This window comes from Chiloscyllium punctatum, chromosome 8, assembly GCF_047496795.1.
Source record: "Chiloscyllium punctatum isolate Juve2018m chromosome 8, sChiPun1.3, whole genome shotgun sequence".
NCBI lineage: Eukaryota > Metazoa > Chordata > Chondrichthyes > Orectolobiformes > Hemiscylliidae > Chiloscyllium > Chiloscyllium punctatum.
This window is the reverse complement of record NC_092746.1, coordinates 99,330,946-99,619,303: the sequence shown is the minus strand read 5'-3', so window position 1 is coordinate 99,619,303 and position 288,358 is coordinate 99,330,946. Positions and strand designations below refer to the sequence as shown.

Below are 288,358 nucleotides of genomic sequence, written 5' to 3'. Positions count from 1 at the left end.
CTGCCTGACCTGCTGTGCTATTCCAGTGCTGCACTTTTCGACTCTGACTCTCCAGCGTCTGCAGTCCTCACTTTCTCCAATGTATATTGACAGTCTGTGTTTCAATGCTTCCCTGGATTTCACATTCACTTTACTTTACCATGTGCATACAAATGTGGATGTTGGGCCACCTTTTGACTAATCGTGGAATTTGAGTTTTGGAGACATGATTTCTTTTTATTTATCTTTTGATTAGTTCAACCACTGACACATGTCCAGCTGATCAACTGGAAAAATCTTGTTCCAGGAGGCTGCAGGATTCACCAAAGATTTGCCTTTTACAACAAGGAGCTGAGCTTGTATCACTTGTGCAATTGAGAAAGTTGTTCTCTCTGAACTCACTGGTGTGGACCGATGCCTTAACTCTTTGGAGTTGATCTGTCTCCATCCTCACTGGCCTCACTAGCACTGCTGGTGAGTCTTAGCTTCCCTACTTGATTGACTGGACATGATGGGGAAATAGCAGTTTGTGGCCTTGACATCCTTTTCATCTTTATTGTGTACTGATAGTTTACCTTCAATGCAATTACCTTCATTAATTTTTTTCTTATTTTTTCTTTTTTTGACAAGCAGTGCACTTGAAGAGCTCTTTTATTATTTTTTTCGTAGAAGCCTTTTTTTTTCTTCTTTTCTTTATCCCCACACTACCGCCTAACTGCGGTAGTGCTTATTTTTCCCTAGCACCCATGGTGTGTGTGTGTGTAGGTGTGAGACACAGTGAGAAACACAAGGAGCACGAATCTTTATTCGAATTCCCACTACCAGGAAGAAAGGAAAACACCCGAGTGGCCAGTGACAAGCCCTGCCCTTCACATCAAAGGGCAGTGCTGTGTGATCAAAACAGTGGAGGGGAGGGTAGGGACTAAATCAAAATAGAGTTGGAATTACCTTTATTAATGGGGCTGCTTGTACAATGTATATTGTTGACCTCTTGACCTATCCTACTTGTCTATCTTCCTTCCCATTGATCTGCTCCACCCTCTCCACTGAACTATCACAATAATTCCCCCCCCCTCCACCTGCATCCACCTATCGCCTTCCCAGCTCCCTCCCCTCCCCCCCCCCCCCCCCCCAGTCCCCGGGACTCTGCCCAGTATGCTGCTGAAGAGAGTGTAGCTGATGCCAGTGCTGGTGTTATTCTGAGAAAATTCTGAGGAAGGGTCACTAACCTGAAATATTAACTCTGCTTTCTCTCCAAAGATGCTGCCAGACCTACTGAGCTTCTCCAGTAATTTCCATTATTGTCTCCCGTGTTATTCTCTCTGTGCCCCAGTGCAACTGGTCGATTGGCTCTTTTATAATGCATCAAATGTGGATTGTACAGTGGAATATGCTGCTGGCATTCTGTATGTACACTGCCTGCAGAGGAGTGTAACTCTAGGGAACGAATGGGTGAAGTAATTCACAAAAGGCACAAGGATTCCTCAGGCCAACTCAGGGAATAAAATTAACATTAACCTTAACTGCATTTAGATTAGATTAGATTAGATTATTTACAGTGTGAAAACAGGTCCTTCGGCCCAACAAGTCCACACCGACCCGCCGAAGCGCAACCCACCCATACCCCTACATTTACCCCTTACCTAGCACTATGGGCAATTTAGCATGGCCAATTCACCTGACCTGCACATCTTTGGACTGTGGGAGGAAACCGGAGGTCAACAATATACATTGTACAGGCAACCCATTAATGAAGGTAATTGCACTGTAGGTAAACTAGCAGTAACAATAAAAATGAAAAGGCGTGTCAAGGCCACAAACCACGATCTCCCTACCATGTCAGGTAAATCAAGTAGGGAAGCTATTTTCAACAAAAGCTCTATTGTCAACAAAATGGCCGGTTCATTTTACTTCTGGAAGACTTCTGATATTCAGACTAGTAAATTATTACAATTTTGAAAGTGAGGAGTTGTCCATTGAAAAAGAGGCTTTTTTCCACCACCACCACATCTCCCCTCCCCAGCCCCAGCACTCGTAAAATGGTGAGCCTTTGGGTCTTTCGCTGAAAGCAGTCTATAAATATTTCAAAGGGAGAGGAGGATTATTCCTGACCAGGAAGCCGATGAATGGTGACAGGGGAAAGGGAGTCACAAGCAGATCAGCGATGATGCTATTAAATTCTAGATTGGGCTCGAGGGGTGAATGCTCAAACCCTACTCCATTGCTGGGACATCATAATGACTTGGGGAATCCTGGTTTCTAACCATGCAGGTTCATTGTAATGTGTGCTCTAAATCTCGTTGTTGGCAGCGAGCCCCGCTTAAATATGGGAAAATTGCAAAAGATCATTCAGGAAGATTCGAGGTGCGAATTGTGAAGTCAGGTTTTGGCACCGATACACTGCCTGGATCCAACTTCGATCAGAACCAATGTTCCCCCAGGCGAGAGAAGTGGTAAATGTAATTATGAACAGGTGGGAAATGTAACTTCATTATTGCTACCCACGCCAGCGCCATTCACCCCTCAATATTTCTGCATCTTAAGGACTCGGAAAGAAACGTTAGTTTCGATCTTAATCCTGAGGAGTGTCTGGGGGAGCAGGGAACTTTAAAAAGGCGACAGTCAGGATGGGTGATAGAGCTCAAGGTGAGCACCAAGTGGTACCAGGTAAAGGGAGACTCCACAAGGAATCATTCACCCGAGCAAACTGCTATTGCCTCTGGGTTGAGTTCCAGTGCTCAGGCTCCCTTTATTTGACTGAAGAGATTTTGCAGCCTCGTTAAGATGATGTCCTGGATCAGAGTCGGTCTGCCTCTTGCTCTGTTGTCCCTGTGCTCACAAAGTGCCTGTGGGCATCATCCAGACCAGCACTGTATGAGGAGGGGCTTCTGGAGGGATCTGCTGCGGGGATTGGAGAATATAGTAAGTGATTTCGAGATACAACCGAGCCTTGACTATCGACCTGTCCTTGCGTTTCATTGTCAAATCAATGATGTGTTATTTCAAACAAGAACTACAGAACTAAGAATTGTCTGAATCTGGAATTTGGCTGATTTGAGACTGTTGTAACATTAACTTTTTTCTCACTATCTTCTGTGTTTTTTTTTGCTTTTCATTTTTTAAACAAGAAAAATAGTTGATTACTAACATAATTCTTTGTTTGAAATCTTCACTTGCTTTTTGAATTATAGAATCCCGTATTTTCACCAGAATGCAGAAGTGAATACGATGAGAATTTGATTTTTCCAACAATTTCAAGACCGGTGAGTCGGAATGAACCATTTCATAGAATCCCTATAGTATGGAAAGAGGCCGTTTGGCCCATCTAGTCTGCTCTGACCCTCCGAACAGCATCTTATCCAGATGCCGCCACATACCATATTCCCCGTAGCCCTGCAATTTCTCATGGCTAATCCACCTAGCCCGCACATCCCTCTACAACATGGGCAATTTAGCATGGCCGATCCATCTAAGCTGTACATCTTTGCCTGTGGGAGGAAGCCAGAGAATGTGGGGAGAATGTGAAATAGACATTGGTGCAAGGGTAGAATTGAACCCAGGTGCCTGGTGCTGTGAGGCATCACATCTCCCAATCCTTTTCTTTCACATTTGCAATTGTTGCCTTTTCTTGCATTTTCAAGAGTGTCACTTTGCATTTTGTAACAGGAGGAGGAGAGTAACAAGCTGGCACTGGTCATTGAAATCCTAACAAGGATTCAAAGCATCTTCAGTGTGCCCGGGGTGCCTTTGGACAGTCGTAATCTGCTCATGTTCCTCAACAAAATATCGGAAATCCTCTCTCATCTGCAATCCTGCGTAAGAACAGTCTGCCACAGCATCTCAAAGACAGTATTATTGGAGGTTTTAAAATTTCAAGAAATAAGCAAGTTTTCTTTATCATTCTGTGCAGATGAATTCACCGCTTGACACTCATCATCACCAATCAGCAGCACGAGAAAAGTTCCAGAAACTAAGGATATTTTTAAGACAGAAGGTAATGCATATGTGATTACTTTAGATTTAGATTACTTACAGTGTGTAAACAGGCCCTTCGGCCCAACAAGTCCACACAGTCCCGTCGAAGCGCAACCCAACCAGACCCATTCCACTACATTTAACCCATCACCTAACACTGTGGGCAATTTAGCATGGCCAATTCAACTAACCTGCACATTTTTGGACTGTGGGAGGAAACCGGAGCAAACCCACGCAGACACAGGGAGAATGTGTCACGTCCACACAAACAGTTGCCTGAGGCAGGAATTGAACCCGGGTCTCTGGCACTGTGAGTGCAGCAGTGCTAACCGCTGTGCCACTGTACCGCCCACATGTACAGTTATCACTTTTAAAACAAAATAATGGTTGATTGTAGAAATCAGAGGAAGACGCTCCTTGTTACCTAACCAGATTTCCATTGCCCCTGTTTCAGCATCAGTCCTGATCTACTCTTCAGTAGGTACATTTTGGGCCCCAATCCCATTGTAGGCGTTGAGGATTTCACTTAGAATAACACTGCAATGCTGAACTGAGGGGTTGCAGAAGGCATGTTGAATCTAGACCTTATTTGATATCTCAGGTAGCAGTGAAAGATTATTTGTCAGTATTCTGAAGAAAAGCAGTGGTGCTCTATTAGTATCCGAGCCAATGTTTAACCCTCAAATATATCCCTTAAACAAAAAAATCTCAAATTTGTCACATTATTTGTGAAATTTTGCTTAAATCAGCTGCCATGTTTCACATCCGACAACAGTGATTATCAGTGTTGGCAAAGGAATATGTGATGGACCGTGGGAAATACTAAGGATCAGAGACACCTTCATGTGCATGTCCACTGATCCCTGAATGTATCAGGTTTAAAATTATTAAGAAGGCCAACTTTATTAGTCAAAGCATGGAGCTTAAAAATAATGGAAGCTATGCTGGAAATGTAAAAATAGTTGGCTACCCGAAATTGTGTATAGTTTAGGAACCCACATTATAGGAGGGTTGTCATTACAGTGGGGAATGTGCAAAGGAGATTTAACAAGACATTACTTATCTCAGTGATTTGGAGATGCCGGTGTTGGATTAGGATGTACAAAGTTAAAAATCACACAACACCAGGCTTTTGTCCAACAGATTTAATTGGAAGCACTAGCTTTCAGAGTACTGCTCCTTCATCAGGTGGTTGTGGAGTATAAGATTCTAAGACACAGAAATATAAATTCTGTGTCTTACAATATAATACTCCACAACCACCTGATGAAGGAGCAGCTCTCTGAAAGCTAGTGCTTCCAATTAAACCTGTTGGACTATAACAACTCCTTTGTCTTTTGCACTGGGGCTCTACACCATCCACACTATTTTGCCTCTTGCTCCTCCTATTCCTCTGTCAAAAGTTTAAAGAAAAACTATTTTCCTGAGCTTCTCAGTTCTGAAGAGGATTCATAACAGACTCAAAATATTAACCCTGGTTCTCTCCACAGATGTAGCTACTTGCTGAGTTTCTCCAGCATTTTCTCTATTTGCTTTATATTTCCAGCATCAGCAGTATTTTGCTTTTATCAGATTTGCTTTTTGCTCATTTAATTTGGTTTATCACTCATTTACAATCTATTATTCAACTTTAATGACGTATAGTTGATAATGTTAATAACTACTAAATAGTATGTGCCAGAATCATTCAACTCAAAGTTAATAAAAACTCCATGAAAATTGCATACTAAAACAAATCTTTCCTCCACAGGGAAACAGTGGTTGTGCTTGGGAGGTTGTCCATGCAGTAATCAGAACAATTCTTCAAGAGGCTGCAATAAACCATGCAAGAAAATGAAAAGCAATAGTTGATATTATCAGTATAAGAGAGAAACATCTGCCTTATATTTTATGTATATTCTTGTTCTTTTCCCTCCCAACCCAACGTTGTCTTAGATTTTTAAAAATATAAAGCAGTTAAACAACTGAACTGATTTTGTAATGCATGCTCTGTGTGTTAATCTGAATTATATTATTTATTTCAGAACTGTACTAAAAATAAAGTCTTTTAAACTTTTACCTGACATTTTTGCATATGTTTCTTTTGAAAATGTGACTTTTTCTTGGTTATGTCTAATATAGACCAAGTCTTGCAATACAACTCACTAGTTGTTGATTAGAAAAATAGGCTTAATAAAAAATAAATCAATCTGTTCAGTGGCATTACTACACTGAAGCAGATGGGACTTGAATCCAGGTCTCCCAGTTCAGGACTGAGTTGTCTAACTCTGCACCATAAGAGGGTCCCCAGTTATTGATGTTTGACATTTGTCTTCAACAAAAACCGCAGATATATCTCTTTGGTTAACAATTAATTCATTGAGGGGATTGAGATATTTCTTACTCTTGTATTGCCAACAGCTGCAGGAAATTATATTTTTCATAAATTTTGTTCAGTTATGTATTGAGGATATTGACCATGGATCTCCAATAATACAGGAATTAAAATAATGTTTATTACATTGGTATTACTGTATTTACAAAGCATAAACTAATAGTTTTGTAGTGAAATTAAATCTGTAATTTTAATTCTTTTGTTGCTATTTAATTTGCAAATGTTTTGTATACCCTTCTAGAATAATCTAGAGAATATGATACTAGGGGATAGAGGAGCATTTGTGCCATGGCTAACAAGGAAAATTCTTTGATCTTGGTGCAATGTTTTCTTACCAGACAAACCTACCAGGAGAGGCTGAGAAATTCTATCAGTTATGGTGTGGTGGGACCAGGACAGCTGAACTTATAATGTACAGAATGACATATTAGTGGCAAATCACCTCAAGATTCAATCACCCAATTACTGACACAATTTTTAATGTTCTGTCACTGAGCTGGTGCCGCCCATGAATTTCCCTGAACTCCAAACCTTAGCCCTTTTGGCTTTGTTTGAGGTGAACTAACCAACTGCTGAGATTGCATCCCACTTTGCTTCATTTATTGCACTCTCATATCTCATCACCATCACAAGTGCAGCCATCCAGTTCTCTGGAGGGAAAAAAAAACTATTGTCCATAGGACATCCATTGCACAAACTGTATGGAGCCACTTACAGCAACCCTTGAGGGCTGCCTGCTTCCATTGGGATAACACAGAAAGGTTCACCTTCAATATAATTAGGCTATGAGCACCAAAAGCAGCTGTTTCTTAACTCTTACCAAATCCACACCCACAACATGATCAATTATGTCATTACATTCTGATTGGCCTAGGTTAGACAAAGTTTATTGCTAAAGAAAAAACAGTTCTGAAGTAGGGCCACCTGACCTGAAAGATTAATTCTGATTTCTCTCCACAGATGCTGCCATACTGGTTGAGCTTTTCCAACAATTTCTGTTTTTGTTTAAAGCTTATTGCTAATTGATATAAGAAACTTATGAGCAATCTCTAACTGACTTTTAAGGGTGACTGACATTGTTGCCTCACACTATCCTCTGACTGGTTCCTTCAGTTTTAATTATCTATAAGCCCATTTTGTTCACTGTGGTCTGGTTATTGGCTCTAAATAACTTTTAGATAGTTGAAATCTTCTTTCTCTCTGTCTTTAAGAAAAAGTATGCAGTCAGAAACCAGTAGTTGATATCTTTATGCTCATGTCTCAATTCTTGCTTAACTGTTGTAAGTGCCATGAAATCATAAACCTTTTTTATCACAGCTCATTTGCTTTTCCTAGAATCATTTGTAAAATTATGCTATTTTTCCTTTATAGTGTTCAAATGTCTGGAAAGAATTTCTCTTTTTTTTTGATAAATGATAATATAACAAGCTGTTTATAACCTCAAAACTATATAAAATTGATATAGAATTCACATTATACTAAACAGATTATTATGCAGGGTATTTAAAAAGAGTGAAATATTCTTTACTACATAGTCTTGAGTGAGAAAGTGTAAAGGATTATACAGTTACAAAATGTAAACATATTGTTACAAAATTAACTTTTAATGTAAATTACATTATTCAAAAGATTCTTCACTGCTAAAACAAATTAAAATAACACTAATACTGTGGTTATGATTTCTTGGTAAGGGCTAACAAGCTGGGAGGAGACCAACATGCCTTATTCAACCTGGGAAGTCTGGTTATTAACCAGAAACAAGCAAAAGAGAGTACCCAGACCTTGGAACTGTAACTGTAAAACATCAGGGTATTGTCTTTAATCTGTTTGCAATTCCATGGTGTATTTTTCTTTGTCAAGCTAAGTTACATGAAAGTACTAATATCTACATTGGTTACAATTTAAGTGAATAATTTTACTTTTATTCATGTGCAGGATGTGGATGTTGCTAGTTGTGACAGCATTTATCACCCCTATCTTGTGTCCTTGAGAAGGTTGTGAGCTGTCTGCTTTAGCCACAGCAGTCCATTTGTTGTAGGTAGACCCGTTATGTTGCCAGGGAGTTTACCTCAAGGACACTGAAGGAATGGTGATTTAGTTCCAAGTCAGATGGTGAGTGTCCTGGAAGGGAAGTTGCAGGTGATGGTGTCTCCCTCTAACTGCTGCAATTGACCTTCTAAATGGAGGTATTCATGCACTTGGAAGGTATTTTTGAAGGAGTTTTGGTGAATTTCCGCATTACATCTTGAAGGTAGGGTACGCTGCTGACACTGAGCATCAGTGGTAGAAAAAGTGCTTGTTTGTGGAGTTGGTCCCAATCAAGCAGACTGCTTTAGTTGGATTATATCAAGCTTCTTGAGTATTAAGCTGCAGTAATCCAAGCCAGTGAGGAGTATTTCATCATAATACTGACTTGTGCCTTGTAGGTGGTGGACAAGTTTTGGAAAGTCAGGTGAGTTACTTGCTGCAAACTTCACAGCTTGTGACCTGCTCTTGTAGCCACAGTATTTATATGATGAGTCTAATTCAGTTTCTGGTCAATGCTAATGCCCAGGATGGTGATAATAGTGTATTCACTGATGGTGATGCTTTTGAATGTCAAGGTAGAGATGCTAGACTCCCTCTTGCTGAAACGCTCATTGCTTGGCATTTTTGTAACATGAATGTTATTTCCCACTTGTCAGACCACCCTTACTGCAGGTGGGCAAAGACTGTTTCAGTATCTGAGTATCATGAATGGTACTGATCATTGTTTGCTGATGATTGTACATCACCACTTCTGACCTTTATGGTGAAAGGAAAGTCATTTATAATGCTGCTGAAGTTGATTTGGCTAAGGACATTATCTTGAGGAACTCATGCAGATAAGTCCTGGAGTTGAGATGACTGACCTTTAACCAATAGAACTATCTTTCCTTGTGCCAACTCTGACTCATAGAAATGAATAAGCATAGAAAATAGGAGCAGGAAGAGGCCATTTGGCCCTGCAAGCCTGTTCCACCACTCCTTATGATCATGGCTGATCATTCAACTTAATAATCTGTTCGCACTTTCCTTCATATCCTTTAATCCATTATGTGCTGTATCCAACTCCTCCTTGAAATTGTACAATGCTTTGGCCATGACTGTTTTCCATGGTAGCAAATTGCACAGGCTCACCTCTCTCTAACTGAAAAAATTAATCCTCAGTTCAGTCCTAAATGGTCTACCCCATGTTCTCTGACTGTGACCCTGTTTCTGGACTTGTACATCATTGGGAACATCCTTTCTGCATCTACCTGCCCAGACCTCTTGGTATTTTATAGGTTTCTGTGAGATTCCCCATTCATTCTTCTGAACTCTAAGAAATATCATACTAGTTGATTCGATCTCTTTTCATACATCAGTCCTGCCATCCCAGTAATCAGTCTGGTAAACCTTTGCTGCACTCTAGCTATAGAAAGCACAAGATGGGTGGTTCAGAACCTCAGATAAGAAGATCAAACTGCATACAATATTCCAGGTGCAGTTTCACCAGTCCTGTATATACTTGCAACTGAACATTGCTCCTGTTTCTGAATCCTCTCACTTTGAAGGCCAATATATCATTTGCCGCCTTAAATGCCTGTTGCGTGTACATACTTACCTTGAGTGATTGGTATATGAGGGCATCCATGTCTTGCTGCACATTCCCCTCTCTCAGTATATAGCCATTCTGATAATATTCTGCCTTCCAGTTTATGGTCCCAAAGTGGATAACCTCACATTTATACACAAGTCCAAAGTTGCGCAGGTCAGGTGAATTGGCCATGCTAAATTGCCCATAGTGTTAGGTGCATTAATCAGAGGGAAATGGGTCTGGGTGGGTTACTCTTCAGAGGGTCAGTGTTGGCTTGTTGGGCCGAAGGGCTGGTTTCCAAACTGTAGGGAATCGAATCTAATCTTATTATACTGCATATGCCATGCATTTGGCCCACTCATTCAACTTGCATAATTAAAACTGAAGCTACACTGTAACCTCCTCACTGCTTATCCTCTCACCCATCTTGTGTCACTGACAGTTTCAGAGATATTAAAACCACATTCACTGGCATCTCCTCCTCTGTTCTATGAGTCACATCCACAGTCATGGACTAATGCATTTGTGGCAGGCTAATTGGTGAGGATGAACTCATGGTTTTTTTTTCCCTTATCGCATGCTGCAGACCCAGGAATTTTGTATTGCAATGGAATGCCTTTATGTTTTTTTAGGTGGTTTTTCTGTTGTTGTTGTTATAATTATTATTATATTTGCTGCCTATTTAAGAATTACAAACTTGTCATCGCAGGCTTTCACCTGTAGATGGTGGTCAGAGAATCAAAGAATCACAGAAGTGTTAAATTCAGAAGGAGACACATCATGTCTACGCTAATAACGCAATGTCATGTGACCTTTTTATCATTTTCATGGAAATATTGATGTAAAATAAATGAAAGCAACCATCATTTGGACACTTGTTAATCTCGAAGAATGCTTTATTTTAGTGTTTTCTTTTAAGTTTTATTTTCTTTGAGCAGCCCTTTTGGGACTACTTCTTTGTGGAGCTGTCCTTTTCGGACCACTTAAAATTACTCTTTCTTTCCAATCTGGTCACAAATAGCCTTTCATGTTTGCTTTGCTTTTAAGAGAGAGAGAGAGAGAGAGAGAGAGGCACAGTGATTATTGCGTTTCAGTATAGTTTTGTAGCCTATAGTTTATCTGTAGCACTTTTGATCCTGATTTGTAGGTCTGCATCTGACAGATTGATGGATAACAATTAGGAAATAAAAGAGTTCACACCGCCATCATGTTGTTGGTACCCGTTCAGCCTTTAGCATCCACTTATGCAACTAATTAGCTGTCACAACTAGCCCACTTACTGTCACCATGATGTTTTTTCAGGTTTGCTGCATGGAAGTGCACAAAATATGTACTGTAGAACTCTTGTGTCAGATGTTTCAAAGTTTATTGACAATACTAATGATTTATGAAGCTTCAATATTACAGATTTGTACATTTAGTTTGAGTGCTGCATTTACTGATGTTACTGTGCTTTCTATGCATTTAACTGGCCAATTATGCTGATTCCATTGCACCCAGATAGTGACTGAAGGTAAGTGGATGCCTTTATTTGATTTGATTTATTATTGCCACATGTACCAAGATATAGTAAAAACTATTGTTTTGCATGCTATCTAGGCAAACATGAGAACATCAGGGTAATAGAACTAAATGCAGAATATAGTGTTACAGCTACAGAGAAGGTGCAGCTTTAATATGAGAGATCCATTTAAAAGTCTGCTAATAGCAGGGAAGAAGTTGTCCTTGAAACTGTTGGTATGTGTTTTCAAATTATTGTATCTTCTGCCCAATGGAAGAGTGTGGAAGAGAGAATAGCCGAGGTGGAAGTGGTCTGTAATTATGCTGGCTGTTTTCCCAAGGCAGCGGGAAGAGACAATGGAAGGAAGGCTATATTGTGTGATGGAATAGGATGCAATCACAACTCTCTGTAATTTCTAGTGGTCGTGGGCAGAGCAGTTGCCATACCAAGCTGTGATGCATCTGGGTAGGATGCTTTCTATGGTGCATCTATAAACATTGGTAAGAGTCATTGTGGACATTATAGATTTCCTTAGCCTTCTGAGGAAGTAGAGACATTAGTATGCTTTCTTCGTAGCATCAATATAGAATGTCACACATAATAATGCTCTGTAACTGTCTTAAAAGTACAGATAGAAGATTGGCTTGCTAGCAGGAAGTCGAGAGTATGAATGTGGCAGAGGTCAATAGTTTCTGGGGGACCTTGCGGGTGGTGGTGTTCCCATGCATCTGCGGTGCTTGTCCTTCTAGGTTGAAAGGATTGTGCATTTGGAAGGTGCTGCCTAAGGATCTGTGGTGAATTTCTGCATTGCAACTTGTAGATGGTGCACATGGCTGTTACTGAGCATTTGTGGTAGAGAGAGTAGATGCTTGTGGATGTGGTGAGAATCAAATGGGCTGCTGCAACCTGGATTGTGTTAAGTTTCTTTAGCGTTGTTGGAGCTGCACCCATCTAGGCAAATGGGAGTTATTCCATCATGGCATTTGCCTTGTAGATGGTGGACAGACTTGAGTCAGGAGGTGGGTTCCTTGCCACTGATTGCACTTGTAGCCACTGTGTTTATGTGACCGGTTCAGTTGAATTTCTCATCATGGATAATCCCAAGTATGCAGATATTGTGGATTCTGGTCAATGGCAACAGAATTGAGTGTCAAAGGACAATACTTAGTTTGTTTCTTATTAGAGATGCCCATTGTTTGGAGTCCGTTTGGTGTGAATGTCTCTTTCCATTTGTTAGCTCAAGTCTGGGTATTCTCCAGATCTTGTCACATTTGAATATGGACTGCTTCTGTATTTGAGCAATTACAAATGATGATAAACACTGTGCAATCGTCGGCAAATATCCCCACTTCTGACCTTATGGTGGCGGGGAGGAGCTCCTGAAGCAGCTGAAGATGGTTGGACCTAGGATACTACCTTGAGGAACACCTACAGAGATGTCCTAAAGATGACTGACCTGCAACAACCACAACCAGCTTCCTATGTGCCAGGTATGATTCTAACCAGCAGAGAGTTTGTCCCAGGCATTCATTGATTCCAAGGTCTCCTTGAAACTACACTCAGTCGAATACATCCACTTGGCACTTCTGGCTGAAGACTAATGCAAATGCCTTCATCCTTGTCTTTTTCACTGATATAAGGTAAAAACAATGACCGCAGATTCTGGGTTAGTGGTGCTGGAAGAGCACAGCAGTTCAGGCAGCATCCAAGGAGCAACGAAATTGACGTTTCAGGCAAAAGCCCTTCATCAGGAATAAAGGCAGTGAGCCTGAAGCGTGGAGAGATAAGCTAGAGGAGGGTGGGGTGGGGAGAAAGTAGCATAGAGTACAATAGGTGAGTGGGGGAGGGGATGAAGGTGATAGGTCAGGGAGGAGAGGGTGGAGTGGATAGGTGGAAAAGGAGATAGGCAGGTAGGACAAGTCTGGACAAGTCATGGGGACAGTTACTGAGCTGGAAGTTTGGAACTAGGGTGAGGTGGGGGAAGGGGAAATGAGGAAACTGTTGAAGTCCACAATGATGCCCTGGGGTTGAAGTGTTCCGAGGCGGAAGATGAGGCGTTCTTCCTCCAGGCATCTGGTGGTGAGGGAGCGGCGGTGAAGGAGGCCCAGGACCTCCATGTCCTCGGCAGACTGGGAGGGGGAGTTGAAATGTTGGGCCACGGGGTGGTGTGGTTGATTGGTGCGGGTGTCCTGGAGATTTCCCTAAAGCGCTCTGCTAGGAGGCGCCCAGTCTCCCCAATGTAGAGGAGACCGCATCGGGAGCAACGGATACAATAAATGATATTAGTGGATGTGCAGGTAAAACTTTGGATGTGGAAGCTCCTTTAGGGCCTTGGATAGAGGTGAGGGAGGAGGTGTGGGCACAGGTTTTACAGTTCCTGCGGTGGCAGGGGAAAGTGCCAGGATGGGAGGGTGGGTCATAGGGGGGCATGGACCTGACCAGGTAGTCATGGAGGGAACGGTCTTTGCGGAATGTGGAAAGGGGTGGGGAGAGAAATATATCCCTGGTGGTGGGGTCTGTTTGGAGGTGGCGGAAATGTCGGCGGATGATTTGGTTTATGCGAAAGTTGGTAGGGTGGAAGGTGAGCACCAGGGGCGTTTTAGATTAGATTAGATTACATTACAGTGTGGAAACAGGCCCTTTGGCCCAACAAGTCCACACCGACCTGCCAAAGCGCAACCCACCCATACCCCTACATTTACCCCTTACCGAACACTACGGGCAATTTGGCATGGCCAATGCACCTGACCTGCACATCTTTGGACTGTGGGAGGAAACCAGAGCACCCGGAGGAAACCCACGCAGATACAGGGAGAACGTGCAAACTCCACACAGTCGCCTGAGGCGGGAATTGAACCCGGGTCCTGACGCTGTGAGGCAGCAGTGCTAACCACTGAGCCACCGTGCCGCCCACTTCTGTCTTTGTTACGGTTGGAGGGGTGGGGTCTGAGGGCGGAGGTGCGTGATGTGGATGAGATGTGTTGGAGGGCATCTTCCACACCCTTAAGAATTTCTCCTTTGAATCCTCCCGCTTCCTCCAGACCAAAGGGGTAGCCATGGGCACACGTATAGGCCCCAGCTATGCCTGTCTCTTTGTTGGCTATGTAGAGCAGTTGATCTTCCGTAATTACACCGGCACCACTCTCCACCTCTTCCTCCACTACATTGATGACTGCGTTGGTGCCACCTCGTGCTCCCGCGAGGAGGTTGAGCATTTCATCAACTTCACCAACACATTCCACCCTGACCTTAAATTTACCTGGACCATCTCTGACACCTCCCTCCCCTTCCTGGACCTCTCCATCTCCATTAATGATGACCGCTTGACACTGACATTTTTTACAAACCCACCGACTCCCACAGCTACCTGGATTACACCTCTTCCCACCCTATCTCTTGCAAAAATGCCATCCCGTAGTCCCAATTTCTCCACCTCCGCCGTATCTGCTCCCAGGAGGACCAGTTCCACCACAGAACACACCAGACGGCCTCCTCCTTTAGAGACCGCAATTTCCCTTCCCATGTGGTTAAAGATGCCCTCCAATGCATCTCGTCCACATCCCGCACCTCCGCCCTCAGAACCCACCCCTCCAACCGTAACAAGGACAGAACGCCCCTGGTGCTCACCTTCCACCTTCGCATAAACCAAATCATCCACCGACATTTCTGCCACTTCCAAACAGACCCCACCACCAGGGATATATTTCCCTCCCTACCCTTTCCGCCTTCCGCAAAGACTGTTCCCTCCGTGACTACCTGGTTAGGTCCACACCCCCCCTACAACCCACCCTCCCATCCCAGCACTTTCCCCTGCCACCGCAGGAACTGTAAAACCTGTGCCCACACCTCCTCCCTCTCCTCTATCCAAGGCCTTAAAGGAGCCTTCCACATCCATCAAAGTTTTACTTGCACATCCACTAATATCATTTACTGCATCCATTGCTCCCGATGCAGTCTCCTCTACATTGGGGAGACTGGGCGCCTCCTAGCAGAGCACTTTAGGGAAATCTCTGGGGTACCCGCACCAATCAGCCACACCGCCCCGTGGCCCAACATTTCAACTCCCCCTCCCAGTCTGCCGAGGACATGGAGTTCCTGGGCCTCCTTCACCGTCGCTCCCTCACCACCAGACGCCTGGAGGAAGAACGCTTCATCTTCCGCCTCGGAATACTTCAACCCCAGGGCATCAATGTGGACTTCAACAGTTTCCTCATTTCCCCTTCCCCACCTCACCCTAGTTCCAAACTTCCAATTCAGCACTGTCCCCATGCCTTGTCCGGACTTGTCCTACCTGCCTATCTCCTTTTCCATCTATCCACTCCACCCTCTCCTCCCTGACCTATCACCTTCATCCCCTCCCCCACTCACCTATTGTACTCTATGCTACTTTCTCCCCACCCCCACCCTCCTCTAGCTTATCTCTCCATGCTTCAGGCTCACTGCCTTTATTCCTGATGAAGGGCTTTTGCCTGAAACGTCGATTTTGTTGCTCCTTGGATGCTGCCTGAACTGCTGTGCCTTTTCACTGATATGTTGGGCTTTGCCATCATTTGAGGATGGAGATATTTATTGAATTGACTCCTCCAATGAGTTGTTTAATTGTCCACCACCATTTATGACTTGATGTGTCAGGACTGCAGAGCTTATATCTAATCCGCTCATTGTGGATTCATTAGCTCTGTCTATCACTTGCTTCTTTATCTTGTTTTGATTTGTAAGTATTCCTGTTTGACCACTTCGCCAGCTTGAAACCTCAGTTCTACATGTACCTGATGCTGCTCCTGGCGTGCCTCCTGCACTCTCAATTGTATCAGGATTGATCCTTTTGGTTTGATGGTAACGGTTGAGTGGGGGATATGCCACGCCCTGAAGTTACAGGTGTGCTGGAGTGCAACTCTGCTGCTGTTGATGGATGCCCAGTCTTGAGTTGCTCGATCTGTTTGAAGTTTGTCCCATTCAGCACAACACATTGGAGGGTATCCTCAATGTGAAGGGACTTGTATCTGCAGCCAATAGATTGATCAGGATGAAGTGAAGTAGGTTTTTCCCTCACATTGGTTTCCTCACCACGTGCCGCAGATCAGTCCAGAGTAAACAAGCATCTGCAGTGTCTGTGGCAGACCCAGTCTAGCAGCTGTGTCCTTTTAGGACCCAATCAGCTCGATCAGTAGTGCTGCTGCCAAGACATTGAAATCCACCACCAAGTGTACATTTAGTGCCCTGGCCACCCTTAGTGCTTCCTCCAAGTAAGTACTGATACAGCAGCTGAGGGAGGACAGTGCATGGTGGTCAGCAGGAAGTTTCCTTGTCCATGTTTAACCTGAAGCCCTGAGGCTTCAATGGATCTCGATTCAATGTTGAAGACTTCCAGGGCAACCCCCTCCTGCCTGTGTATTCTATTGTTATATATAAATATTTTTATTGAAATAAAAGGATTTCAGGTTTTTTACAAAATTACAAAACTAGTACAAAATAGTATGACAACTTTATAATAGCAACAATAGGAAAAAAAAACAAACTCCTCCTCTACTCCACAGACTACCAAAACACAGAAAAGAACAGAAATAAAACTCTATAAAAACTACAGTTCAATAAATAGTCAGGAGAAAGAAGAAAAATAAATAAACAAACAAAATAAAATTATACAAGTTATAAAAAGGTAGCTTAAGTTTCATTCGATTAAATTACTATACTCAGTGCAATCTCATCACAGTTTAGATTAGAGTGGTGCTGGAAAAGCACAGCAGGTCAGGCAGCATCCAAGGAGCAGGAAAATTGACATTTCGGGCAAAAGCCCTTCATCAGGAATAGAGGCAGGAAGCCTCCATCCTCTCCACCCTGTAGGCTTTCTGCGTCTATTCCTGATGATGAGCTTTTGCCCGAAACGTTGATTTTCCTGCTCCTCGGATGCTGCATGACCTGCTAAGCTTTTCCAGCACCACTCTTATCTAAACTCTGGTTTCCAGCATCTACAATCCTCACTTTTTCCTCTACAATCTCATCACAGCTCCCTAACACTGGGAGCAGTAGTGAGTAGACTGTATTGGCACGGGATTCTTTCTCCCAGGGGCCCCTGGACCAACAGGCACAGTCCTCACGGCTAGACAAAGGCCTTGCATAATACAGCCAATATGTCTACATCGATATAATTCAAAATGGGCCACCATGTTCTGTGAAACAATTCCATTTTCTGGTACACCATACTCATAAGAAAGTCTAGGGAGATGTATTCCATGACTATCCTATGCCAGCTCAAGAGAACTGGGGGATTTTCAGACACTCGACACCCATCTCATTAAAATGTTCTTCGTCGCGCAGAAAGAAGAATATTAAACAATTTCTTCCCATGTGCATCTAGGGAGGGAAGAGTTGGAAGACCCAGAAGGAGGGATACCGAATCCAACCCAACTTCAGTTGCCTAAGCCTTTGCCAAAGCACTCACTATGTCATTCTAATACCTGAGAATCTTGGGCATGACCACACGCAATGAGTAAGAGTACCAACCTCCATTTTGCACTTGGGACACATCGGGGACGCTCCTGTTTTGAACTGTGCAAGCTGTCCTGGTGCCAAGTGGGCCCTATGAAGTACCTTCAGTTGAATAGCCTGAGTCCTGTTACAAATTGTGATCTTCCCAGCATTTTCCCAGATGTCCTCCCACATCTCTAAGGAGATTTCCACCCCTAATTCTTGAATCCAGGTTTTATATAGCTGCTCCATATCCTTCACACATTACTACCTAACACGTGATAAAGAGTGCTAACCTGAGGGGGCGCCCGCTGACTGGAGCACTCTCCTCTCCATGTCTGAATTTTTTTTTAAGATTACTTACAGTGTGGAAACAGGCCCTTCAGCCCAATAAGTCCACACCAACAGTCCGAAGAGCAACCCACCCAGACCCATTCCCCTACATTTACCTGTTCAACTAACACTACAGGCAATTTAGCATGGCCAATTCAACTAACTTGCACATTTTTGGACAGTGGGAGGAAACCGGAGCATCCAGAGGAAACCCATGCAGACACGAGGAGAATGTGCAAACTCCACACAGACAGTTGCCTGAGGTGGGAATTGAACACAGGTCCCTGGCGCTGTGAGGCAGCAGTGCTAACCACTGTGCCACCATGCCACCCATTACAGATTTATAAGGATTGACCATCAATATGGTTTTTTTTTTGTACAAAGTCTCTAACTTGGAAGTAACGAAAGAGATCCTTCCAAGGTAGCTCGAAGGACACCATGACCTCCCCATCAAATAGATCTCCAAAACAGGAGATTTCTCTGGACTCCCAAAACTTAAAGCCAGAGTCCATTGAACCTGGCTGGAATCCCGACATTCCCACTATTGGAATGAAGGGGGAGGTTTTTAGTAAATTGCCCTCGTTCTGCCACATCATTCTCCATGCTTTAACTGTGTTTAGGACAATCGGGTTTTTACAATGATCCGTAACAGTTCTCATCTTTTACATAAACAACAAGTTAATGAGAGGGAATTTTGTCTGGGAGGCCTCAATGTCTAACCAAATTGATCCCGACAGGCCCATTCAGCCACATAAGTTAACAAGAAACTCAGTTGGTACTTCCTAAAGTCTGGAAAATCTAGACACCCCCCCCGATTCCTTTTGAAAGCTGCAATTTATCCAGCTTAATAAGAGGCCGTTGATGATGTCAAATAAACGATCCAAGCCAGCTGTAAACCCTGTGCAGTGTTTGCCTTGGCAGCATCAAGGGAGCATTCTCATGGGATATAATAAGTGAGGAAAAACATTCATCTTAACCAAAGCTATTCTGTTCAACCAAGATATCAGAAGATCTTCCCAGTGCTGAAGGTCTTGCCTAATTTTCTCTAACAGCTGCACATAATTGGCTTTATATAATTGATCAAAAACCGAGGTAATAAAAGTGCAGAAAACCTCCCTGTGACCACCGAAAGGGGTTCTATCCCCAAAGTTGGACATACTGGGAAGATCGACTAGGTGAAAGTGAGGACTGCAGATGCTGGAGATCAGAGTCTAAATTAGAGTGGTGCTGGAAAAGCACAGCAGGTAGGGCAGCATCAGAGGAGCAGGAAGCTCCGAGGAGCTGGAGTGAGTTCAAAAAAGCTGTGAGGACAAACAACCTGTCAATTCTGGTGTGGCACTTATGTGGATTAGAATGAAAGGTGAAACTCCTACCGTTAGGGTGAAAACATCTCCATACATCCATCAACCCCAACTTCCTGTTCAAGTCCACCAAATGACTAGATTGCAGAGACATACCAGCAAGACCCCTAGGCATCCTGTCCATCTCGGGGTCAATAATACAGTTAAAGTCACTCCCTATAATTGCATGGCGCGCCCAAGGACCATCAATCTAGAGAGTGCATCCATTACGAATTTAAAGGGATGTGCTGGGGGGCAGTATACATTCAGAATACACATACTCCTCTCCAAGTATTATTTCGCCTAACATTTGAAATGGGAGGTTCTTCCAGATGAGAACTGACACTCCTTTACTTTTCAAGTTAAAAGGTGAGAAAAACACCTGGCTGAATTCTCCCTGTTGCAACGTCAAATGTTCCTTATTGGTTAAGTGTGTCTCTTGTAATAAGGCTACATCGATTTTCTCTTTTCTAAGGCTTGCCGTGCCTCCAGAAAGTTGACTCAGTAGCCTCCTTCCTCCCGATCGGGAAGCCCCAGCAATCGGATATTCTACCGATGACCTTTTTTCTCTTGATCAGTGAGTGACTCCCCTTAACATTCCGGGTGCACCATTTAAACGAATGGCTAGCCATGATCATCCAAAACAGTCCGAGACCCCCCCACCCCTCCACCCCGCCCCCCCCCCGCCCCCCGGGAAGAAGAACCCCACTCATAGCGCACCAAGTGAGAACCATAAACAGTTCACATAGGTTTAAAAATGCAACTTCTAAAACTACTAAATCGAAATGACTAACAACTACTTCTACAACATAACAACATAAAGCATAACTGAAAGGAGAGTTTTCCCCTTATCCACAGGGGGCGCTCATACCACCCATTCATCCCACCATGACTCCTCCGAGCTGGAGCCATGACCCCACCCCACACACCATCAAGTAAGGAAAACAAACACCAGTATCTTATGACAGGAAAGGAAAAAGTGGGTACCTAACCTGTCCCTTCCGTACTATAACCCTAGGCCCTCCTGGCAGAACAATAACCTAAAAAAAATTTACAAAATTGTAATCCCGATATATATTAAAAGGGAAACCAAGTTCACACCCTGACAAACAGATAAACCAGGCAAATTACAGACAAAAGGGGCAGAATAAAATAATCAGGCCAATCAGTCTATTTTACAGCATCCAAGAAGTCCTTTGCCTTTTCCACGAATCAAAGTTGAACACGGACCCTCTGTGGCTGAAACGCAGTATCGCCAGATATCTCACGTAATACTGAATATTGAGGACCCTCAGCCGCTTTTTTACCTCATCAAAGGCCTTCCTCTTGTGAATCACGACTGGGGAGAATTCCTGAACAAGTATAATTCTTGATCCTTTATATAGCATAGCCTAGGGATCCTTCCCCAGTGCTCTACAGACTCCCAGCATCATTTGCTTGTCTCTATAATGCTGGAGTCGCACTAGGGCTAGGCAGGGCGCTGATCAAATCCGAGCCTGCGTACTGCAACCTGGTGGGCCCGTTCGACCCGCACCTGGCCTATTATAAGTTCCAGCCTTAGAAACCGTGGGAGTCATTGCTCCAGAAAGTTGATGAGGTTGCCTCCTTCCTCCTGATCATGAAGCCCTGCTTCTCCAAGGCCTGCACTTGGTGCTCCAGGGCCTGAAACTGGCTCACTGAGGATTCGGCTGCGATCTTGGAAGTTGTGGCCCGTTGCTCCACCCCACCAACATGCTGCCCGAGACTCTGAATCTCCAGGCCATGCCTCTGCAGCATAACCAACATTGATTCCCATCTGGCCCAGGTCTCCTACATCAACGCATCAATCTTCTCTTGGAGATTTATACACTCCGAGATCAAACTCTGCTCTGCGGGTGAATCCTCTGGGGCGGCCGCAGATGTGTCCCTTGCTGTGGAGGGGGTGGGGGGGTCCCTGCCTGGGGTCCCTGCCTGGGGTCCCTGCCTGGTGCGAGCTCTGTGGTCCATTCCCCTTTGTCATTTCTAAACTGACCAAACTGTTCAGAACTGGTGCAACATAGGCTTAAGAGTCAGGAAAAAATCTGTTTTATAACAAATTAAACAGTGAAGGGAGGGTGAGTACCCCACTTTGTCTGGGTTCTGGGGCAGAGCTCAGCAAAAGCAGACCTACTGGGTTGCTGCCATCTTGAATCCCCCGTGAATGTGCATTTAATGACTAACCTAACATCCACAATTTGCAAAAGCAGCCAAATTGTTTGATGTTATTTCGATCCTGAATTAGCAATATATGTTTTTGAGATTGGGAACAGCAAATGACCACTGCATTCAAAAGGCTTCAATTTTATCGATCATGTTGGTACAATTGCAACACTTAAAAGGCATCTGGAATTAATTTGGAATATCTGGCTGACATGGACGAGTTGGACCGAAGGGTCTGTTTCCATCTCTATGATTCTTTGTCACCATCAAATCATTTGGTCATGGTTTTAACAACCAGATTGATCCTGTGGAATATTTTTCATCACTGAAAAGAATGGTGAAGACAAGTTACTTGCTGAAGCCATTAGAGGGCAGGCTTGCACAGCAATTCAAATGAGCAACAAAATCGTTTTTACCAAGTTTTTTTTCAACAATCATTTTAGTGCATTTCCCCAAATTCATTCAGGCAATATTCAAAATAAACCTGCTCTGAAAAAGGGTTATGTGTATTTTTATCCATTGCAATGTTAAATTGCACACTTGGTTAGTGGTAGAATCGCAGACACTGCCAAGGGATTCACCCAAGAATCATTTCTAACCATTTTCCTTTGGACTGCCTGAGTCAGTCATATTAAGTCATATGTTTGGAAAGCACTTTGATCAGTTTGAGTCCAAAGTGGAGATTTGGTTGTGCTGGTCATTGAGTTTTCTATCCTTAATTGAAATCAGCATATTGTCCCTGAGCTAAATTGTCAATTTAATCCCCAAGAATAATGCTGTACAGTGACAGTGCAGATTTACATTATACCTTCATTTGCCATTCCAGATTGCTGCAGTAATTGACCAGTTGAATTCAGATTGATCGTTATTGCCTCTAAGTTCCGAAGTCATGCTGCTTCCTGAATTACAAATCTTTGTCAGCAGTCTTGGTCAAAATCCTGGAATTCTCTCCCTCACAGCACAATGGGTGAACCAACGCCACATGTACTATAATGGTTCAAGATGGTGATCCACCAGCACTTCCCCAAAGGGCAACGAGGAATGGAGAATAAATGCCAGCTTTGTCAACAGTGTCCTCACCCCAAAAATGAATGTTTGGTTAAACTAGCTTAATTTCATTGGTGCACAGTGACTGCAAACAGATCTGTGAACAAAAGTGAGAATGTGATCTTCTGTACTCGGGGTTATTTTTCAAACTAATATATATTTGTGACATTATTGGTAAGGAACATCCTGGGCAGCCTGACCACTCTGTGTAAAGACATTTTCCCTACCCTCTATTCTTTCTTGCATTTAATCTAGAACTGTCTACACCTCCACTCACCAACTCAAGTGGAACATTAATTAGCTGGAGACAGGCTCTCTGCCCATCACTGAGATAACAATGCTGGCCAGCAGCTCTGTAGTCATAGCAGCACCACCTGGAGTGGTGACCACTGCTGGGACTGGAAGTTTCACCTGTCAAAGTGTCCGCAGTTCTGGGATGAAGGTAAGTGCAGGCAGTCGGGGCAAGGACAACTTTAATAAGATCTTGGTTGGTTTAATTTTAAACTCAATTCTAGATTATTGCATGTTCCCCCAATAACCTTTCATCCTGTCAGTAATGGTCAAGTTATCTGCATTTACATAAAAATATTTAAAGATTGTGTGACCACTGTCTTTTGAGGAATAGAATTCCAAAGACTTGTGATCCTTTAAGAGAAAAAAACATTTCTATTAAGTCACCTCTGACGCTTGTTAAAGTACAGAGGGTACAGGCCTAGTCTATGGCAAACACTTATTCCAGGTATTTATCCAGCAAACTTTCTCTAAACTGCTCAAATGTGTTCACATGCTTCTAAAAGTATGGAGACCAGTACTGTACATATATATGAGATATAGTCTCAACAATGCCCTGTATTACTGAATCATAACCTCCATATGCTTGCATTCCATTCTCCTCACAATAACTGTATAAAATCCGATTAGTTTTCCTGATTATCTGCTGTATCAACTCACCAACCTTCTGTGATTCGTGCATTAGAATACCCAGATCTCTCTCAAACCTCTACTACAATCCCTGAGATCCTCACCACCCTCCTTCCCAACCGAAACCCAGCCTCCTCCCAGCCACTGGATGAAAATTGTAACTGGGATGGAAACAGTCATGTGTAGCCAAAAGTTTGCCATTCATGGCCTTCACTGAGTTGAAGAGTATGAATCAAATCAACCTCTCCTGCCTAGACCTGAAAACCCATCAACAGACTTTTGTAAAACCCTACCTATAATTTGAAGCATTTCTAACCATAACTTTTCTTCTCTCATTTATTGGCATAATCATTCACATAAACCAATTGAGGTGACAAGCCTTGATTTCAACACAGTGAGTAAAATAATTGAAGTTGGGATGAACAAAACAGTTCAGAAGAACGTTGTAGCTGAAGTCTTCCATCACAGAATTGTTAGTGTGTAAGGAGGCCACTTGGCTCATCTTGTCTGCATCAGTTCTCATCATGAGCAATTCACTTAGTACCAGTCCCCAGCCTTCTCCCTATAATGCTGGTTGTTCTTTTTCAGATTATACCTTAATTCTATTCGGGATGCTTCAATCAAAGCTGCGTATGGCACACTCTAAACTAATGATACCAGACTCATAAGCCACAATGTATAAAAAGGATTTCCTTCCATCATTTTTGCTTATTTCGCCAATTACTTTTCATTCTCAATCCTTTCATGAATAGAACCAGTCCCTCATGGTTCTCAATTCCTTTACCAAATCTCATCTCAGCTTTCTTTTCTCCACTGGAAAGTAAGGTCCTAAATTCTCCATTCCATTTTCACAACTCCATTCTATGTAATGCCACATTTTGTTCCGAAAGTACAGCGCCCAGATCTGAATACAATTCTCCAGTTGAGGCTGAAATGGGGTATTTTAGGTTCAACACCACTTCCTCGCTCTTGTTCTCTCTACCACTACTAATAAAGATAGGATTGTGTGTATTTTATTAAATCTGCTCTCAATCTACCTTGCCACTCGCACACTCTTGGTTCCAATTTGTATTCAAAATGAATTTGGCTGAACGTATCTGGAATACTATGTACAGTGCTAGGTTTCTATACTTTTGTAAGGATGTGAATGCATTGGAGCAGTTTAGAGAAGGATTGCTGGGCTAATAGCTGGAATGAATGGATTGCTTGTAAAGGTCAGTTTTCAGGAAAGTGTTCAAAGTGACTCAGTAAAAACTGGGCAAATACCAGAAATTGAAAGTAACATTTTAGTCACAGAAACAAATTTCAATTTTACTGTCTCCCTCAAAGTGCAAATTAGTTCTTTTTTTTTGAAATGCAACATCTTGATGATTGTCACCTACAATCCATTCCTAACTCAGTGATGATTTTGATGACAATATAACATATTGTCACATTTTGTATTAAGTTGTATTAACTCAAATTTTGTATCAACTCAAATTAAGTTGATTTTTCACTTCAACATAAGTTTGGAGTCAAGGCATTGGCTCAGGAATCCTTAGTTACTGAATATTAATGTCAGCCAGGCAATCAATAATGCTGTACATTTGGTTTTTCTCTGGTTCTTAAGATGGGGAAAAGGCAAAAAGTTAACAGGATAAAGATCCTGCACAAACATCATTTCCATAATAGAAAAAAGAAACTCATGAAATTGATCTTGAATGAAGAGATAAAGATGTTACAAGATTTTTCCAGTAATGGCCTGTCATCTGATATAAATTTATACTCCAATATTGGCAAAAGTTGAAATTCCCACTAAGCGCAGGAACATTGTGTCTGTCCATTACAGCCAATAAAAATCTATGTCATTATTAACATTGGAGACAATCCAATAACCTCAGAGAAGTAAAAGATTTCTGTATTTGTGAAATAGAGATGATTCAGACAGACTCCGATCCTTTATAGAAGTGAAGCAGAGCTATAGATGTGATGTATTTGATGGGTAAGAGTTTGCCGGGTTAGAGCTCTGAGATAACAAAGCTTAGGTCTTCTCGTTCCTACTTTCATAAAAATCCAAACTCATTCCCTCCGCTTACCCCATTGCTGCAGCTAACAGTACACTGGGTGAATCTAATGGTTATGATACCATTATACCATGAGAATGACAATTCCAGGTATACATCATTCTTTGCATGAAAAGCATTTCCGAACATCAGTCCTAAACTTGCCTCTTAATGGGTAAGTGATACTCAAAAAATACATTAAAATATTCAGCTGGGACCACTAAATGTTAAAAAAATCATGTATCTTGTAATCTAAGGTCATGTAAAATCATTTGAAAGTCTTTTTGCAACAGAGCAGATTGCATTGATTAAATCTGAATGAGCATTTGTGCAAATGCTACACATGACAGACTTCATGATGATCCATTAAAATTAAATTTAATTTACAGTTAATTAGTCTAAGACTCTCAAGTGAATCTGCATAATTTGCACTTAACTGTTTAAGATGATACACTTAAAGCATTGAGTGCGATTTTGACCACAGTGATAAGATTTGGATCTGAGTTAACTTAGAACATATAAATAGAGGCATCTCAATGTGAGACATCACTGTGTGATTTAGAACACATTGCTGGTCTTTGGATGAGTAGTAGATTAGATTCCTACAGTGTGGAAACAGGGCCTTTGGCCCAATCAATCCACACTGACCCTCTGAAGAGCAATCCACCCAGACCCATTTCCCTCTGACTAATGCATCTAACACTATGGGCAATTTAGCATGGCCAGTTCACCTGATCTGCACATCTTTTGGACTGTAGGAGGAAGCCAGAGCAAACACACATAGACATGGGGAGAATGTGCAAACTCCACACAGATAGTCGCCCAAGGCTGGAATTGAACCTGGGACCCTGGTGCTGCAAGGTAGCAGTGCTAACCACTTAGCCACGGTGGCGCTTTGACCAGAATGCCGTGTGATTTTGGCCAGAATGTTGGGAATCAAGAGTACGGGAGTATATGAAGAGGGGAAGCAGGTGCTCCTTTGTTTTTTCTATCTTTCTACCCCATAAGAATTAGTTCTTTTTCACTATATGGAAAGAAGCTAGTTTTGGTGAGGATCTAGTAATTGGTTAAAGTTTATTCTGTTCCTTAGGTTTAATATAATGCAGGATATGGTGTTAATGTTAATAAAATGTATAACAAATGAAAATAATTAATTGATTAAAATAATAAAGTGGTTACTTAAAACACATTGAGAATGACAGGACATGATGTGTCTTGATTGTGTCATATACATACTCATGGATGCCAGTATAATCTCAGGTAAGCATTGTTATGGACCAGACCAGGCCCACTCAAAATATTTTAAGAATGTAGACTAGTCCCTAACCTTTTCTTATTTCAAAGGCAAGTGTAAAGTGATTGTTCCAGATGCAATACAACCAGTCAAACTACTCAACGCTAAGCAAAACAATTTATTTAAACACTGTAGTTAAAATTTTAAACCAGATGAAGAGGAATTTAGAATAACTTAACTCTATTGGAAAATGTAATAGAACAATATATACAATAGCTGTTGTATTACTAACTGTTCCAATATAGTAACATCCCATAAACCTAACCCTCAGCAAAAAAAGCAAGTTCAGACACAGATTCTCACATTCAGTTCTCCCATCCAGAAGGAAAAAGCACAAGAGGAATTTCAAAGACAGTAGCATTCAGAAGACATTCACTGAAGTTTCTAACTCTGTTGAGACCTCAATAACTTCAGATGCTATTGAAAAAAAACAAACCTCAGAAATCTGGATCTGAGAGAGCTGGCCACACCTATTCAGGTTGTTAAAAATTAAACCAAACTGTTTACTCACGTTGTCTACAGTAGTCAGCTTGCTACGTCTACCTAACAAGCTCTCTTCAAGAAAAAAGGACAAAATAACTTCTTAAAGTGACAGCATTGTCACACTTGTATATAATAAGTGCTTGCAGCTTGAGGAGCTTCAGCTCAGAGCAATTGAGCTAGTGCTGAGCTGCTGACGCTTTGACACATCAGTGAAGAGAGCAGTTATCATCAATATGTTGTCCCAGAAGGTAGTCAAAGTCCTCAGAGTAGAACATTCTGATTTGACCAGTTGTTAGGGAAAGAAGAGTGTGGCTATATCTGAGGCAGTTAAAGGCACCCAGAAAGTTTGAAGTTCTTTCAGCTTGTGTGGATGAGAGTGGGATCTGTAAGGTTAATAAACCTTGGCATCATGGGACTGGAGGCTATTCAAGAAGAGAGACAAGAAGGAATGTAGTGAGGGGGTAGGTCACCATTCTTTGTAGCAAAGAGCAAAGGTCCAGAAGACTGGGTATCTTGCCTGCTGTCAGTGTTTAGCATGTCTGCTCAGAGTTGGAGAGGAACTGTGAGAGTGGGAGGATCTAATCAACATCATCCATGTAAGTACTTACAACGTAGGCAGGAAAATGACAAAGGTTTGACATTGATGCATGGTAAATATGGCAGCATCAGTGAAGAGAAAGCTGCCTTAATATTTTGAGTACAGTGACACTTCTTTAGAAATGAATTTATTCTGAAGAAGGGTCACTGGCCTCAAAACGCTAACTTTGCTTTCTCCCCACAGATGCTGCCAGACCTGCTGAGTCTCTCCAGAATTTCTGTTTTTGTTTCAGATCTTCAGCATTGGAGGTTCTTTGTTTTATCACATCGTAAGTGTGCAAAGCTTGGCATTAAATTAATAAGCAGAACCTCAAAGATCCTCCACATTATTATTTGTGCCACATTAAATTGGCAAAGAGAAAATAAGATTAGAGAAATGAACATGAAGTTCAAAAACTGATGTGGCAATAGTGGATTCCAGTTCATGGGGCACTGGCAGCAGTTTTGGGAAAATTGGGATCTGCATTAATGGAATGGTCTGTGCCTGAACGGTTTGAGAACCACTATCCTAACATGTAGCATAACTAGGTAATGGGAGAGGATTTTAAATTAAATAGTGTAGATAAGGGAATCAAATTTGGAAAGATATTGCAAATCAATTGCAAAACAAGGCAAGAGAGCAATACACTAGTATGAGAAATGATAAACAGACTGTGACAGGAGAGTAAAAATCTAAAAGTAAACTAATAGTGAGACTAGAGATTACAAAAATAATAAAAGGACAAAACTATAAGCTCTGCATCTGAATGCAAAAAGCATTTAACAAAGCTGATTGTGCCAATGGAATTAATTATGATATATTAGCCACCACTCCAGAGTTACATTAGGTCTGAATATCGAAGAGTATAGAACATTTTACAAATATTAGAAAGCTGGAAAAAGATTGAGGCTCCGAAATTAATCTTGATATTGTAATAGACATGGATGACCCTTCCAGTTCGGGAAACCAGAATGTCTAAATGGTTATGATGGTAATAAGTCACTGATGGGATTTGTTTACAGGCCTATAAGATTAGCCACATGACAAGGCATGTATTTGTGCAAAAATGAGTGACTGGTCAGATTAGACAGAATATCAAAATCAGCATTGAGTAGTTAAAAGATTAATAAGCAGGAAAAATGTGAAGTACAAGAGAAAGCTAACTAGAAAAATAAAAATCAGACAGTAAGTGTTTCCATATATATTTTAAAAAGAAAAGAGTTAATGACATGAGCACTGATCCTGTAGAAAGTGAGTTTGAGAATTAGTAATAGGAAATAAGGAGATGGTAGATGAGTTGAGCTGGTATTTTGCATCAGTCATCACTCTAGAAGATCCAGGTAATTTTCCAGGAATGACTGGACATTAGGGAATCGAAGGGAGGGAAGAACTCAAGAGAATTATTATTTCCAGGGAAGTGATACTGGAAAATGTTTGGAGCTATGAGCTGATAGGGCCTGGGTTGTGATGAGCTTCATAAACTCGTTCCATTTACCTGCTCCTGGCCCATATCCCTCAAACGTCGAAGAAGTGATGAGTAAGATGCCTGATATGGTGGTTTTAATTTTCCATATTTACTTCGATTCAGATAAGGTTCCATTACATTGGAAAGTATTGACTGTAACTGCTTTATTCAAAAGAGAGGGAGACAGAATGCAAGAAACTACAGGCCTGTTAGCTTAATGTCTGCCATAGGGAAGAATTTACAAACTTGTACTAGAGACATTTTAACAGGGAATCTAGAAAAGTTTATGGTAATCAGGCAGAACAAACAAAGTTTGTATGGGATTCAGTGGAAGAGTTGTGAGATTCAGTGGATTCAGTGAAAGGTTTAAATTGGACTTAATCAGAGCAGGGAAAACATAATGAGATTTGATTAGATCAGGGGTGAGTTCTTAGCAGATACTTACAAAGTAAGAACAGTGGTTTTGTATTGCTAAGTGGGGATCTGATTATAGAGGGAATGCAGGACCTTTAAAACTTAAGTTAACCACAGAGGGTAACCACAGAGATCAGTTACAGGTGCTATTGCTATGGAACTTGATGTTGCTAAAAAAATTAACATTGCTATAGAAATTAACAAAAACAGTTACACCCAAACTACTGAAAACACAAGGGTATAGGAATGCGAGCCATGATTGGACAGGAGAGAGCTACCTTATACCATATATGATACTGTCAAATCTTTGCAGCAGTTGTACCATCAATGTAACTGCCACACTTCTGCAACAAAGACTGAAAGAAGACATCGTAGAGTCCCCATGCTTGGTTATTCCTATAATCGGGGAAAACTAGTATTCAAAATACATGAGTGGGAAATCATGATTAACCAATTTATTGGATTTCTTTGAGTAAGTAACTGGAGCTGTGGATAAAGCAGAACTGATACAATAAGATTTTGAGAAGCCATTTCAAAAAAAGCTGGATCAAAGGATCCTATGGAATATAAAAGCCCATGGTGTAGGAGGTAACAGATTGGCATGGATAAATGATTAACAGGAGTTTGCATAAATTAGTCATTTCCTGCTTTGTAAAATCTGGTGAATGGTGCACCATAAGAATTAGGTCTGAGCCTCAACTTTTTCAAATTTACATAAAGACTTGGGTGGATATGTTTGCTAAGTTTGGTGATGTCACAAAGATAGAGAGGAAAGTATGTTGTGAAGAGGACACATGGAGGCCACATAGAAATATAGGTTGTATAGTTAAGAAATAGGTAGGATTTGGCAGATGGAGTATAATTTGGGAAAATGTGGATTTGTCCATGATGGTAGGAAGAATAAAAAGAAGCATTTTATCTAAATTGTGAGACGTTACGGAGATCTGAAATGCAGAAGGATCTAATTGTCCCTGTGAATGAATCACAAAATGGCATGAGGTACAGAAAGTAATTATAGAATCTCTAAAGTGCAGAAGGAGGCCATTCATCCCATCAATCCCCTCTGACTATCTGAAGACTATTCCACCCAGGCCCAGCCCTCTGCTGTATTGCCACGTTTACCATGGCTAATCCCCCTTAGCCTACAGTTCCCTGGACAATACAGACAAATTTAGCATAGCCAATCCACCTAACTGCACATTTCTGGACTAAGGAATCCAGACCACCAAGCAGAAACCCACACAGATACAGGGAAAATGTGCAAACTCCATGCAGACAGTCACTCAAGGCTGGAATTGAACCTGGGTCCTCAGAGGTGTGAGGTAGCAGTGCTAACCACAGTGCCACCATGTTGTTCAAATTAGCAAATTAGGAACTTTGTCTTCTTTTCACAACATTTAAGAATTACTTGGATAAACACTTGAAATGTGTTGCACACATGTAATTTTGCTGTAATCCATTGCCGTTCTGGAGGAAAGATCTGCAAGGAACTGAAGAATAATGAATAACTTGTTGTAATATATATTTAGGATAAATACAACAAAAAGCGTTAATTGTCGCCACACTCTGGCATCATTTCTAAGTACAGAATGTAAAGAAAGATATAACTATGGCAATCTTTTGTTTCATCTTTTGTTGCCCTCATGGCTCCAGGGTTTCTGTAACAGGCCCCAGGCTTAGTATACCACAACTGCTGTCACTATCACTGCGACCAGGTGTACCACAACAGCGTCACTGCTACAGATGCCACCGATGCCACCTTCCTCCACCATCGTGACCATCTTGGACAACCATCTTGTCTACCTTGCTGCCAGTCCTGTCTTAGTTATGATTTCACAGGTTACTGCCTCCATCTTCATTGGGAGATGCAACCTCTGTGAGACAAGTCCATTACCCTCATCAATCTGCCCCTCAACAGATACGTCAGAGATGTAGACTAGCTAGCCATCACTGCTGGGCAGTAACTATCACCAACATGATTCTACCTCTGGCAGAGATGGGAATGCAATGGCTCATCAATCTGAAACCTCTCTTGGGACCTTCTTGCCAATCCCATTTGTTAAAGATGCTATGGTGGTAATGGCAAAATTGTTTCTAAAGACAGCAGTTTTACTTTAAGTTGCACTGTGCAGAGAAAGCACGGCACTGATTGGGAGAAGACTGGAGGTAGCAGCATTCATGCAACCTTTGCAATTGTATTTTCTCTTCTTTAATACTGTTAATGAAATAATCTGTTGGAAAATATAAGTTTTAACATAGACTTTACTTTCAAAACAACCAAAGTGAAAGACATCCAAAAAGGTTCTTTCAAACAGAAACGAGACCTCCCTGGAAAATATGATTAATTTCCCATTGCACATTATAAGATTTAGCTGACTCATTCATGAATCATGAAGGGCTCTTCCTTAATAATCAAAGTGTTACACATGGCTTTTTTTGTCTTGAATGTAAAACACACACTGCAACATTGTTTATATTTATTAAACAGGAATCATATCATAAAAAGGAAAAGGTAATTCTATATTGGTTTGTTTCATAGAAAGTGAAGAAGTTTGTTTGATATTCAGCAGGTTAGCACTTCACTGTCCCTCACTTGATTTTCAGAATATATATATTGCCAGAACTTTACTTCTAAGTACTCCTGTTCAAATGCTATATGTCTTCCAAACCCTTCTAATTATGCTTTAATGATCTACAGTACTTGGGGTGTATTTATTTGTTGAACATGCCTCTTGCCAATCCATCAATTCTCTGTCACACTGCACATTACACCAACTTTTTGGACACATTGCAAGAAATAGTTCATAAAGAAGGAAAGACTTTGATACAAGAGACAGAAGGCTGCTATCTCTCCAAGCCCTCACAAGTTATACTTGCAAACCTCAGAGAAAGAAATGGCTATGACTTGCGATGTGCAAAATCATTTAGTCAATTGTTCATTAGGCTATTTGTTTTTATAGCTTTAAAAAGTAGCAGTTTCAGATTAGAAGCAGAATAATGCGTTTGTATTTAAGTTTTGGCACTTTCTTTATAGCACAATTTGCAGAATATACTTTACATATCATGGGAAATGCATTTCGGAGTGAATTAATTTACAGCATTTGTTTATGGGCAGAAAACAAGAGTGAGACAAAGCTGTGTTGTGTCATTGAATCAAAAATATACTTGTTCGAAGGAGGCTGTTTGTCCCATACCTTTTCAATTACTAATTGTTTCAATAGTGTCTGTCCATACAAATGCCAGGAATGAATTGTTGTGTCTGGATTGATCAAAGTAATGCACCATCCATGCAAATATATAATAGAGGTCTAAGTTGGGTATGATTCCATTAAAAACATTCAAAACACATAAATACTCCAGCAAGGCAACTTTTTCACGCAGAGGGTATTGTGGGTATGGGATGAGCTGCCAGAGGAAATGGTGGAGGCTGGTATAATTACAGCATTTAAAAGACATCTGGATGGATTTTTAGATTGGATTAGATAGATTAGATTAGATTAGATTAGATTACTTGCAGTGTGGAAACAAGCCCTTCAGCCCAACAAGTCCACACCGACCCACCGAAGCGCAGCCCACCCAGTCCCAGCCCCCTACATTTACCCCTTCACCTAACACTGTGGGCAATTTAGCATGGCCAATTCACCCAACCTGCATATTTTTGGACTGTGGGAAGAAACCGGAGCACCCAGGGTAACCCACGCAGACACGGGGAGAACATGCAAACTCCACATAGATAGGAAGAGTTTAGAAGGATGTAGGCCAAGTACTGGCAAATGGCTTAGATTAGGTTAGGATATCTGGTTGGCATGGACGAGTTGGACCAAAAGCTCTGTTTCTGTGCTGTACATCTCTCTGACTAAGGAAAAAGGTGGCATTCTGCAGGCTGTTTGTAAATTAAATTGAAATGCAGACCAGGAATGGAAAAGAAAAAAATAAATCATTGGTAAGAATAAACTGGCAAGCAGCCTTTATTAATTCCAGAATTTTGTCTGTCCTTCCTCCCACTGAAGGACTCTTTGAACAAATTGTAGGCCATTATCTCTTTACATGCCTCTGTGTCCAAGTTTGTTTGATAACCACTCCTGAAAACAGCTTTATTTGCTTCACTGCATTTAAGGTGTTATTTAAGTGTAAGTTGTTGTTGTTTGTGAAATACATGTCATTTGCCGCTGCAGTTGTAAAGTAGGGAAATGCAGCAACACATTTGCTGACAATAGACCAACAGCAATGAGATAAAGGATCAGACTAGCTGCTCGCTGATGTGCTGAGTGATAAGTGTTGGCCAGTTCATTCTGGTTATTATGTAGACTTAATAACATTACAAAACAATGTTCGCTATAGAGAATTTATGTAACAAAAGGATGGCACAGTGGCTCAGTGGTTAGTACTGCTGCTTGGCAGCGCCAGGGACCCAGGTTCAATTCCAGCCTCGAGTGACTGTGTCTGTGTGGAGTTTGTACATTCTTCCTGTGTCTGCGTGGATTTCCTCCTACTGTCCAAAGATGTGTAGGTTAAGTGAATTGGCAATGCTAAATTGTCCGTAGTGTTCAGGGATGTGTAGGTTAGGTGCATTGATCTGGGATAAATGTAGGGTAGTGCAATGGGTTTGGGTGGGTTACTCTTCGGAGGTTGGTGTGAACTTGTTGAGCCAAAGGGCCTGTTTCACACTGTAGGGATTCTATATATATAAAATATATTACCAATGCAAAGCAAAACTCACAAAATGCAACAACACTATTAAAAAGAAAATCGTCAAAATGTACCTTTCCTTATCTACCGGTATCATAGTAGGACCATTCATTTTTGGTTGGTGACATCCCTAAGTTTCCAGCAGAGTGTTTGACAGCGGGGCTAAGGGTTTGGGACCTGCTTCTGCCCAAATCTAACCTAAACATCCATACTTCAAAGCCTCGTGCCCAAACTGTCTTGGCCATTGTATTCACACTAATAGATTAACCATAATTTCGCTCACAGCAAATTGTGCTGTAAAGAAAGTGACAAAATTTACAATGCAAATGCATTATTCTGCTTCTAATCTGAAACTGCTACTTTTTAAAGCTATAAAAACAAACAGCCTAATGAACAATTGGCTAAACGATTTTGCACATTACAATTATAGCCATTTATTTTTCTGAAGTTTGCAAGTATAACTTGTGAGGTCTTGGAGAGATAGCAGCATTCTGTCTCTTGTATCAAAGTCTTTCCTTCTTTATGAATTATTTCTTACAATGTGTCCAAAATGTTGGTGTAATATGCAGTGTGACAGAGAATTGATGGATTGGCCAGAGGCATGTTTGACAATTAAATATACCCCAAGAACTGTAGATCATTAAAGCATAATTAGAAGTGTTTACTAGTTTGCATAATACATTAGTTCTCGATGTTTTCGTATCTCCCTTAATTATGGTATGTGACATCACAGAGTAATTTACTTGCATTCAGCATTTACTGAACTCAGCAGATGCATTTTAATTAAATTTTATTTGAATGGCCAGACCAAAACATATATTCCCCTGAAAAACATTCGTCCTATGGCCCAAAAAGCTTCTGTAGATTTTAATAATGTTGTAGTGAATGTATTATTTTGTGATTTGGAATGTGGTAAAACTGCTTTTACGTGCTACTTTGATTTTCTGCTGCATATAATGAGGGTTATTCTACAGACCCATTGCAACAGTGCAGATAGTTCATTGAAAGATGAGTTGGAGATGGAGCATTGCCACCTCACCTCTGTTGCTGTTTCTTCTTGCGTGTGCAGATATCCACTGAGAAAATGGAAGGACTGTTAACTTGTAAAATACATGTGAGGGAAACAAATGTGCACAGCATATTTCTAAAACTTAGCTATGTCATCCAAACAAGAATGAACAGTTTACACATTCTTTCATAATCTGTAGGAGAATCAACTCCCATTGGGCTTTAAGGAATACTTCCCTAGACAGCCTAAGGAAGATAGACAAAGCTGGTTGTAAAAATATGAAGTCCCATCTAATTCATAACGACCTGGTCATTGCATTATTAATTTTTTTTTCCACACTACCTCCTGACAGCGGTAGTGCTTACTTTTCCCCAGGACCCATGTCATGTGTGTGCAGGTGTCAGACACAGTGAAAAGCAACAAGCGTGAGAGGCTGAACAGGCTGGGGCTGTTTTCCCTGGAGCATCGGAGGCTGAGGGGTGACCTTATAGAGGTTTACAAAATTATGAGGGGCATGGATAGGATAAATAGACAAAGTCTTTTCCCTGGGGTTGGGGAGTCCAGAACTACAGGGCATAGGTTTAGGGTGAGAGGGCAAAGATATAAAAGAGACCTCAGGGGCAGCATTTTCACGCAGAGGGTGGTACGTTATGGGATGAGCTGCCAGAGGAAGTGGTGGAGGCTGGTACAATTGCATCATTTAAGAGGCATTTGGATGGGTATATGAATAGGAAGGGTTTGGAGGGATATGGGCTGAGTGCTGGCAGGTGGGACTAGATTGGGTTGGGATAGCTGGTCGGCATGGATGGGTTGGACCGAAGGGTCTGTTTCCATGCTGTACATCTCTATGACTCTATGACTCTAAGTGTCTAAATCTTTATTTACGTTCCACCACCAGGAAGAAAGGAAACACCCGAGTGGCCAGTGACAAGCAGTGCCCTTCTTGGAGGGCAATGCTGCGTGATCAAACAGTGAAGGGGAGGGCAGGGATTAAATCAAAACAGAGTTAGAGGGGGAAGTAATGCACTCCACTCCCTGCGGTGCCCACCTCTCCCTGAAAATCTCAAGGGTGTTGGTAGACACTGCGTGCTCCTTCTCTAGGGACACCTGGGCTCTGACATAACCACAGAAAAGGGGCAAGCAATTGGCCCTAAATACTCCCTGGTCATTGTATCATATTATGATAGTCAATTGCTGACTAAACATAATGATTAATCTCTATCAACTAGGCTACAGGAGCCCTAAGCCTGGAACTTTGCGTTGCTCACACTGCAAATCAAAACAAAATTGAACAGCTCAGGAATAATAAAAATGTATGAACCAACTACATAATGACTGCTCACAAGAAGGATACAATCCATGTTATTTTAGGATGGTGCAATGCATTGCTTTTAGTTTCTATCAACTTGTGCCAAGAACTTTTACAAATAACTGTAAACTTTGATTAGTTATTAGAATATTGTATGTGTCCCAGTGTAATGTGGCATCAATGCTCAATTAAAATTGCATCAAACGTATTTGAAAAGACGGTAGTACTGTGACTAAACTACTGATGTAAAGGACCAGGCTTAATCGCTGAGGGCACAAGTTCAAATCCCACCATTTCAGCTGATAGAATTTAAATATCATAAAATCTGAAATATAGCATCTCAGTAATTAATGATGACTAAGAAAGTATTAATGATTTTCTTGAAAACTGAGCTCTATCATTAATGCTGTGTAAGGAAGGAAATCTGCCATTGCTTTCTGATTTGGTCTACATGTCAGTCCAGACCCATATCAACATGATTGATTCTTTACCAGCCTTCTGAAATGACCAAAACAAGCCATTAGCTCAAGGGCAGTTAAGGATTGGTAACAAATGTTAGTCTTTCTAATAATGCCCACATCCCATGACAAGATAAATAAAGGAAAAGTGTTTGTGCGTAAATATATTAACTCATGTCATTGCTCGAAACTGTTGTCAGCATGTCCATAGTGTTTAGATTAGATTGCTTACAGTGTGGAAACAGGCCCTTCAGCCGAACAAGTCCACACCACCCCTCCAAAGAGCAACCCACCCAGACCCATTCCCCTACACTTAACACTACAGGCAATTTAGAATGGCCAATTCCCCTAAATTGCACATTTTTGGACTGTGGGAGGAAACCAGAGCACCCGGAGAAAACCCACACAGACACGGGGAGAATGTGCAAACTCCACATGGATAGTTGCCTGAGGCGGGAAATTGAACCCAGGTCTCTGGCGCTGTGAGGCAGCAGTGCTAACCACTGTGCGACTGTGCTGCACCATGTTAATATTGATATTTATATAACAAACTATTTTCTACAACACAGCCTGCATAACTCTTCTGAACACCAAGCAGCAAAGAGGAAAGAGGACTCCCCAAACATCTCCCAACAAGATTTCCAAAGGATGATAACAAGAATCCAGAGAAAGTTCATTCCTGTTAGGGTGAAAGGAAAGGCTGGTAGCTATAGGGAATGCTGGATGACTAAAGAAATTGAGGGTTTGGTTAAGAAAAAGAAGGAAGCATATGTCAGGTATAGACAGGATAGATTGAGTGAATCCTTAGAAGAGTATAAAGGAAATAGGAGAATACTTAAGAGGGAAATCAGGAGGCAAAAAGGGAACATGAGATAGCTTTGGCAAGTAGAGCTAAGGAAAATCCAAAGAGTTTTTACAAATATATTAAGGATAAAAGGATAACTAGGGAGAGAATAGGGCCACTCAAAGATCATCAAGGTGGCATTTGTGTGGAGCTGCAGAAAATGAGGGAGATACTAAATGAATATTTTGCATCAGTATTTACTATGGAAAAGGATATGGAAGATATAGCCTGAAGATAAATAGATGGTGACATCTTGCAAAATGTCCAGATTACAGAGGAGGAAGTGCTGAATGTCTTGAAATGGTTAAAGGTGGATAAATCCCCAGGACCTGATCAGGTGTACCCTAGAACTCTGTAGGAAGCTAGAGAAGTGATTGCTGGGCCTCTTGCTGAGATATTTGTATCATCGACAGTCACAGGTGAGGTGCCAGAAGACTGGAGGTTGGTTAACATGGTGCCACTGTTTAAGAAGGGTGGTAAGGACAAGCCAGGGAACTATAGACCAGTGAGCCTGACCTCGGTGGTGGGCAAGTTGTTGGAGGGAAAACCTGAGGGACAGGATGTACATGTATTTGGAAAGGCAAGGACTGATTAGGGATAGTCAACATGGTTTTGTGCGTGGGAAATCATGTCACACAAACTTGATTGAGTTTTTTGAGGAAGGAGCAAAGAGGATTGATGAGGACAGAGCAGTAGATGTGATCTATATGGACTTCAGTAAGGCGTTCGACAAGGTTCCCCATGGGAGACAGATTAGCAAAGTTAGATCTCATGAAATACAGGGAGAACTAGCCATTTGGATACAGAACTGGCTCAAAGGTAGAAAAAACAGAGGGTGGTGGTGGAAGGTTGTTTTTCAGACTGGAGGCCTGTGACCAGTGGAGTGCCACAAAGATCGGTGCTGGGTCCTTTACTTTTGTCATTTACATAAATGATTTGGATGCGAGCATAAGAGGTACAGTTTGCAGAAATTCACCAAAATTGGAGGTGTAATGGACAGCGAAGAAGGTTACCTCAGATTACAACAGGATCTTGACCAGATGGGCTGATGGGCTGAAACATGGCAGATGGAGTTTAATTCAGATAAATGCAAAGTGCTGCATTTTGGTAAAGCAAATCTTCGCAGGACTTATACACTTAATGGTAAGGTCCTATGGAGTGTTGCTTAACAAAGAGTGCAGGTTCATAGCTCCTTGAAAGTGGAGTCGCAGGTAGATAGGATAGTGAAGAAGGCGTTTGGTATGTTTTCCTTTATTGATCAGAGTATTGGGTACAGGAGTTGGGAGGTCATGTTGCGACTGTACAGGACATTGGTTAGGCCACTGTTGGAATATTGCGTGCAATTCTGGTCTCCTTCCTGTTGGAAAGATGTTGTGAAACTTGAAAGGATTCAGCAAAGATTTACAAGGATGTTGCCAGGGTTGGAGGATTTGAGCGATAGGGAGAGGCTGGCAGGCTGGGGCTGTTTTCTCTGGAGCATCAGAAGCTGAGGGGTGACCTTATCGTGGTTTACAAAATTATGGATAGGATAAATAGACAAAGTCTTTTCCCTGGGGTCGGGGAGTCCAGAACTACAGGGCATAGATTTAGGGTGAGAGGGCAAAGATATAAAAGAGACCTAAGGGGCAAAATTTTCACGCAGAGGGTGATACGTGTATGGAATGAGCTGCCAGAGGAAGTGGTGGAGGCTGGTACAATTGCAACATTTAAGAGGCATTTGGATAGGTATATGAATAGGAAGGGTTTGGATGGATATGGGCCGGGTGCTGGCAGGTGGGATTAGATTGGGTTGGGATATCTGGTCGGCATGGACGAGTTGGACCGAAGGGTCTGTTTCCATGCTGTACATCTCTATGACTCTGTGACTCTATGAATGTTCTATAGCTGTAAACATAACTAGAACATTTTATGGTTTACCTTTTGTACTTTGAAATAACAATGGCGCTTTAAAATGTATGTTCACTATTGTTGAGTTTTCTGGTGTAAATAGTACGAGAATGCAGTCCCTTCCTAAGTGATGCAAATTTGCCTGAATCAGATGGAGCCAAGCAGAAGAAAATATTGTATTGCAGAAATGGCATCGGAAGCAAGGCTTACAGCAGTAAAGATGTTTTGATGTGATTGCATGGAACTTAGGTGAGACCTCAACTGGAGTGTTGTGTACAATTTTCGTCTTTTTAACTATGAAAGGATATACTTGCCAGAGAGAGTAGAACAGTGATTATTCAGATTAATCCCATGGGAGACAGGTTGAATTATGTGGAGAGATTGAAAAAATTGGTTCTGTACTTTCAAGAGTTTTGAAGAACATGATGTGATCTCATTAAAACTGACAAAATGCCTGCATTATAGAGAATGTTGATATAGATAGAATATTTCCCCCTAGCTGGTGACTCCAGACAGGAAATTATAATTTCAGGATAAGGGGAATTTAAGATTGAGATAATTTCAAAAATAGGAAGTACAGCAGTAGATCCAATCCCATCTGCCTGCACATGCTCTCCATTCACAGCCTGTTTATGTGTCTGTCTAAATGTCTCTTACACTTTGCTAACACTTCTTCTTCTACAACCTCCCTGGCAATGCATCCCAAGCACTTACCACTCTCTCTATAAAAACTTTCCTTGTAATTTCCTTTAAACTTCTCCCCTCTCACCTTAAACCGAGTATTTGACACTTTCACCGTTGGTAAAAGACTCCAATTATCAATCCCATTCATGATCCTCATTGCCCCTCAGCCTCTGATACATTACCATGAGCATAGAACATAGAACATAGAACAATACAGCACAGAACAGGCCCTTTGGCCCACGATGTTGTGTCGAACATTTGTCCTAGCTTAAGCACCTACCCATGTACCTATCCAATTGCCGCTTAAAGGTCACCAATGATTCTGACTCTGCCACTCCCACAGGCAGAGCATTCCATGCCCCCACCACTCTCTGGGTAACGAATCTACCCCTGACATCCCCCCTATACCTTCCAGCCTTCACCTTAAATTTATGTCCCCTTGTAACACTCTGTTGTACCTGGGGAAAAAGTTTCTGACTCTCTACTCTATCTATTCCTCTGATCAGCATATAAACCTCTATCAAGTCACCCCTCATCCTTCGCCGTTCCAATGAGAAAAGGCCGAGCACTCTCAACTTATCCTCGTACGACCTATTCTCCATTCCAGGCAACATCCTGGTAAATCTTCTCTGCACCCTCTCCAAAGCTTCCACATCTTTCCTAAAGTGAGGCAACCAGAGCTGTACACAGTACTCCAAATGTGGCCTAACCAAGGTCCTATACAGCTGCAACATCACTTCACGACTCTTGAATTCAATCCCTCTACTAATGAACGCTAATACACCATAGGCCTTCTTACAAACTCTATCCACCTGAGTGGCAAATTTCAAAGATCTATGAACATAGACCCCAAGATCCCTCTGCTCCTCCACCTTACTAAGAACCCTATCGTTAACCCTGTATTCCACATTCTTATTTGTCCTTCCAAAATGGACAACCTCACACTTGACAGGGTTGAACTCCATCTGCCACTCCTCAGCCCAGCTCTGCATCATATCTAAGTCCTTTTGCAGCTGACATCAGCCCTCCTCTCTATCCACAACTCCACCAATCTTCGTATCATCTGCAAATTTACTGACCCACCCTTCAACTCCCTCTTCCAAGTCATTAATAAAAATTACAAACAGCAGAGGACCCAGAACTGATCCCTGCAGAACTCCACTTGTAATTGGGCTCCAGGCTGAATATTTACCATCTACCCCACCGCTCTCTGATTTCGACCGGTCAGCCAGTTTTCTATCCAACTGGCCAAATTTCCCTCTATCCCATGCCTTCTGACTTTCCGCATAAGCCTACCATGGGGAACCTTATCAAATGCCTGACTAAAATCCATGTACACTACATCCACTGCTCTACCCTCATCCACATGCTTGGTCACCTCCTCAAAGAATTAAATAAGACTTGTAAGGCAAGACCTACCCTTCACAAATCCGTACTGGCTGTCCCTAATCAAGCAGTGTCTTTCCAGATACTCATAAATCATATCCCTCAGTACCCTTTCCATTACTTTGCCTACCACCGAAGTAAGACTAACTGGCCTGTAATTCCCGGTGTTATCCCTCTTCCCTTTTTTGAACAGGGGCACAACATTCGCCACTCTCCAGTCCCCTGGTACAACCCCCCGTTGACAGTGAAGACGAAAAGATCATTGCCAACGGCTCTGCAATTTCCTCTCTTGCTTCCCACATAATCCTAGGATATATCCCGTCAGGCCCGGGGGACTTGTCTTGCCTCAAGTTTTTCAAAATGCCCAACACATCTTCCTTCCTAACAAGTATCTCCTCTAGCTTACCAGTCCATTTCACACTCTCCTCTTCAACAATACGGTCCCTCTCATTTGTAATTACCGAAGAAAAGTACTCATTCAAGATCTCTCCTATCTCTTCTGACTCAATACATAGTCTCCCACTACTGTCCTTGATCGGACCTACCCTCGTTCTCGTCATTCTCATGTTTCTCACATACGCATAAAAGGCCTTGGGGTTATCCTTGATCCTACCCGCCAAAGATTTTTCATGCCCTCTCTTAGCTCTCCTAATCCCTTTCTTCAGCTCCCTCCTGGCTATCCTGTATCCCTCCAACGCTCTGTCTGAACCTTGTTTCCTCAACCTTATGTAAGCCTCCTTCTTCCTCTTTACAAGACATTCAACCTCCCTCGTCAAACAAGGTTCCCTGACACGACCATCTCTTTCCTGTCTGACAGGTACGTACATATCAAGGTCACGTTGTGTCCGTTGCTTCACATTTCCACGACATCCTTCCCTGACAGCCTATGTTCCCAACTTATGCTCCTCAGATCCTGTCTTACAGCATCGTATTTACCCTTCCCCCAATTGTAAAACCTACCCTGTTGCACGCACCTATAACTCCATAACCAAGGTGAAAGTCACAGAATTGTGGTCACCATCACCAAAATGTCCACCCACTAACAAGCCCATCTCCTGTCCCGGTTCGTTACGAATACCAAATCCAATATGGCCTCCCCTCTGATCGGACAATCTACAAACTGAGTTAGAAAAGCTTCCTGGCACACTGCACAAACATCACCCCGTCCAATCTACTTGATCTAAAGAGCTTCCAATCAATATTTGGGAAGTTTAAATCACCCATGACTACTACCCTGTGGCTTCTGCACCTTTCCAAAATCTGTTTCCCAATCTGTTTCTCCACATCTCTGCTGCTATTGGAGGGCCTATAGTAAACACCCAACAAGGTGACTGCTCCTTTCCTATTTCTGACTTCAGCCCATACTACCTCCAAAGGCTTTTCACAGCAGAGAGCGGCGGGAGCTGGGTGGAAATGAAGTTGGAGCGCAGAGCTGGTCGGGAAGGTAAGTGATTGATATTTGAGTGGGTGCGTCCTAGACCCTAGGCCCTACAAAGTAGGGCCTTCCTCCCATCCTCCTCCTCTAACCTAACTTTCAAGTCCACAGGTAAGCTACTCAGTGTTCTTGTTTTGGAGACTAAGTGTAGAGTTATGGCAGCGCAGGCAGTGGAATGTTCCTCCTGCAGGATATTTGAGGTAGGGGTGACCACCGATGCTCCTGCCGACTTCATCTGCAGGAAATGCAGTCAGCTCCAGCTCCTCACAGACCGCGTTAGGGAGCTGGAGCTGGAGTTGGATGAACTGAGGATTATTCAAGAGGTTGAGAGGGTGATAGATAGAAGCTGCAGGGACATAGTTACACCAGAGAACAGAGGTAGCTGGGTAACAGTTAGAGGTGGGAAGGGGAGGAAGCAGGCAATGCAGGTATCCCCTGTGGTTGTTCCCCTCAACAATAAGTATACTGCTTTGGATACTGTTGGGGGGGACGGCCTAGCAGGGGTAAGCTGCAGTGACCGGGTCTCTGGCACAAGGTACGGCTCTGAGGCTCAGAAGGGAAAGGGGGAGAGGAGGAGAGCGCTAGTTATAGGAGACTCTATGGTTAGAGGGACAGACAGGCGGTTCTGTGGACATGGGGGAGACTCTCGGATGGTTTGTTGATTTGGTGCCAGGGTCCGAGACATCTCGGACCGTGTCTTCAGAATCCTTAAGGGGGAGGGTGTGCAGCCAGAAGTCATGGTGCACGTTGGCACCAAAGACATAGGTAGGAAGAGGGGTGGGGAGGTTCATTCAGGAGCTCAGGGAGTTAGGCTGGAAGCTAAAAGCTAGGACGGACAGAGTCGTCATCTCTGGGTTGTTGCCGGTGACACGTGACAGTGAGGCACGGAATAGGGAGAGAGTGCAGTTGAACACGTGGCTGCAAGGATGGTGTAGGAGGGAGGGCTTCAGGTATTTGGACAATTGGACTGCATTCTGGGGAAGGTGGGACCTGTACAAGCAGGACGGGTTGCACCTGAACCAGAAGGGCACCAATATCCTGGGAGGTAGGTTTGCTAGCACTCTTCGGGGGGGGTTTAAACTAATTTGGCAGGGGGGTGGGATCCGGACTTGTAGTCCAGCAAGTAGGCTAGCTGTTTGTCAGGATGTCCAAGAATGTAGGGAGGCTTTGGAGAAGGTAGCACTGACAGGGAATACTTGCAGACACAGAGGTGGGTTCAAGTGTGTATACTTCAACGCAAGGAGTATCAGAAATAAGGTGGGTGAACCTAAATCGTGGATCGGTACTTGCGACTATGATGTTGTGGCCATCTCGGAAACGTGGATAGAAGAGGGACAGGAATGGTTGTTGGAGGTTCCTGGTTACAGATGTTCAGTAAGATTAGGAAGGATGGTAAAAAAGGAGGGGGGGTGGCGTTGCTAATTAGAAATGGTATAACGGCTGCAGAAAGGCAGTTCGAGGGGGAATCCAAGTATGTCCAACATTTCCTGAGAGCTAATACACTCCAGTTCTGGGAACAACCTCTTTTGCACACTCTCCAAAGCATTCCTGTGGTGTGATGAATGGAACTGCACTCAATGCTCCCAATGTGGCCTACCTAAAGCCTTATACAGGAGGACTCCTTCATTCAGAGAATTGTAACTCTTTAGAGTTCTCTGCCACAGAGGTTTGTAGAAACTGAATCATTGAACATGTTCAAGACAGATATCAGTGGTTATCTAGAAACTTATAACATTACGGGACTTATAACATTACAAATGAACCTCACCACTAGAAATATATTTCCCTCCCTACCCCATCTGCTTTCCATAATGACTACCTCTGTGACTACCTCATCAGGTCCACACACCCCCAACATCCCACCCTCCTCTCTCGGCACCTTTCTCAGCCACCACAGGAATTGCAAAACCTGTGCCCATACCTCCCCCCTCACCTCCACCCAAGGCCCCAAAGGAGTCTTCCATATCCATCAAACTTTCACCTGCACTTCCACACACATCATTTACTGTATCCGTTGCTCCCAATGCAGTCTCCTCTGGGGAGACAGGACACCTATTCACAGAGAACACCTCCGGCATACCTGCACCAACTAGCCCCACTTCCCCCTGGCTGTACACTTCAACTCCCCCTCCTACTCCACCGAGAACATGCAGGTCTTGGGCCTCCTCCATTGCCACTCCCTTATCACCCGATGCCTAGAGGAAGAACACCTCATCTTCCAACTCAGGACCTTCCAACCCCATGGCATCAATATGGATTTCACCAGTTCCCTCATTTACCCTCCCCCCATCTTATCCTGCTCCTCGGATGTTGCCTGACTTGCTGTGCTTTTCCAGCACTACACTCTTGACTCTAATCTCCAGCATCTGCAGTCCTTCTTTCACCCAGTGTTAAGGAGATGTTCAGCCATAACGCAGAATGGCAGGACTGACTGAATGGCTGCCTCCTATTCCTGTTTTCTCATGGTCAAATGTGCAGTGTGATATCAAAACTTTCAGAATAATAAAATAATAATAAAATAAGAAATTAAATAATTTAAAGGTTCTTTAGCAGTTACAAATATAGTATAAAATTCCACTTCAAAGTTACATACTTTTACAGCACCTAATAAAGGAAGGAATGGCTATTGTCCCTGTCTTACTTAATGGCCAAGGAATGCATATCTATAATGTAGTGAAACAGGTTGTGTATCTGCATCTCAATGGTGGGTGGAAGAGTGGAAGGGATTTCTGGTTAACCATATGATGGACAAAAGTTGAACCATCTCCCGTTGCTCCAGACTACAGCATGGATATGAAAACACATTACCATAACAACTTGGATTCTCCTCAATGATCTTTAACACATTCCCACCACGAACACCACTCATTATCAAAACATGAGTTTTGATCTAATTCTAATTTCCCATGTGCAGATATTATTTTTCAATGCAATAAAATGGAAAAGGTTATTGAATGATTGCCCTTGTGCTTTTTTGTAGGAGAGACATAAATGGTGGAACTCTATGACATTAGATTAGATTAGATTAGATTAGATTACTTACAGTGTGGAATCAGGCCCTTCGGCCCAACAAGTCCACACCGCCCCGCCGAAGCGCAACCCACCCATACCCCTACATCTACCCCTTACCTAACACTACGGGCAATTTAGCATGGCCAATTTACGTGACCTGCACATCTTTGGACTGTGGGAGGAAACCGGAGCACCCGGAGGAAACCCACGCAGACACGAGGAGAACATGCAAACTCCACACAGTTAGTCGCCTGAGGCACTGCCTCAGACACTGCCAATAAGAATTGAAACAAGCAAAACTGTGTGATAATTCACTGACATACTTTCAATAAATTTAAATATTGCACATAAAAGCTGCAAAAACAGCACAACTTTCAAAAGAAATCCCTGTAATATGCACATGACAACCCAAACCCAAATACCTGTGCCTTTGTTGCATTCCAATCTGCAAATCGGCAATCTGCAAAGTCATGCCCAATTTTTTTCACAATTTATCAATGTATATTCATTAGTCATTGAGATATTATATGCACTGTAGTATAAAGGAGTTATATTCAAGTAAAATTGCATCAAGCACAATAAGCATGGTTTTTGCGAGGGATCAAGACAGTAATACAATATTGCTGACACAAATTGCTGTTTAATGGGGAAAGCAAATATTTGTGTGGGTTTCGCAAAGAAATGCAAGCAATCGTGATCATCTGCTTTTGACTCTTTGTTTACACGTGTGTAATATAGGATTTTCTTAAAGAATTAGTGAGTTTGTTACCTATGGATGGTAACAAACTTTATGGATGTCGACTCTTTTCCTTATTTGAAGTTCCCTAATTATTCTTTCAAGACCTAGGCCTTTATCACGGCTTCTTCCCTTATTCATGACCCAAAGATTTGGGTGGAGGGGCAGGTAGTGCTAAGGAAGCAGGAAAGCTGAAGAGTGACTTGAGGAGTGACTAGGATAGTGGACAAACAAGTGGCAGATGGAATACAATGTGAGGTTTATGCACTTTGCTGGGAAGAATAGAGGTGCTGAATAGTTTCTTACTGAGTAAAGGCTTTGGAAATCTGAAACATAAAGGAACTTAACACTTCTTACTTGGGATTCTCTTAAAGTTAAATATGTAGTTCAGTTGGCAGTTAGGAAGGCAAGTGCAATGAAAGCATTTATTTTGAGAAGGTGAGAATAGAAGAGCAGAGGTGCACTGCTGAGGATGTATCAGGCTGTGGTCAGACCACATTTGGAATATTATAAGCAGTTTTGGGCCCACATCTAAGGAAAAACTTAGAGGGTGTCCAGAGGAGGTTGACAGGAATGATTGCGGGTGTGAAGGCCTTGTCATATGAGGACCTGTTAAGGAATCTGAGTCTGTACTCAATGGAATTTAGAAGATTATAGGAGAGGGGAATCTCTTTGAAATTTACAGCATACTGCAAGGCCTAGATATGGTGGATGAGGAGAAGGTGTTTCTAGTCGTAGGAGAGACCAGGTCCCAAGGGCACAGTCTCTGAGTTAAGTGTGCATCTTTAGAACTGAGAAAAAGAGGAATTTCTTCAGCCAGAGGGTGGTGAATCTGTGGAACTCATTGCCACAGAAGGTTGTGGAGGCCAAGTCATTGAGTGTTTTTAAGAGAGAGCTAGATAAGTTCTTGATTAATAAGGGGATCAAGGGTCATGGGGAGATGGCAGAAGAATGGCATTGAGAAACATGTCAGCTCTGATTGAGTGATAGAGCTGACCCGATGGGCTGAATGGTCTAATTCTGCCCTTTAATCTTATGGTCTATTTTCATGTGCCTTGACTCTTGATCAAGAGCAGAAACTTTTGTTGTGCCTCCTCTGTTTCTTAATCGAAGAGTTAAGAGTTCCCTGAAGCTGAATATCAAACTGCAGCAATATTCCTTGCTTGCTTATTTCTTAACATCTTCCATCACAGAGAAATGACTGGAAAAACCAGTAATGCCAGATTTGAGGGGTCTTTGAAAGGTGAAATGTTTACTTTAAATAACTTAGCTCTCACAATTGCAGTTTATCTTTCTCATACATTGATTAAGGCAAAACTGAAGGCCACTTGACATATCGTGTCTTACCTGGCCCTTTATAAGAGTAGACTCTATGACTCTATAACTCACCTCGTCCCTTGTCCCCCTTTTCCTTTTAGCATTACCTTTTCTTTAGGTAATTCTTCAATTCTCTTTTACACAATATGTGAATCTGCCTCCACTACTCTTTCCACTGTTACATTCCAGATCCTAACACCCAAAAACCAGCTTGCAGTTTAAGATTATGGGGTAGGCCATTTGGAATGGGAGAATTGGCAGTTGGAGTGGGAGGAGCAATTGCGAGGACCAGAGGCACGACGGGAAGGTAAATGTAAAAACTTACCTTGACGGAGCCAACACTGAGAAGGAACAGACATGGGACTGCTGGGTAAATGAGGCCTTTAAATGCGCAGCAGAGGGAGAGGCCACAGCAAGGTGCAGAGGACTGCTGGGTATATATTTGGGCAGCGGCTGAATCCCAAGACACTACACGTGTAGTGTCTCCCACCCGCCCTCCTCCTCTGACCAAAAAACAAAAGACTCTCGTGAGTTGCTAAGGTAAGGCGTTTCAATTGATATTTCATGACTATCGTATGATTGATTAAAAGTTTACTATTAGTTGGTTAGTTGAATCGGACCATAGAGAAGTACTAGAAATTATTTAAGTCATAAATTTGTATAAATTAATTAAATAAGTAGAGGTGGCTGGACGGGTGATGTGCTGTAGCTGTATGATGTGGGAGCTGGCTGATCCATTGTGAATGGCAGTGAGTATTCATTGCTGGAAAAACTCCGGATCAGAATTGATGATCTGGAATCTGAGCTTCAAACACTTAGGCACATCCAGGAGGGTGAGTTAACTGGACACTTTGTTTCAGGAGGCAGTCACACCCGGTAGATTAAGTAATTCAAACTCAGTTAGTGATCAGGGACAACAGGGTGTGACTGTAAGTGAGGCAGGTACGGGGATTCTGTGTTCAGGAATGGAGGAGCCTCAGCCCTTGACCTTGTTCAACAGGTATGAGATTTTTGCTCCTTGTATGGATGAGGAAAAGGGCTCTGGACAGGATGAGCCAGCTGACCATGGCACCATGGTGCAGAAAGCCATTCAACAGAGGAGAGCAAAAAGACAAGTAGTTCTTATAGGGGATTCTACAATTAGGGGGACAAATAATATCCTTCACGAGCTGGGTCACGAGTCCAGCATGGTGTGTTGTCTGCCCGGTGCCGGGGTGCAGGACATCTCCGACTGACTTGAAAGAATATTGGAGTGGGACGGGGAGGATCCAGTTGTTGTGGTCCACGTTGGCACTAACAACATAGGCAAAGCTAGGAAGGAGGAACTGTTTGGGGAGTATCAAGCAGTAGAAAAGAAATTGAAGAAGAGGTCCTCAAGGGTCAAAATCTCTGGATTACTGCCTGAGCCACATGCAAATTGGCATAGGGATAAGAAAATTAGGGAAGTAAACACGTGGCTAAGAGATTGGGTGGAAGGAGGGATTCCAATTCATGGGACATTGACATCAGTTTTGGAACCGGGGTGATCTGTACCAATGGAACGTCTCCACCTGAACCGACCTGGAAACAATGTTCTGGCGAAAAGGATAAATAGGGTGGTCACTTGGACTTTAAACTTGTGAATCGGGGGAAGGGAAAGGGAAAGCAACATGGCGCATGGAGTCAAGTAGAAAGATAAGCAGCAGGTTAGTATGTGTGCAGTGTTTAAGTTCAAGGCAGACTAGGAATGAAGCAAAAAGGAAGGATAACTTAGGACATATTACGAGAGATGCTGGAAATCATGAGGATAAGAAAATTAGCATTAAGTTGTTTTACCTGGATGCTCATAGTATTCATAACAAAGTAGATGAATTAATGGCACAACTCATCGTGAATGATTATGATGTGGTAGGCATCACAGAGATGTGGTTGCAGTTGGTTCAGGACTGGCAGTTAAACGTCTAAGGATTTACAACTTATCGAAAAGTCAGGGAGGTGGGCAGAGGGGGCGGGGTTGCCTTGTTAGTTAAGAATGAAATTAAATCTAAGGCATTGAATGACATAGGGTCAAATGATGTAGAGTCCATGTGTGTTGAGTTGAAGAACCACAAAGGCAAAAGAACCATAATGGGACTTATGTACAGACCTCCCAATGGTGGCCAGGACCAGGGACGCAAGATGTACCAGGAAATAGAGAGGGCAAGTCAGAAAGGCAAGGTCACAGTGATCATGGGGACTTCAATATGCAAATGGACTGGTGAATAATGTTGTCGGTGGATCCAAAGAAAGGGAATTCATAGAATGCTTACAGGATGGCTTTTTGGAGCAGCTTGTGATGGAGCCCACAAGGGAGCAGGCTATTCTGGAGTTAGTGCTATGTAATGAGCCAGACTTTATAAAAGATCTTAAAGTAAGGGAACACTTAGGAGGCAGTGATCATAATATGGTAGAGTTCAGTGTGAAGTTTGAAAGAGAAAAGGCAAAATCGATGTAATGGTGGTACAATTAAATAAAAGTAATTGCAAGGGCATGAGAGACGAACTGACGAAAATCGATTGGAAGCAGAGCCTAGTGGGGAAGACAATAGACCAAGAATGACAGGAGTTTCTGTGTGTAATTGAGGACACAATACAGAGGTTCATCCCAAATAAAAGAAAGATTATCCGGGAGGGATTAGACAGCCATGGCTGATAAAGGAAGTCAGGAAATTTATCTAAGAAAAAGAGAGAGCCTATAAAGTGGCTAAGAACACTGGGAAATCAGAAGATTGGGAAGACTACAAAAACAAGAGAGGATAACAAAGGGATAAATAAGGAAGGAGAGGATCAAATATGAAGGTAAGTTAGCCAGTAATATTAGAAATGAAAGTAAATATTTCTTTCAATGCATAAGAAACAAACGAGAGGCAACAGTAGAAATTGGGCCAATCTAAATTGATGCAGGAAGGCTTGTGATGGGTGATAAGGAAATAGCTGAAGAACTTAATAAGTACTTTGTGTCAGTCTTCACAGGGGGAAGACATGAGTAATATCCTTACAATTAAGGCGAGTCAGGGAGCAGAGTTGAGTATCGTAGCTATTACAAAAGAGAAAGTGCTAGAAAAGCTAAAAGGTCTAAAAATTGATAAGTCTCCTGACCCCAATGGGCTACATCCTAGCGTTCTGAGGGAGGTGGCTGAGGAAATAGTGGAGGCGTTAGTTGTGATCTTTCAAAAATCACTGGTGTCAGAGAAAGTCCCAGATGATTGGAAGGTTGCAGTGGTCACCCCCTTGTTCAAGAAAGGAACTAATGCAAATATCACTGGCATCTTCTCAGAACAGTGTGCCCAGAAGGTGTTGAGAGGAAGTCTTTGAGAAAAGATGGAAACTTATAGGCCGATTAGCCTAACCTCGGTTGTAGGTAATATTCTAGAATCCATCTTTAAGGATGAGATTTCTAAATTCTTGGAAGGGCAGGGTCGGATTAGAATAAGTCATCATGGATTTAGTAAGGGGAGGTCGTGCCTAATAACCCTGTCAGAATACTTTGAAGAGATAACAGGTAGGTTAGACCAGGGAATCCTGGTGGATGTTATCTATCTAGACTTCCAAAAAGCCTTTGATAAGGTGCCTCACAGGAGGCTGCTGAGTAAGGTAAAGGCCCATGGTGTTCAAGGTGAGCTACTGGAGTGGATTGGGGATTGGCTGTCTGACAGAAAGCAGCGAGTCTTATGACTGAAATGAAGCGAAATATCTTCATCTAGTGTGTGTTGATGAGCCTGTAGAAATCTCTGCCACAAAAATCTGTCGAGGTTAAATGTTTTCAAGAAGGAGTTAGATGTAGTTCTTCAGGCTAAAGAAATCAAAAACTATGGGCAGAAAGCAGAAAAAAGGTAGTGAATTGGATGTCAACCATAATGCATTGAATGGTGTAGCAGACACAAAGGGTTGACTGGCCTATTCCTGCTCCTGTATCCCGTATTTCTCGGTAACACTTGCTGTGTAACAATGTGTTTTCACCTGGTTTTGCAAATTTTGCCAATCACCTGATTCTTAATCATTCCCCCAATGTAACAGTCTCTGCCTCGTTACTGTTTCAAACACCTCTGACAAAACTCTTCATAATCTTCTCATCTTCAAGGACAATTCCCCCAATTTTTCCAAAATATCCTAAATACTGAAGTTCCTTATCCAAAAGCAAAGGCATGCTGCTGCGGAAAATCAGAAACAAAAGTATAAATGCTGGAAATACTCAGTAGGTCTACCACCCTCTGCAAAGAGAAATGGAATTAATATTTCAGACTAATGATACTTCATTTGAATTGAGAGAAGATTAAAAACATAATTTGTTTTGAATAATTACAAGGGGAAATTGTAATGAGGTAGGACAAAAGGTTTGTGAAAGGCTGGAGGGTAGGAATGAAGGATTTTATGGTACATAAACCAAAAGGTGTGGTAATGGGACAGACGAAAAACAAAATTTGAAGCTCTTCATCCCTGGAACCATTTTCATTAATCCTTTCTGCATCCTCTTTGATGCGTTCACAGCCCTCCTAAAGTATTGTACCACATATAGACTCAGTATTCCACTTGGGACTGAACTAGTGTTTTATATGGTATGATGAGGGCACTTCAATCATTAATATTTTTTAAGAATTCATTTCCAAAGGATTATGAAAATTAGTTAACTCGAAATAATGTTATCTTGACAGAAAGGACACTGAGAGTCATTGAGTCATAGAGATGTACAGCACGGAAACAGACCCTTTGATCCAACTCCTCCATGCCAACCAGATATCCTAAACTGATCTAGTTCCATTTGCCAGCACTTAGCCCATATCCCTCCAAACCCACACTGCTCACCACATTCCTTTCTAGAAAACCCTTCGGACAATCCCTTGTGAGAGCTGAAGAAATGAAACAGCTATTCTCCAGGAGGAGCTTCTCAAAGACTTCCTCTCAACACCTTCTGGGCACACTGTTCTGAGAAGATGCCAGTGATATTTGCATGCACCTAGTGACAGGCAACTATGTGAGCAATGATGTCAGACTGAAAGCTATCTAGAACATTTCTTATCTTATCTTTTATTCTGGAGAATTTACAAGTTTTTGGGTGATGAGTTTTATTCCAAATAAAGTGTTTATTCTGTACAGAATTTGTATGTGTGCGTGTTTGTATTGTGTTGTTTAGAAGGGTAAACATTAATAAGTTCAGATCTCAAACTATGCTAATCAGCTTTGCATTTTTGTCAAATTAGTCTTTTTTATATAATAACTCAAGAATTCTACTATTATTAAATAAACTCAGTTAATGGATTTTTCATTCTGAATATAATACAGATAAAGTATTTAATTGATCATGTCACTAACTGAATGAAATGATTACTAATGTGTTATGCCAAGTGAGCCAAAAGAACTGGAGAGAAACAGCACTTTCCTTCAATTTTGCTTTATTATAATGAATTTATGTTTGTATTCTCTGACCCTAAATATAAAGGCAAGGATCCCATATACTTTAATTATTTCTCATCTTGCCTTTCATTGGCTTATCTGTGATACCTATAGATCTCTCTACAACTAAACTCCTTTATAATTTTAAATGGCTTCTCCCTTTTCTTCTCAACATTAAACTTTATCTACCATTGCTCTGCACATAGCACCAACTGGTCTATGTACATTTGACATTTATCACATCTCTACTCACATTTCATAATACTCCCAGGTTTATGTGATGCACAGAGTTTGAAAATGTGTCCTATGTGCTCAAGTTGAGGTCATTACCTTATTAGGAAAACCACTGCATATCATCCTCCAGTGCAAAAAGAATTCACCTCTCTTTCTTTTCTGTCATAGAATCATAGAGATGTACAGCATGGAAACAGATATCCCAACCCAATCTAGTCCCACCTGCCAGCACCCGACCTATATCCCTTCTACCCTTGTTATTCATATACCCATTAAACTGCCTCTTATTTGTTACAACTGTATCAGCCTCCACCACTTCCTCTGGCAGCTCATTCCATACACATACCACCCTCTGCGTGAAAACGTTGCCCCGAAGGTCTCTTTTATATCTTTCCCCTCTGACACTAAACCTATGCCCTCAATTTCTGGACTCCCTGAACCCCAGGGAAAAGACTTTGTCTAGTTATCCTATCCATGCCCCTCATAGTTTTGTAAACCTCTATAAGGTCACCCCTCCGATGCTCCAGGAAAAAACAGCCCCAGCCTGTTCACTTCAGATAATTTTGTATCAATTCTGCTTCAGTTCCTCTATTCCATGGGCTCTAATTTTGCTGATAAGTCTGTTGTGGAACACATAATTACCATTTCTTCCCACAGGTCCTACAAGTGTTAACTCTCGTTTGTCTGTACTTTTATGCCATGTGACACTCTACAATAAACTGCCTAAATGTCTATTATTCATTGATATTAAAGACTCAGCAGCTCATTTGACTGTGGAGGAGGGAGATCCTCATTCAAGGTCCTCATGTGCACAATTCAGGCAGAAGTTGCTGAAGGTTGTGTTTAAATATGTGCTTCTAGTAATGCTGTTAGCATAACTGGACAATCAACATACAGATGGATCTCTGGATAAATGCATCACCAGCTATATAATTGGTATATGGAGATCAAGAAGATCACAAACTTGATCCAGGGAGCTGAAAACCATCATACATGTTCAATTCTCATTCTCTGACTTTCTTCATAAGCTGTATGATGAACAACTTTAAGTCTGACTATGTAGCTCTCCTTAATTAAATACAGTATGCACACATATGTCAGGTAAGAGATATAAAGAGTGAATGTTTCAATGGGGCTGTGAGTTTGTAACTCTGTCTAATCTAGGGATTGGAAGAAAAGTATCCTAGGGTTATCCAAGATGCAAGGCTTTTTTAAAGCTTGTTTCAATGTTCTTTGACATGTTTAATCACATTCAGGGCAGAATTTCATGAGATGTCAAGGGTATTGCTTGGTGCTGGAAATAATCCCTTTGACCTTTCGAGATTTATGGGCACGGCCTAGGTTGCCCATTCCTAAATGGCCTTGAGCTGATGGGCTGACATTACAAGTCAATCACATTGCTGTGGGCCTGGCTCATATGTAGACTGGATCAGGTCAGGATGGTAGACTTTCTTCCATGAATTAAAGAACATCAAGTTTTTATGATAGTCAATGACAATTTCATCGTCAGCATAGAATCATTGAATCATGCCGTACAGAAAAGGCCCTCAATCTATCGTGTTTGTACTGTTAAACTACATTAAAACATCACTTGTCCCACTTTCCAACACTAGGTCCATAGCCTTGAATTTTATAGTGTTTCATATACCTTTTAAAGGTTGCAAAATGGCCCATCTTAACTACCCTTCCAGGCAATACTCTCCCAATTTCCACCACTCTCTGGGTAAAAAGATTTTGCTTCAAAATCTCTCTAAACTACATACTTTTCATTGTAAATGGGTGCCCTCTTGTTAATGAACTTTCAACTATTGGGAACAGCTGCTTTCTAACCACCATGTCTATGCCCTTTATCATCTTTTACACATCTATAAGCCCCCCCCCCCAATCTTTTCTACTCTAAATAAAAAAACTTGAGCTTGCCTTTCTTCATAACTAAAGAACATTTTTGAAATTAGGCTTTCAACGCCAGAATTTTTATTGAATTAATTTAAATTTCTCCAGCTGTCCTGTTGGGACATAAACACATGTCTCCATGGATGATTAGTCCAGAGACATTGCCATTTTGCCTCATTTACCACTGAATTGTGAAACACCCAAGCTCCCTCTTTGCAGGATGATCAGTCCAGCCACAAGCCAATAGGCAGTGGCAGGCTAAGACCCCAGGGTTGGAAATCTTGTTGCTGGCCAATCAGAAGCTGGCAACTCTTTTGCTCAGCAACTCCAGTGGGGGAACCATGACTGCTGCTGGGAGGAATGGATCACGGAGTATGCCAGGACACATGTAAGTAATATTGGGGTAATGGGAAGGGGTCCACAGGGCAGGCAGAGGATGGTTGTGGGGTTGGCAGCAAGGACAGTACAGTGGTTCTCAGTAAGCCTTACCCCATTCTAATGATGATCAATAAGACACTGAATGCAGTTGATTGAGGAATCCCCATCATTGTGAGATCACAAATTGGCTGCATGATTCTAGCTGCCATGCACCTTACCTACCTGGAGTTATGTTCATTGGGATGGGATGTAGAGAGGGGATGAAGCTACCAACCATTTAAGGATCTCACTTGGTGGCAGGGTGGGGAAGTTGCCCTTGATGTACCCTCCTAGTAAACCTGAGCAAATCCAAACTGCTGCTGCCAATTCATAGCTCACACAAAATCTCATTCATTTACCAATCCGCTCACTGACCTACACTGATTCCTAAAAAAGAACACTTTTCAAATTCTCCTCCCTTTCAAATCCCTCCAATTGCCTTGCTTTACCTTTCTACAAACGTCTACCCCAATACATTCAGGCACGCTTCTAATTCTGCCCTCTTAAACACTGCAGATTTTAATTACTTCACCATTGGTGGCTCTGCCTTCAGTTCCCTTCACTATAACTCTGGAACCCGTTCGCTCAACCTCACTTTCTTCCCTAAGGCACCCCTAAAACTGATCTCATCGACCTGGCTTTTTGTCATTACTCGTAATGTTGGCTTACATGATTTGCTATCCTTTTTGTTTTATAATACTTCCGTGAAGCATAGAGTGATACTTTAAGGACATGTAATATAAGTTACTGGTGTAGCAAGGTAACCCTTGCACCTCTGAGCCAGAAGCTTGAGGCTAATTCTCACCATGAGCCGTCGGTGCATATAATTTATACTTACAAAGTGCTTTTGAGGGCTCTCAATCTGCTCAGTGACTTCACGGCCATTCATTATGATTCTTGGAGTTAGTTTTGTAACATATGCCGTAAAGCAGAAATTGGTATACTATGTAATTAAAGTGTTTTAATCAACCTACCGGAATACACCACTGGAGCAGGTGGAATTTGAATCCAGCCTCCTAGCCCAGAAGTACGGACATTACCACTGTGCCACAAGTGCGCCTGCACTGAACAATCTAGACATGCATCTTGGTGCAAGAGCAATGTAATATTAAATTGTCCCAGTTCGGCCTTTTGAACAAGGTTTTAAATTAAGAGTCAAGCTGCTTCTTCAAATTAGGCTTTCATGTTTAAGATTCCACGGCACTTTTTAGAGCACTCCCAGCATGCTGGCGAGCATTTCTCTCTGAAATAACATCATTCAATAAAAAGATTTTGTAGTGATCGTTTCACTGTCTTGACATATGCAAGTTGTCTGCTTTAGTTGCGTACAAACAAAAACTGAATTGTACTTTTAAAAATAATTTGTTAACTGTGGGTTTATGTTTTGAAACATCATAAAGACGCTGTATAAATAAACGCCTTCATTATTGCTTCGAAAACAGTGTAAATATCAATAATGCCTTCCAAGTGAAATAAATGGAAAGCAAAAAAGGGCTGATTTACATTTTGGTTTGAATTTCCTTCCATTTAAATGCAGTCACGTTTCGCAAAATGTCCAATGTTTATATTTCTGACTTCCGTTGATTGGAACAACAGGACAACTTCCAGTTAAAACGAAGAACTCCAGATTGTCCCCAAGCTGGGCTGGTGGTGACCCGATAACAAACAGGATGGGCTGAAAAGTGGCTGAATCCAGGCATGATCCGACTATCGTAGCTGGGATGCGCTCAGCGAGCACACACAAAATCCACTTTTGAGCTGGAAATACCACCAGAAACCGTGAAACATACACACACACACACACAAAAGCAGAAATTGATGGAGAAACTCAGCAGCATCCGTGAAGAGAGGAAACTGTCTCGAGTTAAACGACCCTCCTTCAGACTAGTTTCCATCACGAGTTGCTGTAAAAATGGACTCGAAACGTTAGCTGTTTTCTCTCCCACAGACCTGCTGAGTTTCTCCAGCAATTTTAGTTTCTGATTTCAAGTTTCCAGTGGAGACAATTTTTTTTCATTCCCCTTGCTGCATTGATTCAGCTTGCCCTTCGACAACCAGCAATGCCTGTTGCTCTGCTCCCCAAAACCCACAAACTGGGACCAGGAAGAAAAGCCCTTTGATTGACAGGAGTGAAAGAGACAGAAGCCGGGCTGCGTACGGCTCAAGGGGCGCAACCTATCTTGAGAGAAAGGGGAGGGCGGTGAACTGAAACCCGCCCATTTAGACAGGCGCGCCTCTTGATTGGTGTGCTCTGGGGAACCGCTGTTCCCTCATAGGCTCAAAACGGTTGTCACTCTCGGCGCGTCTGACGGCACAATGGGGAGGGCTGTCAGGTTAGGTTGAGAGGTCCGTGAGTGGGGGCGGAGCTGCAGCCGGGCGGTGGAAGCGTGAGAACCGGCGACTCTTGAGCAGCAGCAGCAGCAGCAGCAGATCCAACATCTGGGCTAGCTCTGGAACCCACACAGATACCATCCTCCAGAACATCACCATCTCACACGCTGCCTTAAAAAAAAGAGTCTTGCCCTTTGTAAAGAAAAAGTGTTTTCTTTTTGTCGTATCCACAAACGATCAAATACATGCGAAGATGCATTCTGCCAGCGAGGACGTGTCGCAATCGGACAAGAAATTATTGGAAGATCTCTCGGGAAGCGATAAAGCCATCGGCGTCCTGACCAGCGGAGGGGATGCGCAAGGTAACAGGAGTTCTTTAAACAAAAACATTAAGAAGTCTGAGGATTGAGGGCACCTGGTTAGATTTACAGCCGGGAGGGAAGCATCCTTGCGCTGGGCAAATGTTTGATGTACTTTTCCTCCTCTGAAGGAAGGAAAAGTACACGTTTTTAAACCTGGGAGCCATCCCACTCAGTCAGTGTAGAGAGAGCGAGAGAAATGCATTTCCTCCGAACCGCATTGCGTTGTTTTCGATTCTGTAAACCTGGTAAAATTCCGGGCAGCCTTAATACAAAGATCTTCCATTTTGAAACAAGAATAACATTTTAAAACAAAACTTTCAAACGTTGTATTTCACAAAAAAGAGACAATTTCAGCCATCCAGGTAGAGAACCCCTTCCGTGTTCCCTTCCTATTGGAGAAGTTACACCCGGCTGATTGGATTTGATTTCAGTGCAAGTTTAGTGATGAGCAGTTTAAACAGAAATATGTTTCTGCTGGTCTGTGTGTTTGCGGGTGTAGGTGGTGCCCCTGCGGACTGTCGTTTGGTTTCTTCCCGTTGGCTTTTGAGGATGCTATGACACGGAAGAGCAGTGTACGTGCTCCTCACCCAGTCATTGCGGTTGCGAGTTTCTGCGTCAATTTCCAAGGGAGGGGTTCACGCCGTGTGTTACAGTGAAGGCCGGTCAACCACGTTATGCCTTTCACTTTTAAATTACAAATCAACTCCTTCAGCCAACTTCCCAAAAGAGCCTCCGATAAGCCGGTCAAACATCTCGGGCACCCGCCTTTACCCTTTTGGTGCTGGCTGGTTTACAGTAGCCACTCTTAGCCATGTCATACCAGCATCTTTGAATATGTGTGTGTGTTGTGTGCGTGTTTGAGACTGTGTATTTGTAAATGCGGGTTTCCTTTCCCCCCTGTTATCCCTGATTTATTGACTTGCGGCGTTTAACCCATTAATCTCCCCTGTCTTCATTGCGGCGGTGACCTTGAGATCTGTCGCCCTCATCCGTGATGAGTATATTGTAACCATTCTCTCAAAAGGCCCCATAAATCGCCCGTGGACAATTTAATTTAAGGTTTCCTTCTCGAATGTCTTGTGGTAATTAATTATTTAAAGGCAGCAAATCGTGTTTGGGAAATTGCAACTGTTGCTCGGGGTGGGGGGGGGGGGGGGTTGGGGTTGATTTCTGATCCACCTGTGATTTTTTTTTAATCTTTGCTTGGATTATTTCCCATTGGCACCATAGCGCCAGGAAGAGGAAAAAAGTTAGCCAAGCACCCCACTTTTGATCATATCCTTTATAACTTATGAAATGTTGCAAAGGTTGCTATTTTGGACGGTTGTCACAGGTGAAGTCAGAACCAGGAATAGACGCCAAGCAGCTTGCTGACATTAGGGGGCAGTATTTTAGTTTGTTTGGTTTGGGACCCTGACATTGGACATTTCCTCGGAACTAGCTGAACGTTGGAGGGAACTATCATACCTAGAGGGCTAATAGGAGGATGTCTAACATTGAAGAAGTGCAGCTTGAGCTGCAGGGTGTACCTACATTTTGAATTCACCTCCATGCACAAACGGCCAGGAGTAGACCCCTGATGAAGGGCTTTTGCCCGAAACGTCGATTTCGCTGCTCGTTGGATGCTGCCTGAACTGCTGTGCTCTTCCAGCACCACTAATCCAGTATTTGGTTTTCAGCATCTGCAGTCATTGTTTTTACCCAGGAGTAGACCATTCAGCCTCTCAAATCTGCTCTGCCATTTACTAAAATTTAGGCATATCTGATTGTAACCTCAAACCCACATTCCTATCTCCTCTGGCAACCTTTTAACCCCCTTCCTCACCAAGATTCTATCCACCTCTGCCCTAAAAGATATTCAAGGACTCTTCTTCCATCTTGTTTTCAGGAACAGACTTCGAAAGACTAACGATCCTCTTAAAGAAAATAATTTTGCCGCATCCCTCAAAAAATGAGAGACCCCTTATTTTTAAACATTGATGAATAGTTCTAGTTTCTCCCGTCAGAGGAAACGTCTTCTCTGTATCTCCTTTGTCAAGACCCCTCAGGATCTTACATCTTCCAGTCAAGTCACCATCTACTCTTCTGAACTCTCTCTGACTTTAAAAATAAATTGATTTGAAAGGGCTCTCTTTGTGGATGGTATGTAACTTTGACAGGGTGACCTGCAGCTGTGTCCAGGCAGGCACAGAGTCCCAATGCTATCTAGCCTAATCTTTTATGCTTGACATTAAGTGAAAATGTCCAGTAGGTGCCTTACAGTAGGTCCATAATAATCAGGGAAAGATCATAATTAATGATTCTGTGGAGACAATGGCCGAATGATATTTTCACTGAACTATTAATCCAGAAATTCAGCTAATGTGCTGGGGACTGGAGTTTGAATTCCAGCACAGCAGAGGGTGTAATTTGAATTAAATAAAGCATCTGGAATTATGAATCTACTGATGGCCACGTTGGAGTTTGTCAGAAAATCCCATGTGATTCACTAATGTCCTTCAATGAAGAAAATCTGCCGTCCTCACTTGCTCTGGTCGACATGCAACTGTGAATGCACAGCAATGTGCATGACTCTTAACTGTCCTCTGAAATGGTGCAGCAAGCCATTCAGTTGTATCAATTACTATAAAGTCACAACAAAGAAATGTAACTGGGCCTATGGCATATAGTCGACAGTGGTTCAAGAAGGCAGCTCACCACCACCTTCTCTAGGGCAACTACAGACAGGCAATAGATGCTGGCCAACCAGTGACACCCATGTCCCAGAAGTGAATAAAAAAAACTTTGTACATGTGGGTTGGCAGCCTTGACATCTGCACTCTTTCCCCCAACCCCCACCCACTGACTTCCAACCCCATGTGCACACACACACACACACACATATATATATGCCCACATTCATACAGAATCCTGCATCTGGGAGAATGGCCCTGGATAGAATCGTGCCAATAAGTTGACTTGTGTATGCACATTAAACCCCATCAGAGCCAAAGTGACCTTGGTCTAATTGACTGGATTTGTACTTAAAGGGTTGGCAAAGCAGTTAAACTTTAGTACAAATGATCTTCAAAACCAAAGGGATGATTTTCTACTTGAACTGAAATAATGTCCCAGATTTTACAATGATCAGATCATCTTCACTGAAGTGCAGGAAACCCTTTGAAATTCCTATCATAACATATTGCAAAGGATTTGTCTAGGAAAATGCATGTGCCACTAGAATTTCCCTATGTGTGAAAATCTCAAAATACTTAATTTGAAGAATTTCTGGGCTTTTGATAAGTAATAGTTACTGAGTAAAAAATAGACAATTGAATACCTAGACTACCTCCTGAGTAACAAACTGGCCTTGTGCTTAATAATCTATCCTCAACTACAACCCCACAAGCACCTATTAAACATTCTCCTTCACATCCCCAGCAACCTTGGATCTGACTCCGCATTACCAACCACCCACCTCATATTGCAGCCTAACCCAACTGTTGGACCTGAAACTCCTTCCTCTGCTAAAGACCTGACCCTCTGTAACCAGAGCCTCAGGTATTACTGCAGTAGTGAGGTGTAATCATTAAGCTTTAATAAGTTGAGTTCCTGTCTTCTATAAAGTGGACATAAGAGATCCATTGTCACTATCTTGAAGAAAAAAGTGTAACTCCATTCTCAAGAAGGGTCATTGGACCTGAAACATTAAATCTGTGGCCAGATCTACTGAGTTTCTGTTTCTGTTTTTGTGGTACTCCTTCCTGGTGCCCTGGGCAATATTTATTCCTCAACTGTCTTCAACATAATGGGTTAATTAGTAATTTATCTTATTGGTTATTTGGTTATTTATTATTGTTGGTGTTTATTGAAACTGAAAATGTGTTGCTGGAAAAGCGCAGCAGGTCAGGAAGCATCCAAGGAGCAGGAGAATCGACGTTTCGGGCACGAGCCCTCCTTCAGGAAGAAGGGCTCATGCCTGAAACGTCGATTCTCCTGCTCCTTGGATGCTGCCTGACCTGCTGCGCTTTTCCAGCAACACATTTTCAGCTCTGATCTCCAGCATCTGCAGTCCTCACCTTCTCCAAGGTGTTTATTGAAACTTGTGTGAAATACAATATACCTTCATTTACAACAGTGTGTTTCCAATGTCATTTACTGGCTACAAAGCTCTTTGAGACCAAAAAAGGGACTTTTTGCTTTAAGTCTTTTCATTGTCCATAGTAATAGGATACAGGGCTCATCTCTACTAGTTGTGTGCATCCTGTTTGAAATCAATTTGATACTGTTAATTGCTTATACATTTGAAAACAATTGGTATGATTTATTGCTGAATTCTATTCCCTCAAAGAGACGTTCAAAAGCAAGTTGCTTTGAGAATGGAAATTCAATACTGTGCAGTAGGTTGTTTACTTTTGAAATTGGAGCTTAGCCACATTGTTAGCATGTTCAGAGTCTTTGCACTGTATACTTTATTTGATTAAGTTTATTAAAGGCTATGCGAGAAGTGAAATATTGCTGTTACAGCAGTGCTGATGAGAACAAATTAAAGTTTGGCATTTTATCTAAATTAAAGCCCTGATTTTGAGGTTGTTTTATAAGCACTTCTGAAGTTTTTAAGTCAAGCATATTTACTCTTGTACTATTGTTCTCTAAACAAGAGCATGTTTAACCTCCAAAACAGAAATCCTGATTCCTTTAAAAAAGATTGCTGTTATGATAAAGCACCATATGCATGCATATTTTTAAGTCCATAATTATAATAGATTTGCTTCCTTCCAGCAAAAAAAGAGAAAATTTTTAGATCCATATTGTTATTAATGCAAGGTATTGCTTTGGTCTGCATAGCCAAATGTACTGGTTTTTAGGCCTCAGATGAAGAGCTACTTCTGTGTCAATAACAGGAAAGTGCAGCATGCTTGTCTAAATTTGGACACAATTTAAGCTGGTGAGCATATACTGAATGTGCCAACATTCATGAGCACTAAAGTGAAATAAAGCCGTGTTCGGGCTGTTTCACAGCTTAAGAGAGCCTTTTGATTATTTTTGTGTCTGATTCCTCAGTTATTAACAGATCCAAATATATAGAGTGAGGACTGCAGATGCTGGAGATCAGAGTCAAATTGTGTGGTGCTGGAAAAACACATTCTAGATTAGAGTGGTGCTGGAAAATCACAGCAGGTTAGGCAGCATCCGAGGAGCAGGAAAATCAACGTTTCGGGCAAAAGCCCTTCATCAGGGATATTCCTGATGAAGGGCTTTTGCCCAAAACGTCGATTTTCCTGCTTCTCGGATGCTGCCTGACCTGCTGTGCTTTTCCAGCACCACTCTAATCTAGAATCTGGTTTCCAGCATCTGCAGCTCTTGTTTTTACCTAGCTGGAAAAACACAGCAGATCAGGCAGCATCCAGGAGAGTTGACATTTCAGGGATAAGTCCTTCATCAGGAATCAGAATTCCTGAAGGGCTTCTGCCCGAAACATTGACTGTCCTGCTCCTTGAATGCTGCCTGATCTGCAGTGCTTTTCTAGCGCCACACAGATGCAATGTATATTCTATCAGGCAGGTTGGGGGGTGTTTAAAGGGAAATGTAAAATTGACTGATCATGATTTTTCAGTCGCTGACTACATATCCTTTAGGTGCAAGACAAAGCATAGGAACAGGAGTAAGTCAAAGAGTAGATCAGTTTCCTGCTGCAGCCTGTTCTGCCATTCAGTTTACCCACCATGGTTTCATATCCCTTATTGTTCATAAATATTAGTTGAACTGGCGTCTAATCCCTTTCGTGGTGGGGTTTTCCACCATTCGAGTGAAAAAATGTTTCTTAAATTCTCTCCGAATTTCCTGGCTCAGGTTTTTTTAAACTGAAAACAACAAATGGTGGAGATCACAGTGGGTCAGACAGCATCGATGGAGTGAGAGCAAGCTAATATTTTGAGCATAGATAGCTCTTCTTCAGAGCTTCAGCTGTGATCTCCAGCATTTGTTGTTCTCAGTATAGATTGCAGCATCTGCAGTAATTTGTTCCTCCCTCAGATTTTTTAAGGCTGTGTTTCTATGTCCCAATTCTTCTCAGATACCTGATTTCTATCCCTCCTCCATCAGCAGCAGAGCAGATTTCTTGCCATTGATGCAACCCCTGTGGAAGGTGATAACCTTTTAGAAAGGAAATAAATTTTGCAGTGACCAATAGAAAGATTCACACAATAAGGTTACACATATTAAGAGGATTTATAATTTATTCGTGGAATGTGAGGACATCACTGGTTAGACCAGCATTTATTACCCATCCCTAATTACTATGAGGGCAGTTAAGAGCCAACCACATTGCTATGGGTCTGGGGTCACATGTAGACCTGAGCAGGTAAGGATGGCAGTTTTCTTCCCGAAAGGGCATTAGTGAACCAGATGGGTTTTTCCAACAATCAACAACAGTTTCATGGTCATCACAAGACTCTTAATAAGACCATAAGACATAGGAGTGGAAGTAAGGCCATTTGGCCCATTGAGTCCACTCTGCTATTCAATCATGGCTGATAGGCATTTCAATGCCACTTACCCAGACTCTCCCTGTATCCCTTAATTCCTTGCAAGATTAAGAATTTATCAATCTCTGCCTTGAAGACATTTAACAATCCGGCCTCCACTATGCTCCATAGCAATGAATTCCACAGGTCCACCACTCTCTGGCTGAAGAAATGTCTCCTCATTTCCGTTTTAAATTGACCCCCTCTAATTCTAAGGCTGTGCCCACAGATCCTAGTATCCCTGCCTGATGGAAACAAATTCCCAGCGTCCACCCGTTCTAAGCCATGCATTATCTTGTAAGTTTCTATTAGATCTCCCTCAACTTTCTAAATTCTAATGAATACAATCCCAGGATTCTCAACCGTTCATCATATGTTAGGCCTAACCATTCCAGGATTCATCCGTGTGACTCTCCGCTGGACACGCTCCATGCGAGTGTGTCCTTCCTGAGATGTGAGGCCCAAAACTTTGCACACTATTTTAAATGGGGCGTAACTAGTGCTTTACAAAGTCTCAGTAACACATCGCTGCTTTTACATTTGAACTCTCTTGAGAGAAATGACAACATTAAATTTGCTTTCTTAACCACGGACTCAACCTGCAAGTCAACCTTTAGAGAATCCTGGACTCCCAGATCTTTTTGTACTTTAGCTTTAGGAATTTTCTCACCATTTAGAAACTAGTCCGTCTCTGTATTCTTTTTTCCAAAGTGCACAACTTTGTAATTGCTCACATTGAATTTCATCAGCCATTTCTTGGACCAGTCTCCTAAACTGTCTAAATCTTTCTGCAGCCTCCCCACCTCTTCAGAACCTGCCTGTCCACCAAACTTCATATCATTGGCAAACTTCACCAGAATGCCCCCAGTCTCTTCATCCAGATCATTAATATATAAAATGAACAGCTGCGACCCCAAAACTGAAGCCTGCATGACACCACTGGTCACCAGCTGCCATTCCGAAAAAAGAACCTTTTATCCCAACTCTCTGCCTTCTGTCAGTTAGCCAATCATCAATCCATGTCAGTAGCTCACCTCGAACACCATGGGCCCTCACCTTACTCAGCAGCCTCCTGTGAGGCATCGTATCAAAGGTCTTTTGGAAGTCTAGGTAGATTACATCCACTGGGTTTCCCTGGTCTAACCTACCTGTTACCTCTTCAAAGAATTCTAACAGGTTTGTCAGGCTGACCCCCCTTACTAAATCCATGCTGACTTGTTCTAATATGATCCTGCCCTTCCAAGAATTTAGAAATCTTATCCTTAACGATGGATTCTAGAATTTTACCTACAAACGAGGTTAGGCTAATCGGCCTATAATTTTCCATGTTTTTGTCTTGATCCTTTGTTGAACAAGGGGGTTACAACAGCAATTGCCAAAAACTTGTCCAATCTGTAAGCATCCAGTGATTCTGTAGCCATATTAAGTCAGTAGTTTGGTGCTTTTTACAAAACTGTTTCAGTCCATGATAATCCCAGTTATTAAATCAGCCAAGGGAAATAAAAGATTAGTTATATAGTCATCGAGCCATACGGCACAGAAACACACCCTTCAATCTAAACACACCAAATAATAATCTCAAACTAAACCAGTCCCACCTAGCCTATATCGCTCCAAACCTTTTCTATTCATGTACTTATCTAAGTATTTTTTAAAGATTGTAATGGTGCCCGCATCCACCATGTCCTCAGGAAGTTCATTCCACATGTGAACCACTGTGTAAAACATTTACTTCTCGTGTCTTTTTTAGACCTATCTCCTCTCACCTTAAAAATATGCCCCCTAGTCTTGAACTCTCCCATCCTGGGGAAAACACACCTACCATTAGCCCTAGGTATATCACTCATGACTTTATAAACCTTCATAAGGTCACAACTCAACCCGCCACCCTCCAGTGCAGAAGGTCCCAGCCTACCTAGCCTTATATTGTGACAACACTTAGGTTTTTAATCCAGCTGCAAGTTGAATTTCTCTTCGATTTTGCCTTGCAATGAAACGTGCTGAACCTCCATCCTTGCACAAACATGTGTTGACAACAGCTTCACATTGACCTTTGTTGTCAATGGGGTCAATAGCGGCACCTAAGTGCATCTATTCTTTTTCTACTTAACTGGTCATATTTGGCAGGCTTTTTTCTGTTCATTGATATTCCCACTAAGTTCCAAATGAGAGCTATTTGAGATCATTGAGAATGTTAATGATTCAAGCATTTAAACATTACTGGGCTTTACTAAGTACATTCACTCTTGAAAAGTGAATGATTTTCTATTTGTCTCTTTTAAGATAAACAAAATGTTTTCTATCCTCTATACTTTATCACACTGCAAGTTCCATTCCTATGTCTGCCATTGCATCAGCTCATCAGCCATCATACCTCTGTTACCTCAATACGCAACAATTCCAGTGCTCGTCAGTAGACCTCCCTCTCTCTGTAATCGTGAGCTCAACCGAAACTCTACTGCCTTTATCCTGGCCTACAACAAGTTCCATCACCCTGTTGCCCTTGATCTTGCTGACCTGTATTTGTTCCAGGTTCATCAGTGTCTTGACTTTGAAATTTATATCCTGGTGCTCAAATCCCTCCAATGACTTGTATCTCGCAATTGTCATAATCTCCTGTGACTCTGAAATCTTTTGAGATGTCTCCATTTCTCTTCAGAAACCTGATTTCAATCTGTCCTCCATTAGCTTGCATATCTTCACCTTCGTAGCCTTTGAGATGTGGATTTTCTTTTGCTAATCTCTCTGCCTCTTTACCTCTCCTATGACCCTCAGAATCAACTTACTTGATCAAATGTTCACGAATCTCTTCAAATCTCTACTCATTTAGCCCACTGTCAAATTTTGTCTATTAACATTCCTGTGAAGTGCCTTGAGACATTTGCTTCATTGACAATTCAGGTTGTTTTATTAGATTTCCTAGAGTGTGGAAACAGGCCCTTCAGCCCAACAAGTCCACTCTGACACCCTCCGAAGAGCAATCCACCCAGACCCATTCTCCTACACCTAACACTAGGGGCAATTTAGCATGGCCAATTCACCTAAACTGCACATCTTTATGACTGTGGGAGGAAACCGGAGGAAACCGGAGGAAACCCACGCAGACACAGGGAAAACGTGCAAACTCCACACAGTTGCCTGAGGTGGGAATTGAACCCAGGTCCCTGGCGCTGTGAGGCAGCAGTGCTAACCACTGAGCCACTGTGCCATCCAATGCATAGATGCATTAATCAGGTCTTGATATAGTGATATCTATTTAACCCAGAACATTTGAAAGCCAAAGTGCAGAAATATTCCATGTTAACATTAGCTGAACATGGGGTCAATCAGCCCTTAGAGAATCGGGCATAGCAATTTCTCACGTTCATGAGTTTTTCTGCTAACATAGTGCAAATTATTTAAAATAAACAAACAGCTAGTCCAAATTGTATAAGGCGAGAAAGTTGGAATGTGGTTTGTGTTTGAGAAGCCCCTCAGGCCTCTTATCCCCTGAGCAGCCCTTTGGACTTACTCTCCCTGTTCTCATGCACTTTAAAAATAGCTGCATATTCTTTGCTGTACAGTTTTCCGATCACGTACACTTGCTATGGATCTCTATTCTTTTGTAGTGTAATTCCACAGTTAGGCTTTTGGAATATATTGGAGGAGAAACAAAGAACAATTACATGATATTCCATTAGTATTGGCATTGTTAGCCCTCTTAAAAAATGGCTCTGTGCAGGTTAAATCAATATTCTTGAGGTTGCAGTCTGTCATGATTCTGCTTTGTGCAACTTTGGGCTGCAATATGGGTCCCATTTCTTCCTAGAACTAGTAAGCACTGAAATAAGCAAGAATTTCAAGATTCTCACTCCATATCAAGATAGTAAATGGCTTGAGCATAGCATAATATTTTAATCAAATGTAAGCAAGTCTTTTACTCATTTTGTGATTCATGAAATTTGGTGATTTAAAAAGTGAACTGAAAACATAATTTTATAATTGCAGACTGTTGTCGAATAATTGAATTATTAGATTACTAAAAATATGTTTTTTAAAAGAGTTTTTCAGTATATTTGACCTTTTACTTTCATCCTCTGTGCTGCCCCAGTCTTTAATTTGGCTTATGCAAAATTTTTATGCGCTTTTATTTTCAGTACTTTTTAGGTCCTGCCTGGCTATCTCTTAAAACCTTTTAACGGCCTTGGTTTGTTGGATAGCCTGGTGATATTACTCTAGCTACATGTAGTGTAACCTAGTAAAGAACATTCTGTGATAGCACTTCCATTGAGGGCAGTGATAGAGGTGAAATTCTCAGCAAGAGAGATAGTTAGATCTCTCAACAAAACTAACTTTCTGATCAGTGGTGAGTGCCCTTACTTCACCACTCACTGCAATCATCAGTCCATCAGCACAATTTCATTGATCTATCTACCCCCTCACTCAGATAAAATGTGTGAAGCAAGAGATAAACTATTCTGATTTATATCCTTATCATTTTAAGCATCGATACAAAACAATGGATCACTCACGTAGAAGTGTCCGTCCTATAGAGAACCAATGACATATTTTATATTTTGTTAGGAACCATGTAATCAATTGATTCTGCTACCTGAATGAAGGGAATGAGGAGGTAAAGAATTAATGAAATTAAGTTGTTGCATTATTTGAATTTAGGCCACTTGCTTTTTCCTGTATCTTTCTTTTTAATGTAATATACCCTTTTTAATTTAATACCTTTCCTAACCCTTCAAATTTCTACTTGGCCAAAGACATATACAATACATGGTCTATTTGTTTCCATGCCACCAACAATCAGAGTCCCAGACCATGTATTGATTTAACCTCTTGACTTACAGAGAATACTCTTGTTAGTCTCAAACTAAATATAGTAGTAGTGAGGGTTCAAATGAATGGAAAAAATGTGACCCATAGTTGTCATCTGTTTGCAAGCTACTCATTTGCCAACAGCTGAAGCAAACTATTCTAATGAAACCATCACAGATAAGGAAAGTTGCATGCAGCAGAAGTTTTACTATGGTTAGAATTGTTTCTACATGAGGGAAACCAAGTGTTACAAGGTCACTATCCTAATAGAAAAGGAAAATGGTGGAATCTATTAACAAGGGTGTGATATACTTAAAAATAATGGTAGGATTAGGCAATTTAATATTTCATTTATGAAAGGAAAATCATATTTCACAAATCTGCTGGAGGCTTTAGAGGAGGTAACCAGCAGAATAGATTATAGAAAACTAGTAGCTGCTATTATTTGAATTGTCAGAAGGTTTCAAGAAATTGGCCTACAAAAGAGTTGTAAGCAAAAATTAGAGCATATGGCCCGGTGTTATAATACTGGCATGGATTGAGAATTGGCTCCTGATAGAAAGTAAGAATCAGATTGAAGAGATTAATTTTCAGATTACCAGACTGTAGCATGTGACATATTGCAAGAGACAGTTCTTGGGTCTGTTTGTAACCTATAGCTATGGTTTTTGACGTTTGGAGCAAAATAATATAAATATAATTGATAATACAATATATTTCTGAGATTTCTGATGACACAAAATTTGGTGCATTTTAAGTTGTGAGAAGGATGTAAAAAGGCTTCAAGGGAATTTAGACATAGCTGGGCAAGAACATAGGATCATAGAATCCCTGTAGTGTAAATGAAGGCCATTCGACCAATTGAGTCCACGGCCACCCTCCAAAGAGCACCCCACTCAGATTCACCCAGTCCCTGTAACCCTGCATTTTTTGATTAGATTAGATTAGATTCCCTACAGTGTGGAAACAGGCCTTTGGGCCCAACAAGTCCACACCGACCCTCCGAAGAGCAACCCACCCAGACCCATTCCCCTACATTCACCCCTGACTAATGCACCTAACACTACGGGCAACTTAGCTTGGCCAGTTCACCTAACCTGCACATCTTTGGACTGTAGGAGGAAACCAGAACATTCAGAGGAAACCCACACAGGCATGGGGAGAATATGCAAACTCCACCCTGAGAGTTGCCTGAGGAAATCGCATCCAGATCCCGTGCGATGCAAGGCAGCAGTGCTAACCACTGAGCCATATAATGTGTAAAACTATAATCTATTCTGGTAGGAAAAGAATAAGTGCATAATGTAATGAGAGATTGGAAAGTATTGATGTCCAATGGGACCTCAGTGTCCTTGTTCGAAGGTCACTGAAAGGTAGCATGCAAGTGCAAGATGCAATTAGGAAGACAAATTTGTTTGCCTTTGTTAAAAGAGAATTTGAGTGCAGAAGTAAATAGGTCCAAGTATATACAGCCTTGGTGAGACCACAGCTGGAGTATTGTGTACAGTTTGGTCTTCTTACAGAAGAAAGTATATGCTGTGATAGATGATGCGCAACAAAGATTTTTAGATTGATTTCTAGGATGGTGGGGTTGTCTTTTGAGGGGAGACTAAGAAGCCTATGACAGAAGTCTTTATGTTGGGTTGCTGGATTGGATTATATAAATCATAAGAAACATGGGCTTGTCACTGTAATTGGTTAAAAGAATTTGCAACTTTCTTCACGCAGAGAGTGTTGGGCCTGTGGAACTCTCTGCTACAGAAATCAGTTGGGGCCAAAATGTTAAATGTTTTCAAGAAGGAGTTAGATATAGTTTTTAGGGCTAAAGGGATCAAAGGTTATAGGGAGAAAGTGGGATCAGGGTCCTAAATTGAATGATCAGCCATGATAATATTGAATGGTGGAACAACCTGGAAAGGCCAAAAGGCCTACTCCTGCTTCAATTTTTCATGTTTCTATGTTTAATGCTTTTAGTCTGCCAAAGATTGCTTTCAAGTCAGTGTGTAAGTATTTTCTTTGACTTAACTTATTTCAGACCCTCTGACTAAAAGGTACAACATTTCTGAATGAGTCAAATTGTTGTATTATCGCAGATTTGTGCAATATTAACAGTGATTCACTATTAGAATCTGTGTGTATGAACAGGATGTAATATCAGGTCATTATGTAGGTCCTCAAAAATGAAGGTGAAAATACATTTTGAAAGCTAATTTTAAAAGCATCCAAGCACTGTTCATGACTACTTATGAGTCATTATTGAATTAACCACACATCTAAGTGTCAAGTATTGTAATGACAAGCTGATTTAAATAGTGAAACAGACACTTCTGAATATGTTATTTTGTGGTTGATTTCGCAGAAACTTTGCAAATTATTTTCACCAGTTATGGTGCTGAGGCCCCTCTTCCTGTAAATCAGTCCAGTAATCTCAATTTCCAGAATGAATGTTCAGAACTCCAGCACCACATTACAACAATGACTGTACTTCAAATGTACCAGTTTGACTATTAAACACTTCAGAATTTCCTGAGATCGTGAGAGCACTCTATCAGTGTGTGTTTTTCTTTTTAGTTCTCTTAGAGTTCTGTTGATTTTGTTCATGCAGTGTTTAAAATAAAACCTTTCTGAATTGCTCTGAACTGTGATATCTGGAAATTTTATTTCACATTTCCTGTGGTCTTTTCAGGTCCTATAAATGGTAACAGAAAGTCTTTTCTCTCGCTTCTATAATTGTCCGCATACCTCACATTGATCTTTACTCCTAGAACAAAATTGCTTTGAGAGTATGTAATCTTTAGTTTTTAGACTTCTAGCTGCACATTTTTATGTCTGACATGTGTGCGAACTTTTAACATTCAGTGTCAAGATCTATATAAGGTGAATGTCATCTTGGCTATTATCGAAGAAGCCAGTCAGTGCCCTTGGAATAGAATCCCATCTTGGGTTGTTGCCTTCTGAAGAGGAAATTAAAGGATTGAAATTAAGTGTCAAATAGAGGAGAAAAATTTATCATGTAATGCATTAAATCATAAGGAGCTAAGCACAGGACTCCCTGCCATTGAGTGTGAAGAGAATGCAAAACAGTTTAATAGCTCCTATCTGGATGCTTCCCAGATGTCTGTTGCAAGAATAATACATTGATCTATTTGCTTCTATACTGTAAGTGGAAAACAAATAAATAATTCTCCTGCCTTTTACCAGGAAACTTAAGAATTTTAATAAATTCTGTTTGCTAAGTGCTCAGAATGTATATGTTCTGTTTGTATTACACTGATGAATTATCACAGACCTAACCAGAAATTAAATCTGTAACTATTCTTTTGATATTGCTGAATCAAATTGAACTGCTGGACAGTTCCCATAAAAAATGCATTGATGATTTTGTGCATTGACAAAAAAATTAGTTTTGGTTGTTTGTGGTTAGTATCTACCATGAACAGAATTATCTGCTGTGAATGCATTGTGTGTATGTACTGGAGTAAGAGGATTGCTGCTTAGTCTTTATTTTAAATTGAAAAACAATGTTATCAACTGGCTATCTTTAATTTTGAAGCAATTAAGGCAAAACAGATGAATTAATGATAAATATGAGGTATTACACTGAGTATTCTAACTCTGTTTTGGAAATGTGAAATTCTGGCAGTCCTGAATGTGAAACCTAGACCTGAGCATTGGCTTAGCAGTAAATTCTAATGACAGATTAACTAGTTGAGTCTAAGGCTTGGATAGATGAGAGCTTTACTTGATTATGTCATTGGTTGACCACTTCAGAATTTATTTGCTCTGACATACAATAAGATTAATTTGAATTGGAACAAATTAGAACCTACTTGGTGAAATATATAATAATAAAAATAGTATGTAGCTCTGAGGTTATTTTTGGGTGGAACAGATATATAGAGTTGATAAAAGAGCTTATTTGCGCTCAAGTCAGAATGCGAGACAAGTCAAAATACAGAAAACGTCGTTGTGTTACTGGACAAATAATCCAAAGAATTGGATCAAATTTCCCAATAACAATGTTTTAAAAATTCTAACTATAAAGAAAAGGCTGGAGTTTTTTTTAACAACTTAAAGGCTATAATTGCTAAGCTGTTCACCAATTCCATTAACAGGGAAGGACATCTACTATCTCTACTTAATTGTCTTATCCATGGTCACGAAAACTTTACAGTTGATAAGTTGTCTGTCAGCCATGGAATTTCTTTCTTCTGTATGCTTGTCAAGTCTAATTACTTCTGTACAGGAACAGCAGACTTCAGTTTTACATTTATTTAAAAGATATGTGGAGGGAGACAGGATATAAAAGGATTTCACAAATTCTAAGACGAGGCCACTTCATTGTCCTGGAAAAATAAGTCATGCCAGAGCAATGGGGATGAGGGAAGCAAGTAGTTATTTTGCAAAATCATAGAGTTGTTAAAGTTCAGATGAAGGCCATTCAGCCCTTCTTGTCTGTATCAGATCTTCAAATGAGCATCTTTCTTAGTGCAATTCTCCTGCTTTCTCCATGTTATCCTGCATGATCTTCCTTTTAAAATAACAGCCTACTTCCCTCTTGAATGTCTCAACTGAATCTGTCTCCATCACATTCCAGGCCCCAGTCACTCATATGCGAAATCTTCTCGTCACATCACTGTCATTTCTTTTTCTAATCACTTCAAAATAATTACTTTAAATTACTTCAAGTATTTGCTATCTTGTCTCATTCTCAATTCTTTCACAAGTGAGAGCATTTTCTCCTTTTTTGACTTTGTACAAACTTCTCCCAATTTGAATATTTCAGTCAATTGTCCTCTTAGCCTTCTCTTCTTCAAGGAAAATAGTCTCAGTGTGTTGAATCTATCCCATAACTAAAATCGTTCATCACTGGAACCATTCTTGGAAACGTCTTCTGTACTCCCTCCAACGCCTTCTTGTCCTTGCTATGCTACTGGACTCTAGCTGAGGCTAAACTTGTGTTTTACACAACTTTGTCCTCAATTGTGTATGTTTATTTGAGCCTTGCTATTAAATTTGAATTTTAGAATAGCAAGCCTGAGTAGAATTTATTTTGATTAATAATTACATAAACTGTATGAAAGTGCATGACAGACAGTAAAATTAGTTTAATAAAAAGTTTTCTTGATCTCCAATACCGGGTGATTTCTCACAGATGTACTTTTTATAAAATTAATTATTTTGAAATGCAGGCATTATAGTAATTTTGATGCATGATGGTGTCTTTTTCATACAGCAGTAAAACGATACCCAGTCGGTGTGGTATTTAAAGACATGTTCATCAGGAGAGTAGTGTTCACTTTGGCACTTTAGATAAAAATGGTTAAAAAAATGATTGGTTTAGTAGTGTAACAACAGCCAATCCGGAACTGCCAATTTCCTGTCCACAACCAAAGTGAAATTGACTCAATTCTCTCACTCCTTCCTGTTTTTCACTTCATGCTGTGAGATCCTTCACACCGCCTGAGCCAATGGAAGGTGCAAACAGGGCCTTAGTTTAACAATACATTCAAAGGATCAGTTTTTCAATAATGCAGTGCTGTCTCTTTCACTGCATTCAATTACATGATCAGTTTCTTAGAAACTCTAATCTTTTGACTTGGAGGCAGGACTACTGCAACTATGTTAAGCTGACAATAAATGTTGTGGAAGAGAGATGAAGATCTGTGTAATATGGATGTACTTTGTTAGGAAGTACAAATGCCATCCTTGAGTTATTGTTAGCCAGGGAACGTTTTGTCACAACAAAGTTAAATTTGATTGCAGAATCCCAGGAAGGATGAGTTTTCACTGCCCAATTGCACGCTCTGTCACTCCAAATAAACTTGACAATATTAAGGAATTTAATGTGTCAATTTGTTGTACGAATGATTCATATAGAACAAAGTGAATAAATAACTTGATACCTCAGTTTTCTAAATGTTATTTTAAAAATGAATATTAAAAATTGCATGTTGTTACTGGCATGCTTAATAAGCTAAGATAATCTTGCTTGGCAGACTTCCTGACTATGGCATTGGTTAGTGAATATTTAGTAATGGAAGTATTTGAACATAAAGATGATATATTTTCGAGTTCATTTAGAATGCTGAATTCTACAATTGGACAATACAGAATCTCTCCCAGTTTTTGCTTTCTCAGATGTGGGAAGAGTTGGAAACGTTGTCAGATTTTCAGGGTTATTTGTCTTGAAGTGAGAGTGAGCTCAATGATCTCATGAGCTAGTGAATATGACTGTCTTCCTGAAATGGTTAGAACATGGGAGCTGAAGTAAACTAAGCAGCCCCTCAAGCCTGCACAGCCATTCAACATCATGGCTGATCATATCTCAATAACATTTTCCTGCAGTATCTCCATATCCTTTGATGTTATTAATGTATAGAATTTCTGTCTTGTAAATATTTAGTGACTGAACCTCCACTGCATGCCAGGATAGAGAATTCCAAAGAAATACTTTCCTCTAAGAGATGAAGATCCTCCTAATCTCAGTTTGAATGGCTCCCCCTTATTCTGAGTTCCTGTCTCTTACTGCCACATCTCCCAGCAAGCGAAAACAATGTTTCTGCAGCCATCATATCTAGTCCTTTAAGAATATTAAGTTTCAATGAGAACTGTGCTCATTCTTCTAACTGTAGAGAACACAGGCCCAGTCTCCTCAATCACTCCTCATTGAATTGTCCTGCCATCCCAAATCTGGCAAATGTCTGTTGCATTTCCTCTGTGGCCAGTATTACCTTCCTTAGGTAAGAAAAAAAACAATTTGTTTGTAGCAAGGTATTTATATCCTGTTCATGAATCATCTTGTGGTATGGTTCAACATACAGTTTGCCTTCTTAATTGCTTGCTGCACCTGCAAGTTAGCTTTCAGAGACTTATGAACAAGGGCACCAGGTCATTTTGCACATCAATGCTTTCTAATCACTCCCCATTTAAAATGAAACTCTGTACTCCTGTTCCTTTTGCTTACACTTATCTGCATTATATTTCAGCTACCATGTTCAGATTAGATTAGATTCCCTACAGTGTGGAAACAGGCCCTTCAGCCCAACCAATCCACACCGACCCACACCGACCTTAGCCTGACTGAATCCAGTTGAAGCTTCTTTGTATTCTCCTTACAAAGCACATTCCTACCAGAGTTGTATCATCTGCAAGTTTGGAAATATCATATTTGGTTCCATATACAAATCACCAATATGCATTATAAACTACTGGGTCCAAACACTGATCCTTGCAGCTTGCCAATCAGAACAATTTATATTCTCTGTTTACTTTCCATTAGTTAAACCTCAATCCATATTATATACCATTCCCATCCCGCATGGTCTAAATCTTAAAGCACTTAATTTCTTTTCATAGGCTTTATTGCCAAATATGGATAATACAGGCTTTGTTGAAAACCTTCAAATATACAAGTACACCACATTCACTGATTTTCCACGTATCTACTCTGCAAGTAACATCCTCAAAAAGCTTCAGTAGATTTGCTAAACGTGACTTCTCTTTCATTAATTCATGTTGATTCTATAAATAAGATCATTAATTTCTAAGTGTCCAGCTACCACTTGTCTTGTAAAAGCCTATAGTATTTTCCCTTCTACTGATATCAGACTGACAGGTCTGTCATAGCCCATTTTCTTCTCTCCGTCCGTTATTAAGTAATTTGCAATTTTCCAATCTTCAATTTGAGTAACAGTTATTGGCAGAAATCAAAGCTATGAGAATGATTTACTCCTGTGCTTCTGTTCAATTGGATACACTTTATTACAGTCATCTTGTTATCCTCAATATATCAAGTGCAGTAATGACGATAAATAATCTGTACTTCTAATAAGGAGAAGTGCGTTCCAGTTCAATAGTATCCCTGTGTAAATTGTGTACATGTCAGGTGAAATGGGGAAATTATTTTAAAGCATGGTTGACTGCATCTTATTTCTTTTGTTGGTTTTGTTGGTACTGAGAGCATGTTCAGAGTGATGTTGATGTCTGATTTCACTTATTACCATAGGTATGAATGCTGCTGTCCGTGCTGTGGTGCGTATGGGAATTTATGTCGGAGCCAAAGTCTATTTCATCCATGAGGTTCGTTTATGCTTCTTAAATCTTTTTTTGTGTAATTTATTTTGAGTTGCAACAAACTCAAAATGAAGTGATACGTGATTCAAGTTTTTTTTTTCAAAAATGTGCGGTTGCTAAAACAAAACGTTAAGCCGATTGTCAAAAAGGGCCGCAAACTGTTCACGTTCATGCAACCCAATGATCCAGTCCCTGTAAAGAATAATAATGAGATTATCAGCACTGAAGTGTTGTTATGGAGTAAATTGGCAACATTGGAGTCTGTACATGCGAAGCTACATGACGGAATCTGAAACTAGTTGTCCAATTTTCATTGGTCTTCCTGAACTACACAGTTCTATCATTGGTAGACTCAGCATTAAAATCCACATATTCCTGTGAAGTTGCTATCCTCTAGTTGCCAACTAAATATTATAGAGGAAGTTCAACTTGATGCATTTAGGTGTATGTGAATTTTTAATGGCACAGCAAAAATTAGGCATTGTCAAGCAACCTGTCTGCCAGTGAAAGCTTGAATTTGCAGCCCACCACCATTCCTGATGAGGGGCTTATGTCGAAACATAAACCTTCCTGCCTCTCGGATGCTGCCTGGCCTGCTGTGCTTTTCCAGCGCCACACTTTCTGACTCTGATCTCCAGCATCTGCAGTCCTCACTTTCTCGATCACAAATAACCCCACTGTGGAAAATGGAAGTAAAGTTTTAAGTTTACCAACAGATTCCCACTGGTCATTGCTTTGAGCTCATTCACCTTGGGAGAAACCTGTTATAGAGGTGGGCACTATTTGACAGATCAGATTGAAAGTTCACTCCAGCTTTAAAAGTCATTATTAGATGCTGCATGATAAATGCATTACGTTGTTACTGCTCTGTGATGAGGGACGGCGTGGTGGCTCAGTGATTAGCATTGCTACCTCACAATGCCACGGACCTGGGTTTGATTCCAGCCGAGAGGGGCTGTCTGTGTGGAGTTTACGTATCCTTCTGGTGTCTGAGAGAGTTTCCTACCACAGTCTAAAGATGTGCAGTTTAGGTGGATTGGCCATGCTAAATTGCTTGTAGTGTTCATGGATGTGTAGGTTAGTTGGATTAGCCCTTGCAAATGCAAGCTTACAGGGATAGAGGCATAGAGATGTACAGCATGGAAACAGACCCTTCTGTCCAACCTGTCCATGCCGACCAGCTATCCCAACCCAATCTAGTCCCACCTGCCAGCAACCGGCTCATATCCCTCCAAACTCTTCCTATTCATATACCCATCCAAATGCCTCTTAAATATTGCAATTGTACCAGCCTCCACCACATCCTCTGGCTGCTCATTCCATACACGTATCACCGTTTGCGTGAAAAGATTGCCCCTTAGGTCTCTTTTATATCTTTTCCCCTCTCACCCTAAACCTATGCCCCCTAGTTCTGGACTCCCCGACCCCAGGGAAAAGACTTTGTCTATTTATCCTATCCATAATTTTGTAAACCTCGATAAGGTCACCCCTCAGCCTCTGATGCTTCAGGGAAAACAGCCCCAGCCTGTTCAGCCTCTCCCGAGAGCTCAAAACCTCCAACCCAGGCAACATCCTTGTAAATCTTTTCTGAACCCTTTCAAGATTTACAACATCTTTTCGATAGGAAGGAGACCAGAATTGCACGCAATATTCCAACAGTGGCCTAACCAATATCCTGTACAGCCGCAACATGATCTCCCAACTCCTGTACTCAATACTCTGACCAATGAAGGAAAGCATGCCAAACACCTTCTTCACTATCCTATCTACCTGAGACTCCACTTTCAAGGAGCTATGAACCTGCACTCCAAGGTCCCTTTGTTCAGCAACACTCCCTAGAACCTTACCATTAAGTGTATAAGTCCTGCTAAGATTTGCTTTCCCAAAATGCAGCACCTCGCATTTATTTGAATTAAACTCTATCTGCCACATCTCTGCCCATTTGGCCCATCTGGTCCAGATCCTGTTGTAATCTGAGGTAACCCCTCCTCGCTGTCCGCTACACCTCCAATTTTGGTGTCATCTGCAAACTTACTAACTGTACCTCTTATGCTCGCATCCAAATCATTTATGTCAATGACAAAAAGTAGAGGACCCAGCACCGATCCTTGTGGCACTCCACTGGTCACATGCCTCTAGTCTGAAAAACAACCCTCCTCCACCACCCTCTGTCTTCTACCTTTGAGCCAGTTCTGCATTCAAATGGCTAGTTCTCCCTGTATTCCATGAGATCTAACCTTGCTAATGAGTCTCCCACGGGGAACCTTGTCAAACGCCTTACTGAAGTCCATATAGATCACATCTACTGCTCTGCCGTCATCAATCTTCTTTGTTACTTCTTCAAAAAAACTCAATCAAGTTTGTGAGACATGATTTCCCATGCACAAAGCCATGTTGACTATCCCTAGTCAGTCCTTGCCTTTCCAAATACATGTAAATCCTATCCAGCAGGATTCCCTCCAACAACTTGCCCACCACTGAGGTCAGGCTCACCGGTCTATAGTTCTCTGTCTTGTCTTTACCACTCTTCTTAAACAGTGGCACCACGTTTGCCAACCTCCAGTCGTCCGGCACCTCACCTGTGACTATCAATGATACATATATCTCAGTAAGGGACCCAGCAATCACGTCTCTAGCTTCCCACAGAGTGTTCGGTACACCTGATCAGGTCCTGGGGATGTATCCACCTTTAACCGTTTCAAAACATCCAGCACTTCCTCCTCTGTAATCTGGACATTTTGCAAGATGTCACCATCTATTTCCCTACAGTCTATATCTTCCATATTCTTTTCCACAGTAAATACTGATGCAAAATATTCATTTAGTATCTCCTCCATTTTCTGTGGCTCCACACAAAGGCCGCCTTGCTGATCTTTGAGGGGCCCTATTCTCTCCCTAGTTATCCTTTTATCCTTAATATTTGTAAAAACCTTTTGGATTCTCCTTAATTCTGTTTGCCAAAGCTATCTCATGTCTCCTTTTTGCCCTACTGATTTCCCTCTTCAGTATACTCCTACTTCCTTTATACTCTTCTAAAGATTCACTTGATCTATCCTGTCTATACCTACATATGCTTCCTTCTTTTTCTTAACCAAGCCCTCAATTTCTTCCATCATCCAGCATTCCCTATACCTACGAGCCTTCCCTTTCACCCGAACAGGAATATACTTTCTCTGGATTCTTGTGGAATATGCCTTCTCTGGATTCTTGTTATCCCATTTCTGATAGGGAAGTGCGGGTCAGTCTGGGTGGGATGTTGTTCAGAGCGTTGGTGTGAACTTGATGGGCTGAATAATATGTTTCCACACTGTAGGGATTCTATGATCATGAGGCTTATTCCTCGAAGACAATCATGAAATTGACCAGTATTCTGTAAACGGTCACATGAATTAGAGTACTTTCCTCATGGATAAAGTGCACTTCTCATTTGAACCTAATAGATGAATTTTTATGTTAATTTTAGAGTGTTGACTAATTTATACTTTTAAAGAGTTGAATAGAAATCTGACATCTTCACTGGAAAGTCCATCTGTTTATCCTGAAAAAATCATGAATACAGTTATCTCCTCAAGCAACCTCAAAATTACTATTGAAAATAACCGAGTTTGTTTATAGATTTGACAATGGAATCCCTTTGTGTTTGATTGCCACTTGTGGATTGAGGTCATTAGGCGGCGTTTACACCGAGGAGAAAGGACCGTGAGATTTGACACTTTTATAAACAGTTAATTGGGATAAAGAATTTCTGAGCCTTATTTTGACAGCTTTCCACAACTACTATGGCAACAAGCTGCGTTTGAATTCCCAAATTAATTTCTTGATGATGGTATTGTATAGATGACCTCAAGTTCTCCTTGAAAACACTTTCTCAGTCTTTACTCCGACAAAAGCTTCCCTTAATTTTAACAACCTCTTTTAGTGACAATTTCAGCCTCAAGAAATGGAGAACACCTTATGTCTGATTGGCAGAGTCTTTTAGTATTGCTATTAATCCTGCAAATCGTTTTTCACCCTTGACTACATGTGGGTGGCACAGTGGCACAGTGATGCGTCACAGAGCCAGAGACCCGGGTTCAACTCCCGCCTCAGGCGACTGACTGTATGGAGTTTGCACATTCTTCCCATGTCTGTGTGGGTTTGCTCTGGTTTCCTCCCACAGTCCAAAGATGTGCAGGTCAGGTGAGTTGGCCATGCTAAATTGCCTGTATTGTTAGGTGAAAGGGGTAAATGTAGAGGTATGGGTGGGTTGTGGGTCGGTGTGGACTTGTTGGGCCGAAGGGCCTGTTTCCTCACTGTAAGAAGTCTAAGTATGTCAAATTCCATTTTATAAAATGTGATATGGAACCACACAAAGCACACAAATATGATCTCGCAAAATGTTAATGCAAATTTATCATGACATCTCTGCTTCTCAATTTTATCCTCTTAAAATGAATCCGAGTACATGATCTGCTTTGTAAAGGCCTGCACAGTGACTTCATTGATTTTTATTGGTTCTCATAGTTCACCTTGCTCCTTTAGCCCATTTTAGATTCAAATCTTCCAAGTGATATGTGGCCTCCTGATTTTTCTTACCATAGAAAAAACCCTCATGATTAGCGAAGTTGTAGTTATTTTATCAACTACAAATCCACAAGTTTATTAAAATTTGAATATTTTTTGCATTCCTCCTCAGGAGATTCTTTCTTCCCACTTAGTTTCATCCACAAATTGTAAACTGCATTTTCACTTTCAAATAGCTAAAACGGCCACAATAATCCTTGAGGTAACACTTCCAACCTTTTGTTATTCCGAATAACTGCCCTTTATTCCCACTCTTGTTTTTTTCTCTTTTTACGCCAGCTAGCTATTTGCACTACTTTACCCATGATGTAAGAAGTAGCAGGACTAGACCTATGGGTCCCTTGAGCCTGCCCCACCACTCAACAAGAACATGGCTGATCTTATTGTGGCCTTAACATCACTTTCTTCCTGATCTCATATTCCTAAGCTCCCTTGTCAATCAAAAATCTATCCAACTGAACCTTGCATATATTCAATGATCCAGCCTCCATTGCTCTCTGAGGCTGTGAATTCCAAATGTAAATGGCCTTCTGAGAGAAGAAATTCCTCTTCATCTTCATCCTAAATAGGAGACCTTTGCTTCCTGTGCCATTACTCGTTAGTCTATTTTATTTGGTACATTACCAAATGCGTTTTGACATTTAGATGTACACATTAAAATTACTTAATCTTTGATGCCTCTTGAAAGAATTGAGTGAGGTAGGTCAAGCAAGAGTTTCACTTTTGGTTATTATTCATGATTATAATTTTTGGTTCCTTGATGTTTATTATATTCTCTCTTTATAGGATTTCATTATTTTTCAGTGCATTAGCATAAAGTTGATTGTTCTATTTCACTTCTTCAATATGAATCTAAAAAGCCTCTGGCCTTACACCATTTTCTAGTGAATTACTAAATATCTGTAGTCACACTTCTGCTATCTCTATCTGACGTTCTTCTCAACTGCAGGGATGCCATCTGTCTGGAGCACTTTGAATTTCATTCGTTCGTTTAATATTTTTTCTCCATTATTATGAATATATTTACATCATTTCTAATACCATTTTCCAGTATTATGACCAAATGATGCAAAGATGAAGCAAACCAATTACTTAGCGCTTCCGCCGATTCACCATGCTGCCTGTGATGTTATGATTTTCTTCAATCTGGAAAACAGCTGCTCCCTGCTCTGCTGTTTTGTGTACTTTAGCCAATTTTATATCCTGTATATTATTATCCCTTTATTTGCAGGGTCTTTAGTTTGCAGTGGTTCAAGAAAGGCTGCTGAGACATCCTCAGGGGTTTACTTTTGTCGATTGCTTAATTAGGTCTTGGCAGAAGAAGCATGTATAGCTCTGGTTATCCACATTATGTTGAAGATCATTTTGTGTGAATCCTTCTTGCATTTAATCTTCTCCCTGGGCTATATGTTATCATCAACAGAGGTTATTGAAATAGTACCTGCCATGACAATTGAAGGTCATGCAGAATCAAGGACACGCAATTAATCTGCCAGTACACAGACTGGTGATTGCCAAAGTGTTCTTTACAGCTTTTCTGACATTACATTTATTCTCAGAATAAGATTTAAAGTCCAAAGCACTACAGCCACAACTTCCACCTCCCTGGAGTGGGTGAGGACTTTGGAGAGAAGACCAGATAATTGAGTGAGTTGGCTGTGTTTGCATTTGTCTTGTCACCCTGGCAGTTAATTGGTCACCATCTTTACCCGCCCCAAATTATGCCTTAAATTGTCAGGCAATGGCTGCTTAAAGACCACAGTTCTTGACTGCTCTACTTATCTTCCTGGCAGGTGGGAAAAGTGGGGGGGTTCCTGATTGGAAAATCAGGGCAACCTACATGTTGGTTTTAGAGGAGTTGGCTTCAATATGCTCCAATCTTGGCCAATCAGAGGCAAGGATGAAGCTTGAGGGGTTGGCTATAGAAATCCAATTCCGTGTTCTGGCATCTGACACCACTGATCACCCTCTGCAGCCATCCCTGGCCTAATGTCTCACCATCGGAAGCTCTGAAGCTTGGACCTTCAGCACCCATCTCTAAGATTCAGAACTTACCAGGCTTGGCCTGGCTAGCAGTTTCTACAGATCCTGGACTTTAGTGCCTAGCATGGACGTGGACTTTGGTGGCTGCACTCCATGGGGCAAATGGAAGCATCTATCCCCAACACCATGGCAGGCAGGGCAGTAAACCAGCCAGTTTTCTTGCATGTTGGGAAGGCATGTAATTGGCCTGACAGTTAAGTCGATGCCTCGAAGTGGCTGTTAGTTGACCACTTCAGATGAGGATTTAAGGGCCTTAGTTGGTGGCAAGTTGAGATTACTTCAGTAGACTTCATGCACACCCCACTTTACTGCTGAGGTGGTGAGAAGGGGGCAAAGCTCTGGGGTGTTAACTTGCCCAAGTATTTGCCCTTTTGTCATCTCCAGCAAGAAAGACATTCTCCTCTGAAAGTGACTGCTATCTATTCTTATTTGTTCAGTTTCTGAGTTTGAATCTTGGAAAGTTTAGAGCATATTCTTTCGTGAAAGGTATTTTAATTATTATTCTGAGTCAGATGTCCGCCAATGATCCGGATGATTATATATTTCTGTGGCTGTTGCATCTTATGTTCTCACTTCTCCTTTCTTCGTTCACTGGCCCAGTGATAACTGTGACTGCTTGCTCTTGTTTAATAATTTGACAACAGTGGAAAATCACTTTGCCACTTACTCTAGGAACACCTCTATCAAATTGAATCCTAGCTTTTATTCTGATTCCATGAAGTGATTTTCTTTTAAACATAGCTGTTGTAATCAAGAAATCTAGATAAATGTGAGGTGCTGCATTTTAGTAGGACAAATCAAAGCAGGACTTACCCTTGATGATAAGGTCCTGGGAAGTATTCTGAACAAAGAGACCTTGGAGTGCAGATTCATAGTTCTTTGAAAGTAGAGTTGCAGGTAGATAAGATTGTGAAGAAGGCATTCAGTTTGCTTTCCTTTATTGGTCAGAGCATTGAGTATAGAAGTTGGGAAGTCATGTTGTGACTGCACAGAACATTGGTTAGGCCACTTTTGGAATATTGTGTGCAATCTGGTCTCCCTGCAATAGGAAGGATGTTGTGAAACTTGAAAAAGGTTCCGAAAAGATTTACAAAAATGTTTCCAGGGTTGGAGGGTTTGAGTTATAGGCAGTTTTCCCTGGAGCGTTGGAAGCTGAGTGCTGACCTTGTAGAGGTTTATAAAATTATGAAAGGCATGGAAAGGAATATAGACAAGGTCTTTTCCCTTGGGTGCGGGAATCCAAAACTAGAAGGCATAGGTTTAGGGTGAGAGGGGAAAAAATTAAAAGGGATGGAAGGGGCATCTTTTTCATACAGAAGGTGAGCGATCAGAGGAAATGGTGGAGGCTGGTGCAAATGCAACATTTAAAAGGCATCAGGATGGATATATGAATAGGAAAGATTTAGAAGGATATGAGCCAAATGCTGGCAAATGAAAATTAATATATTTAGGATATCTGGTTTGCATGAACGAGTTGATTTGAAGAGTCTATTTCTGTGCTGTACATCTTCATGAATTATGACTGTATACTCTTTTCACATGATTAATGTCTTTCCCACAGTATGGGTCTCACATTATTAATATCTTTCGTATAATGTGGGTAACTAGAACTGTGCACATTGCACCTAATAATGTATAATGACAGACTTGTGGAAGTGCAGTAGCTACAGCATAAATGAAGTGCTCGAATATGGTAATTTATCTTAAACTGTTGTTATCTGTGTGCTAAAGATCTTGTTAATCCTTGTTTTCTCTTAGTCAAACTGGAATGACTTTCTTAGGCCACATTGGAGGGAAACTAATGATCATCTGTGTTGCTGTGAATCTGATACAGCAGCAACGGTCAGTCGAAATCAGACCTCTCTCTTCAATGGGTGCTAGTGTCCCATTTAAGTTGATTATCATGACCACTTTTTACTGCCACCAACCTTTTATTTTTAAGTTTAGTTTTTTAAAACTTGGTGCAGTTCTGAAACTACAATGCTGAGATTTGAATTTGAATCTTTTGATTCATATTTTGATAGCACTATCCTTTGGCTTTGCAATGTTACGAATGATTCAGCTCGTCTATTGTGAGTTTTAAAGTGGGAGTTGTAGTCCTGTTCAAGAAAGGCATGTAGGTTGCAATGGAGGCAACAATTGTTGATGCAGGGGTTACTGTCTGACACTCCATCCTGTGATGTTGCTTTTTAATCGGAAGAATTAGTTCTTCAAATTTCCATGCTCTATCACTGCCAAGTGTTTTGGTTACATGCAGACAATTTGCAGTCATTGAAGTCAGTTTGGCAGAAAATGATGTTTGATTTTCACGAGTCCTTGTATATTAGTTTTGGCTGCCCAGTGGGTTTTTCTGGCTTCATCAAGTTTTCCACACGGTGTGGCTTTTGAGCGGTGACCATTATCCATTTTAGCAGTGTGGCTGAGTCATCTTAGCTGGCATTGCTTGAATATTAGAGTCACAGAGTCATAGAGATGTACAGCATGGAAACAGACCTTTCAGTCCAACCCAATCTAGTCCCACCTGCCAGCACCCGGCCCATATCCCTCCAAACCCTTCCTATTCATATATCCATCCAAATGCCTCTTAAATGTTGCAATTGTACCTGCTTCCACCACATCCTCTGGCAGCTCATTCCATACACGTATCACCCTCTGCATGAAAAGGTTGCCCCTTAGGTCTCTTTTATATCTTTCCCCTCTCACCCTAAATCTATGCCCTCTAGGGCTGGACTCCCCGACCCCAGGGAAGAGACTTTGTCTATTTATCCTATCCATGCCCCTCATAATTTTGTAAACCTCTATAAGGTCACCGCTCAACCTCCGACGCTCCATGGAAAACAGTCCCAGCCTGTTCAGCCTTTCCCTATAACTCAAATCCTCCAACACTGGCAACATCCTTGTAAATCTTTTCTGAACCCTTTCAAGTTTCACAACATCTTTCAGATAGGAAAAAGACCAGAATTGCGTGCAATATTCCAACATTGGCCTAACCAATGTCCTGCACAGCCACAACATGAACTCCCAACTCCTGTACTCAATACTCTGACAATAAAAGAAAGCATACCAAACGCTTTCTTCCCTATCCTATCTTCCTGTGACTCCACTTTCAAGGAACTATGAACCTGCATTCCAAGGTCTCTTTGTTCAGCAACACTCCCTAGGACCTTACCATTAAGTGTATAAGTCCTGCTAAGATTTGCTTTCCCAAAATGCAGCACCTCGCATTTATCTGAATTAAACTCCATCTGCCACTTCTCAGCCAATTGGCCCATCTGGTCCAGATCCTGTTGTAATCTGAGGTAACCCTCTTCGTTGTCCACTACACCTCCAATTTTGGTGTCATCTGCAAACTTACTAACTGTACCTGTTATGCTCACATCCAAATCATTTACGTTAATGACAAAAAGTAGAGGACCCAGCACGGATCCTTGTGGCACTCCACTGGTCACATGTCTCCAGTCTGAAAAACAACCCTCCACCACCACCCTCTGTCTTCTACCTTTGAGTCAGTTCTGTATCCAAATGGCTAGATCTCCCTGTATTCCATGAGATCTAACCTTGCTAATCAGTCTCCCATGGGGAGCTTTGTCGAATGCCTTACTGAAGTCCATATAGATCACATCTGCCGTTCTGCCCTCCTCAATTCTCTTTGTTGCTTCTTCAAAAAACTCAATCAAGTTTGTGAGACATGATTTCCCACGCACAATGCCATGTTGACTATCCCTAATCAGTCCTTGCCTTTCCAAATACATGTACATCCTGTCCCTCAGGATTCCCTCCAACAACTTGCCCACCACTGACATCAGGCTCACTGGTCTATAGTTCCCTGGCTTGTCCTTACCACCCTTCTTAAACATTGGCACCACGTTTGCCAATCTCCAGTCTTCTGGCACCTCACCTATGACTATTGATGATACAAATATCTCAGCAAGAGGCCCAGCAATCACTTCTCTAGCTTTCCACGAGTTCTAGGGTATACCTGATCAAGTCCTGGGGATTTATCCACCTTTAACCGTTTGAAGACATCCACATCCTCCTCTGTAATCTGGACATTTTGCAAGATATCACCATCTATTTCCCTACAGTCTATATCTTCCATATCCTTTTCCACAGTAAATACTAATGCAAAATATTCATTTAGTGTCTTCCCCATTTTCTGTGGCTCCACACAAAGGCCGCCTTGCTGATCTTTGAGGGGCCCTATTCTCTCCCTAGTTACCCTTTTGTCCTTAATGTATTTATAAAACCCCTTTGGATTCTCCTTAATTCTATTTGCCAAAGCTATCTCATGTCCCCTTTTTTGCCCTCCTGATTTCCCTCTTAAGTATACTCCTACTTCCTTTATACTCTTCTAAGGATTCATTCGATCTATCCTCTCTATACCTTACATACGCTTCCTTCTTTTTCTTAACCAAACCCTCAATTTCTTTAGTCATCCAGCATTCCCTATACCTACTAGCATTTACCCAAACAAATCACTGAATGTTTTTTTGAAAGACCTCTGTTAAAATCTACTCTTCTTCAGGTGTATTGTGGTTGACGTAATGGTAATGTCACTGGACTCGTAATCCAGGTTAATGTTCAAGAGATGTGGACTCAAATTGCATTATGGGAGCTGGTGAAATTTAAATTTCAATGAATAAATCTGGAATTGAGAGCTAGTCTCAGTAATGGTGACTACAATAACTGCAGAATCATTAATTGTTGTAAAAAGTAAAACTGTGTGATTCAATTTTGTCGTCTAAGAAAGGATACCTGTCTTCCTTATCTATTCTGGTCGACTTCTGTCCCACAGCAACGTGGTTGAGACAAGACTTGAAATTCAGTTGCAACATCTAGTAGAAAGGAAAACAAGGAATGAAGTCACATTTGGGGATTGGCAATGAGTGTTGTTTTGCCAGTAACTCCCACAATCCACAAAAGAATAAAGGAAAGCAATATTTTGAGTGGAAAGTTGTAGCACTTATGTGTTGGGGCCTCTTGTTTGCTGATGTCTTCCAGTGATATTTTTCCAATATCACCATGAAGTTCTTTCCATCTGCATTGTCATTATGATATGTAATCCAAGGCCAGATTTTCTTGTCGAGATGGGAAAATCACAAGCACAGCCCTTTTGCTGCTTCTGAAACGTGAACCCATTTCCGAATCTCATCCTGCCACAGTTTTTCCGTGAGAAAGTGGAGTGGGGAGAGTTGCATTTGTACGATTCAACATTGTGCAGGGCAATTGTGGGTCTAACACTGGTTAGAAGGATTGCTGGAATTCTTTGGGGCAACATCCCAGTTCCCAACGGTGTTCCTCCACCCCCTAAATCTCACCCGAACTCTGGGAAACCTCCATTGCAACAAATACATTTAAATCAGGCTGTTTCAAGTTGAACTGACAGCATTGTTTAAATGGTGCAATTTCCTCCTTTCCATGGGATACCACAAAGGTTGACTTTCTGAAATTGGTGCAAGTTATGTACATTGTGGGTTACATTGAGCATACAAAGTAGGAAAAGAACTTAATCGATTAAAAGTAAATGTGTGCAGATGCTAGAAATCTGAAACAAACACAGAGAATATGGGGAAACTCAACGCGTGTAGCAGCATCAGTGTTTGTAATGGAAGGAATTTGCTCAGACTCTCGAGCCTGTGCTGCCATTCAGTATGATCATGTCTGATCGTTGGGTTGGGTCAAATGCCATTTTTTCATTTTTCATCAATACTATTTTTGGTAGACCTCTTTTGGTGTAAATTAGGAAGAGCAGTGAACCATGTAGATTACTACAAATTCTGGTTTTGTCTGAACTGATATACTCCAATGGGAAAACAGTCAAGTTTTGTGGAGGTGGAGAGAGCAAGGAGGAAGAAAAGACAAAGCAAGACATACTGTTACAAGCCAACTGAATGAAAAACAGTTTGCTTATCGACAGCAGCTGTGTAAACCAAACAGCCCACTTCTAATATTGTTTGTAACTGCAGCCTAAAAGCAGTTCAACCATTTTTTTTTCACATGAACAAACTCTTTAATAAAAAATAGAAAGTGAATACTGTGATTGTTCTCTATGCTTCACAACAGACTTAAAATGGTTTCATTCTAGCCACCAAAGCAGCTTCCCAGTTATGTCTTTTAATGGATGAATTGAGTGTTGTCTGTGGCTACTGAGTGTAAGCTGAACTTTACTGGCTTTACTTCAGTCATGTTTTCAAACCCGTAGGCTGTGCCCAGTTCAGAAATAATTTTAAATTAATGTTGATTTCAAAAAGCCACTTCCAAATATAAAAGCAAATTCCAAATATAATCTGAGAATGCTCACTTGCAGCGCAAGTTGCTCAGATTTATATCATTTCTGGTAATGTCGAAGTTTAGTATGAGGAGCAGAAAGGTATTTTAAGTTGTCAAGCTGCCAGGACTGATGCTGATCATTTTAAGAAATGACAGGGTAAAGAACAAGCACCAACAACCTTAATAACTGAAAGGGCCATTTTAAAAAAAATCACTGAAAAATGTAATCCTGCATAAATTACACTGCTATAACTCAAATACCAATAATAATGAAAATTGAGAGAGAAATGAGAGATGGGTATAAGTAAGCTAGTAGTTCCAAACATCAGGAAATTAAATTTTGATGAAATTGCTGCTGTTTGATTTTTTTGGAGTATTGTCTGCAGTGTGGTGTCATTTTATTTTTCAAGCAGACTTCATTATTAAATTGTCTTCCCCATGCAGTTAAGGAAAACTGAAGCTGGACAGTATGCAATTCATGAACACCTTCCTTTCTGCTAAACGTGTGGTTGACAAATGCATTTGTTCAATTGAGGTCAGGAGACACCCATACACCCTTAATGAGCCTGAGGTCGTTGAAGCTATTTGGATGCTGCCTGAACTGCTGTGCTCTTCCAGCACCACTAATCCAGAATCTGGTTTCCAGCATCTGCACTCATTGTTTTTACCTGAGGTTGTTGACGCCTGCTGTAGAACATAGAGAGATGGATTGTGGCTCATTTTGTGAAACTGCAGGGGATAGAGTAAGATAACAACATGCTCCCAATGTTGAAGGGTGAATCATTGCCAGATCCTGCCATGCTTCATTACCAAACAGTCCCCTGTGTCCATAGTTTCAGGTTACAAGGACGCGCCTGTGTTTTTTAGTCAACAGGAGGGCATCAAGAGGAGAAAGGTGACAGCAAGACATAGAAATTTGCAATGTTTCCATTTCTGATTGATTCTTAACATGTGAGTGAGTTTCCATCTTCCACCATTTCAAAACCAAAGTTATCACCTAGCAAAGAGTGCGTGGCAGCAGCAGCCTGAAGGATACACAAAGTTATCAAATGAAAGCAGTCTTCAAATGTAGCAAGAATGAATCATCCGATAACTGCTTAAACACGACCTTTTGTGTAAATGTTAATTGCATTTTGGCATTTGAGTGTATCAGAATGCTTTCACTGTAACATGGAAACTGCTTGGATTAATTAAAATGTCATTGTTTATTATTCTCTTGCAGGGTTACCAGGGTATGGTGGATGGTGGGAAAAACATTGTAGAAGCCAACTGGCAAGATGTCTCGAGCATCTTGCAAGTGGTAAGTGAATATAGTGCTGAAATGTGAAGTAAAAAGCAGAATCTCCTTTTATGGAGATTCTGATAAACTGAGAGAGTTTCCAAGTTTGAGTTAAGTAGAAATAAAATGCATCCTAAAATGCTGAAGAAAAATGATTGCATGGATTGCTGTCAAAAACAAAAGTTAAGGTATTACACATTACCCTGTATTGGTAACTATTTGATTTAATTGAGTCTGAGATTTATACTTATGGAATACCTTACAGTTTTTCAATTGATACATTTCAGTACCTTCTAGACTCATATATTTACCATCTGTATATTATATGATATTTATTCTATTTGAAGAGGCTATTATGATACATTTTATAACTATATAGATTCGTATTAAGAAAATTATCAGTGCATACTATATATCAGATAATGCCTCTAATATCCGTGATCAGTTTGAAAGAAATACTATTTTCTTGTCCATTTCTACACTTAAAGTAAAAGTGTAATAGTCCAAAAGAGAAATTTAACTTTGGATTTTCACCATGGCCTTTCAGTAAAACTTGCCTCCTCCACAGTTGGGAATTGTGTGATTTTGCTTTATTTAATATTCCCGTGAAAGTAGAACTTGAATGAATTTTAATGCTGGGATTAAACGTTTGGCAGAGAATTGTGCCTGTTCATGGACTTGTAGGGTGATACAGCACAGAGGGAGACCATTCATCCCATTTTGCCTGTACTGACTCCTCAGCAGAGCTCTCAATTTTTTAAAACCATTCTTGGAATGAGTAATGTGATGTGAACTTGTTGTACTTGTACTTTAACTGATTAACATACTGCTGTTTATGTAAATATCTTGGTGACAAGTTGGCAGTGGAGATAAAGCTCGCAATTGGCAAAGAACATCTTCATCATACAAATGTTTCTGGAGTTCCTAAATAGACTGGAAAGACCCATTTAAACTTTGGATAACATTGCAACATCAGCATGCAGTTAGGGTTAACTTCGGAATCTGACTCCAGCAGCTGGCGTGGAGACAACAGCCCATAGCTACTGTTGACTGGTTCATTAGTTATTGGATATTGGGACAAGTCAAAGATCACAATTTTATTTGGATGAAGAATCTCTGAGAAAATACTGGAGGTGGTAACCACATTGACCCCAGTAGCGGTATTCCACAAGGATTTGCTTGTGAAGCTAGAGAGATGTGACATCATGAGTCTACTTAAAAATGATAAAAGCTAAAAGATGGTAAGGCAGTAAATGTCTGCAAGTACTTGGAACAGAAACAAGCATAGGTGAGGTTGCCAAACAATGTAGACTGAGCAAAGTGTACAACAAATGGATCATCCTTATTCTTTCACAGGATCTGGGCATTGCTGGCAAAGTCAGCTATTATTGTCCATCACAAATTGCCCTTGAACACAATGGCCATTTCAGAAACCAGTTAAAAGTAATTGTGAATTTGTAACCACATGTAGGTTAAACTAGCCAAGGATGGCACATCTCCTTCCTTCAAGGCCATATTTCCAAGTATGGGGACGGCAAACACGAGGGGAGATAGGTATAAGACTGATGTCAGAGGTAGTTTCTTTACTCAGAGAGTAGTAAGGGTATGGAATGCTTTGCCTGCATTGGTAGTAGATTCGCCAAGTTTAAGTGCATTTAAGTCGTCATTGGACAGGCAAATGGATGTACATGGAATAGTGTAGGTGGGATGGGCTTCAGATTAGTTTGACAGGGCGGCGCAACATCGAGGGCCGAAGGGCCTGTACTGCGCTGTAATGTTCTATATGTTCTATGTGTAATAAACTAATGGGTTTTTACAATCAGTAATTCATAGAATCATTATTGCACAAATCTTTCAAGAGAAAATGTGACATTCTTGTGTCATGAAGATCCAACACACATTTGAACCATTAAAGCAGTCACTTTTGTCTGGGGCAAGCCTATGTTGTCATGATCCAAGGAAAGGAATTATACTCAAAGTAACTGCCTCACCAAATGGAGAATGTCATCTTCAGAAAGGCAGAGCAGTTTGCTTTTGGTTCTAAAATTTATTACACTTTCAGGCATACTATAAATTATTGAATGGGAAATGCTGGCATTGTTATTCAGCATCACCAGGTTCTGTATTCATTTATTTGGCAAATACTTTGCTGTTGAGATTTGTCTCAAGTCACTTCAGATGTTTTGAAGAGCATCATTCACCAGTGAGGCAGCTAGACTTCAAACTTTGTTAGTCATATATCAGGACTATGAGCGTGAGGTCAGGTAAAACCTTGGAAACCTCATGTCAATGTTGGACAGGCTTGAAGAGTATGGTGCTGGAAAAGCACAGCAGGTCAGACAGCATCCAAGGAGCAGGAGAGTCAACGTTTCAAGAATCAGCTGTTCATCAGGAATGAGGGGGTGGCCCAAGGGGGCTGAGAGATAAATGGGAGGGGGATGGGGGCGGGAATACGATAGGTAGAAGAAAGTTGGGGTGAAGGTATTAAGTCGGAGAGGAGGGTGGAGAGGATAGGTGGAAAGGAAGATGGACTGGAGAGGGCAGTGCCAAGTTGGAAGGTGGGATCTGGGATAAGGTGGGGGGAGGGGAAATGAGGAAACTGGTCAGATCAACATTGATCCCGTGTGGTTGGTGGAAGATGGGGTGCACTTCCTCCAGGCGTCGGATGGCTGGAGTTTGGTGGTGGAGGAGGCCGAAGACTTGCATGTCCTTGGCGCAGTGGGAGGGGAAGTTAAAATGTTCAGCCACAGGGCGGTGGGTTGTTTATTGCTTTTCTAGCACCACGCTCTTTGACTGATTTCTGGCATCTGCAGTTCTCACTTTCTCCACACTGAACAGGCTACCCAAATCCATGGAAATAGAGTCAGGAATCACACAACACCTGGTTATAGTCCAACAGTTTATTTGAAATCACAAGCTTGGAGTATTGCCTCTTTGTCAGGTGAAGTTCTGACCTTGTGCACCCAAGTACAACACTGGCACCTCCACATCATGAAACAGATATATAATATTGTATGTCCAAGCGGATGAGACAGATGGAAGTTAGAAGTTGGGTGTGTCATTGCCTTAGCGCAATTTAGATGAGGCAAATGTGAGCAGCTTAGGTGAGGAACTTCCAGTGCTCAGGTGAGATCGAGTGCTCAGGGTATAATGACAGATCATCATCAGATGTCCAGTTACAGCAAGAGGTTCCCACAAAACTCCAAATTTGGCACAGTAGGTGGAATCAGTTTCTAGGACAGACAAGTGCTGGTACTCAAAGTACTTTGTCAAGGTAACCTTATCCAGTTGCATCAAAGTCACTTGGGCATTTCCCCCATAGCCCTGCAATTTTTTCCCTTCAAATATTGATTCAATTCTCTTACCATTGAATCCACTTCATCCATTTATTTGGACAGTGCTCGTGAAAATCTTTTGCCATTCATCTTGTGTGGATCTGTGTCATTTGGTTAACAATCCTATTGCCAATTGAAATAGTTTCTCCTATTTACTGTAACAAAGCCTGATTTTGAATGCCTCTTTGAAAGCTTCTCTTTCAGCTTCTCTGTACGAAGAACAGTAACCACATCTTCTCCACTCTGTCCAGTTAACTGAAATTCCCTGTGTCTGGTAACATTCTAGTGAATCTTTCCAGGATCCTCGACAATATCTGGACATCCTTCCTGAAGTGTACTGCCCAGATCCGAACAAGTACACCAGCTGAAGCCTATGTAACCTGTCACCACCTTACCCCCAAGTGCCCCTTGCAAAACTCCTTGCTTTATAATTGCCCCAAACAGTTCCTGTTTACTTCCTTTGTTCATTCTTTCTGCCACAACATACCACTCAACTATTTCTGTGTTAAATTTAATCTGCCTATCCTATCCATTTACATTCTTCTACTGAAGAGCTTTATTTCAACTTTGTTTCATCTCTTCAGTCATTTCTGATACATCTGTTTGGATTGGAGGCTGGCAGCCTCTTTCTTTTATTGTATTCATTATCTCTCCTGTTTCCAGGTTTTGCTACTGCAAGGGCAGCCTTCTCTTCTTTCATGAAGAAAAAGTGCTGATGAAGTAATGGAGACTGGTACAATGGCAGCATTTAGAAGGCATCTGAATGGGTACATGAATAGGGAGACTTTAGAGGGATATGGGCCAAATGCTAGCAAATGGGACTAGATCAGATAGGGATGTCTGGTCAGCGTGGACGAGTTGTGCTGCATGACTCCCTGACTCTTAGACTCTGTGAAGCTTTAATCCCTTAGTTCACCATCACAAGAATATTATATTTTTGATACTTACTAAGCTTCACCCTTTTTATGACAAGACATTTGTGTTCTCTTCATGGGCAAGCATCTAATTGATTCTCATACTCTTTCTTTGTACCTCTAATTCGTTTTTGTTTATTCTCTCTGTACTATATGACTCAATGGGAAATAGCTAGTTTGATGACAATTTAATTCCCTTTGTACGTTTTGAATATCGTCACTGAAGGTTCTTCAGTGATTGCTCTGATCTCGCACAAGAACATGTGAGGAAGATCATCAGGAACCTGTGTGCTTTGTTTTCAGGGTGGGACAGTTATTGGAAGCGCACGCTGTAAAGACTTTCGTACCCGCGAGGGTCGTCTCCGGGCTGCCAACAACCTCATCCAGCATGGCATAACAAACTTGTGTGTGATTGGTGGAGATGGTAGCTTAACTGGCGCAAATTTCTTCCGTGAAGAATGGCAAGGATTACTGCAGGAGCTCATTCAGCAAGGTATGTTTTATATTCAGGTTCTGTGGCTTTTCTTTCAGAGGCTTGATATAGAGTGAGATATCCTGCAGAATAATAATCCTTGTGAAGTTGTACTTTTTTGCTTTCAGTGCCATTTTTCAAAATGCAAAAGTCTTTGCTTGAAGATGTGTGAGTATTGCCAATAGCAGTGCAAGTGCCACATCCATGCAGTCTTGGAAAAGAAATATGAAGCATATTTGAATTGGTGTATTTTAAAGATAATTCTTAGAAATTGCTTGGCAGTAACTACTAGTTTACAGTTGTAGATGATAAGTAAATGTGTGGCTGTGACATATTCTGCAATTGTTTATGGTTTAGTATAACTCAGCTGGGAAAATAGTGATTCACCCATTAATCTTTAATAATGAGACCTCTGATTTATTGAGGGCTTTAAATTTCAATAAGATTGAATAAAGACACAGTGATTCCATCATTTTAGTTGAAAGTGATATTGAGTTCAGGGAAGTACTGAGGCTGTATAGTCATAACATTTTAGTTATGTTTTCATATCTGCTATTAACTTACTTAACTCATTCTCAATTCTTTCTGCAGCCACAGGGTTTTCTGAAAATATAGCCAACATTTTTGGAAAGAGGTTTTTAGTGAAATGCGTTTGATTATAGTGATCTTACAAATGTCTTAATGAATGTTCAAGTGCACAAGTGACATAGCCACACTTCTACATCCTACCTATATTGATGAGCAGAGGGAAATTTTTGTTATGCTTGATTATTTTCCAACAGGATGCTTTAAAAATGTGTTGTTATGATATACTAAAACAATTGGTGCAGCTGTCAACCTAAACCAGAGAAGTTTGAAGAAAGTAGTGCTCACCATTTGATGGGTCACTGAACCGTGCAAGAGCAGGAGCAAATTACTGCAGATGCTGGAATCAGTACTGAAAACAAAAAGTGCTGGAGATCACAGCAGGTCAGGCAGCATCCATGGGGAGAGAGCAAGATAATGTTTTAAATCCAGATGAAGTATTTGCTAGAGTTCTTTGAGGATATTACAAGTGGAGTTGATAAAGGGGAATCGGTAGATGAGGTGTATTCAGATTTTCAGAAGCCACTTGATAGGTGTTATATAAAAGGTTATTGCATAAGCTTGGAATTCACTGTATTGAGGTTAATGTGTTGGCATAAACTGAGGATTGGTTAACATGCAGTAGATAGAGTCAGATTACTAATTTTTCTTTCAGGTTGAAATACATAACGTGAAGTACCACAAGGAATAGTCCTAGGACCTCAATTAATTGTTATCTATATCAACACTTGGAAAAGAGGGAGAGAATGTAATGCAGAGTAATGTATCCAAATTCACTTATGATACAAAAATAGGTGGAAGGGCATGCTGGATGAGGACACAAAGTACTTGCAAAAAGATATCGATAGGTCAGTGGTGAATGTAAAAACATAGCAGATATCTATGACTCTGACTCTAATAGAGATTAACGTAGGAAATTGCGAGGTCATGAACCTTGGTAGGAGGAATCAAGAGATAGACTATTACTTAAATTGAGAGAGACTGCTGAGGGACCTGGATGTTCTCAAATGTGAAACACAAAGTTAGTGCATGGGGGTAGCATGTAATTAAGAAAGCAAATGGAATTTTGGCCTCTATTGCTAGTGGGTTGGACTTTTAAAAACAGGGAAATCTTGTACAACTGTAAAGACAATAGACAATAGATGCAGGAGTAGGCCATTCAGCCCTTCGAGCCTGCACCGCCATTCAATATGATCATGGCTGATCTTTCCCAATCAGTATCCTGTTCCAGCCTTATCTCCATAACCCTTGACTCCACTATCTTTAAGAGCTCTATCCAATTCTTTCTTAAAAGAATCCAGAGACTGGGCCTCCACTGCCCTCTGGGGCAGAGCATTCCACACAGCCACCACTCTCTGGGTGAAGTAGTTTCTCCTCATCTCTGTCCTAAATGGTCTACCCCGTATTTTTAAGTTGTGTCCTCTGGTTCGGCGCTCCCCCATCAGCGGAAATATGTTTCCTCCTGCCAGAGTGTCCAATCCTTTCATAATCCTATATGTTTCAATCAGATCCCCTCTCAGTCTTCTAAACTCAAGGGTATACAAGCCCAGTCGCTTCAGTCTTTCCGTGTAAGGCAATCCTGCCATTTCAGGAATTGACCTCGTCTGGTGGTGAGGCCACACCTGGTGTACTGTGGACAGTTTTGATTCCCACATTTAAAAAAGGATGTTTTGGCATTATAGGCAGTTCAAAAGACATTCAGTAGGTTGAAGGAGTTAGAGAGTTATAGAGGTGTATAGCACAGAAACAAACCCTTCAGTTCAACTCATCCATGCCAAACAGATATCCTAAATTAATCTAGTCCCATTTGCCAACACTTGGCCCATATTCCTCTAAACCCAAATATTCATATACCCATCCAAGTGCCTTTTAAATATTGTAACTGTACCAGCCTCCACCACTTCCTCTGGCAGCTCATTCCATACATGCACCACCCTCTGCATGAAGACGTTGCCCCTTATATCCCTTTTAAATCTTTTCCGTCTCAACCTAAACCAATGCCCTCTAGTTCTGGATTCCCCCACCCCAGGATGGCTATTTAACCCATCCATGCCCCTCCATGATTTTATAAGCCTCTATAAGATCAGCCTTCAGCCTCCCACAGTCCAGGGAAAACAGCCCTAGCCTATTCTGCCTCTCCTTATAGCTCAAACTCTACTATCCTGACAACATCCTTGTCAATATTTTCTGAACCTCTTCTGTATTAGAACTTAGAATTAGAATTAGAATTAGAATCCCCACAGAGTGAAACATGCCCTTCAGTCCAACAAGTCCACACTGACCCTCTGAAGAGGAACCCACCCAGACCAACTCCCTACTGTACATTTACCCCTGACTAATGCACCTAGCCTATACATCCCTGAACACTATGGGCAATTTAGCATGGCCAATTTATCTAACCTGCACATCTTTGGATTGTGGCGGGAAACCAGAGCACCTGGAGGAAACCCACACAGACACAGGGAGAATGTGCAAACTCAACACAGACAGTCACCTGAGGCTGGATATGAGCCTGGGTGCCTGGCGCTGTGAGGCAGCAGTGCTAACCACTGAGCCACCTTGCCACCCATAACCATGACAAACATGATCTTCTGTAACCTCTCCCTCTCATTTGCTTTTAGGGTACTTTCCCTCATGGTAAGAGACCCGATACTGTTAAATCTGATCTATTGTTCCATCCCGATCATACTTCAACTCTCTGAATTTCTGCTTCTGGTCTCTCATTTCTGTCAATCCTTGCATCAAAACCTTTCAAGGCAATACACTCTACTCTTAACTTGAATTAAATAGTTTTAAATTATTTGATAATCTTATGATTAAATTGACTTATTAAGAGCCACTGTGCCACCGAGTTGACAGCTGATCTGGCACGGAAGAAGTATTAAAGCCTGGGGCACATCAACCATGATCTTGTTGAATGGCTGGGCAGGCTTGAGAGGCCAAGTGGCCTACTCCTGATCCTATTCCTGATGTACTTGTGGAGAAGATTTGAGTAACAGTGGACCCAGGCCTTTAAGAGACTTCTAAACATAGTTTTGAATTTTAATATGTATAGGGAATGGAGAGCAATTGAAGGAGACTTGGAACGGCAAGGAATGAGGAGGTCTTGCCAAACATAACTGAACAAGCTCATCTGAATTTTATTTTCACAATTTTCTGCGTGGAAACCAATCTAATTTGGGAGGTGCTGGTGGTGTGTTGGTGATCTATGGGATAAGAACATTAGATTGCAGGTTACCTAGCTGAGAAAAGAGGGGCTGTGGTAGTGATCCTGGACAGAGAGTCCAATCATGACAGGTTAGTTTTGTGAGGGTATTGACAGGAAAAAGAAACCTTGTATTTCACCTGGCCCATAAGTAGTTCTCTTAAAAAGATGCTCTGCTAGGCTCGGAGCCAACTTGTTCCTTTAAGTTCCCAAATTTGCAAGTCCTTCAAAACCTGATTTACAAACATTAAATCTGAGGCTACTTCTCTTTTGCAGTTGAGGTGGGCAAGGCCAGGTTCCTGATAGATTAATTTTGCTTGAGATAGAGCTTAGACTTTGTAATTTGATCATTCAGGCTATTGCTTTGTGTAACCTGATCTGGTTAATGTTTGTCACACTTCTAAGTTCAGGCAAGGCCAACAGCTGACGTTACAGGCAGCTCCCACTCCTGGTTAGGAGCATATACTTCAAAACACAGCAGTCCACATTGTGATGGTGTTTTCTCAGTGCTTATAGGTAGGAAGTTCCATAGCTGTGACCAAACATTGATGAAAGAACAGAGTACATGCCCAAGTTAAGATAGTGTGCTTTGGAAGTGAAATTGAAGATGGTACTGTTGTGTGTACCTCAAGCTCATATCCTTTTAGATGGAAGAGGATATGAGCTTGGGAAGTCTTAGAGAATTTCAACAACATACTTTGTAGTTGATACACATTGCAGCCATTGTTCACCAGCGGTACTTTCTTCTGGGCTGTGTTAAGCTTCTTAAACAATGTTGGAACTGCACCCATCCAGGAAAATGGAGAGAATTGATTCAATCCTGAACTGCCCATTGTTCATGACAGACAAAGATTTGGGAAGACAGGCAATGAGCTGTTCGCCATGGGAATACAGGACTTTTGCCTGAAACATCGATTTTCCTGCTCCTTGGATGTTGCCTGACCTGCTGTGCTTTTCCATCACAACTCTAATCTGGTTTCCAGCATCTGCAGTCCTTGTTTTTACTTGGGTTACAGGGATGAGGTAACAGGATGGGTCTGGGTGGGATGCTCTTCGCAGGGTCAGTGTGGACGTAAGAACCTGAGTGGCTTGCTTTCACACTGTAAGGATTCTATGATTCATTTCTTGTTTATGTTTGAACCAAGGCTACAATGGAATCTAGATCTGTGTTCACTTGATAGGACCTAAGATGAATAGTGTTGAGTAAGTTATTGGTGAGTAAATCTAGCTATGTTGTGAGTGGTGTGGGGTTGATAGTTTAGTAAAAGGCTGGTTGTGTGTAGTTGAAACTTCATGCTTCTTTTGGCCCACAGGTAGTCCTTCTTATTTAAGCTGTCAAGCTTCATGTGATCTGAGGTACCTGGTTCCTTGTGCTTCAGAACTGAATGGCTATTAAAATGAGGCTGCACAGTCTCACCACAGTTTCCATATTCCACTTCTGAACATATTTTCTTCTTACCTCTGACATTTGTTTTGGGAAGTTAAATTTTATCCAAAAATACCAGACTTTAGAAAAGTGTATATTTTCACAATGTGTATAATCTATTGATGTGTTCATCCAGTAAATCATGATTTACCGGATGAAAATTATTCGCAATTAGTTGCACCTTGAATTTTCTGATCCTGACTGATGACATGTTCAAATTTCTTCTTGCTTTTTGCCTTCCTGCCCTACTTAGGTAAAATTGATAAAGCAGCAGCTCAGAAGTACAGCCACTTAAACATAGTAGGCATGGTTGGATCGATTGACAATGATTTCTGTGGAACAGATATGACCATCGGTACAGACTCTGCTTTGCACCGGATTATTGAAGTGGTGGATGCCATCATGACCACTGCTCAGAGGTAAATTTAAGGGGGGATATAAAATATTGTGCAGTGAGAACTGATTATTGAAGTACATAGCAATCATAGAAAATACAGCATACAAACAGGCCGTTTTGCTCCTTAATCCATACCATTGTTTGTGCTCTACTCAAACCATTTCCCTTCTTTCCTCAGCTATCGGCATAACCTTCTATTTCTTTCTCCCTCATGCATATCTAGCTTCCCCTTAAATACACCAGTGCTTTTCAACTACTTCCTGTAATAATGCATTCCGGTTTTCAGCACTCTGAGTAAAGAGAATTTCTTCTGCATTTACTGTGAACAGATGAACAAATGGACAAAAAATAACAGTAACCATCCTGTCCCTTGACCATGCTGCATCATTCAATACAATCACAGTTGGTCTGATTGTAATCTCAAATCCAGATTTCTATCTGTTCCTGATAACCTTTTACCCTTTTGTTAATTGCAAGCCTATCTACTCTGCCTTAAAAAAATTTTATCCAAAAGCTCTGTTTTCAGCGCCTTTTCAGGAAGTGGGTTCCAAAGACTTACAAATCTCTAAGAATTTTTTTTTGTCTCATTGCTGTTTTTAAATAGTGACTGCTGGTTCTAGATTCTCCTACAAAATATCCTCTCCACATCTACCCTGTCAAGACCCCTCAGGATTGTATTTGTGTTATTCTTCTGAACTCCGGTAGATATGAGCCAAGGTAAAAACAATGACTGCAGATGCTGAAAACCAAATACTGGATTAGTGCTGCTGGAAGAGCACAGCAGTTCAGGCAGCATCCAACGAGCAGCAAAATCGATGTTTCGGACAAAAGCCCTTCATCAGGAATTGGCTTTTGTCCGAAATGTTGATTTCGCTGCTTGTTGGATGCTGCCTGAACTGCTGTGCTCTTCCAGCACCACTAATCTAGATATGAGCCAAGCCTATCCAACCTACTCATTCCATGTGTTAATCTGGTAATCTTTCTCTGAGCTGCTTCCAACATACTTATATCCTTCTGTAAAACTGTTTGCCAATACTAAGCAAAGACAGTACCACTACAGTACTCCAGATGTGGAGATCAATGGCCTTTCAACTGAAATATAAGCTTCCTACTTTTGTATTTAATTGCCCTCAGGACAAATAATAACATAGAACATGGAACAATATAGCACAGGAGCAGGCCCTTTGACCTAACATGTCAATCTTCTTCAATAATTTCCCTATCACTAATCAAAATCGCTTATAATTTCCTAGATTATCACTGTTGCTGTTTTTAAACAAAAGAACAACATTGGCTATTCTTCTGTCTCCTATGACCTCGGATACAAAGATCTCTGTCAAGGCCCCAGCAATCTCCTCCCTTGCTTCCCTCATTATCTTGGTATAGATTCCTTTAAGCTCTGTGGGCATAGCTACCTTAATGTTTTTCAAACATTCTATCAGTTTTTCTAATTACGACTGCTTTTATATACAGAACAACCTCGGTTATCCGAACATCAATTATCTGAATTTCAGATTATCCGAACAAGACCTCAAGTTCCCATAAAAATTTGAATCAATTTAAATAAAAGCACAGCGAGACCATGCCAGCACAGTGAGACCAGGCATCCTGGGCTGGTGTTGGGAGCAGGAACAGGGCCACCACAGGAACCCTATTCCTGCTATTGCCACCGCCATGGGAACCCTGAGCAGTTACCTGAACAACCAGTTATCCGAATAAAATACTCCACGCCTAACCCTTTCAGATAATTGTGGTTGGTCTGTTGTAACCTTTTGTGATTCATTCACGAGGGCATCCTTTTGCATCTCAGAGCTCTGCAATCTCTCACCATTTGCATAGAAATTATTATTCTTACTGCCAAATACACAATTTCACGTTTTCCTACTTTTAACTCCATTCTCCATTTCTTTGCCCATTCACTTAACCTGTCTATCTGTTTTTTGCCTCCTTATTTTCCCTTTCACAATTTACTTTCCTGCCAGTCTTTGTGTCATCATCAGTTTGAGCAACATAACTTCCGTTTCTTTATCTAAGTAATTTAGCTGAGCATTTGAGGTCCTAGCATTTTTCCCTGTGAAGCAATAAACCTTAAATCTTGCCAACCTGAAATGACCCACTTACATCTACTCTTTTCTCTTCATTAGCCAGCCAATCGTCTGTCTAATTGCGAGGCCATGAGCTTTTATTTGTGCAGTAACTATTGATGTGGCACTTTATCAAATCCATCATAAGATTTTTCCTCCACTACGTTTTAATGTCCATTTTATAAACTGTAGCTGTGTATTTCCACAAAGGGTTATTTTGACCACCTGTTGTAACATCAGTGGAAATTTTGTAGAATCCTCCAGTAAATAAGCAGTAAAAAGACATGATGATGATCTTTACACAAGTGTTCTAGAATTCTGAAGTTAAGATGGGACACCTGAACAACCCCATGCAAATTCAAGAAATTCATCTCTATAATACTTGGAGAAGAATCAGTGCTCTTCAGGTCTATGAGCAAGATACCTCATTAACCTCCTGCCATTGTCCCAGTTACCTTCACTTTGAACAAATGCAAAGAATTTCTGTGTCATTACAATAAGGACTATTCATTCAGTTGCTTCTGCTGCTTTTTACCCCCATCTCCTGTTTCCCATCATTTCCTTGGCAAATATTTTCCTTCATTTCGTTGAATTGTTTCATGTCATTTTTTACATCCTTGGAAAGGGCAGATATGGCCTAGGTTTCAATACTTCACCTAAAGGCCATGGAGAAACCAGAAGTGTTGCCATGCGGAATGCACCAGTTATTCTCCTAATACATTCTCCATGGGAATGTCTTCATCAATCAAAGTTCACTTGTCAACCAATGGCACACTACTTTCATATTGTATAAACGTGGCCTTCCCTTAAGGTATTTCTTGCTAATTGTCCTGATGAATGCAAAGCAAAAAGTTTTGCCAGTGTGTTTGTTTATTCAGCAATATTCGTGCAGAAATTACAGAACATGAAAAAAAACTATATATCCACTTACAAAGCTGAGTTGCTTTTTTTTGGGTTTCAAGAGCACTTTGCTTTGTTGACAACAGGATTAGCTTTCTTAAAAACTGATTTATGTTTATTGATAAATCTGCTGTTATCTGGGCTATCCTTCATTGGCGTTTAGTTTGCTGTTGTTTCATGGCATATTCCAGTCTGATTAAGCACATTTATCTTAATATCAGGAAGGTCTTATCCTGTTATGCGTAAACCACTTGAAATATGCCACTTGCAAACAGTTAAAGAAAGGTAGAATATTTATCTTTTTTATTAAGTGTTACCACAATGGCCAATAAAACCACCTGACAGATGGTGCAAGTGTCCCTTTGTATTGGAGTGTTAATAAATTATATTAAACATATTGGATGTAACCAGACACCTTGCTGCAGGTACAGGTGTGTTTTTCGAAAAACACCAATAATATTTGTGTTCCTTTAAATGCTGCAGGTTTTATGGTTCTACTTAATGTCAGTGTACGAACGCAGCCAAATTGTACCAAAACAAATGGTGATTGTTGCCACAATATTACTGTGATTATCGAAGGATCTTTCATAACTTGACGGCTTTTTGTCAAGCTGCTTTTTAATCCATTCATCTCAAATGGAAATACCGCTAACTTCTTTAAAGGATTCCCTTCATAATTGTTAACTCCCTTGGTGATGTTGGTGTGAATTTATGCTCAAACCTATCCTTTATTTTTAATATTATTTCTATAGTGCACCAAAACCAGTCATAATATTACAGTTGTAAGCTAAGGTCTTGTACACTTGCAATGGCTTTACAATGGCTTTACACTTTGCAATGTCATTTTAATGATGTAACATTATGCTCTTCCTGTTCAATGCTGCTGTGCAGAACTGCACATTGCTGATGTTCCTGCCTTAATTTCCCAGCACAACTCATCCAAATACAAAAGAAGAGATTATAACCTAGTGTTCAGATTCTGATGAAAGGCCACAGACTTGAAATATTGCCCTTGGCTTTCAACTTAGGTCACAACTGGGAAATGTCGGCTATTTCCAGCTCCTGAACCTGCACATGGTGTGCTTTAGGTAAATCGCTGGGACTTTTAGTGCTGCAGTTAATTATCCATCATGTGGGAAGCTTGATAGGCATGTTGCTGACAGAGGAGGATCGATGGGAAGCTGTCCAGCTCTCAAGGATTGCATTTTTTTTTATTCGTTCATAGGATGAGGGCATCTCTGTCGAGGCCAACATTTATTGCCTAATCCTAATTGCCCAGAAGGCAGTTAAGAGTCAACCACATTGATGTGGGTCTGGAGTCATGCATAGACCAGACCATATAAGAATGGCAGATTCCTTCCCTAAAGGATATTAGTAAACAAGATGGAGTTTTTCCCGACAACTGGTAATGGTTTCATAGTCATCATTAGTCTCTTCCAGATTTTAAAAATTGAATTAAAATTCCACCATGGTGGGATTTGAACCCAGGTCCCCATAACATTACCTAGGTCTCTGGGTTAATAATCCAGCAAAAATGCCTCTAGGCCAACACCTCTCCAGGTGACCCACTGGCCAAGGTGGGAGCTCCAAGATTGGAGATAAAGATTTCGAGGGATGTGGCAAGAACTGTTTTCTTGAGCTTTTTTTTTTAAAGAAACAGCCATTGCTACCTGCCATGATCCTGGAAAGGCACTCCTTATAGCGGACAGCCAGCACCCATACCTGTGGCCTTATAAACCAATATCAAGCAGAGGAGAGAAGGAACCCAATGGGTGATCCATCACATGACCCCAAACCCCACCCACATCTCACATCCTTCTTTCAGCTCTCTCCATGTTGACCTAGTCTAGATCTGCCTACAATGCTAACTATGAATCACAGTCAGTGTGGTGATGAGGCTTGAGAAAGAGAACATGGGGCAGGGTCATTTGCTCAGTTGGCTGGATGGCAGGTTTGCAACACAAAGTAACACCAACAGCACAGGTTCAATTCCTACATTACCTGAGGTTACTAACCTTGCCCAAGGTGCTGTGACCCTCAGGTTAAACTCTCCAATGAGATAGCAGCCCTATGATCTGCTGGGACCTTTGCAACTTTAACTTCTACTTATTTAAGTGAAAATGAATGTTCTCAGTTGACTATCCACCTTCATTCCAGACCCTGCATGAAATTAAAAATCCATTGAATTAGCTCAGTTTCTTTTTGCACTTAAGCTGCAAAATCTGCTGAGAATTTCCTGTCCCTCCTGATTTTATTATAATCTCTTGTTTTTAACAGCACTAATACAAACTAAAATATCTGAGGTTATCTGGTGCTGTCGGTGAACGTTGATAGTTATGACTGAGATTGTTTTCACGTACTCTCAAGTGTTTATCAACAATCCCTTATTTTCTGCTTTTCCCAAATTATTAGCCAGAACCTTTCTGTGTATTAGGGAAAATAGTTGGTGCACAGCAGGTCAGGCAGCATCCAAGGTGCAGGAGAATCAACGTTTTGGGCATAAGCCCTTCATTAGGAATCCAGAGGACAAAGAACATAAAATAACTGATTCTGTAACTCTTTCCCCATTCTTTTGCAGCCATCAGAGGACGTTTGTGCTGGAAGTGATGGGTAGACATTGCGGGTGAGCAAACTAATTTGTGAGATTGACCAGTAGTTTTAAGATCAACTTGATTGAAGTTGTTGGTAATCGTTTTGAAGATAAGAATGAAAGATAATGAAAAGTGTCTTGCTTTTAGATACCTAGCTCTAGTAAGTGCCTTGGCCTGCGGTGCAGACTGGGTTTTCATCCCTGAAAGCCCTCCAGCAGACGGCTGGGAGGATCAGATGTGCCAGAAACTCTCAGAGGTAAAACACTTTCGAGGAGGCATGACATTGCTTTATTTTTGGAACTGCTAGATGTGGTAGAAACAGTGAATTTGAAATTAGTGTTTGCTATTTACATTGGACAGGAATTACATGGGCAAATTCTTCGTGCATGATGCCAACGAGTTTCATAGGTCATGCAAAACATAGGATCAGAAAGTGAGCAATTGGGATTCACTTCTCATTTCACAATTTTTAAATGATGTTTTTTGTGCTATTGGTGAAGGAATTTGGTTGCAGGTGGATGAGTGTGAATTTCTTCTGTCGATAACAAATGGAAAAGTACAAGATGAGGAAGTAGTGTGTTGTAACACTCTGAATTTTGCTTAAATTATGAAGGAATAGTGCCTTTTAGCAAAAATACCAGTTCTGTTATTTTGTCTAACATATAGTCTGATTCTAAGCTGTGCAACTCGTAATCACCTTTATACGATATGAAATTACTTCATACAGCACTGCTAAGTTTCCATCCTTCATTGGTGGCATGCGTAGAGAAGAAAAATAATTCCAAAAGTGATTGACATCCAAAAGCTGATAACATTTCACAGAAGTAGTTCACAATTTGAACTATAAGGAGAGGTTGAAAAGGCTGGAGCTGTTTTCCCTGGAGCATCAGAGGCTAAGGGGTGACCTGATAGAGGTTAATGAATCATGAAGGGCATGTATAGGACAAATAGACAAAGTCTTTTCCCTGCGGTGGGGGAATCCAGAACTAGAGGGCATAGGTTTAGTATGAGAGGGAAAAGCTATAAAAGAGACCTAAAGGCAATGTTTTCATGTGGAAGGTGGTACGTGTATGGAATGAGCTGCCAGAGGAGGTGGTGGAGGCTGGTACAATTGCAACATTTAAAAGGCATCTGGATGGGCATATGAATAGGAAGGGTTTAGAGGGATATGGGCTGGGTGCTGGCAAGTGGGACTAGATTAGGTTGGGATATCTGGTCGGCATGAACTGGTTGGACCGGAGGGTCTGTTTCTATGCTGTACATCTCTATGACTCTATCAGAGAAAATTATAAGCACAACGTTTTTATTATGATAAAATCCAGAGGCAATCTTAGATAAATATCTAGAGCAATGTCTGACTTCATGAGCTGAATTTTTTGCTACCGAGATGGTTGATTTCAATTAGGAAATCTATAAATGCGCCTTGGTAAAAGTGCTGATATTTCGCTATGGGTGGAGGGGAACATGGGTTGACATGGTTGAATCCTGGATGTTAGGAGGTCTGGCAAAGCTGTCTGGTTAGAAAACCTGCCTCAATTCTCTGGGATCTGTTCCCAGTTATTACAGAAGATTTTAATCCAGTTGGTTCTCACCCCTCATGCTCTCACTTTACCCAACCCTTACTGTCTTGTCTCGCTTGGCCCCTCTTAGTGTCCAATCCAACTCAGTGTCTTCTTGTAACCATTATGCCAAATCAATTGCTAGTATGTTATAAGGGCAAATCCTAGAAACCATGTAGAGAAGAAATACAAGTGGAATTTGAAAGAGTCAGACTTGTTAGTGAAAACAAAAACTATGAAGGCATCAAAGCTTTTAAATCTTCTTGAATGGCTAAATCATTTATAAAAACAAATAAGCTTTTGTTCTGAACCCTAATCTTTTGATAGTGTCTTTAAATTATCAATCAAACAGTGGAATCAGAACTCTATGCTGCTCTGACTGTAGCTTTTGAAATTATAATGTATTGCCTGAAAGGAAATGTCAATGCATGACTTTACTGAAACTACTAGAACAGATCCTACACAAACTGGCCTGTCAATCAAAACAGTCAAGAAAGGTTTTTTTTAAAAAATAACCACTGCCAGATCTGGTTTATAGTTTGAAGAGCAGAGCATTTAAATTTCAGACCATGTTAGCAAACAGACATGATCTGTTTTGAGAGTGTTTATGTCTGTTCTATAAGTTCATGATTATCACACATGGCTTAGACTTGCAAAAGCCAAATGTAGTTTCTTTAAACTTGGTGCTAAGTTTGAATGGTCTTACGGAATCTAAATCTCTCTCCTGCATAATTCATACCACAGCCCCTTTCCCCATTTTGGTAAATATTAAGTCAGGCGGAAGTGGTTGGGCTTGTGTAACATGTCTTGCCAACATTTTGAAAGTCCATTGGGTCTTCCAAATGCTACAAAATCAGGCCCTAGATGTTTCCTATAATCTATTGAGTTGCTCTCTTATGATCTAAGGGGCTATCTAAATCTCTGAAATGAATGCATCCTCAGAATATATTCTCCATTTGGTCAACTCACACTTATTTTTATAATTTGATTGTTGTCCATCTCCATTTTACAATTAAGCTGAGTGTATGAAGATACTTGTACATTTTTACTTGTTTGCCGTCAGTCTTTGGAACTCTTCTTTCCCCCCCCCGCCACACCACCATTCATGTTCTATCCTGGTAACATCACAAGATGATTATAGTTATAAAGAGCAAAAATTCATTTGGTCTATCAGACTTCATTGATTAAAAAAGATCATCATGCAGCCCTGCTACTACATCTGGAGATGATAACACAAATTGTTATATATTTGGGGGAGGTGTGAATGCATCTATATCTGTTGTAAAGTAGTTTAGAACATGTATCCCATAGCAGGTATGGAATTGGCTCTTGTGTCTATGTAGGTGACTACCAACTGTATAACTGTACAGCTTCCTTTGTCCTCACAACCAGCTTTTGTGATTTCACACTGCTAATATATTAGTATTACTGCTGAACCTTAGAAAGACCAATGCTATCCCTTTCAGCTGCTGCAATAAGCCGTGCTCCCTTGACATTGGTATCCTGCATTTTGTGCCTTAACAAGGCTTCCCATTGGCTGGACTGGAAACCTTGTATCTCACCTTCTACATGTTCAAAAATCACAAAATACACTTCACGGCTTCTAAATCTTCCTCTAGTGGTTGATAATTTAGCTTTTTCTCAATGCTCTCTTGTAGTTTATTCACGATATTTTATTCTAATAGGATAAAAATGTTAAGTCGCAATGATGTCTTTTCCTAATGCATTTTGTAGGTATCCATTGGATATTTGAGGAACTTCCTGAGGTGACACACAGGTTTACGTGTTTATTTGATGTTGTCTCTGCATCCTCCCATACAGTGTTTCACATTTATTAATTGCCCAGTCAAGATGGGAGGCTTTCATAATGGGTCTTCGTGAGAGGCTGATTGTGTTCAACTCTTAAAGATAAGATTCATTCTGTTTCAGACTATACACTATTTTGACTTCTACCGAATCCCCAAAAACAGTTAACCAATTCTTCCAGTACATCTCAGCCAAATTCTCATAAATTTTAAATTTTTCCAATTACTTATAGAATGCATTCATTTGAAGTATTCCTGTCAAAAAAAAAGACCATGATTAAGAAATGGTAGCCAATGATGCCTTTTGCGAAATTTATACATTTGTGTCAAATTCTTACATAGCTAATTCATTCAAAATGAATCAATTGGCTTTAACATTCTTACTAAACTACCAGAACAGAAGAATAGTGTTGCACAGACAACTTCAAACAAAAGAGTGAAATTAGAGGTCTTGATGGAGCAGCCTTTGTAAAAAAACTAGAATGGTGTTCGCCTCATAAAATAAATGTTCACTTTTCCAGTATTTCTTTCTGCGTTCTTTAGAGCCGCTCCCGGGGCACCAGGTTGAACATTATCATAGTTGCAGAAGGAGCCATTGACAGACACAGAAAGGCAATTCCTTCCAGTGTTGTTAAGGATGTGAGTACCTGGAAAAAGATTCAGGCCAAGGTGGAGCACTTGCTGCTCTAGTTTCCCTCCTGGTGCATTCTTCTGCTCTGTGGTCACATCCAATTCAAAAAGAATGCTTCCTTTTTTTTTAACAAAGCGACTAATTCGATGGAGTGATTCAAGGATTTCAGTACTTCAGGTAGAGTCCTGGGAAGGAAACTACAATGGCGAAAGATGCTCTAGTGCCTGAATTTTCATGTAGTGTCATGTATTTTTTATTTTGTTCTTCAGAATCGTGCCCGAAAGAAAAGACTGAATATCATAATTATATCGGAAGGGGCAATAGATTGTTACAACAAACCTATAACCTCTGACATGATTAAGGATGTGAGTACAGACCCTCTTGTGGTGCAACTCCTGCTCTGACCAACTGCTGAAGTGTCGTCTGTCTTTCTGCTTGTGTTTATTGCAACATGATTGCTGCGTGCACTAACCCTCAGCAGTGTTTTACTCAAGAGAGTGTTCCTGGTTGTATTTGCTTTGTTTTTGTCTTTTGTCATGTGATGAAGTAATTTTGTGCCTTTTATCATGGAGACGATTACGTGCAGTACGGTTTGAATTTGTTCAAAAATGCATGTGTGTGCATCTTGAATCAAAACCATGAAATTTGTTTTTTATTTCAAAACTGAATATTGCATGCAATAAATGAGTAAACGCCTCATGAAATGTAGTTTGTGCGAGGATGAAGTTGTCTTCTGTTCCCCCTCTCTTTGTCCCTTCAGGAAACAGACATCCTGTACTTCATGAGAGAGGGGCAGAAAGTGGATGTATGACATTGGTAGAGATTTTGTTTTTGCTTGTAAGGTTGGTGGAAGGAGCTTGTGCAGCTTTTACAAATATTAAATCCTGATATCCCATTCCTCCAGGACTATTGGTAGTGTATGCACCCAAAATATGAAGTTTATAATCAAGAAAACAAAAATCAAAAATGACATTTCTAGTGTGGATGAAAAGACAGTAAAAATCATAATGCACAATAGCAGATATTTCACTCCCAATAATCTTTTTGGAATTTGTAGGTAATGGGATATTTTCATCCTGGGTAATATAATTGAGGCATTATGTGGTCCTGCAGGAGTTGAACTCCAGAGATGTGTACTTCTGTCCAATAGCTCTCTTGATTTTGGTGCTGCAAAATATCTACTTTATAGATTGAGGTTATACTGAATTTTAATTTGTGTATATGATGACTTTAAGCAAATAGAACATTTCTGAGATACTTCTTGACCTCTCTGCCTGCCCTTGTTGCACCTGCCATTGGAACTAACAAAAAAAAATTCTGTTTCTCTGTCCCTATATCTCTCAAGAGACAGCTTTATAAACTGAAGGTTAAGTGGAAAATATTAATTCCCTTGTTTTGCAGATGGTAAAATTGTAACTTTACCTGGGCACGGGCAATGTTATTCCAACTTGCTTTAGGGTTAACTGTATTCAATTTTCCAGAAAATAATAACTGAAGAAAATTGACTAAGTTCTTATACCTGTCAATTGTTTGGAGCTTTAAATATGTGAAATATAAGCATGTTCAATTGCATATGTTTTTGTTCATTGATCTGACTTTTGAGTAAGGTGAATCTTTTCTAACCATATCTGTGATGCTGTTGCTTGTATATTTTTACGACTATATTAACAGATGCAATGAATCAACTTGTCTGCTTTGTATTTTTATGCACTGTCTTATGATTGAGGCACTTTCCCTTTCATATTATGATGCATTGATTTTGCATTCTAAGCTAAAAAGGGAAATTATAACTTGCTTAAATGCAGGACAGTAAATGCGATTGATTACGTCACTCAAAAGAAAATACAAAAAGAGAAAAAAGAAAGTAATAAAGCTCTTTTTTGTGCATTAAGCAAAGTGAAGCTATCTTTGTAGCAGATGCACTTTTTAAAATTCATGAAATGAATATGCAAAAGAAAGAGTAAGAGTGAAATTAACAAGAATCCATCTGGTCCTCCTTTCTTGTTAGGGAAGGGAATTCTGGTTGGTATGTGACTCCTGACATACAACAGTTGGCTTCCCTCTGAAATGAGCTAAAAGCAATGACTTCAGATGCTGGAAACCAGATTCTGGATTGCTTTTGCCCGAAACGACGATTTTGAAGCTCCTGCCTGAACTGCTGTGCTTTTCCAGCACCACTAATCCAGAATCTGGTTTCCAGCATCTGCACTCATTGTTTTTACCTCGTTTTTCCCTCTGAAGTGGTCTGGCAGGCAACTCAAATGTAGTCCAGTTGTATGCAAAACATAATTATTTTGATAACACAAGATTTTCTCTTTGCACAATTATTTTATATTTTTGATGTGAGATTTTAAGAACAACAGGAAAGCATTTATCAAGTCAGATGGAATGAAGTGCAGTCTATATCAGATCAGAAAGGGTTTGCATAGAGATCTCAGTCAAGATAAATGTGTGCACAATACCGGTCTTAGACAATGGGACTGATAGTGGGGTGACTTTCAGAGACAAAAGCAAGAAGGTTATATTGGAGAGTTTCTTTTATCCATTCACAGTATATAGGTATCACTGACTGGCAAAGACAGTGATACTCATAACAAATTGCGTTTACAATTAATCCTAATCTGCCTCCTTGAATTATCCCCATGCTATGAAGTAGGGCATGAACAACAGTGAAGGATAGTGATGTAATTCCAAATCTGGATGTTGTATGACTTGGAGGGGGACTTGTATATAGAAGTATTCCCGTATCATTGTTGCACTTGCTTCTTTAGTTAGTAGAGTCGTTGCTGAAGGAGCCTTGATAATTGCTGCAATGTGTATTTTAGATGATACACCCTATTGTCACTCTATGCCTGTGATGGAGAGGATGAATATTTAAGGGAGTGCAATTCAGGTGGACTGCTTTATGATTGACTGACTAGATGGTATTAAGCCTCTTAAGTGTCGTTGGAGCTGCAATCATCCAGGCAAGTGGAGAGAATTTTATCAATCCCATTTGCACCTTGCAGATGTTTGACCACTTTTTGCAGAGTCAGGAAGTGAGTTACTTGCTGCAGAATCTCCAGCCTCTGATCTGTGTTTATAGCCACAATACTTATACAGTTGGACCGGTTAAGCATTTGGTAGCGAGAAGTGTCTGACAAAGAACTCAAGATGGTTGGACTCAGGACATTGCAGTAATGTACTGGGGCTGTGGTGATTGACTTCCAGTGTCGACAGTTAATTTCTTTCATATTGGGTGTGACTCCAACCAATGCAAAGTTATCCCCAATTCCCATTAACTTCAATTTAATTAGGGGTTCTTGTTGCCACATTGAATCAAATGTTGCCTTCATGTTAAGGGTAGTTGCTCACCCTGCTGGATTTCAACTCTTGTCCATGTTTTTATTAAATCTGCATTAAGGTTTGAAGCTGAGTAGTTCTTAGCATTGAGTAAACGCCACTTAATAATACAGTCAGTGACACCTTTTATCATTTTGTTGATTGAGATTAGCCTGATTGGGCAGTAAATGGCAAGAAGCTAACTGTTCTGCTTTTCACATTGCCAGAAAGATCCTAATATTTAGCTGTCCTGAAGCAGCGTAGAGAAGGACACTGCTGGTTTTCAAGCTTTAAGTGTTCAATACTGCAGCTATTATTGCAGATATTGTTACAGCCCATAACCTTGCCACATCCAGTGCCTTCATCTTCACGGTTTCTTAACATCATGTGGAATGAATTGAATTAATTGGAGATCTGAGAAAGAGACTTCAGGTTTCAGGCTGGTGATACTGACAAATACTGTAACCTTGATCTTTGCATTGTATCACTGTGTTTCCCACTTGTTGAGGATGAGGATATTTGCAGAGCCTGCTTCTCCCCTTTAGTTGCTAAATGTCCAGAGCCATTCATGACTGGGTTATGCAGGAAATCTAGGAAACCAGACACCTTCTTCCCATAAAAGTTCTCACAAGATGAAAATGTTTAACAGTTGCCATAAGTAGGGGATAAGGATTGTCTCTTGGGGTTTGTCAAAAATAGAGTCATAGAGATGTACAATATAGAAAAAGACCCTTCAGTCCAACCCGTCCATGCTGACCAGATATCCCAACCCAATCTAGTCCCACCAGCCAGCACCCGGCCCATATCCCTCCAAGCCCTTCCTATTCATAGACCCATCCAAATGCCTCTTAAATGTTGCAATTATACCAGCCTCCAGCACTTTCTTTGGCAGCTCATTTCATGAACGTACCACCCTCTGTGTGAAAATGTTGCCCCGTTGGTCTCTTTTATATCTTTCCTCTCTCACCGTAAACCTATGTCCTCTAGTTCTGGACTCCCCGACCCCAGGGAAAAGACTTTGTCTCTTTATCCTATCCATGCCCCTCATAATTTTGAAAACCTCTATAAGGTCACCCCTCAGTCTCCGATGCTTCAGGGAAAACAGCCCCAGCCTGTTCAGTCTCTCCTTCCAGCTCAAATCCTCCAACCCTGGCAACATCCTTGTAACTCTTTTCTGAACCCTTTCAAGTTTCACAACATCTTTCTGATAGGAAGGAGACCAGAATTGCACCAATATTCCAACAGTGGCCTAACCAATGTCCTGCACAGCCGCAACATGAACTCCCAACTCCTGTACTCAATACTCTGACCAATAAAGGAAAGCATACCAAATGTCTTCTTCACTCTCCTATCTACCTGTGACTCCATTTTCAAGGAGCTATGAACTTGCACTCCAAGGTCTCTGTTCAGCAACATTCCCTAGGACCTTACCACTAAGTGTATAAGTCCTGCTAAGATTTGCTTTCCCAAAATGCAGCACCTCATATTTATCTGAATTAAACTCCATCTGCCACTCCTCAGCCCATTGGCCCATCTGGTCAAGATCCTGTTGTAATCTGAGGTAACCCTCTTCGCTATCCACCACACCTCCAATTTTGATGTCATCTGCAAACTTACTAACTGTATCTCTTAAGCTCACATCTAAATCACTTATGTAAATGACAAAAAGTAGACGACCTATTGGTCCTTGTGACACTCCATTTGTCACAGGCCTCCAGTCTGAAAAACAACCCTCCACCACCACCCTCTGTCTTCTACCTTTGAGCCAGTTCTGTATCCAAATGGCTAGTTCTCCCTGTATTCTGTGAGAACTAACCTTGCTAACCAGTCTCCCATGAGGAACATTGTTGAATGCCTTACTGAAGTCCATATAGATCACATCTACCGTTCTGCCCTCATCAGTCCTTTTGCTACTTCCTCAAAAAACTCAATCAAGTTTGTGAGACATGATTTCCCATGCACAAAGCCATGTTGTTTATCTCTAATCATTGCTGAAAATGTGTTGCTGGAAAAGCGCAGCAAGTCAGGCAGTATCCAAGGAGCAGGAGAATCGACGTTTCGGGCATGAGCCCTTGCTCAGGAACCCTCCAGCATCTGCAGTCCTCACTTTCTCCTATCTCTAATCATTCCTTACCTTTCCAAATACATGTACATCCTGTCCCTCAGGAATCCCTCCAACAATTTGCCCACCACCGATGTCAGGCTCACTGCTCTATAATTCCCTGGCTTGTCCTTACCACCTTTCTTAAACAGTGGCACCATGTTTGCCAACCTCCAGTCTTCCGGCACCTCTCACCTGTGACTATCGATGATACAAGTATCTCAGCAAGAGGCCCAGCAATCACTTCCCTAGCTTCCCACAGAGTTCTCGGGTACACCTGATCAGGTCCTGAGGATTTATCCACCTTTAACCGTTTCAAGACATCCAGCACTTCCTCCTCTGTAATCTGGACACCTTGCAAGATGTCACCATCTATTTCCCTACAGTCTATATCTTCCATTTCCTTTTCCACAGTAAATTCTGATGAAAAATACTCATCTAGTATCTCCCACATTTTCTTTACCTACCAGCCTTTCCTTTCACCTGAACAGGAATATACTTTCTCTGGATTCTCATTATCTCATTTCTGAAGGCTTCCCATTTTCCAGCTGTTCCTTTACCTGCGAACATCTGCCCCCAATCAGCTTTCAAAAGTTCTTGCCTAATAGCATCAAAATTGGCCTTTCTCCAATTTGGAACTTCAACTTTTAGATCTGGTCTATCCTTTTCCATTAGTATTTTAAATCCAGTAGAATTATGGTCACTGGCCCCAAAGTGCTCCCCTTCTGACACCTCAGTCACCTGCCCTGCCTTATTTCCCAAGAGTATGTCAAGTTTTGCACCTTCTCTAGTAGGTACATCCACATACTGAATCAGAAAATTGTCTTGTACACACTTAACAAATTCCTCTCCATCTTAACCCTTAACACTATGTCAGTCCCAGTCTATGTTTGGAAAGTTAAAATCCCCTACCATAACCACCCTATTGTTCTTACAGATAGCTGAGATCCCCTTACAAGTTTGTTTGTCAATTTCCCTCTGACTATTAGGGGGTCTATAATACAATCCCAATAAGGTGATCATCCCTTTCTCATTTCTCAGTTCCACCTAAATAAGTTCCCTGGATGTATTTCCAGGAACATCCTCCCTCAGCACAGCTGTAATGCTATCCCTTATCAAAAATGTCACTCCCCCTTTCTCTCTTGCCTCCCTTTCTATCTTTCCTTTAACATTTATATCCCGGAACATTAAGCTGCCAATCCTGCCCATCCCTGAGCCATGTTTCTGTAATTGCTATGATATCCCAGTCCTATGTTCCTAATCATGCCCTGAGTTTGTTTGCCTTCCCTGTTTGGCGTCTTGCATTGAAATAAATGCAGTTTAATTATTAGTCCTACATTGTCCCTGCCAGACCTGACTATTTGACTTTGCTTCTGTTCTCAACTACACCAGTCTCAGATTGATCTCTTTCCTCACTATCTCCCTGGGTCCCCCCTTACTAGTTTAAATCCTCCTGAGCAGCTCTAGCAAATGTCCCTGCCAGTATATTAGTCCCCTTCCAATTTAGGTGCAATCGGTCCTTCTTGTACAGGTCACTTCTACCCCAAAAGAGATTCCAATGATCCAAAAATGTGAATCCTTCTCCTATGCACCAGCTCCTCAGCCATATATTCATCTGCTCTATCCTCCTATTCCTGTCCTTACTAGCTCGTAGCACTGGGAGTAATCCAGCTATTACTACTCTTAAGGACCTCCTTTTTAAATTTCTGCCTAACTCTCTGTAATCTCCCTTCAGAGTCTCAACCTTTTCCCTTCCTATGTCGTTGGTTCCAATATGGACAATGACCTCTTGCTGGCCTGTCTCCCCTGTGAGAACATTCTGCACCCTCTCTGAGACATTCTTGATTCTGGCACCAGGGAAGCAAAACGCCATTCTGCGTTTACGCTGCTGGCAACAGAAATGTCTGTCTGTACCTTAGACTAGAGAATCCCCTAACACAATTGATCTCTTGGAACCCGACGTACCCCTTGTTGCATTAGAGCCAGTCTCAATAACAGAAACTTGGCTGTTCATGCTTCGTTTCCCTGCGAACCCATCACCCCCTACATTTTCCAAAACAGCATACCTGTTTGAAATGGGTATATCCACAAAAGACTCCTGCACTAGCTGCCTACCTCTCTTACCTTTCCTGGAGTTAACCCATCTGTGTGACTGTATCTGAGACTTTCCCCCTTCCTATAACTGCCATCTATCACATACTGTTGCTATTAAAAATTCCTCATTGCTTCTCACTGTCTCTCCAACCAATCCATTCGATCTGATAAGGTTCGCAGCCAACAGCATTTATGGCAGATATAATCCACAGTAACCCCAAACTCTCTTTGAACTCCCCCATCTGATAAGCTCCCCCAACTGTATTAAAGGCCATTTTTGCTCCTTCACAATCTACAGACCCAGAAATTTATACTATCTTATTCCTCTACAAACATTGCCCCAGGTTAAATTAATAGTTATGGCTTATATTTTAAGTTTAATCAAGAGGCATATCGCCAAAAACATATAATCAAGAAAGAACCCACTGTACTCACTACTGCAGATTTACTGTAGGCTACACTTAAAACAACTACTAACTTATCTGATTCTGTGCTGTGAACCTTGCCCAACAGTTTCTCCAAGATCAGTTGTGAATTTCACTGCTTGTTCATTTTCCCAGATGCACCCCGATGTCCAACGATACATGAATTCATACAGCAAAGGCACTAACTGTGCAGGCTCTCTCTCTCTCTCTCTCTCTCTCTCTCTCTCTCTCTCTCTCTCTCTCTCTCTCCTGCAATGACCTCACAATGTGCTTCTTTTGTCTGTTCTTCTCCCTTTTAAAACTGTTCCTAAGGATCATTGATATATTGCCAGTGGTTCAGCACTAAAATTAAAGCATTGTTGCAGAATCAAAGTCCTTTGTAAACAGAAGGAAATACACCATGATAGGAGTATTGTATTCAATAATGGATCTCTTGGCAAAGTGTTGTCTCCACTTTGAAATAAAATTAGAGTTTTAGGTCTTAATAGTTTATTCCTATTCCAATAAATATAACAGATCGACTATCAAGCTTCTCTCCAGGTAACTTCAAAAGAGTTAGTTCCATTTAATTATTGGGGAATACAAAATTAATTCAAACTGAACATGGGCAGACATTAAACCTTTGGCTAATATTATGCAAATATGAAATATAAGCAGACAAATTGATTCTATCAGATTTCCCTCCTTTTCTACTAACAGACCCACTCTTGAGTTTTGTAAGTTTTATCTGTTAAATCTAATAGAATTAACTTTATGTTCACAAACGTTTCTAATAGCTTGTAGTCAAACGATTGGGATTTGATACACGTGTGACCATCTTGGGGCATGTCCAGCGAGGTGGTACGCCTTCTGCATTCGATCGAATCCTGGTAAGTAACTGGATCTTTCTTGTACCAGTTTGGGAAGTTTGAGTGAGACAGCATACCAGTCCTGTAACAGTTGTTAGGAACAATGGAACAGTATGCCATCCAGCTCCTCAAACCATTAAATTAGATTATGGCTGATCTGTATTTTGGCTTCATCTCATGGTTTCATAATTCTATGTGACCTAATAAAAAATCAATCCCAGTTCTAATATATCCAGTAAATCTAATCCTGAATGTTTTCAGAGGATGTCAGAATTGTACATTTGCACAACAAAAGTATAAAGACACTTTTCCTGACAATGTTATGACTAATTGTTTCTCCCTATCCACCCTATGTCCTCTAGTCCAGAAACAATCAACTCCTTTTACTCCCCTTAATAGACTTCAATTAGATCTGCCTTTGATCTTGCTTTCATTAGGGAACACAAGTTTTTTTTTGTTTGGTCCAGTGCTGTTGACGTAAACACATACCCTCCTGAACCAACCATGGTATTTCATTTAAATGCTCAGGAGCACACACCACTGAACTATTTCTTAACCGACTCACCTCTTTTTTGTTCTTTCAAGCTTCACGGTTTGGTCTCTCAAAAGGAATAAAACACTTGTTGATAAAACTGTTCCTTTTGGAGTTTCAGCTTTTGTCAGTGGTGGCATTGTCACCTCTGAGTAAGAAGATTTTAAACAGTTCTGGTGAAGAGTCACGTGGGCTCAAAACGTTAATTAATGTAAAAGGTAGTTTATTACTGTGGACTCTTGTGTGAAGAATGTTCTTGCTGCCATGTCAGTAACCCTTGTTTTTGCACTTTTTCCATGATCCAGGCCAGCAGGATGGGAGTAGAAGCTGTAGTTGCCTTGTTAGAAGCTTCACCAGAGACACCAGCCTGTGTTGTTTCACTTTCTGGGAATCAAGCCATCCGAGTCCCCCTAATGGAGTGTGTACAGATGGTAAGGTCATAATTGAGCCAATAGCAGTGTTTACAGGAAGCAAGATGATCTCTGTTTGGCAGCAATGGAAGGAAAGCTCAGCTTGCAATCCATATTTTTGTTTAAAGGTTGGGTTTTAAAAAAGCTTTTCTGTATACTTAGATTATTTAATCAACAAATGTTTGCGACCTTGATTTCATTTACATGTGAATACTTTTTGGAGCGATAATGACAGAATGAATTCAAGGAATTATGTATCAGCAACTGCTCTCACTTGCAGGATTGATGCTTTAATCATTAAGCATTTATATGAATATCATTGCATAGAATGACCTAAAATATATGAGGAGAGCTAGGACGAAGGCTTTGCACAAATCCAACCATGGGAACGAATCTACATTTCAGCTAAGGCAAACCTCGGCAATGTTGTACGAGATTCTGTCCATTACTCTCCATTTATATGGTTATCAGTTCTTTCAAACAGGCTTTTCAAAGCTTTACTGAGTAAGTACAAGGATTGGAAATGAAGGTAACCGAAAGCACTGTGAACAAAATCCAGACCATTGGTATCTAAAAAGAGGAATCCTTTTAAAAAGAATTGTTGAAACTTGGGCTGGAGGTGTTGGTGGTAAATGTTAACTATTATTGTAGAGTGGCCAACAACAACAAAAGGACTTGATAGTTTGTGACCAGGGTCTTATGAGTACTTCCATCTAGCATACTTACCTTATTATCCCCATTAGAGATATCATCATACAATGTTTTAGTTTTTTTTGTGGGATGATGACATTACTGACATCATTTATTGCCCATCCCTTGTTGCCCTTGAGAAGGTGCTGAGCAATCTTCCTTTATTACTGCAGTCTGTGAGGTGAAGGTACTTCTAGAATGATATTTTAGGAATTGAAAGATTTTGACCCAGTAATTGAGAAGAAAAAGCAATAGGATGATCTTAAGAATATACAATGATGTCTGACTAGAAGGCGAACTTGCAGTTTGTGGTATCCTAAATACCTGTGACCCTGGCCCTTCTGAGGACAAGGCATTATTCTCAGTGGAAATGGGTAGTTTGGAGTAGATAGTGATTGCTGACTGAGTACTTATTTTTGTTTCCATTTCAGTTAAATATTAGTTAAGATCTATTAGTAGGTAACATTAAGAAAGTAATGAGCAGAGCATTTAGCAGTTATGGTATTTGTTTTTAATTGATCAATCTGCTCAGGAAAGCAGTTAAATCATTCAGAGAACTTTATTTTAATTTCCTTGCTTTACATTACAACTAGAAATGGCATTAAATATTTACAACTGTGCAAAATTATAATTAAATTTTCCCATAAAATTGATTACTCAATCTGCAGCCTTGATGGCTTTAGATTTTGCTCTAGTCTCATTAAGTTTGCTGACCAAGATCATAGTGAAGACAATTTATGCCTCAATGATGTAAATAAAGAATGTTGCTAGGGAGCAGTAGATAATTTGATATTGTGCTTTGGTTGTGATACTGAACAAACAATCCAAAGGGAACTTACCTCTTCTGGTAAGTTGAGCCAGCATTAAATGACACTTTTCGATCCACAAGAGCAATCACTCTCAGCTCACCTGGATTTCAGTTCGTAAAGTCGGATTCAGAGTCAGAGTCATACAGCATGAAAATAAAGTCATACAGCATACAACCAGTTCATGCTGACCATAATCCCAAAATAAACTAATCTCACAAGCCTGCACTTGGCCCATATCCCTCCAAACCTTTCCGCTTCATGAACTCACCCAAACATATGTAACTGTACCTGCATCCGTCACTTTCCCTGGCAGTTTATTCCACACACGCACCACTCTGTGTTAATAAGTCACCGCTCATGTCCTTAATAAATCTTTCTCCTCTCACCTTAAAAAATGCCATCTAGTTTTGAACACCCCCACCCTAGGAAAAAGACCCTTGCCATTCACCTTATCTATGCCTTTTATGATTGTATAAACCTCGATAAGGTCACCCCGTGACCTCCTTCTCTCCAGTGAAAAAGGTCCCAGTCTTTTGAATCTGTTTATGTAAGTCAAACCCTCCATTTCTGGCAACATCCTGGTAACCCTTTCCTGAGCCCTCTCCAGTTTAATGATATTCTTCCTATAACAGGGCAACCAGAACTGCACACGGTACTCCGGAAGAGATCTCACCCATGTCCTGTACAATCTCAACAAGACATCCCAGCTCCTGTGCTCAAAGGTCTGAGCAATAAAATGCCTTCTTAACCACCCTGTCAACCTGTGATGCAAATTTCAAAGAATTATGTTCCTGAACCCTTGGGTCTCTCTGTTCTACAACACTACCCAGAGACTTGGCATTTTCCCTAGTCCCCTAAACTTTAAGAAAAAACCTGATGTCATAGGAAATTTGTAGCTTTGAGCTAACCACTGATTTAGTACAGGAAAAAAAAATCATTTATATTTGACATGAGTGGTGAATTGAATTAATAAAAAAAGGAACACTTCTTGGAATTCTTAAAGCATGTTTCAATTGGGAAAGGAAAAGGTTGTAGCCTGTTGTAAATAATCTCATGGACCTTGTGCTTATGCTGTAGACATGACTGGTGATTGATGACATTCCCTGTCAGTGAATTCTGAATGTAACTTGCACCTGTTGCTGTGTATTAACCCTAACGGTGGTGATATAGCCTTTATCGCTAAGCCACACATTGATCACTGTACGAGCAATTTCTCCTTTGAGTATCTTTGATTGTTTCATACCTCATGTCTGTCAATCAAAATCTGCTTGGCTGAACATTACAGCAAGTATCTAATTCAGATGTTTTCCTGGCTTTCCTCCCTCAGCTTCCACATTGTGTCACTTCTGGCCCTCAGTGATTACAACTTCCCATCTCAAATCACATTGCTGCCTCTCCCCCAGACTCTTTTCAGCTCCAAAGACTCATCCTCTTGTATAAACATTTCTTCCATTATTCATGGTCACTTCCTTGATCTTTCCATCTTGCAAGGCCTTCCTATCCCCATTGTAACTGGCAGTGATGAGGCAACCTCTGATCATTTTTCTGTTTTGCCTCCTATCCATATTTTCCCTAATCCCCAGCTCCCCCTTCTCCCAAAACCCCCTCCTCCTTTCAATGTCTAATCTTGGAAGATAAATTTCTGCAGTTACTAATTTGCTTACTCAGATCTTATAAGACCATAGGGTATAGGAGTAGATTTTGGCCATTCAACCTCTCGAGTCTGCTCTGCCATTGGATCAGAGAGTTCTATAGTCAGACAGATGTACAGCATGGAAACAGATCCTTTGGTACAACTCATCCATGCCAACCAGATATCCAAACCTAATATAGTCCCATTTGCCAGCATTTGGCCCATATCCCTCGATACCCTTCCTAGTCATATACCCATCCAGATGCCTTTTAAATGTTGTGATTGTACCAGCCTCCAACATTTTCACTGACAGCTCATTCCATACACACACCACCCTGTGCATGAAAAAGTTGCCCCTTAGGTCCCATTTATATCTTTCCCCCTCACCCTAAACCTATGCGCTATAGTTCTGGACTCCCCCACCATAGAGAAAAGACCTTGTCTATTTACCCTATCCATGTCCCTCATGATTTTATAAATATCTATAAGGTCACCCCTCAGCTTCCGAAGCTCCAGGGAAAACAGCCCTAGTCTATTCAACTTCTCCCTATAGCTCAAATCCTCCAAATCTGGCAACATCCTTGTAAAGATTTTTTGAACCCTTTCAAGTTTCACAACATCCTTCCAATAGGAAGGAGACCATAATTGCATGTAATATTCCAAAAGTAGCCTAACCAATGTCCTATACAGCCATAACATGACCACCCAACTCCAAGACTCAGTGCTCTCACCAATAAAGGAAAGCATACCAAACTCCTCCTTCACTATTCCATCTACCTGCGACTTTTCTTTCAAGGAACTACGAACCTGCACTCCATGGAGAATATGGTTTCAACCCCATACTCCTGCCTTCATTCCCCTAACTGTTGAGCCCTTTACCAATCAGGAACCTAAGAATCCTCTTCAACAGTAATTGGTGCCTTTATCCCTGTTTAAACCATTACGTCCTCTCTCTTTATTGTCAATGACCTTGGTTTATCCACTTACATTATTTTGGAAATCATTACCAGAACAGTTGGGGAATGGGAAGAGAAACTACTGCAAGTGATTCTGTGACTGCAATTTGATGTATTAGGCTGAAGCCAAGCAAAGGAGCTACCACCTAGCTTGGGGTGTCAGAGAAAAAGCACTAGTGGTGAATGGGTCAGCAGTGTCAACATTTGTAAAATGGTGAAGATTGAAGAAGGACAATTTATCACAGAATCATAACCAGTTGTCTCCAGGTCTGGCTGCACTATATAAAGCCTTTTGTGAGTTATTATTGACTCCTGATCAATTGCTAAAACTGCTCAGATTGAAACATTATCCAGGGATCCATAGCCCTTTTTCCTTCCACCTTCAAATCCTTCCCTCTTTCCTGCACTCTTGGCTCTAACAAAGAAGTATGAAAAAGTCAGGGACTTCTTGTGCCCCAGAGGTCCAATCCATTGATTAAGCTTTCCTTTCCGTCCTCAACTGGTCACACTTGCCCTGTTGTTTCCTACTGCCCTAGTTCAGAATTCATCAGTTTTTATTCCATATCCTACCTTTAACTGTCAGAGGTTGTTTTATCCATAACTCCTAATTCCTATTTTATTGCTTCTATTCCAACCAAGCCCATGACTGCTAAATTTCCCTTTCTGTACTGCGTGTTGGCTCATATGAATAGTTCCTCCTCAGGTACTATACTCCCCCTCCCAACCCATTAAATGTGTTGTCATCACTCATATCAAAAAAACACTGATCCTTATGGCCTTGTGAACTCCTGCTCTATCTCCAAACTTCTTTTTCCTCTCAAGTCATTTAACCTCCAATCCTCTACTCATTTTCTCCTCAATTCCATATTGAATTCTTTCAATTTGATTTTCAGCCTTGCCACAATATTGAAACGACTCTTAGTAAAGTTATTTTGTGACTGTGATAAACTGTCCTTCTTCAATCTTCACCATTTTACAAATGTTGACACTGCTGACCCATTCACCACGAGTGGTTTTTCTCTGACACCTCGAGCTAGGTGGTAGCTCCTTTGCTTGGCTTCAGCCTAATACATCAAATTGCAGTCACAGAATCACTTGCAATAGTTTCTCTTCCCATTTCCCAACTGTTCCATGTTGACCACTTACACCCCTTATCCCAAAAATCTAGTCTCTGAGTTCCTTTGGATTCCCCTCACTGACATAATCTGAAAGATTGTGTCAGATTCCACATGTATGCTGATGAAACCTCCTTTTACCTCACCATTAGCCCTCTTGAATATTGCACTTGCCTCTAAATGTCCTTTCTAACAGGATCCACAGCCTTGCCCCTCTCTAAATGTCTCTGATTTACAAGCCTTTTAGATATCCTACAGCTTTCCTCCAACACTGGACTCTTGACTCTCAAATTTAATTCCTCCATCATTGGTGGTGTGCCTTAAGCTGCTGTGGAACAATGCCTAGTGTCCCCTCCCTAAACCCCTGGGCCTTGATATTAAACTTAACTCCTTTAAGACCTTTATCCTTTGCCAGGCATTTGGTCATCTGACCTTCTGTGGCTCTGTGTCCAAACTTGTTCTATTATTGCATCTGCCAACAACCTTGGAAACTTTTACAAGATTAGAGGTGCTATATAAATGCAAGTTGTCGCAATTGTAGTAATCACATTTGTAATGCTAATTTGTTCAGACTTTATAACTTTTACATTTTATTTTCTTAAAATATGACTATAGACTCAGGAAGTCCAAAAGGCCATGGATGAAGGGAAGTTTGATTCAGCAGTGAAACTGCGAGGCAGGTAAGGAGACTGCAATGAGAACTTGGCATCATTAACGTCCATCATTACTTTAAAATGATGTTTGTCATGCTCGCACACACTTGTGGGCTGAATTGTGCCAAATATCCTAGTATTGGGGATGTTGGTTCATGTGAAAGTTTACTGGAGAGCGGGAGGATCACACAATCCATCAACAGTTAAACTCTGACGTGATGCCTGTGTTGTCATTTTGAAGTTCAACAAGTTTTTGTGTTCAACAGAATCAGGAAGTGATCATTAAAGGGATCTTCTGCCAGTTTCCTAGTTGATCTCATCCACCTAGTGCTGTGATGCTCCAAGTGCTTAGTATTTCCCAATTGTCTTTTCAAGTTGTAGAAGCCTGCAGAGAGTGCAGTGCCAGGTGATGAAGGAGCTTGTGTTGACTCCAAGACTTCTATACCAACAGTTGCACATAGACATGGTTACACTTGTCAGTTATAATAGAACAAAGGGTTTGAAGAAGGGTTACTCAACTCAAAACATTAACGCTGTTTTCTCTCTTCCAGATGCACTGAGTTTCTCCAGCAATTTCTGCTTTTGTATGTAAAGATGTGCAACTTGGAGTACTGTACAACTTGTAGAATGAACAGAAGGCTTGCAGAGCAGAAGTTCTGGAGTAGATGGGTGTGGAGGCCTCTCAGAGAGCACTTTCCCCCTCCCTATAACTCTTAGTCAAAGTAAAGCAGATATCTGCACATCAGTTATGGTAATCTCATTGAATCTGCCAACTAAATCCTCAAACCTGGAGCACAGTATCATTGCTAGTGGCTTTGACGGTGTCCTTTAATTTCTATATCCTTCCAGGGTGAAACTGGAAATATTTAGTAATATATTTCACACAAGTTTCCACCCACTGTACAGAGAGAAGGTCTCTCTTAACATTGAGTCAACTGCACTCCATTCACTTTTGTCAGAGGTCAGTCGGTGGAGAGTGCAATACAATATTTTTAAGAGTGCTGTCCGAGGAGCAGGGTATTCTTTGCTGCATGTGCATTGCTTTGTTGCTCTTTAACAAAACACAAGGGAGCGCGATTCCCTTTCTCTCCAGTCGCTAATTTGGCAGGGAATAATGCAGATAATGCATTTGGGTCATGATGTTAATCCAGAGCGTGGTGGTGAGCTGCTGCATTATTTACACTGCACAAATATAATGAGCGTAATATAGCCTCATGCAGTGTGATAAAGCAAAACTGACACAGTGCTTTAACTGCTGAGTTGCTTTGAAGGAGTCCCACAGAGCAGATGTGCAGCTCACTGGGTGGTTTTCTCTTGCTTTTCTATATGTTGCAGAGTCTTGAGGTAGCTGTCTTTAGTTATAATGAGTATTGAGGAGGAAGAGCATGGTGAGCAGAAAGGTAGAATCTTCCCTTTTTCCTTATTATCTGTCCAGGCTCTCCCTCAAAGACTCAGTGCAGTGCAACCCCAATTACTCTTTTACCTAAAATCACACACTTTACCTTCCTTGCTTTCCATCTTTCACTGACCAACATCGAAACTACTTGTGCATGATTGAAAAATAAAAGCCATGACAAAAACAGTTCCAAATCAAATTTATAAATAAAGTCAATGTGTGCTGCACATACAAGTCACCTAATGACCCTTCTGCCTTCCCTTATTGCCTGCCTTCTATCTTCCCATCTCTTGTCCTGGTCTTCCTATACAGTGCAACCTGGTGGCTGCTGCACGGCCAGCTGGAAGGCTGCTGACTTTCACTGAAGGGAACTGCAGGAGGTGCTGAAGGACAAGCACATGCAGCTCTTGATCCAGGAGGCTTTCTCTGAGGTTGCACCGTTTTTGTCATGGGTGCTGACTATCTCCGTTTGCTGCCAGATGGGCAACAACAAGGGCACTGCTATAGGGGCGGGGGTAGGAACATGCATGCTGCCTTCCTGAGAGATGACAGCTCAACAAAATCACTGCCATTCATCGAGAGCGATGCTTTAGCTTTAATGGGCATCTGTTGGAGGGCTGGTTGCTGGGCAGTTCTGATACAGGTGGCATGGTGGCTCAGTGGTTAGCACTGCTGCCTCACAACACCAGGGTCCCAGGTTTGATTCCAGCCTTGGGCTGTCTCTGTGGAGTTTACACATTCTCCCTGTGTCTACGTGTGTTTCCTCCCACATGTCAGGTGAATCGGCCATGCTAAATTGCCCACAGTGTTAGGTGCATTAGTCAGAGGGAAATGGATCTGGGTGGGTTATTCTTCAGAGGGTTGGTGTGGACTTTTTGGGCCAAAGGGCCTGTTTCCACACTGTAGAGAATCTAATCTAAATTGCAAACCCCTTTGCCTTTTGTAATCCAAGACATGATGTCAACTGTTCAAGCTTGCATGGCAACAAACTGTGCTTTCAGATCAGAGTCTTGAGTCTCCACTGGAGCATTCAAAGCTCTGGAGGAAGTGCTATGATGGAATTATTGACCATTGGATATGTGGTTGAGACCAAAGTGCATGAATGGATTTCACCACCACATTGGGTTCCAAGCAGTTCCACAAAGTCTTGTGTTGGGTTGACACCAGATGACTGCAGGATTAACAATGCACCATTGCATAAACCAGGCATCTTCTGTAGGCTGCTCCATTGAAATCCTCATCTGAATCCTCTGCCACAGAGGCCATCTACAACTGTACCATCGAGCGAACTGGCATCTGTACAGCGCTTGCATGTCTCCAAACTGTGGGCCACTCTGGTGTAGTGCCTCATGCTGTGTAGACCCCACCTCTGTGCTCTCCTCCAAATTATTCAGAATGTTAGTGACTGAAGTGGCTGGTACAACTATGATATCAAGTAACAACGCAGTCTCTTCATCACTGTCTTCTTATTGATCCTTCACTGGTGCTGACCTGGTGTTCCTAGGGATTTAGAAGTTCACAGTGCAGGAGAAGTAAGAGGTGCAAGTTCACACTTCAGCAGCTTGCAAGTTAGATGACACAATGGGATATGAAGAAGATGTGAGGAGGAGGATTATTGATAGTTTAAGCCACGACTATAGCAGTGGCCATACCAGAAGTGATCAGCACAACCTCTTTCATTTGTTGGTATAGTTGCTGTATTCGGCTCATAATTCAATCAACTGTAAGGTTAGTACTGACTGACACTGAAACAAACAGGCAGCATTTGAAGAACATGAGTTATTTGTGCATTGTGATTCATGCACCAGCCTCCAGGCTGTTGAATTTATCCTCTAAATCGTTTATTCTGCTTCAGAAAGATATTATCTCATAACCTTTAGTTTTGCAGCCAATCGATGCACATAGTGAAAATTGCAGCACAACTGTGCTTCCTAAGTTTATTGGCGTGCAGTTGATCTGTGCAAAATAAATTCCATTAATATTTTCATTACGTTATTCTGGGACATTGGTAAACGTAATCACAAAATTCCATTTGTCATGCATACCAAGAAAAAATAAATTTCGTGAATGAAATTAATTTTCAATGACTTAAATTTCAAGGTTAAAGATATATACTGAAAGCAGAATAATGTGGATGCTGGGAAATGTGAAATAAAAACAGAACTTATTGTGCATTTCCAGCATTTTCAGTATTTATGAAAAATACAATATTGGGATGTATCAAATCAAATGTTATCAATGTTGGGTGTGCAACACTTTTTTTATTTCTTTGAACCCTTGCCCTTATTTATCAGTGTCTCATTGAGCAGTTTACACAAATTGTTGGGTTATATGCTGAAAGGAGAAAGTGAGGACTGCAGATGCTGGAGATCAGAGCTGAAAAATGTGTTGCTGGAAAAGGGCAGCAGGTCAGGCAGCATCAAAGGAGCAGGAGAATTGACGTTTCGGGCATAAGCCCTACTTCAGCCCTGAAGAAGGGCTTATGCCCGAAACGTCGATTCTCCTGCTCCTTATATGCTGAAACATTGGGTGAGACTTTACACGTTTTCCCTCCAGAAGAGGTTCCATAGAATCACAGTGCAGATAGAGGCCATTGGGTCAGTTGAGTCCACATCAACTCTCTGAAGAGCATCTCACCCAGACCCAAATGCCCACCCTATCCCTATAACACCATGTTTACCATAGCTAACCCACCTAACCGACACATTCCTGGACACCACAAAAACAATTTACCAGGCCAATCTAACCTGCAGATCTTTGGACTGCGTGAGGAAAAAGGAGCACTCGGAGGAAATCTGCGCCGATACGGGGAGAATGTGCAAACTCCATACGGTCACTCAAGAGTAAAATCAAACCCAGGCCCTGGTGCTGTGAAATAGCAGCACTAAACACTGAGCCACTGTACTTCCTTTACAAAAAAGGTTTGTTTTCCCTCCCCACCCACTCCAAGTCAGTTGGCATGTCTGTAAAACATGGGGGAAATGTTTCATCTTGTGCATTATCTATTGACTGTCAATGTGGTGCAATTAAAATGAATTGATGATAGCCACCTGTCAATAACACTGCATTGATTTGTACTTCATTTAGCAGTGTTAGAGTTTACTTTTCTCCCAGTCTAAACTCTGACATATAGTGAGAAGCTTGTTGTATTATTCTCATTTCTTATCATTTACCAAGGGGAATGAGCCTCTTGACCAATGCTAGATTGCAACTTCTTGTAGGCAGTTAAAGAGGATAATGAGAGGTGAGACTGAATGTGCTTGCCTGGAATGGATTTCTCTGGCTTCTTCTATTCCTGATGTTAAATAAATCATATCAGGTCAAAGGGACTAACAGCTAGACAGTGTACTGTGGGAGACTATAAATTGGTTACAAAAATAAAATGCTGCTTTTGGGTCTGAAGTGTGTAGCGAAACGAAGGTGAAGAAAAGCAAACTGATCCACTGAAGAAAACTATACGCTTCTCTCGCCACAAATTGTGTCATTCTCCCCAATCAATGTCAGGCTCAACAAAACTGTTTGTATGTCTGGCCACCTGTTTGACCCTGAGATTTGTTTCCAGTCATATATCCAGATGAAAACTCGCAGCCTTACATCTCTGGGTCACCCTTGCTTTTGCTACTTCCAGGCTCTGGTCTTCCATTGCTTTTCTGATTAGATTTTAAGATCCATAAATTGTAGCTTGTTCAAACCTTTTCTGCTTGCATCCTAACCCATATCAAATTTCACTCAACCAATAAATTCTGTACTTACTGACATACATTGACAATCGATCCACCTTGTTTTAAAATTCTCATCCTTCTGTTCAGATCAGCCTGTGGATTTGCGCCTTGCAAAGTAATCTGCCCTCTTTCCCTCACCCACTGTCTTTGATCTGCCTTTGACATTGGTGCCATCTAAGTCTTAAACTTTGAAATGTATCCTGTAACTGTACATGTACTTTTCAGAACCCCGTTAGAACTTAGTTCTTTGCTAAATATTTTGGCTACCTGTCGAATATTTCTTTTAGATTTTTCAATTCTTATCCGATAGAACTCTGATGCAATGCAATGTTTTTTCACTATGCTGAAGGTGTTTCATGAATACCTGTTATTATTTTTTATATGATAAATCCTTGCATAGTATATGCATTCTTAAGATCATGCAGACATGTCTGGACTCTTGTTGACAGTGCAAAACTAAGTAATAATTAAATAGCACCTCAATTAATTTAGAAGGATTAGTTGTCTTAGTTTTAAAAGTTTTATTCTGTTAATAAATGTGTGCTATCTGTTTTGGAAATTGTGGCTTCTGTTTGTCAATTAGCTCAAACATTATCCATATTAAGGAAACGTTATTTTTTCCATTCAATTCATATAATAGTCTAAGTAGGTAAAATTAACATCGTCCCAATGGACCACAGGGCTGTTCTCCCATCAGAGAGATGGCTGGTGGCAGTTTAACCTGAAGGTCACCATGCCTCAGGTCAGGGGCAAGATGGGACCGTCATGATAACCTCAGCTGGTGTAGGAATTGAATCCGTGCTGTTGGTGTGACTCCGTGTCACTAACCAACCCCCATACCTTTATAATGCATTATTTTTAATTCACAACACATGTAGTTATCATGTAATTAATGTCATTGATTTTGCCTAAACTTTCAAATCTGGTCTTGAAATGTTAGTCTCATCTATGTTAATTTTTGTATTATTGTTTTTATAAACAGGAGTTTTGAGAACAATTTAAGGACTTATAAGTTATTGGTACACAAGAAACCGGATAATGAGCAGACACGCGTAAGTCCACATTGATTTGAGAATCACAGAGACAATCATAAGAATTTTGTTTCTAAATGGCAATACAGACTTGGAGAGTAATAATTTGTAATTGTGGACACTTGCAGAAGGCCTTGACCTTGTCATAATGTAAAACAGATCCGACAGCAAGCAGCCCATTTTATGGTTCGAACAGTTTTCACTTCCAGAGAATTCAATGAAAATATGAGTTGAGACTGAAGTAAAACAAACTGTTAACTCTTGGACTTTGCTGATTACATTGATTACAAAATACTAAAATTCACTTCACTGCTTTTTCCACCCACACCTGTGATTTTTGGTTCAAGTTGATATTTTTCATTGATTTATCCACATTGACTTTGTTACAGATTTCTGTTCAGCAGAAAGGAGGGATGAGGGTCAAAGCTCTTGTTTTACAAGAAAAACTGTGTTGCCTTCAATCGCTTGTGTTCTCTTTCTCGTTTGTGTTCTCTCGCTCATGTTCTTGCTCTCTCTCTCTCATGTTTTCTCTCTCGCTCGTGTGCTCTCTCTCTCGCTCGCGCTTTCTCTCGCTTGTGTTCATTGATTGTGCCTTGTCATGGAAAAAATATGAATCAATTCATAGGTTTTTTTAAAAAATAAATTTATATTTCTGCCATAGAGAGATTTGAACCCTTTTCGCCAAAACCTGGGACCTTGAATTACCAGTCCAATGTCTGTCACAAACTCCCCAATAATTTTATTTTCATGCACAGAATGAGGGAGTTTCCGGCTCTGCCAGCATTTATTGTCCATCCCTAATTACTCAGGGGGCAGGTAAGAGTCAACCACATTGCTGTGGGTCTGGAGTCATGTGGAGGCCAGACCAGGCAGTTTCCTTCCCTAAAGGCCATTCGTGAACCACATGGTTTTTCCAATAATTGAAAATGGATTTGTGGTCATCATTAGACTCATAATTCCAGATTTTTTTTAAAAATTGAATTCAGATTCCACCATCTGCCATACCAGGATTTGAACGCCAATCCCCAAAACATTAGCTGGGTCTCTGGATTAGCACTGAAAACCAAATTTGCTGGAAAACACAGCGGGTCAGGCAGTATCTGTGGAGAGAGTACAAGCCATCGTTTTGAGTCTACATTACTCTTCATCAGAGCTATTGACACATCAACTGGACTCGAAACATTAACTTGCTCTCTCTCCATGGATGCTGTATGACCTGCTGTGACCTCCAGCAATTTTTGTTTTCAGTACAGATTCTAGCATCTGCTCCTTTCTGGCTTAACAGTCCAGTGATAATATCACTAAGCAATTGCCTCCCCACGTATATAGATATAAATCCAATAGTGGTAGAAGTTCAGAATAAAGGACTAAATATTATTATAGCAATAACTCCAAATTGGGCTCTCGTGATCTAAAATGATAAAGTAGCTCGAATTAGTCATGTCTCTTAAAAAAGACAACAACTTATGGAAAATACTGTGGCTCTCCAAAGTTAAAAATCACACAACATCAGGTTTAATTCGAAGCACTAGCTTTCGGAGTGCTGTTCCTTCATGAGGTGGTTCTTACCTGATGAGGGAGCAGTGTTCCGAAAGCTGGTGCTTCCAAGTAAACCTGTTGGACTATAACCTGGTGTTGTGTGATTTTTAACTTTGTACTCCCCAGTTCAACACCGGCATCTCCAAACTGTGACTGTCCAGACAGTCTATCCATTAACATCACTTCCCTCCATAATTTTCAGTGGTTCACTGTTGACCATTTGGCTACATACAGCAGTGAATTTTGGAAGCAGCATGCTCTTAAACCAAATTTCTAGCTCAAATCCAGCCTTTCGAGTCTTATGTCCGTTGTTTCTCAAAACAAAAGGTCTGGAAACAACTTATGTCTTATCTCTTTCAGACTTGGCAAAATCTGTAAATCTGTTCACAAAGCTAAGACTGTTGACTTATCTGTGATAAAGTCTCTCAAAAGCTTGCTGTTTATTAATCGAACTCCATGATATTGTAAGATCATTCATTGTCCTGGTGTGTAGTCCCAGGGTCGGTACAATAAGGACAATACATCTTTTTAAACAACAAAAGAAGTACTTGGGCGTAAACAGTATCCAGTCAAAACACAGCTGGGTGTCCTTGGGAACGGGGCCAAAATCTATGGCCAGAATAAACTGCTCCTGATCACAAACAATTCTTCATGACTTAATCAAAGCACAATTTGGTTTCTCTCAAAGTTTACAAAGTAATAACAAAAACAAACATACCTGCAGAAACTCAGCAGGTCTGGCAGCATCAGTGGTGAGCAAACAGAGTCAATGTCCAGAGACACTTCTTCAGAATTGGTAGTAGCTAGGTTGATACGTATGCTGGGATGTTGGTGGAGGTGCGGGGTGGGGGGTGGGGAGCGGGGGCTGGGGCGGGGGTGTGGGGGAGTAGATGAAAGGTGGAGTTGGAGCCCACAGATAGAGAATGGTATTTTGGTAGAAAAAGGGTATTGATTTGGGTTGGGATAACAAAAACCCTGTGACTATCACCTGATGAAGGAGCAGCGCTCCGAAAGCTAGTGTGCTTCCAATTAAACCTGTTGTACTATAACCTGATGTTTTGCGATTTTTAACTTAGTGCAAGTTGATGCACTTTGGAAGAAGAAACAAGATGTGGGAGTATTTAATGAATGGCAGGACACTGAGTAGCTTAGAGGAGCAGAGGGATCGGGGGATAATTATTTACAGATTCCTGAAGTCGGTAGACCACATGAATGGGATAGTTAAGGCACATTGGACACTTGTTTTCATTGTCATGGCATAGAGTATAACAGCAAGGAAGTAATGTGAGAGATGTACAGAGGGTTAGTGAGGCCAAAGCAGAAGTCATGTGTGTAGTTCTGTTCCCCTCACTACAGGAAGGGTGTGTTAGCACTAGATGGTGTACAGAGGAGGTTCACCAGGAAGTTGCCTGGGATGGAGAAATTGAGCCACAAGGAGAGACTAAGTAGGCTTGGATTGTTTTCTGAGAGAGAACAGGGTTGAGGTGTACAAGATTATGTGCCGTATCGACAGGGTGGATAGACAGGAGCTGTTTGCCTTGGTTGATGTGTCAGTCACGAGAGGACATCATTTTAGGGTATGGGGCAGGAGATTTAGATGGGACTTAGAATGCACTGCCTGGGAAGATAGTGCAGGCTGGAAACCTTACAACCTTTAAAAAATATTTGGATGAGTACTTGTGAAGTCATAACATTCAGGGATATGGGACAAGCGTAGGAAATTGGGATTAATTTTGATCTGACTTCATCTGTTGAAGGAGCAGTGCTCTGAGACCTTGTAATTTCTAATAAACCTGTTGGACTATAACCTGGTGGCGTGTAACTTCTGACTCTGTTCTAACTACAATGCATATTTTCTTTAAAAGAGGGCTGACTCTAAGGAGTGCCGTGCTTTCATAATTTTTTGACATTATTTCTAGAACAATGAAACTGAAAAATAAATAATTTGTGCTAAACTTGTACTGCGTCTTGGTCAGACCACCAATTGAGCATTTTGTACCACTCTGTTCACTATCATTACATAAGAGATGTAGAGCATTGGAGAAGGTGCAAAGAAAATTTGTAAGGATGGTACTAGAGGTGTGGAGTTGGGTAGATAGCATGGAGTTGGGTGGTGACAGTGATGATAGGTTGAAATGGTTGGTCATTTTTCTCTTAAAAGGAGTGACTGACCTACTTGTCTATAAAATTATGAAACATTTTTGAAGAGGAGATATAGAGAAGGCTTCCCACGTATAGAAAAAAAAAACAAATCCCATGCAGTTGTCTCTCAGAAATTGAAATTTAAGAAGAAGTTTCCTTCCCCAGAAAGTGATTAGAATGTGAGGCATGAGTTGAGGCAAATTAAGACATTTAAATGGAAGTTGGATGAGCCCATTATGAAGAATGGAACAGAAGGGTGTGTTGGTGGGGTTAGATGAAAGATAGTGGGAGGAGACGCCTAGAGAGTATAAACATTGGCATGCACCCAATTTGGGACAAATGACCTACTCATGTGTTGCACAAACCTCATAATATTGCAAGATGGTTTCTTGCGTCAGTAAAATGATTGAAAACACCCATTCACATTGTGTGGGTGATGTATATTTCCCTCTCCTTTCACCCTCAGAGCAACTTCAATGTGGCAGTCCTGAACGTGGGTGCTCCGGCAGCTGGCATGAATGCAGCTGTTCGTTCTGCAGTGAGAACTGGCATCTCCCAAGGTCACACGATGTTTGCAGTTGCTGATGGGTTTGAGGGTTTCATAAAGGGGCAGGTGAGTCAATTTATTGTCTGAGCCTACTTGTCTAAACGTGTTGTTTCCTGTATTTGAAGTGGATACTGCCAATATTTTTAAAGAAAGGAGACAATAAAATGAATTGTTTTGTGTACATTCTAAAGAAAAAAAACTGGTATATCTCATTTTTGGGTAAGTTTGGAAATGTGTGACTACGCACCAGATGATTTTGAGTTACTGAGGGTACACCAACTCCAGTACTCAATCAACTCCAGTGGCTACAACTTCAAACTTTTTGACCAGACTAACAATACCTGAAACAGCTGCTTGTTCTACTGATATGAAGTTTCACAGTTTATAGTTATTATTTGAGCATATGGGTTTGAAAGTGGAGTTAAAACAATTCCAACAAGCTTGATGATATCTGGACCAATGCCCTTGTTAACTAAAGCAATGATTCTCACCTGCCAGCATATCCTTAGCTCATGTCTGTCTTCCTGACAAGATTATCAAGCACGTGGGATTCTCCAGGACAATCGAGGATGGTAGAGTTGGAAAGTTCCCAACTCCCAATGTCCATTTCCTTGACATCTGACTCTTAACTTGCGATACCTCAGTTAGAAAATTAAAACTTAAAATTGGACATTGTAGGGCACAGTGTAGATGCTGCATTTCAGAGAAATGAGACATTTTATCTTGGAGTGATAAAGAATGAATTTGCACTGGTCTCAACTACTTGAGGGCAGATAAGATATCTGCCATCATTTCTATACTCCCATGAAGTTTCTTTCAAAGTAACATTGGTGTTGTGTAGGATCTGGTAGTTCAAACGGTGAAATGGGGAGGTCAGAAGAAATTTGATCTGAATACTACAGTAAATCAAAAATAGCTTGTCCCAGTGTTTGGTACTTCTGCTTCACAGTGCCAGGGACCCAGGTTTAATTCCACCCTCAGTGACTGTGTGGAGTTTGCACGTTCTCCCCATACTGCATGAGTTTTCTCTGATCCAGAGATATGCAGGTTAGGTTGATTTGCCATGCTAAATTGCCCAAAGCATCCAGGGATGTGCAGGTTAGGTGGATTAGCTGGGGATGTCGAGATCAGTTACTCTTCAGAGGGGATGTGGTAACTCAATGGGCTGAATGGCCTCTATCTGCGTTGTGGGGATTCTATAATTATCCTATATTGGTTGAAAATGAGGTCAAGCATTTACTCTTATTGAGTATAAATTAATCCTCAACCTGGTGCATACATTGGTTTGGAATGCAAAACCAGAGGCCAGAGCGAAAATTTATCCTGATTCATGTAATGTAATAAATAATAGTGCCAGAGATCTTTACACGGGTCTCAAGTTGTTACTAGATGTATCAATGACCGGATGAAGAAGAGTTGTTATATCCAAATTGCATCAATTACATGAAAATCGGAGACATCTGTGTAATGCAGCTGAGAGATAATATGTTCAGTTTCGATTGGATGTTGTGTGGGGGAGAGGGTAGTGGAAGGTACTGTTAGTAGAGGGTGGAACTGCATAGCAGTGCTAAAGGAAGAGTGTGCTCAGAGAGTTTTGAAGTCTGGGGAACACTGTTCCTCCTGCCTTTACAGCAATGAATTGCTTTCATTAAGAGCTGACATTTTGTTAGCCAAAAACCAATGAAGAATTTGACTCTTTAATATGGAATCTTGGCTAGGATGCCGAAAGCACAGTATAAGTACTTTATTTTTGTATGAGAGCACCTAATTGCCAATTTAGTATGACCGCCAGGTATGCCAGAAAAATCACTTGGCCCATTTTATGATCAGGCATCTTTTGGATGTGCTTGGAATTATGGGTACCCAAATTAAACCTCGCGTCTGTTTTGCACTTGTCAAAATCAGTGGCACGAGTTCCAATTTTTACCTGCTAATAATTTAAAATCCCACATTAGCAAATAGTGAAATGGAGTTGACTAAATGTGGTAATTTTAGGGCTAACTCTCAAATGAAAACTTCTGGATTATTAGAAAATGCCAGTGGGTTTACTGGTGTTATGGAAGGAGTCTGCTATCTTTCCTCAGTCTGGCAACTACACTTCCATACTTCGTTGTTATTTTTAATGCCCTAACACTAATGAGGGATGGGGAATTATATAACATGTTTGCTAAAGTCACCAACTTTAAAAGAGCAAGTGAGAAGGAATGTGCTCTGAGTGCTGATGAAAGCTAAATTAAAAATCTCACTCAAAAGGCTGCAACAGTTTATGGGCGGCACGGTGGCACAGTGGTTAGCACTGCTGCCTCACAGCGCCTGAGACCCGGGTTCAATTCCCGCCTCAGGCGACTGACTGTGTGGAGTTTGCACGTTCTCCCCGTGTCTGCGTGGGTTTCCTCCGGGTGCTCCGGTTTCCTCCCACAGTCCAAAAATGTGCAGGTCAGGTGAATTGGCTATGCTAAATTGCCCGGAGTGTTAGGTAAGGGGTAGATGTAGATGTATGGGTGGGCTACGCTTCGGCGGGGCGGTGTGGACTTGTTGGGCCGAAGGGCCTGTTTCCACACTGTAAGTAATCTAATCTAATCTAAAAAAAAACATTAGCTGGGTGCTGGAGAGGAAATTCATGTTGATGCAGAATTGCTCTTAGGATACATTTTTGGAACAGAAATCTGCTGTGTACTTGACCAAACTATATCAAGGTGTTCTGAGTCCCAATGTTAATGACACATATTTCAAATAATGGTAAACACGTCTCAGTGCTGAGAATATAAATTCTTTGCCTGTTCGAATTGAAAGGTTATTATTAGGTTGCAGACTGCAAAGTTGGCAATTTTCCTTTACATCCAGAAAGATCCTCTTGCCATTTCAATTAATTGGAGAGACCTAAAATAGTTTGAGCTTTTACTTTAACCTGATTAACAGACTTGCTTTATGGCTGCTTTCCCTTTAAATCAGTCTTATAACCAGCCGATTTGATTTGATCAGCTTGCTATTACTGCTTTTTAAGTGAATAAAAACGTCTTTATTATTAATGTGCCCTGGATTATTCAAAGCTGAAGGTGGATCAGTGAAGAGAAAGTGATATCACTAATAAGAGAATATTTTCCATCTCAGTTTCTTCCTTCTAGCTAATATTTGAGTAGAAGATTTGTTATTCACAGTCAGTTGGAATGCAATCCTCAATGTTAGCCTAGAACTTGTCCTGGACTGTGACAAGGATGAGTAGCTATTTCCTGAAGAACAGACCACAATTTTAAACACATTACTCATCACTGAGGGTCTTTGAGTTAGAGTTATGTTGTTTCACGAATACAAGAGAGTGCTATATGCAGCATGTTTTAAAGGTCCCACTACTTTTTTTGGGGGATGTTATTGGGGAATAGGATTGCTGTTACTGACATCAACAAGTGGCCTAATTTCACACAGGTTACTATTTAAAAGAAACATTCATGGCTAAATGAACATTAAAGCACTCTTTTAAGTGTACTTGGAGGTTAGTTAATATTGTGAATTGATTTTCTTGTGAATTAGTTCAGACTCGATTTAATTGGGAGGGAACTTGAACAGCTCAAGTGGTTTCCTTGCATGTGTGGGATTGCCACAAACTAGTGACTCCATAATTTGTAGATAACTAAAGCAGTCTACCTTACCAAGCACTTTGGATGAAGAATTGCACAATAACCTTGTGCTGTAGCATAATAGAATGTACGTTGCTGCCTGGGATTACCCACAAAATAAACAAAGCAAGGTCCCAAAGCGAGTCTGAGTAAACACTGAGCAGAAGCCTAGTAACTTACCCACTGGGCAGTTCTGCCTTAGCTCAGTTTCATGTCAGCTGATAACTGGCTTCTTCTCATCAGTTTGGAAGCAGCAGAAATTAAAGAATGTTAACAGATTCAGTGTTCTGTCTCACTTCGGGGACGATATCTTAGCAGAGCAGTGTTTGAAGTCAAGTTACTCAAAAATGTTACAAAAAAGTTACAAGAGAACCAACAATCAGTTTTAAGAGATATAGAATAAATTACAATGACATTATTTTTTCCTCCTCCTTCAGATCAAAGAAATTAAATGGAGTGATGTTGGAGGCTGGACAGGTCAAGGTGGTTCGCTTTTGGGTACTAAACGGTAAATGCATTGCTAACTATGGTTTGCATGTCATTTAATCTTGAGTGAATAGAAATGTACGCTGGCATTTTTAAATGTCACTCTTTTCAGAGGGCCATAAATCTTTGGAATTCATTTCCTGAAAAAGGCGATAAAATCAGATTCCTCAAATATTTTTAGGGCAGCGGTAGACAGTCTCGTCAGAAGCAAGGGGTGGAAGGTTATCAGGATAAGACTGGAACCAAGATTTGAGATTACAATCAAATCAATCAAATCTTATTGAATGGGGGACCAGGTCTGAGGAGCGCTCTGATTGATTCCTGTTCTGAATTCTTAGTCATGTTCAGCAATAAGTAAACTGAATTAGATTTTCTGGGGGAAAAAAACAATTAAAATAGCATGAATGTGCAGAAATTTGCAAAAAGGAAAATGACGGAGGCTGTGGCAGCTGAGAAAGAAGCTTTAGTGTGGAGATGGGGTGACTCTCACTGAGGTTTGAATATCTGTAGTTGTATTGCTAGGATAAAATGGATAAATCTTTATTTCTGATGTTTGTAACAAGATTGTTCAAATAGTTCTTGTATGGTGTAGTGTGAATTTTGTTTCTCTTTAGTAGCCATTCATGTGTCTTTCTTACATTATTTGTAGCCTCTTTAATATTTGTACAGTCCCTGACCACCATAGTAAACCAAAAATTAAAACTTATGATCTATTAAACAGGTTTCACCACCAGCTGGAATTATAAATGAGTCTTTTGTTTGGTGTTGAAATGGTTTGTTTGCAAATAATTTCTAATTTCAATAAGGTTTTATTATGTACTCTGTTCACATTAGGGTTTTGTAATTAATCTAGAAAATATGATATATTTCTGTTCAGTGTGATGGTAACTGTAGAGATTGGATGTTAGCGCGTGAAGCAATTAAGTCATACAGCATGGAAACAGATCCTGCAGTCCAACTAGTCCATGCTGACCATGTTCCCAAACTAAACTAGCCCCATTTGCCTACGTTTAACTCATATCCCTTCAAACATTTCTTATTCATGTACTTATCTAAATGTCTTTTAAACATTGTAACTGTACCCGCATCCACCACTTCCTCTGGAGTTTCATTTCACACACAACCACCCTCCATACAAAAGCATTGTCCCTCATGCCTTTTTGTAAATCCTGCTCCTCTTGCCATATAAATATGTCCCCAGTCTTGAGATCACCCACCAAGAGAAAAGACGTTTGCCATTCACTATATCTATACCCCACATGATTTTATAAAACTCTATTAGATCACCCTTCAACATTCTAATCTCCAGTGAGAGAAGTCCCAGCCTATCCACCTCTCCCCATAGCTTAAACCCTTCATTCTCAGCAATAGCCTGATAAATCTTGTCTGAACTCTCTCCAGCTTAATAATACCTGACCTACAACAGGGAGACCAGTATTCCAGAAGAGGTCTCACCGTCTTGTACAACCTCAACATATGTATCAACTCCTATGTATCAACTCCTATTCTCAAAGGGCTGAACAATGAAGGCAACTGTGCTGAATGCCTTCTTAACCACTGTATCTACATGTGATGCAAACTTCAAAGAATTATGTACCTAAACCCTAGTCCTCTCTGATCTGTAACACTATTAAAGGTCCTACTTTTAACTGTATGAGCCTTGATTATTTATATCAGTGTAGAAGGAGTGCCTTTTCTTGTCTGGGATGGAAAGACAATAGGAACAAACGGAACTACTATGCTTGTTTGTATTCTTAAGAACAGGAAAATTTGTGGTGGTGGTTAGGCTAATTTTGGATACCCGAGCCTAATGCAGTTTTGAGGATGTAAATTCATACACAGCACTCCTGTTTCAGACAAGAAGATGTTTCGATATGCAAAACAGGGTTTTATATCATTACTGGACCATAATTGGAGGGAGTTTGTATATTTCATCCAAATACAGAAGCCATTATTCTCCATGCTATTCATTGCAAATGATTATGAACCAATTGTCTTTGTTCCTGATGTGTCTCTTTTCACTTATACATCACAGTACCCTTCCTGCAAAGAATGCAGAAGCCATTGCTGAGCAAATACGTTTGCATAATATCAATGCTCTTCTGCTTATTGGTGGCTTTGAGGTACGTGCTGCATTTTGTTCTCTGCATTCTAAAACTTGCTTAAATGTTAAGTGTACGTTTGAAAGCTAAATATAATTATCAAGTATAGGCTTTGCTGAATGCACAAAAAAACTGTTCAATATATAAATTAAATATTCAAAGTTATCAATTGAAGAACAAAAGTTCTAAAGTATGTCACATCTTAAAAATTGTGATGCTGATTCCATAGTGTAGCTGAATAAATAATTTTTGGGTTGCTTCGTGATCTTCAAACAACTCAAAGGAGGCACTCTGGTTAAGATAACTAACCCTGCTACATCAGCAAAAAACTGGCTGTATCATTGCATAAATCGTCATGTAACCTAATTGATCAACTCTGGTGATGAGCTCCAACTATCAATTTAACTACACTTTGTTAGAAAATTGTCATTTACAGCACTTTTTCAAAAAGAATATATACTTGTCACATATTTTGTGGTTTAGATTATCCGGATATTTCAAATCAATACTAACTGATCAAAACTGTGGTAGTTGATACTGAAAAATGTAATTGAATTCATGCATTTTACTTCCCTCAAAATTTGAAGTTTTGCACAGCTAAAGAAAAGTTTGAAGGTTGTATCTTTTTTAAAAAATTGAACTATTAGTCTGCATTTAAAAAGTTAATTTTATACTTGAATGCCGAATTTAATTGTGAATAGATAAACTATGATACAATATTAAAACATCAATGAAATCTAGTATTTCAGCTTCAAATGGCTTAACATATGAATTCCCTTTGAAAAGAAAGGAAGTACTGTGTTGTTACAGGAGAGTGTTTGGAAACAATTCAAAAAGCTTCCAGTTAGTAAATGATGAGAGGATGGTGAAATGTTGCAGAAATCAGGTCAAGGATAGGTTTCCAATACAATCCAATCCGTAAAGTAATTAAACAGCCAGTTCGATGACAGTGTTTTTTTCCCCACTGGCTAATTAACTAAAGGGATTGTTTTGATTGGCTAAGAAAAGCTGGGAAAAGTAACTAAAAATAAACTTCAAAAAGTCCTAAATAGTAATCAATGCCTTGAGTCTTATCCAAATTTATATGACTTCATTTAAATTTTCGTATATTTGAAATGGGCAAGTACTTTAAATATTTGCAATTGAGCTCAATTTGCTGAATGGCCATCTTTCACATTTCTCAATTCCCACCTCCACTTTATTGAGTTTTACAGATTATGATCTTCAGACACACAATTTGGAGCTGTATGCATGAGATTAGTAAAGCCTATCAGTGAGCAATTTGTCAATAATGTTATTGAGTTAACATTCAACTGGAACCTGAAGTAACAAAGTTATTGGACAGTGTACGTAAGGAGAATGCTGGATAAATTCATCAGCAACATCCCAAAATTCTGCAACATGGACAGAATGTGCATAGCATTTTGTAGAAATTGATGTATTTTGAGTGGCTCTTGATTTTTTTTTACTGCATTGCTGGCTCAATCATATAAAGTATTGGTGAGATGGTCTTTTGTAGTTGGTTGTTGTAGCTGCCCCTTTTACTGTCACTTCATTGCACATCATTTTGATACTTAGACATAAAAATTAGCATATATTGCACGGCCAGTGTCTAGATCTTTTTTTGTTGTTCAAGTGTAGTGTAGTTCAGGGCGCAGTAAAGTGAATGTGTGGTAAATTTAACCCTTTCGTAGGCTGAAATGATGTAAGGTGGAAGAAAGCTTATTTGCTTTTTCCCCCTTTGAATGGACAGTGGGAAAGTGATGGAAGGATGAGCAGAGAGATTATCAAAGTGATAAATGTGTCAAGAGCAATCCTTTTGTGGCAAGCAAGTGCTGGTGGGAGCTCAAACCAAAGGAAGGCCAAGGGCCAATGTTACACACTGAGTTTCAAGATGACCTCCTCGTTTCTTTTTCAATAGAATCAGGCCCTTCATTGACCACTCATGTTTGGTGAATCATATAGATATGTTCATGTTGTGGCCTTCTTGGTTGAAGGAGGAAGAGCAGTAGTGGGTGGTTGCAGTGTGGGAGTCTAAATGATGAAAGTAGTTGAAGAATGTTACTGTTTGAAATGCATCTTTTTTTAAACCAAATGTGAGAATTTTACTGATTTGTTTTTAACAAATGAAGGATGGCTCTTCCTTTGGCCCTTGCCATCTTTCTGATTTAACTATTTGTATGTACAAGCTAATGTGGATGTGCCCTCCAGGCATACCTGGGACTTTTGGAACTGTCAGCTGCACGTGCCAAGTATGATGAGTTCTGTATCCCCATGGTTATGGTTCCTGCCACTGTCTCCAACAATGTACCTGGCTCAGACTTCAGCATTGGTGCAGATACTGCCCTGAACGCTATAACTGATGTAAGTCTGTCGAGGAATGTGTGATTACAAGACTAACACAATGGTCCAAAGAGATCTTTCAACTGCATCTGTTATCTGCTGGCACCAGCTGTGCTCATCCTGCTGTTCAGAACCACTTTCCTCCCTTACAAATATAAAGTTAACATCCGTTTTAATGTTGTTGACATGTGCTTCAAAGTGGACAGTTATAAGTTCTAACTTCAGATAATTAAACCTCTTTCTTCCAGTGTAGAACTTTTTTTCAATTAGTGTGAGAAACTTGTCATTTCTGACAGAGGAGCTGTTTTAAAAGCATCCAAAGTCTGACTTCCTTTTCTAAGCAATTCTGCTGTGATATCAATGAGATTTTACTAGTTGAAAACCACTCTAAATTGCAAATTCTCAGGTTGTGCCTCTGAACAATCGAGCTCATTAAAAACAACACTGGGGGCTTTGAAAGCAGAATTAACATGGCCCATGTGACTCATGCTCTAAAATAGAAAGGCTTCCATTTATATAGTTCTCCTCACAACCACCAGGCATCTCAATGCACTTGATACAGTCAGCAGTGTGCGTTTGAAGTGTTGTTCCCATTGTAAAATAGGAAACACGGCAGCCACTTAGTGCCTAGTAAATGTCCACAAATAAGTAGCAATTAATGACTGGCCATTTGTTTTTCTGGGGTCGGCTGAAGGTTGAATGCTGGCCAAGGTTAAGCTTCCCTGTTCTTGTTTGAAGTAGTGCCTTGGGTTTTTTTACATTCCCTGGAAAGGGGATGACCAGACCTCAATTTAATGTCTCCTCTGAAAAAGGCCGCTACAGTAGTGTAGCACTCCCCTGCAGTGAAGTGTCAGCCTTGAATCATGTGTTTAAAGCCTAGGGTGAGATTTGAATCTGAAACGTTTTGATTCAAGAATTGCCAACTGAGCCATAGTTGAGACAATCAGCTGACAGAAACAGAAGCTCATACCATCCAAAAACGATGTTATCTCCATAGTATATCTATTGCAATGCATCCAAGAAATTAGGTAATTCCAAAATTTATTTCTTTCTTTTCTGCAAAAAAACAACCTGGTGATTTTTGTTGTATGTACAACAGTATGACACCTGTTAGTGCTGGTGGATAATGTTGCAGTTGGCTATTGTTCAAGGTAGGTAAACCTACAGTGGCATTCAGTGGAGCTTTAAAACTCTTTGTGTCTGTTGCAGCTTTTGATTTAGACTAGTTGCATTCTAATTGCTACATGTGCTCTTATGTGCGGATGAGGCAATATTTTCTTGTGTTCCTGAAACTGCACCAGCATTAAAATTGATCCATAAAAATTGATGTATCTTGCAACACATGGAAGTACACAGACGAATAATATTCTAATGGATGAATATTTTATAAGTAGATAAATCGTTGGAACTGTTTATCTGTCCAGATTTTGATAGCTATGCAAAATTAGTGATCTATTAAATCAGCATACAACACAGCCACATTTGCCAGGCAATAATGGTATTTCTTTACAATCCATAAGACCATGAGAAATAGGGGTAGGCTATTCGGCCCCTTGAACCTGTCCTAGGATCCGTAGGATCATGGCCGATACTGAAAGCAGGTTATTTTATTAGACACTGTCCTTTTACTGTGTTTTTCTCTTTGTCTTGTCCTTGGCTGTCTTTATTGACAAATGGAAAGAGCAAAATTTCTAAAACAATGTCGTTTTTCTCTCCCTTTATTCGTGTTTAGCGAATCTAGCAAGGAAATGAGGTTACTCTTATCTCCATTTTACCTCTCTCTGTGGTGTAATCCTTCACTTGGTGAATTTGTACAGGATAGTTAAAGTAGTATCCTAATCCACATTATGTCTTACCCATTCAGGTGCTGTCTGATCCATTAATGCTTCTGATTTAACTTCTCCCCCATTTGGTCAGATCCCTCTGTGGTTACTTTTTCTTACCGCTGTGACCACCGAACAAGCCTTACACACCTCCAAAAACACTGTGTATTCTTCCAACCCTGCACTGCTACGCATCCCTAATTTCTTTCACTCCACCATTTGGCAGCTTTGCCTTCGGTACTGTAGGTCTAAGCTTTGCGATTTCCTTCCTGAATTTAGAGTCACTAAGTTGCACAGCACAGAAACAGACCCTTCGGTCCAACACGTCCATGCTGACCAGATATCCTGAACTGATCTAGTCCCATTTGCCAGCATTTGGTCCACATCCCTCTAAACTGTCCCTAAACTCTAAGCTGCTTCAAACACTTCCTCTGGCAGCTTATTCCCTATGTTCACCACCCTTTGCATGGAAACGTTGCCCCTTAGGTACCATTTACATCTTTCCCCTTCTCACCTTAAACCAATACCCTCTAGTTTTGGACTGCGCTATTGACTCTATTCACCGTATTCATGCCCCTCATGATTTTATAAACTTCACCCCTTAGCCTTCAATGCTTCAGGGAAAATAGCCCCAGCCTAGTCAGCCTCTTCCCTATAGCTCCACCCCTCCAATCCCAGCAACATCCTTGTCAATATTTTCTGATTCTTGCTGTTCTTTTTGCTCTTTTAGAGATCTTCATTAAAACTACCTCTTTAGCTGAGCTTTTTGCCACCCTTCCTAATTTTCTTTTTCTTTTGCTTGTTGTTAATTTTCCTGATTACACTTCACTGTGCCTTGGGATGTTTTCCTGAGTTAAAGACACTACAAAAATACAAGGTGTTGAGAGTATGCTCACACAAAGGCAGCATCCAAGTTCATTGGGTAATATAAAAGACCAACACAATGTTGGCTTTTATTTCCAAGAGAATGGAGTATGAAAATAGGGAGGTCTTATTAAACAAACAAAGAACTTGTCAGACCACAGCTGGAGTACTGCAAACAGTTATGGGAACCTTATTGATTGGTATTGGGACAGTCCAGAGAAGGTTCACTTAGCTGATACCAGAAATGAGGGGAACTGTCTTATGACGAGTGCTTGAGAAGTTTGGGTTTTTACTCCTTGGAATTTAGAAGATAGAGAAGTGACCTTTGTGAAATATGCAAGATTCTTAAGGATGTTGATAGGGTAGATGTGGAGAGGTTGTTCCCCCTTTTGGGTGAGTCTGGGACCAGAGAGCATAATCTCAGAAAAAGTGATTGCATATTTAAGACAGAGGGATAGCGGAATTTCTTCTCTGAGAGTAGTGACTCTGTGGAATTCTTTAACCCTGAGGGCTGTCGAGGCTGGATCGTTCAGTACGTTCAAGATTGAGATAGACATTTATTTTATCAAGAAGGGAATCCAAGGTTATGAGGAAAAGGCAGGAAAGTGGAGTTGAGGGTTATCAGATCAGCCAGGATCTCATTGAATAGCAGAGCAGTCTCATAGGGCTGAATGGCCTACTACTGCTCTGACTTTTTATGGTCTTATAATAATTCAAAAAGGGATTCATATGATTTGTATCCACTGAAGTTTAAATTACACTTTGTAAGTTCTAAATAGGTCAAGTCCTGTTAGTTGCTCATTCTTTTTTAATATTATGTTTCAATTTTTATTCAAGTTTCAAGGTTATGATGAAGTGTTGCCTCAGTTTGTGTCTATAATCATTTATGAGCCATTGCACGTCCCTAACAACTCCTCCCATGAATTCAAAACTTGTGCATTGGTGGCATTACTTCAAACTTGCCTCAAGCAGTACGTGCCAGGGTGGCTTCCCTCTGCAGGTTTGCAATGATTGCAAGCAGTTTGCAATTATGCTTGATGTTTCTGTTTACAAATGGGAAGCCAAACCCGTTCTCACATTTAAAATGATGTGACATTTCACTCAGTGGTGTAATTGTAAAATTAAAGTCTAAAACATGTTTGTTCTGGAAATCCAGGCTTTTGAAGCTATGCTGCAATTACATTTTGCACGTGCATGCGTTGAGGAGTTTTGCATCCCAATGTGCCTTTTGCCTGCTACCATAAGTAATAATATTCCTGGTAGTGATTTAACTGTTGGTGCTGATACTGCTGTCAATGCCATTGTGGAGGTAAGGTCTATTTTTTTCAGTTTCATTTATCATGATGCTAGCTACCTGCTTTTTTTAATGGCTCTGCACATAATTTATACTGTAGCTAGCATTGCAGAATTTTTGTTTGTACTTGTGTTGCATACTGCTTCCACTGTTGCTTTCTTACCTCTCTTCTGCCTAAGAGTTTCAACAAATGTGACTAGTTTTCGTAATGTGCCATTTTACAACAGTATGCTTGTTTGATTTAAAAATGCTCTTTGTTTTGAAGTATGCTGTGAGAATAATTCAATCTGGACGTTTACACAATTATTGCCTCCCAACATGCTTTGTACATTTTCTGTAATTTAATGGAAAAACATTATTTTTGAAGACCAAAAGGAAGTTTTAGGGTTTCTATTTGCAGCTTAGTAGGATTTTATATTCTAAATATAAATACATACTCCTGATTTTGCAGTGGAACAAATGTTGCTCATAAAACCTTTGTTGTGATGTATATTGGAGAAATGAGTAAGTATGCCATTGTCAAGAACAAAAATTGAATATACCATAGTAAAGAATAAAATGCTAGAATTCATGTTGGCTAAATGTTTATCTCAAGAAAACAATATGCTGGGTGGCCAATGCGTACAGTTATAGTGTCATATAGTATGGAAACAGACCCTTTAGTTCCAACCAGCCCATGCTGAACTTAATCCCAAACTAAACTACTCCCACCTCCTTGCTCTTAGCCCCATCCCTCTAAACCTTTCCTATTCATGTACTTGTCTAAGTGTCTTTTAAATGTAGTAACTGTGCCCACATCCACCATTTCCTCAGGAAGGTCATCCTATACACGACTCACGCTCTGTGTAAAAACATTTGCCCCTCATATCATTTTTAAATCTTTTTCCTTAAAAATATGTCCCAGAGTCTTGAAACCCCCATCCAAGGGAAGAGACACCTACCATTGACCCTATCTATACTTCCCATGATTTTATAAACCTCTGTAAGGTCACCTCTGACCTCCCACGCTCCAGTCCCCAGCAACATTCAGGTAAATTTCTTCTGAGTCCTCTCTAGCTTACTAATATCCTTCCTATAACAGGGCAACCAGAGCAGGACATAGAAAAGGCCTCATCATTGTCCTCTACAACCTTAACATGACTTCTTAACTCCTATACTCAAAGGACTGAACAATGAAGGCAAGTGTGCTAAATGCCTTTTTAACCAACCTGTCTATATGTGATATGAATTTCAAAGAATCATGTACATGAACCACAAGGTCTCTCTGTTCCACAACCCTACCCAAGGCCCATTAATTGTACAAATTCTGTTTGTATTACCTCATATTTATCCAAATTGAACTCTATGTGTTATTTGTCAACCCATTGACTAATTTGATCAAGATCCCTTTGTAACCTTCGGTAACCTTCTTCACTGTCTACAATGCCACTGATTTTGGTGTCATCCACAAACTTACCAACCATGCTTTATATATTCTCACCAAATCATTTATATAAAAGGCAAATAAAAGAGGACTTAAAGTCCTAAAAAAGGGCCTTATGAAAGTTAGAGAACCGGTTGATAATTTTTTCCAAATTTAAACACCAACTGACTTTTTTTTATTAACAAACTACTGGTGCATTTGAAAAATTTTGGATTCTACTAGTATTTTATAACTTAAAGTGATTTCTGTAATCACACTTGCAGATGAATAAATGAGGAGGAAAGAACAGATTTATTGAACTGTTCTGCTCGATGTAATTTATACTTGCTATACTGATTTGAAGTTTTCCTGTTAGACGTGTGATCGCATCAAGCAGTCAGCGAGTGGAACAAAACGTCGAGTATTCATTATTGAGACAATGGGGGGCTACTGTGGCTACCTAGCGAGCATGAGTGGCCTTTCTGCTGGTGCTGACGTTGCTTACATCTTTGAGGAGAAATTTGATATACGAGAATTACAGGTCTGTATTTCTTTTTTCCTCATTAAAGATGACTATTTGCTTTTGTTATAGTTTCCTACCTCCAGGCTTTAAAAACAAAACTTTAAGATTTGCAATTTTCGATGTTTTTATATACATCTTTCGATAGATACGTGTTTTATTCATTCATGTCACTAACTAGGTCAACTTTTATTGTCCCTGAGAAGCTGGTGGTGAGCTGCTGTCTTAAGCTGTTGCAGTTCTTGTGCTGTAGATATTCCACAGCACACTTTGGTAGGCAGCTCCAGGGCTTTGATCCATTGACAATGAAAAACTGGTAATGTAATTCTAAGTAATAACAGTGTAAGACTTGAAGGGAAACTTATTGTTGACTCTATTCCCATACATTTACTGACCTTATTCAGGAGGACAGAGGCTGTGGATTTGGTAGTTGCTGTTGGAAAAGCCTTGACAAGATGTGGCATTGCATCTTCTAGGTGGTACATCACATTTACAACTCACTGCTGGTTTAGAGGGAGTGGATGTTTTAAGATAGAGAATGAGGTGCCAATCAAGGTGCCTTTTCTCCTCAGTAGTGGGGAGCATTTGAGTCCTGTCAGAACTGCTCAAGTGTAGAGGAAAGGAAATCCGTCATGCTGACTCGGTCTGGCCTGTAGATCATTCTAGCCCCTCTGAAATGTGGTTAATTCTTAACTGCTTTCTACAATGGCCAGCAATTCATTAAGTTCAAGGGCACTTAGGATACGCAAAACAAATGCTGGTCCATGTCAGCGACAAGATTTAAGGAGCTGATTTCAGTATGTTGAGCCATTGATTCCAGTCTTGCCTGGTCCATTTCTCCTTTATCCTGGTTCTGATGTCTGTAATGTGGAGTCTCATCAGTTGCCTTTTGCCATACCTCCCCCCCCACCCCCATCCTCCACCATTAGATCTAAGTCTTGCACTTAGTCTATTTTTAACCTTTGTTTCAGTGACTGTTGTCACATCTGAGTACTCTTTGAAATACATGGAAAGTCATGGAAAGAATCTGTTTTATTTCAGAGCTGAATGGACTTTCTAAATAAGGAATTCAGTTGTTGCTTTCCATTGTCACTATTGCCAATAAAGCCAAGATTAACCAAAGAAAAATTACGAAATACCTCCCTGTTACACTAATGTTGAAAAGTTCTACAAAATCTCTATTTCTAACAATATCAAACAAATTCTGTAAGTTGTTTATACATAAGGAGGAGTTGTTTCTGGTTTTATTTAGTATAACAGCATGAATCTTCTCTCAAGACTGTATTATTGTTAATCAATCAATCCCATTCTTAAAATATTGGTATAGGTGCTTTAAGAGTTGATCAATATAGTTTTAAGAGCCTTTTGACTCAAGTTCTACATAGCTGCTTTATCTGCATGACGATGTGTTGATTTAAATCTCTGTACCCTTTGGAGCAGAATTATTCAGTAATTTGTTGTTCAATGATTATTGTTTAAACTCCTCATATATTGTCCATATCTCACAGCATGCAAAAGAACTTCATTCTTTCATTTTTACCCTTGCAATCCAATGTGATAGGGTCCTGGGCCCAACCAACTTCAGCCATTTTATTATTTACCATTTTTATGTTATGAGGGCAATACCACAATTGTTGAAACCATATGTGGCTCCTCAGGTACTGAAGGAGTTTGAAAGTATTTGCAGCACGACCTGGACAAGAATGAAATGCTAGATGATGACCACCTCAAAGTAGAGACAATTTAAGCATCATCTTTGACATTCAGTTGCCTTACCAGTGCTGAATCACTTCATTATGGACATCTGAGGGATCGCAATTGACCTCAAAATGAAAGGGAAAGTGACAGGGAGTGTGGAGTCAGTAGAAAGATAAGCAGCAGGTTAGTATGTGTGCAGGGTTTCAGTTCAAAGCAGATTAGGAATGAAGCAAAAAGGAAGGATAACTTAGGACATATTACTAGAGACGTTGGAAATCATGAGGATAAGAAAATTAGCATTAAGGCGCTTTACCTGAAAGCTTGTAGTATTTGTAACAAAGTAGATGAATTAATGGCACAAATCATCGTGAATGATTATGATGTGGTAGACATTACAGAGACGTGGTTGCAGGGGTTCAAGACTGGCAGTTAAACATCCAAGGATTTACAACTTATTGAAAAGACAGGAAAGTGGGCAGAGTGGCGGGGTTGCCTTGTTACTTAAGAATGAAATTAAGTCTATGGCATTGAATGACAAAGGATCATATGATGTGGAGTCTGTGTGTGTGGAGTGGAGGAATCACAAAGACAAAAAAACCATAATAGGAGTTATGTACAGACCTCCCAGCAGTGTTTAGGACCAGAAGCACAAGATAGACCGGGAAACAGATAGGGCAAGTCAGAAAGGCAACGTCACGGTGATCAAGGGGGACTTCAATATGCAAATGGACTGGGTGAATAATGTTGCTGGTGGATCTAAAGAAAGGTAATTCATAGAATGCTTACAGGATGGCTTTTTGGAACAGCTTGTCATGGACCCCACAAGGAAGCAGGCTATTCTGGACTTAGTGCTATGTAAGGAGCCAGACTTTATAAATGTTCTTAAAATAGGGAAATGCTTAAGAGGCAGCAATCATAATATGGTAGAGTTCAGTATGCAGTTTGAAAGAGAGAAGGCAAAATCAGATGTAATAGGATTACAGTTAAATAAAGGTAATTACAGGGGCATGAGAGAAGAACTGACAAAAACTGACTGGAAGCAGAGCCTAGTGGGGAAGACAGTAGAGCAACAATGGCAGGAGTTTCTGCGGGTAATTGAAGACACAGTACAGCAGTTCATCCCAAAGAAAAGAAAGATTATCCGGGGTGTGGGGGTGTGGGGGTGTGGGCGGGGGGGGGGTGGTGGGGGGGGGAATGGTGGCTGACAAAGGAAGTCAGGAAACGTATCAAAGAAAAGGAGAGAGCCTATAAAGTGACCAAGAGCACGGGGAAATCAGAAGATTGGGAAGACTACAAAAACAAACAGAGGGTAACAAAGAGAGAAATAAGGAAGGAGAGGATCAAATATGAAGGTAAGCTAGACAGTAATATTAGAAATGATAGTAAAAGTTTCTTTAAATACATAAGAAACAAATGAGAGGCAAAAGTAGGCATTGGGCCATTCCAAGTTGATGCTGGGAGATAAGGAAATAGCTGAAGAACTTAATAAGTACGTTGTGTCAGTCTTCACTGTGGAAGGCATAAGTAATATCCCAACAATTAAGGAGAGTCGGGGGCAGCGTTGAGTATGGTACCCATTACAAAGGAAAAAGTGTGAGAAAAGCTAAAAGGTCTAAAAATTGATAAATCTCCTGACCCCAATGGGCTACTTCCTAGAGTTCTGAGAGAAGTGGCTGAAGAAATAGCGGAGGCATTGGTTGTAATCTTTCAAAAATCATTGGAATCAGGGAAAGTCCCAGATGATTGGAAAATCATCTGGGACAAGTCCCCTTGTTCGAGAAAGGATCAAGACAAAAGATGGAAAATGATAGGCCAACTAGCCTAACCTCAGTTGTTGGTAAAATTCTAGAATCTATTGTTAAGGGTAAGATTTCTAAATTCTTGAAAGTGCAGGGTCGGATTAGAACAAGTCAGCATGGATTTAGTAAGGGGGGGATCATGCCTGAAAAACCTGTTATAATTCTTTGAAGAGGTAACAAGTAGGTTAGACCAAGGAAATCCAGTGAATGTTATCTATCTAGACTTGCAAAAGGCCTTTGATACTGGCATGGATTGAGGATTGGTTGTCTGACAAAAGGCAGAGCATTGGGATAAACGGTTCATTTTTGGAATGGCAGAGGTGACAAGTGGTGCCCCGGAGGGTTCAGTGTTGGGGCTGCAGCTGTTCACTTTATATATCAATGATCTGGATGAAGGGACTGAGGGCATTCTGGTGAAGTTTGCTGATAATATGAAGTTAGGTGAACAGGCAGATAGTACTGAGGAGGTGGGGAGGCTGCAGAAAGATTTAGTCAGTTTAGGAGAGTGGTCCAGGAAATGGCTGATGAAATTCAATGTGAGCAAATTTGAGGTCTTGCACTTTGGAAAAACGAACACAGGCATGGACTATTTTCTAAATGGTGAGAAAATTCCTCAAGCCAAAGTACAAAGGGAGCTGGGAGTGCTTGTCCAGGATTCTCTAAAGGTTAACTTGCAGGTCTAGTCCATGATTAAGAAAGCGAATATAATGTCATTTATTTCAAGAGGGTTGGAATGTAAAAGTGGCGATGTGCTTCTGAGACTTCCAAGGTATGCTTCCAAGGTATCTGAGGTATACAAGGCACGTTTTGGGACAATGCTTTAATGCGTTTGTATGATATATGGTAGGAAGAGATCTGATCAAGGAAACCATTCATCAAATCATAGAATCCCTACAGTGGCCCATAAGAGTCCACACTGAGCCTCCAAAAAGCATACCACTCAGACTCATCCCCCTCCACCCAATTCCTGTCACCGTGGCTAATCTAACCTCTGCAGTATGGGTAATTTAGCATGGCCAATCTACCTAACCTGCACATCTTTGGACTGTGGGAGGAAACCACAGCACCTAGACAAAACATATGCAGACACGAGAAGAATGTGCACACTCCACACAGTTGCCTGAAGGTAGAATTGCACCCAGGTCCCTGGTGCTGTGAGGCAGTAGTGCCAACCACTATGCCATTTAGGATTATCCCTTAGAATAACTTTGATATACCCTATTTCAGAATCAGACTTGCCGGTGAACAAATGGGTCAGCTGTAGTTTGGGTAGTTGTCAAAAAGGCCACTGTTATAGCTGATGGAACTGTAGGAAATCTGTGTAAACTGACTAGTGGAGGTATGTTTACAGTAGAGGGGAATCCCTGTCTGGTTTCTCAACCAGTTTAGCATTTGTCAGTCAGGCCTGCACAGTGGTACATTTTAAAAAAAATGAAATTTAGTCATGGAACGTTGGTGTTGTTGCATTTATTGCCCATCCCTAGTTGCCCAGAGGGTGGATATGAGTCAACCACATTGCTGTGGTTCTGGAGTCACATATGGACTAGGCCAGATAAGGATGGAAATTTACTTATCTAGAGGATATTAATGAACCAGATGTATTTTTCCCAACAATCGGGAATAGTTTGATATTCATCGAATGGTTTGATGTTCATCATTAGACTCTTAATTCCAGATCTTGTTTTGAAATCAGACTTCATCGTCTTCCATGGTGGGATATTACCGGGGTCTCTGGATTAATAGTCTAGTAATAATACCACTAGAACGGTGGAGGGTTGCTTTTCAGACTGGAAGCCTATGAGGAATGGTGTACCTCAAGGATCTGTGCTGGAGTCCACTGCTTTTCATCATTTATATAAATGCCTTGGATTCAAGGTATGGTTTGTAAGTTTGTAGAGATACCAAAATTGGAGTTGTAGTGGACAGCCAAGAAGGTTACCCCAGAGTACAATGGGATCTTGATCAGATGGGCCAATATGCCGAGGAATGTCAGAGGGAGATTAATTTAGATAAATGTGAGGTGCGTATTTTGGAAAGGCAAATCAACGCAGGACTTATACCCTTAAGTGTAAGGTCCTGGGTGATGTTGCTGAACAAAGAGACCCTGGAGTGTAGGTTCATAGTTCCTTGAACTGGGAGTCACGGATAGATAGGATGGTGAAGAAGGCATTTGGTATGCTTGCCTTAATTGGTTAGTGCATTGAGTATAGGTGTTGGGAGGTCATGTTGCAGCTGTACAGGACATTACTTAGACCATTTTTGGAATATTGCTTGCAATTCTGGTCTCCCTGCTATACGAAGGATGTTGTGAAACTTCAAAGGATTCAGAAAAGATTTACAAGGATTTTGCTAGGATTGGAGGGTTTGAGCTATTGAGAGAAGCTGAATAGGCTGGGGTTGTTTTCCCTGGAGCGTCAGAGGCTGAGGGGTGACCTTATAGAAATTAATAAAATCATAGAATCCTAGAGCCGTACAGCACGAAGACAGGCCCTTTGGCCCAAACTGGTCCATGCCAACCAAAATGTTTGTTCACGCTAACGCCATTTCCCTACATTTGGCCCATATCCTTCTAAATTTTTCCTATCCATGTATTTGTTCAAATGCCTTTTAAATGTTGCTAATGTACCCGCCTCAATCACATCTGTTCAGAGCACATTCCATATACACACCATCCTCTGTGTAAAAAGGTTGCCATCAGGTTCCCTTTTATTTTTTCCCCGCTAACCTTAAACTAATGCCCTCCAGTCCTCAATTCCCCAAAACTGGGAAAATGACTGAGTACATTCACCCAATCCATGCTGCTAATGATGTTATACACTTCTAAAAGATCACCCCCCTCAGTCTCCTACGCTTAAATGAAAAAAGTTCTAGCTTGTCCAACCTCTCCCTATAACTCAGACTAATGAGTCCAGGCAACATCCTTGTAAATTTCTTCTGCAGTTTAAGAACATCTTTCCAGTTTAAGAACATCTTTCCTGTAGCAAGGTGACCAAAACTAAACAGAACACTTCAAATGAGGCCTCTCGTCCTGTATAACTGCAACATAGCTTCCCAACTTCTATACACAATGCCCTGACTGATGAAGGCCAGTGTGTCAAAAGCCTACTTCACTACTCTGTCTACTTGTGACTCCACTTCCAGAGAACTATTCACCTGAATATCAAGGTCAATAAAGCTTTCTATAGGTATGTGAGGAATAAAAGGATGATTAGGGTTAGGAATAGGGCCAGTCAAAGACAGAAGTGGAACGTTGAGTATGGACCCTGTGAAGATTAGAGAGGTGCTAAATGAACATTTCTCATTAGTGTTCACTCAGGAAAAGTAGAATATTATCGAGGAGAAAAATAAGGTACGAGATATTAGACTAGAAAGGATCGAGGTTTGTTACGCACAGGTGTTATTAATTCTAGAAGGAGTGAAAGTAGACAAGTCCCCTGGGCCAGATTTGATTTATCCGAGGATTCTCTAGGAAGCTAGAGAGGAGACAGCAGCGCCTTTGGCTTTGATATTTGAGTCGTCATTGTTTACAGGTTTAGTACCTGAGGACTGGAGGATTGCAAATGTTGTGCCCTTGTTCAAGAAGGGCAGCAGAAATGACCCAGGTAATTATAGACCAGTGAGCCTTACTTCTGTTGTAGAAAAGATTTTGGAAAGGATTATAAGGGATAAGATTTATAATCATCTAGCAAACAACAACTTGATTTCAGATAGTTAACATGGTTTTGTCAAGGGCAGGTCGTGTCTCACAAACCTCATTGAGTTTTTTGAGAAGGTGACCAAGCATGTGGATGAGGGTAGGACAGTTGACGTGGTATACATGGACTTCAGTAAAGCCTTTGATAAGGTTCCACATGGTAGGCTGATGGAGAAAATGCAGAGGCATGGAATTGAGGGTGATTTAACAGTTTGGATTAGAAACTGGCTTTCTGGAAGAAGGCAGCGAGTGGTGGTTGATGGAAAATGTTCAGCCTGGAGTCCGGTTACTAGTGGTGTGCCACAAGGTTTTAGGACCACTGCTGTTTGTATTTTCATAAGTGACTTAAAAGCAGGCATAGCTGGATGGATTAGTAAATTTGCAGATGACACTAAATCGGTGGAGTAGTGGACAGTTTGGAAGAATGTTACAGGTTACAGGGGGATTGGGATAAACTGCAGAATTGACAGCTAAATGTGATGTGATGCACTTTGGGAAGAATAACAGGAAGGCAGAGTACTGGGTCAATGGAAAGATTCTTGGTCGTGTGGATGTGCAGGGGGATCTTGGAGTCCATGTGCATAGATCCCTGAAAGTTGCCACCCAGGTGATAGTGCTGTTAAGAAGGCATACGGTGTGTTGGGTTTCATTGGTAGAGGGATTGAGTTACGGAACCACAATATCATGCTTCAACTCTACAAAACGCTGGTGTGGCCACTCTTGGAATATTGTGTAGAGTTCTGGTCGTCCCATTACAGGAAGGATGTGGAAGCATTGGAAAAGGTGCAAAGGAGATTTACCAGGATGTTGCCTGGTCTGGAGGGAAGGTCTTATGAGGAAAGGCTGAGAGACTTGGGTCTGTTCTCATTGGAAAGAAGAAGGCGAAGGAGGGATTTGATAGAGACAGATAAGATGATCAGAGGATTGGATAGGGTAGACAGTGTAAGTCTTTTTCCTAGGATGATGATGTCAGCTTGTACGAGAGGGCATAACTACAAAGTGAGGGGTGATAGATTTAAGACATATGTCAGAGGCAGGTTCTTTACGCAGAGAGTGGTGAAGGCATGGAATGCCCTACCTGCTAATGTAGTCAACTCAGCCACATTAGGGAGATTTAAACAATCCGTAGATAAGCACATGGATGATTTTGGCATAATGTAGGAGGATGAGCTGAGAATAGTTCACAGGTCGGCGCAACATCGAGGGCCGAAGGGCCTGTTCTGCGCTGTATTGTTCTATATTCTATTTTCTAAGGTCCCTCTATTCCACTTCAGTCATTAAGGCCTACCATTTACAATGAAACTCTTACCTTCATTTGACTTTCCAAATTCAAGATGGCCCTTATGCTCGCTTTGAGCAGAATTTCAGCGGAGAGGTAACACCTATTCCAACAAGTCCTGATGAACCTATCCCAGCAGTCATTGCTTCAGAGGTCAGATCAGTTTTCCTTTGTGTGAATCCAAGGAAAGTGATGGGACCAGGCCGTGCACTTAGAGCATGCGCAGATCAACTGGCAGAGGTCTTGGACATCTTCAACCTCTCCCTGCAGTAGGCCACTGTCCCTGCCTGTTTCAAGAGGCCAACATCATTCCTGTGCCTAAGAAGGTTCATGCAGCACGTCTCAATGACGACTGCTCAGTGACCCTACCTTTGATGGTCATGAAGTGCTTTGAAAGGCTGGTCACGGCATTAATCAACTCCAGTCTCCCTATTACTCTTGACCCACTCCAATTTACCTATCGGACCAACAGATCCATGTCAGATGGTATATCACTTGCCCTTCACTACTCCCTAGAACATCTTGACACCAAGAACAGCTACGTAAGAATCCTACTCATTAACTACAGTTCAGCCTTCAACACTATTATCCCCACGAGACTGATTACTAAACTTAGTGATCTTGGACTAAGTGCCACTCTCTGCAAATGGATCCTCAGTTTCCTGATCCACAGGCCATAATCAGTGAAGGCTGGGGATAATATTTCATCCTTGCTAACACTCAACACTGGAAGCCCTCAGGGGTGCATACTTAGCCCCCTACTGTACTCACTGTACACCCACGAATGTGTCGCCAAATACCAGACTAATTCCATTTACAAGTTCGCTGATGACACCACCATAGTCGGTCAAATCTCAGATGGCAATGAAACAGACTACATAAGGGAGGAGAAAGACCTGGAAAAATGGTGCACCCTTGCTCTCAATGCTGGCAAAATCAAGGAACTCATTACTGACTTTCGGCGGGATGTTACTCATGCCCCCCCTAGTAACAGCACAGAGGTGGAATGAGTGGAGAGTGGCAAGCTCCTGGAAGTGGTCATCCATAACAAGCGTTCTTGGACTCTTCATGTGGACACACTGGTCACAAAGGCCCAACAATGTCTCTTCTTCCTCAGGCAGCTGAGAAAATTTGGCATGATGGCAAATACCCTTGCCAACTTTTATAGGTGTATCATTGACAGCATTCTGTCTCGATATATCACTACCTGGTATGGCAACTGTACCATTCAAGATCGGTTACAAAGAGTAGTGAACTCGGCCTGGACAGTCACAAAGGCCAACCTCCCATCTATAGAATCCATCTACCAGGCCCACTGTCAAGGAAAGGCTGCCAGCATTTTCAAAGATCCATCCCACCCTGGCAATGTTTTTCTACAACCTCTACCACTGGGGAGAAGGTACAGAATCCTGAACACATGCACCAGCCAGTTTTACAACAGTTTCTACCCTACTGTTGTTAGAATAACAATGGACAGCATGGTGGCACAATGGTTAGCACTGTTGCCTCAGCGCCAGAGACGTGGGTTCAATTCCCGCCTCAGGCGACTGACTGTGGAGTTTGCACGTTCTCCCTGTGTCTGCGTTGGTTTCCTCCGGGTGCTCCGGTTTCCTCCCACAGTCCAAAAATGTGCAGGTTAGGTGAATTGACCATGCTAAATTGTCCATAGTGTGAGTTAAAGGGATAAATGTAGGGGAATGGGTCTGGGTGGGTTACTCTTCAGCGGGTCGGTGTGGACCTGAGCAGAAGGGCCTGTTTCCACACTGTAAGTAATCTAATCAAAAAAAAACTGAATGGACTCATAAGCTCTTAACATTCGCCTGTAGCTGTGTTTTTGTTTTTGCCACTGTTTACCTATTATTTACTATCTGTGCTACTTAACTCTGTGATCTGCCTGTATTGCTTGCGAGACAAAGCTTTTCATTGTGCCTTGGTACATGTGACAATAAATTCAATTCAATTCAATTCTATTTATATTAAACTCCATTTCCTATTTCTCGTCCCACTTCCCTAGCTGATCAAGGTCCTGCTGCAATTTCTGATAACCTTCCTCATTGTCCACGATACCGCCTATTTTAGTGTCATCAGCAAACTTAATAATCAGTCCTTGTACATTCTCATCCAAAACCCCTTTTACAGATAACAAACAGTAATGGGCCTAGAACCAACCCCTGAGGCACTCCCTTAGTCAGAGGCCTCCAGTCCGATGAGCATCTTTCCATTATTACACTCTACTTCCTACCATCATGCAAATTTGTATCCAATTTGCCAGCTCCTCCTGGATTCCATACGATCTAACTTTCCAGAGCAGCCTAGCATGAGGTACCTGATCAAAGGCCTTGCCGAAATCCATATGGACTACATTTACCACCCTGCCCTCATCAACCTTCCTGGTCACTTCATCACAGAAGGGTATGGTTAGGCTGAATAGACAAGGTCTTTATCCAAGGTGGGGGAGTCCAAAACGAGAGGGCATAGGATTAAAAGAGACCTAAAGGGCAACTTTTTCATGCAGAGGGTGGTGTGTATTTGGAATGAACTACCAGGTGTAGGCTGATAGAATTATAACATTTAAAAAGCATCTGGATGAGCCTGTGAATTGCAAGAGACTAGCGTGATATGGGCAAAATGCTAGCAAATGGGACTAGATTAATTTAGGATATCTGGTCAACATGGATGAGTTAGACCGAAGGGTCTAATTTCATGCTGTACATCTCTATGACTCTATGACTCCAGAACAATACCTTCCCACATGTATTGGAAGTACTTGTATTAATGCACAGAATCCTATTCTTTGCAAACAGAACAGCATGACATTGCTTTGTGTGTGTTTCAACTCAACAAAAAGGTGATACTCATTTACTGGTTAATTCCTCAGGGTAATGTTGACCAATTAGAATCAAATTGGTTAATTTAAAATTTAAGTAAAGAAATTTTAATAGTTAAGTGGGGAAAGTGTTCTGCAGTTTAAATATAAATTATCAACTGAAATAGTGTTCAATCAATGTTGCTTCGAGTTCATTGTGACAGTAAAAGTATTAAAACTTGAAATTTTGTCTTTACTGATTGACTGGGACTTCAAAGATCTTTCTAATATTTTAGATCCCCATGGTGATTGTAACACAGTGATATTAATATCTTAAGTGAAATACCCTACACAAATAGGGTAAAAGTAATGAGACTAACTGGCAACAAGTAGTGTATCATGAGTTTGAGGCTTGGTAGATCTCTATAGCAGTTTAACGTGCAAAATATAATCATGTAAATGCCTTACTTGCCAACGCAGGCTGAAGGTTGTGTGTTCAGTGTGATTAAAGCCTTTATACAATCTCGATGGCACAAATCAGGAAACACCTTGGAATATATCTGCTTTCCTCTTTGAGTAAAGCTGCATCAACATTCATGAAGTGTGATACGATTCTGAGCTTGGCTTAATGAGTACTCCATCCATTAGTTTAAACACACACACTTTCAATCACAGCTGCTCTGCGCTGGCAGTGAGTCCTATCTATAAGGAACACTGCAGTGATTTATCAAAGCTACTTTGGCAGCTCTTCTTAAAACTGCAATCTCCATCAATTAGGATAAAGGGAGTAGGTGTGTTTGAACACCACTATCTTTAAATTTCCTTCCAAGTCACACACTATACTGATATTTCCAGGGTCCAAGCCTAGTGATTGATATAGAATGAAGAAAACATTTTTTTTTAAACAAAGTGAGTGGTGATTTACAGAGTAGTGAGTTTCATCCTGAACATCTGATGAAGCGTTGTTTTGACCTGAAATGTTAGTTTTATTACTGTCCTTAGGCATTGCCTGACCTGCTGCTAGTTTCCAGCATTTTCTGTTTATATTTCCAATTTCCTGCAACTGCTGTATTGACTTTTGTATTATTGTATTATTCATCGCTTACTTTAACAAGATCCTCCTTATAATAATTGCAGACCACTGAAGACTAAAATTTGTGTTGTCTTCCAGCAAGATTTACGTTGTCCTTATCCTCAAATAAAGAAAACGTATGTTGATGACTATCCAACAGAAGATAATGTTGCAATCATTAATTTGTTGTTGTTTCTCTACTGAATTCTTGCTCTGATTTTGTGCTTTTTGAAAATCTCTGTGCCAGATTTAGCTGGCTGATAATGCAGAGTGAATCGACAACTTAATGAATTGACATATGGCTTTACCAGACCGGTACTTGAATAACTAGGGTGAGCTAACCTTATGCAGCATGTGGAAAATTTGGAGAATAGCTCAAATTTAACACAATGCACTTGTTGAAATACAACACCCTTATCTATCACTTCAACCATTATAAAGCTCTAACAATGGATTAAATATATTTAAGTGCCTTTTTAAGTATGGAAACTAAGGAGGTGTGAAGTGGAAATTGTAAGCAACCAATGATGCAGTTCTGGTCACCCTTGTTCCCTGCACTATCACACTCAAAACCTGTTTGACTGGTAGACCAGAAAGACTGCTGCATAAGATATGATGTGGAGGTGCCAGTGTTGGACTGGGTGGACATAGTTAAAGGTCACACAACACTAGGTTATAGTCCAACAGGTTTGGAAGTTCCAGCTTTCAGAGCGCTGCTCCTTCATCAGGTAACTATGCGTAAGTAGGGCTTCCATCTTTGATACTGGTGGTCCCTCCCCAAGCAGCGTTTGCAATTGCAGCCAACTACACCTGTGCAGTAATCCAGAACGTGCACGCACATATTTCTAGATACCACCTCACCATGTAGAATGGACATGTAACATCACTAAAGTGTGTGGAGTTTTGAAATGGGGTTCGGCAGCAGATTGTCAGGATGTGCAAGGTTGGAATTTGGGGGGGGAGGAAATTGGGGGTTCATGGAGAGAGTCAGGAGGATGGTGGGGTGGGGGAACAATGACAGTCATGAAAGGAGAGAATTGGTGGGGGGGGGGGGGGGGGGTAGGAAAGAGTCCCTTCCCCTTCTTCTCAATCCCCTGCTCTTCTGACTCCCTCCCCCAAGCTGCTGATCCCCATCTCCTGGATTCCTAGCTGTTCCCCAGCTCCCCCAGGCACTGAACTCCACCTCCTCCCCCCCAACCCCTGCCAAACATTTCTGGGTCCAAACGATTCGAACTGATGCATGGGGAACATGTGCTGGTGTCTGCAAGGTGGCGCTTGCCTTTGAGAAGTGGTGGGTAGGCTCAGCAATCTTTTTAAATATGCAGTTTGATCCCTGATGTTTTGAACTCTTGAGATCTCTACCACTCGGTAAAACAGCACTTTCTCTCTGCCCTTTCCATGGAGAAGATAGTGAAGGTTTTTTCCCTGCATGATACCCGGTTCACTCCTCAAAGATCCTAACACTACATTTTCACCACGCTTTTCAGATGATGCAGCCTTTTCCAGCTCCTCCTTCGCCATTTTGTCTGCTGCATTCACTGCTTATAATGTTGCCTCCTGTAGAGTGTGGAGATCAACCATAATTTAGCTGACTGCTTTGTGGAACATCTCTATTCAGTCAGCAATATGGACCAGGATTGATGATGGCTTCTTGTTTTAATTCTCCACCTTGGTTTCACGCTGACAGCCCTGTCCTTAGCCTGTTGCATGCTTTCAGTGATGTTCAGTGTAAGCTTGAGAAACTGCACCTCATCCTTTGATTAGGCAATTTACAGCCTACTGGACTCAATATTAAATACAGAAGTTTCAGGCCGTGACCTTTGTCCTGCCATTTTGCTGTCTTGTCGTTGTATTTCTCATTTTAGTTATCTTTCGTGTGTGCACATTTTCAGTTTCATTGGCCTGATTTTCATCCTTGAGGTGGGAAGCAGAATGTGGGTAAATGACCTGCTTCACAAGCCCATCTCAGGTAATAGCAGGGGGATTTATCTCGCCGGGGTGGAGGGTGGGGGCAGATGCTGGTTGCAGTCGGGCCAGCTGACTCTTGAGAAAGTTATGGTGCAGTCATGGAGCCTGTCAGTTGTGAGGGTGGGCTGTTTGAAAGGCCTGTGGTGTCAGTGTTGTGAGACTTCATTCCAGTTTAAAAGAATTCTGGGCCTTGTGACCCACCTCCTTTACTATTCACTCCACCCTCCCAAAACACAGAGGCCCCATGTCCCATCATTTGCCTCCAGACATATACCTGAAACTGAACTTGAAACCACTTAAGCTTCGTTAAACAAAGTTTGTGAAATTGACAGCTAAGAGCTTTGAGCTATCAATCAAGCAGGGGCTAAAGATGTTTATCTAGGGTCTCAGCTAAGCTTTCTTATATATTGTTAGCTGACAGGAAGGATATTTTATCTGATAATACAATCCATTGTTATTACAGTTCCTAAGCTTGGCTTGGATATTCCGATGAGATGGTGTTGCTAATTATTTCTAAAAGTAGATGAGTATCTTTCATGTTTATTAGATGAGGCCTTTAAAGGATGTGGTGCTAAGGCATTCACTAGAGTTGAGGTACAGATCAGCCAGAAGTACAGAACAAGTTCTGAGTGGTTTACTCCTATGCCTCTGCTTCTGCATTCCTTTGATTAAACAAAGCTACACTGAGCAAATATTGGTGAGAGGAGACCAGTCCTGAATTGTTGAGCTGCAATATTTTAATGTCTGTGAACATGCAGACAAATCCTTCCAATCAGCTGCAAGTACGTCAATCTGTTCAAATAAACGGACTTAGTTATATTTTTCCAAATAAGTGAATCATTTACCTGCCTTAATAAAAACAAGGTATCAGCTGCTCACAAACTTCAATGGGGCTGATTTCATAGCCTTTGATAATGCCCCACTTTTTAATCGCACTCTTGTGGGAACAAACAGACGACACCAAAATTGGAGGTGTTGTGGACAGCCCAGAAGGTTACCTCAGAGTACAGTGGGACTTTGATCAGATGGACTGAGGAGTGGCAGATGGAGTTTAATTCAGATGAATGTGAGGTGCTACATTTTGGAAAAGCAAATCAGGGCAGGACTTATACACTTAATGATAAGGCCCTGGGGAGAGTTGCTGAACAAAGAGACCTTGGAATGCAGGTTCATACTTTCTTGAAAGTAGTGTTGCAGGCAGATATGCTATGAAGAAGCTGTTTGGTATGCTTGAAGTAATTGGTCAGTGCATTGAGTATAGCCTTGGGAGGTCATGTTGCAGCTGTACAGGACATTGGTTAGGCCACTTTTGGAATACTGCATTCTGTTCTGGTCTCCTTGCTGTAGGAAGGATGTTGTGAAACTTGAAAGGGTTCAGAAAGGAATTGCAAGGATGTTGCCTGGTTTGGAGGGTGTGAGCTATAGGAAGAGGCTGAATAGGCTGGGGCTATTTTCCCTAGAGCGTTGGAGGTTGAGGGGTGATCATATAGAAGTTTATAAAATCATGGGGGACATAGATAGGGTGAATAACCCAGGTCTTTTTGCCAGGGGTAGCGAAATCCAAAACTAGAGGGTATAGTTTTAGGATGAGAGGGAAAAGATTTAAAAGAGACCTAAGGGGCAACTCTTTCATGCAGAAGGTGGTGCAGGTATGGAATGAGCTGCCAGAGAAGTAGTGGAGGCCGGTACAGTTACAGCATTTAAAAGGCATCTGGATGGGTATATGAATAGGAAGGGTTTAGAGGGATATTGGCCAAATGCTGGCAAATAAGGACTACATTAATTTAGGATATTTGGTCAGCATGGACTATTTGGACTCAAGAGTTTGTTTCTGTGCGCTACAGCTCTATGACTCTATTAATCTATGCTTGTACTACCTATGCAACCCAAATTTTGCTATTTGTAGGATCAGCACACAGTGAACTAAAGCAGCATTCTGCCCAGAATAAGGTGAATGAGGTAAGTGGGCATAGGACAAGGATGAAGAGCTGATGAAATCCCTGTATTTTGGCAAGTTGAACGTCTCTCAGACCACTGTTTTTGGAAGCAAAGTAGGTCATATATGATTATGGAATAGAATGATTAGGAGACTGAGAAGAGCAATATCATCTTTGCTGTCTCCATGTTGTAATTTTGTTGTCACTCTCATGAATCTTTGCAATGTGATTTAAGTGCCAGTGTGTTTGGAATGGAGACATAAGGTAAAATTAGGCAGGTAGTTGAGTGTGCATGTTGGATTGTGGAGTGGGATGTAATTGAGAACAAGGATTGTTTAGGGAAATTATTCTGGCCCTCTATAAAGTTCTGGTCCAGTGAAAATATTTTGTCCAGTTTGGATTACCACATTGATGGGAAGGATGTAAGAGTCTTTGAGAGAGTGGAGAAGAGATTTGGCTCAGTGAATCCTGGGTTAGGGTAGGTGAGGTTCATATTGAAAAGCTAAGGTGTTCTCCTACGGCAAAGAAGACAGGGATAATTTGAAAGAAGTGCACAAAGTGATGACAGGGTACAGCAGACCAGGAAAACTGTACCCCTGAGCTGATTGGACAAAGACTAAGGGCAGAGATTTAAGGTTTTAAGAAAGAAATGCAGGGGGATTGGGAGGACAAGCTTTTTTACATATTAAGAAGTAGTGAATGACCTGGAACACATACTGCACAAGGCCAGTGAAAGTATGAACAGTCATATGATTTTGAAAGGAAATTGGATGTGTGCTTGAAAGAAATAAACCTTTAGGTAATTACTTAAATATTGGTGTAAGTCATAAGTGTGCATGTGCAGCTGTGCAGTGGTGAAGATAGAGCACATTCTGTCCTGCAGAGCATTCTGGGTGAGCAGCATGCCATTGTGGCCATATTATTGAGCACGAGATTCTGTTTCTCGAATCAAATATTGTTGCGGTCATGAGGGCAAGAACAAACAGTGATGGATCAACTGATGTAGCAACTAAAGTGTTCGTAGTTGAGATGCAGGGCCTACTCCAGAGACCCGAGAACCTGTTACATGAAGGAAATGTAAAGATAAGTTCTTTTGCATTTGGATCTTATTTTGTATTCTGTTTGAAGATGGCACTTGAGCGTGACCACGCTAACACTTTTCACTTTATTTGTATACACGTGACAATAAATAAATCTAACCGAGTCTAAGTGTGGATTGAACAGTGTGAGTGGAATGAGCTTCAGAGAGCTGGCATGAATCCATGAGGCTGTACCATTTCATTCTAAGTAGTAAAGTGACTCTATGAACCTTATGTAATGGCTCATTAAAGAACTGATTCTGCATTGTTACAACTGATTGGTGTGAACTTTACTGTTTAACTGAACGAGATGAATGAGAAGAAGAAAGTGATCAAACACTCGTGTTTGTGGCTGGCAGTAAAACTCTACCCAACTGCTGATTACTCAAAATGGGAGATGTTAATTAATTATCAAGGCAATCTTACCAATTGCACTTAGAAATGGTCACCAATCAGCAATCTCTCCGCAGATGTGTGCAAATCTGTTGAGAATATCCATTATGTTTATTTTGTGTTTTTATGACTAATTGTTTATTGTATGCAGTCTTTCAGAAATTCTTTAGAGGTTTTGATTTTTGCCACCCAAACTTGTGTAAATACACTTTTCTTTTGAAGTTCAAGATGAAATATTTCCAATCTTATTCTGTGAACTAGTGCTCAAAAAAGCCGAAAATGTGATTTCTGCCTTTATGATATTATATTTTTGTTTTTCAGTCTAATGTTGAACACTTAACAGAAAAGATGAAAACAAATATCCAACGGGGTTTAGTACTCAGGTGAGTAGTGCATCAGTGAACCAGCAGTTCCACACTGCATTTAATGTGGCAGACATTATTAGTGTATCAATCATCCAATAATTCACAGTGACAAAGAACTACTGTGTGAATTGCAAATCATTACAAATTGTTATTCACTTGCTACCCCAAAGTGCAGTGGATGCTGGATCAGTGAGTAAATTTAAATAGGAGTTAAACAGGTAATGGGAAGAAGGATTATGGGGAGGAGGCAGGAAAATGCAATGAGGAGCCTTCCTGATGGAAGGCTCCTGCCTGAAACATCGATTTTCCTGCTTCTCGGATGCTGCCTGACCTGCTGTGCTTTTCCAGCACCACTCTAATCTTGACTCTAATTGCCAGCATCTGCAGACCTCACTTTTGCCTGAGGAGCATATCAGCCATGATTGAGTGGGCCGAATGGCCTAATTCTGCTCCTATATCTGATGAACTTATGATGCCCCATTATTAACTTCATAAGCTTGCTATGAATTTAATTAAATTGTTGCTTTGGTGTGTTGTTTATCTTTAACGTTCACCACATTGGGTATTTAAGGCTGATAATTAACAGTGTATGTAACAATACCATTGCCATAGCCCTGGAATACCATAGCGCCACCCTCTCATTAGAGAGAGATGACTAATGGGGTGTTTAACCTCAGGCAAGGGCTGACGTCAAGAAGGCAGGACCTCATGGTGACCTTAGTCAGTCTAGGGATTGAACTCTCACTGTTGGTGTCACCCTGTATTGCAAATCAGCCGTCCAGCCAACTAACGTGAGGATACTTTAATCGATGTATGTTCTTGCAATGCCTTCCAGTGTCTTTGGCCCAGAAAGGAAACAGTTGCAGCAGTGGTGACCCAGTCCTGCTAACTTGGATTTGAATGGTTTTGCTCTTTCAATCCAATTTATTTATTCCTGTCTCTTTATTTCTTTGAGTAATTTTTTTTATTCATCTGTGGGACATGGGTTTTGCTGTCTGGCCAGTATTTATTGGCCAACCGTAGTGAGAAGGTAGTGGTGAGCTGCCTTCTTGAACTGCTGCAGCCCACATGCTGCAGATGGACTGAAGCCACCCTTGTTCCATCCTATTTCCCTCTTTGCCATTCCTGTTTTTTCTTGGTCCTTGATATTTGATTGGAACATGATTCACCATAATTCCAGTTGCCCTGCAGACCTCACTGTATTGTTATTAGCTTGCATTTTCAGCAATCTGCAGTACCCAAAGAGTGAGGAGAGAAATATTGGATAGGGAAAGCAGCAAATTCTGGACCAGTGCCTCAACTTTAGTTTTTTATTTTTCTTCAACTAACCCTATTTAATAAGAATATTGTTGAAAATAGATGCATGTTGCAGTGATTTTTTAAGTCAAACAGTAATGCCAAATTTCAAATAATCACAGTTTATACTAGAGGAATAAAGATGAGCTAATAGTTGACAAAGAAAGCACAGGAAAGCTGTGTGCATTCCAATTAATTCAATAGACAATAAGTGCAGGAGTAGGCCATTCTGCCCTTCGAGCCTGCACCACCATTCAATATGATCATGGCTGATCATCCTTAATCAGTATCCTGTTCCTGCCTTATCTCCATAACCCTTGATTCCACAATCCTTGAGAGCTCTATCCAATTCTTTCTTAAATGAATCCAGAGACTGGGCACCACTGCCCTCTGGGGCAGAGCATTCCACACAGCCACCACTCTCTGGGTGAAGAAGTTTCTCCTCATCTCTGTCCTAAATGGTCTACCCCGTATTTTTAAGCTGTGTCCTCTGGTTTGACACTCACCCATCAGCGGAAACATGTTTCCTGCCTCCAGAGTGTCCAATCCTTTAATAATCTTCTATGTCTCAATCAGATCCCCTCTCAGTCTTCTAAACTGAAGGGTATACAAGCCCAGTCACTCCAGTCTTTCAGTGTAAGGTAATCCCATCATTCCAGGAATTAACCTCGTGAACCTACGCTTCACTCCCTCAATAGCCAGAATGTCTTTCCTCAAATTTGGAGACCAGAACTGCACACAGTACTTCAGGTGTGGTCTCACTTTCAATCCAAGTTACTACTTTGCCCCCAATACCATGCACCATAATTTTGCTCACTAACCTCCTATGTGGGACTTTATCAAAAGCTTTCTGAAAGTCCAGGTACACTACATCTACTGGATCTCCCTCATCCATCTTCGGAGTTACATCCTCAAAAAATTCCAGAAGATTAGTCAAGCATGATTTCCCCTTCATAAATCCATGCTGACTCTGACCTATCCTGTTAATACTATCCAGATGTGTCGTAATTTCATCCTTTATAATAGACTCCAGCATCTTTCCCACCAATGAGGTCAGACTAACTGGTCTATAATTTCCTGCTTTCTCTCTCCCACCTTTCTTAAAAAGTGGTACAACATTAGCCACTCTCCAATCTGCAGGAACTGATCCCAAATCTATCGATCTCTGGAAAATAATCACCAACGCATCCACGATTTCTCGAGCTACCTCCTTCAGTACCCTGGGATGTAGACCATCAGGCCCCAGGGACTTATAAACCTTCAGACCTAATAGTCTCTCCAACACCAATTCCTGGCAAATATAAATTCCCTTAAGTCCAGGTCCTTCAGCCACTGTTACCTCAGGGAGATTGCTTGTGTCTTCCCCAGTGAACACAGATCTGAAATACCAATTCAATTCTTCTGCCATTTCTTTGTTCCCTGTAATGTATTCCCCTGTTTCTGTCTTCAAGGGCCCAATTTTAATCTTAACCATTTTTTTGCCTTTCACATATCTAAAAAAACTTTTACTATCCTCCTTTATATTATTGGCCAGTTTACCTTCGTACCTCATTTTTTCTCTGTGTATTTCCTTCTTAGTGATCCTCTGTTTAAAAGCTTCCCAGTCCTTCGTTTTCCCCACTTATCTTTGCTACGTTATACCTTTTTTCTTTTCCCTCATCAGCCACGGCCATCCATGCCTCCTCCTAGGATCTTTCTTCCTTTTTGGAATGAACTGATCCTGCAACTTCTGCATTATACACAGAACTATCCGCCATTGTTCCTCCACGGTCATCCCTGCTAAGGTATTACACCATTGAACTTTGGCCAGCAGCTTCCTCATAGCTCCATAGTTCCCTTTATTCAACAGAAATATTGGCACTTCCGATTGTACCCTCTCCCTCTCAAATTTGCAGATTGAAGCTTATTGTATTATGGTCACTACTTCCCAATGGCTCCTTCACTTTGAGGTCCCTGACCAATTCTGGTTCGTTGCACAATACCAGATCCAGAATTGCCAGCTGGGGTCGGCTCCAGCACCAGCTGTTCTAAGAATCCATCTCTGAGGCACTCCACAAAGTCTCTTTCTTGAGGTCCAATACCATCCTGATTCTTCCAGTTGACCTGCATGTTGAAATCCCCCATAACAACTGTAGTAACATCTTTGCGACAGGCTAATTTCAGTTCCTAATTTAACTTACGTCCGACATCCAGACTACTGTTTGGGGACCTGTAGATAACTCCCAAGAGGGTCTTTTTACCGTTAGTATTTCTCAGTTCTATCCACACTGACTTTACATCCCTTGATTCTAGGTCCCCCGCACAAGGGACTGAATATCATCCCTTACCAACATGGCCACCCTACCTCCTCTGCCCATCAGTCTGTCCTTACGATAGCACGTATAGCCTTGAATATTCATTTCCCAGGCCCTGTCCACTTGAAGCCACATCTCAGTTATCCCCACAATATCGTATCTGCCAATTTCCAAAAGAGCCTCAAGCTCATCCATCTTATTTCTAAAGCTTCGTGCATTCATGTATAGTATTTTTAATTTGTTACTGCCCTCACCCTTCCCATCAACTCCTATTTCACTCAACCTTACAGCATGATCCCTTTCTGAGTTTTCTGCCTCATTGTCTTTCTTGACTTCCCTTGTACTAACTTTCCCTCCAATTTCCTTCTTAAACATCCAGTTTGTCCCCTTCCCCCCCCCCCCCCCCCCCCCCCCCCCCCCACTACTTAGTTTAAACGTAGCTGTGTTGCAGTAGCAAACCTGCCTGCCTGAATGCTGGTCCCTAATCTATTAAGGTGCAAACCGTCTCTCGTGTAGAATTTATGCTTGCCACAAAACATACCCCAGTGATCCAAGAATTTAAATCCTCGCTTCCTGCACCAGTTCCCCAGCCACATGTTCAAGTCCATTATCTCCCTGTTTCTGGCTTCACCAGCCCGAGGAACTGGAAGCAAACCGGAGATAACCACCTTGGACATCCTGCTTTTCAGCCTTCTTCCTAGTTCTCTGAAGTCCCACTGTGGTATGTTCCTCCTCTTCTTCCCGACATCATTTGTGCCGACATGTACCACCACCTCTGGCTCTTCACCTTTGTCCTTGAGGATTTCCTGCACTCTGTCTGTGATGTCTTTAACCCTGGCACCAGGAAGGCAACTCACCATCCTTAAGTCCCGTCTGCTGCCAGAGGCATCACTGAATTGCTGTGAGCTCCAGGATAATGAGGATCCATTGGCTTTTCACCTGTATTAAAAGCAAAATATAGTGGATGATTAAAATCTGAATTAAATGCAGAGTATAGAGAAAGTCAGTTGAATCTGCCAAAGCTGACACATGCAGACTGGAAATGTTAACTCTGTTTTTCTCTCTCTCTCCACTAATGCTGCCATACTTGCTGAGTGTTCCCAGCATCCTCTGTGTTTGGTGCTGTCCTCTGCACCTGTCCAGTAATCCTGCCCCTTCTGCCGTACCATTTAACTGGGGAAAGATTTAACTTCACTAAGGGATTGACACTGCAAGACTCCCATAATTAAGTGGACTGGCCAACAAACCTAATCCAAGTTTTACCTTCTTGCATATGTTATAGAAATGAAAACTGTAATGAAAATTACACAACAGACTTCATCTACCAGTTATACAGTGAAGAAGGAAAAGGGGTGTTTGACTGCCGGAAAAATGTCCTGGGTCATATGCAGCAGGTAAAAATATAGCTTAAGCTGATGTTCTTGCATTTTTGTTGTTGATGAAGTCCTTCTGTTTAACGATGAGATGCAGTTTGTTAAATGACATTAACCAAACAGTAACTCCCCTGCAGCATCTAACGCTAATTCTAAGAAAGCAGCCATGATTTATTAGTGAAAACAGGACTGGAAGTTCTGAATCTCACCAAATGGTGTAAATAATCCTATGTGAGTTTCCCTGAATAGACTAGTCTTTATCTAAGAATCTGATAGAATCTTTTTCCATGGGGTTTACCTCCCCAGAAGGTGAAAATCCAACAATTTACCATAACAAAGCAAATAAAATATCCCAAAAAGAAAATTTAAAAAATACATTGCTGGAATTGTGGGAGGCTAATTACAAGTAATAGACTGATGAATATATCGTCATAAACTCAATTCTTGAAAGAAATTTTAATTTGGACTTTGAAAGTTTGTATTCTTCTGTTGAATTTATGAACTGAGTTATTGTTTAAAATTAAGAATTAATATGCCTGTAGTGTGGAAACAGGCCCTTCAGCCCAACGAGTCCACACTGACCCTCCGAAGAGTGGGCCACCCAGACCCATTCCCCTATCCTATATGTGCCCCTGAGTAATGCAACTAACCTACACATCCCTGAACACTATGGACAATTCATTTGACCTGCACGTCTTTGAATTGTGGGAGGAAACCGGAGCAACTGTTCAAAACCCACACAGATGGGGAGAATGTGCAAACGCTACATACACAGTCACCCGAGGTTAGAATCAATCCTGGGTCCCTGGAGCTGTGAGGCAGCAGTGCTAACCACTGAGCCACCATGCTGCCACTTGTTAAGATGAACAAGGAAAATAGATGGAAACACTTCAACAAGATCAGCCAGTGGAGCTAATAACAATGCCAGAATGTCAGCAAAGTATCCTAATGTTTGAAATGTTCAAAGAAAAGAGATAATGCAGATGCTGATAAATTAATTAAAGGAAATTATTTAAGGCTTTTATTTTGTTTAAGGCTTTAAACTGTTGAGCAAGTAATCAGATTTTTGATAAACTTCGAGAAACGAAACTGTATAGAACTTCAGTTTGACCAATTGGAATCTTGCACACAGCACTGATTGCCACACTGCTAGGATATGGAGGCTTTAGAGAGGGCACAGAGATGTTTTACTAGGATGTTGCCTCTTTGGAGGCTATTAGCTTTGACAAGAGATTGGACAAACTTGGTTTGCTTTCATATGAACATCAGAGGCTGAGGGGCATGCTGATAGAAGTTTACAAAATTGAGAGGTATGGATAGAATGGATGGTCAGAGTCATTCTTTCAGGTTAGAAATGTCAATTACTGGGGGGACATAAAGATAAAGAGGGGAAGTTTAAAGGCGATGTGAAGGGTAAGTTTTCCTTTATGGAAAGGGTGGTAATATGCTGCCGAAGGATGTGGTAGAAGCAGATACAATTGCAAGAGGCATCTTGATAGATATAAGAATAGGCAGGGAATAGAGGTATACAGACTGCTTAGAAGCAACAAGTTTTAAATTTAGAAAGGAGCCATGTGTCAGCATAGGCTTGGTGGGCCGAAAGGCCTGTTTCTGTGCTGTCCTGATCTTTGTTCATTGTTCCTAAACAACAAAATTGTGAATCCTGATTCTGTATTTAGAGAAAAACAGAAATAACAACCTCACAAAACCAAATAAAAATATGTTTTGCCTTAGATTCCTAAATGTGTATATGGTTTTTAATGGGAACATAGAGAAAACAAAACACTGCAGTGTGGTTGCTTTGTGCAACAATTAAGAAAATCGATGCTGTAGTTTAGACATCGTTGCAAAACTTGATACATTGGACTCACAAGACAGAAGCTCAAACAAAATAAATTTTAAAACCTTAAGGAAAATGAAAAGGAAATATGTTGTAAAGCTCAACATCAATTAAAATTTCTTCCCTAAAAATCAATCTGCAGCTTCTAAAGATGCGTATTTATAGAAAATAGCATAATGTGGACTATAAATCCTGAGCTTCGCTGTCAAGAATTGTCAAGAAAGGGATCAAGCGGTGGAAAATTTGAGTGCCCAAAGTTACTGCTGAGTTTTTAAAATAAAAATGTAATCATGTCTAATCAGAGCATGTGAGGGGACATTGAAAATTACCCAGAGTGCCAAAAACCAGAAGGTTGAATGTTTTGTATTTGTTCAGACAAGAGATTAACAAAGCAGAGCACCAAGGAATGACATTATGAAGGGAGAACCAAATAATCAGTGTGATGCTCAGGAGTATGCAAAAATCATTACAAAATTTGGTCAGGAACTGTAATTGCTACAAGAGCCTCATAAAATCCAATGGTTAGGGTGGTATAGTTTGCTGAAACATGAGTCATTTCATACCTAGCTCATAATGTAATCAACAAGATCTGTTAGATCAGCAGGGACTGGATATTTCAAGGATATTTGGAAAATTTTCAGAACCACTGTCTGGAATCGATTTGCACACACACACACAAAAAATGTCTTTCATCTTATTTGGTAAATGTTAGGGAGGTATTTGTGTTGCTCATAAGTATAACCCGGCAATTTCTTCAGAAGCTATGATTGTTGGTTTGGTGGACACAGTTAGAATGTTGTTTTGTGTAGTTAGTGATTCTTTTTCAAGGTTTAAATACTTAATCCTCAAGTTAAAAGAACCTTAGATGTCATACTCTTTACAGGTTTTCTCTGTTCAAACAATATTGATGAGAAACATTTTTTCTAATTGTCAGGGTGGATCACCATCTCCATTTGATAGAAACTTTGGAACTAAGATTTCTGCCAAAGCCATGCAATGGATCACAAATAAACTAACAGAAACCTATAGACAAGGTAATATGTTCTTGAGATGATTGGTTTGTAATTTGTAAAGCCTGCAATGAATGGAAGATTTTATTGTTTGGTGATTATCAACTTACTAATTTGTGGTTTAAAATTTAGCAACTCTTTAGGAATTTTAACAGATGCTTGAATGACATGGATCTTTCAGTGCTTTAAACTTTATCGGTAACCATGAAAGCACTGAAGATGCTTCCTTCAATCATTTTTGTGACCTTGTGAAGAAAATGATCTCTTTCTGATCTTCATTATCTCCATTCTGTCACTCCTGTGCTGTTTTGTTCCCAGTATCATAATTTCCCTTGTCTGTTACTACCACTGTTATTGAAACATTTTCTAATTCATCTAAAAAATCTAATTCTTCTCTGCTGCTTTCTGACTCTCCCATTGGATTCTTTTGTGTCACCTAATCAATGCAGTACCTTTTGAAGAAGGTCACTGGTTCCAAAATGTTAGCTGTATTTCTCTCTCCCCAGATGCTGCCAGGCCTGCTGAGTTTCTTCAGCAATTTCTCCAGCGATTTCCAGCATCCATAGTTCTTTGTTTTTTCAACAACTTTTGTTTGTCAGCAAGGTGATTGAAAGCCTTTAGAACAGACTTTAGAAATGTGCAAAAGTAGAATTTCCAATATAGGGTGAATGCATTCCACCTGAAGGGGCATATTTTAAGTCCTGAGGGCTTAGGTATACAAAAAAGCTAGACCTGTGGGTATTCAGATGTTTACAATAGTACTGCTCCAGCTTACACTGTTAAAACCTTGCATCCTAGCAGCATTCAGCATTAATACATTTCCTACTTTTGATTCAGCAAGGACTACTGAATGAGCAAGAATATTTAATGATAGGTATACTTTCAGCACTACATTTGTAAATCAGTGATTGCTCAATTATCAATAGTATTGAGGGCCTACTAACTTAATATGTATGATTTTCATCAATATGCCATCTTAGACCCTCAAAGTGAAATTGTGATTAAATAGCTGCTCTGCATAGGTTTGACAGAAGTACCAAGAGCTCCTCTGAAGTAGAGTGGTAACCAGCATGAATCACCATTAAACTTATGGCCATATTGCCACAATCCTCCTCACCACATCTGACCACGCCCTCCTCACCACGCCCTCTGAATGGCGCTTTCACCAGGAAGCTGATGCCCCGTTTGATTTTCTGCAATCTAGTCATGGTTGACAGAAAAACCTGTACAGCAGTACAGCTGTCAACCCAAGCCTCTGACTTATGTTGTCACTCTTTATACTGCTTTCAACCTCCACGTTGTTCTCCTTGGTCTTTCATTTTGGTTTCCAATTTGAATAAACTCCCACTATGTTTGTTTAGTTATTTCAGAATCCAACTGCAGAAGTTGAAGCAGGAAATCTCAAACCTTTAAAAAGTACTTGGATGAACACTAGTAGTGTCATAATATTCAAGGCTCCCGGCCTAGTGTGGGGCAGGTGGGGGGCTAGTGTGGGAGTAGTATTTTTGGTGGTACAGACTCGAAAGGTCTCCTCTATATTGTATGATTCTGTTATTCTAGAAGTAAACTGCTGCTTGCAATGTCCAAATACCCATTTCATACCAATGTGGATAGGCAATCAATGCAGTGGTCTTTTGGGTTATACATACTAAGAATGAAGGACCTCTGTAGAGATACCTCTCCAAAACAATAGTGTAATTCTGTTGGTAAGTTAAGTAACAAGATAAATCTATATGTATGAATAGGTGAAATTCTGACAGAATGTAGATCTTACTGACTTGGAATCTAAATAGATTTATCTGAATCTGTGATATGTTGATAACCATCATGTTAGAATATTAGGTCTGCAGCTTTATGAAGAAAGTATTAAGAAGGCCTCTGAAAGATTTTCATATATCAAAAATCAACTGAGAAGTTGAGGTCTGGCACTTGACACAATTTTATTCTTAAAAATAACAATGTGAAAAGAATAATTCAGAGAAAAGTGTTACATTAAATTACTCCATTCCAAAGGACCAATAGATTAATGTCTTACATGAATTTAGTCATGTGAATAATGTAGTGTAGGTGCGACCAGGGAGCTGTTAGTGAAACCAGATAAGTATTGACATGTTGATTCTGGCACCTGAGTGTCATGGAGCAGGATATGTAATGAGTCTTGCTCAAAATACTTTGTAAAACTGAGTGTGGATCAACAGAGTTAGTAGTAGTATGAGGCAGTATGTTAATATGTAAATTCAACAGTGACGTTCAATGTCTGAACAAAAAGGAGGGATCATGGGGTGTGATTTGTATTCTGACAAATTATGTGTAATTGGAAACAGTGTAGTTAATGGTACTTTCCTATGCCAATCATGTAATAATGGAAGTTTCATCTTTGAGGCTGGATTTCACATCGTTGAAATGAATGTTTGGCTTTGTACTGAGGAAAGCCATTACTCGACACATATAATGCAAAACTCTATAATATTTTTATCAGTAATGGAGAGACTAAAATAATGACATTAGCTCAGAAGTAACACTTGTCAATGTTTCAGGCACAGACATCCCAGCTGGTACAACAGTTCATCTGAATGATAAGATGGCTCACTGGCTTCACAGCACCGAGAACATGTGTTGAACTCCAGCCTTGGATGACTGTCTGTGTGGAGTTTTTATGTTCTCCTTATGCAGGTTCCCACCTTTTGCTTTTTATCCCACTGTTCAAAGATGTGCAGGTTAGGCGGAATAGCCATGGTAAATGTGGCCTATAGGGTGGGCAAATGCTGGGTCTGGACAGGGGAGTATACTCTTCGGAGCAGACTGGATGGACCGAATTGCCTCCTTCCACACTGTAGGGATTCTATGGATAAGCTTTGAATTTAGCCAGGTTGTAACGAGAACAGATTCATCATTGTGATATACTGTCTCAGAGAATTAGAGAAGAAAATCACTTTGCAAGGTGGTAGTTTGTAGCAGGCAATCAAATAAGCTTTTGACTATACAATCTGAAACCCCAATAGTCATCAATTGAGGATCTCAATGTGATGCTTAGCTATTACGCTAAATGTTCTTTTTGCTTTGAATTTAAGATTTAAAAAATGTGAAAACCCTGGACTTCTCCTTTGATGTCTACCTTGGTCTGCAAAATAACTGCATCACTTTTGATTTGGGTGCAGAATTTAAACAGTAGTGCATAGATGATACTTTGTCATTGTATCAGGGTTGGTGCAGACAGCTGCATCATTGTTACACACTTTAGAAGGATGTTGAAAGTTTATGATGTACTTGTACCATTTTAGGTTCGATGAGATTTCTAAATTATTTTGAAGAAATTTTTTAATAAGATTTTGATGAATAAAAGGAGGAAATGAGGGGTCATTTTAATTAAAATTTGTGAATTAAAACATAGACTAATTGTATTTGTTTATGTGAGAAATTACTGTTGTGTAACACGTCATAATATCTTAAATTTAGAAAGCGAAATTGTCTGAGCTGTAAGTTTCCATGTGATTTCAACTGATGCCACTTCATTTGGCAGGAGGCATGATTTAAAATAGGGCCAGGGAATGCACATAGTTTTTTCACTCCTGAGCTGAAAACACTGATCCTTTAGTAAAGGCTGCTCAATTCAACAACACACTCAGAACATACTCAACTAGGATTAACTGCTAAAATGTGCAGGCTTGTTGAATTTTAACATGTTAACTGCTAAGTTACCCTAAATTATGGTTTAGTTGGGTCTGCCTTCAACATAAGCTCAAGTCGTTGCTGTGTATGTTATTCTCTGGCAAAATTGTTTGTCACAAAACAGTTATGTTAACCTATCCCTTGCTTTGTTTTGTTTTGCTTCCCTCGCTGACACCGTGGAATGCATAGATGAAGGTAAAGGACTTTGTTTATTAACAAGATAGTGGTAGATTTATTAACTCTCTACTTTGTCAAAGCTATTAAAAGCTCAGTCCAAACTTTACAGATATTTTCTCCTTAATCATTTTACGTTTGAGGTCAATAATTCAATATTACCCCTGGTACCTTAATTAGAGTTACTGTTGACAAGAATTATAAGCATCTTGCTACTTTAAAACTGTAATTCATTCAAAAAATTCAATAACTTGGTTTTGAAAAAAAAATCAGACAAATATTTGGGTCTGTAAATCAATTAAGTAAATAAGCTAGAGAGAAACATATACACTGTTATTTGCTAGTGAAGAGCTTCAGTATTGCTGAGAAAAGACATTTTGTCAAAACTTTTAGTCTTGCACTCATCAGGATATTCATAAGAATACCATCGTCACAAGATGGATAGATGAGCCTGAGCTAATTGTTCACCAGGCAAACTTGATGCTGAAATTGGTTACTTCAATGCCATCCTGCAGGATAATGGTTACCCAGATCAAACTTTTTGTTGTATGTTGCACTCATTAAAAGGCCCTAAGGCATGGACTCTTGGGTGCTGAATAGTGCCCAATCTACCTCTGATCTCAAACATTTGAACACCTTGTAGAGCTTGCTGTTTCATGCTGCTCCCATGTAATACCAACACAAGTAGTGTCAATCACTGACAGGATGCTGCCATCAAGCCAAATGGCATTTCTTCCTACCTCACAAATTAGTAATGTGGTATGTAAATATTAATATTTGTGTGATGCCAGACTGGCAAACTGCATTAAATAACATGTCCCTTTTTGATGTCTATACATACCAGCTCAGTCTTACAAACTTTGCAACTGTGTCCAATACTACATATGATTCTGCAATGGGATAACATTTGCTGGATAATCCTGCATGTGCAAACAATTATACAGATAATTAAGTTAGAATTATAAAATTGGCTAATGGTGTAACACACTTGCATACATGGAAAGCAATGTATATTAGTGCACAGGTATATGTTCTCTCTCTCTTTGCAGACAGAAAGAAAATGTATACAAATTGCGACTGTGTCTACTGAACAAAAGTTGTGCCAGAGATTCTGTGGTTCATTAGTAAAGACGATGCCTTTACTAATCAGAGTTGATGTACCTAGTATGTAATTTAACAAAGTCTAGCTGCTGTCAATCATCATTGACTAGTGCACTCTCCAATGCTTCTACCAATCAGAGTCTACTTGCCAAGCAATCGGCCCTCTCTTATCATAGAATATAAACATCAGTTTTCTTCTTTAATTGATTTTTGTTATGAATCATTGTGATGAGATGAAAACTTTGACAAAATGCCTTTTTCAGTAATGATTACCAAATGACTATTAAAGTACTTGACTGTGTATATGTTAAAACATTTGTCTTGTTCCATGAAGACTATTCTGTTCAGAGATAATACAGGACTGAAATGATTGAACTTCAGGTCATTTATGGCATGGCCAAGTTATGCCCTTTTCGGAACACTAGTAGTCTGTGATTTGCTAAGTTCTGTGAAGTTAGCAGCAAAACATTTACTACTTTGAGAAAAAGAAGCAAAGCACTCCTGTGCCAGGAATGGTAAAATCACATCAATCCATTCCTCCTAGGTGGGCAGCTTCTGCATTTAACCCCTAGTTATTTTCAACAATCCGACCATATTGCCATCCATTGGATATTGTACAGAAGATAATAAGCAGGAACTGCTTTTAAGTAGAACATTATTCTTGGTTCATAGTGGTTATGTAATTCTGTCCCAGTGTCATGAAAGGACTTGTCAATGTAATTTTAAAGGGTTTATAGCAGCGAGACTTCCATTCCTGGTTAGGAAAGACTGCCTAAGTCACTTAACCATTTAAAATCTTTTCTTTTCATATGATGAGGTCAACTAGTCTAACATTTAACCCTATGAACCACTCAATACCAATTTTTGAGAGAAATCTACATGTTTGTAGTTTTATTTATTTTCAGTGTGTAATCCAGGGAAGGTGGTGGCGCAGTGGTAATGTCACTATCCTCGTAATCTAGTCAGCCCCCAGGCCAATGTCGTGAGAATGTGGGTTTGAATCCTACTGTGGTAAATGGAGAGATTTGAGATCAATAAAAGAAAGCTAGTCTAATGGTAACCATTGTCAATTGTGGTCTAAACCCATTTGGCTCATTAATGCCCTTAAGGGAAGGAAATTTGCCATCAATATCTGGTCTGGTCTATATATGACTCCAAACTTACAGCAATGTGGTTGATTCTTAACTGCCCTCTAGGGAATTATGGATCAGCAATCAATGCATGCTTAGACAACGATGTCTACAGCCCATGAACGCACAGAATAAAAATCACATTATTGAATGCTTTCCCGCAATATTACAGAGTATACATTTTCGCCCAGTGTCTTACTGAAGTTGGTGCATGTGTTTTACTTCTGGTTCAATTTTCCAATCTTTTCTTTCAATGCTACCACCCCCATTTAATTTAAAGAAAGATGGCTGCAGGAAATCCAATATGATCACACTCACAGAAGATGATTTGACCTTGGTGCTCCATCTGTTAATGGGATCTGAATACAAAATGATCTGACTTCAATAGTACCAAGTGCAATGCACTCCTAAAGTTATGTGACTTGCTGTCAGACTAAGTGACTTCCTCATGACCCGTTCTATGCACTGAGCTATTAAAGTGAACTTATATTCATACTGCCACCCTGAAATGAGTTCTGGTCAATAACTGCCCGCTTCATATTTTATATTTATATTCACTCTGTATTTCATCCTATACAGACACATATGACCATGATCAATGACAAGCTATCCTTTCTGCAGCATGTTTTACTTTTTGCCCAAGGTTGTTTCCCACACTCCACAAAACAGTACTTTGAAGACTTCATCATTGACTCACTTCCATCTGTAGTCAAAGCACAGTATAAGGTAGACATTCTCTGCATCTATGCTCATACTTTTGCCGTTGGCCAATTTTACTTATTATTACAAAAAGCCCAATTAAAACAGAAAAGCAGGAATCAGACCTCAGATACGTCACTTTCCTATTGGTTTACTGGGCCATATCTACACCAAGTATAAAATCTGAGTTGATGTGTAAATGCAGGCGATTGTTGGTTATATACAGAACTGGAAATATGTTTGAATTAAATGTAGTGTCATTTTACCCTATGCTCCCCCCACCAAAACAAATTTTGTCTTTTCTTCCTGTCACTGTGTAATGTCGAGCCTCCTGTTTTCACGTACACTGCTCCAACTGATACAGCTTACACTGAGATATTGAGGAGAGATGAAGCAGAATGGGCACATAATCTGTGGATGTGAGAAGAAATAAGAGGTGATCTCATTGAAACCTATAAGATTCTTGGCAGAGAAGCTAATTCTACTGGCTGTACTGTTCCGAAGTGGGGATCTCAACCCCAGCTTATAGATTGGGCCTTTTAGGGTGTGTGAGGGGAGAAATCTGTGTAGCTTTGGAAATACTTGGAATTCTCTACCCCACAGGGCCTCAGGTGCTCAGTTTTTCGATCAAAGACTGGAGTTAATTAGATTTCCAGACACCACGAGGATTGAGGGATATGGGGATACGGCAGGCAAGTGGATCAGCAATAATCTATTTGCAGATGGAACAGGCTCACAGGCTTTATGGTCTTCTTTTACTCATTCTATTCCCTTTTATGACTGATGAACTTATGCTTCAGAACCGCTGACTAGGGATAACAGGTATAATGTTCTATGGTTAAACCTTGAAGTAGTCTTCATGAATAAATATGATTACATTATTGGCTCCAGCAATACGAATTTTGAACAGAGCTAATGATAACATTTCCATGATATGTTGCTTACTTTATCTACTAGTGATCTGTTCCACACACCTCACTACTGTTTCAGCTACTACTTGTTCTTTAAAAGCCTCTTCCTGTTTATACATATAAACGATGAATTTCAAATATACGAAGTGTGATTTGTTAAAATATTTTTTAAATTGTGCAGGTCGTGTATTTGCAAATAGTCCAGACAGTGCGTGTGTACTGGGTATGCGTAGACGGACCTTGGTGTTCCAGCCTGTGACAGAGCTGCAGGATGAGACTGATTTTAAGTAAGTCACTTTTTTGAGAGATTTCAGCTTTGATAGAAAATTTTCCTTGTGCAATAGTCTTCCACTACCATAACATCACCAGATTCTCGGCTTACCTCAGCCTATCTGCTGCTAAATCATCATCCATATGTTTGTTTTATACTCTTCCTGGCCAACCTCCCAAATCTCCACACGACATAAACTTTAACCCAAACAGTCCTCTGCTGCTGTTTCCAAATGTGCACCAAATTCTATTCACTCATGCTTTCTGGATTTGACTTTGAAAACATTGGCTTGTTTTCAAATTCCTCCACGGTCTTGCTCTTTGCTAGCTTTGTAATTTGTTCCATGGTTTATGCACTCCTCCAGATCATTGTTTAAGGATATATAGTAAAACCTTTAGGACTGACATGAGAAATTTCTTCACCCAGAGAGCTTGTGGAAGTCACTACAGAAAGTGGTTAAGGTCAAAACATTGTGTTTTCAAGGAGGTAGATGTAGCTGTTGAGGGATCAAAGGATATGGGAGAAGGTGGGATTAGAACTCAAGGATCAGCCATGATCATCTTGAATGATAGAGTAGACTTGAGGAGGTCAAGTTGCCTGCTCCTAGCTCCTTAATGATGAAATATTCCCAGTCCTTGTTCTGCTCCTGACACACGGTTGAGCTGATTGTGACTTGTTGGCGAATGTGTTGTCATTGAGTCACATGGCCATTCTGTGTCATAAGCCAACCTTACCTGGTGATCTACTGACTCTCTGCTCATTCTGCAGTGTCATGATAATGGCAGAGCAAGGGATATGGTGGGCCACAAAGTTACAAATTGTAGTTGAATACAATGCTGATGTCCATTGGAAAAGATTCGAGTTTTAGAGGCCAAGTGATTGCAAAGTTTGTATTATAGAGTTATCTAATGTTACTCATTCTGTGTTAAACCATTTCAGCACAAATTTAGATTGCAGTTCGAGGAAAAGTATGACAAAGCCTATTTGGAGCACAGATGATTATTTGGCCCATTCTGTGCTGCAAAGATCTTCTAATTATTGCCAGTTTACAGTTGAGGGAGGAATGGATGTGAGCTTTAAAATGCAATAAGTCATTGATCAATGCTGGTTTGTGAACAATGTAGAATCTGAAATTCAAGATTCTGTTTTGTATTTCAGGCATCGAATTCCAAAGGAGCAATGGTGGCTGAAGCTCCGTCCACTGATGAAGATTCTAGCTAAATACAAGGCCAGCCTTGATGTGTCAGATGCTGGGCAAATGGAGCATGTCAACCGTCGCCTTACACAAGATTCTCATCATTTTATTGCTATTTAAAATTGTGTCAGAAAGACCCATTAGATATGCATCTGGCTCAAGTAGTCTAAAAGCCGCTAGTGTTTATATGGTTCAGCAGAGAATAATTGTGAGTTCCAGTTTGTTCTGTACCAGTTAAGCGTGTTGTACCATCAATTTAGATTGAAATAAAAGCAGCCATCCTGTAACATCCCTATACATTTGTTCGAGCTATTCCCAGTTATCAGTACCAAGCAGAAAAATTGGTTTATTAATAGTCAATCCACATAAATTGCCTTGCTTGCATGGAGAAAACAAATAAACATAAAACATTGCTTTTCATTGCACAGCATTTCTATATTTATTGTGTAGATCACCTGTAGAAGAGGCAATATAATTTTGTGAAAGAGATTCAAAGATATATTTATGTGATGAATGCAATGAATGTGGTGTAGTGAAGTGAATATATTGTTTATTTTCATCCAGCTTTAAATAAAATTGCTATGGCTGGTCCTACAGAAAACTGTATCCATTGAATTTTTCCAATTCTGTACACAAATGAAACTGCCTAAGATATTCTAAAGAACATTGCATTCTGGGTAATCCAAGATGGAGGACAGGAAACATTTCTGGCTGTAACAGCTGCTCCTTTTTTTTGAGGTATTTTAGGTGCTGGAGGTGATTTCCTCGAATTCCAGAAGCAGCAATTACTGTTTTTATATGTTGCATTGTTTTGGAACTTTGGAGGGAAAAAAAAGCCAAAACAACAGCAGTTTTAAAAGGGAGAAGAACAAAGGAAGCACATAGTGAGGTCAGTGCAGGAGAGAGAGAAACAAACAAACCCACACTCCTAACTGACAGAGTAAGCAGTATCGCTGGACATTGGAGTGTGTTTGGGAAAATTAAAAAACAGTGAAATTCACAACTGATCTTTGAGGAACCCTTTGGAAAAGGTCACGGCACAGAGGCACATGAGTGGATTTTAAGTGCAGCCTTAAAAAAAAGTCTGCAGTAGTGAGTAGAGTGGGTTCTATGGGCCAGCAGTAAAAAATCAGAATGGTGTGTTCGTTGACCCTGGCACCAGGGAAGTATGTCTCAGAGACGATGAAGAATGTTTTCAAGGGGCAAGAGGGACCAACAGGAGGTCATTGCACACATTAAAACCAACGACATAGGAAGGGAAAAGGTTGAGATTCTGAAAGGAGATTACAGAGAATTAGGCAAGAATTTATAAAGGAAGTCCTCAAGAGTAGTAATATCTGGATTTCTCCTGGTGCTACGAGCTAGTGAGGGCAGGAATAGGAGGATAGAGCAGATGAATGCATGGCTGAGGAGCTGGTGTACGGGGGAAGAATTCACATTTTTGGATCATTGGAAGCTGTTTTGGGGTAGAAGTGACCTGTACAAGAAGGACAGATTGCACCTAAATTGGAAGGGGACTAATATACTGGCAGGGACATTTGCTAGAGCGGCTCGGGAGGATTTAAACTAGTAGGGTGGGGGTGGGGGGAGGTGGGACCAAGGGAGATAGTGAGGAAAGATTTCAATCTGAGACTGGTACAGTTGAGAACAAAGGTAAGTCAAACAGTCAGGGACAAAGCAGAGAACAAGGTAGGACTGGGTAAATTAAACTGCATTTATTTTAATACAACAGGCCTAACAGGGAGGGCAGATGAACTCAGGGCCTGGTTAGGAACATGGGACTGGGATATCATAGCAATTACAGAAATGTGGCTCAGGGATGGACAGGACTGGCAGCTTAATGTTCCAGGATACAAATGCTACAGGAAGGACAGAAAGGGAGGCAAGAGAGGAGGGGGAAGTGGCATTTTTGATAAGGGATAGCATTACTGCTGTACTTAGAGAGGATATTCCCAGAAATACATCCAGGGAACTTATTTGGATGGAACTGAGAAATAGGAAAGGGATGATCACCTTATTGGGATTGTATTATAGACCCCCTAATAGTCAGAGGGAAATTGAGAAACAAACTTGTAAGGAGATCTTAGCTATCTGTAAGAATAATAAGGTGGTTATGGTAGGGGATTTTGGCTTTCTAAACATAAACTGGGACTGCCATAGTGTTAAGTGCATACAAGAAAATTTTCTGATTCAGTATGTAGATGTACCTACTAGAGAAGGTGCAAAACCTGACCTACTCTTGGGAAATAAGGCAGGGCAGGTGACTGAGCTGTCAGTGGAGGAGCACTTTGGGGCCAGCGACCGTAATTCTATTAGTTTTAAAATAGTGATGGAAAAGGATAGACCAGATCTAACAGTTGAAGTTCTAAATTGGAGGAAGGCCAATTTTGATAGTATTAGGCAAGAACTTTCAAAAGCTGATTGGGCAGAGATGCTCGCAAGTAAAGGGACAGCGGGAAAATGGGAAGCCTTCAGAAATGAGATAACGAGAATCCAGAGAAAGTATATTCCTGTTAGGGTGAAAGGAAAGGCTGGTAGGTATAGGAAATGCTGGATGACTAAAGGAATTGAGCGTTTGGTTAAGAAAAAGAAGGAAGCATCTGTCAGGTATAGACAAGATATATCGAGTGAATCCTGAGAAGATTTTAAAGGCAGTAGGAGTATATTTAAAAGAGAAATCAGGAGGGCAAAAAGGAGACATGAGATAGCTTTGGCAAATACAGTTAAGGAGAATCCAAAGGGTTTTTATAAATACATTAAGGATAAAAAGGTAACGAGGGAGAGAACAGGGCCCCTCAAAGATCAGCAAGGCGGCCTTTGTGTGCAGTCACAGGAGGTGGAGCAGATAATAAACAAATATTTTGCACCAGTATTTACTGTGGAAAAGGACATTGAAGATATAGAACGTAGGGAAATATATGGTGACATCTTGAAAAATATCCATATTACAGAGGAAGTGCTGGATATCTAGAAATGCATAAAAGTGGATAAATCCACAGGACCTGATCAGCTGTACCCTAGACTTCCGTGACAAGTGATTGTGGGGCCTTTTACTGAGATATTTGTATCATAGGTAGTCACAGGTGAGGTGCCGGAAGACTGGAGGTTCGCTAACCTGGTGCCACTGTTTAAGAAAGGTGGTAAGACAAGCCAGGGAACTATAGACCAGTGAGTCTGACCTCAGTGGTGGGCAAGTGGTTGGAGGGAATCCTGAGGGACAAGATGTACATGTATTTGAAAAGGCAAGAACTGATTAGGGATAGTCAACGTGGCTTTATGAGTTTTTTGAAGTAACAAAGAGGATTGATGAGGGCAGAGCGGTAGATATGATATATATGGACTTTAGGAAGGCATTTGACAAGATTCCCCATGGGAGACTGGTGAGCAAGTTTAGATCTCATGGAATACAAGGAGAACTCACAATTTGGACACAGAACTGGTTCAAAGGTAGAAGACAGAGGGTGGTAGTGGTGGGTTGTTTTTCAGACTACAACAGGATCTGGACCAGATGGGCCAATGGGCTGAGAAGTGGCAGATGGAGTTTAATTCAGATAAATATGAGGTGCTGCATTTTAGGAAAGTAAATCTTAGCAGGACTTATACACTTAATGGTTAGGTCCTAGGGAGTGTTGCTGAACAAAGAGACCTTGGAGTGCAGGTTCATAGCACCTTGAAAGTGGAGTAGCAGGTAGATAGGATAGTCAAGAAGGCATTTGGTATGCTTTCCTTTATTGGGCAGAGTATTGAGTACAGGAGTTGGGAGGTCATGTTGCGGCTGTACAGGACACTGGTTAGGCGACTGTTGGAATATTATGTGCAATTCTGGTCTCCTTCCTATCAGAAAGATGTTATGAAACTTGAAAGGGTTCAGAAAAGATTTACAAGGATCTTGCCAGGGTTGGAGGATTTGAGCTACAGAGAGAGGCTGAACAGGCTGGGGCTGTTTTCCCTGGAGCGTCAGAGGCTGAAGGGTGACCTTATAGAGGTTTACAAAATTATGAGGGGCATGGATCGGGTAAATAGGCAAAGTAATTTTCCTGGGGTCAGGGAGTCCAGAACTAGGGGACATAGGTTTAGGCTGAGAGGGGAAAGAAATAAAAGAGACCTAAGGGTCAACTTTTTCACTCAGAGGGTGGTACGTGTATGGAATGAGCTGCCAGAGGAAGTGTTGGAGGCTAGTACAATTGCAACACTTAAAAGGCATCTGAATGAGTATACGAATAGGAGGGGTTTGGAGGGATATGGGCTGGGTGCTGGCAGGTGGGACTAGATTGGTTTTGGATATCTGGTGGTCATGGACTGGTTGGACCGAAGGGTCTGTTTTGGTGCTGTACATTTCTATGACTCTAATTACTGTACCAGGGCAGGTTTTATAGACTTCATAGAGGAACGGTGATTTGATAATCACATCTAAAGCGTGAAAAGAATTTGAGATCTTTAGCCTCCGGCATCCAATGGAGGAAATGGAGGTAACTGGGGCAGGCTCGAGGGAACAAACTGGATCAGGCACATCCCAACAACGTGGTCTGGCCCACTGGGTGAAATTGCAGCATTCCACTGTGGAGATAATATCTTTCAAAGTGCGTTCATGAACACTAGTACGCAGGTTTAAAAGTAATTTTTGATAGGAAAAAACTTATTACTAAAAATTAAATTTCACTGGTTTTACATAAGTCTAATGACAAAAAAAGCAATGCTGTTCTTACAATCAGGTTATTAAAGACAGAAGACTGCACTCGGAGCATTTTTATTAAAACCCATTGTGTGTATTAGTTAAATTACGATTGCATACCAGGCTGGTGTATGATGTGGAGTGCAACTTGTTAATATGTGGGGGAAACCCCTACACTAATTTAAATCCTCCCACAGAAGCTCACCTCACACCGTAATCTGTTAAATGTCGAGAGGCAAAGAACTATCCCAGAGATTACTATTTAAACAATTTTATTCTTTAAGTCCAAAAGTGGACATTAAGCAACTATTTACAACTTTCCCTGAAACCTATCGTTTACCTCCCACTCTCCAATACTGGTCCAATTTTAAAAAAAACCAATGAAGATTTATTTTTAAAAATCACGTTTCAAAACCAGTCAGCTTTGTCGATTCTCCTTTGTAGATTTTTCACTGTATTTTCCTGGATCATCTCTTCAGTCTTCGGCTGCACAACTTTTCTTATGGACAAGTACCTTTCAGAGAGCTATTTGGTAGTAGTCTATACTTAAAACATAGAACATTACAGCACAGTACAGAACTTCGGTACTTGGTGGTGTTCTTGGCAGTTCACCCCAACTGTTCAAAATATCTGGTTTTATACCCCAAAACATCAGATCATTTCTTTGGTTTGATGTCATCAACACATTAAATTCAAATGAGATTGGATTTTGGTCTCTGGGGCATAATTTAAACTAATTGGCTGAATTTGAATTTGTTTTGTACCATGGCAACACAGCACCAGCTATTTGTGTCAATCAAATGTTACATTTATAAATTGTTGAGCACACACTGCTTTCAGTCCTTGCCAGTTTCCTCTCTCAAAGGTACAGTACACACTGACACCTTCATAACAAACTTGCAGGTGATAATGTACCCTTACATCCACTGCTCTTCTTGTTCTAGTTGGTAGTGGTCAACAATTTGGAAGATGTTGGTGACCCGCCACACTGCTGTTCATGGTGCTGAGTGAACATTTAAGGTGGCAGATGGTGTCAATCAACCTTGTCTTGGACATTATACAAAAATGGAAACAGACTCTTTAGTCCAACTCATCTGCACCAATCATATTTCCTAAACTGACCTAGTCCCATTTGCCAGCATTTGGCCCATATCATTCTTAAACCATTCCTAACCATGTATCCATCTAGATGCCTTTTATGTGTTGTAATTGTACATGTCTCCACCACTTCTTCTGGCAGATGATTCTATACTCGCATCACCCTGTGTGAAAAAGTTGGACCTCCAGTCCCTTTTAAGTCTTTCCCCTCTCACCTTAAACCTATGCCCTCTAGTGCTGTTAGGCTGCACTCATCCAAATAAGTGAGGAGTATTTCATCAGTCTTGACATATACCATGTTGTGAATGAACAAAATTTGAAAGCTTTGCATGTGCTCATCTTCAAATGAATCGATCTTAATTCAACCATGAGCTTTGCTCACATTATAACCGCATGCAGAATAAGCTTTATAACAACCATCATACATACATGGGATCACAGAATTTTATCAATGGAAGAAACTTAATTCCATCAAAGCCTGCTCTTTGGCCTATCCACTTTAAAATTTAATATTTTTCCAAATACTACAAATTCCATTTCAACTTGAGGCAGGTTTTTCCAGGTACTAATGTTGCTCTTCAGTTTTTTTTTTAAAATGAAAACTCAGTCTTTTCCTTCACATTTTTCATATTATATACTTACCAGACAAAAATATATTTCAAATCACTTATATCGACCAAACTTTCCACTGTTTGGAAATCTTCTGTCACTGAACTCGAGATGGTTGGAGTGACTTCTGCCGTATCCTCTCCTTTGCCACATGTCTTGACATTTCATGCTGAATCTTGCCCCAGCTTTGAGCTACTGACTAATCAATGAATTAATGACTAGCATTAACCTTTCACTTCTTTGTGCCATACCATTCGCAAATACTTTTCATACAGCTTTAATTGACTCTTTACCTTCCTTAAATAAAAGAAATCTTAAATCTCTCAATGGTACAATAACAAAGACTTAGATGAAGTAAATTTAGCACTTGTTTCAGTGACCTGAACTAGAATGATGCTACCCTCCAGTGGCTTTCCCCAGAATTGCGGTTTGAAGATTTCACTATCCCCCTTTAAAATCAAGTCCCCAAGTGTACCTCACCCTGAGCTATACAAGGGTGGAAAGCTGATTAATGACCAATTTCCCCTTCAGTGGCTGCCTGATAATGATTCTGTCCAGTGATTAAAGAGAGGCACATTAAACAATCACTCAGGCCAAACCACAAATATTGCTTCTCAATATCCTAATAAATGCACAGGACGTCAACTGCAAAACAAAATGCCAGGTGATAATGTTCAGTGTGGAGGCTGGTGAGGTCAAGCAAAGAGGGTCTTGATACTGAGAGTGAGGGAAAGGAATGAGAATACAAGTGTGGCAAATGTGACATAGTCAAGAGGTAATAACAATGACTGCAGATGCTGGAAACCAGATTCTGGATTAGTGGTGCTGGAAGAGCACAGCAGTTCAGGCAGCATCCAAGGAGATTCAAAATCGACGTTTCGGGCAAAAGCCCTTCATCAGGAATAAAGGCAGTGAGCCTGAAGCGTGGAGAGATAAGCTAGAGGAGGGTGGAGTGGGGAGAAAGTAGCATAGAGTACAATGGGTGAGTAGGGGAGGAGATGAAGGTGATAGGTTAGGGAGGAGAGGGTGGAGTGGAAAGGACATAGGCAGGTAGGACAAGTCCGGACAAGTCATGGGGACAGTGCTGAGCTGGAAGTTTAGAACTAGGGTGAGGTGGGGGAAGGGGAAAATGAGGAAACTGTTGAAGTCCACACTGATGCCCTGGAGTTGAAGTGTTCCGAGGCGGAGGATGAGGCGTTCTTCCTCCAGATGTCTGATGGTGGAGCGGTGGTGAAGGAGGCCCAGGACCTCCATGTCCTCGGCAGAGTGGGAGGGGGAGTTGAAATGTTCGGCCACGGGCCGGTGTGGTTGATTGGTGCAGGTGTCCCACAGATGTTCCCTAAAGCGCTCTGCTAGGAGGCGCCTAGTCTCTCCAATGTAGAGGAGACCGCATCGGGAGCAAGGGATACAATAAATGATATTAGTGGATGTGCAAGTAAAACTTTGATGGATGTGGAATGCTCCTTTAGGGCCTTGGATAGAGGTGAGGCAGGAGGTGTGGGCACAGGTTTTACAGTTCCTGCAGTGGCAGGGGAAAGTGCCAGGATGGGAGGGTGGGTTGTAGGGGGGCGTGGACCTGACCAGGTAGTCACGGAGGGAACGGACTTTGCGGAAGGTGGAAAGGGGTGGGGAGGGAAATATATCCCTGGTGGTGGGGTCTGTTTGGAGGTGGCGTAACTGTCGGCAGATGATTTGGTTTATGCAAAGGTTGGTAGGATGGAAGGTGAGCACCAGGGGCGTTCTGTCCTTGTTACGGTTGGAGGGGTGGGGTCTGAGGGCAGAGGTGCGGGATGTAGACGAGATGCATTGGAGGGCATCTTTAACCACATGGGAAGGGTAATTGCGGTCTCTAAAGTAGGAGGCCATCTGGTGTGTTCTGTGGTGGAACTGGTCCTCCTGGGAACAGATCCAGCAGAGGCAGAGGAATTGGTAATACTGGATGGCATTTTTGCAAGAGGTAGGGTGGGAAGAAGTGTAATCCAGGTAGCTGTGGGAGTCGGTGGGTTTGTAAAAAATGTCAGTGTCAAGTTGGTCGTCATTAATGGAGATAGAGAGGTCCAGGAAGAGGAGGGAGGTGTCAGAGATGGTCCAGGTAAATTTAAGGTCAGGGTGGAACGTGTTGGTGAAGTTGATGAATTGCTCAACCTCCTCGCAGGAGCACGAGGTGGCACCAATGCAGTCATCAATGTAGCGGAGGAAGAGGTGGGGAGTGGTGCCGGTGTAATTACGGAAGATCAACTGCTCTACATAGCCAACAAAGAGACAGGCATAGCTGGGGCCCATACGTGTGCCCATGGCTACCCCTTTGGTCTGGAGGAAGTGGGAGGATTCAAAGGAGAAATTGTTAAGGGTGAGGACCAGTTCGGCCAAATGAATGAGTGTGTCGGTGGAAGGGTACTGTTCGGGACGTCTGGAGAGGAAAAAACAGAGGGCTTGGAGGCCCTGGTCATGGAGGATGGAGGTGTGAGGGATTGGATATCCATGGTGAAGAGGAGGCGTTGGGGGCTCGGGAAACGGAAGTCTTGGAGGAGGTGGAGGGCGTGGGTGGTGTCTCGAATGTATGTGGGGAGTTTCTGGACTAGGGGGGATAGGACAGTGTCGAGGTAGGTGGAGATGAGTTCAGTGGGGCAGGAGCATGCTGAGACAATGGGTCAGCCAGTGTGGTCAGGCTTGTGGATCTTGGGAAGGAGGTAGAACCGGGCAGTGCAAGGTTCCCGGACTATGAGGTTGGAAGCTGTGGGTGGGAGATCCCCTGAGGTGATGAGGTTCTGTATGGTCTGGGAGATGATGGTTTGGTGATGGGGGGTGGGGTCATGGTCGAGGGGGCAGTAGGAAGAGGTGTCCTCGAGTTGACGTTTGGCTTCAGCGGTGTAGAGGTAAGTGTGCCAGACTACCACTGCGCCCCCTTTATCCGTTGGCTTGATGGTGAGGTTGGGATTGGAGCAGAGGGATTGGAGGGCTGCGCGTTGTGAGGGTGAGAGGTTGGAGTGGGGGAGGGAGGTAGACAGGTTGAGGCAGTTAATGTCCCTGCGGCAGTTGGAAATGAAGAGGTCGAGGGCAGGTAATAGACCAGCGCGGGGTGTCCAGGTGGATGCAGTGTGTTGGAGGTGGGTGAAGGGGTCCTCAGAAGGTGGGTGGCAGTCCTGATTATGAAAGTAAGCTCGGAGGCGGAGGCGACGGAAGAATTGTTCGACGTCACAGCGTGTATTAAATTCATTGATGCGTGGACGGAGGGGGATGAAGGTGAGTCCTTTGCTGAGGACTGATCGTTCGTCATCAGTGAGGGGGAGGTCTGGGGCGGATGGTGAAAACTCGGCAGGGCTGGGAGCTGGGATTTGGTGAGGGTGTAGAGCTGGGAGTGGGGACGGAACCTGTAACTGGGGTGCGTGTGATGGTGGGGGGAATGGGGGTGGAGTCATGAGCAGGGATAGTGTTCCCCTCGGGGTTCTGGGGTGTGGGGATAATGACAGTGGGGTCTGTGGGGGGCATGTCAGCAGAATGCAGGTGAGTGACGCTGGTGGGGGTGGAAGTGGTGGTGACCACGGCAGTAAGGGTGGCAGAAGTTAATGAGCATGTGGCATAAGCGATGATGTGAAGGGCGGAAGTGATGTCACGCATGCCTCCTTCACCGCCGCTCCCTCACCACCAGACACCCGGAGGAAGAACGCCTCATCTTCCGCCTTGGAACACTTCAACCCCAGGGCATCAATGTGGACTTCAACAGTTTCCTCATTTCCCCTTCCCCCACCTCACCCTAGTTCTAAACTTCCAGCTCAGTAACTGTCCCCATGACTTGCCCGGACTTGTCCTACCTGCCTATCTCCTTTTCCACCTATCCGCTCCACCCTCTCCTCCCTGACCTATCACTTTCATCCCCTCCCCCACTCACCCATTGTACTCTATGCTACTTTCTCCCCACCCCCACTCTCCTCTAGCTTATCTCTCCACGCTTCAGGCTCACTGCCTTTATTCCTGATGAAGGGCTTTTGCCCGAAACTTCGATTTTGAAGCTCCTTTGATGCTGCCTGAACTGCTGTGCTCTTCCAGCACCACTAATCCAGAACATAGTCAAGAGCCCAGTGAACCAAACTGAAGACAAATCACAATAGAAGGAAAGGAAGAAGGGTCCAAAGTTGTTTAAAATTGATGAATACATTGGGAGCAATGATAAGGGACTGGACGTTGTCAGTAGAATTAGAACAGTCCTTATAGGAAATGTAATTAAAGTAACTGTTGAAATCAATTGGCACTGACAACGAACGTGCTGCTATCATTACAGTTTCGCACATTTCCAACAAACATCAGAAATTGCTGAAAAAGCTTAGCAGGTCGAGCACCATCTATGAAGAGAGATCAGAGTTAACATTTCGGGTCCGAAACATTAACTCACTGGACCCGAAACATTAACTCTGATTTCTCTACACAGATAGTACCAAACTTGCTGAGCTTTTCCAGCAATTTCAGTTTTTGTTTCTGACTTACAGCATCTGCAGTTTTTTTGGTTCTTATCATCACACAATCTCTTTTGACACAAGTTCCCCTATCTTGCATCGAATTACTGACTTTTCCTTTTGTTCTTTCTCCGCCTTTGTCTCTGTTTGAAAATTACAAATTCAGAACTGGACAAAATTAAGGTGTCACTGACTTCAAATATCAGCTGTTTCTCTCCACAAATGCTACCAGACCTGCTGAGTATTTGAAGTACTTTGCTTTTATTTCAAATTCCAAAACTTGCAATATTGTGGCTTCATAATAGAGTATATGAACTGTATTCAAACGGTCGCCAGGGTTTCAGGAGGTTTAATGGGCACACTGGGATCAATTCAGCTTTTACCCTTATATCTCCTACTCTAAAAGTTTAAATTTGGATCAGTAAAAATTCAAAGGTTCTAAAATACAGGTTTTGACAATCGCCAATTACAATGGCTCATGCAGACCAGCTGTCCCAATCTCTTTGGAAACACAATACGTTTTACAAAGTGTCCCAATGTCAAATTAAATGTCAGGTTCTATTTAATTAATATTTTTTAGGGGCATGGTGTTTGCTCTACATTTATTACAAAGGACCAAGATACAATTAACACTTGCATCATAATTGAGAAAAATTCAGCATGATTTCTTTCTTCAAACTCATAGTTAAAATAACACCTTCCTGCTATTTCTTACATCCCTACCTTTTGTCAAGCATTGGATGCATGGAATTCATATTTACTATGTTTCAGTACAATTGAGGTATCAAGCATTTTCAATTCTGCCTCATTCACAAAAGCATTGAGCAGATTCATAACGTGGAAGCCTGTTGTTTACTGACTTCGCCTCCTGCATAACATCGGCAAGGAGACATTAACATTTCGGCTGAATCCATCCTGAGTCTGTCTTCAGTGTTATTTCAGGAGAATGAGGGGATTACATCCTTGGCCAGTTCGCTCGTTACTTTAACGTATTATCTCTGGACCCAAGTAGGATCTCGTGCAATAGATTCATTCTCAGGTCCTAAAATTGCAGCTCCCCATGTGCTGTGTCCAGTTGTCAAATACCTGGTATAGTGAAAAAAGTTAAAATAGAAGCAATTTTCAGTATCGTTCCGATCAATTAGTTACGACAAAACACTCTCTTTGATTAAACATCACTGTTACCACAATTCTGTACACAGGCCCCCTCATTTTCAAGGTTACTTAACTTATAGATAAGAGAAGAAATATAGATTCAACCCTGATTTACCCCTGTAATAATTCATTTCGAACAAGTGTAACTGCCCTCCCTTAGTGGCAGTCGGCATCAAGTATTGAGACATGAATTAAGGACTTCCAGAGTGGCACATTGCCACAAAGCCACTTTCTTCTGCATCACAAGCTGAAGACATGCCCTTGAAGCCAGACTTCAGCTCAACTGAAAATCAGGCATTTAGTTATTTTCAATGCTTCCAATCAGTTAGGACACTTACAAAGAAATTAAATGCTTTTAACATTTGTGCAACTGTTACCAAAGCTTGCCAGGATGCACCTACTGGACATTAAAATCACCTGGCTTGTCTCTCTAGCTCGGTCACCCCTTAAAACCTCCTAGCCAACAATCATTCCGCACATGTTTACTCCATTCCACCTCCAAGTCCCTCCAGCTACTTAAATCCTCAGTTCAGTGTCATCTGAATCTCTCCTGTTTTCCATCTTATTACAGATCCTTTTAGTTTTTTATTTCCTCCCCAAATTCCTCATCTTCTATAACCTTTGTATCTCTGATTATTTGAAACATTGGCTTTGTTTTCCTCTCCACAGACAGACCTGACCTCATTATTTGCAATTATTTTCTTTTTTTTATTTCAGGTTTCCAACATCAACATTTAAATCCTTATGAAAAAGGAAAATAAACATTCAGACTAGCTGAAAAGGAATCACCAAAATAAATCTGTACAAGTTTTGCTTGAATTGCACTTTGAAACAAAGTTTCCAGGGTGCACAAACTTCTGGTCCAGGGAAGGAACAACACTAACATAGTTTTATAACTTTTTACAATTTTGGGATACTTCTACTTTAAAAGCTACTCACTTGTTGGCTGCTCCCACCAAACTATCATGATCAACAGCAAAAAGCTGCTCTCTATGTTTCTGCTTCATTTCATCAGAAATGCCAAGTAGAAAACGGTCTAACCCTGTTGGTGAAAACAGAATTATTGTCAGAAGTGAACAGATTCAATTACAAATGCCCTTTATACAGGGCTATGTTTTTGCTTCTCATTATTGCTTCCTATGTTATTGTTAGTCCTAAACTTAGTTTTTCCTGTGAAAAGAAAATTGGAATTGTACTCATATTTAATTCTATAAGGCACATATTATGAAAGCTCTCTCAGAGCTGGTTAGACTGCTGAGCTATAACAAACACACAATCTTTTAAATAGTTTCTCTACCAAGAATAATACTGTCATCAAATATTCTTTTGGAAGCACATGCAGATGAACATTAAGTATTGAAATCAGTTTATTAACTTTCACTAGTAGATTCCTGACCATCAACAGCTTTGAAAAACTCTCCAAAATTAAAACGGTTTAAGGAAACCACCATTCCCTCGACACTGCCATCACTGTCCCCTCTAGAATCCCTACAGGATGGAAACAGGCCTTTCGGCCCAACAAGTCCACACTGACCCTCTGAAGTGTAACCCGGCCCATTGACCAACCTATTCTCCTATATTTACCCCGACTAATGCACCTAGCCTTACACATCCCTGAACACTACGGGCAATTTAGCATTGCCAATTCAGCTAACCTGCCCATCTTTGGATTGTGGGAGGAAACTGGAGCGCCAGGAGGAAACCCACACAGACAAGGGGAGAATGTAGAAACTCCACGCCGACAGTCCCTTGAGGTTGGAAGCCGGGTCCCAAATGCTGTGAGGCAACAGTGCTAACCACTGAGCCACCATGCTGTCCTCTCTCCATCAACTTAAGTATTTGCAACTTATAAAATTAAAGGTAATGCTTCAGCTTTACCTCTGTTTGATGGGGCTACAGGAGCATCCACTGTTGAAAATACAGACAGCTTAGCTTCATCAATATCTTCTTGGGTAAATTTTCCTGCTTTCGCCCAATCAACACTTCTTCGAAATACAGACATTGTGTCGATAGAATTTGGATCTCTAGAAGATTTAATTGAGGAGAAACAATCCCACATCACGTATTTTGTTAACATTGCTTATTTTGCATTATACTTTATATTCATTAAACAAGCAACATTTCCTCAATTAAAAGCTGAACACATTGTATGCTGACAATTTTTATTTCCATGTATTTCTCTACATTTCTGCAGGAATAAAAGAATGACTAGGATAGGAATAGGTCCAGTCAAGGATAGTAGTGGGAAGTTGCGTGTGGAGGCTGAAGAGATTGGGGAGATACTGAATGAATACTTTTTGTCAGTATTCACTCAGGAACAGGACATTGTTGCCAATGTGAATACTGAGTCACAAGTAATTAGAATGGATGGCTTTGAGGTATGTAGGGAAGAGGTGTTGGAAATTCTGGAAAGGGTGAAAATAGATAAGTTCCCTGGGCCTGATGGCATTTATCCTAGAATTCTCTGGGAAGCAAGGGAGGAGATTGCAGAGCCATTGGCCTTGATTTTTATGTCTTCGTTGTTGACAGGAATAGTGCCAGAAGACTGGAGGATAGCAAATGTGGTTCCCTTGTTCAAGAAGGGGAGTAGGGATAACCCTAGTAACTATAGGCCAGTGAGTCTCACTTCTGTTGTGGGCAAAGTCTTAGAGAGAATTGTAAGGGATAGGAATAATGTGATCAAGGATAGTCAGCATGGTTTTGTGAAGGGCAGGTCGTGCCTCACAATCCTTATTGAATTCTTTGAGAAGGTGACTAAGGAGGTGGATGAGGGGAAAGCGGTAGATGTGGTGTATATGGATTTTAGTAACGCGTTTGATAAGGTTCCCCATGGTAGGCTACTGCAAAAAATACGGAGGTATGGCATTGAGGGGGAGTTGGAAGTTTGGATTAGGAATTGGCTGGCTAGAAGAAGACAGAGGGTAGTAGTTGATGGTAAAGGTTCATCTTGAAGTGCAGTTACTAGCGGTGTTCCGCAAGGATCTGTTTTGGGACCACTGCTGTTTGTCATTTTTATAAATGACCTGGAGGAGGGGCTAGAAGCAAGTTTGTGGATGATACGAAAGTCAGTGGAGTTGTTGACAGGGAGGAAGGATGTGTCAGGTTACAGCGGGATATAGATAAGCTGCAGAGCTGGGCAGAAAGGTGGCAAATGGAGTTCAATGTAGCTAAGTGTGAGGTGATTCACTTTGGTAAGAGTAACAAAAAGATGGGGTACTGGGCTAATAGTCGGATACTTGGTAGTGTGGATGAGCAGAGAGATCTTGGTGTCCATGTACACAGATCTCTGAAAGTTGCCACCCAGGTAAATAGTGCGGTGAAGGAGGCATATGGCGTACTGGCTTTTATTGGTAGAGGAATTGAGCTCCGGAGTCCTGAAGTCATGTTGCAGTTGTATAAGACTCTGGTGCGGCCGCATCTGGAGTATTGTGTGCAGTTTTGGTCGCCATACTATAGGAAGGATGTGGAGGCACTGGAACGGGTGCAGAGGAGGTTTACCAGGATGTTGCCTGTTATGGTAGGAAGACCGTATGAGGAAAGGCTGAGGCACTTGGGGCTGTTTTCATTGGAGAAAAGAAGGTTTAGGGGTGACTTGATAGAGGTGTACAAGATGATTAGGGGTTTAGATAGGGTTGACCATGAGAACCTTTTTCTGCGTATGGAGTCAGCTATTACGAGGTGGCATAGCTTTAAATTAAGGGGTGGTAGGTATAGGACAGATGTTAGGGGTAGATTCTTTACTCAGCGAGTTGTGAGTTCATGGAATGCCCTGCCAGTAGCAGTGGTGGACTCTCCCACTTTATGGGCATTTAAACGGGCATTGGATAGGCATATGGAGGATAGTGGGCTAGTGTAGGTTAGGTGGGCTTGGATCGGCGCAACATTGAGGGCCAAAGGGGCTCTACTGCGCTGTATTCTTCTATGTTCTATATTTCAATTCTCTTCTAAATTGTAGAAAGCTAGTATACGAGGGCAATTACCCAACACACACTTGACAGTGAGTCTTGACTAAAGACAGTTTGATAAATAAATCTACAAGCAGCAGGGAGCATCTCCATCAGTAGTACATCTATTAGAGTTGGCACTGTAATCAAGTTGGTGCATTTTGACAGAGGTAAATGTAAATATTTCACTGTGAGCATATTTTGAAGAAATAATGCCCTTGATTGACCACCTCTGCCTAATTGTCCATATGTGACTTTGGTTTATTATCAGGCAAAATAATAATAATGTATAATGCACCTGAGAAACATAGCATGGTGGCTCAGTGGTTAGCACTGCTGCCTCACAGCACCAGGGACCAAGGTTCAATTCCGCCTCGGGTGAATGTCTGTGTGGAGTTTGCACGTTCTTCCTGTGTCTGCGTGGGTTTCCTCCAGGTGCTCTGGTTTCCTCCCACAGTCCAAAGATGTGCAGGTCAGGTGAATTGGCCATGCCAAATTGCCCAGAGTGTTAAGTGCATTAGTCAGAGGGAAGTGGGTATGGGTGGGTTACTTTTCGGAGGGTCGGTGTGGACTGGTTCGGTCGAAGGGCCTGTTTCCACACTGTAGGGAATCCAGTGTAATGGGGTGGCACGGTGGCGCAGTGGTTAGCACTGCAGCCTCACAGCGCCAGACATCCGGGTTCAATTCCCGCCTCAGGCGACTGTGTGTGTGGAGTTTGCACATTCTCCCCGTGTCTACGTGGGTTTGCTCTGGTTTCCTCCCACAATCCAAAAATGTGCAGGTTAGGTGAATTGGCCATGGTAAATTGCCCAATGTGTTAGGTGAAGGGGTAAATGTAGGGGAATGGGTCTGGGTGGGTTGCGCTTTGGCAGGTCTGTGTGGACTTGTTGGGCCGAAGGGCCTGTTTCCACGCTAATCTAATCTAATAGTTTTAGGGGGATATTTTAAATTTTTGAGGAGTTAAGCCGAAGAAAATTCGGACAGGGTGGAACCCACTAATTTAATACTTATATCAATTTATGAGGACAAGATTAATAAGTGCAACGAATTGACAAACAAAAAGCTAAACCTCCATTTAGGAATGGAAAGTTACTCCAGCAAAAAGTTATTGATGAAGTGATAATGTCAACTATCTATTCTTTGCTGTGGATTTCAGTAGCTATTTTACATTTTCAAATCTGGACAGGGAATAGATCAAAAGATTTTCCAATACCTGAGAGGAGCATAGTAACTCTTATTAGGTGTGAAAAATGGCCATACACTTTTAATTGTAGAAACAGGAGCTTTCAACACCTGGGAAAAACTCAGAAATGGAAAGTTTGATTGTTTCATTCTGCTTTGTAATAATAAATTTCTCTACCGTTCTAAATTATGAACTGTGATTGATATATGTACCTGTAGGAATAAAATGTAAACAAGCCATTGTGGCTTAGCATAGCACCTCCTCCATATGCACCACCCTTCTCCCGAATCTCCCGGTGAAGGAATTTAGACGTCAATAGTCGTGCAAGAACAAGAAGACTGTAAATAAAAAGTAGTTAATAGCACATTTATCTGAATGCAAATGCTAGCCTACTGCATGTGATAGAGAATGTATTACCCTAACAATCCTTCATATGAATAATGGTAATAATGGTGATACTCTGGTGACCTAGATTATTTCCACGTTTGAGTTTTTTTTCTCTTTCGTATTCCCAGCTTCTTAAATATTAGGTAGAATTGAATTACTAGAGAAGCCCTCCCAGAGAAGTGAGGATACAGCAGATGAGTACAGTATAGGAAACTAATTTCTGCATTAAGCATGGATTGCATATATGGCAAGATGACTGATTCAGTGGTTTATCTTTAACTAAACCTTTTCTGCTTCTGTTCTTAGGGAATAAATCACAATTAAATAATCATAGGAAGCAGCTTCATTTGGAAGCAGATATTAGAACTTGCCCATGTTGTAATTCATTACATCTCCTATAAATCAGGACATTTTTCTCTTATAGCTGATGACTCAGGTTTGGGTAGAGTTGCACTTAACAATGTGAACCTGCAATACCTAGTGCAATGTCCATTCTCTGTACCCATTAAAATCTGGTAAATTTCATTTAATTTGGTTAATTTTATTCCTAGTTAAAGCTAAGATTTTCATTTTATTAGATGGTGCATTTAGATAGTGAATTTATCTCCAAAATGGTCAGATGGTGACACTGTTAATTTTCCATTCTCCCCTAAATGTACTCATTCACTTAAAAAAAAATGAGGAGCTGATGCTCACACCACTCCCTTCCTTCAACCAACTAACTCATTTACTGAACCAACAGGAGTTGATGTTAATTTCACATGCTTCTTAGAGTGTATCCAAGACAGGTAAATGTATCTTCAGTGGATGTTTTCAAAGATTCCACACACAAACAAAGTCTATATTTGCTTCCTATCTTCTAAAAAGGTTCTGGTCCTGAATCTGATCCATATTCAGAATCAAATATGAAACTTCTACATGAAATTAAAGACAAATGTGTGGAATTTAAATTCAATATAACTCACCTGGGAAAATCTGGATTCATGTAGGGAACTGTGCGGACACATTCACTCACATAATTCACAGGGAAGGGAAGCTGAAAGTGTGTCTTCATTTGACAAGCTTTGAAGCTTGACTAAGAGAGAAGAACAGCAGTAGACTTCAATCAAATGCTCTCGAATGGTCACAAAAAGAAGAAAAACTGAGTTACCTGTATCTAGGGGAGACTTGAGCAGTCAGTTCACTCAACAATAACACAATTTGATACTTGTAGTCTATAGGAGATTTTGCTTTACACAACACCAAAAATAAAATATTACAGAATTTCATAAAGATAAAATTTCTCTCATTTTCTAAAATACTAAGGGTTCATAAAACACCTAATTGGGCACTGAAGCAACAATATGTATCAGCAGTCACCATATATGGAGGGCATTCAGGGCATTAGCAATGGCTTGGAATGAAGTTTGATCAATGAGACCGGCTCATGTATTTAATACTATTTTGTTTATTAGTACTTTTTCCCCCAGAAGGCCAAATGACATTTGGTAATTTGCTTGTTGTTCTTTTATTATATAAACTTACATTTTAAAAAAATATTTCTAATGTAGAAATGTGCTTAGTTGTTGGATTAGTTCAAACACCAATGTCTAAAATGTACTTTCTTGCCATCCACTGATTACTTTTAATAAAGATCAGCTTTATTAAAAATAATACATTTAATTAAGTCAACCCAGCCTCAACTGCTGTGTTCAACTCAAGGTAAAGATAACCTGTTTATCTAATAACAATTAGCAAAAACACAGGTTATTTGTTTCAACTAGTAGTCTGGTAACGGAACTTGACTGAAAAAGGAGGCATTGACAAATGCTTTTTGATTTGCATTGATAAGGACAGAATTTCAAGAATCGAACAATACCATGTATTGTTTCTTGCACTTAACACTTCAGAATCGCACGAATGCCTCATCTCAAAGGAAAGAACAATACATACTGAATGAAAAGTGTGTGCTGATTGGTTGGTACTCTCTTCTTATGCAGCACATTATCATTCCCTTCTGAGATTAGGCATTCTGCCCTATCAAGTACAAGATGAAAATCCTCATCATCAGACCTCTCTTTTCTTAGTGATAGATAATGGATATTAATGAATTCACTCCAAGTGCAGATCCAATAATGTCATCTATTGTATCCAGAGACTTTTGGTTTCTATCTTGGGAAGGTTCAATAGTCTCAGAGCTTCTGTTAGTTACTGTGACTATCAGAGCTATATTACTCTTACAAACACTATCTTTTTGGTAGCTTGTGAACCTCCAGATACTTCACTTCCAGCATCTTCAGGATTGAGTGGTTTCTGTAATGAAATAAAGTTTAAATGATACTTAAGTTTTCAAATTGAAACTTGAAATAAAGAAAAGCGTACATCACTTTGGAGATTATTTATGCTGGGCAAGCCCATGGTCAAAATATGTTCTTTGGCAAGAATGGAGCACTATATTGAAAACCATAACCTAAAATTTGAAATAGGCAATCACCAGTTGTTTTAGGTCTGTTTTTACACAAACAATAGCCCAGTTTTCAGTGAAAACACTATTGAGCAAAGGAAGTGCACTTCACTATTTGTGAAATTAAGCTGGTTAAATAGGGAACTAACATATTCTCTAAGTTAGACCATTCTTTGGCTTTAAATAGAGGACACATTGATTGCATCATTGGTGATTATACTGCCATTTATGGTAAAGGCTCATTTCTCAACAATAATGGCCTGATTTCAAATATTACACTCAATTCCCGAATTTCCTCAAAAATGACAATTATTAAGTTACAATTTCTTATCAGAAAGCTACTGTAGAACTTTTCTGGAATATAGGTGCCCAAGAACATGACTGGTGCTTTTCTGTGAGTAAAGGCAATATATTAGGTGACATGATTTTCTTGAACAATACCTCAGCCAGGTAGTCATTACAACCTTTTATGCTTAACTTCAATATATTAACATGATTAGAACTGCAAATTGTAGATGTGGGAATTATAAACTCTGTTAGGTCCCAGAATTAAACTTGGATTCTAATATAAGTTTTGTGTCATTTGTAAGCAAAGGTTTAGCTAAGTTATTCTAACAACAGAAGGTTAAAAGTGCAGGATTCTGACATTCACAGTGACTTGTAAATTCTAAAAACTTCATGTGAATGATGGACTGAAACTTCCCATGAGCATTAGAACTGGATCAGTTCTTTCAACAACACATTCCCGGCACAAGAGCTGGCCTTCTAATTGGCCAACTCCATGCTTGCTGCCCAATTAAGGGTGACAGGGAACAAGGAGACTGCAAAGAAATGGCTGGCTGGGAACTCTGCTGGAAAATGAGTGCACTGCAGAGTAGAAGGGAGACCGAGAGTGTGAGCTTTAAATCAGAAGCTTTCATTAAAGAGTTCAGAGGGCATCAGAAACAAAGGCCCAGAACTAGGGGGGTCCTCTTTGTGGAGGCATACGACAGTCTGCAGTTGGGTGCTCCTCCAATCTCCTGCTGAGAAGCTCTTTTGAAAGCTTTGCGGGTTTCCTGACCCATGCTGGGAATCTTGCACCACTCTTAGAAAATGGACCTCAATAGATGCCTTAATTCCCTCCCCACCTTCTGGTGATTTTAGGGTAACTTGCTAGAGATGCATATTATGTTGGGGAGCAGTCCAAAACTTTCCAGATCCTCCCACTTACAAACAGCCAAGGACCTCACTCACAATATTGTCATTGTTAGCCGCTATGGGAGCTTGGACATAAGAATTGCACATCAAATTAAGTAACTAAAGAGGTTTCCACAAATTTAAAATCCTACCACAGCAGAAGCTCTGGCTCCATTAAGATTAAGACAATCCATTTGGTGAACAATAACATTATCCTCTCAGGCAGTGTACAAAACACAATAAACTAAATTAAATGTTCTTGTTAGTGGGCTGAGCAAGAAGGTGGAATTTCACATCAGGCTATTGCCATTACAAAAACTGATGGGTAAGAGATGACAGCTAACCAGAGATTCTACTATCATCACAAATAACGTGGGCAGAACTGTATATGCACACTTTAAACAATGAAGCAAATGAGCAAGCTTTATTATCAAAATATAGAACTAAAAGGCACAAGTAAAAATTCAAGTCATAAGCAACTTTAAATGTCCCTTTGGCAGCAAATGGTAGGACATTATTTTAACACAGAACCCGAAACTGATGGGACTTTCAATGTTCATAGTACCTCAGTAATATTTGTACGGATAAGTTTCTTGTCTTTTTTTTTCTTTCCAAATCCAGGAATATTTCTGATGAACTTTTCAACTTCTGTTGACACTTCTGGAATGGCTTGTGAGGTAGCATTCACCGCACACCTATCATAAGACAGTTCAAATCAATGAAGTACATGAAGTTAATTTTCTCTCACTAACTTAAAAATAGGATCAATGTGAACTGTACAATGTTTGCACTGACTTGAAAAACCTGTGATGTTTTCATAAATAATATTTACTGTAATTTCAGAAACATGATGGACTCATTTACATGATAAAAGTATACTTTTGCATAAACTGAGAAAGAAATTATGAAAAACGTAACTGGTGATGCATTTATTTATATCTTACTAAAGGAGAAGCATGCATGTGAACAGCCTTTTTTCCCTCATTTTAAGTTGTAAGAAAACGTTTAAACTGCTTGTATCTTCATTGCAATATTTCCAATGTGAAGTAATTTTGTGGTCAAAACTGTGACCATAATGACTGACACAAATTGCAAAGACAAGAGAAACCATGTTCTCTGCATAGAACAATCCAGTCTGATGCATTCCACCTCCTCTATCCCTGTAACACTGCAAGCTTCATTTCCTCAACCAACTTTCTTTTGAAAATATCCATCTAACCAAATTAACTACTTGACACCAGCCTCGATCTTAATTAAATCTGTCATAGTCTTTTATAATGAGAGAAAGTGAGGACTGCAGATGCTGGAGATCAGAGTCGAAAAGTGTGGCGCTGTAAAAGCACAGCAAATCAGGCAGCATTCAAGGAGCAGCGGAGTCAATGTTTCGGGCATAAGCCCTTCAACAGTCCTGATGAAGGGCTTATGCCCAAAACATGCACTGTCCTGTTCCTTGGATGCTGCCTGACTTGCTGTGTTTTTCCAGCAACATACTTTTCAATTATACTCTTTTATACCTCCATTCAATGCCCATTTTTGCTGAAGGAGCATATTTTGAACAATCTCCTAATTGAAATCCCCCACCCCAAAACCATTCTGGTTAATCTCCTCTGTGCTTTCTCAAGGTTCTTCATATCCTTCCTAAAATGTAGTGACCTGTACATGGTGTAATGCACTGGCTGTAGCCGAACAGACTCACCATAATTTCCTTACCTTTATATTTCCTACGAATGATGAAGCAGAAAATCCCATTATTTTGTACTCAATACACCTGTCACCTTCAAATAGATTCCCATAGATCTGCTCATCTCTCCATACTCTTTACAACTGTGCCAATAAATCTGTGTTGACACTGACGCTCTTACTCAGACACCACTGGTTTGTTGCCAGGTAAGTAACTTGCCAACCATTTTTTTCAAAAATCAAGTGACAACATTACCGTATCTCTACTTTACACCACCCAATTAAAATCTTGTTACAACATCAATAACATTACATTAGTCCAGCAGTATAGCTCCTTTACAGATCTGCTGGTTTTTGATTAAATCAAACTCTGAGTGCATGTTAATTTTATCCTTGTACATTGCGTTACAGACCAGACCAATCGCCTCAAACGATTCAGAAGATAGTCTGGACCCTAACTTTTTCTTATGTTATAGGTAAACATAAGGCCGCTGTGTTCCAGATGCAATTTGATTGGTCAAACTACCGGATTTAAAGCAAAACACACTTATTAATTCACTATAGTTAAAATACAACAAAAGTGAGGAGGAGGAATTGGAATATTTAACCCTATTGGAAGATGTAACAGAAGATACTACAACTAGTAATTAACTATTCCAATACAGCAAAATCCTATAAACACACTTTTGCAAATTCAGAAAACAGATTATGTCACACTATTCCTCCAAACTAGGAAGAAAGAACATCAAAAGACAATTCTAACAAAAAGTGAGGGCGAGAGAGGTCACGTGAAAGAGACAGAGACAACGAGAGAGCGAAAGAGTGAGAATAAGTGAGCGAGAGAGGTCACGTGAAAGAGAGAGCGCACAAGAAAGAGAGAGAGTGTGAGAGATAGAGTGCAAGAGAGGGCACAGGAGAGACAGCACAAGCGTGCGAGAAAGACAGAAATAGCGAGAGAGGGGGAGAGAACACTCCAGCTTTCAGCAGTAGCCGAGAAAGGAAAAAAGCAGCTTTCATTTCCTCAGAACCCCAACAGCAACTGCTGAAAGCAAAACCGAAAATCCCTGGTTCTGTCAGTGAGCGTGACCACACCAACAGGCTATTTCCATTGTTCGAACTTTAAAAAAAACACCAAAGGCTTCACAAGTTGTTTATCTGCTCATAGGCTACTCCCACCTGTCCCTCAAACTCTCTTTAAACCAAACCAGGACAAAACACACCTCTTAAAGTCATAGCATTGTTACAGTTGTTTCAAAAATCTCACTCCCACTGAAGTTAAAATGACTGGTTAACTATTGTTAAGAATGTCCGAACACCTTTTCTGAAACAGGGACATCACAACTGCTACTTTTCAAACTCTCCAACGTTTAGGAAATATTGTCGTACAACCTCCAATCCAGCTTTCCTTAGCAACTCGGGATGCAAGCCACCCACCCAAAACATATTAAAAACAGCCAGCTTTTCCAGTGCATTCGGTATATTAATTTTCGCTCCATATGGAATCTCTACTACTCCAGCTTTTATTAATACCTTATCAGCATCCACTTCCTTCATAAACAGTGCTGCAAAATACTCATTAAATCTGAGCCCTGTTCTGTGCCTCTAAGTACACTTGTTGTCTTTGCCCACAACTGGCTTCTTCGCAGCACCCACACCCCCCGCCAAAAATCAGCACCCTGGACACCTGACTACAGAATATCACTTACATGCTGATTGAAAATCTTTGCATTTGCTTTATTTTAACTTCTTCCTAGTTCTCATTCTCACCTTGCCAATCCTACATTTGTCTTCACTTACTCTTACATTCAAAGAACATGGTCTGGCTCTTGCTCGAAGATTTGACCAAACACACAGCATACTTTTTCTGTTTCATCATATTCTTTATATCCCTTGCGACCCAAGAGCACTGGCTTTGATTTCCCTATTATTCCTCATATTGCAATCCAGCAAAAAATGAAGCTGAAACATTTTATTTTAAAAGATCATCATTGCTTCATTACAATTCGTCTTGCCAGTCTTTGGCAAGGCCTTCTTCCATTGAAGTTAGCCTTTCTTCCAATCTTGAATGTTGCTCCTTCTGATTTCTCCTTGCTCATTACTTCATTATTGAACATTATGTTTGTGATCACTAGTACTGCTCACAGACACTTGGTTCACTCATGTGCCTTAGTCCTCAGCAAGAGATCCAGCAACCCGCTTTGGCAGATAGACCAAAAACACACCGTTTCAGGCTATTCGCCTGAACACATTTAATAAATTTCTCTCCCTTCCTATTTTTTGTGAATAATTATTGAAATATTAATTGGTATAAAGTCTCAAAAGATCTTACACATCTGATTTACCACCAGATTTTCTCTTTTCTCTCTCACTTCTTCAAGGCCTGTCATACGTCTGGTACTGGGCTTTTCCCCTTTTTTGCTTCTTAAGTCTAAGCAAGCGGTTTCCGTCATTACCCATTAAAATCTACCCTAATTTTCCACCCCATTTCCCCATTTTACCTTTCCAATCTTTTCTGAACATATCATATCCTCAAGTATTAAGCCTCCAGAATTCACAATTTTATAGGTTTATTTCTATTACTGCTTTGTGGTACTTTCTTATGGCTAATTGTGCTTCCACCTTATTCACCATCTGGTGCAATTACGTGCATGCAATCCTGAACTGCATTTCCTTAATCTTCTCCCATCTAAAATGATACTACTTCCTTTTCTGGCAATATTGAACATTCATACTTCTTAATGCACTTTATTCCTCATTTCTACTACTTTATGTTGATAACCACTCCCCTGTCAATTTAGTTCAAAGCTTCCCTAACCACACTGGTGCATCTTTCATCTGTCCCAGCGCTGATGAGTTATAACCCATCCTTTCTAAAAAGTGCTGCCTATCACAGGATTGATCCCCATGTCTCAAGAATCTGAAGGCCTGGCTCCAGCACTTCCAATATCTTGCAATGATTCCATCTGACTTCTTACTCCCACTTATTCCAAGTGGCACTGGGAGAAACCCAGACAATGCTACCTTTGAGGTCCTTTTTTTTGGTTATTGGAAGCATGAATATAATCACTAAACTGTATGTGGACTATTGCAATGCCAGAGTCAATACAGATACATGGGAATATGGAAAGAAAGGAAACAAAAACAAAAGGTCAAGGAATGAGATGACATCCTTGGGTTTACTTAATGATCATATATGCTTACACCTATCTGAATACGCCAAAGTACAGCAAATATAAAGATACTTTATTTCAAAGGTTGTGTTTTTAAGTATAACAAATTGTAAATAACTCACCTCATGTTCTCATTGCTCAGTAAATGCATCTTAATTCGAGGCAGCTTACGGAGAACAGTCAAGAGTTCGGGCTTTTCAGCAATTCTTTTCATGTGTTGCACCTTGGAAGAATATTTTGTACATGGTCAAGTTTTTGGAAAGTTGCCACTATTCAATAAAAATAGGTTCTGGAAAAGCTTCACAAAAATTAAAAGAACTAAGGCAGAGATTGAGAAAGAAAGTAAGTAAAATCAAAGAACATTCAATGATATTTTATAAATACTTAATGAAAAAGAGGAAAGAGCAGGCCAATTAGAGATGAGGGTGTGGAGGTTCAAGGCATGGACATAGTGAATACCTCGCGCCTAATATCAAAAACAGAACATACGGTTATTCTGCTATGATGCACGCTTCGTCTGTACGAATTCGCTGTTACGCAATTGGCAAATTGAGGACAGTTTCTAAAGCGCGAACTTTTAAAGTGTGCATTATAACGTGATTCTGGCCCCATTAAATGGTGCTGCTATTCTGCGACTTTCTTGTAACACAGGATTGCACAAGGACAGAACTACCGCAGAATTGCAGAACTGACTGTATGCTACAGAGGGGTGTGGGGGGCAATGGCCTAGTGGTATTGAGAAAGTTGATAGCCTTAAATCTGCTAAGGAGATGCGCGAAAACGCTCGACCACGGAGGGGGACCCATTTATTCAGAAGAATTGGGGACATCAGTTCTTAGTATTAATGGATCGGTGATAACACTTGTTCACTTATGGAACGTGTGACAGTACTTCCTTCTCACGCTGGAGGTATGCATATTTCACAGTGGAAAGTTGGATAACTAAATTGCTGGTTTATATCAAAGACACTTAACAAAACTCAAACTCAATAGGAAACGAACTTTTAATTTAATAAGCTGAGTGGAATTTGCACGTAATAGAACAATCCTGATAAGTTTTTATGTATACCATACTGAATAGATTTGAATTTATGTAGCTCAGCTCCCTCATCTTGACTGTTCTGGAATATGAATGTCTCATTATCCTTATAGGCTAGGAAAACACGACGGCTGAAAAAGACATAGTTAGGAAGTTGGAAGATGTTCAGGTGTGAGTGAGAGAGAGAAAACATTCTTCCGTAAATTGCATGACTAAAGGGTTCACTGACTAAAGGGTTCAAAGGACAGACAGAGAGAGAGAGAGAGAGAGAGACAGAGAGGGAGAGACAGGACGGAAGCTGGTGTAAAGTTTAACTCTATGGTCTGATTTGAGTGTGCAGTGGCTTGTCATGGATTGAATGCTTGTGCGTTGTACTCTGGAGCTTGAAATCTGGGAATGTTATGAATTTAATTTGCATTCTGGGAATCTAAGATGATTTTAAAAGAAAAAGCCATTTTGTAGGACAATGATACTGAATATGTTAGCTGAGCAAGATTACCTCATGACCTCTCCCACATAATTTAGACTAGTCTCTCGTTATGATGCACTAGCCAAAGCAATTGACCATCTGGCCTGGCTTGACCCAGGGTATCCACTTTGATGTGCACGTAGCTTAATCAGTCAAGCATACTCATACCTATCAATGAGTTTCTCCTCCTCTGCAAACTTTTGCCATTTTATTGCTGCTTATCTGATTAAGGACATGGGGTCTTTTTGTAATTTTAATACCAATTTCTGTATAAAGATAGCTTGTTTGCAACAATAAGGGGAGTAGCCTGAGAGCGCTCTTAGGGGCAAGAGCTGGCGCCGTGACTCTGCTAATGGTTTTGGAAGCTTAGCTCAAGCCTGGCTTGTAGGTATCTATGTTACAGTGTAACGTTGATGCCATTAGTAAATAAAGGAATAATTTGAACTAAACTGGCTGTAAGAGTTTTATATTCCAAACTACCACAGGGTATGATCGCCGGTATGAACCAAGAGAGGCATACAGGTCAAGTCCATCAGGGATTCCCTGAGCTGTCTCAAATAGGTACTTGAACAATATTATCGCAGGAGTGTTAATCCAGAGACCTGTTTGGGGGACCTGGGTTCGAATCCCGCCAAGACAGATGGTGGAATTCGAATTCAATAAAAATCTGGCAACATGGTGTTGAGAGTCAATGACCATGAATTCATTTCTGATTTCTGGAAAAACCCATCTGGTTCATTAACGTCCTTGCAGGAAAGAAACTGCCATCCTTATCTGATCTGGCCTGCATGTGACTCCAGACCCAAAGCAATGTAGTTTACGCTTAACTGCGCTTTGGGCAATTAGGAATGGCAATAAATGCTGGCCTAACCAATGATGGCCTCATTCCAAGAAAGAACAAAAAAGAAAACAGACATGAAACAGCAAAGAAATTCTCAGCCAAGAAAGAGGAAGCTTAAAGTGTAAAACGCTGAAGCCAAATGCTCAAGATCCACCATGTCTCCCTGAACACAGCTCAACTCACAATAAAATGATCCCTGTCCCATGGCCAGGCTCACTGACATCAGACATCATTTCAAATTAATAATAGCCAAATGCTGCAGAAACTGAATGCTATATTTGTTAATTTTTGTTCTGTCACAATGAAGATATCTGCCACATATTTCACTTGAGTGTTTGTGCATGTTCCACCTGGAGGTAGAATTTATTCAATTCCGATCTTTTCACATACAAAGGCAAAAATTCAGACATTGGCATTAAAGAATATTGGATGGGAGAAATAATGAAGGAGAAAATGAAATATGATAAATTACAAGATCTGGATGAAATAAACCTCAGACTAATAAATAAAGTGAGGGGAAGAACAGTGAAAGCTCAGACCATCATTTTCCAATGTGCTCTCTGCAAGGAGGAGCTGGAGGACTAAACAATATTAACAAAAGGGAAGGAAGGTACAACCTGTGTAATTAGTGGCTAATCATTCCAACACCAATGGTGAGCAATATACTTTAGTAAACTCAAACACAGATTAACCAAGGACAATTTGTATGGATGTGTTGGGGAAAGGTTATGTACAACCAGCTTGATTGTTCCTTGTTATCAGCTATCGAAATTCAATGAGCATATGATCTAGACCACATGGATTTTTAACAAGGCTTTTGACAAGTTTGTAATGGTCAGAAAACTAAAAACTCATGAGATCCAAAGGAAAGTGGGTAAATGAACCCAAAAACTCATTGTGGCAGGAAGCAAACTGTAATGGTCAACAGGCGTTCAAGTAGCTGGAAGACTGATTCTAGTTAAGCTCTGCAGGGTTCAGCATTGAGCTCTGTTCTGTTCGTGGTTTTTACCAAAAATGTAGATGTAGAAACAGAATTGCGATTTTTGAAAAGATTTGCAGCTCAGGTTGTAAGTTTGCTTGCTGAACTGGCAGATTTTCAGACGTTTCGTCACCATGCTAGGAACATCATCAGTAAGCCTCCGTTAAAGCACTGGAAAGTTCTATCCCACTTTCTATTTGTGTGCCTTGGTCTATTGTGGTGGGTGGTATCACTTCCAGTTCTTTCTGAGAGTTTGGTAAATGGGGTCCAAACCGATATGTTTTTTGAGGGAATTCCTATTTGAATGCCAGGCCTCTAGGAATTCCCGTACCTGTCTTGAGTATCAACTAAAGGAGCAATCATTCCAACATCCACAAACATAGCTGCATCATGACATTATTTAAATGAGCAACAACACACTGTCGCATCCAGGAACTACAAGTAGCTGAAGAAAAATACTTTTACAATGTATTCAAGAACAATGGTACCTGATAAGCACAGTCCTCTGATTCTTAAGCACCAAACCCAAACAAGAAGACACAATAAGCCCAGAGACTCTAGCCACACTACTGTATATCAAAGACGTCTCTGAGATGACGACCAGATCCTGCCCCTTGGCATTATGGTAGCCCACAAACCTATCAATACACTGAAACAGCTATTGATGAATCTAAAGGACGCTGTACTAACAGCCAGCAAAACGAATGTCATAAACAAAATACCTTGCAAGGACTGCAACAAAGATTACATCGGACAGATGGGCCGGAAACTAGCCACTGGGATGCATGAGCACCAAACAGCCACCAAACGACATGACCAAATATCACTGGTATCCTTACACACACGAAGAGGGACCCAAGCTTCACTATGACAGTAGGAGAGGCTAAACATGCATCAGAATTCCTAGAGACCTGGCATTGAAACTGGAACTCCATCTACAAACACATCGATTTGGACCCCATTTACCAAACTCAGAGAAGGAACCAGAAAGTATATCACACACCTTAAGCGACCAAGACGCAAATAGAAAGCAAGACAGAATACCAGTGCTTCACTAGAGACTCACTGATGATGTTACCTAGCATGATCATGAAACGTCTAAGTACAAATCTACCAACTCAGCAAGCAAACTTACAACCTTAGATACAGAATCTTAGAATTATCATAGCATAAGAAATTACTACAGCTACACAATTCTTTATCCGAAACACTTGGGACCAGCTGGTTTTCGGAATTCAGAATGTTTCAGATTTTGGAATAAGTGGTAGTTTGACAGTGAAATTTTAAAAACTCCTACCGAAAAGCAGACCTACTATAGGTACTATGGGCCCTGAGACAGAATCGAGGCCTGCCAGTACTGGGCCGCACCCACCCATGTCACATCTGAGTGTCATGAATCGAGTGTGTTTGGAGTTAGGTTAACTGCACACCAAACAACCTTGCTAATGAGAAAAAAACTTCACAAAAAAAACTTTCAGATTTCGGAGCTTTTTGGATTTTGGTTGTCTACCTGTATTTGTTCTGTTTAGTTCATGCCAATTCTCTGCAACAGAAATTTAGCTTCCGCACGTGCTCTACTCTTTTCTCATTGCCCTGAAAATTCTTTCTGAAGATGCTTATCTAACTGCCTTTTCAAAATTGCCTTTGAATACGTCTCTGCTACATGCATAGCTAGTGCATTCCAGATTGCGACTGTTCCATTATGTGAAATTGTTTCCTCATGGCAGCTTTAGTTCTTTTGACAAACATCGTAAATCATTTTCTTTCTAGCTCTCAATTCTTCCTCCAAAAGAAATAGTTTTCCCAGGTATGCTGTCTATATTCTACATGATTGGAATAACTATCAAATACCCTAAATCATCTTTTACATCCCGGATTCTCTCTCTTCACAGGAACGCTGGCTCTCTACTCTCGTTATTTCCTCCTTGAGAGCCTCCTACTGTACGAACAATATTATGTACTAGTAGCAGCTTGAAGTTGGGCCAAATCATATCTTATCAGTATAAAATTAGTCTTTCCTCATTACAGATGTTTTATTGTTAGTCTATTTTTATTCTTTTCCATAACAATCCTAAAGCTAAGTAAGTTAAAGTAACAATCTCCAAAAAGCTCCTCTAGTATCATGCCTCCCATCTGTCCAAGTTCACTTCTGAGTATTAGGTCTGGAACTCCCCCTTCCTTGCTGGGTTTTCTACATTCTGCCGAAAAAGGTTTTCCAGGATACAATGCATTAACTTTGCTACTTTGGACATTAAAATTACTCAGATTAATATGTGGATGGTGAAAATCCCCTATTATTACCTGATTATTTTTACTGAAATTTGATTACATATTTGATATTCTATAACCTCCCTAGCTATTTAGGGTCATATAGTACACATCTAGCAGCATATCTGTCCCTTTACATCATTTTATATCACTATCCATGCTGCCTCAGGTAATGATCCTGCCAAGAGATCATCCCACATTTCTATCATTGATTGCTTGAATATAATATTGCAACTCTCCCTCTCTCTCATCTGAATACCCTGTAAGAAACATTGCATTGTCAATCCTGTCCAACTTGCAGCTCAGTCTCAGTCATAACAATAATATCATAACTATTATCAGCTCATCTTCTCTCCCTCCTCTCATCAACAGGCATACCACTTAGTCCAGCTAAATTCACTTCTTTCTTTTATCAAATTTAAGTTTCCTGTGCATTCCAGACTCAATCACTAGCGCTAATAATTATGAACTATTCAAAATACAAAAAAAAGGTTACATTGATCTAAGCAAATTATTTAACTACAGTTTTCTTATTTGTGTACAGAAATCTACCAGAGGGTGGGGTTGGGAAACAGCATTGGATAAAGAAATAAATACCATTTGAAAAGACTTTTAATTTTACCTGGCTTATTCCATTGAACATCTCCTGCAATCTTCCTGCTGCTGTCAGTGTTTTGCCAGCTCTAACTGCTGCATACAGATGCCCAGATTCTGGAATTCCATTTGATAATTCCTGGGCCGCCATCATAACTAACACTCTGAGATGTTCTTCATCATCAAAGTGTGGGCTGCAAAATATACTTGCATTATTTACTCAGAAATCTACTGTGTCACAGAGCAGTTTAATATTTCAAGTCAGTGAGTTTGGAGAAAAGTTGTGACTCAGGTTGAGTTTCCGGATGTACGTTTGTTTGCTGAGCTGGAAGGTTCGTTTTCAGATATTTTGTCACCATGCTAGGTAACATCAGTGAACCTCCAGTGAAGCACTGGTGTTATGTCCTGCTTGCTATTTGTGCACTGTTTCCCTTGGGCTGGTGATGTCATTTCCTGTTCTTTTTCTCAGAGGGTGGTAGTTGGAGTCCAAATCGATGTGTTTGTTGATAGAATTCTGGTTGGAATGCCATGCTTCCAGGAATTCTTGTGTGTATCTCTGTTTGGCCTGTCCTAGGATGGAAGTGATTGACTGGGACAACACATCCATCCTAGGACAAGCCAAACAGAGACACGCACGACAGTTCCTGGAAGCATGGCATTCCAACCGGAATTCTATCAACAAATACATTGACTTGGACCCATCTACCACCTTCTGAGAAAAGAAACATGAAATGACATAACCAGAGGAAATGACATCACCAGCCCAAGGAAACCGAAACACATAAACAGAAAGTGGGACATAACACCAGCGCTTCACTGGAGGATCACTGATGATGTTACCTAGTATGGTGACAAAACATCTGAGAACGAACCTTCCAGCTCAACGAGCAAACTTACATCCAGAATATTTAAAGTTTCCAGATCCAGTTTTTAAATCTGTTAGCTTACAATTCTGTTATCCAAAAGTACTCCAGATGTTCAACTGCTAAGCACAACCATAAATATATATTGGAAAAAAAACTACTTCAGTTATTCTTTCCCTACCCAAGCTATTTGTACTTTTAGCAGAGGTATATTCTCTGTTCTGATTACTATGCCAATCTATTAATTATCAGAGTCTGTTAAATAATGTCAGAAAGACAAAAAAAGTCTCATTAATGCAATTTTCCTACCTTAACCCATGTATAATAAAAGCATATGATTTAAAAGATCTATAATGAACACAAATGAATGACCTATGAATACCCTTGGGCTTCCAACAATGCTTATTTGACAGGCAAAAGACTTTCACTTGTGGAGGAGATTAATTCACTTACAAATTTCTCACCTTGGTAATAGGCATTAACAACCACCTATTCTCCAAATACTAAATGCACGTTTCAGTGAACAAAGAATGCATTCAAACACAATGTTTAGTTACTAGACAAACTGCAGTTATGGGGAAAAGACCATAGCCCATCAAGGGCATACTATAGCAGTTTGCCATACTAAATCAAGGGTCTTAAAAATATGAACTTATTAGCAATCCAGTAACTGCCTTCTTTTCCATGAGAAAAATGTTAAACATTCAACTTAATTGAAATCTTTTGTAAATTACCTTGTCAGTTATACTTTGGGCTCCAATTTAAATCAATTGATTCAATGATTATGCTGAATGACACTAGTGAGTATTATGTTCGTTAGATCAAACATGATCAGGCAAATTCTTGGTTCATGCAGACGTTTAGGAGTCTAGTCATATCAGTGGAAGAGTAAATGATAACACTAGAACCTACCCAAGTACGCTAAGGTGTGTCCATTGTTATGGCTCAGGCAGCAAGGCCAATAACTAACAGTAAAAGGCTGCCTAACTTCCATTAACACCACTCCCCAAATACACACAAATTAAAAAAAACTCGAATCAATCGTACTTGTTAAAAATGTCCGTCCAGAGGTGCATCATGTCAGGCAGGTTTCTCTCCAAACAATGAGACGTAAATAACACTCCCTATTGTAAAGGAAGGAAGGTAGCTAAAATTTTGAAAATATAGCAGTAAATACTTTCCAAATACATGAAACAGAAAATCAAAACAACAATAAAACACAAAAATAATACAAGAAAACTATGAGGTACTTTTTAAAAAAAGAATGGCACTGGTAGCCATATTTAGAAGCTTTGAAGGGATGCAGTTTACATAAGTTTTCAATGTGCAAACATGGCAATCCTTTTTTTTAATTGACAATCTATCAATCAAATGGAATTCAAACAAAGCTCTCTGATGCTCTGTTTTGATTCTGCCAGGGCCACTCAGCTCGAACAAGTACAAAAGTTCCGAGTCCTCAACATTGACTCAGACCCTTTGAAATTCATGGCTTCGAGTTAAACATTGAAGGAAACTTGCTGATATCCATATAGTGCCCTCGTTCAGCTGATGAATCAGTACACCTGGAGGAGGCACCAAGGGTGGGACGAGTGCAGAATGAGGGATTTCAATACCCACCGCCAACAGTGACACAGCAGCACCACTGGTCAGGTCCTGAAGAATACAGTCGCTAGACTGGGTCTGCAGTAGATGGTGAAGGAACCAAGAAGAGAGAAAAACATATCTGACCTCATCCTTATCAATTGTCAGTTGCAAATGCATCTTCCCTTGACAGTAAAGGTAAGACTGACATCTAAACAGTCGCTGTGGAGACAAAGTCCCACCTTTATATTGAGAATACCCTCCACTGTGTTGTGTGGCATTATCACCAAGCTAAATGGATCAGATTTCAAACTGATCTAGCAACTCGAGACTCAATACATGTGGGCCATCAACAACAGCAGAATTGCACTTCAACACAACACAAACCCATGGCCTTGCATACCCCTCACTCAACCACTACCATCAAATCAGAGGATCAACTCTGTTTCAATGGACAGTGCGGGGGGGGCATGTAAACAGCAGCACCAAGTATACCTAAAAATGAGGTGTCAACCTAGTAAAACTACCAAACAGGACGACCTGCATGCTAAACAGCATGAACAGTAAATGACAGACAGAGCTAAGCAATCCCACAAACAATGGATCAGATCTAAGCTCTCCAGTCCTGCCACAACCAGTCATGAATTAGGGCAAAAGGTATTGCTATTGCATTCACAACAATCTTCAGCCGAAACAGCCAAGTGGATAATCCATCTTGACCTTCTCCAGTGGTCCCCAGCATCACAGATACCAGTTTTCAATCAATTCAATTCACTCTACATGATATCAAGAAATGGGTGGAGGCACCGGATATTGTAAAGGTTATGGGCCCTGACAACATTCTGGCAATAGTATTGAACACCTATCAAAACTTTAGAATTGTTTCTAAACTAAACATTTACCCAGTTTTCTTGCTCAGCCTTGACAAAAAAATTAGGTATCATCATCTAAACATCAGAAGGGACAGCAAAGTGATTCTCTCATCTCTTTTGTTCTCCAGACTACTTAATTATGTAATTGGTTCTTCTAAGGCTATGCTTACTATCATTTCTTTCAATGAGTCATCTCTGACTTGCAATTAGCCATGTATTTCATGAATTTTATCGCCATTAAAAGACTTACATTTTGCTCACTGGACAGTCCTCATTCACTAATCCTACACGTTTGGGAGATGTAACTGCAAATAGATATGCAAAGTGTTGCCTAGTTACTTTAAAGCGGAGGAGAATATCTGCTTTCAACTGCAAACTGAAAATAGTCACTGGCTCCTGTACTATATTCTGCTATAATTTCTGCATTAAATATATAAAGTGCTGTACCTGTTCATACATATCCAAATTATCATTATCTTGGAGAATCTTAGGTGAGGCAGACATTCCCCCAGTCTTCAACTCAATCTGCTGATCCTGTTTTCTGTAATCAAGGTTACCACAGCCCATCCTGAACAAAGAAAATACTCAAAATAATGAAGCAAAATGGACCTTCAGTTTTTAAAAAGGCATTAATGTGTAAACTCACACAACAATCACATCATCGATATTTAACGAATATAACTGTCACCACACAACTGGGTGCTCCATTAATTTACCTTGTGATCACACTGCAGAATAATGGTACATATGGCTTCAGGTCCTCAGGTAATGTGTTAAGGTTAGTGAAAGCCTTAAAATAAACAACTCCATTGGTTGGCTGACTACAATACTGAACAGGCACCTCATCTTCTGAAATGAAATATAGCAGAATGTAGATTTTATCTGTAGTCAAAACTGCCAAGTTTCAATGATACTTTTGAAACAGCTCATACATGGAAATCAACTAAATTTCTCAAAGTTTACTTCAAATTTAAGAATGAGTTGTCTCCACTTTTTGAACACTTTTCTTTACCTGCAGCTCTGCCACTGCTCTGATGCTATGTTTGATTTGCAATGTCTTTCTCTCACCCTCTACCTATAACTCAAAATCAAATCCTTTTCCTTGTTACCGCTATCTTTGTCATTAATAATTCTGCCCAATCAATACGAATTTGTCATAAACAAGTTTGATAGTTTGTTGCTCATAATCAAAAATTCATCGAAGATTAGCAAAGGTTTTCTAAGTGACCTACCAAATGTTGGCACCACCTTCTTTCTGGGGTTATTTGTCAATGAACTGTTTTGCAATTACACTGACATAATTAGACTGTGATCAGCTACTGCCCAAAAATTTATAAAATAATTTGCAACCTCGAACTGTTCTCTTCCTTACAACTATGAAAAGAAGCCTCAGGTGACAGTTAGATTTGCAGCTTCTCCTAAATAGTTACAAACTTACTACTGGTCTCAAAACTGAAATAACATATCTTCCAGCACCTAGAAGTCACTAGTCAGATCCTCTATCACTACTGGCAAAACTGAATTGGATGCAGGCAGGTTCACCTGTCTTGGAGGTTTACGAAGCATCTATACAGAAATAATGGCTCACATGCAGAATGCTAATATAGCCTTGGGTAAAGTGACTGCATTTGCTTTGAAATGGCACAGTAGCAAGGTTTTACTAAATTGAAAGTTTATAGGAGTGTGTAGCTTGCATAATAATCCAAAACCAACTTTTAACAGTCGTACCTATGTATGTCATCTCTACAGGTGTCAATGGAAACGTTTGCTGAATATCAGAAACTTTAAGAGCTGGGAGACTGGATGCATCCTGAGGTCTGCTTTGTGCAGCAATCAGTTCCAGTCCTGAGGAAATAAAAAAGATTTGTGTAATAACTCAATGTGCATATGGAGAATAATATATTCAAAATCTGTTCTGCAAAAATGGAAATAAAAATACAGCATTTAAATACAGCAATAATCAAACTAGACTGCTAGAATATTTAAAGCAATGCTTCAGGACAAGGCAACCTATGCCAAGGTCAATCTTAATATTCTAAATGTTCAACAAGTATTCTTCAAACACAAGTATGTAAAGCTGTTTTTTTCAGTCTTCTGGGTAATCCAAGATGAAGGACGGGAAAGATTTCTGGCTGTAAGAGCTGCTCCTTTTTTTGAGGTATTTTGGGTGCTGGAGGCGATTTCCTCGAATTCCAGGAGCAGCAATTACTGTTTTATATGCTGTTGCATTGTTTTGGAACTTTGGAAAAAAAAGTCAAAACAACAGCAGTTTTAAAAGGGAGAAGAACAGACAAAGGAAGCACATGGTGAGGTCAGTGCAGAGAGAGAGAGAGAGAGAATCTGCACAGTTACTGCCTTTGCTGTTTTTGAATTCATGTGTCGCTGGACATCGGAGGGCATCTGGGAAAATTAACAAACAGTGAATTTCACAACTAATCTTGGAGGAACCGGTTTGGGCGAAGTTCACAACACAGAATCAGATAAGTTAATTGTTGTTTTAAGTCTGTCCAAGAGAAAGGCTGTATTAGCAAGTACAGCAGGTTCTTTCTTGATTATATATTTTTGGAGATAAGTCTCTTGATTAAGCATAAAATATAAGCCATAGCTATTAATTTAACCTAGTGCAGTGTTTTGTAGAGGAATAAGACGGTGTTATTTTCTGGGTCTGTAGATTGTGAAGGAGCAAAAATGGCCTTTGCAGTGTACTTCTTGTAAGTTGTGGGAGTTTAAAGAAAGTTTAAGGGTTACTGCAGATTTTATCTGCTATACATGCTGTTGGATGTGAATCGGATCAGATCGAGTGGATCGGTTGGAGAGACAGAAGCGATGAGGAATTTGCAACAGCGACAGTATGTGACGGATGGAAGTTATAGAAAGGGGGGAAAGTCTCAGACACAGTCACATAGATGGGTTAACTCCAGGAAGGGTAAGAGGGGTAGGCAGCTAGGGCAGGAGTCTTTTGTGGATATACCCATTTCAAACAGGTATGCTGTTTTGGAAAATGTAGGGGGTGATGGATTCTCAGGGGAATGTAGCACAAACAGCCAAGTTTCTGGGATTGAGACTGGCTCTAATGCATCAAGGGGTACGTCGGCTTCCAAGGGATCAATTGTGTTAGGGGATTCTGTAGTCCGAGGTGCAGACAGACGTTTCTGTGGCCAGCAGAGAAAAAGCAAAATGGTGTGTTGTCTCTCTGGTGCCAGGATCAAGGATGTCTCAGAGAGGATGCAGAATGTTCTCACGGGGGAGAGGGGCCAGCAAGAGGTTATTGTCCACATTGGAACCAATGATATAGGAAGGGAAAGGTTGAGATTCTGAAAGGAGATTACAGAGAGTTAGGCAGAAATTTAAAAAGGAGGCCCTCAAGGGTAGTAATATCTGGATTACTCCTGGTGCTACGAGCTTGTGAGGGCAGGAATAGGAGGATAGAGCACATGAATGCATGGCTGAGGAGCTGGTGTATGGGAGAAGGATTTACATTATTGGATCATTGGAATCTCTTTTGGGGTAAAAGTGACCTGTACAAGAAGGACGGATTGCACTTAAATTGGAAGGGGACTATAATATACTGGCAGGGAAATTTGCTAGAACTGCTTGGGAGGATTTAAACTAGTGAGGTGGGGGAATGGGATCAAGGGAGATACTGAGGAAAGAGATCAATCTGAGACTGGTACAGTTGAGAAAAGAAGTCAATCAAACAGTCAGGGCAGGCAGGGACAAGGTAGGACTAATAAATTAACTGCATTTATTTCAATGCAAGGGGCCTAACAGGGAAGGCAGAAGAATTCAGGGCATAGATAGGAACATGGGACTGGGATATCATAGCAATTACAGAAACATGGCTCAGGGATGGGGAGGACTGGCAGCTTAATGTTCCAAGATACAAATGCTACAGGAAGGATAGAAAGGGAGGCGAGAGAGGAGGGGGATTGACATTTTTGATAAGGGATAGCATTACAGCTGTGCTGAGGGAGGATATTCCCGGAAATACATCCAGGGAACTTATTTGGGTGGAACGGAGAAATAAGAAAGGGGTGATCACCTTATTGGGATTGTATTTATAGACCCCCTAATAGTCAGAGGGAAATTGAGAAACAAATTTGTATGGAGATCTCAGTTATCTGTAAGAACAATAGGGTGGTTATGGTAAGGGATTTTAACTTTCCAAACATCGACTTGGACCGCCATAGTGTTAAAGGTTTAGATGGAGGGGAATTGCTTAAGTGCGTACAAGACAATCTTCTGATTCAGTATGTGGATGTACCTACTAGAGAAGGTGCAAAACTTGACCTACTCTTGGGAAATAAGGCAGGGCAGGTGACTGAGGTGTCAGTGGGGGAGCACTTTGGGGCCAGCGACTATAATACTATTTGTTTTAAAATAGTGATGGAAAAGGATAGACCAGATCTAAAAGATGAAGTTCTAAATTGGAGAAAGGCCACTTTGACAGTATTAGGCAAGAACTTTCGAAAGCTCATTGGAGGCAGATGTTCGCAGGCAAAGGGACATGTTCGCATGTGAAATGGGAAGCCTTCAGAAATGAGATAACAAGAATCCAGAGAAAGTATATTCCTATCAGGGTGAAAGGGAAGGCTGGTAGGCATAGGGAATGCTGGATGACTAAAGGGATTGAGGGTTTGGTTAAGAAAAAGAAGGAAACATATGTCAGGTATATACAGGATAGATCGAGTGAATCCTTAGAAGAATAGAAAGGAAGTAGGAGTATACTGAAGAGGGAAATCAGGAGGGCAAAAAGGGGACATGAGATAGCTTTGGCAAATAGAATTAAGGAGAATCCCAAGGGTTTTTACAAATATATTAAGGACAAAAGGGTAACCGGGAGACAATAGGGCCCCTCAAAGATCAGAAAGGTGGCCTTTGTGTGGAGCCACAGAAAATGGAGGAGATACTAAATGAATATTTTGCATCAGTATTTACCGTGGAAAAGGATATGGAAGATATAGACTGGAGGGAAATAGATGGTGACATCTTGCAAAATGACCAGATTACAGAGGAGGAAGTGATGGATGTTTTGAAATGCATAAAGGTGGATAAATCCCCAGGCCCTGATCAGGTGTACCCGAGAACTCTGTGGGAAGCTGGAGAAGTGATTGCTGGGCCTCTTGCTGAGATATTTGTATCATCGATAGTCACAGGTGAGGTGCCGGAAGACTGGAGGTTGGCAAACGTGGTGCCACTGTTTAAGAAGGGCGGTAAAGACAAGCCAGGGAACTATAGACCGGTGAGCCTGACCCCGGTGGTGGGCAAGTTGTTGGAAGGAATCCTGAGGGAAAGGATGTACATGTATTTGGAAAGGCAAGGACTGATTAAGGATAGTCAACATGGTTTTGTGCATGGGAAATCATGTCTCACAAACTTGATTGAGTTTTTTTGAAGTAGTACAAAGAAGATTGATGAGGGCAGAGCAGTATATTGTGATCTATATGGAACTTCAGTAAGGCGTTCGACAAGGTTCCCCATGGGAAACTGGTTAGCAAGGTTAGATCTCATGGAATACAGGGAGAACTAGCCATTTAGATACAGAACTGGCTCAAAGGAAGAAGACAGAGGGTGGTGGAGGAGGGTTGTTATTCAGACTGGAGGCCTGTGACCAGTGGAATGCCACAAGGATCAGTGCTGGGTCCTCTACTTTTTGTCATTTACATAAATGATTTGGATGCGAAAATAAGAGGTACAGTTAGTAAGTTTGCAGATGACACCAAAATTGGAGGTGTAGTGGACAGCGAAGAGGGTTATCTCAGATTACAACAGGATATGGACCGGATGGGCCAGTGGGCTGAGAATTGGCAGATTGAGTTTAATTCAAATAAATGCGAGGTGCTGTATTTTGGGAAAGCAAATCTTAGCAGGACTTATACACTTAATGGTAAGGTCCCAGGGAGTGTTGCTGAACAAAGAGACCTTGGAGTGCAGGTTCATAGCTCCTTGAAAGTGGAGTCGCAGGTAGTAGGATAGTGAAGAAGGTGTTTAGTATGCTTTCTTTTATTGGTCAGAGTATTGAGTTCAGGGGTTGGGAGGTCATCTTGCAGCTGTACAAGATATTGGTTCGGCCACTGTTGGAATATTGCATGCAATTCTGGTTTTCTTCCTATCGGAAAGATGTTGTGAAACTTGAAAGGATTCAGAAAAGATTTACAAGGATGTTGCCACGATTGGAGGATTTGATAGGGAGAGGCTGAACAGGCTGGGGCTATTTTCCCTGGAGCGTCGGAGTCTGAGGGGTGACCTTATAGAGGTTTATTAAATTATGAGGGGCATGGATAGGATAGACAGAATCTTTTCCCTGGGGTCAGGGAGTCCAGAACTAGAGGGCATAGGTTTAGGGCGAGAGAAGAAATATATAAGAGAGACTTATGGGGCAACTTTTCACACAAAGGGCAATACGTGTATGGAATGAGCTGCCAGAGGATGTGGTGGAGGCTGATACAATTGCAACATTTAAGAGGCATTTGGATGGGTATATGAATAGGAAGGGTTTGGAGGTGTATGGGTCGGGTGCTGGCAGGCGGGACTAGATTGGGTTGGGATATCTGGTCGGCATGGACTGGTTGGACCGAAGGGTCTGTTTCCATGCTGTACATCTCTATGGCTATGACTCTAAACATCCTGATGCACAGAGGTATAAATCAAAGAACTAAACGCACAGATGAGTAGGTGCCAGGTTTGGTGGCAGGTATGCATAAGTAGTGCTCCTTGTGTTGATTATCAGTGACAAAAGTGTACATCAGGTGATTACTACAGTGACCTCCCTGTAGATGAAACAAGAGGCTGGCATACAGACTTAACCAGCCACTTGAGAGGCATACAATGGAAGTTCTTGGTGCCCCAGATCAATAGGTAACACTTACAGGACCAGAAGGTGATCAAATGTAAAATTCAGTTTAAAGTTGATTTTTAAGAGGAAACTATTAATGCAACTCAAATTTGGCAATATTATCCTCACTTTGGCAAAAATAACAAACCTTTTTTATAGATCTCTTTCTTTTCCTCCATCGACAGAGAATTGACCTTCTCTTGTAGCTTTTCTTTCTCAAGTTGAGCTTGATTCTTCAAATAACTTTCATCTGGACTCATTGACAAGGATAGTTGGTGTGGGTTTTCCTGTAATGCAACAAATTATCACAAATTATGATAAAACAAAACATAATCTCTCTTCAGAAATACCTGGCCTTCATGTTAAAGTGTTTTCCCTTGGAGCTAACCACCTACATGGAAAATAACAGAAACATACTACCACCAAGGAATCGAATGAAAACAGACAAAAAGAACCAAATAATATTGTGGATTTTTTTGAAAAGAAAACCATACCAGAGAATTCAAGGGGTGTTAATATTCCTCTCCAAAAACAGGACATAAGAAATGAACCATGAAATGCTGCATCAAGAGTGAAATTACAGAACAATTAGAGAAATATGAATCATTGAAGATATCAAAGTTAATTCGTAGACTGTGCCTGACCAATTTAACAGCAGTCTTTTGACAAAATGACTCGTACATAATTCTTTAACGGAATTAGAATCATACATTTATTAACAACCATGGACCTGATGGATTGCATCCTAGGATTTTAAAGAGTATCTACAGAAATAGTAGTAATCATCCAAGAGTCCTTAGGGAAAATGTTAGCATCTATAATAAAGAATGTAATGGCAGATCATTTATTAACACATGATTTAATGAAGCAGAATCAGTATGATTTCATAAAGGGGAAATCACACCTGAAAGATTTATTACAGTTCTGTGGGAAGGTAAAAAGCAGGATAGCTAAAAAGGAACCAGGAAATTATTTTGGATTTCCTAAAGGCATTTGATACGGTGTCAAACATATGACTACTCAATAATTTAAAGCTCATGGTGTTGGTGTTAGTAGCATGGACAGAGAATTGGTTAAACTAAAAGATGGAGAGTTAGGATAAAGGAGTCATTTTCAAGATGGCAAGGGTCAATGCTGGAGCCACAGTCATTGACAATTCATATTCATGACTTGAAATGTACTATCATTAAGTTTGCAGATGACAAAAGCAGCTGCAAAAGTAAACAGTGAGAATGACACAAGGAGTCTCCAAAGGGACATTAGCAAGTTAAATGAGTGGACAAAAACATAGCAGATGTGGGAAAATGTGAGGTTATGTACTATGGTAGGAAGAGTTGAACTGACAATTATTTATATGGGGAAAAACTGCAGAAAATTGCAGCACAGAAGAATTTGGGGGTCCTAGTGCACTCATCAAAAAAAATCTAGCATCTACGTTCAGCAGATAATAGGGAAGACAAAAGGAAAGATGACCTTTATTTCAAAGAGAATCAAGCATAAAAATAGGGGCAAGTGTTGCTAAAACTAAATAAAGGTACTAGTCAGACAACAGCTGGAATATTGTGATTAGTTTTGGTCCTCATCTAAGGAACGATAGCTTGAAAATGGAGGCAGTTGAGAGAAGGCTCACTAGATTGATCCCAAGTATGGATGGATTTTCTTATGAGGAGAGATTGGGCTTGTATTCACTGGAGTTAAGAAGAATGAAAATCCATATCAAAATGTAGAATTCGTAGGAGGTTTGACGTGGTGGATGCAGAGTGGTTACGTCTCGGGCGAGACTCTAGACGAGTACCCAAGGTCTTTTCCCAAGGATAGGGGAGTCCACACCTAGAGGGCATAAGTTTAAGGTGAGAGGAGAAAGATTAAAGAGGGACCTGAGGGGAAACTTTTTCACACAGAGGGCGGTGCAAATATGGAATGAGCTTTTAGAGGATGTGGTAGATGCAGATACAATTACAACATTGAAAAGACATTTGTGAAGGTACATAAATAGGAAAGATTTAGAGGATTGTGGACCAAACGCAGGCAAATGGGACTAGTTTAGTTTGGGAAGCTTGGTAGGTATGGATGGGTTGGACAGAAAGGTCTGTTTCTGTGGTACATGACTATAAACAAGGCATTCATTTAAGACAGAGATGAGGAGGAATTTTTACTCAGCGGTTAATGAATCTGTGAAATTCTTTATCACCAAAGGCTCTTGAGGCTGGGTCATAAAGTATATTGAAAGCCGAAATAGACTGCTATCTAATCATTAAGGGAATCAAGGGTTATGGGCATAAGGCAGGATCTGAGGATTACCAGATCAGCCATGACATCATGGAGGAGTGGGTTTGATGGGCCAAATGTTCCTATATCCTATGGTTTTGCAGTAAAGAGAACTTGCAATTCCCACAGCAACTGGCCTTCAAGTAACCCCAGCACGTATAACACAGTTGAATACAAGCAAAGTACGGCAGACATTGGAAATCTGAAATAAAAACAGGAAATGCTCGAGCAATCCAGCAAGTCAAGCAGCATCTATGGAGTGACAAACAAAGTTAATGTTCAGAGTCCAATATGTCTCTTCTAAAGTTTATAATGAAAATGCTATTTTTTATTGATAATATGGCTGAACCAGAACTGCCAAAGCAATTATAAATTGTGAAAACAAAACACTAAAATGTTGGTAGTAAAATATCTAATTTCCGGGACATCATTGCAGGGATTCTTCAAGTTAGTATCCTCAGCCCAATGTTAAGCCAGTTCATCAGCAACATTTCTTCTACTATACAATCAGAATTGGGAATCTTCAAGGTCATAGTGAAGCAGCTCGTGTGCAAATGCAGCAAAAATTAATTAATTAGTGTCATGTATCAGCCAAACCAATGATGTGATAGATAATGACCACCTCAAATAAAAACCGCCCCTGATGTTCAATGGCATTACCAATGCTGAATTCTCCACTATCAATATTCTTGAGGTTACTACTGATGAGAAAATAAACCAGAATAGAGGATGGCAGTGACAGAGTGGTAGTATCACTGGATTAATAACCCAGAACTGCAAGTTAATATTCTTGGGACATGGGCTTGAATCCCACACCGACAGATAAAGAAATTTGAAATCAGGAAGAAAAAGCTACTCTAATAGTGACCACTGCCAATTATTATAAAAACCCATGTGGATTATTACATTTTTTCAGACAAGGTAATCTGCCATTCTTACCTGGTTTAACCTGCATGTGATTCCAGATTCACAGCATTGTGGCTACAAGTTAGCTGCCCTCTAGGCATTTATGAACAATCAATAAATGCTGGCCTACTCGTAACATCATCATCCCATTACTGAATTCTAATTTTTTAGCAATCAATACAGGTCAAAGGCACAGAATTCTGCAGAGTAACTCACTTTCCTTCTTCGTAGAATCCCTCCAGTGTGGAAACAGGCCCTTTGGCCCACCAAGTCCACACCGACCCTCCGAAGAGTAACCCACTCAGACCTGTTCCCCTATCCTACTACTCAACATTTCCTCTGACTAATGCACCTAACCTACACATCTCTTGAACACCATGGATAATTTAGCTTGTTCAATTCACCTAACCTGCACAACTTTGAATTGTCCTCAAAGCCTCCCCATCATCTACCAGGCACAGGCAAGATTATGATGGAATACTTTCCCTCTTGCCTGGATGTGTGCAACTTCAATACCATTCAAGCTCAACATCATCTAGGACAAAGCAGTCCACATGATTGGCACCCCAGCCACCACCTTCACTACTGACACAATGGCACCAGTACCAACTAGAAGTGCACCACAGTAATATTTCATGGCTCCCTAAAATGAATCTTTCAAACGTGTGAAAGTGGAAACCACCAGAAGGAGAAAAAAAGCAGATACATGGGAACACTACCACCTATAATTGCCCTTCCAAGCCATACACCATTCTCATCGGAACTGTATTGCCTTTCCTTCACTGCAGTTATATTCAGCCACTTCACAACGCTTTAAAAGCTACGTTCTGCAGATTTCAAATTTATATCCAAATTCCAAAATGGATTCAACATGCAGTTTCTCACTGAATAAATGGAGTTTTGAGTAATGAATTCAACAATAATGCATTCTTTCCCACAAGAAAGGCCATGTAAATAATCTCAAAAATTCCCAGAAAACAAAATTGCTTACCACAATTCTTAAAGTAGTGTTTAGTGTAAAAAAAGTCAACAATTCATAACCAAGGATTTCCTGAGTTTATATGGAATGCTTCACTAACAGAAAGCAGGTTGAGCACAACACAAAGTGAATGAAATGCAGCTGAAACAGACAAAGCTTAACAGCTACTATAAAGATCCTAAACCAGGTTAGTAATTCCTTTGGCATTTACCTTGAAATAGTGTTTGACTTTATCCTGTAGGAAGTGTGGATTATCTTCCAATGACTGCTTAAACCTAGCCATGTTTTCACTGATCTGAAGCATCTCCACAGGATCACCATCATGATTCCAATTTGCAGCAATGTACTAGAATCACAGGATAGGCAAACAGAAAAAAACATGATCAACAGTTAAAGAAGAATATCTAAATGCTGGCAAGTCAAATCCGATCTACAAAAAGCAACATTATTACAGTTTTAAAAAATTAGGCAACATTATAACTAAACAAATTATTTTCTTATCCAGTAAGGCAATTTAACTTTCAAGTTCAAGATTAATTATTCAAGTTAATGTTCACAGTGCAGCTTTTGCAGAAAGCCAAGCTCTCTACGTTCTTTTCCTATGATGGGAGTTCTAAAACTAGACAGTATAGGTTTAAGGTGAGGGGAAAGATTTAAAATGAGCCTGAAGGGTAATGCTTTTATGTAGAGGGTAGTGCATGTACAGAACTAGGTGCCAGAGGAAGTGGTGGAGGCTAGCCAAATTATGACATTTAAAAGGCATCTGAATGGATATGTGAATAGGAAGGGTTTAGAGGAATATGGGTCAAATGCTAGCAAATGAGACTGGGTCAGATTAGGATGTCTGGTCAGCATGGACTAGTTGGACTGAAAGGTCTGTTTCCGTGCTGTATGCTTTTATGACATCTATACTTTGCTTTCTGGCATTCAGACAATTTTGTTTCCACAATGTGGAATTGTTACCGAACAGCAGTTTAAAACGCGTTGCTGAAGAATTAATTCTAACCACTTTAAAACATTCCCTTTCAATATTTCAGAATTAACTAGTGCTCTTCATACTGGGCAGCGCTGAACAACAAAGTAGGTTGTTAGTTTCTAGCACCATCTTGTGGTATACTGACTGGAAATACACTCAACCATGTACTGTAAGTACTGACTGGGTGTAACATCAGTTTCGAACGCCATCCTGTGGCTGAAGTAGATGAAAAGAAACTTACTGATGTCAATGCAAGTCCAAAATTGGTGGTCTGGTGTTTCAACTGAATTTCAATCTTGTGAAGGAGTGCTTCAATCCTTTCTTGCTCAAAACCATTCCTTTTATTCATAAAGATAAAGAGAAATATATTTTCATAAAAAGTATGTTTTAACCATCTGAATAAACATCTGGGCAAATATTTATAATAACGTCTGCTTCTGACATGTCTATTGAATCTTTAGCTTGGTAACCTATCAATTCTATTCAATCACTGTCAAACAGATTGCTCATTTTTTATGCCAAGAAATTCAGTCAGATTGGCCTGTGATCATGAACTGGCTGCAGGTAACAATTCCAAGCAAACTGGATGGGCCAGAGTTCAGCAGATCCAATATTACACTCAAGGTCTGATTAACATATGAAAGAAACTATTAAAACTATATTTCACAATACATCGCATAGAACCCATTATAGATATGTATATTATTCACATCTAAATTTGCAGGCTATCTTTTGAAACACATCAACACTGGTGATGGAAATTTCAAATTATTACATTTGGCCCAGACAAAAGGAAGACTGACTGCTGTTTGTACAAATGTCTTTCCTCTAGTGAGAAAGGCATTGGGCCTTTCTTCAGCATCATCCCACACAAGAAAACTGAGATGTCTGAGACAGGAAAGGAACATACTGGGTATGTAAATGTGTGGTATCAGTATGGCATTAAATAACTTCAATAAGTTGTTCTCCTGTAATTAAACAAAAACATAAGTTTATAGAATAGGCTACATACTCAATTACTTCATCTATAACTTTGGCGATGATCTCTTTCACAACTTTAATGTCTTGTTCTGCGATACCTTGTAGCCCTATGGTAAAGCAAGCCTCTCTCGTGCTGCCATCATATCTGAAAAAAAAACATATTTACTCTAAGTGATAACAGAATCCACAAGACTCAGCTGGCATTTGTTTGGAAAAAAATAGCAGCATCAACAATACAAATTAAATCAATGTGACTTTTTTTTGTATTTTATCAAATTAATTCTCTTTTCTAAGATTCCTTCAACAACAACCAACACATTAAGAAACTTGTCAAATCTATGACATGATTGTGAGGAACCCACCCTGGATGTGATTTGGTGCTGTTAGTTTCTGAACTATGCTTGTTCATACTAGCATCCCATGATTTGTGGGCAAAGCTACATGAAGCATCAAGCAGGGCAGCACATATGTTTGCACACTTTGTAAATTTCATGAACTCCATTCAGTGTATGATTGTGTAAGCCTAGTTAAAGCACATATCCAGAAGGTTAAATTACAAACTTTAGACAACTGGTCTTAACTGTCATTTATTCGCAGGTACTTCTTTATTCCATTGGTCATATCAGTTCTGTCCCACATTAGTAATTTTTATCTTGTGGACCACCAGGAAGGCCACTCAATCCAAACATTATTGATCTGCAACTTCACTCCACCCTCATCCAGAGCTGAAAATGTGTTGCTGGAAAAGCGCAGCAGGTCAGGCAGCATCCAAGGAACAGCAGAATCAACGTTTCGGGCATAAGCCCTTCTTCAGGAAGGGCTGACGAAGGGCTTATGCCTGAAACGTCGATTCTCCTGTTCCTTGGATGCTGCCTGACCTGCTGCGCTTTTCCAGCAACACATTTTCAGCTCTGATCTCCAGCATCTGCAGTCCTCACTTTCTCCTCCACCCTCATCCATCCAACCATAGTCATGGACATACACTAAAACCTTCGAAAGTTACTACAGACATTAATTTTATTCTGTCAACCATGTAGACTCGTACCACAATGAATCTTATGGCTTGGGTTTTCACAGGAACTATTTTCAAATCTTGCTACTACACAGCTTTGTTGTTGGGCATTTTGAAATTCAGGGGGTTTTCATCCATATTACCAATGTGACTAATCAATGTTCATGACTCTAAAGTGGCATCAATGGAAACAGGAAAGTTTGGCATCAAGACCTTTTTGAAGTCTGAGCAATTTGATTTGGCTCACTAAGTGCATATCCATGTATTACGTTTCTGCTGAGCAAATGCTGCCACCTATTTTGATACATGTTTGAAATTTCAAGTCAGTGTCTGGTCACTGTTCTCACGGTGTATTTAGCATTGGGTATCTTTTTCAGGGTAGGTTTCTTCTCCATTCTCACACCAATCTTTCAGTAAATAGAATTCCCTCACTGCAATATTATTTGACAAGCTAAAGTTTTAGTTCAAAACCAATTTTCAATTTATTTCTTCCAAGTAGATCCAATTCTCTTCACTATTTTCCATGTGCAGTCGACTCTGAGAAGCTCCTAAGCAACACAATTAGGATTCCTTGCTTGTTCCTACATGCTCACTTAAGGTCAGTTAAGACATGCATTTCTGAGGCGAATATTCCATATACAAACACTATTTCTTACCTTCTATGCAGATAACACTAAGCGTTTTCAATGATGTGAGATCAACACATACATTGGCATCTACAGTAATCTTACAAAAGATTAACAATAATCTTAATCTCATTCATTAAAATAAACATTACAATATAAAGCAAGGAACATGCCAAAACTGATCACTTACCCAACAACAGGAGCAAAGTCAGTGCCAATCTGGGCATCAATCAATGCTTTGTAAAAGGGAGAGTTGGGTCCAGAAACCAGCAGAGATGACAAAAGATTCAGTGTGAATGCTTCAAAGCTATCGGTTATGCTGTGGGAAGACATAACTGTAAAACATGAATTTCGAATAAAGAATTCCCCGCCAAAATTCTTTAAACACATGAAAGTAGAGCTATCGGGTTTACATTAAAGAATCCATGAAGTTGATTCCAACTAACATAATAAATAGCTGATGTGAAAGATGAAGACATTGTTGTGGTTCTGTTCGCTGAGCTGGGAATTTGTGTTGCAGACGTTTCGTCCCCTGTCTAGGTGACATCCTCAATGCTTTGGAGCCTCCTGTGAAGCGCTTCTGTGATCTTTCCTCCGGCATTTATAGTGGTTTGAATCTGCCGCTTCCGGTTGTCAGTTCCAGCTGTCCGCTGCAGTGGTCGGTATATTGGGTCCAGATCGATGTGCTTATTGATTGAATCTGTGGATGAGTGCCATGCCTCTAAGAATTCCCTGGCTGTTCTATTTGGCTTGTCCTATAATAGCAGTGTTGTCAGTCATCTGCGTGTGTGGCTACTAAGTTGGTGATCATGGATGCGGTTCGTTAGCTGTCTTCAAGAGCATTTCCGAACTGACAGCCATTCTACTGCGACCACTAGGACTCATAACAGCACACAAACCAACAGCCACTCTCAGACAACAACTCACCAGAATGAAGGACCCGATACCCAGCATGAGCAAAACCAATGTAGTGTACAAAATCCCATGGAAGGACTGTACAAAACACTACATAGGACAAACAGGAAGACAGCTAACGATCCGCATCCATGAACACTAACTAGTCACGAAACGACACGCAGATGACAAGCAACATGAATTCGACTGGGACAACACTACTATTATCCACAGATTCAAATCAATAAGCACATCGATCTGGACCCAATATACCGTCCATTGCAACGGACAGCTGGAACTGACAACTGGAAGCGGCAGATTCAAACCACAACAAATGCCGGAGGAATTGGGATTTTAACCAGAGTTTCAAAAATACCCCATGGATGATAGATATCGCTTAAATAATACGAATAGAGAAATGATAAAAAGACATGCAAGTTGTTGGAGGGAATCCTGAGAGACAGGATGTACATGTATTTGGAAAGGCAAGGACTGATTAGGGATAGTCAGCATGACTTTGCGCGTGGGAAATCATGTTTCACAAACTTGATTGAGTTTTTTAAAGAAGTAACAAAGAAGATTGATGAGGGCAGAGCAGAAGATGTGATCTATGTGGACTTCAGTAAGGCGTTTGACAAGGTTCCCCATGGGAGACTGATTAGCAAGGTTAGATCTCATGGAATACAGGGAGAACTAGCCATTTGGATTCAAAACTGGCTCAAAGGTAGAAGGTAGAGGGTGGTAGTGCAAGGTTGTTTTTCAGACTGAAGGCCTGTGACCAGTGGAGTGCCACAAAGATCAGTGCTGGTCCTCTACTTTTTGTAATTTACATAAATGATTTGGATCTGAGCATAAGAGGTACAGTTAGTAAGTTTGCAGATGACACCAAAATTGGAGGTGTAGTGGACAGCGAAGAGGGTTACCTCAGATTACAATGGTATCTGGACCAGATGGGCCATTGGGCTGAGAAGTGGCAGATGGAGTTTAATTCAGATAAATGCGAGGTGCTGCATTTTGGGAAAGTAAATCTTAGCAGGACTCATACACTGAATGGTAAGGTCCTAGGGAGTGTTGCTGAACAAAGAGACCTTGGAGTGCAGGTTCATAGCTCCTTGAAAGTGGAGTTGCAGGTAGATAGGATAGTGAAGAAGGCGTTTGATATGCTTTCTTTTGTTGGTCAGAGTACTGAGTACAGGAGTTGGAGGTCATTTTGCAGCTGTACAAGACATTAATTAGGCCACTGTTGGAATACTGCGTGCAATTCTGGTCTCCTTTCTTTTAGAGAACAGCTCTAAAAGAATTTCTACAGATCAAATAAGAGTTAGGTGCTACCTTACAAACTTATTCCAAATACTTAATTATTTTTTTTTCCAAGAGTGTGTGTTGTCTCGTGGATGTTTGAGAAATAATGTGGATACTTCCAGGCAATTCAGTCAACAGAAAATTAAACACTTTTAAACTTGAAATTGCAAATTTTCTTTGAAGAATTGTTACATCATCTCAGAAAAAGCTGTGTAATACAAGGCTCCTTTCAATACTTTGAAAAGTGCTACAGAAATTGCAGAATTTATTTATGGAAAAGTGTTAAATGCTCTTCAACGTATTGTAACTTTCAGTCACTATATGCCTGTAGCAAAGAGCCATAAGAGTCATACAGCATGGAAACAGTCCTTTCGGACCAAATTAGACATGCTAACCAGGCATCTGATCTCGTCCCATTTGCTAACATTTTGCCCATATCTCTCTAAACTCATTCCATTCACATACCCATCCAGATGTGTTTTAAATGCTGTAATTGTATCTGCCTCTACCTCCTCTGACATCTCATTCCATGTCACACCACCCACTGCATGAAAACTTTGCATCTCAGGGCCGTTTTAAATCTTTCCCCTCTCAGCTTAAACCTACGCCCACTAGTTTTGGATTCCCTTATGGTAGGAAAAAAACCGTGGCTATTCACTGAATCTATGCCCCACATGATTTTATAAATCTCTATAAGGTCACCCCTTAGCCTACAGGGAAAACACACCAGCCTATTCAGCCACTCCCTATAACTCAAACTCTCCCGACCAGGGAAAAATAAAATCCTTGTAAATCTTTTCTAAAGTTTAACGTTCTTCCTAAAAACAATAAGGGCAATCAGATTTGAACATAGTATACCAAAAGTGGCCTCACCATTGTTCTGTACAGCCACAACATGACATCCCAACTCATACACTCAATGTTCTGACCAATGAAGGCAAGCATGCCAAATGCCTTCTTCACCAGCCTGTCTACCTGCAAGTCCACTTTCAAGGAACTATGCACTTGCACCCCTAGGTTTCTTTTTCGTCAACACTCCCCGTGGCCCTATCATCAATTGTATAAATCTTGTTCTGGTTTACCGTACCAAAATGCAATACCGCACATTTATCGAAATCAAAATTAAACTCCAACTGCTTCTCCTTGATCCACTGGCCCATATGATCAAGGTCCTGTTATACTCAGATATCTTTTTCGCTGTCCACTACACCATCTATTTTGGTGATATTTGCAAACTTACTAACCATACCTCCTCTACTCACATGCAAATCATTTTTATAAATGATGAAAATCAGTGGACCCAGCATTGATCCCGGTGATATACCAATAGTCACTTGCCTCCAATCCAAAAAGCAACCCTCTACCATTACTCTGTCTCCTAACTTCAAGCCAATTTTGTATCCAATTGGCTAGATCCCTCTGGATCCCATGTGATCTAACCTTACTAACCAGTCAACCATGCAGAACCTTATCGAATGCTTTAGCGCAATCCATGTAGACAACATCTACAGCTTTGCCTTCATTAATCCTCTTTGTCACCTCTTCAAAAAAGCTCAATCAAGTTAGTGAGACATGATTCCCCACACATAAAGCCATGCTGACTATCCCTGATCAGTCCTTGCCTTTCCAAATACACGTAAACCTGTCCCTCAGGATTCACTCCAATAAATTACCCACCATTGACATCAGGCTCACTGGCTTTCCCTTAAAACCTTTCTTAAATAGTCGACCTCCAATTTTCTGACAGTTCCCCGTGGCTATTTGATGATACAAATACCTGAGCAAGGGACCTAACAATCACTTCCTTAGCTTATGGTCAATATCATAATTGGGTTAGGATATTAAAATGCTTAATGTACCAATAGAATTATAAATATGCTTACTCGCCCAATAAGAAGCTCACACTGTATATGGTTTGTTTAGAAGGATCAGGAGCCATTGAATCAGGTCCACAATTAACATGGCATTCTCTCTAAAAAAAAGCAAATGTAAAAATTACACTGCATACTTTAAGAAAAAAAGATTTAGCATTTTTGTCAAAATTAGTAATCTATTTTATCATGATAAATTGTAACAATAGATTATAATTCATAGCTTCTTTCACACATACCATCCTAGGAAACTTAGAGACAAAGGAAAGTACTACCAAGAAACACTCGCTTAGCAATAAACTCACTGACACTCAGCCCGAGCTCTGCTGGGACTACTTAGCTCATGAACTCACTTTAGCCTTGGTTCAAAAGTGGATAAAATAAATGACCTCCCAGTGAGATGAGAGTGACTATCCTCAAAAATCAAGGAGTTCTAGCAGCACTAAAGTCAATTGCATTGTGGGGGAAACCTTTCCACTAAATTAGCTAAAATTAACTTTAAAGTGGATGACAGAATAATTAACAATGAGAAACAGGGAGCAATAGAATGAAAATTTGAACAAGTATATTACATATGCCTTCAAAGCAGAATACGCCAAAAGCTTTGCTAGAGTACAGAAAATCAAGTCAGGGGAGGGTGAGATGTGGAGAGAAATATGGGTTGGGGTGGGGGCAGGGGCGATGTGGGGAATAACAATCAGATGTTGAAAATGCGAACGCAAGTAAAAGCTGGCAACCTTCACAACCACAGTCTGCATTTTAGGTCTTAATAAAAAAAAAGTGGCTGCTGACACAGTCAATACATAAGTTGTAACATTCCAAAATGCCCTAGATCATGGATAGGTCCAAGCCAATTAAAAATGCACACATATGGGCCAAAGAGCTTTTCACCGTGTTATAGTTCTATGTCAGTGATACACTCCTTGTTAAAGAAAGGAAGGAAACATAAAGAAGAAAACAAAGACAGTTAGCCAAATATATGTCATTATGAAAATAATACAATCTATTATTAAAAAGGTAGCAGCAGAACATCTTTTAAAAATCATGAGTTATTATTAGGACAGCACAATGGCTCATTGAGTAGCGATGCTGGGTTCAATTCCAGCCTCGGACGACCGCGTGGAATTTGCACATTCTCCCCGTGTGTATTCAGGTTTCCACTCACAGTCCAAATATGTGCAGGCAAGACCATGCTAAATTGTCCAGTGTCCAGGTAAGTGCAGGCTAGTCAGATTAGCCAGGGGAAATGTAGGATTATGGGGGAGGGTGATGCTCTTCAGAAGGTTGGTGTGGAATCAATAAGCCAAATGACCTGCTTCCACAATGTAAGGATGCTATGATTCTCTGATTCTATGTCCTTGGCCATGCATCATAAAATGTTAGCATGCAAATATAGCAAGTAAATGGAAAGTCGGATGTTACAGCATGAGACATAGCATATAACAGCAGGGAAACCTTTTATACAACTGTATAGGGCATAGGTGGCACCCAACAAATAACATGTACATTACTGGTTTCCTTACTAGAGGGATATATATCGGAAGCAGCTGACAGAAGGTTTACCAGGCTGATTCCTGTAATGAAGGATTTGTGTTATGGTGAAAGTTTGGAATTTAAAATAATGAGCAGTATTTCATTGAAACGTATGACACTTTAAGGTGGCTTAAGGGGTTAGATTCTGAGACTGATTTCCCTCATGGGTGTACCAAAAACTAGGATACACAGTTTAAAACTGAAGTGCTGAGGGGTTTGGGGGGGTGGTCCCACCAATCTAAAATGGAGATGAGAAGAAATCTATTCATTTATAGAGTGTTGTTAAGTCTTTGGAATTCTATTCCACAGCAAGCAGGAGGCTGAATGATTGAATGCATCTAAGGTTGAGAGATAGATAAGGGATAAAGCCACAATCAGATCAGCTATGATCTCTTTGAATGGCACAGCAGGCTGAATGGACTGTTCGAATTCCTTACAATCTTATGATCTGACTGGAACTAGTTGCTGTTCCTTCATGGTCATTGGGTCAGAAATGTGGATCCACTTTCAGAAGAGCACTGGTGGACATCTACGTCAGGTGTACTGCAGGGAAGTGGCTCACCACCAGCACCTTCTCAAGGACTATAAGGAATGGGCAACAAGGACTTCAGCAAGATTAAATGTACTTCTATCTTTAATTTCTTTACCAAACTCACAGCCAATTTGCTTAGTTTGCTACATGACCAGCATATGCTTCAGAATAATGTCAACAGTTATATGTTCAATTCCCATTCCAGAAGATGCATTTTTGGTGCCTGCTTCCTTACCCAGACTAATAGTAAGTGAAAGCCAATAGAAAACCACCATATTAAACTGGGTAACAAAGGCAGCCAAATCAGATCGATAAATGGCAATGAATAAAAGTTACTGATCAATTTGAACAAAATTTTTTTTGACTTTTGCTACAACAAACAAGAAAGCTAACTTACATTAATTTCTCTCATGCGTTTCTTTATGGCCTCTCCAAGTCTCTGTTCTTGTCATGACTCAAGGGCATTCCAAAGTACTTTTCAACACTTAAGTACTTTTAATGGGTGAGTGCTATCTATTGTTACTTCATTATACACAGTCTGTTTCTTGCACCACACTGATATTGCTTAGTGGCATTGTCAGTGAAATATATTCATTGTTGAAATACTGCGAAGTAGATCAGCCAGTTTGTACACAGAATGAACAGTGCTGATCAATATGAAACAGCAATGAGATAACAGCAGACATTCTGCTTTTGGATGAACTCCTTGATCTTTTTACATAATGCCAATAAATATTTGATGTCCACACGAGTATGCACCTTGGTTTAATATTTTGTCCAGCAGTACAGTGCTCCTCTAGTGCTACATTGAATTATCAACCCAGAGTATGCATCAAGTCTCTGGAGTAGAGCTTGAAACCAACAAACTTCTCATTCAGAATCAAGAAGTATTGAAGCCAGTTTTCAATTATGGTATGAAGATTAAATCCAAAAAGTGGTGAATTAGTTATATATAAACATTTAAAAACTGTCATTTCCTTTTAGGGTTTAAAAACTATGCGAAGTACTAACTTAGTCATTTCTAATGCTTGCTTTGGAACAGTGGTTTCATTCTCCTTGAAGCACTGCGGGCCTTGTGATAATAATATAATGAAATGGTAGGAAATGTCATGTTACTGACACAGCAGCAATGAAGACTGTGGCTGACCATTACCACATTCCTTTTCCTTGACACAAAACTAACACTGGTATTTTCGTATTATGTTTAACTCTAGTATATTGCACATTGACAGTGCAGACATTTGTTCAGAAACAGCAAAACATAATCTTTACTTACCGGTTCACTCCAGCGAGACTGTTTAGGAACTGAAGTACCAGGTTCAATTTTACGGAATTTACAAAGTGCCTCATCCTGGATTTGTTGAAGGTGTTGCTCCAGCGGCAGATCACCATAAGTAAAGAACCTGGAATGAATAGGTACATACAAAGAAAACTCTCAGGCTATTTTACAATCAATGCATTTTCAGAGTTTAGAATTCTTTCCAATGAAACCTTAGAGACTGATTCCCACAATGGCTCAACAAGTCCAACCAAACAGACTAAAATGATTAGAAACAGTGTTTCATGTTAGCTAACATCACGCAAATAAATCTTGCAAATCAGTGTATTGATGTTCTAGCGTCTGAGGTCCAAACCTCTTCAATAGTGGCACCAATCCTTCCATCACAAGGTCAAAAGTGAAGATGATTGCTCATAACTGCACAATAATCAGAACAATTCACTTCACAACATCTCAAATATTAAAGCAATTTGAGTCCATGTGCAGCCAGACGAGGACAATATCTGGGTTTGGGTTGATAAATGGCATATAATATCCATGCCACACAAGTGCCAGGCAATAACCATTTCCAACAAGAGAATCCAATCATCACCCCTTGACATGTATAGGTGTTGCCATCGCTGATCTCTCCTCAATTCCAATCCTCAGGATTACCATTGACCAGAAGCTGAACATTACTAGCTATATAAATACTACATGAGCAAGTCAGAGACTAGGAGTAATGGAAGTAACTTGCCTCCTGTCTCCCCAATGTTTGTCCATCAACAAAGCACAAATCAGTACTTTAATGGAATACTTCCTCTTGCCTGAAGGATGCAATGCTCAAGAAGTCAATATCTTCAGTACAAAGCAGCCTCTTGAATTGGACTTCCAAATTCCCTGTCAAGCCGCATGCCAATATAGTTGGAACAATATTGCCATTCCTTTGCTGTCACTGAATCAAAATCCTGAAATTCTCTCCCCAAAGCACAGAGTATCCCTCTATCTCAAGGACTGTAGTGGTTCAAGATGGCAGCTCATGAGCACCAGGACAATTATGGATGGGTGATACATACCATGAGAAGAAAAAAACAAATTTACCCAATTTGTGCTATTGAATAATTTGAACATTTTTCAATCAAAATTAAACAAGAATTAACAACGATAGACTATGTGCTCATATTAACACACTCCCTTGTTGCTGCTAAAAGTCACAAAAACTGAAGTGACATGTTCCAAAAAGATAAAAGTGCCCTTTATTGGATCTAGAGGTGCTGAAAGTGAACTTAGAATTGATGGTTTTTTTTTGCTGACCTAAAATTTCAAATTCTCACAAAAATACATGATTTAGTTTAAGCAGGATTGAAGTAAATTTAAACAAGATAAAAGTAAATAATCTTATGATTGAGACATGGAGGTGTGCAGATAGCCTTGATTTAAAGGAATCCCTGCTGCATTAAACACTCCCTTGAAAGGTGGAAAACCTACTGGTGAAAGCAAGTAATGTTTGAACATCATTGAATGAAGGATTTACATCATTTAAAAGTAGCATTATACCTGGCATTGCTAGGATGATAATGTGTAGCATGAAAGTTTTTCAATTCTTCCCAAGTAAGCTTGGGTATATGTAGTGGGTCACCACCAGAGATTACGGAGTAAGTATGCTCTGGTAGAAGCTTGTTCTGTAGATGCTGAGCATAAAGATTTTCATTGTTTGCCTGAAATAACGAATACAGACACTTTTGTTAAATATACAACAGAGAATATTTTGCAAATCTACACAGGCTTGAGACACTTATTACTTTGCACCAAAAAAATGCACACAGCAAAATTGTTTCATAAGTCTGTCACAGATATACTTGATGATCCTTTTGTCCCTTGTGTAATTATATCTATTATCTGAAACTTGTTCAGTCTTTCAACAAATTGCAAATACAAGTAATGACTCATGAGTAATAATGTCCATTTCACTGCATTCTTTACTTAAGAAGCAAAATACTTTCAAGTAAACTGTCGGACACATTGCAAATGTTTTCTTGTGAAAGGCTATTTGATCTTATCTAAAAAAAAATCCTTATCAGCTTGAGGTGCATTTTTTCTATTTGACATTCTCTGCATGATTAGCTAATTTACTAATCTGTTCTACAGAGGCATAAAAGGTTTGGATGGCATAATAAATGCAATGAATAGAACATCATTTTTAAGTTTAAACACAAGTGGCTCAAATAAACTCTAAAGTAACTCCACCAAAAACCCGTGGAAATAATCTGACACTACTTTCCAAAGCTTTAACTTTAATAATGCATGCAACAGGGTCACGTCTATGAAATTCTATCCTCTGTTACAGCACCTTGAATATACATTAAAATGTTCAAATCAAACTGCATTTTTTTCAAAAATACTTACAAATACACCCTTCATTTCATTGAACACAACTCCTTTGAAGATAAGTGGTGAGCCTGGATCATCGGGAATTTCATGTTCCAGCCTCCACCCTTCTTGCCTGTTATACAAAGATAAGTGAAATGCAATGCCACCTTATGAAAAATTTGTTTAGGCTTATTTGGTACAGGTAAAAATGCAACATCTTACCAAAAATCCAATTCCCTTAAGCATGGAAAAAAAACAGCATCCAGGTAAACAGACAGAAGATTCTGAAAATCCTTAGAATTTTGGGTGGAAAATGGATACATCGTGTAGTCATTAGCTAAAGATAAAAAAAAAATCCAAATCAATTATTAGTTTGTCATAATGTCATTAATTTATCGGCACAGCACAACACTTTGTATTGACATTAATTTCAACAAACTGCCCTGGATTTTAAGGTGTCAGACAGAAACTCAGTAGTGTTCAATGTTCACAGGAATATATTTATGCAGAATATCTATTGGTAGATAGAATGTCAATATCAGCAAATTTGAGTTGGTACATTCTGGTAAAACAAATAAAATTTGTTTTGAATTAAAGTATGTGTTCATATTCACAAATACATTAAAAGCGATAAAAACAGATATTAATGGAAAAACTCAAGTTTAGCAGCATCTTTGGAAATCAGAGTTAACACTTCTGGTTTGGTGGCCCTTCTTCAGAACCAGGTCCAAAATGTTAACTCTGATTTCCACAGATGCTGCTAGACCGACTAAGTTTGTCCAGCCATTTCTGTTTTTGTTCCCGATTTCCAGCATCGGCAGTTCTTTCAATATTGCATTAGAAGTAATACTTTGAATGTCAAGGCAATATGGAAGCAAAAGGAAAAGTAAGTCTGAATTTTATTGTAGATGCAGAATTCATATATCAAGACTTAACGGTGAATATTTTCAAATTTTAAAACAGTGCTATTGTTACACCTATAGGGCTCCGCACTATATAAAGCTGCATACCAGGTAAGTCACAATCTAATCAAATGGAAGAACAAGTAAGAGGGGCTGAATGGCTTATTTCTGTTACCATGACGGACACTGAATTAATACTCAAACCAAATATAGAGTCACTGCTCGATAGTAGAGTTTACATGTACAAAGGAATATTTGAAATGTTGTGACTACTTTCGACTTATAACCTCGCCCACCCCAGTTCAACACCGGCACCTCCACATCAAACTGAAAATTGATTATGATCACTTCAGTTTTTTTTATGCCATACCTTCTTTAACACTGCCCAAACCCTGTTGCTCCTCATCACCCCCACGCCTTCCAAAGCCTGTTTCAGAAGATAACTGGTATTTAATCAGTCTCGCCTTAGCTACCTACGTACTAGACAATGTACAAGATGAATCCAGGTTTTCTGGCATTTACCAACTTGTTTCGTCTGCGTTACTGCCATTTTAAATTGTAAATAAGGCAGGGCAGGTGACTGAGGTGTCAGTGGGGGAGCATATTGGGGCCAATGACCATAATTCTATTAGTTTTAAAATACTGATGGAAAAGGATAGACCAGATCAAAAAGTTGAAGTTCTAAATTGAAGGAAGGCTCATTTTAATGATATTAGGCAAGAAGTTTCAGAAGTTGACTGGGGGCAGATGTTCACAGGTAAAGGGATGGCTGGAAAATGAGAAGTCTTCAGAAATGAGATAACGAGAGTCCAGTGACAGAATATTCCTGTTAGGATGAAAGGAAAGGCTGGCAGGTGTAGTGAATGCTGGGTGACTAGAGAAATTAAGGGTTTGGTAAAGAAAAAGAAGGAAGAATACTTCAGGTATAGACAGATAGAGTGAATCCTTAGAAGAGTATAAAGGCAGCAGGAGTACACTTAAAGAGGGAAATCAGGAGGGCAAAAAGGGGACATTAGATAGCTTTGGCAAACAGGGTGAAGGAGAATCCAAATACATTAAGGACAAAAGGGCAACTAGGGAGAGAATAGTGCCCCTCAAAGATCAGCAAGGTAGCCTTTGTGTGGAGCTGCAGCAGATGGAGGAGATACTAAACAAGTATTTTGCATCAGTGTTTACTGTGGAGGAGGACATGGAAGATATAGAATGTAGGGAAATAGATGGTGATATCTTGAAAAGTGTCCATATTACAGAGGAGGAAGTGCTGGATGTCTTGAAACGCATAAAGGTGGATAAATCCCCAGGACCTGATCAGGTGTACCCGAGAACTCTGTGGGAAGCTAGGGAAGTGATTGCTGGGCTCCTTGCTGAGATATTTATATCATCAATGGTCATAGATGAGGTGCCGGAAGACTGGAGGTTGGCTAACGTGGTGCCACTATTTAAGAAAGGTGGTAAGGACAGGCCAGGGAACTATAGACCAGTGAGCCTGATGTCAGTGGGGGGGCAAGTGTTGGAGGGAATCCTGAGGAACAGGATTTACACATATTTGGGACGGCAAGGACTGATTAGGGATAGTCAACACAGCTTTGCGTGTGGGAAATCATGCCTCACAAACTTGATTGAGTTTTTAGAAGAGGTAACAAAGAGGATTGAGATGGGTAGAGCGGTAACCGTAATCTACATGGATTTCAGTAAGGTGTTCGGCAAGGCTCCCCATGGGAGACTGGTTCGCAAGGTTAGACCTCATGGAATACAGGGAGAACTAGCCATTTGGATACAGAACTACTCAAAGGTAGAAGCCAGAGGGTGGTGGTGGAGGGTTGTTTTTCAGACTGGAGGCCTGTGACCAGTGGAGTGCCACAAGGATTGGTGCTGAGTGAACTACTTTTCATCATTTATATAAATGCTTTGGATGTGAACATAGGCGGTGTCGTTAGTAAGTATGCAGATGGCATCAAAATTGGAGGTGTAGTGGACAGCGAAGAAGTTAACCTCAGATTACAACAGGATCTTGATCAGATGGGCCAACGGGCTGAGGAGTGGTACATGGCGTTTAATTGAGATAAATGCGAAGTGTTGCATTTTGGAAAGCTAATCAGGGCATGACTTATACACTGAATGGTAAGGACCTGGAGAGTGTTACTGAACAAAGAGAACTTGGAATGCAGGTTCGTGGTTCTGAGAAGGTGGAGTTGTGGATGGATAGGATGGTGAAAGGTACATTTGGTATACTTTCCTTTGTTCGTCAGAGTACTGAGTGTGGGAGTTGGGGGGTCGTGTTGCAGCTGTGCTGGACATTGGTTGGGTCGCTTTTGGAGTATTACGTGCAATTTTGGTCTCCTTCCAATCAGAAGGATGGTGTGAAACTTGAAAGGGTTCAGAAAAGATTTACAAGGATGTTGTCAGGGTTGGAAGATTTGAGCTATAGGGAGAAGTTGAATAGAGTCAGAGATGTACAGCATGTAAACAGACCCTTCGGTCCAACCCGTCCATGCCAACCAGATATCCCAACTTAATCTAGTCCCACCTGTCAGCACCCGGTCCATATCCCTCCAAACCCTTCCTATTCATATACCCATCCAAATGCCTCTTAAATGTTGCAAATGTACCAGCCTCCACCACATCCTCTGGCAGCTCATTCCACACACGTACCACCCTCTGCGTGAAAAGGTTGCCCCTTAGGTGTCTTTTATATTTTTCCCCTCTCACCTTAAACCTATGCCCTCTAGTTCTAGACTCCCTGACCACAGGGAAAAGACTTTGCCTATTTACCCTATCCATGCCCCTCATAGTTTTGTAAACCTCTATAAGGTCACCCCTCAGCCTCCTACGCTCCAGGGAAAACAGGTCCAGACTGTTCAGCCTCTCCCTGTAGCTCAGATCCTCCAACCCTGGCAACATCCTTGTAAATCTTTTCTGAACCCTTTCAAGGTTCACAACATCTTTCCGATAAGAATGAGACCAGAATTGCTCGCAATATTCCAAGTGGCCTAACCAATGTCCTATACAGCCACAACAGGATCACCCAACTCCTGTACTCAATACTCTGACCAATAAAGGAAAGCATACCAAACACCTTCTCCACTATCCTATCCGTGGGCGGCACGGTGGCACAGTGGTTAGCACTGTTGCCTCACAGCGCCGGAGACCCGGGTTCAATTCCCGCCTCAGGCGACTGACTGTGTGGAGTTTGCACGTTCTCCCCGTGTCTGCGTGGGTTTCCTCCGGGTGCTCCGGTTTCCTCCCACAGTCCAAAAATGTGCAGGTCAGGTGAATTGGCTATGCTAAATTGCCCGTAGTGTTAGGTAAGGGGTAGATGTAGATGTAGGGGTATGGGTGGGTTACGCTTCGGCGGGGCGGTGTGGACTTGTTGGGCCGAAGGGCCTGTTTCCACACTGTAAGTAATCTAATCTACCTGCAACTCCACTTTCAAGGAGCTATGAACCTGCACTCCAAAGTCTCTTTGTTCAGCAACACTCCATAGGACCTTACCATTAAGTGTATGAGTCCTGTTAAGATTTGCTTTCCCAAAATGCACCTCACATTTACCTGAATTAAACTCCATCTGCTACTTCTCAGCCCATTGGCCCATCTTGTCCAGATCCTGTTGTAATCTGAGATAACCCTCTTCGCTGTTCACTACACCTCCAATTTTGGTGTTATCTGCAAACTTACTAACTGTACCTCTAACTGCACTAACCATAAATCCAAATCATTTATGTAAATGACAAAAAGTAGAGGGCCCAGCACCGATCCTTGTGGCATTCCACTGGTCACAGGCCTCCAGTCTGAAAAACAACCCTCCACCACCACCCTCTGTCTTCTACCTTTGAGCCAGTTTTGAATCCAAATGGCTAGTTCTCCCTGTATTCCATGAGATCTAACCTTGCTAATCAATCTCTCATGGGGAATCTTGTCAAACGCCTTACTGAAGTCCATATAGATCACATCTACTTCTCTGCCCTCATCAATCTTCTTTGATACTTCTTCAAAAAACTCAATCAAGTTTGTGAAACATGATTTCCCACGCACAAAGCCATGCTGACTATCCCGAATCAGTCCTTGCCTTTCCAAATACATGTACATCCTGTACCTCAGGTTTTCCCTCCAACAACTTGCCCACCACCGAGGTCAGGCTGACCGGTCTATAGTTCCCTGGCTTGTCTTTACCGCCCTTTTTAAACAGTAGCACCACGCTTGCCAACCTCCAGTCTTCCGGCACCTCACCTGTGACTATCGATGATACAAATATCTCAGCAAGAGGCCCAGCAATCACTTCTCCAGCTTCCCACGGGCTGGGACTGTTTTGCCTGGAGCATCGTAGGCTGAAGGGTGACCTCAAAGAGGTTTATAAAATCATGAGGGGCATGGATAGAATAAATAGGTCTGTTCCCTGGGGTGGGGGAGTCCAGAACTAGAGGGCATATGTTTAGGGTGAGAGAAGAAAGATATAAAAGAGACCTAAGGGGCAACGTTTTCATACAGAGGGTGGCGCCTGTGTGGAATGTGCTGCCAGAGGAAGTGTTGGAGCCTGGTACAATTGCAACATTTAAAACGCATCTGGATGGGTATATGAATAGGAAGGATTTAGACAGGTATGGGCCAGGTGCTGGCAAGTGGGACTAGATTAGGTTGGGATATCTGGTTGGCATGGACAAGTTAGACCGAAGGGTCTGTTTCCATGTTATACATCTCTATGACACTGTGACTCTGTTAGAAGAGTCAAGATGTTTAAAATTATGAAGCAAAGTGGACGGAACATATTCCTTCTAATTGTAGAAAGAATGCACTCAGAATTAGTGATTAAAATAGGTATTTTAAACATTTAAGAGCTGAGATAAATAGCTGAAAAAAAGCTAAATAGGGAATGAGAAAGACTCTACTTCAAAGTACTCGGAACCTTGCTTGTACAGATGCTAAACATGACCAGATTGTTAAGACTGAGAAGCATAGTGTTCTAATTTCTTGGTGATGACACACAGAATTTAAACACTCTCTTTACAAAAAACAGAAATCCTACAAAAATTACACAGGTTATTCAGTCAAACAAGTTCCTTAGGTTAATTACAAACCAAGCTCAAGACTCAACTACTCACAGCATCATCTACAGACATATCTAATTCAACAGTTCTGACCTGTGAAAGCATTCATGAAGGTGGCAAGTGATCGTGTCAACATTTTGAAGAAGGGATCTCTGCATTGGTACTTTTCAGAGCCACAAAGTACAACATGCTCCAAAATATGAGGAACTCCAGTACTGTTGAGTGGCGTAGTCCGAAACTGCACACTAAAGAAAAAGTACACACAATTACCTCAACGTTAGTATTTTTTTGTGTAACAATACCACTTAAAAAAGCAATAACTGAGGATGTTATATAACCTCATTAAAACTCTAACTTTAATTTTCTTACTCATTAACAAAAGCAACAATGGAGATATGAGGAAAAACATTTTCTCACAAGTCTTTAAGATCTGCAATGCACTACCTGAGATTGTGGTGAATAGTACAATTGCAGGACTCAAATGGGAATCAGATTGTTATCTGTGAAGAAGTGAAGCATGTAGGGGATTAGAGGGAGAATGCCAGGAAATGTAATTAGGAGAGCCAGGGCAGATACAATGTTCTACCTCCTGTGCTATAGCAATTTTGTGATTCTATGATCTAACATTTCATTGTTCAGCATCAATTACAGCAACCTAAATCCTCATGGGTTAACAAAAATCAAACAGCTGAAAATCCACAATCCTCTATTTGGAATCATAGGCTGAGATTTTGTACTCTAACAGCTCCCCTCCCTTGCCAATGAAGAAGCTCAATGGATCAAGCTCTGATTATCCTCTTTAATATTGGATAGGCACGCATCTCAATGAATCACGAGCCTCCACAGTGAAGACCTGCCCCGGCAGAAGCCACTGGCTAATCACAGATGATTGCTAACATCCCAAGATTTGGGTATCGAATGATGAGTTCACTTTCTTTCCAAACAATGAAGATGGGGATTGCAGGGAGTGTACAGTCAATGGTTTAGAGACAAGGAAGAGGCTGGTCTTCATTGCCCATCCCTTTAACCTCCATCCCATATCCCTAATTGAGGCAAATGAAGCCCCTAACTTATCCCACAGCTTAAAAACAATTTTTTTTTTAGATTCAAACATGGGATGTAAGCATAACAGGCTTTGACAGAACTTTTCCCCATTCCTAATTATTAAGAGGAAAGTTAAGAGTCAAACATATTGCTGGTGTTCAGGAGTCACCTGTATGTCAGACCAGACGGCAGATTTATTTCCTTAAATTAGTGAACAAGATGGGTTTTTGATCCAAATGTTGATAGTAGTTACATGATTGATGTTAGATCGTTTTTCCTTCAGATCTGACGCGATTCAAATTTGACCATCTGCTACGATGGGGATTTGAACCCATATCCCAAGATCATTAGCCTGCATTGCTGAGTTACTAATGACATTATTGCTATGCCATTGCCTCCAGGTTCTATTCCTATTGATCCTTCTGCCAAATGGAACAGTCGTTTTCTATCTATCTTGTCTAAACACCTCATGATTTTTGAAACCTTCATCAACCCTCTCAGTCTTCTCTGCTCCAAGAAGAGTCCCAGCTTCTCCAATCTAACCACAGACCTGAGTTCCTCACCCCTTCTCGACATCCTCGACACCTTCAAGCCCTTCCAAAATTGTGTACCTAAAACCAAATGCAGTTGCGACCAAACCAAAATTGCTTTCATAACCACTTTCTCAATCTGTTCTGCCATGCTCAATGACAAGTCTGCACACACACCGCCTGGGGCCCTTTGCTCCCAAACCCTTTTCAGAACTGTTAGTTTTATTTTATATTGCTTCTCATTATTCATGAATATTTATCACTTCTCTACATTAGATATCAACTGTTGGCAGTCAGTCTATTCAACCAGCCTAAGAACTCGAGGTCTATCATTAATTTCTTTACAGTTAACAATACTTCCAAGTTTTAGATCGTCTACAAATACTGAAATAGTGTCCTGTACACCTAAGTCTAGGTCATTATATAAAACCCAAGAAGCAGTGGTCCTAACACTGACCCCTAGGGAACACCACTGCATATCTTGACTCCAAAAAAAACTGTTTAAACTTTTCTCTATTTCCTGTCTTACAACCACTTTTCAATTCACAACAAAAACAGAAATTGCTGGCAGCAATGTCTGGCAGCATCTGGGGAGAGAAAACAGAGTTAACTTTTCAGGTCCAGTGACCACTCTTCAGAATTTCAGACCCTTCTTCTACAGTTTCACTCATAATTTCTGTTTTTCTTTTCACTTTTCTATCCCCACTGCTATCATCCCTTTCATTCCATGAGCATATCCATCTTTTAAAATACTGCTGTACACGTAGCAAAATTACTTATTAAAATCTTATTTGTGTATGGTTCTGTAGAGAATGTCAACTGATTTTGTGACATTCCATTGCAAACTTTGTTTTAACCACACGTAATGAACTGGAAGTTTACAGTATTATCACAACTGTGTAGTCAGTTGTGGGTGTGACTGAGAAGGCTCTCTGATAATCATATTTTAGTTATTATTTAAGTGATTTATGCTGTAAACATAACCGTGATGTGTATACCACCTCCATTATGTTTTTATTACTTAGCACGTGTTCTTACATTGATTATATGGACCTCGTGATCAAACGGAATACTTGTTCAACTGATGCCCTCTTGGTCCCAAAGGGGCTGATTAATAAAAGGTTTCGGTACTTTCAAACAGTGAAACATACAAAAAGAGAAAATACAGTAAATACTCAGTAAATCAGGGAGCATCTGTGAAAAGAGAAACAGAGTTAATGTATGACCTTTCACCAGTTCATTAACCTGCCTCTCTCCCCCAAGATGCTGTAGGTTTGACTATATCCAGAATTTTCCGATTTTAGATTCCAGCATTCACTAGATTTTAAATTCTCCTGAACCCTCTCGAATCAATTTAAAAACACATACCAGAATCGGTTAATACTAAATCAGAATATAAAATCAAATAAGGCATACTAAACAAGATCTTACTCAAAGTCATAACTAAATGGATACCTGAATAGATTGTTTGGATCATCCCTCGCTACATGCAAGTGCTGAGCCCCTGTATTATCATGGTTGAGTTTAACAGCTGTCAAGAAGAGATCTGGAACAGGTGTCACCTAACAGAGAGAAAGATTGCTCTTATTATGATAAAGATATTGGAATTTTGAGTTTGATTATATTTAGAGGCCTTTTAAGACAATTTTTAAAAACAAAATAGTTGCCTTTGTGTGATAATGAAGCAGAATAATCTGATCAGTCCAGCCACGCTGAACTGGCACTGTCCACTGGAAAGAATTTAGTTATCTGAATTTACACCTTGGAGTTTATTAAATTTGAAAATAAGAAAGAGAGAGAAGTTGAGCCTACTCTGCTGTTCAATCCAACCACGATGACCTTGGGTTTCAACTCCAAATTCCTGTCCTCTCTCCATAACCTTCAACCATCTGAGAGACCAGAGATCTGTCAATCTAAAACTTAAGTATATCCAACAATGAAATATTCCAACTTTCTGGAGTGGAGAATTCCAAAAATTCACAATCTTTTGACTGGAGAAATTTTGTTTCACTTCATTTCTAAATGTTCAAACCTTTTTCCTGAAATTGTGTCCCCTTATTCTAGATGTCTCAGCGAGAGGAATTGACTTCCGAGTGTCTAGACCAACAAGCACCCTCATAACATGGACCCAATTTACTCAGCCTCTCATCCATGGGACAAATCTAGTGAAGATTTGTTGCACTGCCTCAACGCAAGTATATTGTTCCTTGCATATGGAAACCAAAATTATAGACAGCATTAGATTAGATTTTAGATTAAATTCCCTACAGTATGGAAACAGGCCCTTCGGCCTAACACGTCCACACCAACTCTCTGAAGAGGAACCCACCCAGCCCCGTTCTCCTACCATATATTTACCTTTGACTAATGCACCGAACACTATGGACAATTTAAGACCATAAGACCATAAGACATAGGAGTGGAAGTAAGGCCATTCGGCCCATCGAGTCCACTCCGCCATTCAATCATGGCTGATGCGCATTTCAGCTCCACTTACCAGCATTCTCCCCGTAGCCCTTAATTCCTCTAGACAACAAGAATCTATCAATCTCTGCCTTGAAGACATTTAGCGTCCCAGCTTCCACTGCACTCCGTGGCAATGAATTCCACAGGCCCACCAATCTCTGGCTGAAGAAATGTCTCCGCATTTCTGTTCTGAAATGACCCCCTCTAATTCTAAGGCTGTGTCCACGGGTCCTAGTCTCCTCGTCTAACGGAAACAATTTCCTAGCATCCACCTTTTCCAAGCCATGTATTATTTTGTACGTCTCTATTAAGTCTCCCCTTAATCTTCTAAACTCCAACGAATACAATCCCAGTATCCTCAGCCGTTCTTCATATGCTAGACCTGTCATTACAGGGATCATCCGTGTGAATCTCCGCTGGACACGTTCCAGTGCCAGTATGTCCTTCCTGAGGTGTGGGGACCAAAACTGGACACAGTACTCCAAATGGGGCCTAACCAGAGCTTTATAAAGTCTTAGTAGTACATCTCTGCTTTTATATTCCAACCCTCTTGAGATAAGAGACAACATTGCATTCGCTTTCTTAATCACGGACTCAACCTGCATGTTGACCGTTAGAGAATCCTCGACTAGCACTCCCAGATCCCTTTGTGCTTTGGCTTTATTAATTTTCTCACCATTTAGAAAGTAGTCCATGCTTTTATTCTTTTTGCCAAAGTGCAAGACCTCGCACTTGCTCACGTTAAATTCCATCAGCCATTTCCTGGACCACTCTCCCAAACTGTCTAGATCCTTCTGTAGCCTCCCCACTTCCTCAGTACTACCTGCCTGTCCACCTAACTTCGTATCATCGGCAAACTTCGCTAGAATGCCCCCGGTTCCCTCATCCAAATCATTAATATATAATGCGAACAGCTGTGGCCCCAGCACCGAACCCTGCGGGACACCGCTCGTCACCAGCTGCCATTCTGAAAAAGAACCTTTTATCCCAACTCTCTGCCTTCTGTCAGACAGCCAATCCTCAATCCATCCCAGCAGCTCACCTCGAACACCATGGGCCCTCACCTTGCTCAGCAGCCTCCCGTGTGGCACCTTATCAAAGGCCTTTTGAAAGTCTAGATAGACCACATCCACTGGGTTTCCCTGGTCTAACCTACTTGTCACATCTTCAAAAAATTCCAACAGGTTTGTCAGGCATGACCTCCCTTTACTAAATCCATGTTGACTTGTTCTAATCAGACTCTGCTCTTCCAAGAATTTAGAAACCTCATCCTTAATGATGGATTCTAGAATTTTACCAACAACCGAGGTTAAACTGATTGGCCTATAATTTTCCATCTTTTGCCTTGATCCTTTCTTGAACAAGGGGGTTACAACAGCCACCTTCCAATCATCCGGGATCTTTCCTGACTCCAGTGGCTCTTGAAAGATCTCAACCAATGCCTCTGCTATTTCCTCAGCCACCTCTCTCAGAACTCTAGGGTGTATCCCATCGGGGCCAGGAGATTTATCAATTTTAAGACTTTTTAACATGGACATTTAGCATGGACAATTCACCTGACCTGCAATTCTTTGGATTGTGGGAGGAAGCCGGAGCACCCGAGGAAACCAATGCAGACACGAGGAGAATGCGCAAACTTCACACAGACGGTCACCCGAGGTAGGGATCGAACTTGGGTCGCTGGTGCTTTGAGGCAGCAGTGCAAACCACTGAGCCACCGTGCTGCCCTTCTAAGGACAACAGATTTGCGACACTACAGTCCTCTGCTCTACTAGCTGAGCTATCGAAGGAGAGCCCAAAATTAAGCTTTCGAGTCCAGTGACCCTTCTTCAGTTCAGACCTGCTGAGTTTCTCCAGCAATGTGTGTTTTGGCTCCGAATTGTCGTCCTTGAACCTCTTTACCTCATTATTTTCTTTTTAAGGCTCTCCTTATAGCTTTATGTATTTTCCAGCTTTCATATCCTCTTAACTCAGGATGTACTTTGATTACACTTCTGTAAAGTGGCTGGAACCTACTTTGTTTACAGTTCTACATAAATGCAGACTGTTGTTGCAATTTAGATTAGATTTTCTCCAGCCCAACAAGTCTACACCGACCCTTCGGAGAGTAATCCACCCACTGACTAATGAATCTAATACTATGGACAATTTACCTGACCTGCAAATCATAGACACAGGGAGAATGTACAAACTCCACACAGACAGCCGCCCAAGGTTTCCTGGGGCCCTGGTGCTGTGGGGCTGCAGTGCTAACCACTGAGCCACAGTGCCATCGCAAGAAAGCAGGTGGAGTGAGAACAGTGAGTAGTCAGTCCCTGGGTGGTTCCAGATGTAGTCTCACGAAACCCAGTACAATTTTACTGAGGGTTATTTATTACTCAAATCCCCTTAAAGTACAGATTAATGTAATATACTTTCCTAATTTCTTGGTAGTATCTGCATGCTAACTTTGTCCTCCTTGTAAAAGCAGACCCAGGCACCAATGAACACCTACATTTTAAAGATGCATATATTTTTCAAAACATTCTGCTTTTCTATTACAGTCATAGAGATGTACAGCATGGAAACAGACCCTTCAGTCCAACCCGCCCATGCCAACCAGATATCCCAACCCAATCTAATCCCACCTGCCAGCACCCAGCCCATATCCCTCCAAACCCTTCCTATTCATATACCTATCCAGATGCTTTTTAAATGTCGCAATTGTACAAGCCTCCACCACTTCCTCTGGTAACTCATTCTATACATGTACCACCCTCTGCATGGAAAAGTTGCTGCTTAGGTCTTTTTTATATCTTTCCCCTCTCACCCTAAATCTATGCCCTCTAGTTCTGGACTCCCCAACCCCAGGGAAAAGACTTTGTCTATTTATCCTAACTATGGCCCTCATAATTTTGTAAACCACTATAAGGTCACCCCTCAATCTCCGACGCTCCAGAGAAAACAGCCCCAGCCTGTTCAGCCTCTCCCTATCCCTATCCCTAACCCTGGCAACATCCTTCTAAATCTTTTCTGAACCCTTTCAAGTTTCACAACATCTTTCTGATAGGAAGGAGACCAGAATTGCATGCAATATTCCAACAGTGGCCTAACCAATGTCCTGTACAGCCACAACATGACCTCCCAACTCCTGTACTCAATACTCCGACCAATAAAAGAAAGCATAGCAAACGCCTTCTTCACTATCCTATCTACCTGCGACTCCACTTTCAAGAGCTATGAACCTGCACTCCAAGGTCTCTTTGTTCAACAACACTCCCTAGGACCTTACCATTAAGTGTATAAGTCCTGCTAAGATTTGCTTTCCCAATATTCTTATGACCAAGCAAAAAAGATTACAATTGCCTGCATTATACTCCATCTGCCACATGTTATCCAGTTCAGTTAATCTACCTATATCTCTTTGCAGTCTCTTGGGTGTTCTTCTCAGAGCTTACATTCCTATCTAGCTTTGTATGTGTATAAACACACAAAAAAAGAGGCTAATATTCTTAGAGCGCTCCATTAATCATAGCCTTCAGAAAATGTCCCATTGACCCCAATTGTTTCCAGTCCATTAACTAGCCCTCTATCCATAATAAGTCCCAATTCAAGTAGTGTTCATCTTGTACATTAATCTTTTGTGTAATACCCTGCTTTGTCTTTCTTTATCTTTCAAAACTAAATCGTTCATGGAATATGAGCACTGTTTTATTATCCATCCCCAAGTGTTCATAGAGCAGCAAAAAATTAACACCACCAGGTCTGGGAGATGTCAGATTTCCTTCTCTAAAGAACATTAATGAACCGGTTAGGCTCCCATTTGATTAGCTTTTTATTACAGATTTTTTTTTTGCTGAATTCAAAAAACACCAGCTGCCAAGACAGGATTCAAACGTATGTTCCAAGAATATTAGCCCATGATTATGGATTACCAGCCCAATGGCATAACCATTACACCACTGCCTCCCCAAAAGTAATGACGTTAAATTTGTTGACTTCCAATCTGCTAGGATCTTTCCAGAATCTAGTGATGACATTTTACAGTATTTCATGAGCTGTGGAGCTGTCTCAAAGACATGAAAATCATATAAACATGTTTTTTTTAAATAAAGCTGTGCAGAACATTGTATTCAATGTTTGTTTTCAGGATACATACTGTTAGCATTTCCCAAACATCATAAAAATGCAGCAATATGACCCACAGAAGTTTTCTTTTGAGATCATACCATAGATCAGAATTCAACTCCATTTGGAAAGAGATTGCTGGTTAATAAGATAATAAACTACCTGGTTGACAGTGAACCCATGAATCTTCTTCCCAACTGTGTACTGCCTGGCTCGCTCTTGTGCAGAACTACTTCTCCATCGCCATGAACAGCAGCTCATAGATCTATTAAGAAAAAGGATGTTCGAATTACAGTAAAACTTTTCACCTATTTAGATAAAAACATGATTTTAGTGATAAACTGGAAATCAGTTGTCAACAAAAACAGAAACTGCTGGAAAAGCTCAGCAGGTGTGGCAGCATCTGAGAAAAGAAATCACAACTAACATTTTGAGTCCAGTGACCCTTCCTCAGATCTGAAGCGAACGAGGAGAAAGTTGGTTGAATGTAGAAAATAGGATGCAAAGATGAGGCAAGAAGTAAATGATAGGTGGAGAAAAAGCCCAAAGATAGAGAAGAACATTTGGACAAAGAACGGAATAACAATCAGCCTAGAAGAACGAATAGCTACTAATGGGGACAATTATTAGCTAACAATGGGTCATGTAACAGCAGACCAAGTGATCACAAGGCCTGGTCCTGTTGGGGTAAGGTGCCTCAAACCCTAAAATTGTTGAACTCCAAAATGAGTCCACAGGCTGTAGTGTTCATAAGCAGAAAGTGAAATGTTGTTCTTCCAGCTTGCACTGAGTTTTGATGGAGCACTGCAGCAAACCAAAGACAGATGTTGGACAGGGAACATGGTGGTGTGTTGAAGTGGCAAACAACTGGAAGCTCAGACTCTTTTCTGTGAACAGAACATAGCTCTACTGTGAAGTGGTCATCCAGTCTATGTTTCATTTCCCTAATGTAGATGAGACCATGTTGTGAGCAGTGAATGCAATAGACTAGATTGACTGAAGGAAAAAGTGAGGATTGCAGATGCTGCAGATCAGAGTCTAAGAGTGTGATGTTCGAAAAGCACAGCTGGTTAGGCAGCATTTGAGGAGCAGGAGTATCAACATTTCAGGCATAAGCCCTTCATCAGAAATTCCTGGCCGATTCTCCTGCTCCTCAGATGCTGCCTGACCTGCTGTGCTTTACCAGTGCAACTCTCTTAGATTGACCGAAGTGCAGGTAAAACACTACTTCACCTGGAAGGTATGTTCAGGTCCTTGATATTGAGGACGAAATAAACTAGCAAGTGTTACACATTCTGCAGCTGCAACAGAAGGTCCCACGGGGCTTTGAGGGGTGATTTTGGGAGTGAAGGAGGAGTGGACCAGAGTGTTCCAGAGGGAACAGTCCTTGCAAAAGACTGACAGGGGAGTGGAATGTATGTCTGGTGGTGGCAGAAATTGCCCTTCATGATCCTCCGGATACGTAGGTGAGGACAAGGAGACCATATTGCTGTGGTGGGAAAGAAGAGTGGGGGTGAGAGCTGAAGTGCGGGAGATGGGTCAGACCCGTCTGAAATCTGCTGAGTTGACCAAAAAGGTTGAGAAAATAATAAACCGATCTTAGGTATTTGGCAAAATTAAAGCACGGGTTCAGAGCCATTCTTTCGAACAGTAAAGTGAGGGTGACACATGGAGAACGAAGCAGGTGCCATCATATTGTGTCACATTGTGGAGCATCAGCACCAACCCATCCAGTGTAGAACCTTCTCCAGGCTTTACAGAGTTGGCACAGCCTCTGGTCACCACAGACCCACCGCAGCGTCAGTCTATGACTCTCAGGGTATGGGCGAGGGGTGAAGGTGGTGATGAGCGCCCAGGTAGGTCATCGCGTCGACCTGGGATCGAGGAGGCTACAACCTGCAACCGAGAGAGATGCAACAGCCCCGAGGGCCGGCCTGTTATCTCTATCACTGGAGCGTGGGGAGTGAGGCAGGGCCAAGGGTCGCCCTGGTGAGTGTGGCCAGGCGGCGGCCGCCTGTGCCCCACAACCCTGTCTGTCTGTCTATCTGACTCTGAGTTCAGCTTGAAGGCTCTGAGGCCCCCCTCCCCCCCGGGGAAGCAGCTGGACCGGGATGGCCTGGCCTCACCTCCCGCTCCGCACTGACAGCAGCGGCCTCACGCCCGCAGCCCTACACACTGCCGCCGCCATCTTGCCCTAACCCTCTCCTCCACCGTCGCCAGGCAGCCTGCCTGTTCCACCGCACCCAGCAACATCCCGAATCCTCATTGGCTCGAGCCGCCCTTAGAACACCCACACGGATTGGATAAAGCAGTGACGTCACCTATGGAGGGCGTGACCAATCCGTCGGGTGTACGCATGCGCGGATTGATTTAACATGCTCAGTGCTGTCAAATCTGCAGGGGGAGCTAGTGAGGCGGATTGCAAATTCAGCAATTGGTGCACATCATGATTGATACAGTTACCTGTTATTTAAATGTTTCAACTGTTGTCCTACTACCTCCCTGTGTGATGCACTGTTAAGTTTTGAGTCCAGAATCCAGTGCTGGAAAAGCACAGCAGGTCAGGCAACATCCGAAGAGTAGGAAAATCGATACTTCGGGCAAAAACCCTTCATCAGGATGAAGGGTGGTTAAGTTTTGAGTGTCAGACAACTGCCAAATGAGACAAAAATGAGACTGCTTGAGACAAAAAAACTGCTGATGCTGGAATTCAAGGGAGTCAAGCAGGAGGCTGGAAGAACACAGCAAGCCAGGGAGCATCAGGAGGTGGAGAAGTCAATGTTTCAGGTGTAATCCTTTTTCAGGACTGGGGGTGGGTGTAAGGGGAGCTGCAGATAAAGGGGTGGGGAGGGAGTGGTGATATAGGGATAAGTGAACATAGGTAGAGGCTATGACCTGGTTGGTCGATGGGGGGAATTAATCCATTTGGTAGCTGGAAGGAAGGCTTTATCAGACAAATAGAAGGGAGGGGAAGGGGCTGGGAGGGGATTGGGGAATGGGAAGGCAGGATATTTGAAATTGGAGAACTCAATGTTCAGTCCTCCAGGCTATAAGCTGCCAAGGCGGGAGATGAAGTGTTGTTCCTCCAATTTGCAGTCTGATTTGCTGTGGCAATGGAGGAGGCCAAGGATGGTCATGTCAGAAAGGGATTCAGAAGGGGAATTAAAATGGACCCTATGGGCCCGGCTGAGATGCTTGGCGAAATATGCCCTGAGTTGCAGTGAAGACCAGATCGGGAGCACCGGATACAGTCAACCTGGTTAGAGGAGAGTCAGGTGAACCTCTGCGTCACCTGTTTGGCGTCCTGGTTGGAGGTTAAAGGAGGGGGTGGTGTACTGGCAGGTTTTGCATCTTTTACGGTTGCTGGGAAGGTACCTGGGGGTTTGAAGAGGTGGGGGGATTGATGGGGTGAGTGGTGTGAACCAAGCATTGGTGAAGGGAACGGTTATTGCAGCAGGCAGAGAGGGATGAGGAGAGGAAGGTGTTCTTGGTGGTGGGATCTAATTGGAGTTAGCAGAAGTATTTAAGGATGATACGTTGGACGCGGAGTTTGGTAGGGTGGTAGGTGAGGACAAAAGGGACCCTGTATTTATTGTGATTAGAGGTGGAAGGGTTTAGAGCAGTGGAGTAGGGAATGGAGGAGATGTGGTGGAGGTCTGTCTGGATGACGGGGAAAAGCACATTGTTCAAAATAGGTGAACGTCTGGGGTGCTTGGGAGTGGAATGTCTCTCTTCTGAGCAGTTGAGGTTGAGGAGCTGGGAGAACAGGATGGAGTTCTTGAAGGATACTGGTGGGAGAAGGTATAGTCCAGGTAGTTATGGGAGTCTGTGGGTTTTTGGAAAAGTCCATCCGGAGACTGTTGCTGGAGATGGAAATGGAGAAGTCAACAAAGGGGAGGGAGATGTCTGAGATGGTGTCCGAGGGCAGGGTGGAAGTTTTGGGCGAAGTTGGTGAACTGTCAGTCTGGGTGCAGGCTGTTACACCGATACAGTCAGCAATGTAATGGCGGAGGAGTTGCCACACAGTTCCTGTGCAGGTACTGAAGAAGGTCTGTTTGATGTAGTCAACAAAGTGGTAGGCATAGCTAGCACCCATTGGAGTGCCCATGGGAAGATTTAAAGGTAAATTTATTCCGGGTGAGGACTAGTTCAGCGAAGCGGAGGACATTATTGGTGGATAGGGGTTGGATGTGTCTGTTGAAGAGGAAGAAGCTGAGGACCTTGGCTTGTTTCACAATATTAATGGTATGATATAAATGCAATAAAAACAAAAAACTGCGAAGTGTTGCAGTCCTAACACCGATCCACGGAAATGCCCCACATAGGCAAGAGGCATAATTGACATGAGGTCATGACCAGTGACATGTGAAGTTCAGGTACACGCGACAGTCCTGAACAAGTACATGGACTATATGAAAGCCACAAATTCGCAAACGAGGTGAGAGCAAAACGTGCCCTCCCCCTTGGAACAGTTGGAAAGGTTGCTGGAACCTGTGGATTCAACTTGTCCGTCAAGCATTGACAAGTCCTCTAAATCCATGATGGCATGATAGATGTAGCCACCTCAATGTCTTTGCCACTGGAAGAAGAAAGTGAAATTCTACTGAGGCACTCCCTGGCTCAGGAGGCATGCTCCTGTGCATTACACTCTACCCATAACAGATATCGAGTCAGAGGAACCTGAACCGATGCCAAAATACCCCAGAAGGCCTTCCAAAAAACTGGACCAGCCTATGTCCTCAGACTCAGAGGGTGAGGGATGGTCAGGCAGCTGGACATCATAGAATATGAGGTCCCTGATTTGAGCTGTCAGTGGTTAAATCACGGAGTCTAAGCTGACAGATAAAAATGGGACTGTCAGTGATTTTGGCATTCTTGACAGCTGACTTTGAAGAGACAGTACTAAAGTCAAGGACTTTGCATATGTAAATAAAGATGACTTGGTGACTGGGTATCAGGCTCTCTGGAATTATTTCAATTGTGTTCCAATCTGACGTGCAATACTTACTGCAACTGTTGTCTCCTCAACAGAGAGGAAACAAAATAAGTAACTGCTAAAAATCTCAAGCAAAAACAGAAATTATTGGAGAAACTGAGCATGTTTTGTGGAGAGAAAAGAGAGTTAATGTTTCAAGTCGACTGTTCTGAAGAAGGGTAACCCAACTCAAAACATCAATTCTGCTTTCACTCCACAGATGCTGCCAGGCCTGCTAGGTTTCTCCAACAGTTGCTGTTTTTGTTTCAAATTTCCAGCATCTGCAGTTCTTTGTTTTATTTTAATGCTAAAATTCTCCATTCTATTTGTGAATGTGAACTTGAATTCGCCGTGTGTCAGCATTCAGTTCCTCCTCCAACTCCTGCTGTCATCTTTCTGATCAGCTTTTGGTGCTGTCCCGAATATGCACAAAGTAGGTTTCAGTCAACAGCATTTTATTTTGGAAAATCTTCAATCCTCTGAACCGTTATGTTATCTCTCATCCCGCATTTTTTTCCTGTTTCCCATTGCGTGTCTCAGCTAATTCATTTCCATTTAGAAATAGTATCTGTGTTTGCTTGTGTTCTTTAGATGTTTTCTTAAGCCTTTTGAATGATTCACTAAGAAAGTCTTTTCTTTTAACATGAGCAGTATTTCACCACTGCCTAGCTTTTCATAAAAAAACACTGCTGGCAGACCATTAATCTGTCATTTTGACAAAAATCAACATGCATTTTTTTTGTTGTTGGGATGTGGTCAAGACTGGTATTTATTACCCATTTGTAGTCATTCTGAAAAACTTGACTTGGACTTCTGAAGTGGTTTCCTATTAAGTAATTTGTTAGGCTAACTTACAAGATTACTTAAGAGTCGACATCTTGGAATTGCATGGTTGATAAGGATGGTAGTTCTCTTTTACTTTGAGGTTAGGCTTTTATAACAATCTTTCAGCTTTGTAGTTAGAGTTACAGAGTTGTTCAGCATGGAAACAGACCCTTCAGTCCAATTTGTTTTTGGCGACCAGATATCCTAAATTAATCAATCCAGCATTTGGCCCATATCCCTCTACACCCTTCCTCTTCATATAACTATCCAGGTGCCTTTTAAATGTAGTTATATACTCCTGAGAATGAACGTCAATCAATGTAAAGCTCAATTTTTACTGGGTGACAAGTATTTTGGAAAACACCCAAACAGGCAGGTGATATTGAAGGAAAGCTGTGGAAATTAAACAAATATGTTTGTGTGTTGAAAGATGCAGCAAGAGTGTGGTATATCTTAGGTTCAACTTACTGGAAGTAGGTTGCATTCAGCTTAAAGCTGACCCTGGGTGTGTTTATCCAATGTTCTAAAGGAAAACCTATTCAAGGAGCAATCTGAGAAACAATTATCTATGGAATGTTTTGTGGATAATTGTGCTCTTGGGAAAATGTACTTTTGGTTAAGGATGTTGCTGAGAAAAGTTTGAGGACTAATCTTGGTACCTTACAGGAAACATTTTACTCATGTCATTTTCTGAAAACATTGGACTTTTGCTTAAAGAGAAATAAAGTCATCAATAATGTAATTTGTTTAATTTAGATTGGGAAACTAGGTTAAAAGACATGATGATAGATAATTTGTGCAAATGTTTAAATAATTAATTTATAACTCAAACAAAGTGTATTTTCTTAAGATTGCAGTAGTAATCCTGAGAATTGGGAGAATTTGTTCATGAGAAACACATAAAATGTGAGAGTTGGAAACAGATTGGGAAAAAAAAATCAATAGATATGTGAAAAGGAAGTAATGCAAAATTCTTTCAATTCTAGAATGTTCTCAGTGAATTGGAAAGTAGAAAGTATGAATACATGTGAAAGGAGTGAGAGGAAAAAAAGGAAATTCTTATTAGGTGGAAAAATGCTAGATATTACCCTTTATGTGAGAACAGGACTCATCAAAAACAATGGCAGTTGAGATTTTATGGGACCACATGGAGTGGAATTGAGGTTACTGTAGAGCAGTAAGGAGGATGGAGAAAGGGAGTCATTAAAAACAGCAGAGATGAGAATTTTACCGATGGCAGAAACCCACTGTCCTTTGGCTAACGAACAGTCAATTGATGTAGCACTGGTTTTTTGAATGAGTGGCTCACCTCTTTCTTCCCTGGGATAATAATCTAATTCCTTTCTGAATGCCTCAATTGAACCTAACTGCACTGTGCTCTTGGACTGTGTTTTCTAGACACTAACAATTCACTGCATGAGAAAAAAAAAACTTCTCCTCTTGTTGTTTTAACTTCTTTTACCAATTACTTCAAATCTGTGCCTTTTCGTTCATGGGAATACTTTCTCCCTATCTCCTTTGTCTGGACCCCTCAAAATTTGGCGTATCTCTCAAGTCTCCCCTTTGCGTTCTTTTTTCCAAGGAAAGGAGTGCTAACTTCAAAGTTTGGTAGAAGATTTGTAGCTCGGGTGCTCGTTGTTGTGGTTCTGTTCGCCGAGCTGGGAATTTGTCTTGCAAACGTTTCGTCCCCTGTCTAGGTGACATCCTCAGTGCTTGGGAGCCTCCTGTGAAGCGCTTCTGTGCTGTTTCCTCCGGCATTTATAGTGGCCTGTCTCTGTCGCTTCTGGTTGTCAGTTCGAGCTGTCCGCTGTAGTGGCCGGTATATTGGGTCCAGGTCGATGTGTTTGTTGATAGAGTCTGTGGATGAGTGCCATGCCTCTAGGAATTCCCTGGCTGTTCTCTGTTTGGCTTGCCCTATAATGGTAGTGTTGTCCCAGTCAAATTCATGTTGCTTGTCGTCTGTGTGTGTGGCTACCAGCTATCCTTAGTAGCCACTACAGCGGACAGCTCGAACTGACAACCGGAAGCGGCAGAGACAGGCCACTATAAATGCTGGAGGAAACAGCACAGAAGCGCTTCACAGGAGGCTCCCAAGCACTGAGGATGTCACCTAGACAGGGGACAAAACGTTTGCAAGACAAATTCCCAGCTCGGCGAACAGAACCACAACGGAGTGCTAACTTCTCCAGTCTCTCTTAATAACGTGGAGGTGGACTGGGAAGGACAAAGACCGAAGTCACACAACACTAGGTCATAGTCCAACAGATTTATTTGAAATCACAAGCTTTCTGAGTGCAGCTCCTTCATCATTTGAAGTGGAGGGAAGCACACAGGCACAGAATACATTGGCGGAAATATCTCAGTATCTCCACCTATATATTCTGTGCCCCTGCGCTTCCTTCCACTTCAACCAATGAAGGAGCAGTGCTCTGAAAGCTTGTCATTTCAAATAAACCTGTTGGACTATGACCTGGTCTCCTGTGACTTCTGACTTTTCATAATTAAAGTTCTTCATTGCTGGGACCATTCTTGTGACACAGAGAATGTTACATATTAAATAGGGATAATGGGTTGGCGTAATTTGGAGATTTGTGAATGGACAAAGAAGTTGAGAGTTGGAATAAGTGGATCCGTTGGCAGATTATAATTAATGGAGTAATGCAACTGGACATCAACTCTTTTACAACAACATGGATGAGAGGTGACAGTGCAATAGATCCACATTTTTTGATGACACATATATGATTTTACAAGAAGCTGTCAAGAAAATACAGAGGCCATAAATGGATTTAAATAAATTAGTGTGAAGATGGAGTGCAATGTGGAAAAATGTAATATTATCCACTTGGGAAGGAATAATAGAAAAGAAGTTTTTAGAGAGTGGGAGATGAAGATCATAAAATAAATACAATGCAAAAAGAAGCCACTTGGGTCACTGAGTCCACACTGATCCTCTGAAGTGCATCCAGCCCAGAACTCCACCCCCTGCCCCACCCTATCCCAGTAACCCTGTATTTATAATGGCTAATCCACCTAACCCACACGTCTTTGGACTGCAGGACGAAACCCACACAGACACAGGGAGAATGTACAAAATCGACACAGACAGTCCCTGAGGGTGGAATCAAACCCATGTCCCTGGTGCTGTGAGGAAGCACTTAGCCACTGTGCCAACCCCTAGATGTTAGACAAGCAAGAGGCTGGAAGAACACAGCAAGACAGGCAGCAACAGGAGATGGAGAATTAGTGTTTTGGGTGTAACCCTTCTTCAGGACTAGAGGTAGGTGTGGGGTTTGCTGCAGATAAAAGGGGGTGGAGGAGGCAGGGTGGTGAGGTGGGGATGTGGGGATAGATGAAGACAGGTAGACAGGTAACTCCCCCTCCCTGCCTCTGTCTCCCCCTTTATCTGCAGCTCCCCCTACACCCATCCCCAGTCCCAAAGAAGGGTTACACCCAAAACATTGACTTCTCCACCTCCTGATGCTGCCTGGCTTGCTGTGTTCTTTCAGCCTCCGACTTGTCTACCTTGGATTCCAGCATCTGCAGGGTTTTTTTTTGTCTCTAACCCTCTTGATGTTGACTTACAGAGAGATTTATTCATGAATCACAGAAATTTAAGGTATAGGTGCAGCAGACAATTGAAATGTTATTCTCTATGCTAAAGAGTGAGAGAATAAGAGTGCATATAGAATGTACTATGCACTCCCTTACCTAAAACGTATAATGTTTGCTCTAAAGTGAGGGCAATGAAGATTCACTCGACTGTTTTCTGGGATGACAAGACACAGGAGGTAAATGAGGAGAGATTGAATAGACTTAGCACTTATTCCCTAGAGTTTAGAAGAATGAAAGATGATGTGATTGAAACTTATAAAATACTAAAGGGGCTTGATAGCATTGATATCGGTTACTGTTTCCCATGGCTGGGGAGTGCAAAATTAGGGGATCACTGTCTTTGTGAGATACAGTTTGTTTCTGGATTTCCATGGGTGTCCCTCATTCAGTGGCACTCAGTGATAGAGTGACCTGGCAATGGGAAGGTGGGGGGGTCTGCTGAGAACTGCTCATTCCCTGTCATTGCTATTGTTCCTCCCACTATGCTCTTACTTTGTGACACCCATCTCACCATCACCCATCTTTGGCCTTGGTTTCTATTGTTATGAAGGCGTTGAAGTATTGTACTTTTAAGAGAGTTGAAAACCTAGCAAAACTGCCTGACACAGCACAGTAAGACCATAAGACCATAAGACATAGGAGTGGAAGTAAGGCCATTCGGCCCATCGAGTCCACTCCGCCATTCAATTATGGCTGATGGGCATTTCAACTCCACTTACCCCGTAGCCCTTAATTCCTCGAGACAACAAGAATCTATCAATCTCTGCCTTGAAGAAATTTAGCATCCCGGCCTCCACTGCACTCTGCGGCAATGAATTCCACAGGCCCACCACTCTCTGGCTGAAGAAATGTCTCCGCATTTCTGTTCTGAATTTACCCCGTCTAATTTTAAGGCTGTGTCCACGGGTCCTAGTCTCCTCACCTAACGGAAACAATTTCCTAGCGTCCACCCTTTGCAAGCCATGTATTATCTTGTACGCCTCTATTAAGTCTCCCCTTAATCTTCTAAACTCCAATGAATATAATCCCAGGATCCTCAGCCGTTCCTCATATGTTAGACCGACCATTCCAGGGATCATCCGTGTGAATCTCCGCTGGACACGTTCCAGTGCCAGTATGTCCTTCCTGAGGTGTGGGGACCAAAACTGGACACAGTACTCCAAATGGGGCCTAACCAGAGCTTTATAAAGTCTCAGTACACAACGGTGCTTTTATATTCCAACCCTCTTGAGATAAGTGACAACATTGCATTCGCTTTCTTAATCACGGACTCAACCTGCATGTTGACCTTTAGAGAATCCTCGACTCGCACTCCCAGATCCCTTTGTACTTTGGCTTTACGAATTTTCTCACCGTTTACAAAGTAGTCTGTGCTTTTATTCTTTTTGCCAAAGTGCAAGACCTCGCACTTGCTCACGTTGAATTCTATCAGTCATTTCCTGTCTAGATCCTTCTGCAGCCTCCCCACTTCCTCAGTACTACCTGCCTGTCCACCTAACTTCGAATCATCTGCAAACTTCGCTATAATGTCCTCAAGTCCCTTCATCCAGATCATTAATATAATGCGAACAGCTGTGGCCCCAACACTGAACCCTGCGGGACACTGCTCGTCACCGGCTGCCATTCTGAAAAAGAACCTTTTATCCCAATTCTCTGCTTTCTGTCAGACAGCCAATCCTCAATCCATCCCAGTAGCTCACCTCGAACACCATGGGCCCTCACCTTGCTCAGCAGCTTCCCGTATGGCACCTTATCAAAGGCCTTTTGGAAGTCTAGATAGACCACATCCACTGGGTTTCCCTGGTCTAAGCTACTTGTCACCTCTTCAAAGAATACCAACGGGTTTGTCAGGCATGACCTCCCCTTACTAAATCCATGTTGACTTGTTCTACTCAGACTCTGCTCATCTAAGAATTTAGAAACCTCATCCTTAATGATGGATTCTAGAATTTTACCAACAACCGAGGTTAGGCTAATTGGCCTATAATTTTCCATCTTTTGTCTTGATTCTTTCTTGAACAATGGGGTTACAACAGTGATCTTCCAATCATCCGGGACTTTCCCTGACTCCAGTGGCTCTTGAAAGATCTCAACCAATGCCTCTGCTATTTCCTCAGCCACCTCTCTCAGAACTCTAGGATGTATCCCATCGGAGCCAGGAGATTTATCAATTTTAAGACTTTTTAGCTTTTCTAGCACTATCTCTTTTGTAATGGCAACCATACTCAACTCAGCCCCCTGACTCCCTTTAATTGTTGGGATATTACTCATGTCTTCCACTGCGAAAACTGACACAAAGTACTTGTTAAGTTTTCCTGCTATTTCCTTACCTCCCATCACTAAGCTTCCAGCATCAGTTTGAAGTGGCCCAATGTCTACTTTTGCCTGTTGTTTGTTTCTTATGTATTAAAAGAAACTTTTACTATCATTTCTAATATTACTGGCTAGCCTACCTTCATATTTGATCCTCTCCTTTCTTATTACTCTCTTTGTTATCCTCTGTTTGTTTTTGTAGCCTTCCCAATCTTCTGATTTCCCACTGCTCTTGGCCACTTTATAGGATCTCTCTTTTTCTTTAATACATTTCCTGACTTCCTTTGTCAGCCAAGGTTGTCTAATCCCTCCCTGGAAAATCTTTCTTTTCTTGGGGATGAACCTCTGTACAGTGTCCTCAGTTATACCCACAAACTCCTGCCATTTTTGCTCTACTGTCTTCCCCGCGAGCCTCTGCTTCCAGTCTATTTTTGTCAGTTCTTCTCTCATGCCCTCATAATTACCTTTATGTGTTCTGAACAAGGTAACAATGTAACATATAGTTGACATAAATAGAGTAGCTGGGTAGCCATGAGACAAAAACAAATTCACATTTGGCCAATCAGTTAAAATTATGCCACAAGATACCAAACTCCAAACAAATTTGCATTGAGTATTTTGATAATATTAACATCAAGGAAACGGTCTGATGTTTTGGGGTATAAAACTGGATGTTTTTGAACAGTTGAGAGAGAACTGCCAAAAGATGAACAGATGTAGGCTGCTAGTTTTGTGGGCAGCACAGTGGCACAGTGGTTAGCACTGCTGCCTGACAGCGCCAGAGACCCGGGTTCAATTCCTGCCTCAGGCAGTTGGCTGTGAGGAGTTTGCACATTCTCCCCAGGTGTCTGCGTGGGTTTCCTCCAGGTGCTCCGGTTTCCTCCCATAGTCACAAAGATGTGCAGGCCAGGTGAATTGGCCATGCTAAATTGGCCGTAGTGTTAGGTTAGGGGTATGGATGGGTTGCGCTTCGGTGAGTCAGTGTGGACTTGTTAGGCCGAAGGGCTTGTTTCCACACTGTAATGTAATCTAATCTAAAACCAACCTGGAGGAATCTACAAAGCAGATTTGGCTAAGCTGACTGGCTTTGAACCGTGATTTTATTTTGTAAATTGTAATCAGGATTTCTTTTATCGGACTATTATTGGAGAGTGGGAGGTAAAAGATAGATTTAAGAGAAAGGAGTTATAAATAGTTGTTGGTTAATATTCAATGTTAGACTTAAGTATTAAAATGGTTAATCTTTACCTTAAGCAGTGACTTTTGGCATAATTCTTTGCTTCTCAAATGTTAACAGATTATAGGATGGGGTGAATCTTTTCTGTGTTGCGCATTTAAATTAGCAGAGGGGTTTACCCTGTGTTATAACTGTTTGGGGGCTCATTGCCAGGATTTGAACTGTTTGGGTTTTAGATTTGTGATTTGAACAGCTTTAGAGAGATTTGACTAGATTTGAGGGTACGAAAAAGCTCAGTAGATTTAAACACTTGCAGGTTAGCGTCCTAGATCTTTAAACAAAATGTAGGTGAGACAATTTGTTTAATTTTGGTGACTTGTGGTTGACTAAATTAAAAGTGAGAGAAATGGCTGTTAAAATTTGCTGAAGAGGTTCTGGGATTTGAAGATGATTCTCAAATTTGCCAAGCAAGTTTAGAAGAAAAGAAAAGGGCCATATTTTTAGAATTAACAAATAAATTAGATTTGGGTTTAACCAAGGACAAAAATAAAACTGAAATTGTAAGAGAATTACTCGAACACTTAAGCGTGTCAGAGAAACAGACAAGTGCAGTAGAGGTAGAAAAACTTAAATTACAATTGAGGAAAATGGAGTTAGAAGATAAACAAAGAGAGAGGAAAGAGAGAGGGGAGAAGGTTTGTGGCTGAACAAAGAGAGAGAGAATAAATGGAGAGACAAAAAGAGAGAGAATTTGAACTTGAGAAGTTGCAACCTAACAAAGTCAAGTTAACAGGATGGAGATTAAAAGAGGAGGTAGTGATATGTATAAATATGTCAAAACTCTGCCACATTTTGATGAGAAAGATGTTAAAGCCTTCTTTATTTCATTTGAAAAATTGGCTAGGCAGATGGAGAAGTTCGAGGATTTATGAGTAATGCTAGTTCAGACTAAACTGGTAGGCAGAGCTGGTAAGATATTTGCCGTGCTATCAGATGAGGGGTCAAGAGATTATGGAGGTTAAACAGGCTATTTTAAGTGCTTATGAATTGGTACCAGAAGCGCATATACAGCGTTTCAGAAACCTAAAGAAGGAACCAGGTCAGACTTATGTTGAGTTCGAAAGAATTAAACATTGTCATTTTTAGAGACGGGTGAATGCTTTAAAGATAGATAGGGCCTATGAGGCTCTAAGAGAGATTATTCTGCTGGAGGTGTTTAAAAACTCACTTCCAGCGATGGTAAGAATTCACATGGAAGAACAGAAAGCTCAGGAAGTGAGAAGAGCAGCAGAATTAGCAGATGAGTACATATTGGTGAATAAGACAAGCTTCCTGCCAGAGTTTCAACCTGTGAGGGACAGAAGTTGGGAGAAGGGGAGATCCTACACTACGAAACAAAGAGTAGAGGACACTGGTAAGTGCTTACCACAGGTTAAAAAAGAAGCCCAAGAGGATGGACAGGAGGTGAAAGGCCTCAGGTGTTTTCACTGTAATGGAGTGGGACACAGAACATTACAGTGCCGGTGGGTTCAGAAGGACATTTGGAAAAGGTGTTTTCACTGCCAGAAGGTGGGACATGTAAAGTCACAGAGCTATTCTTTAAAGAAAGGCACTGTGGGAAAAGATGTGGTAAAAGAAGCTAAGCCAGCGGCATTAGTCAAGGTAGTAAAGGAAACCCCAAGAAGTGCTAAGGAGCTGCAGGAGAGTGCACAGCCAAGGCAGGGGATGGGTAGGGAGTTAGTATCTGATTTCTACAAAGAATTTGCCTGTGTGGGTAAAGTTTACTCAGAAAGAACAGGGGGAGAAGGGCAAGAAGTTTATAATTTTGAAGATCTAAACAGTCGCTGATATTAAGAGATGAGCAATTTTGTACTTTTTCTGATCTGTTACCTGAAAGTATGTTAATTTGTGGGATAAATGGACAGAAATTTAGCGTTCCCCTAAATTTAGATCAGGTTCGAGTGCCAACTCAAGTCTGGGGAAGTAACAGTGGGAGTGATTGACAGAGCATCAATTCCAGGAATTCAGTTTGTTCTTGAGAATGATTTGGCTGGATCCAAGGTGGGAATGACATCCCTTGTTGTGGAGGAATCCAAGAAACTTAGGAAATTAAAACAGAAATATCCTGGTATTTTTCCAGACTTTGTAATAACCATATCCCAGTATCATAAGTTACAGAACAAAGCAAAAACTAAAGAGAAAAAAACGAAGGAGTTGAGGTTCAGTTAGCAGACACCCTGTTTGATGTAATGGTGCAGAAAAACCTGAACAGGGAGAGGGTCAATCAGAAGTGTTTACTCCCAAAAGGCTAAGGGACTTGCAACAGAAAGACAAGATGACAAAAGATATATTCATAGATGCATACTCCAAAAAGGAGGCAGAGGATATTCCTGAGGGATAGTATCTGAAAGATAGAATCCCAAAATGGAAATGGAGACCACAGCAGGTTACTGCAGAGGAGAAATGGGCCGAAGTGCACCAGGTTGTGTTGCTGGTAGCGTACAGATAGGAAGTGTTATGGATAACACATGAACTACCTGTAGGAGGTCACCTGGGGATACAAAAAACTCAGGCTCAGGTACAATAATATTTTAACTAGTCTGGAATGCACAAGGATATGTGTCATACACGCCAAATGGTAGGTAAGCCACAGGCGGTAATAAAACCAGAACCTTTGTTACCAATTCCCACATTTGAAGAATCTTTCATGTGGGTTATAATTGATTGTGTAGGTCTCCTCCCAAGAACTAAAAGTGGGAACCAGTACTTGTTAACTGTAATGGATGTGTCTACAGATTTCCGGAGGCAATTCCATTCTGGAGTATCAAGGCAAAAAGGATGGTCGAGGAGTTAGTAGCTTTCTTCACATGGTATGAGCTACCCAGAGAGATTCAGTTGGCCCAAGGGTGAAATTTCACTGCTAAGCTGTTTAAAGAGGTTATGGATAGATTAGATATATAGCACTTTAAATCCAGTGCATATCATCCTGAATCCCAGGGAGCTTTACAAAGGTGGCATCAGACCTTGAAGACCACGTTGACAGCACACTGTCAGGATTACCCAAATGATTGGGATAAAGGTATCCCATTCATACTGTTTACCATTGGAGATACCCCAAAGTAATCTACTCAGTTCACTCCCTTCGAGTTAATATTCAGGCATGAAGTAAGAGGCCTTTTAAAATTAATTATAGAAAAATTGACAGGACCAAAGCTCTCACACTTACTTAGATTATGTATCATAGTTGAGGTAGAGATTAAATCAGGCAGGTGAGGTGGCTAAACAACACCTAAAGAGGGCACAGTATAGAATGAAGCAGGTGGCAGGTAAAAGTTCTGAGACTCAGGTGTTTTCCTGAGGGGATGACGTGTTAGTGCTGTCACCAGTTTTAGGCAATCCTTTCAAAGTCAGGTTTAGTGGTCCCTATCAAATTGAGTCAGGTGAACTATCTAGTAAAGGTACCAGAGAGGAAAAAGCACTATCGGGTATGTCATGTGAACATGTTGAAACCATATTATACTCGAGAGAAAGAACTGGAGAAACAGGTGTTAGTTACTGACCCACAGAGTGAGGAATCAAATCCAGATGCTGTGAATTTTGATGTGCCTCAAAATAGATTAAAAATGAAGAAGTCCTTGAAGTGGGGATACGTTAGTAAGCTATCTGTCTCAGGAACATAGAACACAGTTAAAATATTTGTTACTACAGTATAAGGACTTATGTAAGAATCAGATGGGGATTATGCCATTGTACATTAAGTAGACAGAGGGAATACTGTTCTGATTAAAAAAAATTCCCATCGGCTTAATCCTTTCAAAGCCAGACAGGTCCAGAAGGAGGTGGAGACCATGCTCAATGAGGATATCATTGAACCGAGCCAGAGAGAGTGGAGTTTGCTGATTGTCTTAGTTTCCAAACTGGATGGGACTCAATGATTTTCTGTGAATTATTGGAAGACCAACGCCATTACAAAATCAGACTCATCCAATTCTGAGACTGGAGGACTGTATTGAGAAAGTTGAACAAGCCAGTTACATCACCAAGTTAGACTTACTGTGTGATTACTGTAAGGTACCTTTGTCAGAGTTGGTGGAAGAAATTTCTACGTTTATAACCCTAAATGGGCTATATCACTTTAAAGTGATCCCCTTTGGAATGAAGAACGCACCTGCCACATTCCAAAGACTCATGAACAGAGTTGTGGCTGGATTAACAACCTGTGCAGTCAATTTGGACGATGTAGTGATCTTTACTAGGTCCTGGAAAGATCATGTGGTACAGTTCACAGAGCTCTTTGAATGACTACGAGAAGCAAAACTGGTGATAAACTTAAATAAAACTGAATTTGCGAAAGCAGAGGTGACATTCTTGGGACATGATGTTGGTCATGGAAGGTTGACCCCACGGAACGCAAAGATGAAAGCCATTCAGGACTTTCGACAACCAACCTCGAAGAAAATGGTGCTTTGATTTTTGGGACTCAAACGGATTCTATTGGAAGTTTGTTCCAAACTTTAACAGTGTAGTGGCACCGTTAACTGATTTGCTGAAGAAGAACACAAAGTTTCGGTGGACACAACAATGCCAGGAGATATTCGACCATTTTAAAGCAATATTAACCACTGCACCAATTATAGCTACACCAAACGTTTCAAAATCTTTTAAAGTTGCCATCAATGCTAGTGACATGGGAGTTGGAGCTGTACAGCTACACGAAGATGTTGATGGGATTGAACTGCCAGTTGGTTACTTTTTGAAGAAACTCAACATCTACCAGAGGAAATACTCCATGGTCGAAAAAGAACTATTGAGTTTGGTACTGTTCTTGCAACATTTTATTGTGTATTTCACGAACAATGTGTCAGAGACGTTTGTGTACACGGTTCACAGTCCTCTTACATTCTTGGAGCACTTTGAAGACAAGAATATGTGACTATTTCATTGGAGTCTTAAGTTACTGACTTCTAATTTACATAGCATACATGTTGCGGGTCATAAGAATGTAATCGTAGATGGGTTATCGTGGATTTAAATGATAAAGTATAGATAAGATTGATATCTATTCAATGTTTTATATTTATGTGTGAAGAAGTTAATATGAACTTAGATTAAAGTTATGTGCATATTGTAGTTAAGGATTAGAGAAAAAAATGAAGCCATCTTTTCATTATGATGGTTCATTTTTTCTTAAGGGGAGAGGTGTTATGAAGGTATAGAGGTACTGTACCTTCAAGAGTTGAAAAGCTAGCAAACCTGCCTGACACAGCACAAAGTATTCTGAATAAGGTAACAATGTAACACATGGTGACACAAATAGAGTAGATGGATTGCCATGAGCCAAAAACAAATTCAAATTCGGCCAATCGGTTTAAATTATTCCGCAAGATACCAAACTCCAATCAAGTTTGCATTTAGTATTTTGATAATATTAAAACCAATGAAATGATCCAATATTTTGGGGTATAAAACCGAACATTTTTGAACAGTTGAGAGAGAACTGCCAAAAGACCAATAGATGTAGTCTGCTAGTTTAAGAGCGCTGTAAGAGATACCTGTCTGTGGAAGAAGTTTGCACAGCAGAACATTGAAAGGAACCCGGAGAGAATCTTCAAAGGAGATTCGGCAAAACTAACTGGCTTTGAAACATGATTTTTATTTCATAAATCGTAAATGGGATTTTTTAATTGGACTAGTATTGTAACGTGGAAGGTAAAAGATAGGTTTAAGTGAAAGGAGCTGTATATAGTTGTTAGTTAATATTCTCTGTTAGACTTAAAGAATAAAGTTGTTAATTTTTACTTTAAATAGTGATGTTTGGGATAGTTCTTTGCCTCTCAAATTTTAACAGATTACAGCATGGGGTGAATCCTTTCGTGTTGCAGATTTAAATTAGCAAAGGTGTTTAACCTATGGCAATCCCGAGCCTTAGGTGGATGCACTGCTGGCATCAGCCACCACTCCCTACTGGCAGTGTGAAGAATGTTGATTGGTTGCCAACTCTTGGGGTAGGACCTCTGACCACCAGAGTCCTTGATTCCAGACCAAGCCCGTCACTATAGGTGAGTACCTGGTTGGCCTTCCAAAAAGGAGGCTATGCAAGGCTCTCACACATTCTCCAGCTGGTGGGCAAGACACCAATAACTGTTGACCATAATCATTATACTTCCATTCTTAAGTTAAGTAGAGGATTTTCCAGTTGTGATGAAAATTCCTTACTTGAAACATTAATTTATGTCTGCTATTTTCAGACATTAATATAAGGTGAGAGTGATAGCCTTTGACATCAAGCCCACATTCCACCAGGTGTGGCATCAAGGAACCCTAGCAAAATTAGAATCGATGGGAATCAAGAGACAAACTGGTTGGAAGCATACCTGGCCATATGAAGATGGTTATGTTGTTGGAGATCCATCATCTCAGTTCCAGAACATCTATGCAGAATTTCCTCATGGTAGTGTCCTCAGCCCAGTCATTTTTAGCTGCTTTATCAGTGACCTTGCCTCCATCGTAAGATCAGAAGTGGGGATGTTCACCAATAATTCATAATGTTCAGCCCCATTCATGACTGTTCAGGCACTGAATCAATCCATGTTCAAGTGCAAAAGGATCTAGGCATTATCCAGGTTTGGGCTGACAACTAGCAAGTAACATTCACATCACACAAATGCCAGGCAATGACCATCTCCAATAAGACACATCCGAACCACCGCCCCTTGACATTTAATGGTATTACTGTTACTGAATCCCCCAGTATCAACATTTTTGGGGTTACCATTAACCAGAAACTCAACTGGTCTTCCCACATAAACACAATGGCTACAAGACGAGGTCAGAGGTTTGGAATGCTGCAGAATGAAACTCACCTCCTGACTCCTCAACCTGCCCATCATCTTCAAGGCAGAAGTCATGAGTGTGATGAAATACTCCCCAATTGTTTGGATGGATACACCTCCAAACTCACTCAAGAAAGTTGATTCCATCCAAGACAAAGCAGCCTGCTTGATTGGAACCAGATCCACAAACATCTACTTCCTTCACCATCAATGCTACGGAGCAGCATTGTGTACTATCTCCAAGATGCACTGCAGAAATTCACCAAAGATCCCTAGACAGTACCTTTCAAACCCATGACCACTTCCTTCCAGAAGGACAAGGGTGGCAGATGTGTGAGAACACCGCCACCTGCAGGTTCCCCTCCAGGTCTCTCACCATTATGAGGTGGAAATATCTCGCTGTTCCTTTAGTGTTGCTGGGTCAAAATCCTGGAATTCTCTCCCTCAGGGCATTGTGGGTCAACCCACAGCACGTGGACTGCAGCGGTTCAAGAAGGCAGCTCACCATCACCTTCTCAAAAGCAACTGGGGACAGGCAGTAAATCCTGACCAGCCAGCGATGCCCATGTCCCACAAATGACAAAAAATGACAAATTTCTAATGTTTATGGTCCTTTTAATGATATAGGACTGCGTAAATCATTTTGCAGCAAAGAAACATGCTACCTTGTCCGAAAGGTTTAAGTTGGTGTTAATGCACGACAGAAATCTTCTCTCACCTTCCTTCATCTCATCTGACTGATCTCTCCTAGCTCTGTCTATATTTTGGGTGGAGTTTAATTTAGATAAGTGTGGTGATAAGGCAAAGTAGGGAAGGACTTATAGAGTTAATGGTAGGACCCTGGGAAGTGTTGCGGAACAAAGAGACTGAGGGTTACAGATGCATAGTTCCTTGGAAGTGGAATTATAGGTAGACAGGGTGGTGAAGAGCACGTTTGGTATGCTTGCCTTCATTGACCAGAACATTGAGTATAGGAGTTGGTACATCACGTTGCAGCTGTACATGATATGTTGAGGTCACTTACAGAATACTGCATACAATTCTGGTCACCCTTCTATAGAAAGGGTGTTGTTAAATGTGGGTGGGTGCAGAAAAGATTCGTAAGCGTGTTGCCAGGACTGGAGAGTTTGATTTATAGGTAGAGGCTGAATAGGCTGAGGCTTTTTCCCCTGGAATGTCAAGAGCCTTAGAGGTAACCTTATGGAGGTCTATAAAATAGACCTCCATATAGAATAGAATAGAATAGAATAGAATAGAAATAGAATAGCCAAGGTCTTTTTCCCAGAGTAGAGAAGTTCAAAACTAGAGGTCGTAGGTTTAAGGTGAGAGGGGGAGGACTTAAAAATGACCCGTGGAGTAATGTTATCATGCAGAGGTTGGTTCACGTATGGAATGAACTGCCAGAGGAAGTGGTGGAAGCTGGTATAATCACATTTAAAAGGTACCTAGCGGGTATATAAATGGGAAGGGTTGGGAGGGATATGGACCAAATGCTGGCAAATGTGACTAGATCAGATTGGGATGTCTGGTCAGCATGGACGAATTAGACCAAAGATTCTATTTTATGCTATATGACCCTTTGACTTGTACTCACTCTCTCGAATGCCTCAATGATTTATTTACACAGAATTTTTACTGTTTGTAGCAAGTTCATCCATGCAATCGTGTGTTTACATGTAAATACAAAAAAAAGGTCATTTTTGATTGTACTGTGATAGTAAATAGAAGAAACCTTTCTCTTTTTCGATACTGTAGAAAATATTGAAAAGATCATTCATCCAGAAACATTTGTTTAATATGCCTTTTCAGTAATTTTAACACCTACATCTGTCTTGAATGTTTCTGTTTCCTAGAATTGTTATTTTTAATCGAGATTTCTTGGTAACCGTTCATCTTTAGGTGGAAATTCTGCCAGAGCTTGACTTTCCTAGAATGCCAGAGTCAACTTGGAATTGACTTTTATAACTTGGCTCTATGCCCAGAATTAATTAAGGCAGCATCAAAATCTTATTGTCTTTTAAAACATGCCAACAAGTCCCTACTTTTTTCCTCTTTTAGGCACTTGTTAAAGTTTGAAAGAAGTTCGATAAATTAAATGCATAAGGAACAGTGCCAAACTTCTGGCATGGTCATGGAGATGGAGTGAAAAAAAGCTGTGAGGAAATTGAACAGCCAACGTATTTTTAGAACTAGAAAAGGCCAGTATTTCCAAACAGTCTATTCTCTATTTTTGCCTGATTAATTGCACCTTCTTACTGCATTCCTGAATCCCTATTCCAGAAATATCGACAGTTGCCTCAAACTTTTCACAATCCGCTCCAAAGGCTTTCATCCATGACTTACTCCATATATTCATGTACCTTTATGGTTTCCAGAGAAAAGAAGACATTAAGTTTAGCAGATCTCAAAAGATTTGTTAGATTAGATTCCCTGCAGTGTGGAAACAGGTGCTTTGTCCCAACAAGTCCACACGGAACCTCCGAAGAGTAACCCACCCAGACCCATTTCTTTCTGACTAATGCACCTAACACTATGGGCAATTTAGCATGGCCAACTCAACTCGCCAGTGGGAGGAAACTGGAGCACCCGGAGGAAACCCATACAGACACAGGGAGAATGTGCAAACTCCACACAGACAGTCGCCCGAGACAAGAATCAAATCCGGGTCCCTGGTGCTGTGAGGCAACAGTGCTAACCACTAAGCAGCCATGCCACCCCCAGGTTTCTGAAACCTGAAATAAATTTACGGCCTTTACGTCATTCACTGAAATTATTTTTCGTACCTGAGATAGTTTATTAAGTATTGATTGATTGAACATGATATTACTCATTAAAAGTAGTCTTGTAAAGATATAAAGGAGTTTATATCTTTCCTTAACTATGAACATTAGTTCCAGTCGTTTTTTTTAATTTTGATCAAAGGAAAAGAAAACTTTGTGATATACTTTCTCTTGTCTGGGGAAAAGAATGAATTTCCCAGCACCAGATTTCAAATTCAGGTATGATGTGGTTCATCCCTGAAAAAAAATAATCAGTTTCACTTTCATAATGCAACAATGATCTTAGACAGAAAGGAAGCAGAGATAGAGGCAAATCGACAAATAATTAAGCATCTTACACAATGCTTAATATGAAGTGTACTGGTGCTTTGTAAAACAAGAGGAATGAGGTTACTCTTTTAAACAGGAATATTTGCAAAGTAAGTGGAAGATGCAAATTTAAAAGGTCACATGATTCACAAAACAAATTGTTTTGAATCCAAAGGTTGAGGTAATCAAGAGAGCTCTCATTGAATTTTATGACAAGGATTCGGAGTCTAGTCCAAGATGGAATAAGTGACTAAGACAGCGTTTATCGAGGAGGGAAAAATAATCTGCAGTAGTACCAAGGCAAAGGGGCAAAACCAAACCAGTAATCCAGAAATGTGAGCAAGGACTAGGAATGGGGCAAACTGATGGGGACAGGATAATAGTGGCAGATGCCAAGGGGGAAATACAATGGGCAAGGCAGAAGCAGGAGCAAGATAACTGAGACAGTACTGGATGGATTAGAGAAAATTGGCAGCAAATGCAGGAGTGTCATTGTTCAGCTGGCAGAGGTTAGAAAATCAAAGTGGCATGGAACTTGCCACTGAAGGATCACTGAGGTTAGGGTTATTAGTTTCAGTGTGGATGGGATGGATTGGCACATCACAATCAGCATGCAAAGAAAGCAAAGAGATAAAGATGAAAAGAAGTTGATAATACTCATGAGGTCAGGCATCTTCTGTGGAAATAAAGTGTTCACATTTCAGATCAGTGATTTTTTTGATCAACAGTGAAGGATCATTAACCTGAAACATCAGTTCTGCTTCCCTCCAAAGATGCTGCCTGGCGTGCTAACTATTTCCCACATTTTTAGAAAATAAATTCAGATTTCTGACATGTGCAGTAGTTTGCTTTACGAGTAAATTGAATAATTTGCTTGTTTTCTTTGTCTATTCACTTATGTGACATGGGTGCCACTGGCTGGTCAGCATTTATTGCCTGTCCCTAGCTGCCCTTGAGCTGAGTGTCTTGCTAGGTCATTACAGAAGGCGGTTAAGAGGTCTGTGGGTCTGGAGTTACATGTCGATCAGATAAAGTGAGGATATTAGATTCCCTTCCCTGAAGAACATTAGTGGGCCAGCTGTCTTTTTTCTGACAATCCATAATAGTTTCATGGTCATCCGTAGATTTTTAATTCCAGATTTGTTTTAAAAATTAAATTTGAATTCCATCATCTGCCATGGCAGAGATCCAACCCAGGTCTTCAGAATATTAGCTGAGTTTCTGGATTAGTAATCCAGTGATAATACCACTATACCATTGCCCCCTCCTTCCATCTTTAGGTTTGATTAAAAGATAATGTAAGGAACTATAGTCCTTACGGCCATAGTCATCCCTCTCTAATAGAGAGAGAGAGAGAGAGAGAGAGAGACTGTTGATTATGTATGGGTATAACCACACCACAAGAAAGGGATAACATGGGGAAGCAGGTCTGCATGAACTACCACAGCCAATACAGGGATTAAACTGACACTTCATTCCACACAACACTCTATTCAGCAAATTACTTGAGCTAGTAGATTTCCATACTGGCTAAAAATATTGACAGCAATTTTTTCATTTGCTTATGGACCTGGAAAAGGACAGGATTTGTTGCACATTCTTAATTACACTAGAAGGTAACTGTTATGAGCTGTTTTCATAAACTGCTGCAATCCTTGTGATATTGGTACACCAACAGTGCTGTTAGGAAAGAAATTCACATTTTTATTACAGCAACAGTGAAGAAACGGTGATATATTTCCAAAACAGGATGGCGTGTGACTTGGAAGGGCACTTACAAGCAGTAATGTTTCAATGCACCAGCTGTCCTTATGCTTGAACACCATGATAAGCTACTATATTGTATCTTGTAGATGGTACAAACTGTTGTCACTGCACCATTGATTGAAGGAATGACTGGTTAAGTTGCTAGATAAGGGGCTGAACAAGCAGTTTAGTTCTGAATGATGCTGGGTTTCTAGTGTGTTGTTGCAGTTGAACTCATCTGTGTAAGTGGAGTGTACAGGTAACCCTTACTTTAAAACATGGTTCTGCAACTGCAAATTGCTACTTTAAGTGAAATGATTTTCAGTAAGTCACAGCTCCCCAAAGGAATCAATGTTAAAGCCAGAGTTGAGTTCCTTCAGACATTTTCTTGCCCAGAAAAATCAATGTACAAGTTGTACTACTATACCATACATGCACAGTACTGTGCATTCCTAGCTGAAACAAAAACAATGCAAAATAAATCACTGAATATGATACAAATGTTGTACAAATTCACAGACTTCAATGCCTGTCTCGCCTTCTCCACTTTCTCCCTCCCACCCTCTCTGTCTCTCTCACCTCCCTCCTTTCCCACGCTGTTTCCCTTGGAATAATGTATAATCTGAAACACACAGAAATTTCCGAAGAAATTCAGCAGATCTGGCAACATTTGTGGAGAGAAAACAAAGTTACTTTTCAAGACTGGTCACCCTTCCACAGAACTGAAATACTGGAATTGTGAAGATGGCCTGGCTTAGGGAATCAGAAATGAGTTACTTCCCACAGTATTCCTAGTCTCTAACCTAAATACTCGTGGTAGTATTTATATGGCTGGTCCGTTTCAGTTTCTGGTCAATGGTAACACCAAGACGTATATGATGGGAGCTTTAATGATGGTAATACTATTGAATAACTCCAACTTGCAATCTTTTGTTGACAACTCTCTGGAATATCTTGCTTAATTTTGGCACAAGTACTCAGATTTTTGTGAGATTTTGTAGGCCAACTGGGTTGGCTATGCCTTTGACATTTATAATCTTTGGATTGACTTGGTTCACTTGGTTTGTCGACAGTGGAATTATCTTGTGTGATAAGCATTTAACACTGCTTACCAACACCTACTGGATAACTGAATCCATTCCATCCACTCCACCTTAGAATTCTTCAATATCAGCAAGGACACCAAAATAGATGGGGGTGAGATTATGGTCTCCTTCAACATGGCAGCATGGTTCACCTCCATAGACATCTCCCTAGCTAAAGAAACACTAGCCTTGTTACTTCAAGGACCAGGAATGAAGGGCAACCTACAAAACCCACACCATCAGCAAAGACCGACCTTCAAATGACCAGATCTGTGCCTCACGACCAACTTCATCTTCAACGGCCAGGTATACAAGCTAATCAACAGAACCCTGGTGGAATCACCGATATCAGGACTAATAGCAGAAACTGTCATTGCCAAGGCTAGAACAGACAGTACTGCCCACTATCCAGTCTAAACTATGGATCTGCTGTGCAGATAACACCTTTGTCATTACTAAACGTGCATAGCTAGAGAAAATC

At 40.8% G+C, this 288,358-nt stretch overlaps 2 protein-coding genes across 14 annotated transcripts; one reads left to right on the top strand and one right to left on the bottom strand.

Annotated features, from left to right (window-relative positions):
• The first annotated feature begins 59,065 nt into the window (after positions 1-59,065).
• LOC140480782 (ATP-dependent 6-phosphofructokinase, platelet type-like) lies at positions 59,066-188,913 on the top strand. 5 transcript variants are annotated; one of them, XR_011961403.1, is made up of 23 exons: positions 59,066-59,400; positions 78,721-78,794; positions 92,887-92,964; positions 97,496-97,685; positions 103,134-103,299; positions 108,840-108,884; positions 109,000-109,108; positions 112,760-112,855; positions 113,117-113,212; positions 121,565-121,657; positions 122,474-122,599; positions 128,397-128,461; positions 134,535-134,604; positions 138,731-138,877; positions 142,863-142,933; positions 144,947-145,034; positions 147,225-147,377; positions 153,116-153,280; positions 171,306-171,367; positions 176,222-176,333; positions 179,087-179,186; positions 181,700-183,026; positions 187,028-187,133. XR_011961403.1 is itself a non-coding variant. In XM_072576157.1 (23 exons), exons 1-23 carry the CDS (start codon positions 59,292-59,294, stop codon positions 188,430-188,432), a joined length of 2,478 nt encoding a protein of 825 aa, XP_072432258.1. In that variant the 5' UTR covers positions 59,070-59,291; the 3' UTR covers positions 188,433-188,913. The 5 variants fall into 5 exon arrangements, 4 of the variants coding, with proteins under 4 accessions (XP_072432255.1, XP_072432256.1, XP_072432258.1 ...); XM_072576157.1 differs by lacking the exon at positions 181,700-183,026 and adding an exon at positions 188,276-188,913 and having other exon boundaries at positions 59,070-59,400; XM_072576156.1 differs by lacking the exons at positions 59,066-59,400; positions 181,700-183,026 and adding exons at positions 73,722-73,871; positions 188,276-188,913.
• Positions 188,914-199,384: 10,471 nt separating this feature from the next.
• On the bottom strand, positions 199,385-264,470 carry pitrm1 (pitrilysin metallopeptidase 1). Of its 9 annotated transcripts, none has more exons than XM_072576143.1 (27): positions 264,346-264,470; positions 262,382-262,484; positions 257,102-257,208; positions 254,166-254,317; positions 248,351-248,465; positions 248,165-248,261; positions 247,316-247,476; positions 245,777-245,903; positions 242,448-242,536; positions 238,559-238,687; positions 236,762-236,875; positions 235,991-236,087; positions 234,985-235,119; positions 230,769-230,907; positions 225,514-225,630; positions 224,502-224,634; positions 224,233-224,353; positions 222,380-222,456; positions 220,498-220,663; positions 214,403-214,503; positions 209,996-210,125; positions 208,032-208,103; positions 206,777-206,886; positions 205,637-205,762; positions 202,176-202,321; positions 201,237-201,339; positions 199,385-200,228 (listed from the first exon to the last, which is right to left on the bottom strand). In XM_072576143.1, the coding sequence occupies exons 1-27, from the start codon at positions 264,405-264,407 to the stop codon at positions 200,135-200,137; spliced, it is 3,123 nt and encodes a 1,040-aa protein (XP_072432244.1). In that variant the 5' UTR covers positions 264,408-264,470; the 3' UTR covers positions 199,385-200,134. The 9 variants fall into 9 exon arrangements, with proteins under 9 accessions (XP_072432244.1, XP_072432245.1, XP_072432246.1 ...); XM_072576144.1 differs by having other exon boundaries at positions 224,502-224,631; XM_072576145.1 differs by lacking the exon at positions 264,346-264,470 and adding an exon at positions 263,453-264,251.
• Positions 264,471-288,358: the final 23,888 nt, after the last annotated feature.

Excerpts from the sequence above, each read along its gene's own strand:
- LOC140480782 (XM_072576157.1), top strand. The coding sequence starts at position 59,292 with ATGCATTCTGCCAGCGAGGACGTGTCGCAATCGGACAAGAAATTATTG. Across the intron at positions 113,213-121,564 it reads CCTCTGACATGATTAAGGAT|CTTGTAGTCAAACGATTGGG; the intron begins GTGAGTACAGAC and ends CGTTTCTAATAG. Across the intron at positions 142,934-144,946 it reads TCGCTTTTGGGTACTAAACG|TACCCTTCCTGCAAAGAATG; the intron begins GTAAATGCATTG and ends TATACATCACAG.
- pitrm1 (XM_072576143.1), bottom strand. The coding sequence starts at position 264,407 with ATGGCGGCGGCAGTGTGTAGGGCTGCGGGCGTGAGGCCGCTGCTGTCA. Across the intron at positions 248,262-248,350 it reads TTAAGGGAATTGGATTTTTG|GCAAGAAGGGTGGAGGCTGG; the intron begins GTAAGATGTTGC and ends TTTGTATAACAG. Across the intron at positions 224,635-225,513 it reads TGTAGAGATGACATACATAG|AAGATGAGGTGCCTGTTCAG; the intron begins GTACGACTGTTA and ends ATTTCATTTCAG.